General features: G+C 42.5%; 9 protein-coding genes and 1 non-coding gene across 43 annotated transcripts; 6 read left to right on the forward strand and 4 right to left on the reverse strand.

Annotated features, from left to right (window-relative positions):
- Positions 1-704: 704 nt before the first annotated feature.
- On the reverse strand, positions 705-27,454 carry LOC101722637 (IST1 homolog). Of its 9 annotated transcripts, none has more exons than XM_021256754.2 (9): positions 26,063-27,454; positions 24,026-24,148; positions 19,455-19,635; positions 16,788-16,875; positions 15,445-15,528; positions 14,231-14,329; positions 9,446-9,634; positions 5,812-5,854; positions 1,425-4,201 (listed from the first exon to the last, which is right to left on the reverse strand). In XM_021256754.2, exons 2-9 carry the CDS (start codon positions 24,111-24,113, stop codon positions 4,011-4,013), a joined length of 963 nt encoding a protein of 320 aa, XP_021112413.2. In that variant the 5' UTR covers positions 24,114-24,148; positions 26,063-27,454; the 3' UTR covers positions 1,425-4,010. The 9 variants fall into 9 exon arrangements, with proteins under 9 accessions (XP_087068649.1, XP_021112413.2, XP_021112414.2 ...); XM_021256755.2 differs by having other exon boundaries at positions 24,026-24,151; XM_021256753.2 differs by lacking the exon at positions 26,063-27,454 and adding an exon at positions 25,987-26,062.
- Positions 27,455-29,225: 1,771 nt separating this feature from the next.
- On the forward strand, positions 29,226-40,281 carry Atxn1l (ataxin 1 like). 5 transcript variants are annotated; one of them, XM_021256743.2, is made up of 4 exons: positions 29,226-29,356; positions 31,271-31,332; positions 32,837-35,014; positions 35,606-40,281. In XM_021256743.2, the coding sequence occupies exons 3-4, from the start codon at positions 32,990-32,992 to the stop codon at positions 35,825-35,827; spliced, it is 2,247 nt and encodes a 748-aa protein (XP_021112402.1). In that variant the 5' UTR covers positions 29,226-29,356; positions 31,271-31,332; positions 32,837-32,989; the 3' UTR covers positions 35,828-40,281. The 5 variants fall into 5 exon arrangements, with proteins under 5 accessions (XP_021112402.1, XP_021112401.1, XP_021112400.1 ...); XM_021256742.2 differs by having other exon boundaries at positions 32,870-35,014; XM_021256741.2 differs by having other exon boundaries at positions 32,873-35,014.
- A 2,161-nt stretch (positions 40,282-42,442) lies between these two features.
- On the reverse strand, positions 42,443-68,948 carry Znf821 (zinc finger protein 821). 10 transcript variants are annotated; one of them, XM_013071510.3, is made up of 8 exons: positions 68,371-68,948; positions 59,085-59,147; positions 56,341-56,450; positions 49,246-49,371; positions 46,430-46,575; positions 45,421-45,525; positions 44,206-44,372; positions 42,443-43,402 (listed from the first exon to the last, which is right to left on the reverse strand). In XM_013071510.3, exons 3-8 carry the CDS (start codon positions 56,378-56,380, stop codon positions 42,748-42,750), a joined length of 1,239 nt encoding a protein of 412 aa, XP_012926964.1. In that variant the 5' UTR covers positions 56,381-56,450; positions 59,085-59,147; positions 68,371-68,948; the 3' UTR covers positions 42,443-42,747. The 10 variants fall into 10 exon arrangements, with proteins under 10 accessions (XP_012926964.1, XP_012926963.1, XP_087068140.1 ...); XM_013071509.3 differs by lacking the exon at positions 68,371-68,948 and adding an exon at positions 60,227-60,413; XM_087212014.1 differs by lacking the exon at positions 68,371-68,948 and adding an exon at positions 60,384-60,402.
- A 119-nt stretch (positions 68,949-69,067) lies between these two features.
- Ist1 (IST1 factor associated with ESCRT-III) lies at positions 69,068-100,821 on the forward strand. 2 transcript variants are annotated; one of them, XM_004842912.3, is made up of 10 exons: positions 69,070-69,218; positions 89,673-89,775; positions 90,581-90,761; positions 91,182-91,269; positions 94,004-94,087; positions 94,753-94,863; positions 95,936-96,136; positions 96,737-96,829; positions 97,969-98,017; positions 99,209-100,821. In XM_004842912.3, the coding sequence occupies exons 2-10, from the start codon at positions 89,688-89,690 to the stop codon at positions 99,403-99,405; spliced, it is 1,092 nt and encodes a 363-aa protein (XP_004842969.2). In that variant the 5' UTR covers positions 69,070-69,218; positions 89,673-89,687; the 3' UTR covers positions 99,406-100,821. The 2 variants fall into 2 exon arrangements, with proteins under 2 accessions (XP_004842971.2, XP_004842969.2); XM_004842914.3 differs by lacking the exon at positions 96,737-96,829 and having other exon boundaries at positions 69,068-69,218.
- Positions 95,159-146,411, reverse strand: LOC101723680 (uncharacterized). Of its 2 annotated transcripts, XM_087212767.1 has the most exons (8): positions 144,686-146,411; positions 141,813-142,030; positions 124,877-125,162; positions 111,872-112,018; positions 111,544-111,644; positions 107,467-107,586; positions 104,685-104,786; positions 95,159-104,012 (listed from the first exon to the last, which is right to left on the reverse strand). In XM_087212767.1, exons 4-8 carry the CDS (start codon positions 111,904-111,906, stop codon positions 104,008-104,010), a joined length of 363 nt encoding a protein of 120 aa, XP_087068893.1. In that variant the 5' UTR covers positions 111,907-112,018; positions 124,877-125,162; positions 141,813-142,030; positions 144,686-146,411; the 3' UTR covers positions 95,159-104,007. The 2 variants fall into 2 exon arrangements, 1 of the variants encoding a protein (XP_087068893.1); XR_015451865.1 differs by lacking the exon at positions 144,686-146,411 and adding an exon at positions 142,604-144,549 and having other exon boundaries at positions 95,159-107,586.
- LOC147830620 (U6 spliceosomal RNA) lies at positions 144,314-144,417 on the forward strand. Its single transcript, XR_015449632.1, has one exon. It is a non-coding gene; the product is annotated as a U6 spliceosomal RNA (small nuclear RNA).
- An 18,211-nt stretch (positions 146,412-164,622) lies between the features above and the next one.
- Positions 164,623-177,617, forward strand: Dhodh (dihydroorotate dehydrogenase (quinone)). Of its 5 annotated transcripts, none has more exons than XM_004842916.3 (9): positions 164,623-164,788; positions 166,617-166,829; positions 168,931-169,130; positions 171,395-171,477; positions 174,382-174,569; positions 175,131-175,244; positions 176,300-176,453; positions 176,663-176,822; positions 177,288-177,617. In XM_004842916.3, the coding sequence occupies exons 1-9, from the start codon at positions 164,768-164,770 to the stop codon at positions 177,340-177,342; spliced, it is 1,188 nt and encodes a 395-aa protein (XP_004842973.1). In that variant the 5' UTR covers positions 164,623-164,767; the 3' UTR covers positions 177,343-177,617. The 5 variants fall into 5 exon arrangements, with proteins under 5 accessions (XP_004842973.1, XP_004842974.1, XP_021112406.1 ...); XM_004842917.2 differs by having other exon boundaries at positions 176,300-176,436; XM_087211671.1 differs by having other exon boundaries at positions 164,660-164,788; positions 166,734-166,829; positions 176,300-176,436.
- A 20,076-nt stretch (positions 177,618-197,693) lies between these two features.
- Positions 197,694-201,741, forward strand: Hp (haptoglobin). Of its 2 annotated transcripts, none has more exons than NM_001303307.1 (5): positions 197,694-197,772; positions 198,715-198,797; positions 199,059-199,160; positions 199,821-199,895; positions 200,818-201,741. In NM_001303307.1, the coding sequence occupies exons 1-5, from the start codon at positions 197,768-197,770 to the stop codon at positions 201,594-201,596; spliced, it is 1,044 nt and encodes a 347-aa protein (NP_001290236.1). In that variant the 5' UTR covers positions 197,694-197,767; the 3' UTR covers positions 201,597-201,741. The 2 variants fall into 2 exon arrangements, with proteins under 2 accessions (NP_001290236.1, XP_021112131.1); XM_021256472.2 differs by lacking the exon at positions 197,694-197,772 and adding an exon at positions 198,427-198,539.
- Positions 201,742-202,996: 1,255 nt separating this feature from the next.
- On the reverse strand, positions 202,997-211,321 carry Txnl4b (thioredoxin like 4B). Of its 2 annotated transcripts, none has more exons than XM_004842920.4 (4): positions 210,971-211,321; positions 208,212-208,379; positions 206,382-206,533; positions 202,997-204,785 (listed from the first exon to the last, which is right to left on the reverse strand). In XM_004842920.4, the coding sequence occupies exons 2-4, from the start codon at positions 208,341-208,343 to the stop codon at positions 204,620-204,622; spliced, it is 450 nt and encodes a 149-aa protein (XP_004842977.1). In that variant the 5' UTR covers positions 208,344-208,379; positions 210,971-211,321; the 3' UTR covers positions 202,997-204,619. The 2 variants fall into 2 exon arrangements, with proteins under 2 accessions (XP_004842977.1, XP_021112420.1); XM_021256761.2 differs by having other exon boundaries at positions 211,107-211,276.
- A 159-nt stretch (positions 211,322-211,480) lies between these two features.
- Dhx38 (DEAH-box helicase 38) lies at positions 211,481-229,237 on the forward strand. Of its 5 annotated transcripts, none has more exons than XM_087210786.1 (28): positions 211,481-211,782; positions 211,924-212,183; positions 214,007-214,348; positions 214,722-214,909; positions 215,388-215,492; positions 216,011-216,158; positions 216,281-216,399; positions 216,551-216,627; positions 217,003-217,158; positions 217,671-217,832; positions 218,014-218,121; positions 218,473-218,585; positions 219,976-220,113; positions 220,509-220,695; positions 220,803-220,988; positions 221,335-221,475; positions 221,812-221,922; positions 222,011-222,127; positions 222,312-222,419; positions 222,838-222,950; positions 223,734-223,942; positions 224,049-224,203; positions 224,601-224,756; positions 224,843-224,977; positions 225,160-225,285; positions 225,796-225,891; positions 227,352-227,473; positions 228,773-229,237. In XM_087210786.1, exons 3-28 carry the CDS (start codon positions 214,023-214,025, stop codon positions 228,855-228,857), a joined length of 3,687 nt encoding a protein of 1,228 aa, XP_087066912.1. In that variant the 5' UTR covers positions 211,481-211,782; positions 211,924-212,183; positions 214,007-214,022; the 3' UTR covers positions 228,858-229,237. The 5 variants fall into 5 exon arrangements, with proteins under 5 accessions (XP_087066912.1, XP_004842980.1, XP_087066952.1 ...); XM_004842923.3 differs by having other exon boundaries at positions 211,975-212,183; XM_087210826.1 differs by having other exon boundaries at positions 212,121-212,183.
- The last annotated feature ends 1,483 nt before the right edge of the window (positions 229,238-230,720 follow it).

Raw genomic sequence — 230,720 nt, forward strand, 5'->3', positions numbered from 1 at the left:
AAGAGGAACAGGAGATGGATGGAGGGGAGAAAGAGGGGAAGAAAAGGGAAGTAAAAACAATTGAGGGGCTGGGGATTTAGCTCAGTGGTTCCGGCACCTGCCTCGCATGTGCAAGGACCTGAGTTCGATCCCCAGTACCAAAAAAAAAAAAACAATTGAGATGTGTTATATACATGTATCAACTCCCCACAATGAATGTAATTATGTACTGCAAACATCTACTAGTAAAAATAAAAATTTTTAAAAAGCACTACATAGAACAACAGAGAATGCGTCATTATATGTATGTAATTCTGTTATTAAATCTTTATCATTTGAATAACAATGTTTTAACTACAAAGATTACATGAAATCTCTTACATCTTGCTAATTCTATAAAATCATAGGTTGATTTGTAATGCTTTACTATAATGCTCTGCTTTTCTATGGTCTTAATATCATTAAATATATGGAATCTACCCTGAAAAAAAATGTGGTGTCTTTAGGATAAGTATTATCATCCCCATTTTAGAGATAAGGAAACAGAGGGCCAGAGAGGTTAAATGATTTGTCATACTTCATACAACATTATCCAAACTCAGTCTAGACCTTCCAGCTCTGGGCTTGTTTTCTACCCATATTATGATCATCCAATTAATATGTAGCCTGATTTGCATGCTGTCCTGGGTGTGAGAGACATTACAAAAGAGACTCCCCATACCATCTGGATAATTATAATTTCATTGAGGAAAACTAGACTTTTAAAATTTTCATAAGTACAAAGAAACTAGTGATACTTTCAGCACATAAGTCCAGAAAATACAAGTTTGTTGTTGTTGTTGGTGGTGGTGGTGGTTTTTTGAGACAGGGTCTCACTATGTAGTCCAGGCTGGCCTGGAACTCATGGTGATCCTCCTGCCTCAGGCTCCTGAGTGCTAGGATTACAGGTGTGCACCACCACACCTGGCTTCAGAAAACATAAATTTTGAACATAAGTTAAAGAAAAACAAACTTAAGACGCGTTCTATGTACATATACCAACTCCCCACAATGAATATACTACAAACATATTAATGAAAAAATTTAAAAATAAAAATACTATTTACAGAAAAAAAGCTGAAAAATAAAGAGATAATTAGGAGCTAGAGCATTAAAACAAGTCTTTCTGGAAGACACAGATGTCATTTGGGAGCTGTAGGACTTAAGGGCATCCCTCTGTCTTGGGTTTAGGGATACAATAAGGTTTTTGCTTTACTTTGTGATGCTGGGGATTGAACCCTGAGTCTTCACACAGAGATACATCCCCAGCCCTTTTTAACGTTTATTTTGAGACAAGATCTTGCTAAGCTGCCCCGGTGAGACTCAAATGTGGGATCTTTCTGCCTCAGCCTCTCAGAGGGCTGAGATTACAGCCATGTGCCTTCACACCTGGATGAGTTGCTTAAATGACTCTATTAGCATCAGCAACTGAAACCCACAGGTCCATTAGCACAGACAGGACAGCTCTTTCAGAAGAAATGCAGTCAGCCTGTTTCACAAGAACTTGTCCTGTCTCTCCAGATGCCAGACAACTCACCCGTGAAAGGACAGCAGAGAGGGCAAACCCTGTAGGAAACACAGTGACAGGAGTCAAAGAGGCAGCTCCACTGGCCTTTTTGTTAAGGCTTGAGTCATATGAGTCCATAAATAAGCCCAAAAATCAGAGAGAAATTACTCTCTCTGCTGTTGTTTATGTAATATTTTCACAAAAAGCATTTTCACGTTTCTTTTAAGCATGGCCCCTAGTTGCAATGTATCCTGGCCTGGGAAAAGTATTTTAGAACTTAACCCTTCAGTTATGACATAAACCAGAAATGATGTAAAAGTTAAAATTCCAACAGCCAGCTCTACACATGCTTTGAAGTCTGATCAAGACCATTAGGAAACCTAATAATGAATGGAATCATTATGTATTGCAATCATGTCCTAATACAAGTAAACATTTTTAAATTAAATACATAAATAAAAGGAAATCTATTCTATATTCCCTCTAAGTGAAAATCAAAGCCCTGAGGCTACCTCTTTGCTTTAGAAATTTTTTAAGAGGCAGCCCAAAGTCCTGCCTAAGATGCTCTATATTGCAATATTTTCTTTTTCTCAGTTCTTGTCTTGTAAATAATTGTGTATTATGTTAGCAACTTTGGAGGGAAAAAAACCACACTGGGTAATGAGATGGCCATCAACGGGAACCACCAACTGAGGAAAAGATGCCATTCTCCCATGAGGAAAAGAAAACTGAGAGGTCACCAGAGGACATACTAGCCAGAAACAGAGCAGGGTTTCTGATTCACTATTCTCTACTCCATTTTATTTTCCTAGCATGGGCACTATCATCTGCATAGAAGAATCCATGGTTAATTGCTTGTTTTCCTTGACGCGCACAGCCTCATCTCTGTTGCTCTAAAACAGGCTGTATGAATTGCTTTAAAATTAGCCCCAGAAGTCCAAGAAGTGTAGGGACATTTGCAGTAACTGGGGCAGCCAGTCCTCGGTGTCCAGTTCAGGGAATGCTACGCTCCTTGCCAGGCTGTACCTATGTGCCAGAGGACAGTCTAGGACTCCAGCAGGTGCCAGTGTGAGGAGCTTTACTTCTGAAGAGAGGCAGCCAGGTGGCTATGCCATATCCTTGGCCTTCACTCCTCAAACTAACCCCATATTCTCTGAATAAACTTTTGTTTGTTTTGCAGTGCTGAGAATCAAACCCAGCATTATGCATGCTCGGCAAGCACTTTACCACTCAGCTACATCCCCAGCTCTCATGTGAACTTGTTATTTATGAGAAAAGGGGGGAAAAAAAAAGATTTTTCAAAGACAGACATTGGTTTGCAGGTGTCACTTTTTCATATGCAGAAGGAGACATGTAAACTCACCTAGACACTGAAAATAGAATTCTGAAATACAGATTTTACATAACCAATAATTACATTTAAAATTTAATTTCAGGGGGCTGGGGATTTAGCTCAGTGGTTCTGTGAATCTAAAACTGCTCTTAAAAATACAGTTTATTTAAAAAAAGAAAAGCAAACAAAAACCAGTCAATAAGAAACCTAAAAGAAAAATTACTTGAGACATCTTATTTTCTCACCCACTCCTTTACCTTGTTGTAGAGATTCACTAATATTTATCAGAACATAGCCTATAACAGAAACCAAAAAGACAGCTAATATTTACTGGCTACTACTAGGTGCTAAAAAGTTTTATATACATTACTTCTTTTAATCCTTATAATAACACGGATTTTATACATGAGAAAAAGGAGGCTTACAGCTAGTAAGTAGCAGAGTCTCCATTTGATTCCAGGCATGCAGGGTTCCCCTGTCTTCTGGAAACACTTCCTTCCCTCATCCATTATGTTTATATACTCATTTTTCATTTGCTCACTTTTGCTTGGTTGGATTTTTTTTTTTTTTGGTACCAGGGAATTGAACTCCGGTCCTTGTGCTTGCGCAGCAGGCGGCAAAACCAGTGAGCTAAATACCCAGCCCCTGAATTTTTTTTAATGCTAGGGATCAAACCCAGAGTCTTACATATGCTAGGCAAACCAGGTATCACACAGCTATATCCTCAGCCCTAAATTCTAAATTTTAAAAATTCATCTAGCTTCTTAGCTCTTTCACACATATTTCACAAGAGGCACCATTTACCTAAAGTCTCAGAGTTACTGTCAAGTGGGATTTAAATTCAGATTATTCTGCTTCCCCAAAGAAAAATAATTGTGAGAGAAATAAGGATCCAAGAGAAAACTAAAATTGACTATAATTAATAAAATTGTGTAGGTCAAGAATTCTAAAATTTTTAGAGACAGGGATAATTATATGTGTGCACAGATACACACATACGTGGATTATTACAGTAAGCATAGAACCACAGAATTTAAGAAATGGAAGGGATTGTGAATGAAAAAACTTTAGACCCATACACAGATGGCTAAGTAAAAACTCATTCCCAGGATCTGTGATTCCCAGGCAAATGCTCATTCCAGGACTAAGGAATTAGGTCATTTTCTTTAGCATTTCAAGTCTCCGGTTAAGATCTTCAAAGTCAACCTCTTCAGAGTCATAAGTGTCAATGGACCGGCTTGTGTGAGGTTTTACATCAGGCAAATCAGGCAGCACTGAGTTACGGAAACCAATCTTGGCTCTTGATTCTGGCTGTGGAGAAGTTTGAGGGTTGAGTCCTGGACCTATTCATTTCAGTGAACATAATTAAAAGTCACAAGGCAGCCCTCCAGAAAGAAATCCCAGCCTCAAAGAAAGTAACTGTTGTGTTGTGTTGTGTTTTGTTGTGAAGGAGTTAAGGACATACCATGTCAAAAAAACTGTCTAATTGGTTTATTGATTATTTCAGGATGCAGTCACTTGAGGAATTGTGACTTCAGAAAGGGCCATTTGGCCTGTCATTTCCTATGTGCCATAAAGATTCTTTGGGAAGAGGTGTCCTTTCCATATCAAGGCCAGAAAGTAGCCTGAGTTACTAGACACCGGTAATTTGGGTTGTAAAGAACCTGAATAAACAAACTCCTGCAAGTAACTATTCACTTCCACTACCTTTGACATCGCACCCACATATTTCTTAGTAGTACAGTATTCCTAGAATTTACAGCTGTAGTCCAGACGTCCATTTGTCCTGTCATTCTCTCACACATTTATTGTTCTTTGTCTAAAATGTATAAAAGTATCCTGCTTGGGTCATTTCTTTGGAATTCACTCTCTTGTGAAGATCCCCACATACATGTAAAATTAATAAACCCTGAGTGATTTTCTCTTGTAATCACCTCTTGCGTTAATTCACTTTCTAGATCTAGCCAAAGAGCCTATATAAGAATCCAGAAGTAGTAGAAGGATCTCTCCCTCCCCTACAATTGCTTTTGAGAATGCAGCAAATGCTGGCTGGAAAGCTGGGTAATTCCCCCATCATGCAAAAGGTAGTATTGTTGGGCTGGGGATTTAGCTCAGTGGTTCTGCCACCTGCCTCGCAAGCGCAAGGTCCTGAGTTTGATTCCCAGTACCAAAAAAAAAAAGTGGTATTGTTTATAATTTTCTGGCAATCTTCTTTAAGGTTGTTGATCTGGGCTTTTAAAAGAGAAACAGCTTTTCAAGTCACGTGCCAGGATAATCTAGTGATAGTGGTTTTAGAACTTACTTGTTTAAAGACTTTCTGAGATCCAATGAAAGCAAACAATGAATCATCTCCCTTATAAATATAAAATTTTAGGGCTGGGATTTAGTTCAGTGGTTCCACCACCTGCCTTGCAAGCGCAAGGTCCTGAGTTCAATCCCCGGTACCAATAAATAAATAAATAAATAAATATAAAATTTGCCTGTGATTTTGGAGGTGGACTCTGGGCTACTGTAAACAAAGTTATTCACAGGAGAGGCCTCACCACAGGGCCTCTATATCTACATTAGACCAAATTCCCAGCAATAAGTGTTCTAATAGGAATAGCTTTATTTTTCTACTAACCTTCAGCTACTAATTTTTAGAATCTCCTTAATATTGAAAGGTCCACATTATATCATGAATTTCAAAACATTATCCACAGGGCTGGGGATTTAGTTCAGTCGTTTCACTGCCTGCCTTGTAAGCACAAGGTCCCGAGTTCAATCCCCCGTTCCAAAAAAAAAAAACATTATCCACAAACATGTTGAAAACAGTTAGCTACTATAAAATAAGGCACTGTACCTCTGGTACATCAGACTTCCATCACCAGTGAAGAAATAGTTGTATTATAACTCACATATCTTCAATGAGTAGCAAGCAACTCAAACTTTTACCAGCATTTTGTATACTTACTAGGAACCACTGAGGGAAGCAATGTATTCTTATAGTCATCATTCTGAAAGAAAATGATCAATGAGAAGTGATCTGTTTAAATTCCAGATGTATATTATATGTATATTTATATATGTAATAAATATTTTTAAAAATAACTTGAAATTAATTTACCTTTATAACAATCAAGCTTCCTTCCTGTTTGGGGTAAAAAAACTAATACACTCTGGAAATCAGTCTATAGGTCTTGCTTCTCCTGTCACCTTAACATTGTACAGGAACACAGGAGTTTTTTTGTTTTGTTTTGTTTTTGCAATAAGTCACAAAACTGTCAAGGCTGGGTTTGAATTTATAATCCTTGTGCCTCAGCCTTCCAGAGTGCTGAGATTACATGCATGCATCATTACACCTGGCTAAAATCCAAGGAATCGGGCCAGGGATTTAGCTCAGTGGTTCCACTGCCTGCCTCAAAAGTGCAAGGTCCTGAGTTTGATCCCCGACGCCAAAAAAAAAAAAAAAAAAAAAAAAAAAAAATCCAAGGAATCTTTGGGACTGAGGTGGTACTTATAAATAGATTTCAGTTTAATTAAATCAGAGAACTTTAGCTGGGCATGGTGGATTATACCTGTAATCTCAGCAGTGGGGAGGTTGAAGCAAGAGAATCTTGAGATGAAAGCCATTTTAGAATACATAGTGAGTTCAAGACCAGCCGGAGCTACATAGTAAGATCTTGTCTCAAAAAAAAGAAAAAGAAAAATCACAGAACTCTTCTTTCAAAAAATGAAAAGGAAGAAGAAAAAAGGTGGGAAGAAGGAAGAAGGAAGTATTCAAGATTAAAGGTTAAGATACATGTCATATTTCCAGGTGCAGTGGCTCATGACTGTACTCCCACTACTTGAGAGGCTGAAACAGGACAACTGTGAGTTGGAAGCCACCCTTGGCAACTTAGTGAATCCTTGTCTCAAAATAAAAGAAAAAGTGCTGGGGGGCTGGGGATTTAGCTCAGTGGTTCCACTGCTTGCCTCACAAGCACAAGGTCCCGAGTTCGATCCCTGGTACCAAAAAGAAAAAGTGCTGGGGATGTAGCTCAGTAGTAGAATGCTTGCCGAGCATGTATGAGGCTCTGGGTTCATTCTCCAGTACCACAAAAAATAAGTAAATAAATAAACATTTTTAAAATAAAAATAAGAAAAAAGCTCTAGGGATGTAACTCAGTGGTAAAGCTTACCTACTATGTGTGAGGCCCTAGGTTCAATCCCTAGCACCACCCCCTCATACACACACACAAATGATACAAAGTTGGATCCTTCTACCCCCACCCAGGACTAGGGATTGAACCCAGGTTGCTCAACCACTGAGCTATATCCAAGGACTTTTTATTTTTTGTTTTGAGACAGGGTCCTCCTAAGTTGCCCACGCGCCTGGCATTTGCAGTCCTCCTGCCTCACCCTCCTAAGTAGCTAGGATTACAGGCATGCACCACCATACCCAGTTCTTTTTGGACTTTAATTTAAAAAAAATAACTGCAAAAAATATTTTGAGCCAAGTGTGGTGGTGCACACCTGTAATCTCAGCACTGAGGAGGACTGCTTGAGTTCAAGGCCAGTTTGGACTACATAGTGAGTTCAAGCCTAACCTGAACTGCATAGTGAAACTTTGTCTCAAAAAACCCACAAAAACCAAAAAACAAAAAAAACCCACAGTGGTTCTGCTGCCTGCCTCGCAAGCACAAGGACCCAAGTTCGATCCTCAGTACCAAAAAAAAAAAGGGCCAGGGATTTAGCTCAGTGGCACTGTGCCTGTCTCACAAGTATGAGGTTCTGAGTTCAATCCCCAGTACCAAATAAATAAATAAACAAATATAGTGGAACGTCCTTCCAATTCAGAAACCAACATTGTCACCGGGGATTTAGCTCAGTGGTTCCACTGCCTGCCTCGCAAGGTTCCGAGTTCAATCCCCAGCACCAAAAAAAGAAAAAAAAAGATAAGAAAAAAAGAAATAATAAAAAATTTTGAGGCAATTGAGAAAATTTAATATGAATTGTATATTATATGACAGTAAAGAATTATTTTCATTGTATTTAGCATAATGGGACTGTTTTCTATTATAAAAACATAGACATATGTTACAATTACATATAATCACACACCACATAACAATGTTTTGGTCAAATACCATAATGTTGTAGTACAAGTCACTAAGCACACTACACACATTTGTGGTGATGCTGGTATAAACAAACCACCTGTGCTGCCAGTCATAAAAATATAACATATACAATTATGTACAAGACATGATACTTGGTAATGATAACAAATAACTAGTTAACTGGTTTATGTATTTACTGCACTATACTCTTGTCATTCTTTTAGAGTGTACTCCCCTTCTTATAAAAGAAAAAATATACTATAAAACAGTATGCTGTGTTGCACTAGTAAGTCTCATGCACCTTGTGTCTCTTGATTGTACCGGAAGCCGGATCAACTGATTGGCCTACACCCCATCTAGGTCTGTGGAAGTATACTCAGTGATATTCGCACAGTGATGAAATTGCCTAATGATGTCTTTCTTAGAATGTATCAGGTCGTTAAGTGACACGTGACTACACTGAAACATTTACAGTTAAAACTGTATAATGTCTGAGATTTGCTTTAAATTCCTCCCCTTCTTCACCCAAAATTTAAGAAGAGACAGTCAGAGGAAATAAGAGCAGAAAAATACTGACAACTGTTAAAAATGAATGTTGGGGGACGGGGATTTAGCTCAGTGGTTTCGCCGCCTGCTGCGCAAGCTCAAAGACCCGAGTTCGATCCCCGGTACCAAAAAAAAAAAAAAAAAATGAATAACGGATACACGGCAGTTCACTGTGTTATTCTAATTTTGTACGTACCTAAATTTTTCATAATAAAGGATTTTTTGTTTTATTTTTATTTTTTGTTTGTTTGGTTTTTTTGGTACCGGAGATCAAACTCAGGACCTTGCGATTGCGAGGCAGGCGCAGTGCCACTGAGCTAAATCCCCGGCCCTTTCTGTTTTATTTTTAAATCAGAGGACTCACATTCCAACAGTATAAGCTGAACAATACATACAGTGTAGTTCAGACAAACAATTTCAATACAGAAAATCAGAGTTAGTTTGTGTCTAAACATAAAATCTTAGAAAAGAATTCAAGAGTCAGAAATGCCTATAAGGTAAAAAGAATAAGAGCATTTCTCTTTACTTCATGATAAATGAATAAAGACAACTAATGTCTATGGCCCTTTAGATTTTACCCATTTGACCTCTGCAGATTTATATATACAAAGCTGAGGTTTTTACTATTTTAATATGAAAGTAAATTGTTTTCTCTACATATAAATGGAATATAGTTAATCTGATAAATGCATCTAAATCATTGTACACAATTTTCAGATTTGTCCAGCTCCATAAAATGTTCTTTGTAGCATGTACTCTGCTACTATCAAGAGTTTGATGAGAGACAACAGCTTTGTTTTCTCATAAATTCAAATTAACAACAAATCAGTATCAAGTTAAATGATTGAAAGTATCTCCCTGGTTTTAAAAAAGATTTTATCTTTCAAAAGGCCAATTAGAAAGACAGTCCAGCACTACATACAGTCCCATTCCAGTTTCAGTGTCCCCCTTCATACTGACCTGTCTTCTAGGAGGAAGGGGCAGGACACAAGGACCAGGCGATGGCAAAGGTGAGGGACCTGGTGTAGGTATTGGCGATGCCTCAGGTGGATCACCAGTTCCTACTGCAGTACCACCTCCTCTGCCAAGGGGATTTTTCTTGACATCCTTGGTAAATCCAATATTGACCAGATCTTCTAGGGCTTCAGCCTGAGGCAAGAAGGTAAGAATCCCACTCTGTTGTCACTTTATTGCACATGTATTTGTTGCATACTTACTATATGCTACACACTCCTGGAAGTACTGAAAGAATTGATAAGCAATGTGATATGGTTCCTGCCCTCATGAAACATATATAGTCTACTCAATGGAAGTTAAAAGCAACCTCAGGCTTTCTAGCCCAGTCTTCTTTCCTTCTCTTTCACTGACTTTCTTTTTTGTACCTAAGAAGTACATCAGTAGTTAACAGCAATATGCAAATATGTATAGGTATGTCTAGAAACTTTTTGGGGGGTACTGGGGATCGAACTCAGGACCTTGCTCTTGCAAGGCAGGTATGGTACCACTGAGCTAAATCCCTGGCCCAACTTTTTTTTGAGACAGGGTCTTGCTATGTAGTCCAGGCTGGCCTTCAACTTGTGGCAGTCCTCCTGCCTCAACCTCTCAAGTGCTGGGATTACAGGGGTGCACCACCATGCCCAGCAGTCTACAAACTTTAGCAATGGTAAACTCTGAATTTATTAGTTCATTTGACAAAATCTATTTACTAACAGAAGCCAGGAACAGTGCTGGAGGTGCAACAGTGGGAGAGACAGGTTATAAACAGGTTACAAACAGGATTGCTAAGCTCTATAGTATGTTAGCCAGAGATAAGTGCTATAGAGAAAAATATAGAGCAGAGAAGAGGGAGAATGTAATCTCAACACTGACAGCGGCTGATGCAGGAGGGTGAAAAGTTCAAGTCCTGCCTGCTGGACAACTTATAGACCCTGTCTCAAAATACAAAAAAGGGAGTGGGGCTGGGGATACAGCTCAGTGGTAAAGCAACCTTGGGTTCAATCCCCAATACCATGGGGGGGGGCAAGGAGAGGGAAAGGAAAGAAGGAGGGGGAGGAGGAAGAGGAAGAGGAAGAAGAAGAAGAAGGAGAAGGTAAGAAGGAAAAGGATAAAAAGAGGGAGGAGGAGGCCAGGGGTGTAGCTCAGTGGGACCATGCCTGCCTGGCCAGTGCAAAGTCCTGAGTTCGATCCTGTGTACCAAAAAAGAAATAAAAAGAAATCAGTTGAAATTTAGCTGGGCATGGCGGCACCCATGAGGCTGAGTCAGCAGGATTGCGGAGAGATCGAGACCAGCCTGGACTACTTAGTGAGTTCAGTGCCTGACTGAACTATAAAATGAGACCCGTCTCAAAAAGAAAAGTGGGAGGAGGGAGAGAAGAAGGAGGAAGAGGAGGGGGAAGAGGAAGGGGAAGAGGAGGAGTGGGGAGGAGGAGAAGAAGAAGATAAGAAGAAGGGTAAAAAGTGGGAGGAGAGAGAAGAAGGAGAGAGTAGGTAGAGATTTTGTTTTGGGGTTTTTTTTTTTTTAGTACCGGGGATCAAACTCAGGACCTTGTACTTGCGAGGCAGGCAGCAGAACCACTGAGCTAAATCCCCACCTGGTAGAGATTTTAGAGAAGGCAGCCAGAAAAGGCCTCAGAGAGAAGAAAACATTTAAGTACAGACCTGAAGGGAGAGGGACCAGTCAGATATCAAGAGAACACAGAGCACTAGAGGAAAGTACAAAGGTCCTGAGGTGGGAGTGTGTGTTTGAAGAAATATAAGGAGGCCAGTGTGGCTGAGACAGAGTAAACAAGGGGAATGAAGCTGAAAGACATACCAAGAGCAAAGAGCAGGTATGTCAGTCACAGGAAAGACTATTATTTTAAGTGAAATAAAACTCCATTGTAGGGCTTTGAAAGCAGAGGAGTAACATGATCTGACTTGGCAATAAACAAGTTCTCTGATGCCATACTAAGCATCAGTGAAAGGGGGAACAGAAGTAAAAGCAGGAGGGCTGGGGATTTAGCTCAGGTTCCTCTACCTGCTTCACAAGCGCAAGGTCCCTAGTTTGATCCCTGGTACAAAGAAGTAGAAGCGGGAAAACTGGTGAAGGGGCTCTTGCAATAATCCAAGCAACAGAGGGCTCCAGGTTGGACCAGGGTACTGGTAGTGGAGCTAGTAAGACATGGCAGAAGTCTGAATATATTTAGAAGATAGAGATACTAGGGTTTGCTGAAAGATTGGCTGGGGCGGGGGGGGGCGGGGGGGCGGGGTCGGTTAAGAGAAAGAGTCAAGGAAGATTCAAGCTTTTTGTCCTAGCACAGAATTGCCATTAACTGTAGAATGAGTAGGGTTCTAGAGGCAGTGATAACACACAGTTTCAGGTGATTCTGAAACATCCAAGTAATGATATCAAGAAGGCAGGTGGATATATGAATCTGGAGTTCATATGGGGCTAGAAGCCTGAACGAATAGAAGCCCCCATTATAAAGACAGTACAGGTTGAGCACCCCTACCCCAAAATCCCAAACTCAAAACTCTTTGAGTGCCAACATGATATGACAAGTGGAAAATTCCACACCTGACCTCAGGGGATGGGTTGCAGTCAAAATGCTGGTACAGTCCAACAAAAATATTGTGTAAAATTACCCTCAGGCTATGTGTATGAATTGTATGCTTACACCTGGGTCTATCCTCAAGATATCTTAGAAGGTATATGCAAAAATTCCAAATCCCCACCACCACCTAAAATCTGAACTCTGAAACACTTCTGGCCCCAAGCATTTCAGATAAAGGACACATCCCCCCGATGAAACTACCTAGGGAATACAAAGAATGACAGACTTGTGTATGAAAGCCTGAAACAATCTCCAGCACTGAAGACAAAAAAAATATAGAAGAGTCCAAAGAGGAAGCCCTTGAGCACAACTCTAGTGGCACTTTTTGTGGATTTTATTTCTTCAAAGTCCCTTTCTGTATTGTGAAAATTTTTTTTTGGTACCGGGGATCGAACTCAGGTCCTTGCGCTTGCACAGCAGGCAGTGAAACCACTGAGCTAAATCCCCCTCCCTACTGTGAAAATTTTTAAATGTGTCACTTTTCAATAAGCTACATGACTCTTAGAGAAAAAAAAATTAAAGAGATCCTATCAAGAAAATATCAGAAGCAAAGCATTAGAAAAAGATAAATGGGGCCAGGGATTTAGCTCAGTGGTTTTACCACCTGCCATGAAAGTGCAAGGACCTGAGTTCGATCCCTGGTACCAAAAAAGAAAAAAAAAGAAAAAGATAAATGTGTGCCTTAGTCACAACCCAACCTGATACATGCTGCTCCAGCAATTTGAAGGCAGCGGAGTGTGAACACAGAACAGACTCCCCCATCACTCCATGACCCCACCGAGTGGAAGTCTGACACTCGACTATGAGGCCAACTTTCATAAAGAAGGCACCAGACACAGCCTAATTAATCTCTCAAACAAGTAGCTTCCTGCACAAAGTGATTTGAGAAGCTCTGGGAGAAATCCTTCTTGCCTAAAGACAGCCCATGACTACCTCTGGAAGGATTAGTCCACCCTCCATTATGATGATGATGACAACAAGCAAAACTTGAAGCCAGCCACAGTGACACAACTCTGTATTCCCAGCACAAGGAAGGATCCCTTGAACCCAGGAGTTATAAGGATCAGCTTGAACAACAAAGTGAGGCTTCATCTCAAAACAAAACAAAATAAAAATCTTGACTACATTTGTTACATATTAGGCATTGCATTTGACATTCAGCTTCCTTGTGTTAGCTAATTTAATCAACTCAACAAATTCATGAAACAAGAACTATTATTATCTCCCTTTTTACAGTCCAAAAAACTGAGTCTTTGAGAGTTATTCGATGTCTCATGGCTAATAGACAGTGGAAGTAGGATCTGAATATGGGTCATTTCACTTCTTTCTCTCTCCCTCCCTCCCTCTCTCGTGTGTGTGTGTGTGTGTGTGTGTGTGCGCGCGCGCGCGCTACTGGAGATTGAACCCAGGGTCTTTGTGCTGAGCAACATCCTCAACCCCCCTTGTTTTTACTTTTTATTGAAACAGGATCGCAATAAGTCATTAAATTGCCCAGGTTGGGCTGGAAATACCAATCTTTGTGCCTCAGCCTTCCAGAGTGCTGGGATTACAGGGATATGCCACCACACCTGACTTGAACCAATACTCTGAACCTAGACCAAATGATACTGCTGAGTAGCTTTGTATCTTGTAGCCTTTATTCCAAGATTTATTTATTAAAGTGCAAAATATGTGCAGGACAACTTTTTTTTTTCCTTTTTCCCCTCCAGTACCAGGAAGCCAACTCAGGACCTTGTGCTTGCCAGGCAGGTGCGGCGCCACTGAGCTACATTCCCTGCCCCAGGACAATGTTAAGATCTTAAGAAATGAAAATGTTTGACACATTTCTGGATGAAGCATTTTAGGGTCTTTCATTTCTGTTTTCAACTCCGTTCTTCATTTGTAAGAGTCTTTTAGGTATATGGGCACAGAGAAAGTACAAACTTCACCTGCTTAACCATTCTTCCAGAGTAACTCTGCAAGCTGCATCCCTAAATAGAAAAAAGCCTCTGGACCATAACAAAAATGTCAGCTTCAAATCTTTTCTTACTTTATTTTTTATTTTTGTTGTTGCAGTACCAGGGATAGAACCCAGGGCCTTGTACATGCTTAGCAAGCACAATCCTCCAGCCCACATTTCTCCCTTCTTGAAAGAACTTATCATAATGGTTACCTTGGATTTATAGGGCACATTATAGTTCTTAGCAATTTCTACCAAGTATTGTTCCATTAGAACTTGGGGTAGAGTGTTCACGTTTAATTTATACATTAGCTGCAAAATAAAGAACACAACAGATTTGGTTATCAGATACCTGGAAAATGAGAAACAAAAACAATTTAGGTGGTCTTTCAACTCTGTTTTGTTTTTTCGGTACCAGGGATCGAACTCAGGACCTTGTGCTTCCCAGGCAGGTTTCGAGCCACTGAGCTAAATCCCTGGCCCGGTCTTTCAATTCTGAATCACCGTTCTTCATCTCTCTAGTCTCTGTTGTCTAAGATATATAATTTTTAAAATGTGCATAAAGTAGTGTCAGAGAGGGGCCCTGCTTGAGAATGTATCATAGGACAGCCCTATCTTAAGAATTAAAGAAAGTCAAACCACTTCTTGAAGAAAGTAAATATGAGAAAAAACATTTCAAATCAAGAATTCTGATTTTGCCAGGCCCAGTGGTACATGCCTGCAATCCCAGCACTTGGGAGGTTGAGGCAGAAGGATTGCCACAAATTCGAGGCCAGCCTGGGGTACATAATGAGTTCAAGACCGGGTTGAACTACACAGCAAGACCTTACCTCAAAAAAAAAAAAAAAAAAAGGAATTTTGATTTTGTGATAAGTATTTAAATTATATATGGGATGATATTTAACATATTTAATAACCAGTATACATAGGGAGGAGGGAGCTTGGGGGGATGGAATAAATAAAATAAAATTTATTTAAAAAAATAACCAGTACAGTATGGCTCTGACTGTCAAAAATGTCCACTGGCCTGAAACAAGTACAGTACCAGGTCTCTGTTTTCCAGCTGAATGTCAATCCTGAATTACTAAGTGTGGTTATAATGTCATTGTTCAAGAGGTGAAGTTTCTAAGTTTCATTAGCTTCCTTCCAACTACCAGGCCTGTTACATTTAGAAAAATGTACGGTTTCTTTAAAAAGAAATCAGCTCTCTTTTTTGAGGGAGGGTGTAGAGGGGTTTAGCTTCTTTTATATAAAACTTTGAGTTCTACTCCATAGTCCATTAATTTTATTCAAGTTGCTCTGCCTCCAATGCTAAATTTATTTCTACACATCTTGCAGTTCTGTACAAAATTATATCTTCTGAGTTTGCTTACTCTTTCCTCGACCTCTTGGTTTAGAAAAATGTGTGTCTGTGGAAATGGTGTTACCTGAGAGTTCACAGTTCCAATCTCATTGGTTCGACAGAGTTGACCATATTCTTGGCTGTATTTTGCACACAGCTGATAAGATACCTACAGCAAACCATCACCAATGAAGAAAGAAAGGCAAAATTCATCCAGTTATGGCCAGCTTACTTTAGATGAAGAACAATGTAAGAAGAAAGCAAAAATTACTTTCATGTTATGCCTGGAGTTGAGTTTTTTAAACATCAAAACACCAATCACAACAAACATTTGGCTTTTAAGTGTCTGACAAATGTCAGTCTTAAAACCTCTAATTCTAAACAGCTCATAAAGTATGACACTCCTCCCAAAAGAAACCCAATTTTAAGTGTCATTTTGATTTTATTAAGGCTTATTTATTTTCTTTTACCAGTGCCACGAAAAATTATTTATTTTTCACTTAAAGACTAACAAAAGAGACCAGGTATGGTGTTGTACACCTGTAATTCCAGAATTCTTCAAGGCTGAGGCAAAAGGATCACAAATTTGAGCTCAGCCTAGGTAATTAAGAATTTAGGACCCTGTCTCAAAATTTTAAAAATTGTTTTTCAATAATGGGCTGGGGGTGTATGTAGTTCAGTGCAAAGATCCTAGGTTTTTTGTTTTTTTGGGTTTTTTGAAGTACATGCAATACTTTTATTTTAGACATGGAAGAAAAGCTATTTCAGAATCTACTAATTTAAAGCAAGTAGCTGTACACAGATAACAAAAGAAGCAACATTTTGTTACAACTTAGCACACAGCATCCAAAGCAAACAGGCATGAGACAATGCATTTTTATGCAGCATTAAAACCAGATGAACAACATAGTGCAGGGCAGGGGGAGCGATGGAAGGGGAGAAAAGGAAATGAAAGACCCATGTTTCCCAGTGCTTTGAATGTAGTATCTTACAAGCAAGAATGGTAAGAATGGAAATAAGTGATTTGTATACCTGCCTAAGGTCCTAGGTTTAATCCCCAGTGCTGAAGAAAAAAAGAAAAAAAAATCCAATAAAAGAAAATACTCTTAAAAAGAAGGAAAAAACAGAAGCAAAGCTTCCATTAATAGGGAGGTGTGGAGGGGTGGAAGGGAGGGAAGGGGAATGGGAAAAAACAAGAACCAAGATATATCATGTACAGGTACAAATTCCCAATGATGAATGTGATCACAATGTATACCTAAAATATACCAGTGAACTTAATGAATTGAAAAAAAAGAACAGAAAATACTCTTTTGGTTAACCTTGAGAGGAAAGGATCCTCCAAATAATCCCACAATTCCAAATAAGTCACAGTAGCAGTACTCACCTACAATCATGACACAAGAAGTTAAAATTGCTCAAACTTACGATTTTCAACTCGGGCACCTCTGATTGCAGTCGAGGAGCTGCCCAGATAAGTGTAGATACAGATTCAGCCAAACCAGAGTCTAGTTCCCTAAGAAAGGCAAAAATTATGACACTCAGGGCTTCATGCTTTCCTCTTTTCCCTACTTCAAAGGTAGTTAATGTTCAAAGGTAGTACAATGTTCACAATACAGTGTTAAATAAAATCTTCTTTAAAACTAAAATTGGAATATAAATCTATGTACAAATATTTGGAAGGAAGGAGGGAAAGAGATTGGAGACAAGGCAAGGTTTACAGGTGTTTTAGAAGGAATGTGTGGAATTTGTTGTGGAGTCCAGCTCCATTCAAGTGCCTTGGGTGACTTAAGGATACTTCAGCTACTAGAGTCAATAGTCTGCAATTTAATTATTCCCCAAAGAGTACTGTGGAAAAATACAGCAAGATCAACATCTCTCCCAAGCTAGATGTGGTAGCACACACCTGTAACCCTACCACTCTGGAGCCCGAGGCAGGAAGATTATGAGTTCAAGGCTACCCTGAGTAAGAAGTTCTGGTGTGCTACTGAACAGTAGGGCGACTACAAATAACAAAAATGTATTGAATGTTTCAGAAAGCTAGAAGAGGTCAGGCATGGTTTCAACATTGCACAATATATCCATGTATCAATACACCACTGATACTGGATAAATACATATAATTTTTCTATTTTTATGAATCAGTACTGGGAAAAAATTGATTAAATTTTCTCAGCATTGAACAATTCTATATTGTTATTTAATATTCAAACATAAAAATATGGACTCTGTGCTTTCAGATCCTTTGCAAGTGCAAACCAAAACTATATATATATATATATATATATATATATATATTTTTTTTTTTTTTTTTTTTTTTTTTTCCGGTACAGGGGATCAAACTCGGGACCTTGAGCTTGCGAGGCAGGTGGCAGAACCACTGAGCTAAATCCCCGGCCCAACAATACATGTGTTATATGTAAGTTATATGCAAACAAAACAATGAAATGAGTATTTCTAAACTTAATAGAGTTAATATAATGGAAAACATATTCCAAGATTAAATTGTTTTTCACATGTGTGAATCTGTTCTGGTTTTCCAGTCTTACCATTAATTTTTTTCATCACTGTACTGTTATGTCTTCTAACGATAATGAATGTTGGCTCATATACCTCTCCATTGATTCATTCTCAGGGTACAAATGTATCCTCTATTTACTTATACAACTTCATTCCCTTAAATCACATGGCCACAACTACTTAAGGTAATGATCAGATATTTTTATTTTAATTCTTTAAAGACTATCATCATTTAAATTACTTCCAAATCAGTTTTTTTTTTTCTAGAGAAAATAGACATCTACATGTTTTGATAAAACTGCTCTGTGGCCCTAAATCACATGGGCTCCTGATGTGGGTGCTTCCACATACCATCTTCTCCAGACTAATGTTGAGAAAAACTATTTGAGAAAACCAGAAACAGGGACTTGAGCTCATTTATGTTTAGCTGAGGCAATTCAAGAATCTATTAGTATCCATACACCTTCAATAGAGGTTGTCTAATCATGTAGTCAGCAAATTCCTGGGGTTTTCTAGGCCCAGAATTTCAGTCCTGAGATTTCTCATTCTTTATATCCTGTGAACCAATATAACAAGGAGAAGAGCTTGTTTTTGCTTGGATACCAGCTATGAAACTAGAATTTTGAGACTTGCAAATTCTTTTTTTTTTTTTTTTTTCCGTATCTTGATTTAGACTTCCCCTAAATCTTTGAAACCAATGTCCTATCCAGGTAGGGAGGGGAGGCACGTTCTGAGTCTTCACTGTTTTGTCCTTCCCATTTTCCTCTCTAGCAGACTCAGCCTTTGACTTTGGTCATGGTCATGAGACTCAGGCTGTGGCAGTGCTGTTACTTCATTCTGGTCAAAATGATTGTTACAGATTCCTCCTGCCTGAATTTCTCACTGGAGGTGGAAGGAGCCCTTTTCCTGTCACTGTGAAGACTGCAGGTATGAGTCCAAAGGAGAGATATTTCTAATCTCATGAAGGATCCAGTCTGAGATTGAAGTGGAAATGAAAGCCCGAGAAAAAGATTAACAATGGCATTCCATTGTGAGATCCTAACATCCCAAGGCCCCTTCCTCTTTGCTCTCTCTTAAATTCAGTTAAATCAGTTCATGCCCCCCTCTAATTTAAATTTTTTAAAGAAGTTAAAAGTAAGCCAGGCGTGGTGGTGTACACCTGCAATGCCAGCACTTGGGAGGCTGAGGTAGGAGGATCACTGGCAGTTCCAGGCCGGCCTGGACTATATAGGGAGACCCTATCTCAAAAAAAATAAAACAGGGCTGGGGATTTAGCTCAGTGGTTTCACCACCTGCTGCGCAAGCACAAGGACCCGAGTTTGATCCCCAGTACCAAAAAAACTACAAAAAACCAAAACAAACAAATAAATAAATAAATAAAGGACCGGGATGTAGTTCAGTGCAAAGGCCTTGTTTTCAATCTCCAGTATCAAAAACAAACAAACAAATAAATATGAAATAAAAGAGACAGAAAAAATTGTTCAGTGGTTCCAATAAGCTAGAGCCTACCCTCTCCCTCACCAGGTGGGAGGGATGCCTCCTCACTCCTTTGAGTGTGTGAAATGATGCACTCACTTTGTGGCCCGAATCAAGTTAATCCGAGCCAGCAGCAGGTCACAGTACAGCTCCAGGATCTCCATGGCCTCCACGAGGTAGTCTTCCCGGATAATGTGCTCCACTTGGATCCGTGCTTGCTCATCCTTCCCAGCGGCCAGAAAATCAGCAATCTCCTTCCTTGCTTTCTGGGTCTGCTCAGCTGCAGAGTGCAGAACAAAGCAGGGATAGATGAATGTGCAAAGAGGGTTTGTTGAATAAAAGCATTTTACACAATACAGTGAAACTATGGTTTTATTTTGTAAAAACCCAAAAATATGCACCTAAAATATTCTATATACCCATAGACGTATGTGTTTCACACTAGCTCAGAAGTCCTGAAAGTCCCATTCCTGAGTCAACATCATTTGTATCACCTGGGAACTTGCTAGACATTCAAATTGTTGGGCCACATCCCAGAAACACTGAATCAAAACTCACTGTTTTTAGTTTTGGTTTTTGGTTTTTTGAGACAGGGTCTTGCCATGTAGTCCAGGCTGGCATCAAACTCACAGCAGTCCTCCTGCCTCAGCCTCCTGAGTGCTGGGATTACAGACGTGAGCCACCACACCCAGCCTTGAATCAAAACTCTTAAAGTGGAGACCAGCGATCTGTTGTAATAAACTCTCCTTAGGCTTCTGACACTTGTTAAAGGTTGAGACCTCAATCTAGAGCAGTGGTGGCAAAACAACAAGAAGCACCTGTGCCACAGTGGGCTGCTGTATCACTGAAAGCTCTAAAAGGCTCACCATCAATCCTCTAGGGGGTGGTCTGACAAGTGCTCTGTATTTCCTCCTCTCACTTTACCTTTATTTTCTAAAATATCCCATAGTTATCACTTATTACTTTTGCAATAAAAGGATTACCCATTTAAAATAGGAGAATGGGGAAAGGAATGCAACTTAGTAGTAAAGCATTTGCCTGGTACACACAAAGCCCCGGGTTCATCCATAATACTGCCAAAACCAAAACCAAAATCAAACAAAACGAAACAACACAAAACACATATTCATTACTCTTCTCTGCAAGCTCTCTATAACTGAATATAGCTCTCTAACTGGGCTATATCCCTAGCCACCCACCCACTCTTTTTGTTTTTTTCAGTACTGGGGATTGAACCCAAGACCTTCACATTGAGCTATATCCCCAATCCTTTTTAATTTTTTGAGATTGGATCTCATTAAGTTGCTCGATTGCCCAGGTGAGGCTTGAACTTGCGATCCTCAGCCTCCCAGAGTTCTGGGATTACAGGCGTGTGCCACCATGCTCAGTTCCATTTTTAAAAGTTTTCATATATTCAATTCTATTTGATCCCAGTAGTAACTGTGTAAGACTTATGTTATTTGCAAGAGGTAACATGGCTTGACTATGGGCATATAATTAGAAGTAATTGGATAGCTGGCTGTGGTGGCCTAGCATTCAGAAGGCTGTAATCCTAGCATTCGAAATCCTTGCATTCAGAAGGCTGAGACAGGAGGACTGCCCCAAGTTCGAGGCCAGCTTGAACTACATGGCAAGACCTTGTCTGAAAAAACAAAGAAATAAAAACCCCAAAAAATGAACAAACAAACAGAAAAGAAGTAACTGGATAAATTGGAACTCATGGCTAAATCTTCAGGCTGCAAATTGCTATGCCTTTTTACCACATTGTTTTTTCTTTTTCACCACATTATGCCAAAGAATGAATAAGTGGAGTAACGTTGGACAGGTAACAAATGTAACCTGAAAAAACCCCAAAAAACCAAAAAAACCCAAATGTAACCTGCCCAAGGGTAATCCATTAGGATAAGTAAAGTCTTACCACCTTGGGTTATCAGGTGCTGATTGGGTCTGAGAAAAGCTTTTTCACAAGCCAGGAAAACCTCTGAGCCTTCCAATTGTATACTCTCTTGCCATATCCTAAAAGTGATGATCATCTAATTATTGAATAGAGTTACTCTCATTGCAAAATATGCCGACATGCAATTGCATTGGAATTCAAGAGCAACAAAAAGCCCAATGCTTGGAAGCCAGCATAGCCAACTCCAAAGGAGGCAACTATTCTTTTCTCTAAACAAGTCAGGGAAAAGAAATCACAATAGCACTAGACTTAGTGCATCACAATAGTGCTAAACTGCTGCTACACCAACTCCAATATTAGTAAACATTTATGTGTGCCTAGGTAATAGTCTGTGACACAAATAGAAGCCTGGAGTGATAGGTCAAGACTATTACTACCTTTTAAAAAGGAATAAATTTATGTCACTGTGCCTGGTGGCACATGCCTGTAATCCCAGCACTCAAGAGGTGGAGGCAGGAGGATTGCTGTGAGTTCAAGACCAGCCTGTGCTACATAGTGAGTTCAAGGGTAGCCTGGACCACACAGCCAGATCTTGTCTTAAAAAAAAAAAAAAAGGAGGGGAGGAATAAATTTAAGGTGACTAATGTGTTCTACTTATCTAAAATCACTCTCAAACTATATTTACATTTCTTCATTTGTAAAAAAACAAAAGAATAATGTTTATCTGGATAATAATATGCAACACTGGACAGGTGTGGTGGCACATACTTGTAATCTCAGAACTCTGGGAAGCTGAGGCGGGAGGATTGCAAGTTGCCCAGTCTGGGCAACTTGGCAATTTAGCAAGACCTTGTCTCAAAAAAAAAAAAAAAAAAAAGATTGGGGAATGTAGCTCAGTGAAAAGACCCTGGGTTCAATCCCTATTCCTACAATAATAAAATTAATAAGAATAATAAGAAGAAGCATCCCTTAAATCACTGGATTGTGGGGGTCAAATAAAAGAACACATGGGTAAGCAGTTTAAAATTTACTAGTGCTGTGCACACCATTATTGTGCATCACCTTGTTGCTCATGATAACCGTAAGGGGCACCACTGGGTTTGCCCATTTCATTAGTTTGGGATACTTTTCTTAGGCCCCTGATATCTAAAACATGCTCAAATATCTGTGAGATCTGGCTAAAGAACATCCAAAATTCGATTTGGAAGTCTGAGTAACAGCTGTCTCCCTACCAATACATGAACCTAACTCCATATTGCTATTTACTGAGAGCTCTGAGAGCTGAGTTTACCTGTAACACTTATTTCACCTGAACAATCATAGTGAAAGAGCATCAGTGTTACAGTTAATCAAAAGGTTGATGACTTATTGTCAGCCCCTGGAATGAGGAAATGGAGAATACAGAAAACAAGTTAAAGAAAGAAGATATTTGTCTACCCTTTTCCCTGCTCATGGGAGTAACACTACTGGTGCTGTCATCTGGTAGAAGAAATAGCTTTAAAAGGGGGGGGGGGGCGCTGAGGATTTAGCTTGGTGGTGCCTGCACTTGCCTTCCAAGTGCAAGGTACTTAGTTTGATTCTCAGTACCCTCCCAAAAAAGATAAAAGGCCTTTCCAGAAAAATCGGCCCAGAGAGCTCAAATTTAATAGTTTCTATACATTTGAAAAGACTGATTAGATAAAATTCCCTATTTTGGTGGAAAGAAGTCCAGTAATCTGGGTATGGTTATACTTTGTGTGTGTGTGAGGTAGTAGGGATTGAACCCACGAGCTTGTACATGTACACTAGGCAAGCACTACATCACTTAGCTACCTCCTTGGTCTAGCTTTACATTTTAAAATGTAAAATCTTTGGAAACATTCTTTTCTAAATCAAACTTTTTGCACTTGACATGGTGGTGCACACATGTAATCCCAGCCCTTGGGAGGCTGAGGTAGGAGGATCACTGCAAGTTTGAGAAACCAAAATCAAAACCAAAAACTAAATAAATAAACTTTTAATTTTGAGATAACTGTAATTCACATGCAATACCCCTTACCTAGCTTTTTCCAAAGGTAACATATGTCAAAACTCTGATAGACTATCACAATCAGGATATTGACATTGATACAGTCAACATACAGAAGAATCTTTAGAAAACTTATTTTTTGCTTAAGTTCTTTTATTGGTACATTTTAGGTATACAGTTCGTTTACATTTCTCATTGGGTGCTTGTGCCTGTACATGATTCATCTTGGTTCTTATTTTTTTCCTCCTTCCCTGTGCGCCCTTCACCCCTCCACCCTTCCCTATTAACATTTTTTTTATGGCAGCACTGATGCATCAAACTGAGGTCCTCTAGCTTCCTAGGCAAGTGCCTCACCATTGAGCCATACTCCTGCCCTTGGAAACTTTTTTTTTTGGTACCAGGGATTGAACTCAGGACCTTGTGGCTTGCAAGGCAGGTGGCGGAACCACTGAGCTAAATCCCTAGCCCAAAACTTTTTTTTTGAGGCAGGGTCTCACTATGTAGTTCAGACTGGCCTTGCACTCATGGGGAGCCTCCCGCCTCAGCCTCCCAAATCCTGGGATCACAGGTATGTGCCACTGTGCCCTGCAGAAACTTTTAAAATGAGCGCAGATCACCATTATAATTATGACCACATACTCCCAAGTCAGAAACATTCTTTTAAATTCCAAAACTACCAAGAGAGAGCTTAGAAGATATATCACCTCAGGGATTTCATAATGATCTGAGGGGCAGCAAGCAGTGCAGTGTAGAATGTTTACTCACTTTTCTTTTTTTCTAGGAGTTTTAGGCGATTGATAACCAGTTGCAAGTTAACTCGAAGGCGATCGACTTTGAAGGCAGAGCTGAACATTATTTCACTGCAAGACACAGGAGCTCACAAATACACTGCTGAGCAAGGTTCCCGAGGAAAGAGAAAGGTATAAGTATTATGAGGGACGCCAGTTCTCCCACACTTGCTTCATTCATTGAACAAGTCGGGTGGAAGGAATTCTTGAGCATGCTTGCTTCTCTGTGGACCACTTCCCTAGATATGACACTTATAATTCAAATAAGGGTTAGGTTTTCTTTAGTTTATCCTAATCCTCAATGTTTTTACTGCAACCTTTTAGGATTGTACAGGAAGTTTCTGAAACAATAAAAGTCTTTCCCAGTCATTTCAGGAAGTAGACAACAAAGGGGGATTCCCCATCCCCAAGGGACATACTTGTCACCTAGGGAGAAATTATAAGACCACCTTCTAAATAAAATATTAATGAATTTGAAAGAGAAATCCTCTTTGGAGACCAGGGATTTAGCTCAGTGGTTCCACCGCCTGCCTCTCAAGCACAAGGTCCTGAGTTCCATCCCTGGTACCAAAAAAAAAAAAGAAAGAAATCCTCTTTGGAGCCTGGAGAGGTCACACAACATTAAAGGCATGTGGAAATGAGAGGATAGAACTATTCAGAAAAGTAGGTAAGACAGAAGCTTGAAAACCACATATTTATACATTTGTACATTGAGGAAAAGCTTTTGAAAAATAAAACCAGGCACCAATGCATTTTCAGGAAAGCAAAACCTACCAAATACTCTATAATTTCAATGTATGCGTGGGATTAGTTCTTATTTCTGCCTTTGGCATCCAAAGATAAAATTCCATAGTCAGGCAGTGTCACATGCCTATAATCTTAGCTACTCAAGAAGCTGAGGCAGGAGGATCACAAGTTTGAGGCCAACCTGGGCAAGTTGACAAGACCCTATTGAAAGGTAAAAATTTTTTAAAGGGGCTGGGGATACAGCACAGTGGTAGAGTACTTACTGTGTATTCACAACCCCTTGAATTCAATCCCCAGCACCACAAAAAACAAAACAATGATAAAGTTCCTGTCCTAAAAGGAACTTTGCACACTGAAGCATACAAGTAGGAAGATGTACCCATGTGAATAAGGTCACCTAAGCCACCTAGTCTTTTTATGACATGTTTTTCCAAGATACTGGTGGTTTTCTCTAAAATCACTGTCAAATGATGTCAAATAGAGGTGGGGTGGTGTCCTGAACTTCTCTGGGCTACATTACAGGTCTCAAAAAAACACCAGCAAGGAATTAGGCAGCACAGAGAGCTGGTTTGAAATTCCTGGTGTCTTAGGAAGAGGAATAACCAGCACAGCAAGGTTGTGCTGTTGTTCTCCTCCTACGAGTAGCTGAAGCTTTCCCACCACAAAAGTTCATTCTAAACACAAAAAAGGAACTGAGTTGGTATCCAGGGAATGGGAAGTGGACAAAACAGACTGAAGTTCAATTTGTCACTCTCCAATTGTCCCAAATACCTTTATAAATCCACCTTTACTTCATCAATTCTTAAAACACAGTGGGAATAAGAAGCTCCGTGGATTCAAACGAAGGTGTTCCAGATGAGCAGGATTGAGAACAGATGGCTAATAGGCAGAATAGAGAGCAATAAAAATAATGAAAGAGGAGCAAAAGAATTAGCAAAGTCTCCCAGTTTGGAATCCTTGTGAAATTTCATTCAATGACTTGAACCAGGTATTATCTGGATAAGGCCCTGGATTAACTTAATGTAAATAATTTAATAGAAAGAAATTATATAACTGAGATCTCTAGATTCTAGGGAATAATACAGATTTTTGGAAACAGGTAGCTTTTGATTTAGTGTCGTCAACCTAAAAACTATATTAGTTTACTTATCACTAATATTCCTGTTAAACTGTTAGTATGGAATTTCCTACCGTCAAGATGTACCATCAAAGAAATGAGGATTGCTGGGAGAGTTCTGAAATAGGACCCAGCGGAGATAAAACCCACCTTTTGGGGACTGCAGCACCAAACCAGGAAATCCCCGTGTTTCACCAATCAGAACATCTTGTGGGTTTTTTTTGTAAGCAGACACGCCTTTGCCTGACATCATCGTGTTCCTGGGTGGCAGCCAAAAAGCTTTTTGTGCTTGCATCTACTTGTGCCTGCTCTATCAACTTTGTATGGAAAATGAGCTCTCTGAGTGTATATTGTGATCTAGGAGAAACGGGATATCCTTGAATACACCTGGGTGATGGGAGGGTTTCTACCTTGGCAGCTTTAATGCCAGTTTAGTGAGCTAAGCAACGAACTAGAAACCGGGATGCCAGCTAGAGCTAAGATAGATTCACTGGGTGACCACACGACTTCCTTCTTGGGCAGACTGAGCAAGGAGACTTAGATTATTAATACTCATGAAGCAAAGTCCCCTGCTGACTTAGGTAATAGAAATCATGTTTTGCTTAGTGGCTGTGTGCGGGAGTGGCTGGTGATAGTATTTCATAGTTTGATGATTTTTGTGCCCATCCAAGTGAGAAAATACCAAAGTTGAGGGCTAAGAATTCCCTAGAGAAGGGGCTGGGCATGGTGGTGGATGCCTGTAATCCCAGCACTGGGGAGTCTGAGGCAGGAGGATTGCCAAAAGTTCAAGGCCTGCCTGGGCTACATAGTGAGACCCTATCTCAGAAAAAAAAAAAAATCTCCCTAGAGTGAATCTTAGAGATCATGTACTGTATTTGTATCTTAATTTTTTCTCCCTGCAGTGCTGGGGATCAAACCCTGGGTCTTGTGCATGTTAGTATAGTGCTTTGAATTTCTAAGACACCATTCTCATAAAGCTCAAACACTAGAACTTGTTTTTATTTTCAGGGAGACAAGGCAATAATGCAAGTTGCTTTTTTTTTGATCACCAGTTCCACTTTTCTCCCCAGACATAATCATCCTTCCACTTTTTCTGAACATATACGTTATCTATGTAACTATGACTTATTTTTTAGCATTAAATATATGCTGTCATACTGTACATACTTGATTGTTTTTACTTAAATATGTTTTGAGAGTTCTCTTTCATACATGTTTCCTCCCATTCATTTTACAGTAGTAGTAACTCAAGGCTAAAGTAGTAAAATGACTTTTGTAAGGTTGGACAGTTACATGTTCAGGACAAGTGACTTTTCTTCACCCAGTATCTATTTTCGATTAACAATAATCACCCCTCACAGTTTGTAACAGCCAAACCTTGGAAACAGCCCAAATGCCTATCAACTGACGAGTGGATAAAGATGTGGTTTTTTTTGGAGGCCGGGGATTTAGCTCAGTGGTTACATCACCTGCCTTGGAAGCCTAAGGACCCGAGTTTGATCCCTGGTACCAAAAAAAAAAGTGTCTTTTTTTTTTTTTTTAATACAATGGGGTACTACGCTGCCATAAAGGATGACCTTCAGACATTTATAGTTAAATGGATGCACTTTCAGACCATACTGTAAGCGAAATAAATAAGACACACATGTTTAAATACCACGTTGTTTCTCTGGTGTGAGAAACTGAAAGTGGAAATAAGGACTGAGATGTATGATGGATGTTAGGAAATGGGAAGAAAGTGTTCAAATGGGAAGGGGAACAAGGTAAGAGGGAAGGAGAAAGGAAGGGAGGAACAAGAAAAAAGTGAAAGTAGAAGGAAAAAATGGAAACAAAGCTTTTGTACATAGGGAGGGGGGCTTGAGGGGGGGAATGGGATAATAAATAAGTCTATAAAATAAAACATATACCCAAAAAAACAATAATCATACCTCTGATGAAGCTTGCTGGCTATGATACTGCCACTGAGCAAAGCGTCAGCCGGTACTTTTTTAATCAAACAAAAATCAAAATTGAACAGTTTGCAGAAACTGAAAGGGAAAAAAATCCACTCACAATCCAATCTCTTCAATACTCTAACTTATTTTTTCAGTTCATTTCTTCAAACATTTAAAAAAATATAGTTGTAATGCAAACACAAACTCAGGTGTTCATTTTTTTCATTTTAATCAGTCAGATATTCATGTGACTATGAAGCCGACTAGCTAACTTGGAATGAGTAGGTGACCTAAAATTTCCAAGTTCTCTTCCCATTATACCAAGCTGCTTTTCACTGTAATAACCTCCTTCATTCTCCACAAACTTTCAGGCCTCCTTTTACTTGCTTCACCTTCCCCTAGACCCCTGGTGCCTTTCTTATCTGCCTCAGGATTATTTCTCAACCCTCTGTTTGTTAATTTGTTTTAAATTTTGTGAAACAAATGTATGTGAATATGTGAACTATGTAGTTCTGCCTGTCCTTGAACTCACTATGTAGCTCAGGCTGGGCTCGAACTCACAGCAATCCTTCTGCCTCCACTGGCATTCCCTAGCCGACTTTTTTTTAAAAAAAAAAAAACAGGGACTCTATGTATTTCAGACTAGCCTTGAATTCACTGTGTAGTCGAGCTGGTCTCGAACCTGTGGTGATCCTCCTGCCTCAGCCTCCTGTGTGCTGGGATCACAGGGATGAGCCACCACACCTTGCTTTTTTTTCTTTTTTATTTGTTTGGGTTTTTTTGTTTTGGTACCGGGGATCGAACTCCGGTCCTTGCGCTTGAGCAGCAGGCGGCGAAACCACTGAGCTAAATCCCCGGGCTGCTCTGTTTGCTTTTAAGACAAAGTCTCACTCTGTAGCTCAGGCTGGCCCCCAACTGGCTATATAGCCCAGGCTGCTTTTGAACTCAGAGCCTCCTGCCTCAGCCTCCCAAGTACTGAGATTAAAGGTTTGTGCCACAATTCTTGGCCTATTTATCAACTTTTATAGAGCTACTATCGCAACTCTGAACCCAGGAAGAATCTCCTTACTCTCCTGGGCTTGGGTCAACTCCGGATTCCCGGAGGTTCCTTTAGCCGGCTTCACATGTAAGGACCGGAAGTCCAGGCAAGGCGGGATCGCTGATGACGACACAACACGACGCTGTTTGGAACCCCCTAAAATTTACTGGAGTGGAAAGATGGAGGGGCCAATTTAAATTCACTCTATTCACTTGACCTGTTCTCAGGGAGAGGAGTTCATTTTCCTACCAAAGGGGGCGCTGGACGCAAAGTAGTTCTTGGCTTGGCTTTCCGGCAGGGCCTGTGACGCAATCTCTCAGCGCCAGGGGCGGGATGTGGTTGACGCCATCTCCGGGCGCCCGGCCTGGAGGGGGGGGTGCTGGGTGTGGGGCGGCTCCAGGGCCGGGGATGGCGGTTGCTGTGGCTCCAGGACGACCGGGAGGAGCCCAGGGAGCGCTGTGAGATGGGCCGGTGAGTGTTGTTGGGAGTGATGGCCACTAGGCCGGCCTAACGAGGACAAATAGGCTTGGGTTCGGAGCTTCGGGGGAAGTGGACCCAAGAGCCCGTTGCCCCACCGGGCCGGGGCCCGAAAGCCGCGGACAGAGGGAGCGAAAGAGGCCGCGCCTAGATCCCCGTACGCCCGTCTGTCTCTCGCCCGGAAGGCGGCTTCAGACCCGGTGCCCCGCTGCCCCCGCCCGCCTGTGTCTCCTCGGGCCTGAGTGTCCGAGTTCTCGGAGCGGGAAGGGGCCGCCAAACAAGCATCGCCTGCGGGACCTCGCCCCCGTCTGGGGGCTTGAAGGCCGACCCTCAGTCTCTGGACACTGAATTTCTCATTTTGGGCCCAACCCTCTTTGGATCAAGGATTTCGGGATTACGGAAAGCCATAATCTCTGTGGGGCGCACTTCTTACCCTCCGCGAATTAGGTCTCCCAGAGGGTTCACCCTCTCCTCTTGACTCCGACCCAAGCTTGATTGGGACCTTCCTGTTGGGTAGTGTTGGCAGCTTTGGGGAATGGTCCCCGCTGCGCGTTAGCCCAGTTGAGCTCACAAGCGGTGCCTTCCCCTTGAGAAATTCTCAGCAAGCCCCTCAAGAGACTGAGGTTTCAGATTCAGAGATATGTTTTGCCTTGTGGCAACCTGGCACACAGACTTGGCTTTCTGTTGTCCTTCCTGCAGACCTCTTGCCTCTGTTAATCCTTTTATTAGCTTGTGTTTGCTAACCTCTCAGTGACCCACAGGCAAGTTTTCTCCAGTGTTTTAGTTGCAGGAAGCAAGAATCATTCTGGGAGTGAAGATGTGATCCCTTTGTTGGGAATGAAGGAGAAAGCTAGCTACTATTTAATCGTTGAAACTTAGCAAAGAAGGGATGCACGACTTGTGCCTACTGTGTAATTTGTGGGGTTAGAAATTTGTTACTTCCTCTTGTTTTCCTATTTTTCCACCTTTTGTGTATCCCAGCGTCATGCCAAGCCTAAGATAAATGTGGCCTTCCTTTTGGATGCAGGCTTGCAGTGTTGTATGGGACTTGGACAGGACAGTCAGTGGTTTCTAGTACTTGTTAGTACGGTTTTCTCTGTGTTCACAGGTTAAAGCTCCCTTTAGTGCTTGAACGTTTCTGGGAAGTGTGGATCCAGATATTGATCCTATAGTGGTATTTTTGTTTCCCCATTTTCGCTGTGTGGGACCAAAGTGACGTTTTTAGTTTCTGTCACTCCCAATTGAGTTGTTGTAAAGTTGTCAGAAATTTTTATACACACACACACACACACACACACACACACACACACACACGAGAGCTCGCTCTTTTTTTTTTTTATTACCCTGAAAGACTGTTAAGGTTTCCCCTTGAGTGACTCCCCCTTGACCTCTTGTTCTCCCCCAGAAACATAAATAATTGTTCTTTTTCCTCTAGTGCCACCTTCTTTTATTAAAATGCCTCCATATCTGTGTAATCATAGGCTCTGAATAACGGTGAAATTCCCTGCTTCCTATTGTTCATATGGGAACACTGTTAAGTCATGTTTATTTCTGTGCTTACCAAACATTCAAGTTGGACATAAATTTTTACCTTCAGGAAATTTTACCTTTTAATACAAAGTAGGGTAGAGAATGAAAAATATGATGTTGAGGAAAAACGATGAAATCTGATGCATGGAAGAATTTTTTCAGGGATGTCTTCCTATAAATTAGAGCTTAAGCAATGGCTTTTTCTCTATAACTGCCTAGGCACTCTGATTAATGTGCTGTTGCCTCTGGAGAAGAGGATGGAGCTTATTGTGGATTTTTAATGTTTTCTTAGTGGCTTTATAATTACTTTTCAGAATGACCCTGGGGAAGGTCAGAGGTCAGTCTTCTGCTTACTCTATCCCTATTTTTTTCTTCTAGACTCCCAAAACAGCCGGGAGGACGCTTACCACAGCTGCTTGGAAGCACCACCAGAAGTTCAGGTAATAATAGGTTGGATTCATTGTTGCAGAAAAACATCTGGGATGCAACACTGGAAAAACTGAATAGAATGCAGATATAGAAAGCTCTTTTTGGATCCAAAGAACTAGAGTCTAATTGGAAAAAATAGGTGGCAAAGTTCATATGCATTGAGATATTCAGACCAAGAAGATAATTTTTGACAGTGGACAAAAGCAGTTATGAAAGATGACAGTAAGAGAAAGGAGAGACAGAACTCTCTTATGAATCATATAGATCTAAGGTAGAGATTTGGAAGAATGGAAGAAGAATTTTGTGAAGTGGTGTTTAGAGCAGACTTGCAGTGGAAAAGGACCATTGGCAAAAGGAAGAAAAAGGGAATGAAGAAGGTAAATTGAAGTTGATTAATGAGAAGAAAAGAAGTCTTGCCAGACTAGGAAACAGGCATTTTATGTGAGACCAGAAGAATTTCATTGCTGTTTGGGGAGGAGAAACAAACTGTAGAGCGAGCTAATCATTCTTCCCAAAGGGCCCAAGTTGTATTGCAATTTCTTGGGGCAAAAAAGGTACCATATTTGAAACTATGTTTAGAGACCAAATTTTAAAAAAAAGAAAAGAAAAGTGAGTCTCAGGATTTACTGAGGTACTAGTGATAAGAGGCAAAGGAGTGCAGGAGTTTAGCCAGTCTTGGGGTGGGAGAGATAGGAGTAGGTGAGATCATAACCTGAGTTAGGCTGGGGAAAGGAAACAAGGATGAGGTCATACATTCAGGGAAAGAAGATGGAACATTACTCTTTGGTAGCAAAAGAAGAAATTTAGGAAAAAGCCTTCGGCAAAGATCATGTGTTCAAACCCCCCTTAGAAGCAAAGGCTGAGGAGTCAAGGCCCTTATGAAAGGCATATTTAATCCTGAAGCTTTTGGTCTCTGAGGTTGTGGAGCCCTCAAGTTATTTATGTATCATTGAATGCTCATCCTTCGAGCTCTATGCTTCGTGGTTTTCCTGATGGTTTCTCTTGTCCTAGGCTGGTGAGCAGGGACATAGTCTCCCTGTCTGCCCTTCTCTCATACTTCATTTTGCCACCAGTCACATTTGTCACAGCTTCCTCCTTGGGCACAGCGCTCTCGCTCGCTCTCTCTCTCTCTCTCCCCTCTCCCCTCTCCCCTCTCCCTCTCCCCTCTCCCTCTCCCCTCTCCCCTCTCCCTCCCCCCTCTCCCCCCTCCCCCTCTCTCCCCTCTCTCCCTCCTCTCCCCCCTCTCCCCTCTCTTCCCTTCCCTCTCTCCCTTCTCTCCCCCTCTCCTCCCCTCCCTCTCTCCCTCTCCCCCTCCCCTCCCCCTCTCCCCTTCTTCCCCTCTCTCCCCTCTCTCCCCTCTCTCCCTCCTCTCCCCCTCTCCTCCCCTCCCTCTCTCCCTCTCCCCCCTCCCTCGCTCCCTCTCCCCCTCCCCTCTCCCCCTTTCTCCCCTCCCCCTCTCTCCCCCTCTCCTCCCCTCTCCTCTCCCCTCTCTCTTTTTCCATTGTGTTTCCATAGGTTACTTTTCTTTGCCTCTGATTTGTTCCCTAGCAGATGTGGGCACCCCAGCCAACAGCAGAGAGGGGTGCAGGGAAGCCACAGAGAAGCCCCTTCTGATGTCCCAAGGAGCAAGCCAGCCCCTTCCAGGCTTCAGGAACACCACAAAACAATATGAAACCTGTTCATGAGAGGAGTCAGGAATGTCTTCCACCAAAGAAACGAGACCTCCCCGTGACCAGCGAGGATATGGGGCGGACTACCAGCTGTTCCACAAACCACACACCCTCCAGTGATGCCTCTGAATGGTCCCGAGGGGTTGTGGTGGCTGGGCAGAGCCAGGCTGGAGCCAGAGTCAGCCTGGGGGGTGATGGATCTGAAGCTATCACTGGTCTGACGGTAGACCAGTATGGCATGCTGTATAAGGTGGCTGTGCCACCTGCCACCTTCTCACCCACTGGCCTCCCATCTGTGGTGAACATGAGCCCCTTGCCCCCCACGTTTAATGTAGCGTCTTCACTGATTCAACATCCAGGAATCCACTATCCCCCAATCCACTATGCTCAGCTCCCATCCACCTCACTGCAGTTTATCGGGTCTCCTTATAGCCTTCCTTATGCTGTGCCACCTAATTTCCTACCAAGTCCCCTCCTTTCTCCTTCTGCCAATCTTGCCACTTCTCACCTTCCACACTTTGTGCCATATGCTTCACTCCTGGCAGAAGAAGCCACTCCTCCCCCCCAGCCTTCATCCCCAGCCCATTCATTTAACAAAACCCCCACTGCCGCCTCCCCGCCTGGGCAGTTGCCACATCACTCAAGTACTCAGCCACTGGACCTCGCTCCAGGCCGGTTGCCCATTTATTATCAGATGTCTAGGCTACCTGGTGGGTATACCTTGCATGAAAACCCTCCAACAGGTGCCAGCCCAGTTCTTACCCCTCAGGAGGGCCAGTCTGCTCTGGAAGCAGCTGCTGCCAATGGAGGACAGAGACAACGAGAGCGAAATTTAGTAAGACGGGAAAGTGAAGCCCTTGACTCCCTGAGCAGCAAGGGTGAAAGCCAAGGACTGGTGCCAGTGGTAGAATGTGTGGTGGATGGACAATTGTTTTCAGGTTCTCAGACTTCACGGGTAGAGGTGACGGCACCAGCACATCGAGGGACTCCAGACACCGACCTTGAGGTCCAGCGGGTAGTTGGCGCTTTAGCTTCTCAGGACTATCGTGTGGTGGCAGCTCAGAGGAAAGATGAATCCAGCCCCCTCAACCTGTCCCATCATACTCCTGACCATCAGGGTGAGGGACGAGGGTCAGCCAGGAACCCTGCAGAGGTGGCAGAGAAGAATCAGGCCCGTGGGTTCTACCCTCAATCCCATCAGGAACCAGTAAAACATAGACTTTTACCCAAAGCGATGGTTGTTGCCAATGGCAACCTGGTGCCCACTGGAACTGACCCAGGCCTGCTGCCTGTGGGCTCTGAGATCCTGGTGGCATCAAGTCTGGACATGCAGGCCAGAGCCTTCCCAGACAAGGAGCCAACGCCACCCCCTATTACCTCTTCCCACTTGCCCTCCCATTTCATGAAAGGCGCCATCATCCAGCTGGCTACAGGGGAGCTGAAGCGGGTAGAGGACCTCCAGACCCAGGATTTTGTGCGCAGTGCCGAAGTGAGCGGGGGGCTGAAGATTGACTCAAGTACGGTTGTGGACATTCAGGAGAGCCAATGGCCTGGATTTGTCATGCTGCATTTTGTGGTTGGTGAGCAGCAGAGCAAAGTGAGCATTGAGGTGCCCCCCGAGCACCCCTTCTTTGTATATGGCCAGGGTTGGTCGTCCTGCAGCCCTGGGCGGACTGCACAACTCTTCTCTCTGTCCTGCCATCGACTACAGGTGGGAGATGTCTGCATCTCTATCAGTTTACAGAGCTTGAACAGTAACTCGGTTTCTCAGGCCAGCTGTGCTCCCCCAGGCCAGTTGGGTCCCTCCCGAGAAAGGCCTGAGAGAACAGTCTTGGGACCCAGAGACCTGTGTGACAGTGAGGGGAAGAGCCAGCCCACAGGAGAGGGCTCCCATGTGGTAGAGCCCTCCCAGCCTGAGCCTGGTGCTCAGGCCTGCTGGCCAGCCCCAAACTTCCAAAGATACAGCGTGCAAGGGGAGGAGGCACGGGCTGGACTGCTCCGTCCCTCTTTCATTCCACAAGAGGTAAAGCTGTCCATTGAAGGGCGTTCAAATGCGGGAAAATGAACCTCTTTCCCAGACCAGGACTGGGGCTTTTACCCCAGAGGTGAGCCTCACCGTGAGCAGGCAGAGGATTTGCACATGCCGAGCAGGGAATGGCTCTCTTGGTAGTGAGATTTAGGGGGGAAAGGGGAGGCATGAAGGCAGCCTCCTAAGGTAGGATCTGTTGCTCATTATCCCTTGGCATCCTTTCAGCACAGCCCCAGGGGTTGCTGTAATAGGGTGCAGGAGGCCTGGGGCACGAAAGGGAGGGCACGCACATAGGAAAAGAAACATTCCAAAATCAGGGCCTCCCTGCTCTTTCCTCCCTATCCCTAGCTCCTGCAAGGGAAAGTACAGGCTTTGGGAGCAGGTGGCAGAGAGAGGGAGCAAAGAAGGAGCCAAAAATGATGATCCACAGTTTATAGTAGCAGTAAAACTGTCTGAAGTGTTGGGTTTTTTTTTTCCTTTTTTGTGGTGGGAGGGCAGGAGGCCCCATGGTTAGAAATAAGAGGGTTCCCACCCAGAACCCTTCTTGTGAGAGATGTGCACTTTAAAGGGTGATTTTTGTTACAGATATCTATGGCTGGGTGTGTGGGAGAGGAGCACCCTCATCGCAGAACTCTGCTTGATCCTCTGCTTCAGCCCTTTCCCATCTCTCCTCACCATTCCTCCTCTGAGGCTTCTAGCAGCTTGGAGGCCAGGAGAGAGAGAAGCCCTTCGAGAGTTCAGAGTGGAGTTCTGCCTTGCCAGGGACCCAGTCAGGGGACTTTGGAGAAAGACCTCACAGCCAGGTGACTGGGCTCTTGGTAGGGCTTCTGGAAAGGTAGCTGACCTAACAGAGCTCCTCCTACTTGGTATACTGGGCCTGCTTTGAGATTTTTGTCGAGTCTCTAGTTGGTAATGGTGACTTTGGTAAGAGTCAGTGGACCTTTTCCCCAGGCACCTACACCCCTCTGTTGTCTGTCTACGTTGTGCCTAAGTGCCTGCACTGCCCCCACCCTTCTGCCACTCTAGCCTCTGCATGGTGTCTTGAGCTGGGCCTTGTGTAGCTGCACTGCCTTTCCTCTTCTGCAAAAGTGGCTTTGTCCACTCTGACCAAGACCTCTAGTTTCCGTTATGTAGGGGTCCCTGGTTTCCCCATCAGCTGAAGTCTGTTTTTAAGAACTCTAAGTCACGGCCCCTCCTCTTTTACTGCCACATATCTTGGGGCAGAAACAAAAAGGGAACCATTTTCTGGACCAGGGCAGATGCACCTGGCTAGGCAATTCCCATTCTGGTATTTTCACATGTCTCCCTCTTGTGTTATTTCACTGCCTCTCCTAGCATTCAGTTCTCTCTAAGCCATCCCCTCCCACTGCCAGCTCTAAGGATCTAGGATAGTCTTAGTAACATTTTAATACCTAAAGTATATTTCATTTCATGATGGTATTTTCCTGTGCACAGAGTATTTTCAATCTTAGTTGCATGTGCTACCCTTTGTCTTAAACCCACATTTCCCCCCACACACACACAACTTTTAGTATCAGTTTGGACTGTGGGATTCTACTGGGTATTGGGATTTAGGCTCCCCCACCAGCTATCAGGTGGGTGAGTGATCTTGTTTGATTTTACCGAGGGGGTCTTTAGACTCTTGAAGGCAACTCAGGGTATTGTCCACCCAACTCTCTGGTTAGATTTCTCCCAGGTATCATCCTGGCATTTCCTTTTATAAATGGAATGGTCAAAGCCTGGCCTGTCATCAGGAGTCCCAAATCTCTGAGGTCTGAGTTCTGCTCTGTCAAAGACTGTAGGCAAGTCTTACGACCTCTCTTTCACTTCCTCCCCAGCTGCCAAATGGGGATAAATAATCTTACCTACCTCCTGGGGGGAGGGGAAGTTCTGAGAATGGAGTCATTCTTAGTGTTCAGGTGCTAAAGGTTGTTCCCCTGAAGCTGGCTTGTTTTTCTACAAGCCCTACACTCCACTGTTTTCATTCCTTGAGAGCAGTTACCTGGTCAGTGAGCTCTGTGGAGTCCATCCAAAGGCTCCTGACCTGACCACAAGTTCTTCAGTCTCTGGTTTATGTCAGAACCAAATACCAACCTTGTACTACATTTGAGATCATGTCCTTTCCTTTTTCTACCCCCATTCTCTCTGCTGCTTTCTCTGGCTTGTTTCCTACAGTGGGGTCCTGTGGGGTTGAGTCTTGAGGAATCCCCTCAGATGAAGTTCTTGGGAGAAGGCCTCATCTCTGGCTGTTTCTGGAGCAACCTATTCCTAGGGATTGTCATATGCATGCGTTTCTCACAAGCATCCTTCTTCTTAGGAGGGCTCATTAGCGGAATATAGTGACACAGCAGACACTTGAAATATCCACCATGACCCCAACTAAGCTTCTTATAGGAGCAAACCTGTAGCTAACCAGATACAGACCAAGTAGTTAAATTACCCTGCACTCAGGCTAGTTGTGACTTCCCAGTCTGGTAACTCCCATTGAGTCCTGGAAAAAGAAATTGTGGGAGACCTTGGCAAGTTGGGCTCTGACCTCTCTGCCATGGTTCCTCTTCTGTTTCTTGCTGGTGGAGCAATTCCACTAGCTCCCCAAATATTGTGTCATGTATGTGTAGCATGTTAATACTTGATTTTGTTGAGCTGCAGAGGTAGCTTGCTTTCATAAAGTATAGTCTCCAGGAAAAGAAGCTCTGTGCTCTAAATCTTGGTCAGAATTGTCATTGCCCTTGGCTTTTCCTCTGGTTTACTTTTTTTTTTTCCAGACAGAAGAAGTAAGAGTAAATTTCCTTATAGGAGTTACCTAAGTTTGCAAGAGACATGAGAATAGTTTTTGGAGAGTGAGCATTTTAATGAGAGGTTGTCAACCTTTTGGGAATGGGCAGTTGACAAAGGGTCAGTCTCTAGTCAATGGTAGAACATTCCCAAAGTTTAGGGATAAAAAAGAGGACTGCTATACTCTGGAATTGTACAGAAATGCCCATTCCAATTTGGAAGAAGAGAAACCTGCCAGATCTTCTTCAAAAGATCCTAAGACTTAGATCACCATTCCTATGAAGATTATTATACTTGGGAAAAGGGATCTGGGAGTTCAGAGCTTAGTGTTGTACCCAACAGGAGCAGTCCCAGCAGATCTAGACTGACCCGTCTACACTCTAGGTCCCAGTTGGTCACAACATCATGGGCTTTCCTCTATGCTGCTTTGCCACTGCTGCTTTTGCTCACTATCCTGCCTGCTGCCCTCTGTAGCTCCCTGTCCTTCCATATCTTTGACCATGTAAATTAAATTCAGGCATTTGTCTATTCTTATCTGTTTTGCCAGTGTTACTATATAGCACAGTCATATTGAGTAGGGATGGTATGAAATGCTGCTGGTAGGCTGGTGAATCCAAAGGGATATGGCTTCAGTGGTGGTGTCAGGAGCTCTGGCTCCAAAGATCTGCCTGTCTTGAGAAAGAAATGAGCAGTTTCTATGAGAGGGTGTCTTCTGTTGTATTACTTCTTTCTTTTGAGGTATCTTGTATTTTAAAAATGAGTAGGGGGAACCACATTAGGGCCTGTGCCAACATCCCAGCAAGATTCATGTAGCTCCAGTGGATTCTGAGGTTGGGAGAGGGTTTGAAGTTTGGCTGAAGTAACCCCTCCAGTAGGGTTTAGTGTTATTTTTTTCCAGTGGGCATCATTAGGCGATTTAGGGGAAGCACAGGACGATATGATTTAAACCTGCAAAAAGCAGGCATATGGTAGAGTTGACTGATCACACTGGAGCTGAAAGTGGACATGAGATGACTGGGAAAGGACCCAGGTCCATTGGAGTAAAGATAACCGGATTAACTGAATTGGCCATGGGAGATTAGGCCATGGTCTTACAAGCAAAGTAAATAGAACAGAGGCCAAGTTTTAGGGGGATGTCTTGACTTCCTTAGGCTAAGTTTATTAAATCACACTGAAGCTACAGTATTTTCCAGATGGAAAAAAGTGTACACTACAGTTGAAGAGATGAACCCTGCTAGGTTGGATGTTAAAGAGAAACCTATTAGCCCTTTGGTTTGAAGCCTTCACCTACCCTCCAGATTCCCTAGGGTAGGAAAGGTCTCCCACATTATGCAATAATAAAATAAACCTCTGTGTCTTTGCAGTTGTCAGTTGCTCTTTCAACTCTAGGATCCATCGTTGGACCAGAAGCCTGGTCTGGGCCTAGGATGACACTGGCCCTTGATGCTAGAGTAGGCTGCACTCTCTCCTTGCAGACTATGCACAGTGCCTGGGGCAGAAGGAGGAGAGGTGTGGTTTGCCCTGCTGAGCCTCCCCAGCAGGAATAGTAGTAATAAATGCACTTTTCACACTAAAAGTTTATTAATTCTCCTGTTAAGTCTAGATCTTCCCCTAGTAGATTGCAAACTCAAAGTCTGTGATCCCAAAGCCATTCCACTGCAAATGCCCAGCAGTGAAAGTGGCCCCATATTGGGTTCCTGTCTGTAGTGTGTGTGGTAGCAACCCATGTGCCTTTACCCGTTGTCAAACTTGGATTTACTCTGTCTTTATGACTGTCATGGGGACTTAGGTTCTTCAGAGAGAGAGGGTGAGAAAGTGCTGATGACAGTGGTTTTACACCCACGCCCGATAAGGAGTTTGCATGCAGTGGTGAACTCTGAGGGTTAGTGAGCTGCTGGTCTTGCTGAAGGCATGGTTGATCCCTCATACTTGCTTCATACATGATTGATGAGAATCTGGATTGTGTTGGGGAAGAGACTATACTCATGGCTAATTTGAAGTATTAAAATAAGACTGTCCCCTACAGACTTCCTAGTCACACAGGATCCCTGTAGCCCAAACAGTATAAGTTCCAGCTGCAGAGAGCAAACCGCTCTCAGCTTGCACAGCACCTTAGTGGAGGGAAGAATATATGGATAGGGAATGGGGTGGAGAGGATGGAAATTTTGTCACCCAGGTGGCTTTAGGGTCCTAAGGATTAGAGGAGGACGGCACTGGGGAGGTCTGGTTGGATCTGTGTAGGAGTTCCCTGTAGATAAATTACTGATCCCCCAACTACTACCCCCAGTATGTAATGGCTGAATTAATATGTAATCAACTGCATTGTATCTAAAGCCTTAGAACTAGTCAGGTGCTCCCCCCACCCAATACCATTTCTTACCCTCTAATCCTACCTGATCTTTAACAAAGCATTAATAATTCTAAGGATAATCTCTATTTTGTTGTGCTTTTTTGTAACTGTTTTAAATAAATCAATTTGTACTGTATATTTGTACTTTTGTGAGATCCTTTTTGCTGTTTTACCATTTTAAGTCTCTGTACTTGGCTACACACAGATTGTATTTTTATTGTTAATGCTCTTCTTATGGATACCTGCATTTAACTTGTGGACTATGTAAACACAATATATATCAATATCTATATATCTATATATCTATCTATATAAACTACTAGCTTTTCCTTTTGGTGTTTGCGCCTCCTTCCTATCCCAGCCTCAGGTGGTGGCCATTGGGTCAAGGGTAGGGGGGTAAAAGTGCTTTGTGGGAGCTCTTGAAATGGAATCCAAATGGTGCCCTTCATGTAGTGAGCTCAGGGCAGACGGTGGGAGCTAAGGAATGGTCTGTTGTTGATGGAAAGTTTAACCTGTATGCTTAGATACCAGGAGAGTCAACCACAAGGACCTGTAGGTGTCCTGGCTGCTGGCCTCTTCCCCCAATTTTTTTTTTTTTTTCTTTCTCCCAGTACTGAGGATCCAACTCTTGCCAGACAGGTGTGGTGCCGCAGAGCTACATCCCCACCCCGCCCCCTCCAGTTCTTTTCTTTACTCGGTGATATTGCTGAAACTGCTTAAGTCAGCCCCAATCACAGTTACTACTCCTAATGTAGGAAGCTTGCCACCAGTTAAGTAGTGAAAATACTAAAAAACATGGTACTGTAGACACATAAACACTTATGTCCCATAAACTGTCACAGGATATATATGTATATGTATGTATGTATGCATGAACATACGTGTGTGTTCCATGACTGTCCCACTGGGTGGCTACCACCTGATAATCAGAGCCAGTCAGTAGCAAGACATATAATTTACAGGCCTGGCGTGAATATGTTAATCATTTTTTGCTAATATTTCCATTTGTGGATTGGGAAAGCAAGACATACAGGTTAAATAACTTGTCCAATATTACACAGCTAGTAAATGGCAGGACAGGTTTTTGTTTTGTTTTTTGGTGCTGGGAATTAAACCAAGGGTCTTGTGTTTGCTATCATAGGCAAGTATTCTACCACTGGGTTTCAGCCCCAGCCCAGCAGAGCAGTTTTGAACCCAGGCATCTAATTTGTGAATTTGTATTTACTTAGTGTTGTGGAAACTAAATTAGATAATCCATGTAAAGTGCTCAACATTTTGAAACATCCCAAATAGGACTTTGATACTGAGCTCTGAGAGAAAGCCATTTGGATCAATCAAGTACTTACTTGTAAATGTAATTTTCAAAACATTTTAGCCTACCTGGTAGGAACTCACCCTACTTTGGTGGGCATCATATGACACTATTAGCCTTGGGCCTATGGAGGTCAGAGAGGAGGCCAAGTTTCCTAGTTACGGTATTGGAAGAGGTCCACATTCCTGGCATAGTTAATTTTCTGGCTACAATTTAGGGCATTTCCTTCTGGACCTCAAGGCCTATAATTATTTAAACTGTACACAACCTTTGATGCAGGCTAAGGAAAGTTCTGTACTCATTCTGTACCATCACAGAAGCTTTAGAAATGGCCTCAGCACTTGTGTTCTCCATTGCTTGACAGCCATGCAAACTGCCAGAGTAGTCATTCTGGTCTAGCCTTTGCCACTGTTGACTTGAGCTCTTATTCCCTTAATTCTGAGTTTTTCTCAATGGCTTTTATGATTCTACCTTGGCTCTGAGGAATTAAAAAAAAAAAAGATCAATTAGCTCTTCTTCAAAACGTGAGTTCAGTGGTATATGGAATATTGGAGCCATATTCCTGGATATAGCTTGCTGCTCTCTGGGATAGAATTTTAAGTGCCTGACAGTGTTTTTTGCTTGGAAAAGCTTGCACCTAGTTTCAAGCATACATAAGTGTTTAGAAAACACTAGTTGTGAGGAAAGGCTTTACTACTACTAAGTGTGGAAAAGGTAAGCTAAGTTTACACAGCCCATGGAACTGTAGGTATCAATTATGGTTGTGAGAATGAATTCTCAAAGTCAGGGTCAGTTCTTTCTTCACTGTCCTAGTTATTCCTCATCAGTTTGTAAAGGACATGAGCTTGGGTAGCCTAAGCTGAAGAGCACCCTTCCTTATAAAAAGCATGCCAACAGCAGTCACTGCCTGAAAACTCCCACCCAGCTCTCCTAGCTCGCTTCATTGGCTAGAATGAAACTGAGGCAAAAAGCAGGAAAGGGCCAGTAAAGATAAAATTAATTTATTTGCCCTCACAACTTCATGGGCTGTACTGGGATCCTATAGTCCCATAAGCCTGGCCTGCTGCAGTGGCTAGGGAGTCCAGTTCTCTGGAGTGCCTGCTCCCTTGTCTCGGGTACCTAGAGCTGGGTCCCTCTTGACCCTGTCATCCTGTTCCCACATGCAAGGGGTGCACAGGTCCACCTGCAACAAACCCAGGCCTGCCTCTGGCAGCAAGGATGGCCTTGTAGGTACCTGCAGCACTGAGCCCTGTGGGCTTGGGTGGGTGGGAGAACAGACAAGAGAGGGGTTCAGTGCAGAGAGCTGCTGTTCTGCTCTTCAAAGGCCATCTTGCCCAGAAGTTGGCTGTCCAACTCCACCCCACTTACAGGCAGCTGGAAGAAGTTCATTTCAGCTGCTAAGGCTGCCATGGCAGAAGGGTCCTGGCCAAACTGAGCTCGCAACATGATGTCCATTTTCTCCAGCCTCCTCTTGAGCCGCTTGGCCTCTCGCTCTCGGATGAGCCTGGCCTGCCGCTTCTCTGGGGTCTCATTGGCTCGCTTCAGCCTCATGGCCTCCCGATCTCGCTGCAGACGGCGCGCCCTCTGCTCATCTGTCTCCTGCATTCGCTGCAAGCGCTTGGCTTCACGGTCCCTCATGCGCCTTACCTCCCGCTCCTCAGGGGTCTCATTGTCCCGCCGACTCTTCTTAGCTGTACGCTCTCGTTCTAGCCGCTGCAGCCGTACTTCCAAAGGCTCATTCTGTCGACGCAGGGCCCACTTGCGCACACTGGGGGTCTGGGTTTCCAGTAGCTTCCGGTAGGCAGCACAGTTGTTGCACACAAGCAGAATTCCAGCAGGGTACACTGGAGGACTGAAAGTAGTGTCCTTCCCCTCAGCACTGGAGGGGCCCTCACTGTGAACTGGGGGTAGGGATTCCATATTAAGTACTTCAGGAAGTTTCTCACTGGAAGGCAAACATTTTGAATGGTTAGTGTTTCCTTATACCTAAGCTCACATAGTCAACCCTAATTTACTCTTTTTTATCAGACCAAGTTCACTACTAGAGGTCTTTTTTTTTTTTGATACCAGGGATTGAACTTGGGATCTCACGCTTGCCAGGCAGGCATTTGTGCTGCTGAGCTACATCCCCAGTCCCTTAGAGGTCCATTTTAATGCTTGGGAAACCTGTTCTTTTTGGGCTAGGATATCTACTAAGTTTTAAAGCCCACCTCAAAGAAAAGACTGAGCCACCTGCCACAGCAACCCACCAAAAATCAAGCTGTATAATGTGAAGTTGAGTGATGGTACAGGGCTAGGCTTACTGTGCAAATAAAGGGATCTGGATGTGTGGGCTTCCACTGCCTCACCTTGTCCCATGAAAGGCACCCTCTGCACTGTACACCACGCAAACAGGATAAGAACAGTTCACAGAGCTCCAGTCTTCCTAGGACACAGTGAAGACTGTCCTCACACCAGGTTCCTCTAAGTACCTTACAACTTTTTTCTTCATGCTTTTTTGTAAACATTCTTGTACTTCTTTACATCTCTTTCTAGTTGAGTATATTTGGATGAAGAAAGAAATGAGAATTTACCTCCTTTTGGGGACATCCAAGTGGTATTTCCAAACCTCATTACTCGCATTTCCAAATAGTCATGTGTCACTTGGCTTTTTATTACCTATCCCTTGGCTAACTTTGAACTTGGGAAAGCAGAACCCATACCCAGTAACTTGCTCCCCAGTACAACAGGGTTAGATGCCCAGCTAACCTGTTAAAAGTGGCATGGCTGGTAAAACGGGCTCCACACACAGCACAGTTAGACCGCTGGTCCTCCGAGTGGATTAGGAGGTGGCGACCCAATGACCCTGGGGAGCTAAGGGCCCGACCACAGACAGGACACATGTAGCTCTTGGCACTCACCACTGCTGCAGTATGCTGTAAAACAGAGCCTTAATTTGTCAATTTGCACTACTCCAGGATAATCTGTACTCAACTACTTTCTGAGAAATGTCTTCTTTTTTTAGTTTCAGAACCAGGGACTTAGAACTATTCTTTCTGTATAACTCCTGGAAGTCACAGCTTATTGTGTTAGTGGGGCTTCAAATAGACCTGGCCATTCAAATTATTGTTCCAATTTCATTACCTTGAAGTCTGACCAAATTTTGAGACAAATGGCTGGTCTGAAGAACAGTGTGGCTCCACAGCTCTAGAGGAATTCATGTTCAGAATCATTTAGCTCTCTCTGGCTCACACTGTGTAGGCAAGCAAGTGCCTTTTAAGAGAGTGATGAACTGTAGTGGTATATGTCTGTAATCCCAGCATTCAGGAGGCTAAGGCAGGAGGATCACCACAAGTTCAAGGCCAGCCTGAACTACACAGCAAGACCCTGTCTCAAAAAACAAAAAACAAAAGGTGACGAAGGCCAAATCTCAGAGCTGGCTGTGATTACTGGTATGTCTTTCCTCATTCTTTTAGAAGACAGTCTTTTAAAGAAATACTTCTTGTAAACTAATTGTACAACCCAAGCCACTCTGTGCCTGTGTATTGATCCCTTGTCAATATGGATCACAAGGCACAGGTACTCTGCAGTTGGATTACGGTAAACAGAAAACAAAAGACTATTATTCTGATTCCCTTGTTTATATTTCCACTGGTATTTCAGAAACATATCAATTACATTTTTTTCTTTAAAGGCCTTCATTATTAATATATGTTAGTTTCTGTTTCACTACTGAATATATGTACTAAATAATTTAGAAAAAGATGACATTTAATTTTTACACTGTGTCTGCCTGGGAACCTATTTTCCCAACAAATCCCACTTACAACTCTAAGAAAGTTCTGAGAACTGGAGAGAAGTCTTATGGAGGCAAAACCCCAAGATGCTTCAGGAGACAGAGGCAAAGGCCAATGGAGGATGTGGGCTATAAACAAGCCACCAGCACTTTGGGGGTTCCAGACCTCGTGGTTCCCTATGCCATACCTGGTATACATGAGCAATCAGCTGCTCCCGACTCCCACAGTCTAGCTGACAGAGGGGACACTGGCAGAGTTCAAGCAAGGGGTCAGAATTCAGATTTTCTGTGACCTGCAATTTAATAAACAGGCAATTCATGAAGAGACTTCACTAGTCTCTTCCCTGCTCCCACCTCTTTAACAGGGTTAAAAGGAGCACATCCTGATGTCATGTGTTCTTCTTAGGTTTCCACTGTGGGCTGAAGGAAAAAGAAATGTTTGAAAAGGAATTAAATTTGCTTACATCTTCATTTTCTCCAAGGTTTTCTGCCATGAGCACAGAGGACTGCCCCAGAGAGAGTTGCTATTTTATCTAAGAAATACTGCAGCAAAGGATTAGCATCTCTCCTGCCATCTCCTTGTAGGAGTCTCAGGAAACCATGTAGTGAGAAGGTGATGCCTCAGGTAACATTTTGACAAATTTGCAAGCATATTCTAGTTCACTTTAGAAAGTAAGCTTTCAGTTTGCAAAGGTGGCTGTTCTGCCTGGAAAGAAATGGGGAGTTTTAGGAAAGATAGCTGTAAATGGCAATATGATGTGTGCTGTGACTGAGGGCTGGATTCTGGTGCTGTGAAAGAAGAGGCTTTGTATGAAGGCCCAGAAGACCATCAAGACTGTGACATACAGCTAAGAAGCATCAGGGATGGTGAGAAGGGCAGGGCATTGCAGGACTAGAGCCATGTGTGCTGGGCATGGTGGCACACTCTTGTAATCTAGCACTCAGGAGGCTGTGGCAGAAGGATCACTGTGAGCTTGAGGTCAGCCTAGTCTACATAATAAGTTCAAGACTAGCCTGAACTACACAGTGAGACCCTATCTCAAAAAAAATAATTTTTTTCGCCCAGGGATTTAGCTCAGTGGTTCCGCTGCCTGCCTCGCAAGCACAAGGACCCGAGTTCAATCCCCGGTACCAAAAAAATAAATAAATAAAATAATAATAATAATAATAATTTTTCAAAAGCCATTTTTCACTTGCCTCATGCTCTACTACTTTGTTCCCACCAACAGGCTCCTCTGCATTCTCTAAGTCTTTTTCCACTTTGACCACCCCGCCATCTTCCTCTGATGTGTGGGAAGAGACTTCATCTTGTGTGGTCTCCTCTTCATCACCCTCACTGTCACCTGGAACATACAAACTGGTCACTTGTTCCGATTTTTGCAGGAATACATCCTGAGCTGCTGTCCATCCTGCAGTTCGCAGCTACAATGAAAAACATTTTCAGATCTTCCATAATATAATTTGAATTAGTGTCTAGTTGGGTACAAATCATGTTAAGTGGAAACCAGCTATCACTGTTATACCATATACACAGAAATGAAAAAAATGGAGACAAAACTACATTAGAAAATGGTTATTGGGCCCTCTACATTATCACAAAAATAATCCTTATGAATGAATGGTTCTCAAATATCTCACACTTCAAATAGTACCTCCCCCAGCACCTCGTAACAGGCTCATTCCCACAACATACGACTTCTGATGTACAAACATTTCTTGTTAATATTTTACTTACTTTTCTCTAAAATGTCTGCATAATTTCTCCATGATGTCACACACTATTCTACTCTGAGCTAATATGTTCTCTCTCAACAAACCCTAAGGAAACACCAGCAAGTTTTTCTTCCCCCTTATCAATAAGGAAGCAGTAATAAATTAGGTGAAAATGATGTCACTCTATAGTCTGTTCATTATAGTGGAAAAATCAGCACAGCAACCAACCACAGGTACTCTGTCGCAGTATCCAACTCTCTCTGTTCTTACTCCACTAGTAATCCGGGATTCTAAGCTCAGCATAACCCCCCGCCTTTTTTTTTTTGGTGAGACAGGGTCTCACTATGTAGTTCAGGCTGGCCTTGAACTCACTATGTAGCCCAGGATGGCCTTGTCTTAGTGATCTTTCTGCCTCAGCCTTGAGTGTGCTGGAATTACAGGCATGTACCACCATACCCAGCTCAATGTATCAGCTGTTTCTATTGGGTCTTTGGATTATCCGATGGATAACTAAATGCATTAAGTGGAAGGAATGGGGTTTTCTTCACTTTTCACTTTAGAATGAAATACTATTTCTTGTGACTGAAGTAGAACTGAGTTTTAGTTTTGGGGGCAGGGTGTGGCTGATTTATGTGAGCTGATGTTTGTTCTCTATTACTTATAAGATAGTTTTAAAAAAAGGATTTTTAAAAACTCACTGCAAAATAACAAATGGAGTTCTTTCTAAAAGGAAAGAACTAGTACCCAACAATCATAAGTGGAATCCAAACCTATGGAAGCTGTCAGACTCCAGATCTATCCCAATTTCACCCAGATCCTGGACACTTGGACCTCTTGTAAGTAGAGAGACATACATGGTAGACTTCAGGCTCTTTGTAGCTACAGTGAGATTAAGATTTTCTCAGTAATAGTGCTGCTTATCTTCTCTCTACTATCCTTTGCATAATTTCTAAATCCACCAGTGTCTGGACAAAACTGGTTACATTCTCTTTCTGCATGAGACAGTCCCACCATTCATTATAGTTATATATGTCTATACACCAGTAGCTTGGAGGACTGGATTTGGGTCCTACAAAGATCTATGATGCGTATGCCTTAGTACCAGCTTGAAGCTTCTTTTCATTCATTTGTATCCAGCTCAAGGATTGGCATAGATGAAATCACACTATATTTTCTTAACAGCTTCCTATTTGGAATACTTGTAAGCTTAATATAAGACCATGTTGTATTAAACACATTTTTGTAATTTATTAATTATCCAAATACATCTCTAGTAGAAAGAGAAAGAAAAGAAAGCAAGTGTGCTATCTAGAGGGATGATACACCTTTTCTAGAATGGAAACCTATCAGACTTTTATAGAAGGTGTTGCTATTCTTGTTATTCAAGAAAATGGTGAGGTTCCATAGGTTTTCCAGAAATTTGAGGGTCATTTTTCTATACTTAAGTGATTAGTTACTGAATTTTTTTTACTGGCTTCTATTGCTTAATTATTCACTTGGGAAAAACTGTAGTTCCCAGGAAGTTACAGAACTCTCTTGCTTTTTGTTCTCCCCCAGGCTCAAATTGAAGAAAAATCAGAACTGTCACTCTGAATTGATACTAATAATAACCAGTATCAAATGGATGAGACCAAGAATGTATGGAAATCTTCCTAGGAAATAACCCATTTCAAAATGTATCTGTTCATGCAGGTCATGGAACAATCCATGAGGGTCAATTTGTAAGAACCAGTCTTTTCGGGCTGGGGATTTAGCTCAGTGGTTCCACCCCTTGCCTCTCAAGCACAAGGTCCTGAGTTCGATCCCAGGTACCAAAAAAAAAAAGAACCAGTCTTTTCTATTTCCTACCCACAGATCTACTCTGAGGGCTTTCGTGTAGGAAGACCCTGAGTACAGCATTTTATATACTGCATGATCTCATCACTAAGCAAATCTTGTATAACATTAAAACTGAGCCCTCGAGCAAAAATGCATCAATGCCGCCCTTGTTTTATTGACCTAATCCAGGGGCTACATGAGCATTAATTATCCTATGTCTCTATCACAACCATCACGAACTTATCTCTATATGACACTGTGCTGAGTACTGTAGCCTTGAGTTGAAACATAATGCCAAACCTGCCCTCTCTCTCTGAATAAGCATATGTTCACACTTAGAACATTTGTGGGGGCACCCAAGATCTACATAGTTGCTTCTTTATATCTTCCTCCCAACCCCCATGCACAATCCCCAGAGCACACACACTCTGATAATTCTTCTCCCATTGCCCTGAGTCATTACCAGAAGGTGCAGAACTCACTGCTACTGGAGTCCTGATCTCTTAGTTGTTGGATAGCTTGTCGCTGACTGCCAAGGTCTCCAGGAAAATCAGTTTTCATCATCGCCTGGCGGGCTTGCTCTTCTAGCCCAGCAAATACTTGATCCCCTGGTGGTCACAAGGAAAAATAGTCAGGCCACCAGCTGGGCAGCATATCCCCAGGCAAGCTCATTGGAAAGTCAGACCATTCAAAGGTAGGAGACAGGCAAGTCCCCTGTGGTGGGGTCATTCATCTTCAAGTCAGCTTGTTGCCTCCAACAGCTTCTGGGCACAGCTGCTCTTCCTGGGCAGTAAGCCAGATACTCTAGAAAGCATAGCTTGCTTCTCTTAAATCTCCCTATTCCTGACTCTTCAAAAGGTGAACAATTGCTACTTTACAAATTTAACTGCAGACTCTCAATTCCATTTACAACATTCCATCAGAATTGAGGAAATACAGGCAAAGTGATGGGATGATACAGGACAATAAATCTAGACAAAATCTCTATACCTTAAATTACTAGCATTATGGTCTATCTTGGAGTGCAAATAGGTGCTTCAAATAATCCTTCTAAATAAATTCATCTTCATTCCATCCCATCTTTCATCCACTGTCTTTCCAAGACATACTCTGGAAGTTCTTGCTTGACTTTCTTTTTAATGTCTATCAGAATTAGTATGAGAAAACCAATTGATTGAAAATTGGACAAGGAGGAGAACAGATAACATACAAACTCATTTCTGCTCGTTTTCCTGAAACATACCAACTAATTTACACCAAATAATATTTACTGTCTCCTTGGGACAATGTGCCCCTGACCCCTTTCAGGGTCTAAGAGCCCTAGACTCATCCTTAATTTTGCATTTACTTCTGATGAACTCTGCTTGGGATTCATGTGGTTACTGCAGAGTTAACATTTAAATGCTCTTTTTTTTTTGGTACTGGGGATCGAACTCGGGTCCTTGCGCTTGCGAGGCAGGTGGCAGAACCACTGAGCTAAATCTCCAGCCCCTTAAATGCTCTTTTATTACCAGGATACCAGACATAAGGAGAAGAGTTGGGTTTCTCCAGATTTCCATTATCTCAAAGTGGAAACTATATACCCCATGCCTCAGCCAGCAAAAAGGAATAATAAAAAGCCCCAGTGATATTTTTAACAATACAGCAGGTCCTTTCTTACTGAAGAGAGAAAACAAAGTAAAAAGGCTCAGGTTCTGAGCTAGAAAACAATGATGTAGGAGGAATGAAATGGTGGGGTGATCTATACTGCTAGTTCTTGGGGGGTGAAAAAAGTATTTTTTTAAGACAGGGTCTCACTATGTAGTTCAGGCTGGACTTGAACTCACTATGTAGTCCAGGTTGGCCTCAAACTCATGGTGACCCTCCTACCTCAGCTTCCCAAGTGTTGGGATTACAGGTGTGCACCACCATGCCTGGCTGGGTAGTGAAAAATATTGATGTGGAGTATGTTTCATGTAACTTACTTGGTCATTTGTTCACCAAATACCCACTGAATGTCTACTATATGTTAAATGTTGAATATGAATTATAGTTACTATGCTAGTTCCAAGCTATATGCTTTATAGTCATTACCTTACTTCTCTGCAAAACTATGAGGTCAATATTACCACCTACTTATAACTTACTAAGGAGAAAACTAAGGTCTATTGTGGAACCAAGCATTTAAACCCAAGTCTACCCAACTTTAATGTCTTTCTTCCCAATACTGGGGATTGAACCCAGGGCCTTTGCCATTTTTATTTTAAGACAGGGTCTTGCTAAGTCACTAAGCAGCTCATCTGGGTTCAAACTTTTGATCCTCCCGCCTTAGCCTCCTGGAGTGCTGAGATTATAGCTTATTCACCATGCCTGGCTCTAATGTCTTTCTTTTTTGGGGGGTTGAGATCGAACCCAGGGCCTTGCACATGATACAAATGCACTCTATCACTGAACTATACCCTTACCCCCTAAGGTCCATAGTTTTTAACTACTGTTTAGCAGAGATGTGAGTTCAAGGTTAGAAGGTTCATCAAAGTGGTTTTGCTGGTAACACGTTTGTCTCTCTGTGAGAAGAATGGGTCTTAGCTTGGTGTTGGTGTTATCTTCATACCATAAGAAACTTATATACACAACCTAAATATCAAAATAATGTTCTCAGGGCCAGTATATGACAAAAGGAAAAATGATGGTTCTGAAACCACATCATAAATTATCACGCCTGGATTAAAGTAACTGACATTGTGGCAACTATGACTAATCCTGTGGGTGGGACTGGAGGTGGAGAGTGTGAAAGTGTAATCCTAGCTACACAGCCCTCAAGTAAAGGAAAAATAAGTTGTTTTAAGCCCATCTTCACAGTATCTAAGATGACACACTGGATATAAATTACTGCCAGAGAAAGCAAAAAATAAGCTCTGTGTTGAGTGCTTTCTCATTCCTCTCTGCAGAAGTAAAATAATTTAAGTTCTCCATGTTGGTTTCACTGAAACTGCAAGATCACAGTCAACTAGAATAGTTTTTCAATTCTTCTGGGTAGGTACATGTTTTGGACCAGGAGTCATGGGCAGACATGACAGAAAGGAACAAGTTATATACTAGCATGTAATTATCAAGGGCATATCTTAACAGTGATACTTTGGTCTCTAAAGAAACCTAACCAGAAACCAGCTAGGTTTATAACATGCTAAGAATGAACAATATCTTTTCCCTTTTGTATTGGGGAATCACCACTGGATTAGAAGAAAGGCATCTAAAAGGATATGTACTTTTCAAGATGAGCCAGTAATTGCTTAGTCTTTATCAACACAAACTCAAAATTTGTTTTTGTCAGGCTGGGGATTTAGCTCAGTGATTCCACCACCTGCCTCGCAAGTGCAAGGTCCTGAGTTCGATTCCCAGTACCAAAAAAAAAAATTTTGTTTTTGTCTACTGATGTGGCTTAAATATAACTTCTCTATCCAAGACTTGCTGGCAATCTCACCTAGGATAACTGAGATAAATTAATTCTGTCATTCCTTTTTTGGCAGTTTGGAAAGAAAAGCTGTGCTCTTTTGACCTGGGGAAAATAGCTAAGGTAAATGTTAATCCTGAAGACTATTCCTGTTTTATGGAACACCGTAAGGCAAAATATATAAAACAGCATTTAAAAAGCAGCAGTTCTAGCAGATACTTTAAGAAAAGATAAATGTCACTTTTGGCTAATTTCTGAAACATTGTCCAGAATTATCCTTCTCATAAGAAGTAGGACTTGCTAAAATTGTGTCATGTTGACTCAAGTATAATGTGATCCACAGAAATACTAGTGATTAAGAAGTGCTATAAAATTAGCCAGGTACAGTGCTGCATGCCTATAATCCCAGCAGTCTGGGAGGCTGAGATAGGAGGATCGCCTACCCTGAATGACTTAGCAGAATCCTGTCTCAAAGTATAAAAAAGCCTGAGATGTAGCTCAGTGTGAAGGTCCTAGGTTCAATCCCATTACTTACACACACACACACACACACACACACACACACACACACACTCTCTGTTATAAAATTACCTGTTTTTATAATGTAGAATTATTTCCATCCTGAGACCATTGGAATAGGTTTTAAAAATCCTCTGGTCCCTAGACATTAATGTAGGGCAATCATCTTATTAAATATGGGTATTTATTCATCTTAATAGTTGGGCTCCACTATGAAAAGCAAGGTACTACATCTACTTTTTATTTATTTATTTTTGGTACAAAACTCAAAATACTGTTTGGCTTTGATTTGGCTTAGGTTTTTCAGATCATATAAGAATGAGGCCATGCAAGCTAGTTCACAGTACAGATAAAAAGACTGAGATGAAAGTCTCTAGAACGCAAATATTTTACAACTCTCTTTCTTGGATCCTTGGTACACTTAAACAAATGCAATTTCAGACTGAATGAAATTAAATAAAGCAGCCAAAACATATTCTCTAAGGGAGCAGATGTCAAGGTCAGAAAAAAAAGGAGCTAGTGTGAGGAGCTTACGATTCCATTTCTAGCTGTCGTAACCCACGTGGTACCACCTGTTGAGAACACACCCGTTACCTCAGGAGAATGCCAAATGGGATGAATAAAGACAAAACAAGTTGTGCTTTTTAGAAGAGAAAGGACCTTAAAGGCTTTTATTCCTTCTCCTCTAGAAAAACTTTCAGGTGAAGTTTTCTAGTCTTTCATGTATCTTATAATCTGAAAGTAAAAGTCTCTTAAAATTTCCTTTCTTAGTGGTATGCTTGGTTCAAACTCCCTAAATTTGAGCATTGCAAAAGACTGTGTTTTCTACCTTTCTAGAAATAAATGACAAGATTTGTACTCAGGGGTGACATGGAGACGATGGAGGAGAAGGTATAAAACAGATTTCAATGCAGCAACAGTGTTTCTCCATGACTAACAATTCTGGGCTTTTATTGCAAATGAGTCTATTAATGCAGCAAGTGGGCAAGAGATAAAGAGTTTGTGTGGATATTTCTGCAGGAAAGAATCATTCCAGCAATATGATATAAAAACAGCCCTGAGGAAAACCAAATCAGTGCCAAAGCAGCCTCCCTATCTAAAGTGGATCTGACAAATGTTGCCGGGCTATGGCAGCAGGATTAATGTATCCCTTTAGGCGTGCTTTTAGCTTCATTCCACACAGTCTTCTTCCCAGAAGGCAGATGTAATGAAGCTCAGCCATTACTCTGCTCAAGTGCTGATTGGTTTTGACATTTAAGCAAAGCTTCTGCAGACCTTCCTGTTTCCCAGACCTTGAGTCCATGCTATTTACTTTAAATAGACAAACAGCATTAAATTCAATACATACGCTTGGGTCCATTTCACTGCAAGGTGCATAGGGGACACAAATGATCAGAAAAATAAAATTTCCTTCTTCCTCTTGTCATTACTGTCATGGGCAATGAGAAGATGATCTTTCAAAAAGGGCAGGATCAGCTTCAGTCCCCAAATAAAAAATAAACAGAAGTTCTTAAGAAACTTCTCAGTGTGTTATTTTTTTTGCTCAAGCTTAGTCCATCACCTGGACAAATTAGTCTCTCTGAAAGTAGCTTTAAGAGATGAACACCCAACTCCTTTAATTGACTTATTGGTAAACCCCTCATTTCTATGAAGGGTACCTTTCCTGCTGTCTTCTTGTGGTCTGTATTTATACTTTGTTCATCTTCAACTGCAGAAGGGAAGACAATCCTCCTGAACCCGTGCTGGATGACTTATGCTAGTTATTGAATTTTATCTCTTTGACAATCCTCACATTGGGGCACAGTGCATTTTAAGTGTTTTGGCAACTGCTTCTACATCTTCATAGACCACTCACCTTTATATTAAGCAGTCTTGCACATCCACCTATTCCAGAATACACTTTTTTTTTTTTTTTTTTTTTTTTTTGAGACAGGGTCTTATTATGTAGTTCAGGTTGGCCTTGAACCCACTATGTAGCTGAGGCTGGTCTTGAACTCATGGCAATCTTCCTGCCTCAGTCTCCCCAGTGCTGGGATTATAGGCATGTGCAACCACATCCAGCCAGAATATACTCTTGAAGCATCCAACTGGTCCCATCTTACATAACTTTTCCAAGATTTACATAGAAAATTATATATTGAGGCCTGCTACCCAAATCTCGTTAATCTATAAGATGTCAAAGTCATCTTAATTCCTTTGTTCAAACTATTTTCTCTTCTGCTCTTAAAATTACCCAGAAACGATTTATCATAGTGCCTGGCACATAATGTTTTTTTTTTTGGTACCGGGGATCGAACTCAGGTCCTTGCGCTTGCGCAGCAGGAGGCGAAACCACTGAGCTAAATCCCCAGCCCACATAATGTTTCTAATAAATTTTAATTCTCTTAATTGCTTGACTAAACTATCCTCTCAAATGTAGTTTTGTTGGGGGTTTTTTCTTTTTTTTTTTTTTTTTGGCCTTAAAACAAAATCTTGCATGTTGTGCCTTTAAATTTTCTTCAAAGGTTGTTTCATTTTACTCAATCAGTCCACCGTAATAACAGAGAGGTATCTGTCTCTTATGATCATTTGTGTGAGAATGCTTATCCCCCTAGATCATAAGAAAATAGTTTTCTGAAATCTGCAGAGATGTTAATTTTAAAGGGCATTTTGGAAACACCATTTATGAGCAGTGCCAGAAGTAGAGAGATATATAGCACGTAGTCTCTGCCCCTTATAAGTTCAGAATAGAATATACATATGAAACTGCTGAGAAACAATACAGAGCAACAATGCATGCCTGTTGTCCTATTTCTAGTCTCCTTCATGTGATTCATCCCACACACTGCTTCATAGTATCAAAACTACATTCTAAATGTCACTCCTCTTTTCCTGTATAAAAGCCTTTGGTAGCTCTCTAGTCTACAGAATGAAGTCTGCACTTGGTCCAACATTCAGGCCTCCACAATGCAGAATTATGTGCTATGACTTCTGGACAAATGAAACTTCTGCTTTATACAAAGTCTCCTCATCCTCTGAACATGCCATGTGCACTCCTTCTTGTAACTATTCACATCATTTCCCCACCTGATTTTTCCTCTCCCTTTTCTCCCTCTTTTTTTCAACTCCACTTTCTACTCTCTAAGGTCCAGTTTAAGTTCATGATAAGGCCTCTTCTAGCATGTATTTCCAGGACACAGAACTCTTTTAATTTCTCTCCTCTTAATTTCTGTAGTATATACAGTCTGTAGCATCCCTATTTGGCATTTAGCATATCCTATCTTATATTTTTATGTATTTCTTGTATTTCTCTGTGTGTGTGTGTGAGTGCATGTGTATCTGAAGCTACATTACAGTTTTATACAGTTTTATAGCCCTGATATCAACCACAATGGTTTGTACAAAGTAGGTATCCCTTAACTGTTACTGTGGGTATTAAGGATGAATCAAATGTATATATCCCTAAAGACAGGGCTATGTCCCCCTGTCTTACTCCAGTAACCAGACACACTTTTAGTCCATATATCCAAAACTTTTAACCCTTTCTTCTTTAAAAAATAGTGTATGCCTCTCACCCTAATTCAGGTTACCCTCTCTTTTTCCAACCCTTAACATTCCCAGGTTCCAGAAGACAAGGTTTAGTACTCACAGTGAACTTTATTTGGATTTGTCTGTTTCCGGCGGGACATGTTTTCCTGATCTGAGACCTCTGGCCTTTCCCAGTTCCACGATGTTACTACCTCCTTGCAAATTGCTAACCTACAATAAAAAAAGGGTGTAGTCAGCACATGTCATTTCCCCCCAGAAACTATACAAAATTGAAAGATAAAAAGACTTTTAAAAATAGCTCCTGAGCATATAAAACTCACCATGAGTTGATGAATAATTGAACTAATGAAAGAAGTAAATAAATCTCTAGCACAGTGTAAAGATCCCAAGAAATTTAAGAGGGATTCCTTCAGAGGATTTAGAGAATTGTACTCTAAATCCATCTTTGGAATCCAGAATACTGTTAAGTAATCAATCATCAAGGTCACAGAATAGAAAAGGATCCAACACTCTGGCAACTAGGGTTAGAAGTAGTGGGGGCTCACAGAGATAATCACTGTAGATTGTGAAAGAAAGCAAAAGATGGTAAGAATGTGGCAGCTCATATGTCTCATGGCCACTGGAAGTCAAACTGCTCCAGTGGGAACCTCTAGACATTTTTTTTCAAGAAGTTATCTTGCATAGAGTTAACAGGGCATCATATTCCTGTGAGACAGGCATCCGTAAATGAGAAAACACCATGGGAAACAGAGTGTGATACAGGCACAGTGCTGGGCACTGTAGATGATGGCACTAAAGCAAGGTGCACTCCCAAAGCTGAAGATGGGCTCTTACCAGAAGAGCCAGATGTCATCCATGTTGCTGAATACTAATTAAGCTTCCCAATGTGGAACACCAGCCTGACCCTGCTCACATAAAGTTAATACCTTTACAGCCTCTTCCTATTCCTGCCTCTGTGTAGCAAAAAGACCAGTGGAAGGAACAGAGAGAAAAGCTCCCTAATCAAGAAGTGCAGGGCCAGGGATTTAGCTCAGTGGTTCTGGTGCCTGCCTCGAAAGCGCAAGGTCCTGAGTTTGATCCCTGGTACCAAAAAAAAAAAAAAGAAGAAGTGCTGTAGAGACATGCATCTACTCTTCTGGCACAGGAGGGAAGAGGTCCTGGAGGTTCCTAGCCCAGCTATAAGCATTGTTATAGAATTTGAACAGATTAGTTCCAGAAGCTGTGACATTTTCCTTGGAAGACAGAGTGACTAAACAGATATAAAAAGAGATTCTTTTTCCTACCAAAGACAGGAATACAGATCTGGTCACCTCAGTTTTTGCCTTCTCAAACTGTACTCACATATAAAAATATGAAATTGTAGTTTATTGGTTTCAGAAGAATAAGAGACTATTATTAGCTGTACTTTGCATTTGAGTTAATGAAGATTTGCCTCCTGTTATGCCAACTAACTCCTCTATGTAGCTAGAAAGGACCTCAAACCTGTAATCAGATCCTGGCTCCCCTTACCAAAAGAAGAAAAAAACCGCAAATGGCAAAGACAGGCCTCCACAGGAAGTGGCAAAGGAAGCAGCTTTCAGGCAGTCTTCTATCATATCTGCATATCAAACAGTTCTTTTTCAGACCTTTAAAAAAAAAAACTCCAAACGTATACAGTAAAAACCAATTTTTATTATTTAGAGGACATCATACTGGTATTTAATGGTTTCTGTTCTCTTAAGTTTTCCTTGTGTATATAGTTGGGTTTTTTTTGGTACCGGGGATCGAACTTGGGACCTTGCGCTTGCAAGGCAGGCACCAGAACCACTGAGCTAAATCCCTGGCCCTATAATTTTTAATCAAGTAGTTCTTTTATTGATGGAAGCAATGAATCAGTATCACAGTTCATATTTTCCTCTATGTCTATGAATCACAAGGTGGAGAGCTGAATGAAATGCAAGTTGTCTATTAATTTTTCTAAAATACACCTCTGTTGTATAAATAAAAAGTGGAATTTTGACTAATCTACATTTTCTCCCCATCAAGATCAGAAAATGAAACTGAGATAAAGGTAATAAAGTCCTTTCTGAAGGAACATCAAATAATTCCAGGCAGGCTCTATTCCGATCATCTTGGCAAAATGACAGTTCAGTACTAAGGCTACAAAGCAGAGACAGAGATGAACATCTGCATATTTAAATCAGCAGCGTCCACAGCCTCTCACAAACCTCCTCCTAGTGGCCCAATGGGGAACTGACCAGATGGTACCCCAGGGGGCTTCACACCTGAGGGATCAAAGGACAAAAAAGCGAATACCCTTTCCTTCCACGAAATAAAAAAACACAAAAAGGCCTGTGGACTCATGGACTCTTGAAAATAAGAAAATAAATGGCACTGAAAGGACACTCATGACTACACAGCAAGAGCTCAGAGGTTAGACAACTGTTTTATGGGTGGTAAAGGCTAATAAAACTCATGGACACATTGACCCGGAGGTCACTCTTTCTGTTTTACTTTCAGTACTGCCTCAGTTTCCATGCTCACACCTGAAACTAAACCAAAAATGTAAACGGACAGCTGCCTGAAATCACCATCTGGAAGGAAACTGGGATGGGGAAGAAAGGTAAACTGAGATGGGGAAGAAAGGTAAACTGAGGTTCTGGTCTACAGGGGATTCTGTTTAAAGAGGAAGGCAGCTCTGGCTATAGAGCAAAATCCAGAGTCCTTGGGAGGGTGCCACACCTCTCTTAACACTGTCTCTGCTCTCCTACAGGTGTTAGGTTGCAGCTTCTAGGGCACAGTACAGATTTTAGCAGGAAAAAAAGCCGGATGAAATCCAGCCTTAAAAAGGGGGTGCACTCCCACCTCCAGCTCTGGTGCAGTTCTCACGGAGCAAAGTAAACTCGCCCGAATCCAAGTAATTTGCATCTGCCAAAAACAAGAGAACAAGAAAGCTGGTAACTCAGTCGCCCCCCCCCCTTCCCCGCCCCCCCCCGTGCCCCTCGGGTCGGGTCTGGAGCATGTGTACAATCAGCTGAGACGTTCCCTCTGGCTTTTTAAAGCATGGGCACAGGTAAATTCCCAGGAATTACAGAGGTCTTCGAGGAGGCTCAGACAACAGTCTTCTCCAAATCTAAATTTAGAAGCTCCTCGGCGAGACCCAGCAGCGGAGACCGAGACCCGGGACCGCACTCCCACGGCCATCCTCCCCTCCCCCAGCGCCACCTAAGCCTGTCAGACGCCGGGCCGTCCAGGCTGCGCCTGGCCCGGGCCCACGCGGGACCGCGAGGGGCCGAAAAGGAACTGTGGGGCTGGGGCGCGGCAGGAGGCTGTCCGCCGGGAGGGGTGAGCCCCGGCCGCCGCCGCCCCGCCCCCTCCCCCTCCCCCGACGCGGACAGACAAAAGGACCGACAGCCGGCGACCCAGAGCGGGCGAGGAGCCTCCGCATCCTCGGCCCGGCCCGGAGGAAGGGCGCGGGGGTGTCTTTACCCGGCGCCTCGGCGCTGCGCTGCCTCCGCGTCCCTGGGCCCCGCCTCCGGACAGACGGACCGCCGGACAATGGGCCCCGGGCTGCAGCTCGGGCCGGCCAGGCCGGAGCTCTCCGGGACCTGGCCCGGGCGGGCGGAGGGCGGCTCCGGGCCGAGCCGGTGGCGAGGAGCCGAGGGGCGGCGCTGCAGACGGACAAAGCCAAAGGCAGACAGACGGACGGAGGGGGAAAAAGATGGCGACGCGGGCGACGCGAGCGCGCTGCTCGCGCACCCGCAGCGAGTGAGGCGCGTGCACGAGCCTCACCTCTCCCCCTTCCCCCTTCCCCCTCCCCAGACCGATTCCCCCTCCCCGCCCCCCAGGCGCGCGGGCCTGGCGCTGTGGGCGGGGCTTGTGGCGGAGGGGGCCCGGGGAGGCGGGACTTAGGGAACCTGCATCCTCTTGCCCCCAAGACCACCCAGTCACGTCCTCGCCTCGGTCTTTCTCTGACGCTCTCAGCCCCTTCGTGTCCCCAAACCCACCTGGGTGTGTGAACTCCACCCTGACTATCAGCTCTGATCCTGGTGTCCTACTCGACCATGGTGTTCAGCCACAAACCCACGTGCCCCTAACCACAGCTCCACCGCAGGCTCCCCAGCCCTTACCCCAACCTTAGCACCCCCCACCAACAGCACGAACCCTCCTCTTCACGCTTTCACACCTCTCCGTATCTTCACCCCCTAAGGCAATCAACGTGGGCGAGAACGAGGTGCCACGGCCTCCGTGGGAGGGGCTAAATTCAGCTGTCATAATCTCAGACGAGAAACATCTTTAGACATCTTTTGAACATTTATTTCTCTAGCACTATGGTTGACTCATAAAATAACAGAAGTTGGTAGACCCGGCGTAACTTGTGCTCCTTATTGCTGCTTAAAGGGGATTTGGGGCGATTGAGAGTGGCTGGACTCGTAATAAAACACCTTCTCCCGTCAAAATCCTCTTCACTCTTTCCCTGTTGCCTTCCTTTCCTCTCATCCTGTCTTCTTTTCTTTTTTGTTTTCATCCTGTCTTCGTGTAGAATGCCTACGCCTGCCCCTAACATTGTCTACCTGGGAAAGGAGGGAATGCGATGAAAAGATGAGGTCTGATATTAGAAGATCAGGTTTGAGTCTCAGCTTTGCCACTGACAAATCGAGACGTTGGGCAGGTCACTTCCCTGTGTTGAGCCTCTGTTTTCTAAAAGTAAAATGAATTATAATGTAGTAATTCCTGCCCTCTACTGTCATAGAGTTCTTGTGTTTGGTTAAATAAATTTGTGAAAGCATTATGCAAATATTTCTTATGATTACTGGACCCACAAAGGCAGAACTAATGAGAATGCTGCCCCTGCTGAGAAAATGACAAGTTCTGGTATTTGCATAAAGCGTTCTTGCAGACTGTCCTTCTCCCAAATTTCCAACAAGATGATATCATTGTCTGCCTCTTGTGTCTAATACGATAGAATGGCTGTATTGAAGACTCTTGGTCCTTCACAATTCGTGGTAAATAGCTCATTCATTCATTCATTCATTTATTGTAACAGATATTTAGGTAGGAATCGTGTAACATCAGTCAAGGAAATATTTTAATTTCATTTAAAATTTTAATTTCAACAGAAATTGAAATATTTTTACTCAACCAGTAAGATTTCAGACTTTTGTGTAAGAATGCAAGTAGGAATAGACATTAGCTTTTATACTTCACAGTAACTCTTGATTAGTTTGGACTAAAAGATGCAAACTTGGCTTTATTATGCCACTTTGAAATTGACTTAGTTGGTGTTTTCAGCAGATGAGTTGCTAACACGTAGAGTTAGCCTCCAGTGAAACTTCCTGGATTCATTACTAAATTATTGTGTGAAGTTGGGCAGCGTGGGCTGGATTATATCTTTGTGGTACAGCAAATGCTTAGCATGTTCAATGCCCTAAATTCAATCCCCAGCACTTGGGGTAGGGAAGCTGTGCAGCTTGTTGCAGCTTCTGATAAAGTGACATCATAATAATGCTATTCTTATAAATTTCCTGTGCTCTAAAAATGTCCTTGAGGTGTTGTGACTCAGAGTTATAGTCAAATAATAATTAAAAAATTATTAAATAATCAATGTTTCCTCTGCTCTCATCTGAACTAGTTCTAGATCCAGAAGACTTTTTAATTAATTGTGGATCCCCCCCCCCTTTTATCTCTACTTTTGCAGTCTGGTCAGAGTTATGCTATTATTTTGCCACTTCAATTATATTAACTCCTCCCTTAAATATCTTCCTAATCCAGTTTTGTTTTGCTTTGGTATGGGGATAGGACCCAGGTTTTTACATATGCTAAGCACACACTCTACCACTGAGCTATACCTCCAGCTCTGAAATACATTTTATATTTATTAGCTCCCACAATTAAATTGTTAGGGCTTTATATTACAATAGTAATTGCAGGAAAATTTAAAAACCTATTTTTTGGGGAAAATTTTTATTAAGGTATAATTTACATGCCATGAAGCTTGCCCTTTTAAAATGTACAATTCAATAAATAAAATTTAAAAATAAAATGTACAATTCAGTGGATGTTAGTATATTCACAGGGTTGTGGAATATCACTGTTAGCTTTCTGTTGTTATGATAAAGTACCTGAGAAAGATTGACTTAAAGGATAAAAGCATTATTTGGGCTCATGGTTTCAGAAATCTCAGTCCATAGTTTCTTGACCTCTATGCTTTGGGCTTTTAGTAAGGCAGAACATCATGGTGGAAGCATGCTGTAGAACAAAGTTACCTCTTAGCACCTGGGGGGGACGGAGAAGAGAGAGAGAGAGGGATCTAATATTATCCCCTTCAAGGGCATGCATCCAATGATCCAGTGAAGTAACTTCTACCTCTGCTAGCCTCCATCTTTTAAATGTTCTACCACTTTCCAAAGCTCCACAGGCTATGGACCAAGCCTTCAATACAGGGCCTGTGGAGAATTTAAGATCCAAACAGTAACAGTTACCACCATTTAATTCAAGAACATTTTCATTACTCCAAGAAGAAATCTCATACCATTAGCAGTAAGTCCCCATTCTTCCTTACCCTATCCCCTGGCAATTGCTAATCTACTTTCTGTCTCTGTGGATTTGCCTATCCTGGACATTTCATATAAATGGGATAACACAATATCGAACCTTTGGTGTCTGGCTTCTTTTACTTAGTATAATGTTTTCAAGGATTATCCATGCTAGTGTGGGTCAGTACTTCATTCGTTTCATTGCTGAATAATACTCCATTGTATAGATTTATGACTTTTATTTATCCATTCATCATTTGATGGATATTTGGCTTGGTTCCACTTTTTTGGCTATTATGAATGATGTGCTATGAACATTTGTGTACAATTTTTGTGTCAACATGTTTTCAGTTCTCTTGGGTGTATACATATATCTAGGACTAAAACTTCTGAGTCATGTGATAACTGTGTTTAACTTTTTAAGGAAGTGCTCATGTATTTTCCAAAGTGGATGTGCTATTTTGTAGTCCACCGGCAATATATGACTATTTCAATTTTTCCATGGCTTATTTATCTGGGACAAGGTCTTGCTGGCTTTGAACTCACTGTATAGGCCAGACTGGCCTCAAATTTGCAGCAATCCTCCTGCCTCAGCCTCCCAGGTGCTGGGATAACAAGTGTGCACTACCATGCCAAGCTATTATTTTCTTTTTTCACTGCAGCTACTAAAGTGCATATAGTTATATATAATTGTGATTTTGATTTGAATTGCGTATATCTTCATGTGGTTACTATTGACCATTTGGAGACTGTCTATTAAAATCTTTTGCCCATTTTAAAATTAGGTTGTCTTTTTATTACTGTGTTGCAGTAATTTTTATGAATCTGGACACTAGACCCTTGTCAGATATGTGATTTGCAAACTTTTTCTGTGGTCCTATATATATTCACTTTGTTACTCTCTTTTTTTTTTTCTGGTACTCGGGATGGAACTCATGACCTTGCATTTGTGAGGCAGGCACAGTGCCACTGAACCCTCTTGAAGTACCAAAGTTTTTTTATTTATATGAAGTCCAATTTATTTTTATTTGGTTGTTTGTGATTTAAGTGTCATAGCTATGAAACTAGGACCTAGATATGACAATTTTCACCTGTTATTTCTTCTAAGAGTTTCCTAATTTTGGTTCTTACATTTAGATCTTTGATACATTCTGAGTTAATTCTGTATATGGTATGAAGCAGGGGAGTTTAATTTAATTTTTTTTTTAATTTAATCTTTTTTTGTATGTGGCTACCCAGCTTTCTCGGCTCCATTTGTTTTTGTTTTTTGTTTTTGGTACCGGGGATCGAACGGACCTTGTGCTTGCGAGGCAGGCTGCAGAACCACTGAGCTAAATCCCTGGCCCCTCAGCTCCATTTGTTAAAAAGACTTCTTTCCCCCACTGAATTCTCTTGATAGCTTTGCTTAAAATCAAATATCCAGCCAGGCGATCACAAGTTCAAGGCCAGCCTGAGCTACATAGTGAATTAAAGGCCAGCCTGAACTACATGGCAAGACCCTGTTTCAAAAATAAAAAATAATCAATTGTCCACAAATGTGTGGTTTACTTGTCTGGGCTTGCAATTCTGTTTCATTGAACTATATGTCTATCCTTATGCTAGATTCATAGTTTTTTGAATTTATGGTTAAATTGCTTTTTTTTTTTTTTTTTTTTTTTGCAGTACTGGGGATTGAACTCAGGACCTTGTGCTTGTGAGGCAGGTACAGCACCACTGAGTTAAATCCCCAGCCCTTAAAATTGCTTTTGAACAGCTTTTGAATTTGTACTTAAATTCTAGGACTACTAGTTTTTATTCTTTCAAATTCATTTAAGGAAAAATTAATTTTTTAGGATTACAATGATGATAAATGCTATTAATACAACTAAAACTTTGCAAATTTTTTTGATCAATATATTGACTGTAGGGCAGGGGATTTAGCACAGTGGTTCTGCCGCCTGCCTCGAAAGCGCAAGGACCCGAGTTTGATCCCCGGTACCAAAAAAAAACAATCCAAAAATATATTGACTGCAAAGCAAGAGTACTGATTTAATGCATTTTCTTTGTATTTACTGATAAACCCTATACACACAAATATAAGACCAGGAAACAAATTAAATGTAAGACCAAGATGCAAAGTATATGGGTATATGGAAAGTATAAAATATCGTCTCAAGATCTGGGTTCAAGGGCTGGGGATTTAGCTCAGTGGTGCTGATGCCTGCCTCGAAAGCACAAGGTCCTGAGTTCGATCCCCTGCACCAAAAACAAAAAACAAAAAACACAACAACAACAAAAAGTAAAGACCTGGGTTCAAGACCTGATTTTGACACATTGCTGTTGGTCTTGGATTGGTCACTTCACTTTTTTTCTATAAAAACTGATAAGGGACCGGGGATTTAGCTCAGTGGTTTTGCTGCCTGCTGCAAAAGTGCAAGGACCTGAGTTCGATCCCTGGTACCCAAAAAACCAAAAAAAAAAACTGATAAGGATTTCTGACCTACAGCTGCTTCATAGACATGTGGTGAGCCTTAAATTGAGCTAATGTGCTTATCAGCGCTTTGTGGACTGCAAAGTGTCAGAGATGCTTACTATTTATATAAAGTCCTAATTAACTATATATATATATATTTTTTTTTTTTTTGGTACTGGAGATGGAACTCGGGTCCTTGCGGTTGCGAGGCAGGCGGGGAACCATTGAGCTAAATCCCCGGCCCCTAATTAACAATATTGAATAGTGCTCTGAAGAACTGTTCTGCAGGTGCTGTAAAAAACGATCTTGATTTCTTCCCTGGCCTTGCTAAGATAGCCAGAGTTGTTCCTATTCCATTGTATCTTCTTTAGCCTGAGCTATCTGAAACTTTCCCATTTCTAAAGATTAGTACTTAATGCAAATATCTCTATCTTCATCATCTTCCCTTCTTTCTCTTACACAATGTGCATTACTGTACTTTTATTGCAGGAGTCAGCAAACTTTTCCTAAAAGAGGCCAGATAGTATTTAAATATTTTAGGCTTTGTGGCTTTGTAGGCAACATAAGGTCACTGTTATATTACTCTTTATCCCTTTCCCAACCTTTGAACAATGTATGTTTGTTTTTCAAGACAGGGTCTCATTATATAGTTCAGATTGGCCTTGAACTCATTATGTAGCCTATGTGGCCTTGAACTTGTGGTGATCCTCCAGCCTCAGCCTCCTGAGTGCTGACATTACAGGTGTGTTCTCTTGCTTAACAATGTAAAAGCCATTCTTTGCTGGAGGAGCTGTATAAAAACAGGCTTGACTGATCGGGGCCTTCAGGCTCCTTACTGAGATTCTTATTCCACGGGTTTCAAACTCTGCATTGTTTTAATTATAGCTATTAGTTGTAATAATTTAAACAAAAAAGGGTACAGAGTTGACCAAAGAAATGTGTGTTAATTTTTCTCCCAATAGCAAAACAGGATTTTCAAGTGAAATAGTCTGAGTCAGTTTTTGATTACGTTTAGCTTCTGAATGAAACCAGTCTCTTTAGAGAGGGATAGAGATACTGCCTCTCTTCTCATCCTCCCAGATAGTATTTGAATAACTGGTTGATTGTGTTACAATTCACAAATGATATAAGATCTGAATAATTACACAGGTGAGTTTTGCAAAAATCCAGGACACAAGTAATGACTGCTGAATCAAAACAACTGAGTAGGAAGCAATTTTTCTAAATGAATTGCTTAATTAGACTGGGGATTAATGCCTTTTTTTTTAAGCTTATTTTTATTTCCATGGCTTGAACAAGGTTGCTATAATGTCAAGGGCATGGGGAAATAGAAACTCTCATACTTTGGTGTTAGCGGTACAAATTGGAACTTCCTCTTTGAAAGGTGATTTGGCAGCATCTATTAAAATAAAAAAATGTATATACCCTTTGACACAGTTGTTTCTGGGAATTTACCCAGTAAATACAAGTCATACTGACAAATATCTAGTTACTGCAGCATTGTTCACAGCAGTAAAATATTGGAAATAACCTAAAAGCCCATCAGAACAGCTCTGCTTTAAAATTAAGGTACACAGGGCCAGGGATTTAGTTTAGTGGTGCCATGCCTGCCTCGCAAGTGCAAGGTCCTGAGTTTGATACCCGGTACCAAAAAAAAAAAAAAAAAAGGTACACATACACAACAGAATATTATGTAGCCCTTTCAAGGAATGAGAATTATTGATAACTATTGATATGGAAGGGACAATCTCCAGGATATATACGATAAAGCAAGTTACAGTAAAGTATGTCTAGTATGCTACTATATGTGTAAAAAAAAAAAAAAAAACCCCAAAACCCCAAAAAACCAGATGGGCATGGTGGTGCAGGCATTCCTGTAATCTCAGCACTCAGGAAGGAGGCTGAGGCAGGAGGATCACCTCAAGTTCAAGGACAGCCTGGGCTGTGAATTCAAGGCCAGCCTAAATTAGCAAGACCCTGTCTCAAAAAAGTATGTCACTGAAAGGGTATCAGTAGCATTCAACACTATCTGTTGATGCCAGTTGTGGTGGTGCACACCTGTATCCTAGCACTCAGGAGGCTGAGGCAGGAGGACCACTGAGAGTTTGAGGCCAGCCTGGGTTCCACAGTGAGTTGAAGGCCAGACTGAACTACGCAGTGAGACTCTGTCTCTTAAAAAAAAAAATACATAAAAAATAAAAGAATCTGTTGAACACTGTTCTAAGAGCTTTCATAAACCTAAGACATTTAATCACAACAATTTTATCGAGGTGGGTGATATTATCCTCACTTTATAGATTAGGTAACTTCCACAAAACCACGAGAATCTGGTAACAGTGGTTACTTCTACAAAGGGGACTGTAAGACTAAGGTTCAGAGTAGAAAGATTTACTTTCATTGTATATCATTTTCAGCTCTATGTGGTTTGCCATCTTTATGCATTGCTTCAAAGATTTTAAAGTTAAATCACCATAAACATATTTTGTTATCCACGCATCCCATGATGAACAGTTGGATTGCTTGCACTTTTTGGCTAGCAACTATGAACATTTTAAAACATACTTAAAAGTAGAGGAAATAGTACAATAAACCTAAAATGTACCAATAAAAGAATTTTAAAAAATAGTACAATAGCCATCATCTAGTTTTTGCTGCCATTTTACAGTACACACTTCTTAAAATAACAGGATATTTTCTTATAAAATAACAAAATAACAATTCTTGGGTTATTTTCTGCTCCATGATAAAATTTCCTCAATTATCCCCCAAACGTTTTATAACTGGTTTTCTTGAAATCATATCTAAACAAGGTCCATGTACATTACATTTGGTTTCGTATCTCTAGGGTCTTAAAATTGGAGCGGTCTGCCCTCACTTTTTTTTAATGCTATGATCTTGCTGCACAGTAACTCAATTTATATATGGAGTATTTACTGGAAAAAAAATCACATTTTAAAGCAACCAAATACTGTGTATTGAGCTGCCAGAACCTGGTTTTATTTCAAAATGCTGCAAAATGGAATACATACAGTATCGCTACATTCATAACAACCTCTCACTGTAACGGCTGGCTCCGTACCTGTCCTGCGACTGCCCCAGGACAATTAAGCAAACCAGTTTTGGTCTCGGCAGATGCAGCCTCTACAGCAGGGGGCAGGCTTACCTTCTCCTGGAAGCGGAGTCCAGGAAGCCCTTGCCAATGCAAGCCGAACAAATGGTTTTCAAGTTAAAAACAAAGATAATCAAATGAAAAGTTTCCTCTGAATATAGAGATACTCGAGGGAAATTGCCAGAGAATGTGGTGCCGAGGAAACGTATTACTGAATTTAAATATACAGGCCAAAGAGGTTGTGGTTGGAAGGGTAATCAAGATGGGGCGGAAGAATTGGCGTCAGCAGAAGGAAACGGAGACTGGCAGGTGGAGAGTAGCATAAACAGCGGTGCTCTGCCAGGGAGGGAGCGAAACCTGTCCGTCTCTCTACAAGGGGACAAAAACCCGGACGCAGGTGAAAGCCGCCGAGGGCGAAGGGAGAGGCGAGACAGGGAGTGGAGCAAATCTCAGCGAGGAACTCCGGCAGTAAGAGAGGCAGTTCTGGAGCTAGTTTTTCCACTGGCTGGATCAATCCGGGACAAAGGTACTAGGTACGGACTCGAAGAACAGGGCATTGCCAACCGCTTCACCACACCCTGGGAAGAACTCAGGGCGCGCCCCAGCGGATGACTCACAAGCGTCATGGGTACGCAGTACAACCGGAGCCTCCGCCAAGAGAAATAGTCCCCGGCCGCGCGGACTCCAAAGGGAACGGAGTGTGGGAGCCGCTAAGCCCTCGGAGCGTGTGTCCCGGAGCGGCGGGCGCGCAGCCAATCCGTGTGAAGGAGGGCGTGGCTAACTTGACTCGTGGATCCTTCCGCCCGCTCTGGCTGTGCTGAGGCTGGGGAAACCGCCATTTTGGATGTTGAGCGGTGTTACGGAAGTCGGTCTTGGAGGTTTTCACGCCTGAGTTCGGACAGGTAAGTGTGGTTTGATTAGCGTCAGGGGTTCTTTTCTTAGCCTTCGTTCTGCGCCTTGAATTTGGCAGTCCCCAGCCAACGCTGGGCCCGGGGTTTGAACGACACTAGGGTTGCAGAGGAGAAAAGGAAGTCTTGGAAGTGGGAGTCAGGCTGGAGGTCAGGCCCTAAGGGGCAACGGCGCCCAACGGGGCCCGGGCGGCGGTGGGGGCGTGGCGAGGCGGCGAGGCCCCTGGTCCCTGACCTAAGCCGTCTAACTTTCCTGTGGTCCTCCCTGCCCTGAGGTGTCGCTTCTTAGGGGCGCAAACGCCGCGGCCCCGGACTGGGGTCGGACCCTTCGGCATCACCCCGCCCCGTCGTCTTGGGCCCAGAAACATTTCTGGGAGATCAGTGCCTCGGTGCCTCCACAGGCTGATCCCCTCCAGCCAAGGCTGCCTGTGCCGGTCACGGTGGTCTCCTGAATTCATTCCTAGGGGACCCAAATGGGCCTCCCTTCTTTGGCCGGAGAAATCACCTTTTCTCGAGGAAACAAGCAGCCGCCTCTGCTCTCATCGCAGACCCCAGACAACGAGAGACCTCGTGAGGACCCTGCGACCCGTGGTTGCCCTTCTGCTCTTTGTGTTCTCAGCGTCTGTCTTCCGGAGTGAGGTTTTGAGACTCGCCCTCACAAATTTAAAACAAGATCGGACCCGAAAGCTTTCCTTTAATAATTGGACACATAATAGGACTGTAGGCTAGTCGCGAAGACACAGTCACTTCCTCTGCTCGTGAGCGGAAAAAGTCTGGTCTTCAACGCGCTTTGGGGAGTGGCTTGTCATTTTTTTTTCCTTTGGTTATGCTTATGTAATTCTTTTTAACTTTTTGTTTTGGAAAACGTTAAACGAAAGAGTAGGTAATTCTTCAGTTTTAAAAAACCATCAACTCGTGGCTGGTCATGTGTCCTGTTTGCTTACAATTTTTTTTTAACTTTAATAAATAATATATTCATTTACCAGCAACTCTTCTGAATCACATCTGGGATAGGAAGACTTGGTAATAGTTATTAAAGGTTAATAATGTTTTGAAGGGGCCGGGGATGTAGCTCAGTGTGAGCTGCACCTGCCAGGCAGGCACAAGGTCCTGAGTTTGATCCCTGGTGGGTGAATGGGTGGGGAGAATGTTTTGAAACATCAATATTAGTATTACATTTTTAAGTCATCTTCTTAAATCTCATTGTAAAAAGTGTTATTAAGCCCTGTGTGGAGGTCCACGGCTATAATCCCAGCACTTGGAAGGCTGAGGCAGGATGATGCCAAGTTTGAGGCCAGCCTGAACTACTTCATGAAACTGTGGCCCAGAAAGCCAAAAAAATGTGTTCTTGTCCAAATTATTTTTCATTTTTTGTCTTTCTTTTGCCTCTGGTTTCTAAAAGATCTGAAGCTTCAGAATTCTCAACTCTATAGTCTACTTAATTTCTCATTCTTGTAAAATAACCAGAATCTCAATTACATGGAGCCTATTCTGATGTTAAAATAAAACTAGAAGACAAGCCAGGTGTGACTCATGCTCATAATCCCAGTACTTGGGAGGCTGAGGCAGGATGATCTCTTGTGAGTTCAAGACCAGCCTGAACTACATTGCCAGACCCTGTCTCAAAAAACCAAAACACTAGCAAGCCCAAGGTCCTGACTTCAGTCTCCAATACCAAAAAAACCAAAAAACCAAACAACAAAGAAACCCCTAGAAAATAAAATGTAGTCTAAATAATTTCAAATACAGGAAAAGTAAAATGCATGCATTTATCTCAGCATTATTGATGTAAGTGTCAAAAAGAGAATAAGAAAATTGTTATGCAGTGGGATTTTAGGCAACCACTAAAATCAAGTGTTTCTAAGCTGATACAATGTTAAGTGATAAAAATTTAATAGCGTTCTTAGTCTGTGGTGCAACTTTATAAAAATATGTCTTAACTCGGTAAAAAGTAAGTATACCCAGTGGGTGTTTTTGCAGTGTATTTATAGTTTTATTGGGAAGCAAGATAAAGACATTTTCATAATACTCATAGATTCCAGTATTTTTGACTTCTTCAAAAAACTTTGTTGGTCTCTGAATTCTGAAGCCAGCCTGCCCTCCCTCCCTCCCTCTTTCCCTCTTTCTCTCTTTTTGTCCCTTGGTGTTTGGGGATTGAACCCAGCATCTTTGTACTAAGCTACATCCCATCCCCTTTTTTGTTTTGAGACAGCGTCTGTCTTAGTTACTTTCTTGTTGCTGGGACACAATACCCAATACCTACAATTTAAAGAGGAGTTTTTATTTTGACTCTCAGCTTGTAGTCCATAGTTAGGTGGCTCCAAGGCAGGGTGGCATGGCAAAAGAGGCATGACAGGAAAAACAGCTCATCCATGGCATGGCAGACAGGAAGCAGAGAGAGATCAAGTGAGGAGGAGGGAGATCAACCTTTCCAGGCCACACCCCCAGTGACCTGCCTTCTCCAGCCAGGCTTCACTCAACATCACCTTTAGCTATAAATTCATCAGTGGCCCAATCCACTATTTAGTATTACACTCCCATGATCTAGTCACCTCCCCAAATCCCCACTTAGAAGCACATGAGGCTCTGAGGTGACATGTAGATGGAAACCATAAGAGTCTCAATCATTAGGATACCTAGGCTTGGCCCAAACTTGTGATCCTCCTGCCTCAGCCTCTCAGAGTAGTGGGATTACAGATGTGTACCCCAGATTGAGCTTGAAGCCTATACTTTCTCCTGAATCACACATGATGCTGGTGGTATTGTTCTTTATTGTACTAAAATTTCAATCTTGATTAGTTTGCTCAAGAAAGCTTTGAATACAGTTTACTGTGACGATACAGTAAACTTCCTGGCAACTTGTACAGGGAAATGTTTTAAGGGAATTGAACTATGTATATTATCTTGAGAATACATTCTAGCTCCACAATGTTGTATGTTTCTAGTACTGTGTTGTAATTTTGCAGCTGCAGTAGTCATACGTAAATCTGCATATTTACATTGTAAGAGATGTTCAGAAAAATGAGAAAAGTTTTCCTGTATGTTGCAAAATGTCTCTAGCCATTACTGACTCTGCTGTCTCCATTTTCTCTTCATTCTTTTGAAGAAGGTACAGACCTTGAAGTTGGGGAAATTTTTTTCCTTTTTTTCCTGTTAGTAGTGGGATTTGAACCCAAGGCTTCACACTTGCTATAATCCTCAGCTCAATAGCTTGGGCTTGTGTGCGATTTATTTATTTATTCAGAGACAGGCTCTCTCTAGGTAGTTCAGACTGGCCTTAAACTCAATATGTATCCCAGGCCAGCCTTGAATTTGAGGTGATCCTCCTGTTTCAGGCTCCCAAGTGCTGAGATTACAGGTGTGTACCACCACACCTGGCCCAACTTTTTAAAATTTTTAGTTTGAGAAAGGGTCTCACAGAGTTGCCCAGGCTTTCCTTGAATTTGTCATCCTAGTGGGGATAACAGGGCCCTGGCTGTTTGTAGCTACTTTAATAGACCTTTCAAGATCACTATCTCTGGGCAGTTGGATTGTTTTGGGTTGCAGTTATAAACTGCCTGTCTTTCCTTAAATAATTTGAGGAAGAACTCAGATTGGCTTTACACCTTCCCTTATTTGATTATCTAGGTCCAGAAGGCCCCAGGTAGAATGATAACGGGCTAGATGAGTTTGTTGTGCCAGAGTTAAGAATTGGAGTAAAGTGAGGGATTGGAAAGAGCCAAGAATGCCACCCACATGAGGCTGTTGACCTATGTGAGAGACTCATAAAAATACACTTGATCTTAGCTAAAAGGCAGAGAAGCAATAGACTCATTTGTTGATTTTACTAAATTGTTTCTAAAGGATTTGTCTATTTTGTCTCATTGAACTTGTGGCTATAAATTGGAATTAATATCACCTTTGAAGTATGTATGTAAAAATCTGTATTGATACCTCCTCTTTCAGGCCCATCATTGATAATGTGATTTTTCCTGTGAGAGTGTGTGTGTTGGTTTGTTACAGTTTTCTTTTTTTAATCTTAAGAAACCAACATTTGATTTCATTCATTTTCTTGTTTTTCCCTCTTCAATTGCATTGAATCTTACCTTTTGTTGTTTTTTTCCTGCTTGCTGGTGATTAATTTTGCTCATTCCTTAAGGTGACATGTTAGAGTACTAATTGGAGGCCCTTTATAAGCCTTAGTGTTATCATTGTCCACCAAGCACTGCTTTGGCTACATCCCACAAATGTTTTTCCTCCCTCTTTTCCTTCCCTCTCCCTTCCTGGCAGTACTGGAGATCTAACCCAGGTGCACTAATACCGAGCTATATCTCTAGGCCTCCTCTCCGCCCATTTGATTTGATTTAATTTAGTTTTGAGGGAAGGATTTGCTAAATTGTCCAGGCTGGTGTCAGATGTGCAACCCTCTTGTCACAGTTTCCCAAGTTGTTGAGGTTCCAGGAATGCACCACTGTACTTGGTTTGCATCTTCACATACTTTCAGTTCAAACTTTTTTTTTTTTGATACTGGGGATCATACTTGGGACCTTGCGCTTGCGAGGCAGGCAGCGGCACCACTGAGCTAAATCCCCAGCTCAGATCAAACCTTTTTAAAAAAAATTTTACCTGAGATACTTTAACCCTTGGATTATTTATTTAGAAGTGCATGTTTAATTTCCAAAGCCAGTATGGTAGTGCATACCTGTAATCCCAGCACTGGGGAGGCTCAGGCAAAAGGATCGCTGCAAGTTGGAGGCCGGCCTGGGGTATATAGTGAGTTCAAGGTCAGCCTGGACTATATCGAGACCCTGTCTCAAAAACAAACCAGAACCCCCAAAAACAGATGGCAGGAGATTTTCTATTAATCTTGTGATGAGAATAATAATTCTTGATAATAATAATTCCATTATGGGTTTAAAATACTTTTTATTTTTATTTTTTGCAGTGCTGGGGATCAAATCCAGGGCCTTGCACACCCTAGATAAGTACTCTACTGATAATTGGGTTTTGTGGTGCTGGGGACTCCTTCTAAAGAGTCTAGGTTCTTTTTGTCCTGAACAAAGAGTTGGACAAAACAAGTGCAAAAGATAGTGAGGCTTTACATGTATTAGAAATAAGAAAAATGCTCTGCAGAGTGAGTGTGGGTCGTTTAAAAGTAGGAAAAGAGGTGCACTACACTTCCAGCAGACCGCTGTCATTGAGAGAGCACAGTGGCCACGTTAATGGTGCCTGTCTTGTGTCTCCCACTCCTCAGGCTGACATTAAGCCTTCCTGTGAAAAACCTGCTGCAGTTCTCCCAAGAATTGAAGATAGCTTTCTTTTGGGAACTTTTTCTGTGCATTTTCTGGATCTCCATTATTGACAGGTCGTGACCACTTGCTGTGCTGGTTTAGCTTGCCCTAATCTGCTTTACTTTTTTTTTTTGAGACTGGGTCTTACTATGTAGCCCTGGCTGGCCTCGAACTGGCGGTGATCCTCCTTCCTTGGCCTCCTCTAAGTGCTGGGATTACAAGCATGTGCCATGGGCCTTACTGTTACTGAGCTACATACCCAGCTAGGGGTTTGTTTTTAGTTTGTTTCTTTGTTTGTTTTGTGAGACAAGGACTCACTCTGTATTCCAGGCCAGCTTTGAACTTGCCATGTAGCACAGACTAGCCTCAAACTCAGAATCTTTTTGTCTTAGCCTGCTGAGTCCTGTTGGGAAAACCATTCTTGGTATGATTTCAGTTTTGTATAGTTTGTTAGCCTCCAGTATGGTCTATGTTATCATCTGTTGCTTGTTCACTTTGATGTTGAATGGAGTGTCCTGTCAATAAATATCAGTGAGATGGATTTGGTAGGTGTGTGCAGTTCTTCTACATGCTTACTGACGTTTTGGGCGCTGGATTGATCAGCTCCTAAGGAAAGTATGTTGATGTCTCTGGCCAGTTAGATTTGTGTATTTTTTTGCTTCATGTATTTTGAAACTATTACGAGGTGTATTCACAATTAGAATTGTTGTATTTTCTTGGTAAATTCACCCTTTTAACATTGCAATGTACTGATTTTTTCCCCATATTAATAATGTACTGATTTTTTCCCCATATTAATATAGCCCCTCCAGCATTCTTTTGACTAGCATTTTCATGGTGCATACCTTTTTTTTTTGAGATATAAAGGGATAATAATTTAAAGTGTGGCTCTTGAGAGGGCTGTGTACTTGCCTAGTATGTGCAAGGCCCTAGGTTCAATCCCTAGCACCGCAAGAAAAAAAAAAAAAAAAAGAGAGGGATGTGTGCTACACTTTGGAGTTGAGAATATTTATGTTTTTGACAGTGGAAACCTGAGCCACATCCCAGCCCAGGCTGGCCTGAAACTTGCAGTCCTTCTGCCTCAGCCTCTGAGTTGCTAGAATTACAGGCCTATGCTGTTGTGACAAGCCTCTTTTTTCAGGGTGGGGGAATCATTACTGGGAATTGGACCCAGGAGCTTTTCACTGAGCTTCATCCCAAGCCCTTTTTAAAATATTTACCTGATAAATCACTATGTTGCCCATGTTGGGCTTGAACTTTATATCTTCCTGCCTTAGCCTCCCAGAGTGATGTGACTATAGGGACACCTCACTGTGCCCAGCCATCTAATATTTTAAAAATTTGACTTCTCTGTTTTTCAGCAGTTTAATTATGGTGAGTCTGGGCATGAATTTCTTTGGAGATTTTGTTTGTTTGTTTGGCATTTGTGAGCTTTTTGAGTTTGTAGATTCATATTTTACTGAATTTGGAGAATTTTCAGCCAGTAGCTTTTTTTTTTTTTTTTTGTACTGTTATGGGGAAAATAACTCCCACCTGTTAGATGTGCTGAGTTCATGGTCTCATAACATCAAAGAATGATTAGCAAACCAAAGGAGGAAGTTAAGAGTTTAATTGAAAATAAGGAGAAGAGGAGTAGCTCCTTGGAGGGGTTCTGAGGGGGAGGCCGCTGAAGCCCTTTGTCAAGGGTAATTTATACAACATCACAAAGTGGGTACAATGGGGGTCAAACTACAGTCAACCTATAGGATTGTATAGTTGTTTAGCTAATACTGATCCAATAAGGAAACAAGTCATGGAGTAAGGATGTACGGAAAGAACAAAGGCATTCCTGGGAAGAGATGGGAGAATGGGTCTGGATGTCCAGGTCACTCATCTGTGCGTCTGATGCCTGTCTGCGCTCACTGTGCTCACTGGACTAGGTGGTGCTGAGTCAGTCTAATCTCAAGCTGCTGTTTATCCCTAGGGAGGCTTGCAGGCCTGGCTGTTGTGTCTCCGTTTTGGTCTGGCTCGCTTCAGATTCTCTCCCAGCCACAATCTTGGTGTGTCTCATTTTACATCAATAGTACTGACTTCCTCAAGGGCCTGATCCCTTTCTGACTGCATATTAATTTCTATCTAGCTTAGCTGTCTATAATAATACCATTATTTCTCATATCCTCCTGGACTTCATGACAACTGTTGATTCTTGGCTGCTGTTTCACAGATCTCTAAGGCTATGTTCATTTATTTTCAGTATTTTCTCTTGTTTTTCACTTCAACTTCCTTTTGATCTGCCTTCAAGCACACTGCTCTTTCGTCTGACATTTTCTGTTCTGCTGTGTATCCCATATAGTGTTTCTGACTTTGGTTATTGTATTTTAAACTGTAAGGTTTCTATTTGTTTCTTTTTTTCTAAGAGACAGTGTCTTGCTCTGTTGCCCAGGCTGGCCTTGAACTGATAGGCTTATGTGATCTCTTACCTCAGCCTCTCAAGTAGTTGGAACTGCAGCATGCACTATTCCATGTGGCTTTTGATTCCTCTTTATTCTTTTTTAAAAAATATTTATTTACTTACTTTTGGTTTTTTGAGCAGGGTTTTGGTCTGTAGTTCAGGCTGGCCTTGAACTCACTATGTAGCCTGGGCAGGCCTCCAGAGTGCTGGGACTACAGGCCTTCGCCACCACACCTGGTTTCTTTTAGTTTTTTTCAAAAAGATTAAAAATCTCTGACTTGGTGGTGCATGCCTGTAATCCCAGCACTTGGGAGGCTGAGGCAAGAGGATTGGTGCTAGTTAGAGGCTAGCCTGGATTACATAGTGAGTTCAAGGCCAGTTTGAACTGCATAGCCATACCCTGTCTCAAAAAACAAAACAAATTAAAAAATTACAAAGTAAAATGATAAAAATGCGATGTTGAGGACAGGGAAAGGAAGATTGGAAATGAGGTGATATTTTTTCTCTTGCTACTTCCTGCTGTGTTGGGTCATTGTCTGGCTTTGTGTTTCTTCTTCCCAGTGGGAAGGATTTGTTGCTATCTGACTTTTTTTCTTCTCAGTACCAGGGATCAAATTCAGGACCTTGTGCTTGTGAAGCAGGCGCGGTGCCACTGAGTTAAATCCCCAGCCCCCTGTCTGACTTTTTTGAGTAGAAGTGATGGGTTCCTGAGAGATAGATTTCACATTCTTTTCTACAACCAACAAAGAATTGCAAGCAGTGTATACAACCAATGATAAAAGAAAACAGCTACATTTATTGATGTTAATGGGGAATGGTATACTCAGAGTGAGTGCTTTTGTGCCAGCAGAAACAGAAAGGTGGCACAAGTAAGGAGAGAAGTGATGCCCGATGATAGGGAGATAAAGGAATAAATATGTCAGGCTTTTGGATTTAAAAAATATGTGCCCCAGGCACCTCCCACCATAGTAGCCACTCCTGTGGATATCTCCAGTGTTACTATACTGTTTGCCAGATATGGTTAGTGATGAAGTCAGGGAGAGATTAGTTGTTGGAGCATATTGGGGACAAACAGGCCATGGTACATGTTCCTGTTCTGTTAGTGGGCAGGCATAGGTAGGATTGCTGGGCATAAAAGAAAAAGATTCCTGATTCGAATAGGCAAGTTGTGAGGTGTAGTGAGAAAAAGTGTTGTGAAATGTAGATTCTCTGAATTGAAGGATGCGGCTCACTTTGCCAGCTCAACATGGAAACCAGCCATGGTATAGGTTGAAGTAATACAGAGTTATTGGAGGTTAAGATGTATAAGATCCAGTGGGAAGAGTTTAGAAGGATTATGAGTAATGAGGCCTGGGGAAGAGACAGACCGTGGGTAATCTGTAGAAATGGACAGATTGGATGAACTTTTCATTCCTCTCAGGTGAGATGTGATTGACCTAATGAGATTGATATTCTTGTGAGCTGTTCAGTGTTGGCTTCTGGTAAATACAAAGGAGGGCTTGATATAAAAAAGGAGTGTTAAGGGTTATGGGATCAATAATTGAGTGGTCATTGTAGGGAATTTAGAAAAGTTAATGAGATATGTCTGATGGAGGTTGGTGCCCTTGTCTCCCAAGGCTGTCAGGTATGAGTTAAGGAGAGTGTTGGCCTGGTCTTTGAAGACCAGGCTTGTTTTGTAGAGCAAGTTCCCTGGGTATTTATCCAGTCTGATTTGGAGTTGGGGTTCGTGGTATAATCCTAAAATGATAGAAACAGGCACAGGCAATAATCTTGAGCCAGAAAGGGATTTGTCCTGTTTAAAAGGGGAATGTTCTAAATATTGGGCTAGAAGTAAATCTTTTATAGGAACTGGCATTACAAAGAAAAAAAAGAGAGGGGTTATGAAGATTAGATAGCTCATGGCAAGTTTGAAGGTGGATGAATTAAGACCCAAAGTATGAAGTGGCAACTAGCCAGGCTGAGGAGTTAACCAGAAGAAAAATCTGAAATTTTCCTGTAGATAACAGTCCCACAAAAGGGAAAGGAGTTCCTGTTTTGTCTGCAGAAGAGGTTGGTAGCATTTGAGGAGAAGCAGAATAAGATCATAGAATTGTAGGTGACTGTTCATGGTTAGGTTATAGTTTGTCCATTTGATCATATTGATTGTTTTTTTCCTGGGATGGCTATGAGGCCAAGTGAGGAGCTGGAGTTTCTACTTTGAGGAACATAGGAATTTGGGCTTTTTTCAGAGAAGTTTAGTCTGGAGATGTGGATCCAAGACGGAGACCCAAAAGTTTTTTATTTTAATTAAGCAAGGTAATTTAATATATTGGTAGTGAGACTTCTAGAGATCCCAGGTAGCAGTACCTAAGTTAGCATAGGTGTTTCTTATATTCAAGTTGATACCACAGTTAACTATCACACTGGGTGACAGATTTATATAAGTTTTGTAGTAGGGTTAGGCATTGGTCTGAGGCTCATCTTTGAGAACTATGGGATTCTGGAAGAAATAAACTGGAGAAGACAGTTGTACAAACGTGGACCAGAGAAGACTGTTTAAGAATAATCATTAGTAGCCCTATTTATCAAGAAGTATTTGAAAGCCAGACCAAATATTGGATACAGTAAAGCTAGTTAGAAATAATAAGGCAGTTGGACAAGGCTGGGCCGGCCTTCAGCATAGAAAATAATTGAGTCATATTCAATGAAGGTTAACATTAACAAGAGAGAAACTACTACATCCACATAGCTTGCCAGGCAGAGCTACATCCCTGGCCCTAGTGACTGGTATTCTAAATAGACCTCAGTCACTTTAATTGGTAACCAAACCATCCCTAGCTAGCCCATTTCTTCTGCCATGTACACTTGCTATGTGACTAGCTTCCCCATTTGATTTCCATTTAATCAATATTACCTGGATGACTATACTTGTAGTCTTATTGGTTGTCATGGTTTTTTCCCACCTTATGTCCACCATGTGATTTTCCTTTGGATCTTACATTTTTGTCCCACTTTGTACCCAGCTCACCTTGTGGCTTTGCCCCATAAAACACCTTTGAGAAGTAGGATGGGCTGGCAACTCACTTTCTGGTCCCCCTTCTGTCTCTCTCAGCCAAAAGCTATCTTTCTCTCAATAAATTTTTCCTACTCTTAATTTCCATTGTTCCTAGAATTCATTCTTTGATTTTAGAGAACACGAACTCAGGTTTCAGATATCTAGCATTTTGGAAGTTACAGTATTTCCATGTTTGGTTTATTTTGCTTATTTGCATTACTTGGTGCCCTATATCAGAAGGATGGCAATGGCAGGAGTGGTATTAGAGATCTGTCACACAGGTTTCCTGGATTTTGGCACGAAAACATCAAGTTTTCAACTGGAGACAGCTGATTGAGACAGAAAGATTTATTAGCCCAACAACATACGGGGGCTCTGAAGTAAACTTCACCCTGCCCAGGAGAGGCAAGGTGATTTGTATACACTTGGAGTGGGGGCTGGAGCTTGGGCCAGGAAATAAAAAAGTTAAAGGATTTTAAGTTTTGGTTTTTCAAACAAGTTAGTGTTTTGAAGAATCAAAACCTAGATTAAAAGTTAGGCCTCTAGGAGCACTGTAAACCAGCACCAAGTACTGAGATTACTATTGTGTACCACCATGCCTGGCTCAGTGTGTATTTTTATAGGCCATATACAGGTATAAGGTGGGATCGTATATACAGTATCAGTGATGGCAAACTTGTGGCACTCATGCAGTAGCAGGAGTTTGTTATCATTGAAAGCTCTGAAAGGTTTGCCGTCACTGCTGTATTTACTATTTTACTTTGATTTTTAAAAGCCCCATGTCATGGATATCCTCCATTCTTGCTGTGTGCTAAAGTGCTTTACGAATACTAGGTTAGAGACCCCCCCCACCATGTAGTTCATAAATGTCTCAATTTAATCATGCCTAATTAATTATTGGAATTTTGTATTACTTCATTCTCATGTATTCCTCTGTACATATTTGACTTGGTCTTCAGCATAGGTATTTAAAGTAGGATATTTGCCTTTGAGGAAGGTTATACTGATTTACATTGTCAGCAGGAGAATGTTCCTGTTTCCTCACACACTCCTCATCCCTAAGTTTCTTTTTCTTTTTGTGGGATTGGAGATCGAAACCAGGGCCTCAGGCGTGCTGCGCAAGTGCAAGCATTCTACCATTGAGCTATACCCTCAACTCCACCACTCTTTTGCTAATACATAATCTTTGTTGTGTATTTACCTCCAAATATTGCTTACCTTCTACATTTTACTTATGGCTTAAGTCTTTGTTGTTGTTTTGTTTTTGTGTTTTGTTTCTTTGGTACTGGGGATTGAACCCATACTCCCATAGACTGTGATTCCTGTCTGGTGACCCTTCTTATGGCTATACCTAGGTTTCTCTTCCTTATTCTGCTTCTTCAGGCCTAAAGATATTAATAGCCCAAGGGCAATCCACTCTTTTTTTTTTGGTATCAGGGATCGAACTCAGGTCCTTGCGCTTCCGCAGCAGGCAGCGAAACCACTGAGCTAAATCCCTGGCCCCGCAATCCACTCTATTTGTTGGATTCTCTAAACCTTATTTATCTTTGTAAATACTACATTAAATTCTCAAATTGCCTACGTTGTATGTAGGTGCCAGTCTGTTTCTAGATGATTGTTAGTGTTACCAAAACGACCCTGTAATTTTACTTAATAAATTTTAATTAATGTAATTACTGAATCATAAGATAGTAATTTGAAAACAGTGAAGTATAGATAACTTTGTACCCTAGAATATTTTCAACCTGAGTTACAGAGCTTGATGTATTTACTTATTTTTGAGACAGGTTTTTGCTATATAGCCTTTAACTCAGCCTCATGAGTGCTGGTATTACAGTTGTACACTACCGAGCTTGCTTTCTGTCAGGTCCGCCCCCCGCCCCCCCACATTGAACTCAGGACCTTGTGCTTTCCAGGCAGGTGCAGCCTCACTAAGCTAAATCCCCAGCCCCTCGCCTGATTTCTGTTTGCAGCATAAAACATTTGAACTTCTCTGTGAGAGAATTTTATCACCTTTTTGTCTTCAGAGTCTCTATTCTTGAGGAGTGTGAAATCTTTTTTCTTTTCACGCTATGGTCCCAAACTAGCTAGCATTGGTGGATGCTGAGCAGTTATGTGAACATTAGGCAATTATGTGAAATAGACATCCACATCCTCCAGAGTTCCCTCATGTTGTTAAAGCTATTCCTGGTCCTCTCCTTCTGTGTCTTTGTTATGGTTTATGTCTAGATGTACCCTAAAGCCTCGTGTTGTTAGAGGTGGGGCTAGTGGAAGGTAACTGTATTATATGGGCACTACAGGTAGCTTGGTGTTGGGAGGCGGAGCCTGGCAGGAAAAGTCATTGGGGGCATAACCTGCCTAGGGTGTATTTCTCTCCCCATTCTTCCCGTTTTGTTTTGTTTTGTTTTGTTTTGAGACAGTGTCTCACTATATAGTTCAAGCTGGTCTTGAACTAGTTTCCAGGCTGGCCTTGAACTCCCTGCCATCCTCCTTCCTTAACCTCCCAAGTGCTGGATTACAGGTATGTGCCACCACGCCTGGCCCTGCCCCATTCCTGCTTCCTCTCTGCTTCCTAACTCACCTTTCCTCTGCCCAGACCCTTCCACCATGCTGCCAACAGTGCAAAGATTGAGACTATGAAACGTGAGACACCTCCTTTAAGTTGTGGGTGTGGGTATTGTGTTTCAGCAGTGAGGAGTATGTGTAGCTCATTTTAAGTACCTGCTCCCCTCCCTTCCTGGTGCTGGGGATAGAATCTAGGGCTGAGTATACTAGGCAAGCACTCTGCCATGTAGCCTTTTTTTTTGGTACCGAGGATTGAATGTGGAGACTTTTTGATATATATTGTAAGTTACTCTTGATTTGTGAGAAATTCGATCACTTGTCCAGACCCAAAGAATACACTTTAGAGTTAAGAAGAACAGTGAAACAAAGACTTTCAAGTCTCTCTTTTTTTTTTGATACCAGGGATTGAACTCCTCGGGATCTTGTGCTTTCGAGGCAGGCGCCAGAACCTCTGAGCTAAATCCCCAGCCCTCATTTCTCATTTTTGCAAGAATGGGATGCCAGCCCAACAAACAGACTGACACACCCTCAGAGCGATTACAAAGAGCAATATAAATCCTAATGTGCAATTCCCTCCTTTTCTCATTGGCGGAGTACTGGGAGTTATAGTCTATCCATAGGCGTCTAACTCCTTTCACCCTGTTCCTTCTGTAAACAGTCTGTGGGGGTTTAAAAGCAAATGATTAAACTACTGGGGGTAACTTCTTAACTGACAGTGCTTTTCCAGAGCTTGCATAGTGAATTCTCTACTTGACTATTTACCCTACCAGCTTTGTTGAGAGACCTTCTCAGCTGCTTGACTTCAGTCAGGTCCTTAGGCTAAAAGACCTTTTCCTGAAAATAGACCATTTTAAACTTTTGTGTCTTAAAATTGTTAATGCTTTTTGATGGATATTTTCCTTTTCTAAAAGAGCACATGAATTTATATTAATTGTATTTTGCATTGGCTTTAACTCAGTCCAGAATTCCTTTCATTTGTGAGGAGCTTACATCTAAGAATGGCTAAATTAAATCTGGGTTCCCACTTGTACTAGACAAGCACTCTATTACATACCGAGCTATATCCCCAGCAGCCCCTCCCCATTTAAAGTCTAGCCTTTGTTTATGCAAATGTGGGTTGCTTTGTTTTTTAAAAAAAATTTTATTGAGTTTATTGGTACATTTAGATGTACCTTTTTTTTTTTTTGGTACCGGGGATCGAACTCGGATCCTTGCACTTGCAAGGCAGGTGGCGGAACCACTGAGCTAAATCCCCGGCCCTAGGTGTACCTTATAATCACATTCATCATTGAGAATTTGTACCTGTACACCTTTGTTTTGTTTTGATTTGTTGTTTGGTAGTACAGTGCTGAAGATTGAACCCAGGACCTTTACACTGAGCTACATCCCCATCCCTTTTTTGTGTATTTTGAGAAGTCTTGCTAAGTTGCCAGGTTAGGCTCAGACTTGGAATCCTCTTGCCTCAGCCTCCCAGAGTTTGAGATTACAGAATGTGCCACCATGTCCAGTTTACAACTTGCTTTTTAAACTACATATATTTAAATATTCTCATGTCCATAAGTGCTTTTTAAAAGTATTATAAGGTTATGTAAAATTCCACCAAATACATCACAATTTGTTTAACTGATAATGTTCAAGATTAATATATTTTGTTATTATAGTTTTTTTGGTCCTAAAATGTGGTAGTGGCTGGGTGCAATGATGCAGGGCAGTAATCCCAGGATTTGGGAGGCTGAAGCAGGAGGATTACAGGGAGTTCAAGGCCAGCCTGAATTACATAGCAAGGCCCTGTCTCTGGGAGAAAAAAAAGTAAATATTTTGATATAAAAATACTCATGAAGCTTTGATTATTTCCTTAGGCTTAGGTTCCTAGGAGTGGAATGTACTGTGTTAAAATGTTTTATGTTTAAACTGGGCATAGTTTATAATCCCAGGACTCTGGGAGGTTGAGGGAGGAAGCTAGCAGGGAGTTCAGGGTCAGCCTGAGCTACCTAGTGAATTCAAGGCCAGCCTGAACTGCATAGTGATACCCTGTCTCAAAAAAAAAAAAAAATTTTTTTTTTTTTTTTGGTACCAGGGATTGAACTCAGGACCTTCTGCTTGCAAGACAGGGGGTGGAACCACTGCGCTAAATCCCCACCCCAAGTTTTGTTTTTTAAACCTCTTGAAAATACTTAATATACAGACATGACTACAGTTTTGTTTTCAAGAATTGACCCATCAGCCAGACATGGTGGTGCATGCCTGTAATCCCAGCAATTGGGAGGAAGAAGCAGGAAGACTGCCGCAAGTTCGAGGCCAGCCTGGACTACGTAGTGAGTTCAAGATCAGCCTGAACTACATAGTGAGACCCTCCCTCAAAACAGACAAACCCCAAACAAAAAGGAACTGATCCTTACATGTGCCAGCGTGGGCTACTTAAGAATCACATGGAAAGCCAGCTGTGGTGACGCAAGCCTGTAACCTTAGCAATCTGGAACACTGAGGCAGGAGAATAGTAAGTTTGAATCAAGTTTAGGTGACTTAGCAAGATCTTGTTTCAAAATAAAAAACAAAAAAGATGCTGGGAATTTCTCAGTATGAAGTCCCTGGGTTCAGTCCCCAGTACTTGGGGGAAAAAAAATCCACTAAAAAAAAATACCACACAGAAATCTTGACATTTTTCTGTCATAACTTATGACTTTGTATTAGATTTGCAATTTTGTTGTCTTTCACCTTGGAGACAGTTTCCGAGCAGATAGTTGAGGAGGTCACATCCTTTATAATAGGCTTCAGAGCACCATTTCTTTTTTTTTTTAGTTCTTTTATTGGTACATTTTAGGTATACAATTCGTTTACATTTATCATTGGGTGTTTGTACCTGTACATGATATATCTTGGTTCTTATTTTTTTTTTCCCCATTACCTGTGCACCCTTCACTCCCTCCGCCCTTCCCTATTTACATAGATTTCATTTCCATTTTTTTTTTCTTTTCTCATAGTTTTTCCTTTCCCTCTTTTCCTTTCCCCTTCCCCTCCCTTCACTCTTTCATCTTTGGACCTTTTTTTCCTATTTCAAAACTATCAATTATTCATTTTAATCATTTTAACCCTTGTTTACACTATCAGTTTCTCACACTAGTGAAACTATTCGGTATTTACACATGTGTGTCCTATTTATTTCACTTAAGAGTATGGCCTCAATATGCATCCATTTAGCTATAAATGACTCTAGTTTTTCATTCTTGTTTTGTTTTGTTTTTTTGGTACCAGGGATCGAACTTGGAACCTTGCCCTTGTGAGGCAGGCAGCGGAACCACTGAGCTAAATCCCCAGCCCAAGTTTTTCATTCTTTGTGGCTGAGTAGTACTCCATTTTATTAAAAAAACACATTTTCTTTATCCAGTTTCCAGTTGATGGGCACTTGGGCTGCTTCCAAGCTTTAGCTATTACAAACTGTGCTGCTATGAACATGGGTGCACATATATCATTGTGGTATGATTCTTTTAATTCTTTTGGGAAGATACCCAGCAGGGGAATAGCTGGGTCAGATGGGACCTCTAGTCCTAGTTCTTAGAGGTGTCTCCATACTGACTTCCACAGTGGTTGTACCGGTCTGTACTCCCACCAGCAATGGAGAAGGGTTCCTTTCTCCCCACAACCCCGCCAGCATTTGTTATTTGTTGATTTCTTGATAGCAGCCATTCTTTCTGGGGTGAAGTCGAATCTCAGTGTTGTTTTCATCTGCATCTCTTGAATGATGAGTGATGTTGAACATTTTTTCATGTATTTGTTTGCTGCTTTTACTTCCTTGTCTGAGAAATGTCTTTTCATTTCAGATGCCCATTTTTGAATTGGGTCTTTGAATTTGAGGGGTCTGATATTTTTCAATTCTTTATATATTCTAGATAGTAGTCCTTTGTCTGAGGTACAGCTGTTAAAATTTTTTCCCATATTGTAGGTTGTCTCTTAGCTGTGTTGGTGATTTCTTTTGCAGTGCAGAAGCTTTTTAATAAGATGAGATCCCAGTTGTTGATTCTTTCTGCTAGTTCCCATGCTGCTGAGGTTTTGTTCATGAAGTCTTTTCCTATGCCAATGTCTTCAAGAGTTCTACCTAACTTATCTTCCAGCAAGTTTAGTGTTTCTGTCTTAATATTTATATCTTTAATCCACTTTGATCTTAGTTTAGTGCATGGTGATAGGTATGGGTCTAGTTTCAATCTTTGGCAGGTTGAAATCCAATTTTTCCAGCACCATTTATTAAATAGGCTATCTTTCCTCCAATGATGGTGGTTGGCTCCTTTGTCAAAGATGAGGTGGCTGAGCATGTCTGGAGTTGTTTCTGCATCTTCTAATCTATTCCACTGATCCTCAGGTCTGTCCCTTTGCCAGTACCATGCTGATTTTATCACAGTAGCTTTGTAGTATAGTTTCAATTTGGAGATTGTGATACCCCCCAGCTATGTCTCTGTTGCTTAGAATTGCTTTAGCTATTCTAGGTCTCGTCTGGTTCCAAATGAATTTTTGGATTGTTTTTTCTAGTTCTGTGAAGTATATTGTTGGAATTTCAGTTGGCATTCAGAGCACCATTTCTTTGTGGTACCCAATACAAATGAGTCGGTAACCCTGTTTTTCCTTCACAGTACATTTTGAGTGGCTGTTACAGTGTAATAGAAATTTAGGAAATCTTTGTTGGAGTTTAAAAATATGCCAAAAATGATGTAGGACTATATGGTAAAGATTATTTACTTGGGTTTTGATTTCAGATAAACTAGGTTTTTTTGTAGCTGCTTGCTGCTGGCACTAGTTGCTGGCTGATCTTGGGCAGAAGCCTGGTAGAGTAACTGATAGTAGTGGTTACTATTTTTTACCTTTCTTCCTGCTTCCCATCCATCTCTGGTTATGAATACCTTGAGAATAAAGATACCATTTAGATCTAGCTAGCAGCAGAACCTGCTGTGGTGCTTGACATCTTATGAAAGTTGAAAATTTGAAGTTAAGATTAAGAGGTATACTTATGGCATAAATGGTTGTTAATCCCCTGCTTCACCTGTACTGAATTGAACTGCAAAGCTCCTTTCGAAAAGCTCCTTGTTCTCTGCCACCCAGGATTTATACATACATACTACTTTCTCTCTTCCGAATGTTTACACTCACTCTTTGCTGATAACTTGTTTTTCATGACTCAGTGTAAACCTTGCCTCCTCCTGGAAAGCCTTTCATAACCTCTGTATACATGTTGGCTCATTTCTCTGGGTTTCAGTTCTAGGCAGGTAATTTTTGTTGTGGGTACATAGTCCTGTTCATTGTAGGATGTTTAACAGCATCCTTGGTCTCTACCCACCAGTTGCCAGTAGCATCCTTTCCACTTGTGAAAACCCAGAATGTCTCCACTCATCACCCAAGTGTCCCTTTGGGGACAAAAATCACTTCTGATTGAGAAACTACAATTGTAATCCTTATTAAATAGCATAATAATTGCTAAATTTTCTTAGCTATCCCCCCCCCCACCAGTAAAATGTAAGTTCCTTTTGAGGACAGAGACTTTACCTTATTTATACTTTTTATCCCCAGCATGTAGCCCGAGTGTGACATATAATCAGTAAATAATCAGTAAATATTTGTTCTTTGGATTGAACATAATTCAGCATAGTGGGTCAGAGAGAAACTTTGTGATATACAATCCCAGTTTTAGATTGGGGCTTGAGTTAATTATTAAATGTAGTGTAACCAGGAGAGGTGACACATGCCTATAATCTTAGCACTCTGGGAGGCTGAGGCAGGACAATTACAAGTTCATGCCAAGCTTGGGCGACATAGTAATTCAGCAAGACCCTGTTTCTAAATGGATGGACGGATGGGGCTGGGGATGTAGTTCAGACCCTAGGCTTGATCCTCAACTTTGGTCTGGATATTACGTGTTTTGAATTTTGAGTCCAGTATTAAAAGTGGCAAAAAGATAACTGTGCTGTCTTAAAATAAAATTCATAGTAGTCAGTATACAATGGTAGACCCTAAGATCTTGTGAGTAAGGGGCAGGAGCTTTGTTGACTAACTCCTGTTCAATGAAAATGTTGATAAATAGTGTTCTTTGTTTTTTCTTTGTACCCGGGATCGAACTCTGGACCTTGCACCTGTGAGGCTGGTGGTAGAACCACTGAGCTAAATCCCCAGCCAAATAGTGTTCTTATGTAGAATTTTGTAAAGCACTTTTTTTCTTGGGCTTTTCACTTTGCATATGAGTAGATGTTAATGACGTTTCTGTGATACTGGGCTTTTTCCCAAAAGCAAAAACTCCACTTTTAGAGTCAAATCTACTTTTAAATGGTGTTAGTTCTTAAGCTAATTTTGACTCCCTGCAGTCACTGTACTTGTTCTTTGTCCAGGAGGAACAGCACAGCATTTAGTAGCAGACTTTGAGGAGTTAAGATGAAGAGAATATTTAAATTTGGGTCATCTTTTTCAGTCACCAGCCTTGCTCAGTTTTTAAAAGCAGAAGGCCTTCCTGTTTTCCAGTCTTTTTATCATCCCATCCTCCTGCCACTACCTGGTCATTTCATCTTTCACCAGATTCTTTCAGCTCTGCCTACCACTGCCACCGCTGAACTACCCTGGTCTTAAGTATTGCCATGTCTTATCTGGACTGTGGTAGTAGCTTTCTCATGGGTCTTCCTGTTCTTATTATCCTTTTCCAGTCAGTTCTTTACACAGCAGCCAAAATGATATATTAATAAAATGTCATTTAGCTCATGTCCTTTTTTTTTTTTTGGTATCAGGGATCAAACTCGGGATCTTGTGCTTGCTTGCTTGCGAGGCAGGCAGTGGAACCACTGAGCTAAATCCCCGGCCCGCGTGTCATTTTCTTGTATTAGAAAAGTACTCTAGGGCTGAGGGTGTAGCTTTGTGGTAGAGCATGAGCTTAGCAATGTGGGGCCCTGAGTTCAAACCCCAACACCAAGAAGAAAAAGAAGAGCAAAAACCCCACTTTAGTGTCAAATCTACCTCTAAATGGTGTCAGTTCTTAAGCTAATTTTTTTTTTTTTTGGTACCAGGGATCGAACTCGGGACCTTACGCTTGTGAGGCAGGCGCCAGAACCACTGAGCTAAATCCCCATCCCACTTAAGCTAATTTTGACTCCAAACAGTCACTGTACTGGTTCTTTTTCCAGGAAGAACGGCACAGTATGCTGGGCTCTGGATTTAAAGCTGAGCGTTTACGTGTCAATTTGAGATTAGTCATAAACCGGCTCAAACTACTGGAGAAAAAAAAAAGTGAGTGATGCATAATTTCTTTACTTTTTCTTTCCTAAAATACATCACGTGTTAGCACCCCAGTACTGAGTCTTCTGGGCCAGTACTGTGAAGTTTCAGTATATCTTTTAGAGCATATCTTTTTGAGCTTTGGATACATTTCTGCCTTTTCTGACTAGTTAGACTGGGTTATTTTTTGCAGAAAAAGTGACATTATGGACCTTCCACATTCATGGGTTCTACATTTGGATTTAACCAACTACATACCGTTCAGAAATATTCAGAGAAAAATTACATCTGTAATATGTACAGATTTTTTCTTTACATTATTCCTAAATAATGCATTACACCACATCTGTACATTCTATTAATGATTATAAATAACCTAGAGATGATTTAAAGTACACAGGATATTATATGTAAATACTATGACATTTTATATACGGGACTTGAGCATCCTTGGATTTGGTGTCTATGGGGTGCCTTGGAACCAATCTCTTGGATATCTAGGGATAACTGTACTTTGTTGCCTTAGAATTAGTAGCATGACTCTTGAGTTGGAAATGTTCTCACAGAGTAGCAACTCTGCTGTATTTGAGGGTAGGAGTAGATTAGCTAAAGCAGTATGAGTTAGAACAGTGGTGGTGAACCTGTGGCACATGTACCACAGTGGACTGTTTGTATCATTGAAACTCTAAAAGGTTTGCTATCACTGAGCTAGGCTATAGTAGAAATACCCTGTTCTCTCTGTTGGGGTAGGGGTCTACTCAGAAGCCAGGTTCCAGTACCCTATTGATATGTGACTAGAGTGGGATTTTTGCCTTAGCGGAACTGGCTCAGAAAGCAAGGAAGGAGATTGCTGATTATCTGGCCGCTGGGAAGGATGAGCGAGCACGGATCCGAGTGGAGCACATTATCCGGGAAGACTACCTCGTGGAGGCCATGGAGATCCTAGAGCTATACTGTGACTTGCTGCTGGCTCGGTTTGGCCTCATTCAGTCTATGAAGTAAGATATTTTGAGTCAAAGACCTAAATCACTTCTGAAATTTGAGAATGGTGTAATATTGGTCTCTTTTTCCATGTACGTGTAGGGAGCTAGCCCAAAGGTGCTGTTTGACATCTCCAAGTATCTTTTTCCTAACAGTCATTGAAAGGTGTGTTCTCAGTGTAGGCATCTGTTGAAAAAAAAAATCTGAAATCAAGAGGCCTGACTTTGAGTCTTGGCTTAGCTGTTTCCTGACTATTGGGAATTCTTAGTTTGACTTTCCCCCAAATTAAAATAGGGTAAAGAAATGGCTTAGAAGTCTACAGTTATTTTGAGAATCCAGTGAGAGTTGTAAAATAGCCTGAGGAAAATAAGTATAGAAAAGCAAGGATTGTATTGCTTTATTTTAAAGAATGTTTTATAATTTTTTTTCTTTATTAGAGAGCTAGATTCTGGTCTGGCTGAATCTGTGTCTACACTGATCTGGGCTGCCCCTCGACTCCAGTCAGAAGTGGCAGAGTTGAAAATAGTGAGTACAGTCTCTGCCAGTGATTTCTGTAGTTTTTCATTTGTTAGGAAGTTTTGTTAATATGAGTCACTTCTGCTTATTTGACCAGGTGCTTTGTATCCTTCTGTTGCTGCTTTTTGAAGCAGACTTTGTAAATTTGATTTTCGTTTTCATGCCTTATATTATAAAGCTGAATAGTTTTTATAAAGCAAATTTGAATAATTCTTTTAAGGAGCAAAGTTTTATGTACCTTCCAATTTTATCTTTTAAATCACTTTTGTTACAATGTTTTTTAACCTTATACAGATAGAGAAGTTGTATGTATGTGTTTTTTAATTTTTTTTTTTCAGTACTGAGAGTCAGTACCAGGGCCTTGCACATGGTAGGCTAGGCAAGTACTGTACCACTGAGCAACACCTCTAGCCTCCAGAAAAGTTCTTACACAGCTGTAACTAGTAAAGTTAAAATAACATTCATCTAAAGTAGTACGTGGTTTGCTTCATTAGCCAATAAATGTTTATTGGACAAATACTATGAGCCATGTGAGCACTTTGATAAGCCATGTGAGAACAGTCTGGAGCAAATGATGCCACCAGCCATACACTTAAAGCTTAGAGTCTTAACAGAAGAGACAGATGCTAACCAAAAAATTGCTTATCAAAGTATGGATAAGGTGCTGACTGCAAGGATACAAATTCAATTGAGTTGATTTCTATTTATTTACATTTTTGCCTTTTTGTTTTATTTTCTAGGCTATTGTCTCAGTCCTAACTCATCTAAAATTTCCTTGTCTTTCATGGCTGTAGTGTCTTTTGTTTGATAGTGATCATATTTCTTCTTTAACTTTTCTTTTTTGGGTCATATTCCTTCAAGGCCTTTTTAACATTTCTTTGGTTTAAACTCTATAGAAGCTTTTCCACAGGTTTGGTGATCTTTGCCTCTTGGTGGTTTGTATTTAAGAGTGCAGCAGAAGCCAGGGATTTAGCTCAGTGGTTTGCCACCTGCTGTGCAAGCACAAGGACCCGAGTTTGATCCTCGGTACCAAAAAAAAAGCACATCAGGGCATGGGATTTAGCTCAGTGGCACCGTGCCTCCCTTGCCAAGTGCAAGGTCCTGAGTTTGATCCCCAGTACCACACACACACACACACAAAAACGCAGCACTAAAAAGCTGATTGGAACCTCTTGTGTGCAAGGGTGGGCTGTACTGCCAGCTATACTCGTTGGATAATCTTGCAAAGTTCTTTCCAAGGGTGATGCCAGACTCAGAAATTAGTTTTTGGGGGGTTTTTTTTGGTACCAGGGATTGAACTCAGGATTTTGTGCTTGTGAGGCAGGCATGACATCACTGACTAAATCCCCGGCCCCAGAAGCTAGTTTTCTTTCCTGGGTTTGGTCATTTTCTCCACAGAGGAATCCCTTCTATCTTCTGCCTGGAAACGTGTTAAGTTGGCTGTCAGTATTTTTGAGAAGCCACTGGAGAAGGAAACCAAAGGTCTCACTGATATGTAGAAGACTAACAGTTTTCTCATGCTATCGTACGTAACCTTGCTGTCTTCTCTAGGTGGACTCTAGAACCTCAGAGTAACCTGTATTCTGATGAAATAGAGAGGACAAGATGGATACTAGGCTTTATTAGTGGAAGGAGAGAAGAGATAACTGCTTCTTGTACAGTCTTGTTTATAATCTCTCCCCATACTCATTTGAAAATAATCTCTAACTGGAAAAGGTCTAAATATGCTTCAGAACCAAAAAGCCATTAAGTAAAGAGTGATACATTAATGTAATAAAAAATTTAAACCCTGTGTATAGTGCAAAAAACTATTAAGTTAAAAGACAGATGAAAATGTGTAGTACCTGGTACCTGTGATAGTTCACATATTATACAGTGAGAAACTCGCTTTCCGGGCTCCCAGAGCGTTGGGATCACACTGGGACCATACAGAACCATTTGTCATCTCCTTCCTGAATTGTAGCTTCTTATATTCTTTCTACACCTATTTTGGTTTCTTTAGTCTATTCATGCCATCAGAACTCCCTGAGAGTTTTGTTCAAATCACAGATCTAACCCTATCACTGTCACTTGTTTTAAAGCTCTTGAGTAGCTTTCTTTGGTTCTTGTGATAGAAACAAAACATATGACCTATGTAACCCTGCATTGTCTGGCTCTTATTTACCTCTTTCTTCCTTCATTTCTTACCATACTTCCTCAAGTCCTGCACTAGAGGGTCGCCGAGTTTCAGCCTTGAGTGTCAGCCATGTTTTATCTACAGGAGGCCTTTGCACATATTATCGTCTTTTCCTAGAATGCTCTTCCCTCCGTAGTTAACTTCTAGTCATTCTTAAATCTTGGCAAAGCCACATATCCTTCAGGCGGGCTCACTTAACTTTTCTGATTCAGGTGTAATTCTGCTAAAAGCTAATAGTAGCACCTACCACAGTTACAGTTATATTCTGTCTTTGATTACTGTTTGCCAAGAGACTCTAAAGGCCGTTAAGATTAGGAACAGTATTTTGTTCACTGATATATTTATAGTGAATATGCTAATGCTTATAATAGTGTTTGGCATCTAGTTGCTGCTCATTGGATAGATGGATAAATGAATTAAGGTATACTCATTAATGAATAAAGGTTTTATAGAACTCAGTTTTTTGGGAATCATGTAATGAAGCTTGTTTAATAGCAGCATGAGGAAGCTTGAAGCAGTGTATAGGAGTAGTTTCTGTTTTTATTTACTATTCTTTTTCCTCTGTAGGTTGCTGATCAGCTCTGTGCCAAGTATAGCAAAGAATATGGCAAGTTATGTAGGACCAACCAGATTGGAACTGTTAATGACAGGGTAATGAACGTACTTGGTAAATGTGAAACAGTGTATGAGGGTGTTGTCCCGTGTCCCCATCCATCCATATGTGCCGCTGCGCTCCCCCCTACCCCCATTGAGCCCATTTTATTTCGAGACAGAGTCATGATAAATTACCCAGGCTGGCCTTGAACTTGTTTCAGTTTCACAAGTAGCTGGGATTACAGGCATGTGCCACTGTGCCTGTGGTTTACTTCATTGCCTGCAGTGATTCTAGTGGTACCACTGAATGGTTGGGTCAATCAAAGGCTGTGTATTTCATAGTAAGGTTGTGAAGGAAGCCTGTGTAGCTGGCAGTGGAATCATCCTCCCACTGCACAGCATCTCTGATCATAATGCTCTGGTTCCTGACTTCACTTCCCCTGTCCTGAAGGTAGGAAAGTGGGGAAAAGGGTTGAATACAAGTATAGAAGGCAGTAGTGTTAGTCTTTGATCAATATATGGATCATTTATAACCAGAGAATGTGAAAGATATGGGTCCTATATTGTACCTGTGACTCTGGGAAAAAAATTACGTATGTGCTATGATTCTCTTTCTCCTCAATTTTACTTGTAAGATAAGAGGAACTAAGTTTACAAAGAGATGGGTTAGGATTGGGCTGGTTGGTGTAGATACATCTTAACCCTCAGTCTTTTATTTACAGCTAATGCACAAACTGAGTGTGGAAGCCCCACCCAAAATCCTAGTAGAGAGATACCTGATTGAAATTGCCAAGAATTACAATGTACCCTATGAACCTGATTCTGTGGTCATGGTAAGTTTATCCCAGAGCACAAAGGAAAATGAGTCTCGATATGACTTTCTTTGGGAGAAAAAACAAACAAAACAAAGCATAGTCTTTGCACTAACTTAAGTTGGTATGTGTGAGTTTTAAGCCTTTGTTTAGTTAGTGCCTATTTGGGTAACAGTAACTATCTCTAGGTAGTTAAGGATCAGATTAGATGAATGACTGAAAGTACTTTGAGAAGGTTCAAGCTTTGATACAAATGTAAAATGGCATTATTGGTGCTGTCTAGTAAACTTGAAGGAATTGCGAATCTCCCTGTGGGTAGGAAGACAAACAGTTCATTTATTGTGCCCACCCCAGGCCAGAAAGCTGAGAATATACATAGAAACAAATTGCCTGTCCTGAAAGTCTAAGGGTAAATAGGCAAATAATAACAGTCATTCAGCAGTTAAGGTTGGTGGGGTATGGTAGAAGCTTTGACGTGCTGCTTACATTTCCCCCCACCCACCTCACTCCACCTTACCTCCGGACAAACATCAATACAGAAGCATTTATTTTCTCAGCTTTCAAAAATGTTACTGACTGGCATCTCACACATGGCTAAGTATTTCTTCAGAAATTTGCTGCTGAAAAGTATAGCTCTACCCAGCCTTTCCTAGGGGCAGCCTTTGTCTACTGACTGGTCAGGGCCGGGGTTTAGAGACTGTCCCTTTTTTTCCATCTGGGGACACCTTTTGAGGTCCATTCCATTTCCAGAGCTCCCTGGGGAATTAGCTGAGGCCTCCCTCTGTTGTGACTGCATTACAGTCTATGTTCTTTTTTTTTTCTTTTTTTGGTACCGGGGATCGAACTCGGGTCTTTGTGCTTGCACAGCAGACGGTGAAACCACTGAGCTAAATCCCCGGCCCATGACTGCATTACAGTCTAACGTTGTCCCCTTCCATCATCATCAATCTGTCAACCCCCTTTGCTTTCCCGACAAGTGTTGGTCCCAAGAGCACTGTGCAGTAAACTTTGTTATGTACTTCTCACAATCTGCTTCCTAGGAAACCTGGCCTTAGATATGGGTTAACGATACAGGTTTCTTTCTCTTTCTCAGGCAGAAGCTCCTTCTGGGGTAGAAACAGATCTTATTGATGTTGGATTCACAGATGATGTGAAGAAAGGTGGCCCTGGAAGAGGAGGCGGTGGTGGGTTCACAGCACCTGTTGGTGGACCTGATGGAACAGTGCCAATGCCAATGCCAGTGCCCATGCCACCTCCAAATCCTCCTTTCTCATGTCCATTGCCAAAGGGACCTGTAAGTATATATCAAATGTAGATGTAAACTTTAGGAAATGATGACAAATAGGGCCTATAAATGTACTCAGGAATTAGAGGTTGTCACGAGCAATTTAGCAATGATATTTGATACTAGCTTTGTGGACATGCTGTGGAAGGGTCTTCTGGTTTAGCTGTAGGTAACAGAAAAGTCTAGAGAAAGAGTTCTCGAAAAGCTCTTTTCAGGTAGGCTTACTAAACATCTTTGGGACCTGTGTGGTTGTCCTAGTAGCTTTTTCCAAAAATGAGTAATAGCCATTTATTACCAGGCAGAAAAACCAACTTTGTAGACAAGAAGTCATTGTTAAGCATTGTTAGTAAGAGACTGATGAGAATTTTCTCTTAGACATTAAAGCATTTAATTTAGTGATTAGAAGAACAGCCTTTGGTTGTAGATCTTTAAAAATCTGGAATCCTTGTAATCACCATTTGGCCCTTTTGAGCATTTTTTGGTGGGGAATCTTGAAAGTATTTTTCAGTGTGAATACGTACATTTTATGTTTTCCCTCTTCCTGTACACAAACCTCAGAAATTTCAAATTTGGGCCATTGTCTCTGATAGTGCCTTTCTCCTCTTGCAGTCAGATTTTAATGGATTGCCAGTGGGGACTTACCAGGCCTTTCCAAATATTCATCCACCTCAGATACCAGCTACTCCCCCAGCATATGAATCTGTAAGTGCCTGAGCCTCTTTTATAAGCAACAGAAGAGTGAATCACATGAAGAGAGCAAAATAATGACCACAGGGAAGGCAAAGTTTTGATCAACTCCTAGTATTGGCATTGCCTTTGCTTTGGGATTCTTCTCTTGCTTCAACACTGCCCTGGATGTGTGAAGTGATGGTGGTGGTGGTGGAGGCAGCTGTAGCTGCAGCCGCATTGGTGGGCATGCTTTGTGTGCAGTGAAGCCAGGAATCAGGAAGGAGCTACAGCTCTTACAGTGTTGTAGTGTCCTACTAGGACACTTAACCAATTATATGTATTTGATTAGCTAGGCAAACAAGCACATTGAGCTGAAATGGTCTTAGTGTTAGAATATAATTATCAGTTTTGTAAGTTTTCAACACTCAAGTGAAGGAATTGTGACCAGATTGTACTTAAACAGAGGTGTTAGTAAATTTCAGGATATGGCATTGATTTCACATTTTAGTCTTGTAGTTAAAACTTCCATAAATAGCTGATGTGGTAATGATGTCTTGAACTGCAGGTGGCTGTAACAGCTTTGCTTTAGTATTAGATTTTCTGCCAGCCTTGTTTCCTCCGTATATGCTTTTTGAGACCTGTTTTCATCTGATACTTAACTGAGAAACACTTGGGTATGGTATTTGCTGTGTAAATCATTCATTTATAAAGCTCTCCCTATTCCTGAGCTTGCTTATTTTCTTTCCATTGGCCTTTATCTCTAGCTGATGTGTTTTACCTTGGGCCTGAGGTTTTTTTCCTCCCACATGTGTCAAAACATGGCTTACAGCTGTTTGTAGGAATGAGGTAGAAGATCTTCGTTAATATTTGAGGAGTTGGTTCTTGTAGACAGACATATTCAGTGGTTCATTTCTTTCCCTTTGCCCCAAAGGTGGGGAAAGGGGTCATGCTGTGTTAAAAATTTTTCTGTTTGGCAATTCAGAGTACCACATGATGTCTACCTGTTTAGAAGGTAGGACGATGTCTGGAAGTAGAGCAGCATTTTCTTTGGAGCAGATTCTGTTGCTTTTGGTGAGCAGCTTAGCTCTTGGGAAACACAGGGCTGACACCAATATTGGTACCTTCTCTAGTGATGCCATTGCTTTTTTCTTGTAACAATCTTTGTGTTGCAGGTTGATGACATTAATGCTGATAAGAATGTCTCTTCTACACAGATTGTTGGTGAGTGAGAAGGTCCAGTGTTGAACCCTCTGCTGTTTCCTCATTGTTCATTCCATGGCATGCTACCTATGTGTACCCTCCCCTTTCCCTAAATGTAGTATGGGTGCTATAGAGCTCAAGCTGTTCCTTCAGAACATAAAAGTATCTTGCCCAAGTTTCCTGTTTCTGTCAAGCGGTATCACTGTTACTTTCCACTTCATTCTGACTTTGTCTCCTGGTTTTTCAGTCACCTCTGGTTCTTATGTTATTGCTACTTTAACCTCCAACGTACCTGGAAATTAAATATTTTTAAGTGGTGTATTAAGCCATGCTTGGTGACACATGCCTATAATCTCAGCATTTGGGAAACTGAGGTAGGAGGATTGTGATTCTGAGGCCAGCCTGGGATACATAGAGAGCCCAAGGCTGCCTTGGACTATGTAGTGAGATCCTGTCTCCAGTGGAATATGAAGAGTCACATTAGAGAGGACAAAATAGGCACAAATCATGAAACTATCAGCATTCCAAAAACCCAGGGGGGATACGTTTAAGCTTAGAGACAGTTTTTTTGTTTTTTGGGACCGGGATCGAACTCAGGCCCTTTTACTTGTGAGGCAGGCAGCGGAACCACTGCGCTAAATCCCTGGCCCAGAGACAGTTAATTTTGTTGAGGTATAATTTTACATTTAAAAAAGAAACTTTACACAGTCCTGAAACTCTAAAGATAGGGAAAGTTCTTGTGTTTTTTTCCAGTCAGCTCTGCCCCTCCTTCTGTCTGACTTACTGTAATTTAGTTTTAACTATTCTAGAACTTTATAAAACATACTGTAGGCAGATCAGGGGATGGTTTTTAATATAAAATATAAAATAGAAGACTTATATATATAAAAAAAAAAACCCAAACCTTAAAAAGTGGTTCTTAGGAAAGCAATTATTTGTTCTGTAAATGCTAGTACCTCACTTTGGACCTGGTTCTTAGGGCACAGTCTATTTAGATGAATGCTCTGTGGACCTGGCCCCATATGCCACTCTTTGACTTCCCTTAAACTTATACTCTCATACAGTGCGAAACAACAGCTAGGATTCCACTGTAATTAGAAAATGTAGGAGTTTTCATCTAAATTTTGATCGTTTTGCCCCCACCAAAGGGTATTGAGGCATCTGACCCATTTTTTCAATGTTTTTAACATTGTGCTTGCCTGATTAAATTAGGTCCTGGACCCAAGCCCACAATCTCTGCAAAGGCCCCTCCCAGACCTGTGGACAACTACAACTTTGTACTGCCAGAGTTGCCATCTGTGCCAGACACGCTACCGACTGCATCTGCTGGTGGCAGCACCTCAGCATCTGAGGACATTGACTTTGATGATCTTTCCCGGAGATTTGAAGAGCTGAAAAAGAAAACATAGGTCTCTTAAACTAGGTAACCTCCAACTTCTGGGAGTTGAAACTGAGCAGTTTCTCCTTGTACACAAAGAATCTCCATGAAGTTCCGTTTTTTCTGTTAACCATCACTGAACACACTCTTTTGGGGGGGTTTTCCTATTCTACCAAATCCTGTTGCTTCCCAGTTCTCTACTGATCCTAAGAGACTAACAACTGGACACTCTGAGGCCAGAGCAGCAGGCTCCTGGCACCTGTGCCTGTCTGTTTCCGGTTAGAGGGATTCCAGGTTCTGTTGTGACCTAGCCCTCTCCAGGACCCTCCCCAGGAGAATGAGAAGACGAAGCATTGTGGCGAGAGCTGCCAGAGATGGCCGAAGAGAGAAGAGCACCTCATTCACTATCTTAGGCTGTGTTGAAGTTCCAGACTTGGAAACAAATCCCTCTGTATAGGGGGATTGTGGTGAGACACAAGGCCATGGTGTGTTTTCTAACTCTTAACACGAGTAAGAGAGAAAATGGTTCAGGAAGTCATAGTAACAGTTCCTAGAGGCTGGGCCCTCTCCTTGACATATACACTACTCACTGCAGGGCACTGTTCCACCGGGATCCAGTTGCAAAGTTTATTTGGAAAAAGTTGAAGGCCTCTCTTCGTTCTACTGGATTCTCAGGGAGCCCTCTGTGGCCTTTTGCTTTATTTTGAATGCTCTGTTTCTCTTACCAGAAGGCAGCACCATAGAAATTTATTTTTCCCCATAGCATGTTACTAGCAAATGAAGGGGACAGGTAACATATTGGGTAGAAGTTGCCATTCAAACCTACAGTGAGGTTCCAGCTGCCTTAATAGAAATACTCGAGTCTCTTGGGTAGTGAGCTGGAAAACCTACAGAAGAGGGGTACCTGTTTTCATTTGAAAACTTTAAAAATAGATCTCAAATTTTTAGTGCCCATGTGGCTGTTAATTCACTGCTTTCCTGGGTGGATGGGACTCTTCCTATTGTAACTCATGTGCTCCTTTGTCCCCAAGCTAAGGCCATCATTCCCCACAAAGTTGGCTTTGGGTTTGGAAGACAAAATTTTTACTTCTGTGTAGTGTATCTGTCACATACCCGTTTCAAGCAACTTTTAATGGTTTTGGTTGGTTTGTATCTTGTAGCTTAGGAGCTGCTAATAAAGTTCCGCTGTTGGTCAAATGATAAAGTATGAATATAGATTTTAGTGGAGAATATTTTAAGCAAGCAACTCACATTGGTGCACAAGCCAGAGCCAGCCTCCAGTTTCAGCTCCCCTAGTAATGCAGACACATACAGCCCTTCAGGTTTCTCTCTGAATTTAAGCCCAGGTAGCATCTGTGAGTTTGTTGGTTGCTTGTCTGTGACGGGACTCCCTATCACCCAAGCCTTCTGATTGTATCTTTATTTTTAGTAAATTATAATGAACTCACTTGTGACTCATTAATTTCCCATAGCCTTCCTGGGGCATGGATGATGAGTATCCTGTCGCTTGCTACTTGGCAGCAGAGCTGGTTTATCACTGTTGTTATTTTTACAGTATTATTCCTTTCCTGACTGTGCCAAGATCTACAAGCAAGCACTTAGAGCTAAGGGAATATTGATTCCTTGGTAACTTACAGAATTAAGACAGTTTTAGGGCTGGGGATTTAGCTCAGTGTTTCCAGCGCCTGCCTTGCAAGCGCAAGGTCCCGAGTTCGATCCCTGGTACCAAAAAATAACCCCCCCCCCCAAAAAAAAGACAAAGTTTTAAATGCATCTGTAAGTAATTTCATTAACTATGCCATGTAAAGATAAGTGATACTATAGTAGGAAGAAGTAAACCAAGATAGAAGGTGAACTATCTCAATCCTGTTACCTCTTAAGACTTTAGTGTCATTGGTTATTGCTGTCCTGGCTGATTCTCAGATGAGGGGTTCTAGGGCTGCCTGATTCCTAACAAATTTGAGTGCTTTTGTAGCAACATATTTGTCAGTACACCTTCTTTCTGAGAATTTTGAAGACAAAAGGAGAAAAGAGAAAATTGAGATTGTTGCTAATTTTAGAGTAAAAAATGTACTAAAAAAATAGGACATAGTTAAGTGAATAGTGCATAGTAAAGACACTACTTCTTTAATGATGTACTTTTATGTGGCATATTACTACTTAATGGTCAAGAGCCAGCTATATATTAGACAGTGGCTACTGATCATAATGTCCTGGCAAGTTGGGTTTCCTAAGAAAATGGTTGGCAGGGTTGGCAGAACTCTTGCGACTAAACATAAGGCACAGAATCAGAACTGGTATAGTCTGTAATCTTTTTTTTTTGTACCGGGGATCGAACTCGGGACCTTATGCTTGCGAGGCAGGCAGCAGAACCACTGAGCTAAAAGCCCTGGCCCTTAAGTCTGTAATCTTAAAAGCAGTTACAGTTAAGCTTTTCCAGTGGTACAAAATCATGATAGTTTATTTTGTAGTTACTGAGCAAGAGTTGCTCACCTTAAGGGAGGAACTTTCTTTTCCAAAGGCCATGAGAATGGCCGAAACAAAAAAATTAATGATCACAAGAACCATAAGTGATGTGACACTGGTGAGGATCAGGAAGGAGCTGAGTGACTGACAGTTGAGTTTCTACCTCACAGACAAGCTATGTGCTACATATGGTACATGTTCTTGAGCCAACATTTGTTAGAAAGTAGGAAGAGGTGCCAAAAGATACTAAATTTTAAGTGGACATACAAGAAAGAATGACCGAATCTAAAGATACTAAAGTATTTTGACCTCACAGCTTTTACAGGAAGAAAACAATTGAATTGTAGTGGAATTGTAAGTTACTCAAATTCCATCTGAGTTTTGGCAGTTCTGGAAAATATGTCTGAACATGGAAGCCTCGGGTCTTGCAAACACACCTGGAAATAATCCACACCAGAAGTGATCATGAAAACCACCTCTGCCACCATGAGAAGTTTCTCTGAACACAGGAGGGTTCCAATTAAAACAAAACCACACAGAAAGCCAGCCTTTTAGTATGATTTTTTCCAGTAGTCCTTTTTAAAGACTGAATTCCGTCCTCCTTTGCTTTTCTGCATGAAAGATTCTTTACAAATTTAGGTCTTACCTAGAATGGTTTCTATATGATCCTTATTTTCCCTTGCTATTTGCCCATTCATTTAAAACTGGGGCACTGTTTAAAATCCTAAGAACTCATTGGACGATTACCTGCAACACCACTGTGAAAAAAAATCTGTGATAAAATTTATTTCCAAGCACCAGTGTATCATCCACTTAAAGTGTGTTTCATTGTAACCAAATTCCTGTTGACCAATTGATTTGGGGAGTCTGTGGTGCAAGATTTTTTCTCCTTAAGTTTTTTCTATTCATGTTGCACAATCACATTGAAAGCAACGGTATTGTATATATTTATGGGGTACCATGTGATGTTTTTATTGATTAATGCTTTAATCAGGGCAAACCTCTCAACCATTTCTTTTTGATGAACCTACTTTGCCCTTTGTGTTGAACAGAAAGATGGGTTTGTATTGGTAGTTCATGGGGAAAATAGGCTTACTGAAATGAATATTAACTAAACAGAAATAATGCAGTTCAAATGCAGTGAATGGCAGCAAGTCCCCTGTCATCTCCAGACCAAAATCCCATACCCTCATCACAGCCCAGTGCCAATGGCATCCAGACAGAAGGGAGAGACTATGATAGGCTTAATAAACATTTTTTTTTTGGAAGCAACATTTTAGATGAAATGAGAAAAGAATCCACAAAACTAAAGAAAGCTCATTGATGCAATTAGGCAAGATCTGAGCAACTACTGCATAGAAAAGCAAAAGGAGAGAGGGACAACTTTAATCTGGAGCGGGGGGAAAAAAATCCTACAAACAGTAACCTTCAATAACAACCCCATATGATTTTGTGACCGAAAAAAGAAAATGGAGATAAGCAGACAGAAGGAGGGAACCAGCCATCCTCTGAAAGCCTCAGACATTGTGATTCTGTGATCACTGTCCTTCCTCTCTGCTGGCTGCTTGTCTCCCCCACAGGATGGAAGAGCAGTAGATGAATTCCTCCAAACAAAATACACAGAAAATGTGAAGATCTGACAGACAAGAACATTGTGCATTGGAATATTTTCACATTGAGATAAAGCCTCACATTTTACACAGCCCATTGCGGAAATAAAGAAAAAGGTTTATGGGGAAAAGAATGCAGTTCTTTCTGGGAATGTACCTCCCTAAAGTTACTAACCTTATACAGTTTCAAAGAGCCATAGAAAAAGCAGCAACTTGTCATTCTGCCTAGGGATAAACACAGGTTTGGGCCCATTTTCCTTTGGCAGTATGACTGAGGATACAGGAAATAAGGAAGACAGACAGTGCTGAAAGTAACAGCCATTCAAAAGCTATATCCATAGGTATTCCCTGTAAAACAGAATAGCAGAGTCTTAAGTTCTCCCTTCTCTGATTGGTTTTTATGGGCAGTTCCCCTCAAGTTAAGAGTTGTTAGGCTAAATAGAATTCTGCAGAGAAACCATGATTTCCTTACCTCTTTGTGGTGAGAAATTCTCATCAGAGCAGCTACTGAACCGAAGAAAGCCCAGCAGTCAGAGGTACACCATCTAAGCCTCGGGTTAAGCTGAACAAAAGGAGAAAGCAGTCAGTGAGAGCCAACTGCAGTTCTGTCCTGAGGACATGGAACCAATGGAATGTAAACTTGTGGTGGACAAATTACTATACTTGGAAAATGCACAAAATTGCTTTGTAATTGCATAGTATTTTCATATAAATTAGACTTTCACATTATGTATTACCTTATTTTATCCCCATTTTAGCAATAAGAAAAATATGTGGGTTTCAACCATGCTATAGAACATAACCCCATTTTTTTCCCCTAGTTTTTTGAGACAGGGTCTCGTAACGCTCAGGCTAGCCTTGAATTCATGATCCTCCTGCCACAGCCTTTTGAGAGCTGGGATTACAGGCATGTGCTGCCATGGCCAGTTTAACTTGTTCATGACAGGGTTGTAATTCTTGTGTGTTTGTGCCAGGTGGTTCTGCATGATTATTCCACTGGGTGGAATGGGACAGTCCCATCAGGTGGCACAAGCTGCTGTGTGGGAGAATCATGCATGTACCACTGGTGGTTGAAGCTGGTGGAATGTGTTAGATCCTGCTTTTATTCTATGACCTTTTTTCCCACAACTCACTTCCAACTTGAACTGATGGTTTTCCATATAGTGCCCTTTCCCCAGGGAAGAAATGTTACTGAGATCACAGCACTTAGGGAAAGAGTGATTGTGGAGCTTACAGTCATGGCATAGCTGGTCCGCAGGAATACGATGATGGACAGGCATTGCTTGGGGATTCACTGATGACTCACCCTGGGGTTGTGGTGCAGCAGGTCCCATAACTGAACAGTTGCCAGCAGAATAAGGAAGACCACAAGGTGAGTGAGAGGAGTTCACTATTAAAGCCTCATAGAAACTGATAAACCTATTCTCAAGAAAAGCTGACAGTCACTCAGCATGAATGGTAGAGGTGTTCCTGTGATGGCAGTTTCTACATGCTCCTGGTGCTGAAGTGTAACAGCTTTAGGCCCTGTTGGGTCAAACGCTGATGTAAGAACTCTGCTTTCTAGTGTGGCCTGTTCTTGTGGATATAACATTAGCAAAAGGCCACATATTTGATTGGGAGCTGTGCTGAAGAAACTTCAAATGCGAACTCTTGATTTCTGATTGACCCTAGAGATCTAGACCAGCATCCTCCACTGTAGTGGTCTAAGTCGAATCTCTCAAAACGAGCCCAGTGAGGTGTGCCATTACCATGCTGGTCTCAACAGTCCCATGTTGTTACTTGGCAGTAAATAATTGATTTTTTTAATAGGCTTAATGCTGAGAACAGAAAGATGGGTAGCAAATTGGAAGTTAGGCCTGTTACTCACCAATTATGTTTTGCTGTATGAGAAAACATAATTTTACATAGAAAGACCCCCCACAGACCTGAGCAAGTTAACAGACCTCTTCTAGGACCTAGGCAATGCCACACAACAGGCGGGCCCCACCTCCTGTCTTCACTAAAGCTGCATGAGCCCCCATCTCTGTATTAACAGTTCTCTACAAGGTCTGCTTGGGACAGGGCCTCAGGAAAAGTCTTACACAGATGAGCAGCCCAGGCTGTTGGTCACTGGTAGTATGTGTTCTCCCATGGGAAAGACCAGAGAAAGCACCCAAAGGGGCATTATTCATCTCTTGGTATAGTTAATGGATGGACATCCCAAGCCAGAAAGCAACCCCCTTTTCATGTAAAGGATGGAGCCTTGTGGTTTCACTTAAAATATTTATGTCTTAGGCTTTATTGCCAGGGTTCAAAACTGACCAGTTCCTTACCCTGTGAAATTTATGTGCATTAGCCTTGACAACATACCTAAGCACAGTGAATACTGAAGAGCTTTTCTTTTTTCTTTTTATTTTTTTTCTTTTTTGGTACTGGGAATTGAACCCGGGTCCTTGCGCTTTTGAGGCAGGCGGCAGAACCACTGAGCTAAATCCCTGGCCCAACTGAAGAGTTTTTGAACACCACTAACAGTGCAAATGTTTCTAGGTAATTGCTGAGGACATTAGTCTTTTTTTTTTTTTTTTTTTTTTTGATAGGATCTCACTATATAGTACAGGCTGGCCTTGAACTCACTATGTAGCCCAAGCTGGCCTGGAACACACATCAATCCTCCAGCCTCAGCCTCCCCTCCAAGAGCTTGGATTACATGTGTGCGCCATATTTTGTTTTAAATTCATACACAAATACAGATCTGATAGAGCAGTGGAGAAGGAAGAACTGTTCAAAACAATACTTGCGAATTATCAGGAAACTTTGGGCATGAGGTAGGAATATCTTAACACTCCTCACTCAGGCTTGATCTTGTCTTGGTCATTGGCAGCATTGTGCCATGTTTTTCTTATACACTTCATGTCAAGCCCCAAGATGACAGTGCTGATGATTATGCTTGTGCCCAGAATGTTTCTCTTAAGAACTTCCAAAAAAAGAAACTTTCACCCCTGCTGTTGGAGATGACCAGCCTAAACAGAGACACCACAGTTAACACTGCGAACCCGAGAGATTGGCTAGGACTCCCCATCAGAAAGTGTTAAGAATACTGCTGACTTCTACAGGCAAGGCCACACATCTGGGCACTTCTCAAATCTGTCTTGGACCTTGTGGGTCACGGCCCATACAGGGTATGCTGACTGCAGTCATTCCTATTTTTGAGTACTTTTTTCTGCAGCATACTTTTTGATACTTAATATAGGAATGATAAAACTACATAAAATATTCCTACAGACTTAATTCTGTACCTAAAGTTGAAACAGCTACTTTACGTGGAGGAAAAGCAGTCAGCCTGTAAGTGGATTTAGGCTGCTGTAAAGGGGCAGCATTCTCCTTATAGGTCTTTGTGGAGCTCCCCTGGTAAAGTCTGGCAACTGTTTCTCACATTTGACATTAATTCACATGTACAAAAGTATAACAACAGATTAGGACATAAGAGGATCCGGGGATTTAGCTCAGTGGTTCCGCCGCCTGCCTCGCAAGTGCAAGGACCTGAGTTCGATCCCCAGTACCAAAAACGGGACATAGGAGATGACTTATGTGAAGATAGTCTAGGCTTTGGCCCTTCTCTGATGTCTGAAGTCAGGTTTAACTGTCCAGTCTTACAGAAGTGAGGAAAGCATCTGAGGACAAAAACACCTGGAATTAAGTCTTTAAAACTGCTATTTTCTACATAACCCCAGCTATTCCTGTTTGATCACTTTGAAGTATTTCAGAGTCCTTAACACCACTTGGTATTTCCTTTAGTGCTGTCAGGCAAATTTAATGAACTATGTATGTAAAGCTACTGGAGAAATGACAGTTTCACTAGTCAGTTGAGGGAAATATAGAGTTGATCTCACCTAGAGGGACGTGTCAATAGCTTTATCACTTGTTACAGGTTCTGCCCTTGCAAAGTTAGAATGGCCATAGAGATAAAAGTCAAAGCACTAATATCCCATGAGTACCCTGATGGTCACATGAAAAAGAAATTGGGCCTTCTGAGATACCCAGATCCAGGAGGACGAAGAAGCATTCATGCCCACATTGTTGGACTCCAGGGTCGGGGTTATAACAGAACATATTCACATTAGTGTTGAAGCAGTGTCTGCTCAAGATGCTGTAGAATTCTGGGGAAACAGAAGAGAGCAGTATAGTTTTCCTATAAAATGCAAGACCATAAAACAACAATAACATTCACTTTAAACATTCAGGGAAGGGGCCAGGGATTTAGCTCAGTGGTTCCACCACCTGCCCTGCAAACTCAAGGACCCAAGTTCAATCCCCGGTACCAAAAACAAAAACCAAAAAAACATTCAGGGAAACATCTAGTATTTGATGTCTAAGGTAACATTAATTTTATACTGTCATATCCTACTACTGGAAGCATTAAATGTTACTATTGATTTTGGGGACAAGATCTTGCTATGTAGTTCAGTCCGGCCTTGTACTATGTAACCTAGACTGGCCTTAAAACTTGTAGCAACCCTCCTGCCTCAGTCTCCTGAGTGCTGAGATTACAGGCATTCACCATCACACTTTGTGTTTTCTTTTGGTACCGGGGACCTTTTGCTTGCAGGGGGCAGAACCACTGAGCTCAGTCCCCAGCTCCACACTTTGTTTAAATACTACTTTTTTTTTTTTTGGTATTGGGGATCAAACTCCAGTCCTTGCGCTTGTGAGGCAGGGGGCGGAACCACTAAATACTACTTTTTAGCAGGAGCTCTTCAGTTTTGTAAGGTTAAAGGAGTGTAAATGTCTTGGTTGGCATTACTGTTTGAGTAAATCCTTGCTGTAAATTTGAAGAATAAATGATAATCCTCCAGATTCATACACTAAACCACTCCATAAGTTTCTGGCAATTTATTTTTGGCATCTTTTTTGGGTGATGTATACATCATGGATCATAAAGGGCAATGGTTCCTTTTATATTTGAAGATGAGTTCATCTAAGCCAGAGGTCAACTGCAGCTGGGATTAAAACCAGCGTGTTTTTCCAGTTAGAGAAGGAATGAGTTTTAACAAACTGCCAAATCAAAACCCCTGTAGTTTGAAGTTTAACAAGGAATCTTTAAAAGGTCTATTTTCTTAGAAATCTAAAAAGTGCCTATAGTATAGCAGCATTACAGTAGCTATGAAAACTTCTGAAAAGGGGCCTGGTTCCCAGTTGTCCTGTGAATTCCCAGAAACAAACACCCTGGTCCCCTTGTTCAGGGCTCAGGCTTGCTCAACTGGAGTTTCTTCCATGTTTCACAACACTTCCTCCTGAGTGACAAATTCCCCTGGGATGGAGAGCTGCCAGTGATGCCTGGTTCCAGTAATGCTAAGTGCTGTCTGATTCTGTGATGTTTGGTCAGGATGGCCCTGGCCCACCCCATAGTTCTCTGTGTCCTGGAGTTGCTGAGTTGGAGAGGTACTTTGTTCTTGAAGAGGTACTCTTATCAGGAAAATATATTAGGAATGAGAGTCTAACAAAGCAGAACACTGCCCAAAAGAAAGGAGTTCCCGTCAATAATAAATCCTAATGAGAAAGTAAAAGAAAGTAAAATTGCCTCATTCTGTAACGACAAAAATACAAAGACATAACAATAAGTTGAAGACTTTCACCGTTGTTTTTGAAAACATTTTTAGAGATACTAGCTAATGCAGTTAGATAAGGAAAACAAATGAGGTTTAAAACGTGAAATTATTGTAAATGATACGTATTTCCAGATAAATTGAGGCTCAATGGAAGAACAAAAATGACTCGGCATGAAGCTGGATTCTAAATAAGGAAATCTACAGCCTTCATATAACCATTCACTATTTCCTTAGAGTGTATAAAGAAATATCTAATAGCAACACAAAAGGTAAAATAAACTAATAAGAGATGGAAAAAGATGAGGGAAAAATTGAATATTACAGAAAAAAATGAAAACAAGTAGAAAAACATCTTGTTTTCAGATGGGAAGAGATCATAATATCATCTCTAAATTAATCTTTACTATAAGTTCTTTATAAGTACTTAAGTCTGTATTACAACTATATAAGCTCAATAATTATAAAAAGCTCCTACAAATCAAAACTACACAGATTAAACACTATGTATGGAGTGTTCACATGTACCAGCTCCCATTCTAGGTGCCAGGAACACAGGGTGGGTATAAGGGAACCCCTCCCCACAGGGAGCACACATCTGAGAAGGACAGGCAATAACAATACTCAGGTAAAGATAAGTGATATTAAGAAAAACTGAACAAGATAAGAGGATAGAGTGTATTTTGAGGGAGGAGCAATGCTGCTAATTTATGTAGAATAATTATAGAAAGTTTCTCTGGGAAGCTAGGTGTGGTGACACGCACCTGTAATCCCAGCACTCAGTTGGCTGAGACAGGAGGATTGCTGCAGGTTTGAGGGCAGGCTGGATTACAAAGTGAGCCCAAGGCCAGTCTAAACTACATAGCGAGACCCTGCCTCAAAACAACAATAAGTTTTTCTGGGAGATGGCATATGAAGGAGCCTAATAAAAGTTTGGAGCCCAGAATGCATTCTTCATTCCTACAGTTTGCCGTTCTCAGAGTGTCTTATCAATGGAACCATACAGCATACTTCCTGAGTCTGGCGTCTTGTGCTTACAGTAATAAGCCTGAGGTGCATCTATGTAGTTACCTGTATCAGCATAAGCTGTGTGTCTGATACACTTGAACTCCTTAAGACTGTGATTATTTTTGTCTTATCTCCTGCAGCTGTTCTCTTTCATTAAGATCTACCTATTCCTTGGACTTCCTGCCTTTTCTGAGATCAATGGTTTTCAAATGGGCTGCACACTGGGGTCACCTGGGAAGCTTTCAAACGTGCTGGGCCTCACATGTACCCCAGGCTCAGAGAATATCACTTCATTTGTCTACAGTGAGTCCTTGTAAGCAAGCATTTCAAAAGCTCCCCAGGAGACTACAAGGTGCAACCAGACCCAGGGCTGGTTTCTTCTTGTGGGAGCTCAGTCTTCTCTAAGCAGGGGCACCTGTCACCAAAATGCTGGAAACTCTACATGACAAACAACTTGATTTTCTCAACAAATATACTGTGAGAAAAACAGCAAAAAGGAAGAGTTGGGAAGGAAGAGGAGAGCTATAGCTTAAATACTAAAAATATACTTGAGACATACAAACTAAACCATGGCCCTTATTTGGATAGTGATTTGTGAAAACCAACTATGAAATAAATATATATGAGACAACTTGGAAAATTTGAGCACTGGCTTTTAAAAATTATATAACAAAACTTACAGTCCTAACTTTTTGAGAAAAATTTCATTATGTAGCCCAGGCTGGCCTTGAACTCACAGGATCCTTCTGCCTCAGCCTCCTAAGTGGTGGGATTATAGGATGCACCACCACACCTGGATAGTCAGAAATATCTGATAGAATGATATGAAGTCTGCATTTTCTTTTCCAAGAATATGAACAAGAATGGTTATCAGGAGTCAATTCCCAGCACCACCGGAGAGAAGGGTGGGGAGGGGGAAGAGGAGGAGATATGGTCGTACCCAAGAGTTTATTATATGATTCTCTACACTTTTTTTTTTTTAATTATTTCTGAGACAGGGTCTCACTTTGTAGTCCAGTCTGGCCTTGAACTCACTGTGTGGCCCAGGCTGGCCTTGAACTCGCAGTGATCATCCTGCCTCAGCCTCCCAAGTGCTGAGATTGCAGGTGTGTACCACCACACCTGGCATGATTCTCTACACTTTTGTGTGGTTTGACTTTTTTTTTTTTGGTACTGGGGATCGAACTTGGGTCCTTCCGCTTGCGCAGCAGATGGGGAAACCATTGAGCTAAATCCCCAGCCCTTAAGTTCCTTTTTTTCAAAGTAGGTTGTTGTTGATTTTTTTTTTTTTAACCATCCTTCTCCAATCAATGCTTTTCAACCGTACCTCTGTTATATCAGTTCTTGGGTTTTCCCTGCAATTACTTCACACATATCCCTAACCAGTGTCACTCTTGTCTATTTGTCAAATGTCAAAACCATCAGGCGCCATAGATTGATGCTTATGGACCTTAGTTTCTAAGCTTTTTGCAACTATCATGGTTCTGCCCATTCTTCACTTACTTTTACTGGCTGGCTGATGAAAATGTTTTGAAGCACTGATAATATCATTGAAATAACTCAACTGGCGGCTTGGTCTTTGCTCAATTCCAAGGTATAAAGTGCTGTAAAGAGAAAAAAAAAAAAAGCCAGGGTAGTGATGCCTAGAAAGACCTGGCAAATATAAGTCATCAACCTGGGCGGGCAGAGATGGGTTCTCCCTCTTCCTGGCTCAGGATGGGGAAAACTGGTTACTTCCTGGAGAACAAGAGGTGAAAGAATCATCTTGTACCCCACACCTGAGAGAGGTTTAGGAAGATTACAAGTAATAACGCCCAGTGCAGGGCCTTACTTGGGTGGCCCTTGCTCCAGGGGAAGAATCTGCATCTCCAAAAGTGCCAGGTGTTTGTGAAGTCAGCTGGCTGCTTCTAGGAAGTCACAGGGTGACCCCTGGTTGAAACCCAGTATGCTTAAGGGAGAATTCGGCCTCCACAAAACTCTGAGAAGATAACAGAAGAAATGATGGTGATTTGCTAAACCCACTGAAAGTATATTTCAGGTTGTTATTTTTCACAAATCTTGAGACTCTTGAAATCTGGGCTTTTCCACCAGAACTGCAGTACCTGCAACCTATTTTATTAAGTGCCCATATTTGAGAATAAATAAATCACATGACTTCACCATCCCACAGAAGAAAAAAATGACAAGTTTCAAAAGCTTCAACAAAGCAGTTGGAGTGTGGAAGTCTGCTACTGAGAGTATTTTTGTATTTTGCCTCAATCTCCTACTCTAAATCACCAGGTTATCTAGACACTATCAGAGGGATCAAAGCTCTCTGTTTTCTGTATTGGAAGCTTAAGGAAATTAAACTAAACAGAAGGTTGCATCATGCCTGTTGGTTATGCTGAAAAGTAAAAATTAGTGAGGACATAGAGACATTCAAGGGAATGGAGGCAGAGGAAAAATTCATTACTGAAATCTACTGGACTTTACCATTTGCACTTTAGGGTTCCACCTACTGGCAACAGCCTTGATTTTCCAAGAATAAATGAAGTTGGATAAAAGTTTCACCAGCTTGTTAATGTCATAAGAACTCCATGAAGAGTGTTCACATTCTGAGGGTATTTTTCCTGAGTAGGAATCCCACAGTTTCCTTTAACTCCTGGATATGGAACCAAGATTAGAAGGGTCAATTTCACATTAACTCAGGTCTAGGACCAAGTACAAAGGCAAAGGCTGTTTCTTTTAGTCAGGAGGCATGTGTTTAGGGTAAAGAATCTCAGTTTCATTTTTCTCTCCAATTTTTCAGAAAGCAGTCACTTCACAGTGGCTTCAAAACTTTTTTTATGAGAGACTGTAGAAGAATGGACAGTGTGCTCAGACAGCAAAAATTGAAACAGTTCAGAGTAGCATGAACTGCTCTCACAGTCTCAGTATACTTTACAACACATGAAAGAAAACTAGAGATACAAGTGATCAGGACTTGGAGAGGAATTAGGGAAAAGAGGAAGAGGGCAACAGGACACTGAAAGCCTCCCAAGAGGTCCTTTCCATGGGTCTTTTCTTTTTTTGGGGGGGTACCAGGGATTAAACTCAGGTCCTTCAGATTGTGAGGCAGGTGTCGGATTCCATGGGTCTTTTCTACTCCACAGAGAGTTTTACTTTACACATAAAACTTGGAAGCAAGCTTACTTCAACTATCTTTGGGAGAGAGCAGTTCACAGGCAGCATGGGAGGGGCAGGAGGACAGGATGGGAGGAAACAGGCGGAGTCTCTTGTGGCTCAATCAATGGGAAGAGCTGCCCAATGACAAGACTGATGGGGAAAAGGATGACAGCAGTTTGGGTGCCGAGGAACAGTTCGGCCCAGGTCACAGCAGATGGACCCACTGAAAGCAAAGTGTCACATCTACTGTCACCTAAACCATTAAAATCCTCACAGAGCCATTCCACTCGCAGTTTATAATGATTCATTTAGGGATTCATGTAGGGATAGAAAATTATGGCAGTAAAGATCCTGATGTGTTCCTAAGACTGCTTCGTTTATTAATGAGAGAAAAGAGAGAATTTGTTAGAATATACTAATGTTAGGGCAGTGGAGGAAAAATGAAGGCAGATCATGATTCCATTTATAACCCTGAAAGTACAGAGAGGAGATGTGGCAGAAGTATTGCATACTACAGACAACACTCATCAGGGCTGACCCACACTTTGCCCATCTCTCTTAGCAGTACTGCCATTCACCTTCCAGAGCATCACATTGACGACCATGACACAGAGGAGCAGTGTCAAATAGCAAGTGAGCCTCTGGACTCTTGTTCTGGGGAATTTGAGTTGCAACTGAGAGCCACAGATAGTTCTGGGTGAACTTTTCTATAATCATGCAGAATAGGTAGCTGAAAAGAGAAATTAAAAGAAGATGAGATGTCATTCTGAGAGTGTCCTAAACTGGAAATGGTTTGTCCAGCAACAAGCTGAATAGCAACTCCTCAGCTCAGGTGAACACCTCAATAAATAGCAGAGGAAGCTTCAGAGGTGACATTTGGGAATTTTACAGAATTGAAACGTGATTTTGCATATTAAAAGTTACACCAAATAGGATAAAAAAGTAAATCCACAGTAAAAAGAGATGAACCTCACATGCAAAACTGTTCCTAGCTGACCTTATTGGATGCTCACCCAGTGAAAAATACTTTTTCTCTGGAAACATTGTAAAAAATATTCGTAGACAGTTTTTTAACTTCATAGCTGCTTGATGTGTTAGTAACACAATAGGCTAACCAAATAGCTTAAAGATAAAAGCTAGGATATTAGAAATTCACCAGACCTTTGAAAAGCTCTGATATATTTCTGGAAATCTAGAAAGTCATATGCATGTGTAGGGCTGTGTACATGCTTAAAAACCCAAGAAAGTCCTCAATTCTCATTTCTAGATGGGCTTAAAACTCTCAGCAAGCAAGAAGTGAAGACTAAGGCAGAGTTGTCAGGCACACCTCAATGTACCCACAAAGCTCCTCAGACAAGACAGGAGACTTCTTGGTTCTGGGGATTTTAAAGAAATCTCTATTAAGCTGGGTATGGTGGTGCATGTCTGTAATCCAAGTACTCTAGAAGGCTGAGGCAAGAGAATTGCAAATTTAATCTAACTTCATAAAACAAACACCAACTGGACATAAAAGATCATATGAACATCAATACAATTATAGTGAAGGACTTCAATACCCCAGTATTGGAAACAGGTAAACTTAAAAAATCAACAAAGAAAGAGTTGAACCACAGCTTTGAACAAATGGACTTAATAGATGTATACCGAATATTCTACCCAATAACAGAATATACATTCTTCTTAGCAGCACAAGGAACTTTCTCCAAAATAGCCAGATGTGGGGTGCATGCCTGTAGTCTCAGCACTTAGGAGGTTGAGGCAGGAGGGGTGCCATGTGTTCAAAGTCAGCGTAGGCTACTGAGTTCAAGGCCATCCTGGACTATACAGTGAGATCCTATCTCAAACAACAACAAAACAGACCACATACTAGCCAATGAAGCATCCTTAAATAGGGACAGGTGTAGTGGTGCACACCTGTAATCCCAGTACTTGGGAAGCTGAGGCAGGAGGATTGCCATGAGCTTGAGGCCAGCCTGGGTTACATGGTGAATTGAGACCCTGTCTCAAAAATAAACCGATAAAAAGTTTTTAAAAGCATGCTTAAATACAAGAGAACTGAAATCCAATGCATAGAATTAGACCATAGTGCAATGAAACTAGAAATCAAAAGAAACTACAGAAATTATGCAAACACATTGAGATTAAACAGTCATTCTTGAACAATCAATGGGTCACAGAAGAAATAATGAAATAAATTAGTTCTTAGACTAATATTGTACTGATATCAAATGATATCAGTACAATATACCAGAATCTTTGGGACACAATAAAAGCAGTCCTAAGAGGGAAGTTTATAACTGTAAATGTTTACATCAAAAAAACAGAGCAAGGCCAGGGATTTAGCTCAGTGGCACTGTGCCTGCCTAGCACGCACAAGGTCTCGAGTTTGATCCCCGGTACCAAAACAAAACAAAACAAAAAACCAACAAAAAACCAAAAACAGAGCAAGCCCAAATAAATAACCTAATAATGCACCAAGTGCTTAGAAAAACAAGAAAAATCCAAAGCCAAAGCTAGTACAAAGAAGGAAATTACAAAGATCAGAGCTAAAATTACTGAAATTGAGGCCAAATTTTTAAAAAACCCAAAGACCTGATTCTTCAAAAGAATAGACAAATTCGTAGTCAATCTTAACAAAAAGAAAGAATGAAAGAAAGAAAGAAAGAAAGAAAGAAAAAAATCCCATATCAATGCAATTAAAAATGACAAAGACAAAATCACCATGGACACCACTGAGATTCAGAAGATTATTAATAGCTACTTTGGAAACCATACTCTAATAAATTAGAGAACTCAGAAGAAATGGGTATATTCCAAGTTATATATGAATTACCAAAATTGAACCAAGAAGATATAAAAATCTCAAATAATCCAATAACAGGCAATGAAATTGAAGCAATAATAAAAATTTTACTGAAGAGGAAAAACCCAGGACCTGATGGATCCACCCTTGAATTTTACAAGAACATCAGGAAAGACCAAACACCAATATTCCTCAAACTTTTTAATAAAATTTGCTAAACTCATTCCTGGAAGCTAACATTACCTTTATTCCAAAACCAGACAAAGACTCAACTAAAAAAGAAAACTATAGCCAAATTTTACTAACAAACATAGATGTAAAGATCTTCATCAAGAGACTGGCAAAAAGAATGCAACATATCATTAAAAGGTCATATATCATGACCAAGTAGGCTTATCCCAGGATGCACAAATGGCTCAACCTATCCAAATCAATAAATGTACTAATCATATAAATGGACACAAAGACAAAAATCACATGCTCAATCTCAAATAGAGAAAAAGCCTTTGATAAATTCAACATCCATTCATGATGAAAAAAAATCTGAAGAGGGCCGGGGATTTAGCTCAGTGGTTCTGCCGCCTGCCTGGCATGCGCAAGGACCCAAGTTTGATTCCTGGTACCAAAAAAAACAAAACAAAAAAACCAAAAAAACTGAAGAAAATAGGTATAAAAGGACCTTACTTCAATCTGATAAAAGCCATTTATGACAAATCTTCTACCAACACCATATTAAATTGGAAAAAAATGAAAGCTTTTCCTTTAAAATTAGGAACAAGACAAAGATGTCTATTATCTCCACGCCTGTTCAATATCATACTTGAAACTTTAGAAAGAGCAATCAGGCAAGAGAAAAATAAAGGAAATGCATACAGAAAAAGAAGTCAAACTATCCTTATTCGCATATGCTATGATCCTTTGCATAGAAGAGCCCAAAAATTCCACCTAAAGATTCTAGAACTGTGATGGCAAACCTTTCAGAGCTTTCAATGATAACAAATAGCCTGCTGCAGCATGGATCCTATAGGTTCACCACCAGTACCCTAGTACTAATAACCAAATTCAATAATGTATCAGAATACAAAATCTACACACAAAAATCAATGGCATTCCTGTACACTGATAATGAACCCATTGAGAAAGAAATAGGGAAAACACCATTTATAATAGCTACAAGCAAAATTAAATACTTAGGAATTAATTTAACAGAGGAAGTAAAAGACCTCTATAATGAAAACTATAGTATTCTGAGATCAAGGAGGACGTCAGAAAGTGGAATAATATCCTCTGTTCTAGGATAGGCAGAAGCAATATCATCAAAATGGCCATACTTCCAAAATGGAAACATAGATTTAATGCAATCCCAATCAAAATACCAATATCATTCCTCATAGAACTAGAGAAAATAATCCTAAAAATTCATATGAAAGCAGAAGAGACCCAAAAGAGCATAAGGAATCCTGGGCAATGAGTAAAGTAGAGCCACACAATTCCAAATTTCAAGTTAAATTACCAAGTTACAGTGATAAAAACAGGATGACACTGGCACAAAATTGACACATCAATCAGTGAAATAATAAAGGATGCAGAAACAACCCCAGGCACATTCAGTCATCTTCTGTTTTGTTTTTTTGGTACCGGGGATTGAACTCGGGATCTTGTGTTTTCAAGGCAGGCACCAGAACCACTGAGCTAAATCCCCGGCCCTCAGTCATCTTATCTTTGACAAAAGGGCCAAAAACATGCTGGAGGAAAGATACCCTCTTAAATGGTGCTCAGAAAACTGGGTACCCACATAGAAAAGATTGAATCTAGACCCATATCTGCAACCATGTACTAAACTAAAAATCAAAGATCTAAATATTAAAATAGAAACAATCTGCTGGAAGATAACAGGTAAAACTCATGAAGACATAAACTTTGGTAAGAACTTTGTGAACAGGACCCAAATTGCACAAGAAATAACATCAAGAATCCACAGAGAAGCCGGGGAGTTAGCTCAGTGGTAGAATGTTCATCTAGAAAGCATGAGGCCCTGGGTTCGGTCCTCAGCAGCAAAACAAAAACAAAAACAAAGAATCCACAGAGACTTCTGGGAAGATGGTGGAATAGTGAGCAGCTGACAAACAGCCTCTGTGATATTTGGAATCCCAGTGCTGGAATATAGCAACATAAGCAAGAGGAGGAAAAAGGAAGTGGGTCCCTGGGATGGAGCAAGGATCTGAAATGAGAATTAGAGCCCATGGGGAGAATGAAGAGAGGAACCACAACCCAGAAGCAGAAGGTGGTAAGCACTGAGCCCATCAGAATCCCTTCTCCAGGGCCAGGGATTCAGCTCAGTGGTTCTGCCTCCTGCCTCACAAGCGTAAGGTCCTGAGTTCAATCCCTGGTACAAAAAAAAAAGAAGAATGACTTCACACAAGAAGAGCTTGGACTGAAGTATTTCAAGCCATAAAAGAAAACCTAATTGATATACTCCACAAGAATATCTTTCAAAATTGATGGAGAAATAAGATACTTCCATGACAAAGAACACCTGAAGGAATTCATGACCACCAAATCAGTATTCCAAAATATTCTGAAGGACATTCTAGAAAGAGATAACAAAGACTACAACTCCATGAACCCCAAAAGAAGGATTCTACCAGGCAAAGAAAGTAATTAAACAAAGGGGAAATAAGGAAACCAACAAGAGGCAAAGAACATGACAAGCATAAGTCAATACATATCAGTTATAACCACCGACGTAAATAATCTCAATTCACCAATCAAAAGAAACAGACTGGCAGAATGGATCAAGAAGCAAGATCCAACAATATGCTGCATACAAGAAACACATTTAACTAAAAAAATTCATAGACTGAAAGTCAAAGGATGGGACACAATACTCCATGTGATAGGAACCCAGAAAAAAGCAGAGGTAGCTATTCTATTTGCAGACAAAGTGGATTTCAAGCCAAGAATAATTAAGAGAGATAAAGTCACTACATCTTTGTAAAGGGAACAATTCAAAAGGAAAAGATATCATAAATATATATGCACCAAATACAAGTGAACTCAAGTATATAAAACAAAAATTAATGGTCATGAAAAATCAAATAAGCACTAATACAATTGTAATGGGGAAACTCAATACCCCACTGTCACAAATAGATCAACTAGACAAAAAACAAAACAAAAAAACCAAAAAACAAAGAAATATCCAAACTGAACGAAACTTTAGGATAGACTTAGATGTCTACAGTGTGTTCCACCACACAACATCAGAATATACATTCTTCTCAGCTGCACATGGGATGTTCTCCAAAATAGACCACACACTAGCTCATGGAACATGCTTAAGCAAAGAGATTGAAATTATCCCATGCATATTACCAGAATGCAATGCAATGAAATTGAAAATCAATGGCAAAAGAAACCAAAGAAACTTCATAAACACATGGAAATTAAATAATACCCTCCTGAATAACCAATAGGTCACAAATAAAATTAAAGAAGAAATCAGACAGTTTCTACAATTAAATGATAACGCCAACATAACATATCAGAACTTATGGGGTGAAATGAAAACAGTCCTATGCAGGAAATTTATAGCAGTGAATTTCCATACCAGAAAAACAGAGTGAGCTCAAATAACCTAATGTTGAACCTCAAGCTTCTAGAAAAACAGCAAGTAAAGCCCGAAGTTCATCCGAGGGAAGGAATTATAAAGATCAGAGCAGAAATTGACACAATGGAAACTATGAAAATACAAAGAATCAATGAATTGAAGAGTTGGTTCTTTGAAAGATTAAATAAAATTGACAAACCCTTAGCCAACTTATCAAGAAGGGAAAGACTAAAATCCATGCAATTAGGAATGAAAAGAAATCACAATGAATTCTGCAGGAATTCAGATCATCAATACCTACTTTGAGAACCTGTACTCTAACAAGTTGGAAAACACAAAAGAAATGGATAGATTCCTAGAGACATATGACTTACAAGAGTTCAATCAAGAAGATATACGACCAGGATTTAGCTCAGTGGTTTCGCCGCCTGCTACCCAAGCACAAGGACGCGAGTTCGATCCCTGGTACCAAAAAAAAGAGAAAGAATTTTCCTGCCTCGCAAGGGCAAGGTCCCGAGTTCAATCCCTGGTACCAAAAAAAAAAAAAAAAGGGAAAGAAATACGCCGGGGATTTAGCTCAGTGCTTCCACCGCTTGCCTCCCAAGCGCAAGGACCCGACTTTGATCCCTGGTACCAAAAAAAACAAAAACAAAAAAAGGAGAAGATATATTCTTGGGCCAGGGATTTAGCTCAGTGGTTTCGCCATCCGCTGCGCAAGCGCAAGGCCCCGAGTTCGATCCCCGATACCAAAAAATAAACGATATAAAGATTCTAAATAAACCAATATCAGTCAATGACATTGAAGATGTAAGTAAAAACCCACCCACAAAGAAAAGCCCGGGCCTTGACAGATTCACTACTGTATACCACAAGAAATGGAGAGAAAATCTAATGCTGCTATTTCTCAAACTCCTTATTGAAAGAAAAAGAGAAGCAATACTCCCAAATTCATTGCTGGAAGTAAGCATTACCCTGATACCAAAACCAGAGAAGGATCTAACTAAAAAGGAGAGCTACAGCCCAATCTCCCTAAAGAACATAGATGCAAAAATCCTCAATGAGATACTTGCAAACAATGCAGGAAATCATCAAGATTATATACCATGACCAAGTAGGATTCATCCCAGGGATGCACACATGGTTCAGCATATGTAAATCCATAAATGTAATGCGCCATATTAACTGAGCCAAGGACAAAACCACATGATCATCTCGATAGATGCAGAAAAGGCATTTGACAAAGTCCAACACCTATTCATGATAAAAATCCTACAGAAAATTGGAATAAATGGGCTTTATCTCAATCTGATAAAAGCTATCTATGACAAACCAACAACCAATATTCAAAATTGAATGTGTTCAATGTTAAAAAATTGAAAGCTTTAAAAAAAATTGAAAGCTTTCATTCTAAAACCAGGCATAAGACAAGGATGTCCACCATCACCACTCTTATTGAATATAGTTCTGGAAACATTAGCCAGAGCAATTAGACAAGAGAAAGAAATAAAAAGTATAAGGATAGGAAAGGAAGAAGTTAAATTATCATTATTTGCAGATGATACTCTACGTAGAGGACCCCAAAAACTCCACCAAAAGATTTGTAGATTTAATAACCAAATTCAGTAGCGTAGCTGGATACAAAGTCAACACTCACAAGTCAATAGCCTTTCTTACGTGAATAACAAACTCACTGAGAGAGAAATTAGGACAACCACACCTTTCACAATAGCATCAAAAAAAAAAAAAAAAAAAAAGAAGAAGAAGAGGAGAAAGAAATACCTGGAATCAATCTAATGCAAGAAGTAACAGACCTCTACATGGAAAACTACAGTACTCTGAAAAAGGAGATCGAAGAGGATATTAGAAATGGAAAGATATCCACTGTTCTGATAGGAAGAACCAATGTAGTGAAAATGACCATACTTCCAAAATTGTTATACAGATTTAATGCAATCTTGATCAAAATTCCAACAGCAGGGCCGGGAATTTAGCTCATTGGCCTCATGCCTGCCTTGCAGCACAAGGCCCTGAGTTTGATCCCTGGTACCAAAAATAAAAAATAAAAATAAAAATTCCAACAGCATATCTCACAAAATTAGAGAAAACAATTTTAAAATTCATTCAGAACCAGAAGAGACCTAGAATAGCAAAAGCCATTCTGGGTAACAAAACAAGGCAGGGGGCATTACAACCCCTAACTTGAAATTATACTACAAAGTTACAATGATTAAAACAGCATTAAACTGGCAAAAAAAACAAAAACAAAAACAAAACAGACCGAGGATCAATGGAACAGACCAGAAGATGCAGAAATAACTCCAAACACATTCAGCCACCTTATCTTTGACAAAGGAGCCGAACACTCACTGGAAGAAAGATAACTTCTTTAATAAGATAGCTTTCCATGTGCTGAAAATTTAAACTAGACCCATATCTTTTACCATGCACTAAACTAAAATTAAAGTGCATCAAAGATCTAAATATTAAAACAGAAACACTAAATCTGCTAGAAGATAGAATATGTAGAACTTTTGATGACATAGGTGTATGCCAAGACTTTATGAACGAAACCCTGACTGCACAGGAAATGTCACATAGAATCAACAACTGGGCGTGGGATTTAGCCCAGTGGCACCTTGCCTGCCTTACAAGTGCAAGGTTGTGAGTTTGATCCCTGGTACCAAAAACAAACAAACAACTGGGATCGCATCTTATAAAAGGCTTTTGAACAACAAAAGAAACAAGCAACAGAGTGAAGAGACAAGCCAGAGAGTGGGAAAATTTTTTTGCCAGGGCCGGGCACTTAGCTCAGTGGTTCCACCACCTGAGTTTTGATCCCCAGTACCAAAATAAAAAAAATTTTGCCAGCGGTTCCTCAGACAAAAGACTAATATCTAGAATATATACAAAATGCAAAAAAAAAAAGAAAAAAGAAATCAGACACCCCCCCCCCCCAATTCAAAGACCCAATTCAAAAATTGGCATCTGAAATGAACATACCCTTCTCAAATGAAGTTGAAATGGCCAATAAATATATGAAAAAAATATTCAACATCACTGGTCACTGAAGAGATGCAAATTAAAACGCAGATTCTGTCTCCCACCAGAAAGAATAGCTATTATCAAGAAATCAACCAATAACAAATACTGGCTGGGCAGTGGGGTAAAGGGGATTCTTCACTGTTGGTGGGAGTGTAGACTGTTGCAACCACTGTGGAAATCAGTGTGGAGATTCCTCAAAAAATCTAAAACTAGCTATTCCATTCAACCCAGGTATTCCCTTTTTGGTTTCTTTCTGAAAGAATTTAAAGCATCATATCACAGCAATATAAGCACACCCATATTCATAGCAGCACAATTTGTAATAGCTACATCTTGGAAACAGCCCAAATGCCCATCAACTGACAAATGGATAAAGAAGATGTGGAGGGTTTTTTTTTGTTTTTTGTTTTTTTAACACAATGGAGTACTACTGTGCCATAAAGGATGAGCTTGAGACATCTAGCTAAATGGATGCACCTTGAGGCCATAGTCAAGTGAAATAAATTGGACACACATATTCAAATATCGCATGGTTTCTCTAGTATGAGAAACCAAAAGTATAAATAAGGACCTAAATGTATAGTAGTTATTGTGAAATAGGAAGAAAATGTTCAAATGAGAAGGAGAACTAGAGAGGGAGTAGGGGAAAAGGAAAAAAGAATAGAAGGAAAAACTGGAAACATTTTGGACATAGAAAGGGGAAGCAGGGCTGAAAGGAGGGTAGAGAACTGGGAAAAAAAAGAATCAAGATATATCATGTACAGGTACAAATTCCATATGATGAATGCTATGTATATCTAAAATGTACCAATAAAATTAGTTTTAAACAGAAAAAAATGACATTGGATATGTCTAGAAGAACCATTTCTTTCGGAGTTTTTAAGTTTTCATTATATAATTTTATTATTTTAAAATATTTAATTAAAAATCCACAAAAACTAGTGTGTAAAATTTAAAAGGGTCTACACAGTACAGGAAACAATCAACAGAGTGAAGAGACAACCTACAGCTTGGGAAAACATTTTTGCCTGCCACTCTGTGGACAAAGAACTAATATCTAGACTATATAAAGAACTAAAAAAAAAAACCCTTCAAAAAATTAGATCTCCTCAAATGAAAGACGCAGTTAAAAACAGGAAACTGAACAGACACTTGTCAGAAAAAATACAAATGGCCAATACAGTGGACCCTTGATTTATGAACTCAATTGATTCCCGAGTAACTCAAGTTTGTATCTAAGTCAATACAGCTGGGATCTGGATGTTTACCTGGGTCCATGCTATAGATAACAAGAGGCAGATGATCTTCCCTTAACCTAATTAACCCAAGTTGTTTGTATGTCAGGCCATTTGTAACTTGAGAGTCCACTGTAAACAAAAAATGTTCAACATCTCTGGCTATTAGAAAAGTGCAAATTAAAACAACATTGAGATGCTATCTTTAGAAAGGATGGCTATCATCAAGAAATCAAATAATAACAAATGCAGTTGAGACTTTGGGGAAAAAGGAACCCTTCTACATTGCTAGTGGGAGTGTAAACTAGTACAGTCCCCCACCATGTAAATTAGTATGAAGGCTCCTTGAGAAAGTAAAAATAGAAATTCCGTTAGAACCAGCGATTCCCTTCCTAGGTATCTTCCTAAGAGTTAAAGATGTTACATTACAGTGACACAGGCATATCCATGTTTATAGCAGCACAACTCATAACAGATAAATCTTGGAAGCAGCCTATATGCCCATCAACGGATGAAGAAAATGTGGTATTTATACATAGTGGAGTACTACTTAGCCATAAAGAAGAATAACTCATTTGTAAGAAAATGAATGCACCTTGAGACCATAATGTTAAATCAAATAAACCCACAAGCTTAAATATCTCTTGATTTCTCTTATATGAGCATCCCAAAAGTATAACTAAATTAAAAAGCAATATAAAAGATAATAGAAAAATGGAGGTAGATTTTTTTGCCAATGGGAAGGGGACCAAGAGATGCAGGAAGGGGGGAGGTAGATAAGGGGAAGGGGACATAAAAAGAATTAAGATGCGTTACCTCCACGTACTGACTCCGCATGATGAATATAATCATGAGGTACTACAGACACGTACTAATAAACAAAAATTTAAAGAAAACATTATCTGTAAAAATGGTACTCAGGAAAATATCTAACACAATGTAGGAGAAAACTAGAGAAGGGGAATAGCTGCAAGCTAAACATTTTCATTAGTCAGTGCTTACTGGAGTCAGGCGGAGAAGCGTGCCATGTGCGCCTGCGTGCTGGAGACTGGAAGGATCCAGTCCAGGGCGCGGAGCCGGGGCAGTGTCCGGTGTGAGTGTGCGAGTCCGTATCGAGGATCCGCACTGGGAAGGCCCAAGGGCAGTGGTGGAAGCCAGAAAGCCGGTGCCGGCTGGAGGAAGGGTCTGTGCCACCAGGCTGAGCCGTCTGCACTGGAGTCAGGAGGCGACGTCTAAGACGAAGACGAGGACTGAAGCTCTCTCTCCCCACGGGAGACGGCAGCCAAAGCTTTTTGAAGAAAAAGTGGCAGAAAAAGCAGCTTCTTCAGGAAAATCAGCAGCGTGCATTCTCCACCTCCCCTTCTCCTTCCCTGCCGTCCCGCAGCAATCCTCAGGTGGGTCTTTCCCGCCCGGAACCGTGCCGACCCAGTTCAGCTGCCCCCCCCCCCCGCTCAAGTTGGCCATTAGTTAATGCGCCGCACATTAATATCCAAACTAGGGGTCGGGAATAAAGGGGAACACACACCACACCCTCAATACAACCACTAAAAGAGCTACTTCAACAAGAAGAAAAGACCCCAGAGAGACGGCAAGGGATAACAACAAACACTCCCCCAAGTCGGCCCAAAAGCCTAGAACAGAATTGAAGACACCTGTCAGTATATTTAATCAACTCATGCTTGTAGGGAAAAAAGGTTTTTTTGTGCATCTTAAAGCCAAAATGGTGTAACTGAAACACTAGACAGTTATTTAAATATTGGGAGAAACAACTTAGAAGAGAGATTATTCAGAAGTTAAAGCATTTGTAGTTGTCATTTTCAGGAGGAAGAAACATTTTGAATGAGATCATGTCAGAAAATTAATAGTGATGGGCCGGGGATTTAGCTCAGTGGTTTCAGTGCCTGCCTTGCAAGCACAAGGTCCCACGTTCAATCCCCGGTACTCCCCCACTCCCTAAAAAGAAAATTAATAGTGAGGGCTGAGGATGTAGCTCAGTGGTAGAGGATTTGCCATGTTGAGGCTCTGGGTTTGAGTCCCAGCAATGCAAAAAAAAAAAAAAACATTAATAGAAAAATGTTAAAAGACATTAAAAGTAACCACTAAAGGGCTGGGGATTTAGCTCAGTGGTGCCATCACTTGCCTCACAAGCGCAAGGTCCTGAGTTCATCCTGGGTTCATCCCGAGTACCAAAAAAAAGAAAGTAACCACTAAAAAGAATTAGGAGAAACAACAAAAGCAAAAGGCAGAAAAGGAAGAGAAGTACTGACAAGTAAATTAACAACCATAATGTCCACGTGGTAAACTCATTACATGTAGGTTATTTGATCTAATTTTTTAAAGATATAGTTATATGTTGCTTCTTAGGCATACATTTCTTTTTGTTGTTGTTTTTATTTTTTTGAGACAAGGTTTCACTATGTAGTCCAGACTTGAACTTGCTATGTAGCCCAGGCTGATCTCGAGCTCCCTATGTAGCCCAGGTTGATCTCGAACTCATGGCCTGATTCTCCTGACTCAGCCTCCCCAGTGCTGGGATTATAGGCATGCACCACTATGCCTGGCCTTAAGCATACATTTCAACATAACCATAGAAAAGGCCTGACAGTTTAAAGACATAACGATATACCATACAATAGAAATATTAGCTAAAGAAAATTGACTTACCAATAACACTTATATGAAATAGAATTTAAGATAAAAAAGTATTAGAGGGATGAACAGGAAATGATATAATAAAAAAGGAATAATTCATCCAGAAAGAATAAACATGCACTTAGATGCTCTTAAGAAAATATCATTAAAATATGCATATATGGTTAAAAAAAAAACACCTTATATAATTAAAAGGAAAATTAACAAATCCATAACTACATCTTTATTAGAAACTGCAAGATTAGAAAGATTTATATAATTATATTTCAACAACAAAATAAGCTTGAGCTAATAAACATATTTAAAAATATCTTAGAACTGGGCTGGGGATGTAGCTCAGTGGTAGAATGCTTGCCTAGCATGCACAAGGCCCTGGATTTGATCCCCAGTACCACCAAAAATAAAATTATATATATATATATATTCATTCGTCATTCCTTAAATTTCCATAAAGGGAAGCATGTGAGAGGCCCTGGGTTTGATTCTCATAGTTGCCATTGTTGCACAACCTCGTCAATATTTGATGCCAGGTGTGGTGGCACACACCTGTAAACCCAGCACTTGGGAGGCTGAAGCAGGAGGGTCACCACAAGTTCAAAGCCAGCCTGTACTACATAGCAAGACCCTGTCTCAAAAAACCAAAGCCAAAACCAAAACAACCCTTTGTATTATCAAGTCAATTTTTTTTTTACTTTTACTTATTTTTTTTTATGGTAGTAGGGATTGAACCCAGGCCCTCGCACATACTATAGAAGTGCTCTACCACTAAACTACACACCAGACTTACTTTTGAGACAAGATCTCACTAAATTGCCCAGGCTGGTCCTGAACTTGTGATCCTCCTTCCCCAGGCTCCCAAGTACCTGGGATTACAGGTATGTGCTACCACACCTGGCTAATTTGATTATTAAAAAAATATACTTTTAGGCCAGGTGAGGTGGCACACACCTGTAATCCCAGCACTTGGGAGGCTGAGCCAGGAGGATCACCACAAGTTCAAGGCCAGCCTGGACTACATAGTGAGATCCTGTCTCAAAAGACCATAAATGGTTTTTCTCTTCAAGCGCAAGGACCTGAGTTCGATCCCTGGTACCAAAAAAAAAAAAAAAAAAAAAAAAAAGACCATAAACAAACAAAAAACCAAAACACAAAAAAACCTTTTATTTTTAATTGATATAGAGTAGTGGCAGTGAACCTATGGTATGCATGTCACAGCGTGTTTGTATCACTGAAAGCTCTAAAATGTTCATCATCTGTTATGGCTTGTTTCTAGATGTTCCCCCAAAGGCTCATGTTGTCATAAGTGGGCTTTCCAGAGGTGGCTCGGTCTAGGGTGGATGATTACTGAATTAGTCCACTGATTGGTTTGGGTGTAGAAAACAGAAAGGCCCTCTCTGGGTGTGAGTGCTACCAGCCCAAGGACATGTAGCCAGGATAGAATAAGGGACAGAAAGAGGGCTGCTGTTGTCACTCACTGCTGCTTCTTTGTTGCTTTGCTGCCTTCTTCCTGCCATGAACTGTTTCTCCTCTGCAATGCCCCTCTCCTGTGCCACTCTGCATTGAATCCAGCTGACTATGGACTGAAACCTCTACAAACTGAGCCACAATAAACCTCTCCTCCTTTAACTTTGAGTGTTGGGTATTTTGTCTCAGCAATGAGAAAAATAACTAAGACACCATCACTGACATAGAGTGCCATTTTCCCTTACAATATGCGTCCCCTTCAACTCAGGAATTCTAGCTTTAGATACTTTAAGGGGAATTCCAGAACTTACAAGGATGTTCCCTGCACAGTGGAAGAACCTGTTGGTTGCTTGTCCAACAACACACATTTCCTTCTCCTTCTTTTTCTAAAGATCTGGAAACCTGTTTTCCAGTAACAAGTGGCAACATGGGTAAGTCTTCCCAAAAAGTGAACCAGGATTGTTCCAAGCCAATTAAAGTGATCTCATACCCATTCAACAGGCCACTACTGAGGGATAGAAATGAGTTTCACAATGGGCCACACAGATCTAGGTTGGTAGTACAGCGTCGGCCAGCACACATGTTGAATGTGAGCTTCGGAATGGCTAAGGGACACAGCAAATTCAAACCACACAGTCTTTGCTGTAGCAAACAACCCAAATAAAATTATGTTCTTGCGCCAGGGATTTAGCTCAGTGGTTCTGATGCCTGCCTTGGAAGCGCAAGGTCCCAAGTTCAATATCTGGTACAAAAAAAAAAAATTTATGTTCTTAAAGCAGTTTGAAAAAACAATTCAAAAAAATTTTGGTCAGTTAGCCCATCAAAAGATGGGTCCCATCTGACTCTGATTTGCTAAGCTAGGTCACAGGAGTATGGAGAGCTTTTGTTTAGTTCCCTTGAAATGCCCTCCTGGGAGGAGCCATCCACCAGAAAACACCCAGCGGTCCCGGTCCTGAGGCTGCCATGCTGGAGAGGCCTCAGGAAGGCGCTAGGCAGTTGAGAGCAAGCTGCCTGCCAATCATGGGACAAGTTACTTTGGATACATGACAATGGAACCTGCAGTGGCTACAGACCCAGTGGATGGGAAGGAGCTCAAGAGACAATCGTTCAGCCATAGCACTAGGGATTGGACTCAGGGCCTTTGCACTGAGCTATAACCCCAGCCCTTTTTAAAATTTATTTTGAGACAGTGACTTGCTAAATTACTAAATTATTCAGGCTAGGCTCAAACTTGGGATTCCCCTGCTCCAGCTTCCCAGAGTGCTGGGGTCACAGGTGTGTGCCCCCAGGCCAACTTCCCTTAATCCACGGAATTGGGGAAGGGTACTTTCTTATGTAGCAATAACTGGAATGGTTCTTAATAAAGAAATAACTATTTCTTACTCTTCTGCAAGTCCTGACTACTCAGCCACACAAATGGAAACATTTAGGAGGAGAAATAAAGCATATATAAAAATGTAAATGAGACAGGGTCTTGTCAAGTTTCCCAGGCTGTCCTCAAACTTGTGATCCTCCTATCTCTGCCTCCCAAGCAACTGGGATGTGCCACAGATTACTGGTATGTGCCACCATGTCTGGCTCAAAGTATAGTTTTTATTTTTAATTATTTATTTATTTTTTCTTTTTGGTACTGGGGATCGAGGCAAGCGCCAGAACCACTGAGCTAAATCCCCAGCCCCTCAAAGTATAGTTTTTAAAAGGAGAAGGGAGTTGGGCGCTATGAGAAATGACTCTACTTTTTTTTGGCTTTAGGCATTTTTATGAGGGATGTGTGCTTGAATTCTTGCAGACACTCATCTTGTCCCCATTGGGGAAAGCCAAGAGCTCTGCTATTACAGAACCAAAAAATTGATGGGGAGAACAGTATTAGGTAGCAGAGGTATATTCTCCTAAATGGTATCAATACTCACTCTTCCTAGCCACTTCCCAGCAGATCCTAAAGGAAAAGAGCTGTCTCCTCAAAGCTGGAACAAAGACCCAGTTACATTCACAGTCTCCTAGGTCCACCACCAGCCAGCAGTCACACAAGAAATGCCATTTCTTCCTAGCAGCCATGTCACTGACAATTACCTGGCTCATGTACCTGTAGGAAAATACGGACCACCACCTTAGAGACAAGGGGATAGCTGGTTGCTGTGCGCTAAGACGTAATCTGCACTTCCAACGAATGTCCAAGGAAGGGGCTGTTTCATTGCAAGGAAAGAAGGAAAAAAAGAGCTGAGGTTGTGTCTCCCTTCCTGGCTCTAAGGAAGCTCATCAGTCTGACACCAGACTTCGAACTTCTGTCACCTTAAAGTTGCTCAGAATGTGTGTGTATATTTTAAAACTTTCTTGCTCCACGTGTGAATCCCCCTGTTCCACCAGCCTGTCTTCATCACCAGGGGCAGAGAACAGGGCTTGGAGCATGCTCTTCAAGACTGATATTAATGAGTTCTCACCCTGTGGGGTCTGTGGACTTCATGGGCCACAGGCCCTGAGATTTTGTCCTCTTCCCAGCCACAGGGCTCCGCCACTTCCGCTACTCGCACACATGTCTCAGAGTCACCTGATTGTTTAACCTATTTGATTTTGTCTGACATCTGGTCAGTTAACCTCCTGCCTGACTAGAATGACGCTGTTTCCTCTAGAGTCTGTTTAATGTCATGATCTCTGGTCACCATCTTTGTTTAATTTTAATTAGAAATTATTTTCTGTGTGAGGAATATGAACTCCTTCAGAACCAATATCTTTCTGGAGACTCTTATTGAGACAGTTTAGAAAATCACAGGTGACTAAATGGATTTGATTTAAACTAGCTAGTGCATTTTTAAAGAGCAAAGTTCAATAAGAACAAAATAAACCAGGAATGGTGGTGTTTGCCTGTAATCCCAGCTCTATGGGAGGCTGAGACAGGAGGATTGCAAGATCAAGTCCAGCCTGGGCAGTTAGTATGAAGCCCTTGAGTTCAGCCTCACTACCACACACACAGACACACACAGAGAAAAGAAAACAAAGGGAAAATACTCATTTTCAGATTGGTGAAAAACAAGTCACAGGTCTTTTTTGCGTCTAGCATAACGTTTATGCTCTTGTTTTTTTCATTTGGGGAGTAAGACATTGATTCTGAATGTTAGAATAATCTCAGTGTTGAGGCATTCACTATGTTTAGCAGAAAAATATTGTGGAAAAGACTTTCATTTGTTAAAGAAAAAATATCTGCTGCTTTTTTAAAAAATGGGGGTAGTTCTGCTTTTCTGTATCTTCCAAGTTTTCTGCATTAAAACATAATTACTTTTGCAGCTGAAAAAGGAAAAATAGTATGGTGACTCTAAATAATAATGTACTGTATATTTTTAAAAATCTGGATAATTTAAAAAATTGCTAGTTTTTTGAGGAGATAGATGTTCACCCTGTACAAAAAGTATATGTTACACAAAGTACATGTTATCTGAATATCATATGGCAGCCCATCAGTATGTTCAATTTTTACATATCAGTTAAAATTTTATAAATATAAAAGTTTTTAAAAACCTCCACAAAAAGTAACTAGAAAAAGCCTTTTAATAGTCTAATATGTGCAAAGATGTGAACCTCTAGAGGTGATATATAACATTGAGAATTATAACATACATTTATCATTATAATAACCACAATTAATGTAACAAATATCTGAGTCCTGCTATAATCTTGCCACCATACTTTGCGCCTGAGAATACAGATTTGAATGGACTGCATCTCCATCCTGTGTGTGTTCCAACTGCTCCCCCTACTGGCCATTCTCTATGTCTCCCTGTCATGGGGCCTCTATTCCGAGACACGATACAAAGCAAGGTTGATTAATAACCCTACAATGGCCTCTAGCTGTTTAAGAGAAAGGAAAAGTCTGACCTCTCTCATTTTAGATCAAAAGCTAGGAAGGATTAAGCTAAGTGAGGCCAGCGTGTCAAAAGCTGATAAGCCAAAAGCGAGGCCTCTTGGGCTGAACAGTTAGCTGTTGTGCCAACAAGTGGACAGCGAGTCAAAAGATTGAATGCCAAGCTTTTTATTTCGCCGGCCAGGGTCCAATCTCAAGGACGCAGCCCCGGACAAGGACCCCGGACTTCTTTCAGCTGCAGTTTTTAAGCACTTTCAGAACCAGGAAGTTGGCTCTCTCTTGGGCTCCAGTGGCGCGATCGGTTAGCGCGGTAAGCGGCGAGGGCGAGGGCGAGGGCGAGGGCGAGGGCGAGGGCGAGGGCGAGGGCGAGGGCGAGGGCGAGGGCGAGGGCGGCAAGCGCAGTTACAGAAGCAGAACAGTACATTTTGCAGTTTTTCTCAGAACACGTATCTTGACAACAACACTTATCTTGACAAACTACCTGGGGGTTCAGGCAGAGGTCAGTGCCATGAATAAGTGGAGATTTTATTAAAAATGGAGGCCCATGGGGCCGGGGATTTAGCTCAGTGGTTTCGCCGCCTGCTCCACTAGAGCAAGGACCAGAGTTCAATCCCCGGTACCAAAAAAAAAAAATGGAGGCCCAGAGGCTAACTTGACTCAGGCCTCACATAGCCAAGTTGTGAATACAAAGGAAAAGTTCTGGAAGGAAATTAAAAGTGCTACTCCAACAAACCCACAAATGATAAGAAAGCAAATGGCCTTATTGCTGAGGTGGAGAAAGTTTTAGTGGTCTGGATAGATGAGCAAACAAGCCACAAGTTTCTTTATACTAAAGCTTAATCCACAACAAGGTTCTAACCCTCTTCCATCCTAGGAAGGCTGAGAGAAGTGAGGGAGAGGCAGAGGAAAAATGGAAACTAGCAGGCATTAGTTTATGGGTTTAAGGAAAGAAGCTGTCTTCAGAACATGGACATGCCAGTGAAGCAGCACGCTCCCTGGAAGATCTACCAAGATAACCGCCGAGGGTGGCTTCTCTAATAAACAGATTCCAGTGTAGATGCAACAGCTTTCTATTGGAACAGGTGCCAGCTAAGACTTTGATAGCCAGAGAGGTCAGTGCCTGGCTTCAAAAGCCAGGCTGACTCTTGTTCATGCGGCTTGGGACTTTAAATCAAAGCTAATGCTTATTTACTATTCTGAAAATATCAGGGCATTTGAGAATTACACCAACTTTATTCTGCCTGTGCTCTCCATATGGAAAAACAAGGCCCAGATGACAACACATCTGTTTACTAAATTTTTTTTTTTGGTACCGGGGATAGAACTCAGGTCCTTGCGCTTGCGCAGCAGGCGGCAAAACCACTGAGCTAAATCCCCAGCCCCTATTTACTAAATATTTTAAGCTGACTCTAAGTATTACTGCTCAGTGGTAATGCATCTGTCCCTCCATAGCTCTGATAGAGATGCATAAAGAGATTAATGTTTTCATTATGACATCCATTATGTAACCTTTGGATCATGGAGTAATTCCCCCATTTTTGGGGGGTGGTGTTGTAGATTGAACAGAGAGCCTTTGCACTGAACTACATCCCATTCATTCACTCATTCATTTACTTTGAGACAGAGTCTCAGTAAATTGCTAAATTGCCAAGACTGGGTTTGAATTTGCAATCATTCTACCTCAGTCTCCCAGAGTGCTGGGATTACAGGCATGCAGCAACATAATGGATCAAGTCTTATTTCAGGAACACATTTCATAAGGCTGTATCTGCCTTAGACACTGATTCTTCTGACAGATCTGAGCAAAGTAAAAACCTTCTGGAAGTTTTCTAGATGCTATTAAGAACATTTGTGATTCAGACTTCCAGGAAGATGGTAGAGTGGTAAAGAGCACTGAAACAGCCTCTCCAAAATTTGGTGTCTAGATGCCGGAATGTAGCAATGTGAGGAAGTGAAGGAGGAGGGAAGTGGGTCCCCGAGACCCAGCAAGGATCTGAAGTGAGAATGGAAGCCCACAGGGAGAGTGAAGAGACCTCAATGCAGACGAGGGAGTTGGCAAGTAGTGGTTTCTCCTTGAGCCATGACTTGCTGAATAGGAGGGGTGGCTTGAACCTGCAGATGTATAGTGACTACTGGTAGCCCCAGGGGCCTCCATGAAGAAGTACCAGTGGAATGGAGCAGTGGATAAAGCAGATTGCAGTGGCTGGTGAGTTGTTCAGGTTTGGATGTCCCCCAAGAGAGTCCAGTAGCCATCTTGGAGAGGGGCCAACTAAGCTCAGAACTTGGAGCTGTGGGCTGGCTGTCTCTAGCTGCTTCTAGCACCAGGGTGAGCCAGAACTGAGTTAAAGTTGGCAGGAGGTCAAGGAGCTGAGTGCAAGCAGGCAGGCAGCACGTGGAGTGTTTCAGGTTGAACAAATCAGGTTCCAGCCTCACAGCCAGGAACCAGCCTAAACGTCAGTGGAACTAAAGGTGCAGGCTTGCTGTGATTATCCACTACCTCACCATAAATCTATGGCTGATTGCTAGGATTAATCAACATGGATCTGGGCTCTGTCTGCCTGCCCACTCTGTCTACCAGTGACAGCAGAGACATGCCTTGAAGTAGACACTTTTTTCTTCTTTTCATTGTTTTGCTTTGTTCGTGTTTGCTCTTGTTTTTATGAGTGTGAACATTGTTTCTAGTTTTCTTTTTTTTTTTTAGTACCAGGGATCGAACTCAGGACCTTGTGCTTGCGAGGCAGGTGTGGCACCACTGAGTTACATCCCTGGCTCTAGTTTTCTTGTTGTTGTTCTGTTCTTCTTTATTTCTTCCTTCACTCTTTCCCTCCTGTCTTCACCAGTTTCCTAAAGTTCATGTAATCTTCCTTTGTCCTCCAGCTTTGCTTCTAATCTCTTTCTCTTTTCTATTTCTCTATTTTCCCCCTTCCATTTCTCTATTTCTCTATTTCCACTTCTCTATTTTCTCTATTTTCTTTTAAATTTTCTCACCTGAGGGTAAAATCACCATATTGAGGGTATTTTCTGGTTGTTTTAGATTTTGTTATATAATCATAAACATATGGTTAAATGGCAAATTAATAGTCACCACAGTTTGTCATTTTTTAGGCTTTGTTTGATGCTATTGTTATTACTGATTGTCTACTTTAGCCAAGGTGACATAATTATTTTAATCAGTTGTTCTTCCTGGTATGCCAAGACTGAGATTGCTTAAGAGTCATAAACAATACTTTAGGCCAGTGCCAAAGAACCAGGAAGTAGGCCAAACAGGCAGCAACTTCTCATTCCCAATAAATGGAAGAGGTAGGATCTTGCAACAGACTCAAAACCCAAAAACCAGTTACACTTGGAAGACATCTCTGAGAAGTAGCCATTTCCTAAGGGTTCTAAATACTACCTGCCATAATAAATTTACAAGCATCAACCTAGGAATTAAATTTTAAAAAAATAAAAAGAAAGAAAGAAAATGAGAAGACACTTAAGCAAGATGCAAACCCCAGACTTCCAGCTCACCAAAGGCAAACCCAAGGGGCAATGAGGTGGAACAATTTGAAAGCCACATGCAAGGACTTTCTGAAGTAGTGACGGTGGAAGTAACAAAGCAGATGAATGAAAACAATCAAATCAGAAATAATTTCTCAGATAACTAAAGAGATGGTGATCATAATGAAAGACATGCTTAGTGACTCTAGAGCAGATATAGATTAAAAAAAGAAATAGAAGAGCTTAGGAAAATTATGGAAACCATGAAAGCCTAACATAGGAAAGAAATGAAATCCACGAAACAGATTCAAACAGATATCCAGGGGATGAAAATTCTATTGAAAGTATATGCAGCAGAATGAGCCAACATGAGGATAGAATATCAGACATAGCCAGGGATATAGCTCAGTGGCACCATGTCTGCCTGGCAAGCTCGTGGTCCTGAGTTTGTTCTCTGGTACAAAAAAGAAAAAAGAATATCAGACGTAGAAGACAGGATTGCAAGGGACCACAAAAAATCAATCCAACAGCTGCTAGATGATGCAAAGAATAATATAAGATTGATTGAAAAATTGAGGAGATAGCACAAATGACATAAAACATCTGTTCACAGAAGTAATGGCACAAAACTTCCCAACTATGAAAAAAGAATTTGACATACAGATAAGTGAGGGATATAGAACTCTAATCAGCCATGATAAAAAAAATTGACACCAAGGCAAATAATAGTCAAGATTACAAAAATTCAACACAAGAACTATTAGAGAAAAGAAACAAATCACTCATAAAGGAAACCGGATCAGAGTCACAGCAGACGTCTCAACACAAACTCTCAAGTCAATAAAAGCATGGACTGAAGTATTTCAAGCTGTAAAAGAAAAACAACTTCCAACCCAGATTGGTGTATGCTGCAAAAATATCTTTCAAAATTGATGGATAAATAAGATACTTGCATGACAAAGAACACTTGAAGATATTCATGACCACTAAAACCATTGCACAAAAATGTGCTAAAGCACATTCTAAAGAGAGATAATAAAGATTATAACTCCATGAACCCCAAAAGAATAGAGGCAAGTAATTAAACAGAGAGCAAAAAAAAAAAGGGAACTAACAATAGGAAAATAACATGACAAGGATAAGTCAATACATATCAGTTATAACCATCAATGTAAATGGTTTCAATTCACCAATCAAAAGAAATACACTGGCAGAATGGATCAAGAAGCAAGATCCAACAATATGCTTCATACAAGAAACACATTTAACTAAAAAAGAAATTCATAGACTGAAAGTCAAAGGATGGAAGACAAGAACCTGGAAAACTCCATGTGACAAGAACCTGGAAAAGACCATGGGTAGCTGTTCTATTTGCAGACAAAGTGAATTTCAAGACAAGACTGATTAAGAGAGACAAAGAAGGTCATTACATCCTTGTAAAGGGAACAATCAAAGAGGAAGAGAAAACAAATAAATGCACTAAATACCAGCACACCCAACTATATAAAACAAATATTAAGGGACATGAAGAAATCATGTAAGCACTAACACAATTGTAAGGGGGAACCTCAAAACCCCACTGTCACAACAGACAGATCAACTAGACAAAAAAATCAACAAAGAAGTATCAAAACTGAACCAAACTTGTGAACAAATGGACTTAGTAGATGTCCACAGTGTGTTCCACCCCACAACATCAGAATACACATTCCTCTCAGCTGCGCATGGGATATTTTCCAAAACAGACCACATACTAGCCCACAGAACATGCTTAAGTAAATGCAAAGGAATTGAAATTATCACATGCACATTATCAGCCTATAGTGCAATGAAATTGGAAATCAATAGCAAAAGAACCCCCCCAAAACATTATAAACACATGGAAATTAAATAACACCCTCCTGAACAACCCATGAGTCACAGATAAAATTAAAGAAGAAATTAGTTTCCACAATTAAATGACAATGCCAATACAACATACCAGAACTTATGGGATGTAATGAAAGCAGTCCCATGAGGGAAATTTATAGCAGTGAATTCCCATACGAGAAAAACAGTGAGTTCAAATAACCAACCTAATGTTGAATCTCAAGCTTCTAGAAAAAGAAGAGCAAATTAAGCCCAAAGCTCATATGAGGGAGGAAATTATAAAGATCAAGCAGAAATTAATGTAATGGAGACTAATGGAGACATTACAAAGAATCAATGAATTGAAGAGTTAGTTCTTTGAAAGATTAAATAAAATTGATATACTCTTAGCCAGCTTTATCAAAAAAGGGAAGACTCAAATCCATGTAATTAGGAATAAAAAAGGTAAAATCACATTGAATCCTGCAGAAATCCAGAAGATCATCAATACCTACTTTGAGAACTTGTACTCAAATAAGATGGAAAACACAGAAGAAATACACAGATTCCTAGAGACACATGAATTACCAAAGCCGAATGAAGAAAATATAAAACTTCTAAATATATCTGTCAATGAAATTGAATATGTAATTAAAAACCTAAAAGAAAAGCCCAGGCCCTGAGGGATTCACTACTGAATTCTACAAGAAATTTAGAGAAGATTTAATGCTGCTGCTACTCAAATTCTTTAATGAAAGAGAAAGAGAAGCAATACTCCTAAATTCATTGCTGGAAGTAAGCATTACCCTGATACCAAAACCAGGATCTAACTAAAACAGAGAGCTACAGGCCAATCTCCCTAATGAACATAGATGCAAAAATCTTCAGTGAGATACTGGTAAACAGAATGCAGGAAATCATCAAGAAGATTATACACCATGACCAAGTAGGATTCATTCCAGGGATGCACACATGGTTCACCATATGCAAATCCATAAACGCAATGCGCCATATTAACAGAGCCAAGGACAAAACCATATGATCATCTCGATAGATGCAAAAAAAGCATTTGAAAAAGCTCAACACCCATTCATGATAAAAACCCTATGAAATACTTTTTTCTTCTATTATCTTTATCCAGTTTTAGGATTAGCACAATGTTGAGTTCCTAAAATGAGGGGAGAAGTGTTCCTTCTTCTTTCTGCTTTAATTGTTTGATATAATTTATCAGTTAAAATGTTTATGAGCCTGCTGTTGTCATATAGGTAGGTTTTCAAGCTAGGAATATACTTTTTTTTTTTTTGGTACCGGGGATTGAACTCGGGTCTTTGCGCTTGCACAGCAGGTGGCAAAACCACTGAGCTAAATCCCCAGCCCTATACTTTCTCTAATAGGTCCTATTCAAATTTTATATTTCCTCCAGAGTTAGTTTCATTAATTTGTCTTCCAAGGTACTTCTTAGAAGTTGTCAAATTTATTTCAAAAAAGATTTTTGTAATATGCTTTCTATATCCTTTTAAATTCTATAAAATCTGTGGTAATGTCTCCTAGATCTTAATATTGTAATTTAAAAAATGTATAACTGATATTGCATAATAGGAAGAAAAGGTCTAAAAGAGCAGGGGAATTGGGAGGGGTAGGGGAAGGGAAAAAAGAGAAAGGAAAAAATAGGAGAAGAGGAAAAAAATGGAAACAAGGTCTTTGCAAATAGGGAAGGGAGGGCAAGGGAAGGGGAAAAAAATAAGAACCAAGATACTCATGTAATGGTACAAGATCCCAATGATGAATGTAACTGTATTTTATACCAAAAATGTACCAATAAAGTTAATGGGGGGGGGAAGAAAGAAAGAAAGAAAAAACCCTATGAAAATTGAAATAGATGGTGTTTATCTCAATCTGATAAAAGCCATATATTACAAACCAACAGCCAACATCACACTAAATGAACAAAAACTGAAGGCTCTCACTCTAAAACCAGGAAGACAAGGATGTTCACTGTCACCACTCTTATTTAACATAGTTCTGGAAACATAAGCCAGAGCAATTAGACAAGAGAAAGAAATAAAAGGATAAGAAAGGAAGAAGTTAAATTATCATTATTTGCGGATGATACTTTATATAGAAGACTCCCCAAACTCCACCAAAAGACTTGTGGATTTAATAACCAAGTTCAGTAACATAGCTGGATACAAAGTCAACACTCACAAATCAATAGCCTTCCTTACACGAATAACAAACTCACTGAGAGAGAAACTAGGGAAATCACACCTTTCACAATAGCATCCAAAAAACTGAAATACCTAGGAATCAATCTAATGAAGGACGTAAAAGACCTCTACATGGAAAACTACAGTACTCTGAAAAAGAAGATCGAAGAGGATTTTAGGAAATGGAAAGATATCCCTCGTTCTTGGGTAGGAAAAACCAATATAGTGAAAATGGCCATACATATAAAATTGTTATACAGATTTAATGCAGTCCAAATCAAAATACTAATAGCATATCTGACAGAATTAGAGAAAACAATCCTAAAATTTATTTGGACCCAGTAGAGACCTAAAATAACAAAAGCAATTCTGGGCAACAAAAGCAAGGCAAGGGGCATGACAATTTCTGACTTGAAATTATAATACAAAGCTACTATGATAAAAATGGCATGGTTTTGGCAAAAAAAAACAGACCCAAGGATCAGTGGAACAGACTAGAAGACACAGAAACAACTCCAAACACACTCAGCCACCTTATCTTTTACAAAGGAGCCAAACACTTTCACTGGAAGAAAGATAGCTTCTTTAATAAATGGTGCTGGAAAAACTAGCTTTCCACATGCCAAAGATTTGAACTAGACCCCTATCTTTCACCATGCACTGAACTAAAAGTGGATCAAAGATCTAAATATTAAAACAGAAACACTAAAGCTGCTAGAAGACAGAATATGTAGAACTTTTGATGACATAGGTGTATGCCAAGACTTTATGAACAAAACCCTGACTGCACAGGAAATATCACATAGAATCAACAACTGGAATCACATCTTATTAAAAGGCATTTGAATAGCAAAAGAAACCACCAGCAGTGTAAAGAGACAAGCCACAGAGTGGGAAAAATTTTTTGCCAGGTTTTCCTTAGATAAAGGACTAATAGACCCAGTCCAAAAATGGGCATCTGAAATGACTAGACACTTCTCAGATAAAGAAGTAGAAGTGGCAAATAAATACATGAAAAAATGTTCAACATCACTGGTCATTGTAGAGACGCAAATTAAAACAACGTTGAGATTCCACCTCACTCCAGAAAGATGGCTATTATCAACAAATCAACCAATAACAAATGCTGGCGGGGCTGTGGGGAAAGAGGAACCCTGCTCCACTGCTGGTGGGAGTGTAGACTGGTGCAACCACTGTGGGAATCAGTGTGGAAATACCTCACAAAACTAAAACTAGAAGTTCCATTCAACTCAGCTAGTCTCCTTGGTATCTTCCTGAAAGAATGAAAAGCATCATATCACAGCAATTATATGCACACTCATGTTTATAGCAGCACAGTTTGTAATAGCTAAATCTTGGAAACAGCCCATCAACAATGAATGGATAAAGAAGATGTGTTTTCTTTTATACAGTGGAGTACTACTCTGCCACAAAGAGTAAACTTGAGACATTTCTAGCTAAGTGGATGCACCTTGAGATCATACTCTTAAGTGAGGTAAATCGTACACACACATTTAAATACCATAATGTTTCTCCAGTGTGAGAAACCAAAAGTGTAAATAAGGACCAAAATGTATAATAGATATTGAGAAACGGGAAGAAATACAAAGGAGGGGGGAGGGGTATAAGAATGAAGGGAGACAAAAAGAAAAAGAATAGAAAAATGGGAGCAAAGCTTTTGTAAATAAGGAGGGGAAGAGAAGTTGAAGGGAGAGGAGGGGAATGGGAAAAAATAAGCAAGATATATCATGTACAAGTACAAATTCTCTATGATGAATGTTATCTTATGTATCTAAAATATACCAGGGCTGGGGATTTAGCTTAGTGGTTTCACTGCCTGCCACACAAGCGCAAGGACCTGAGTTCGATCCCTGGTACCAAAAATAAATAAATAAATAAATAAAATAAAATATACCAATAAAAAAAGAACATGTGTGATTCATGAGAGGAGGTAAAAATACCAGTCTGGAAGAAACTGATTTTACATGGGAATTTCTCTATACTTCTTCTGTGCATTTTCCCGAAAGAGTTAAAGTATTATAGTAATCATATTACAGTAATAACTTTCCCTGTCACATGTATAAAGATAAACTTGGATTTGATTTCAGTAGGTGTAGGCCAGGGATTTAGCTCAGTGCTACCGCCTGCCTCACAAGCTCAAGGTCCTGAGTTGGATCCCTGGTACTGCAAAAAAAAAAAAAAAAAAAAGATTTGTAGGTGTTTTCTTCTGGTTCATTCCTTACTGAGGGTCCAGCTCTGACCAAAAGATAGAGCTGAGTTCTTGAGTCTTGGTCTTGAGATAGTAGCATGGAAAGAAATTTAAGAAAAATTGCACTTGAAGTTCTGTGCTACCTTGGTGAAGTTAGGTCTTAACCAGCTTACTTAACACATGTAAGACATTGTGACAAAGCTTTTAAAACAGAAGTCTTGTCACCTTCTGTGATCCTTGATCACGCCTGATCCTTCCTCCACGCCCACATGAGTAAAATCATAGAATCCTAAGAGACTTGCCAGCAGGGATACCCAACAGGGCTGTCGGTCAGTCTCACTGTGTCTTCGACATCCGCTGTCCTTGGCGCAATGAAGAACTCGCTGCCTGAGAAGGTCAGGTTACAGAGACTCCGTGTCCTCAGTGGTGCTCTGCAGCCCAACCTGGAGACAGACGGGAGGTGCTGAGTCTAGGTTGGCGAAGTGCCAAGGAGGGACACACTCAACACAGACACACCCCAGCCCTGAAGGAGGGTGTTTCTGTCAGTAGTGATTACAACTACAAAACATAGGAAATAATCTATATGTTCAACAACAGCAGAATGTACAGTATAGGTAAACACGTGTAAGTGTAGGAAGAGGCAGCAGTTAAATATGAATGAATTACATAGGGGGCAGCTCAGCAATTGAGTGAATACTTAGCATATGTGAGGCCTTGAGTTTAATTTCCAGTACAAAAAAAAATATAGAGGAAACAATGTCAAGGTGGATAAATGCTGGGTGAATAACACAAGTGACAGAAGGGTATGGACGGTATGGTTCCATTTTAAAACAGTTACGATGAATAAGGCAATTGTTTATAAAAGTGATGATCTGGGTGTGGCGACCTACACCTGTAATCCCAGCACTCAGGAGGTTGAGGCAGGAGGATTGCCGTGAGTTCAAGGCCAGTCTGGGATACATGGTGAGTTTGAGGCCAGCCTGACCTACATAGGGAGAAAGTTTGTTTCATCTTACCCACAACATATACAATACTTTATACGATCCAACATCTTCCATATTCTGCTTTTCATACTGCAGCAGGAATCATCAGATTCACATGGGGCTGTTTGAGAAAGGAGTAACAAAAATAAAGCACAAGCCTGCTCCTGCTCCAAGCAGACCCGCTTTCCCTGCGCACCACACATGAGCCTCCTCGTGTCCCTGGGGCTGATGTCAGGTTACTGCTCTGTCCAGGCTGCTCCCAATTCAGAATTCAGTGGCAGCTGAGGCAGCGGCGAGGCCCTACTTCCTCCTCTCCCATGCCTTGTTGCTGCTGTCCCAGAAATAGCCCCGGGTGATGGCATTTAGGACAGAGACCAGGTGGGTGGCTGCTGGGCAGTCGCCACACTTCTGTTCCACACAGCCAGTGTGTGGCAGGCTCTCTGGCGTCAGCACCACAGGGCACTCCTCTCATCTTAGGACAAAGAAGAGCCAGGTTGTATTTCAACTGGGACAAAAGCATCATTAGAACCTTTCTTCCCAGGGGTCTACTACTGTTACTGTCATTTTACAAATGGGAAATGATAAAGCCTGGAGTCACAAAGGAGTTGAAAGAGAATGACTAGTGACACCATCCTGAATGCCACATTTCTGTTCCAATAATGAACCACGTTCTTTTGGTAACTGAAAATCTAGGTCTGATGAAGTGGAAGACTCTAAGAGCCCTAGAAAAATGAAATCATCACACATCGAATTTGTAGACAGAGGACTAGGGAAGAAAAGAAGTGCAAGGAGAAAGCCAGGATAGAAACACAGTGGTGCTGGGGACCGAGCCCTGGGCTGCAGCCCTTTTTAAATTTTAACTTAGAATTTTTTTTTTTTTGTACCGGGGATCAGACTTGGGACCTTGTGCTTGTGAGGCAGGCAGCAGAACCACTCAACTAAATACCTGGCTCTTTTTATTTTAAATTATGAGACAGGGTCTTGCTAAACTGCCCTTGATCCTCCTGCCTCAGCCTCCCAGAGTCCTGGGATTACAGATGTGTGTCATCACACCTGGCTCTTTAAGACTACTACATTTAAAGTTCATATCTACAAAGCATGTTTTTAATTATATCTAGGTACTATTATATATCTCAGAAAATTTAAACTATTAATGTACGTTTCAAAAATTCTTTTTTTTTTTTTTTTGAGACAGAGTCTCAGTGTATAGTTCAGGCTGCCTTTGAACTGACTATATAGCCTAGTTGGACCTTGAACTTGCAGCAATCCTCCTGCCTCAGCCTCTCAAGTGCCAGGATTACTTGTCTCAAAAATTCTTAACTTTTCTAAATGATGATATGGTCATCTGGTCTTACATCAAAACTTATTGAGATATCTCTGAGACTTACCTGGATCTAAGATTAGAAATTAAGTTGAAATACAGACATCATACGTATTAATCTATAAAGTATAAAGTTTGAAATAAATATGACCCAAGGTGCTGGAACCTAAGTCTTCAGTTGGTCTCAATGTTATTTTTACCACCCTGGGTCTCGTACATGTTGGGTGAATGCTCTACCCATTGAGCTCCAGCCCCAGCCTTCAACATTATGAAATTTTTCAACCACACAGAAAGTTGAGAACTGCACAGTGAATACCTATGTAATCATTAAATTCTACATTTAATAGTTTACAGAGTTGGCTTTATCACATATACATCCTTCTATCTATCCTGTGATCTTTTTTTAAAAAAAGATGCATTTTGTTCTTGCTTCAGCAGCACTTATAGTAAAATCAGAATCGTATAGAGATGAGTTTGGCCCCTTCACATGGATGACACGAAAATTCAGGACATGTTCCACATTTCTAAAAACGCACTCATGGCCTTGAGAACCAAACACACAGAACCAAACACACAGAGAAATGAACGCTTCTCCACCCAGAGAAAGCTGATTAAAATCAGTGCACTGTGCCCCACAGGTATCCAAGAGGTCACCATTAGGGGAAGCGGGCTGAGAGGTGAGCGCTGTATCTCTTACAGTTGCACATGAACCTACAATTATCCCAAAGTAGAAGGCTAAAAAACAAAACCAAAAATATGGCAAGGGAAGTTTTGGGCACCGATCGCAGTGTTACCTTTCTGCCCCATGTGAGCCCTTGGAAGGTGCCGCTCGGGTATAAGTGAGCGTGGTGAGGCTGCTGCTGGAAGACCAGGAAGAGCGTCACGAGATAAGGACCTTCGGGTTCCGGCTCATGATCAGAGGCTTCTCTAAGGAAGTAGTGTTCACAGTGACTGTGGAATGGTTCGTGCTTGTGTTGAGGATGGTGGGATGGGTTTCCATGCTGGAATTTCTCCAGAGCACCATCCAGAAAGAGAGATAGTTAATCAGTCCTCCATCGATGTCTTTTATTTATTTATTTTTTTGGCAGTGCCAAGGCCTAGAACCTTTTAGAGCTTTCAATGATACAAACATTCCACTGTGCACATGTGCCATAGGTTTGCTACCACTGACCTAAGGCATGCTAGGCAAGCACTTTACCAATGAGCTACATTGCCAGCTCTAAGTCACCCAGGTTGGCCTCAAACTCTCAGTCCTCCTGCCTCAGCCTCCCAAGTAGCTGGGATTGTAATAGGTGTGCACTACCACTCTTAATATTCAGTCTTCTTTGGACACTAGTAACACAGTGCCCAGGACTAAGGAGGAGTATATAGTTTAAGACCTAAAACCCCTTGTCCTATATCAGTGAAAAATTCCTGAAATGTTAATAACAGCGGCACTACCATGAATCCAAAATGACCTTCAAATTGTTGCATCCTTATGTCCTCCAGGATATGCTAGTCCCTATTTTATAAGAAGTAGCTCATACCACAATATCTTCCACTAAACTACAGATGTGGAGTGGTTCATATTCTGAGCTTATTAACATCCTTCCAATGCTTCCAACAATGTCTAAGTTGTCAAAATCCTTGAAGGGATCGAAAACCAATCCTGTCATCTAGAGACAAAGGAAAGTCTGGTTGCATCAACTGCAAAATATTTATAAATGACCCCCTGATAGATAACAAGGTATCAGATATGTTAAATGCAGGGATTTTCCCTCTGCTAATATCTGAAGAGAAATGATACTCAACATTGTGACATCTGTAAGAAACAAAATTAAGAGCCAGGCAACTTGGATACTTGGGACTCTTTGAACTTTTTTGTTGGTGACATTAGGGATTGAACACAGAGTCTTTGCACTGAGCTACATCCCCAGCCTTTTAATAAATTTTTTAAATTATTATTTTTTGGTACAGGGTCTAAGGCACTAAGTGATGAGGCCCAGCTTAAACCTGCTATCCTCCTGCTTCAGCCTCCCAGAGTGCTGGGACAACAGGCATGTAACACCAGGCCTGGCTTCTGAATCATTTTTTAAAAATGCATTTATACTGGAAGGATTCTGTTGTACTAGCAGTAAGTATTCTGCTCTCCAAGATAACATGACCATAGTGCTTGGGTTTGTTAGGTAACTGCTGAAAGAAATACACTTTGATATCACTAGCTCAGTATGTGAGTCAGTAATTATTCAGATGCTCCCAGCTTTGTGAAAAGTGAGATAAATCCAAATCATAACTTGGAAACTTAAACTCAGAAATTTGTTTAATGCTCCCAACCTGTGTGCTGGATCATTTTTACAAGGACTTTATCCTGCCAGTTTAAAACAGAAATTAACTAGCCAGGTGTGGTGGTCGGGCCTGTAATCCCCAGCACTCGAGAGGCTGAGGCAGGAGGATGGCTGTGAGTTCAAGGCCAGCCTGAACTACACAGTGAGAGCTGGTGTTGCACGCGGTCTTCTGTCCTGTGGTGTGGGTGTCCACTTATACATCACAGCACGTTCCCTTCACGCTCATCCCTAGGCTGCCATCGAGTCCCATTTTCATTCCTATCAGCATCAATTTCACACTCACTTGGACATTAACTCCTGGGCATTTATTCAAGAGCTCCTTCAAAGCTGAAGCTGATGGAAATATGAACCTCATAGGTGCTGGGTGACCCAGAGTATATGAGCTCAGAGGCAAAGCTGATGTGCTTTGGCTGATGAAAAAGAAATTAAAATGGAAATTAGTTTGTGTGTTCTCTAGAAGTCAAAAATCAAAACTGGAACTCTCCTCCTTCCTCCCGCTGTTAACCCGGTCAGTGTCAGAGTAGCAGCGATGAGGTCAAAGTCAACAAAGACTCAGAAGAATCTTTTTTGTCATCATTCCCTAAATGACACAATATAACACATTTACATAGCGTTTACATTATAACGGCTTATAAATAATCTGAGGATGACTTAAAGCACAGCAGGTATGATTAAAAAGTATGGTGTGTGTTTAAATAAAATTGTTACAGAAGAAGAACACTGCTTTCATCCCCCTCAGAATACTCTCCTTCTCTTTGAACACACTACCCCGTCATTCTTGCCTCTCTCTCAGGCAGTTCTTGAAGTCCTCTTTTGGGGCACTGCCCTGGCCGCCTTGATGTCCTGAATTGACTCAACACATTTACCTTTCATGGTCATTTTGACTGGGGAAGAGCTAGACGTTGCACGGTGCCAGATCAGGTGAATAAGGAGGACAAGGACACACTGTCTTGTTGTTCTGAGCCTGCCTTTCTGTTGGATGGCACTCGGCAGCAGCACTCACTGCATTTTTTTCCTTCAGTACCAGGGATCGAACTCAGGACCTTGCGCTTGCCAGGCAGGCACAGTGCCACTGAGATGCATGCCTGGCCCACTCACTGCATTTTTGATCACACCTTGTAAAGACACTCATGAAAGAGCACTTCCCAAACAGTTTCAGACAGTGGCTAGAAAGATGAGATAAGTGTGCTTGAAGCTAAGGCAAGTATCTTGAGGGGAAATTAATAGGAAAAATGTTCGATGTAAACATTCCCTGTATGTTTCTATCACATAGGGTGTGTGTGGGTTACATGCAGTTGCTAAGCCACTTTATCCAAGGGACTTGGGCATCCACAGGTTTTGGTATCTACAGATGCAGATTGGTCCCGAAACCAATTCTCTATCACTACTGGAGGATGATTTTTTAAGTTTTCCAAAATATATCAACTTTACTTGCATCAAATGTGATCACTGAACATTTTTTAGCCAAGTCACAAGTACATACCCATTTATAAGGCATCCAGAAGTTTGTTTTCACATTTGTTTTATATATATATATGTCTATCAACAACAATAGCACTTTCTAAATTGCTCTTTTATGTGATATTTAAAGGTCTGTTGACAAGGATGTCTAATACTTGCAGTAGTGAGGTCATCGTCCTAGAAATAATCCCTAGATTCACTTTAAATTTGTCTCTCTTTTTTTTTTTTGTACCGGGGATTGAACTTGGGACCTTGCACTTGCGAGGCAGGAAGTGGAAAACCGCTGACCTAAATCCCCGGCCCTAAATTTGTCTCTTTTTATCCTTTCATGGTGATCTCTATGATCACCCAACACTGATAGCAATTGAGGTAATTTCAGGCTAAGGCATCTTTCCCAAATAGTGTAAAATGAGAAAGAGGGGGCACCATGATTTGAAAGATTTTGTAAAGACTTTAAGAAGACATTTTTCTTTCGTGATGGCTAATTTTATGGAAAATCTTTTTACATTCTTTCTGTGAGGCACATGCAGAAAGACTGCCAAAGGTATATCAAGAAAATAAGTACATAGAAAGTAAAAGCAGAGTGCAGAGTTAAGATCAAACACTGTAGATGAGCAAATACCTGAGTACCTGCTATGGCAACACATTTCATGAGGATTATCTCAGCCCGGTGCCTCCTTTCAGCAGGACGGAAGAGCACATTTTAGAGAAATAGCTCCTTACCTGAGATATTGTTTTTCCTTGGGGTGTGACTTCTCTTTTTGTCTTCTTGGGTCTCCCATATAAATGAGAATTATGTTCATTTCTTTTAAAACTGCATCTTGGTCTGAAAAGACATCTATTTAGAGGCCAATGCAAAAGTTAAACTATAGGTTATAGCTCTAGCGGTGAGCCTGAAGATTATCATCACAGGCACAAGTATAATAACCAGGAAAACATGAATTAAAGAGTATCCATTTTTTTTCAGTGATGCTGGAGTTCTGCTCTGGATCATGGTCACATCACCTTATACAACCCAACATTTCAAACTGGGCCCAGCAATTGGGTCAACACTGAGAAAAGAATCTAACACTCTTAGAGCTGGATAAGAGCCAGGAGGTGGCAATGACTTTCTTCTTTCTCTCACAGTGCTGGAAATTGAGCCAGCTGCAGGCATGTGAAGCAAAGCCCAAGCTCTACAGCAAGCTACACCACGTTCTCAGATGTGCCCCCTTTTCTACATGTGCAAGAGCCCCTCCCCACACAAGCTGTTAGTTAACATAATTGGAGACAGTCACACAACCGTGTTGATCACATCTTGAATTCAGGGTCATGAACCTTTACAAGGCCTGGCATCCACATGTTTCCTTGGTCTGTTGACACTTGCACTCCCAGGAAGACATTTTCCCATCTCTCCTTCTCTGCGACCTTCAACACTGTCAGCAAACCACAGGCCTCCCTTATCCTCATTCTCAGGTTGGGTGACAACCGTGCCTCCTAACTTGAGGAGAAAACTAAAGCCCTTTAGAGAGTCCTTCCAGGGCGCCTACCCTCACCTGTTCCAGTACATCTGAGCTTCTCTCATGTGACCGAGACCCCTACACTCTCCTCCTGTGCCCTCCAGCCAGGCAGCAGCTCGCGCCAGGCGCATCCTTCCAGCAAGCTGCTTTCCTGCCTCAAGGAAAACCAACAATGTGTACTGGCCCTAGGAACTACTGCTCTGGGTCTTTTCTCTTCTGATGCAAAATTATCTTTAAAGAATCATTCAAATTTGCTGGTTCCAGTTCCTCTCCTCTGATCTCTATTTTTAGGAAGTACTTTTTAAATTTTTCAGCGTTTTACAATTTTCTTAGTCCTTGCTGTGGTGGTAAACAGCACACCATAGACTTGGAAGCACATAAGGAACATTCACTTCCCATGGCTCTGGAGGCTGGAAGTCTAAATGGTGACTGGAAGGGCCATATGCTCTGGAGGGAGGACCATGGCATCCTCCCCTGGTGGGAGGTTCAGGAAGCAGAGAGAGCAGACTCCCTGCACCAAGCCCGTTTCTAAGGACACCTAATCCCATTCCCTAGGGCACAGTGCTGAAGGTTCCATCACTTTTTGTGGTACTGAAGATTGAACCCAGGACCTTCACACTGAGCTACATCCTTAGCCCTTTGCTTTTATTTTTGAGACAGGGTCTTGCTAAGTTGCTAAATGGCCCAGGATGGGATGGATCTGGCAATCCTCCTGGCTCAGCCTCCCAGGGTGCTGAGATTACAGGTATGCACCACCACACCTGGCTGCTTCATCACCTCTTAAAGGCTCTGCCTTGGAAACCCATCACATTAGCATATCTGAATTTTAGCCTGACACATTCAAACCTTAGCAGTTTAAAAAACATTTACAATTTCTATATCAAACTATAAGACAAGATACATTTGGAAAGGCCTGATTGTGCTTATTGCTGTATTCCCTTCATCACCCATAGGTAACTATCTTCATTAGTTGTTTGTTCTGTTACATCTCTATATATCTATGTATATACATGTGCAAACACAGATTCATAGTATCCCTTAAAGTAGCATACTCTACACATTGTTTTGCATTTTGCCTTTCTTTTGTTTTGCAATAGAAAAAAATAGAGACAACCCTGAGGCAGTTCATAGAGTGCATAAAGGTGCATGAAGTTGCATGGTTTAAGCAGCTGCTAAGCTGTTTCCCAGCATGATATTATTTCTCATTTCTACCAGCAGTTTATGAGTGAACCAGTTACTCTCTGTCCTCAACAGAATTTGATGTCACTATTTTTATTTTAGCCATTCTGATGGGTGTGTTTTGGTATTTTATTATGGTTTTTTCATTTTCCTATTGGCTGTTGTTAATTTCAAATGCTTATTTGTCCCCTTCAGTGAAATGCCTCATGATTTTGCCCATTTCTAACTGTAATGTTTGGGTTTGTTTTACTATTTTGAGTGTTCTTTATATATTTTAGATATGAGTCTTTTGTCTGATATGCACAAGTACATGGATGAAAATATCAGCAAATGCATTTTCATTCCAAAACTGAAGTCTAGTGAAAAATGTACGCATAAATGGTACCTCAGTGGATGAACTCAATTCTCTCCACGATTGTGGTCGCAAACTGAACTGGATGAAAACCAAATCAAATTTTCCCATAAGGTCAACATTGAACCTAACCATTGAATTTGATTCCATTCTCGTCCAAGTCGGTTTGCATGAGACCAGAATCGTGGAAAGAATCAAGTTCATCAACTGAGGTACCACTGTATCCTCAACTGGCTACATTAGGAGTTGCATTTCCAGTCCTGGCGATGGGGGGGCCATGCCGAGTAATCTGAGGGCCACGAATGGTTCACAGGTGTGAGGCGGCCGATGTTAGTTCGTGTGCACACGAAGTGCACGTGCACTGGACTCAATCAGAGATCAGCCTCCGTAACAGCACCAGGCTCTCAGGCAAAACAGAACCAGTACCACAAAGAGCCAAGAGGGTAGAAAATGAAGCTAGAAATTCAGTGCATTGAGGTATTGGGGACTTTCAATATTCCCATTTGAGAAAGGTGACTTTTTACTAGAATACAGAAGAGTCCAGCATTTTCCATGTTAATTACCCCCAGGTGCTTCAAATATGTTTAACAAGAATATATTTGTGATTTTTTTAAAGTAGAAAAAAATTTTACATAAATAATCACACACTAAGGTTTCCAAGAATTCACTGAACTAAGGATAAATGCTTTATAAAAGCGGAAGCCACCACCAGGAGAAATGATGTTTAATTAAAAAAAAAAACGAGTTACACACAAATAATTAAGTAAAACTTGACGCTTCTCATTTTCCTTTATTACATTCTCTTTTTCTCCTTTGCTTTCCCATTTTTCTCTCTTAAGCTCCAGTGCCAAACAGATTAGCACTGGAAAATGAGGGTTATCAATTACATTTCTTTTGCACCTCACCCAAGTCAAGACAGGATGAGGACTTCAAGGCCCAATTCTTTCCCAACTACCAGAGGTGCACAAGGAAATTACCCTAGATGAGCACTTTCTTATTTCTAATCACTGCCATGAAAACTAAAACCCACTCTACAGTATCACTCCCAGATTATTTAATATTCTCAATGCACTCTTTAAAATCAGTTTTCAAAAATTTTTATTTTTATCGGTACATGTTTATAGTAATAATGATTATATAACATTCTTAATTCTTTATATTGCCCCTCCCCTCCCTTCTTCTAAAATCAGTGTTTGAAATTACAAGTGATGTAGTGTCATCACTTACCAGCCTGGCAAATGAAGTAATGCCTCTTGGAGCATTGTCCTCCTCAGATAAGATCTCCCTGGTGAGTTGGGACACAGTGGTACAGCTGACTGGCTTTGTGGTCCAGGAGGCTGTGATAGCTTCCATGGGGAGATCAGATTCAGATGAGCCTCCTACTTCGAAGTTACACCTTTAAAAAAAGTAAATATGAAAGCCCTATTTGGCTGCCTTGAAGTAGATTAAAATTCAGGACTTCCCTCCACATTTTGTAGATTATTTCATATTATTTATAATTAATACATATTATATATTTATTATATTTCATATTATCATAAAGCTTAGTATTTACTTAGACATTAATGAAGATGACAATGATAATATCTTGGATTTTTCTCTAAAACTGCAAGATCATGGTACATAATTATGAAAATGTCTATATGAGAAAGACAATAAGTACATAATTTTTCTCCTGGTTTCTGCGTTAGGAAATCTGGGACCAATTTTACCAGGAAAAAATAACCATAACAGAATATTGCACAGGACTTTTCATGAAAAATCAGGTAGCTTTAGTTAGGCTATGCTATACAGACAAATCAAAGGCCATAGCACAAAAGTGACAATATTTCAGAGGGGTGATAGTAATGAGGCAAAGTGACTGGCTGTTCTGAACATAAATGCAGACATAAAAACAGCATTCCTTCTCCTGTCCCACAGGATGATGGAAGGAAGTTTCCTTCACCAGCGCTACACCCCAGGGCCGAACTGTGAAGATTCTTGTGACGCCCAAGGGACCAATGTCTGCCAGGGTTGATTCAGGAGACAGAAGACTGCTGACTTGAGGAGTGGAAATGTCTTGAAGATGGGATGTTTTGCCAGCTTGTACTAAGTTGATCTTATGGGGAAAACAAGGAAGCTCCAAAGGGGGCAATCAGATAAAAGTTACTCAGTCAAACTGTTACTATGCCTTGCTTGTCTCCCTTGGTACCTAAAACAAATCTGCACTCAGCAGAACTCTATGCCTTTGTTGTTCCTCAATAAATCTGGGGGTTTGAGTCAGTTCAGGGCTTCACTCCATTCTGGTGAAGTTCCCTAACCCCTGCCCCAAGATATTCTCTGTCTCTCAAGGCTGCGTTCGTCTAACAGAGTTTGCTGGCCGAACTCAGCACCTACCTGGGTGGCAGCTTCCTGGTGGCTTTCTCAGTGGCCTTGGACTTTGCTCACCACTTTGTCCCTTCTTCCAGAAAGCTCTGGATGAGCTCTGGGACCCTTTGCTTCCAAGTGCGAACAAGGTATCCTCCCTGGTCAGGACAGTAACTTTCTGCTTCCTTAAAGTTGCAGCGAAAACTGGTAAGCTGATAGCAATGATATTTCCCACAATGCTTGGGGGTCTTCACTCACTTCCTAGGATGACCCCTGCTCCCATGAATAACCAGAGGCAGGTCCTTCCTTGGAAAAACATTCTCTGTGAACTATGAGCAAGAAAAAATATGGGGTTCAGCAGTGTGGGGGTCCTTAAATATGTATGTTGGTGGGTTTATCAAATGTATTGATATTGTTCTTTTATGAATTGGGAATAATTTACCAAGGAGACATAAGGTTTTGCTCTGTTTGGAGGACGCAACTTCCTGCAGGCTGAAAACAAATAAAGATTGATAAAGAGTCTTTACAGCTGAGGCTTCACTGTCTCCACCTGTGTCTGCACAACCAGGTGTGCCATTAGCATACAGGCCCATTATAAAACAAGTCTAAGTTTTTTTTTGTTGGTACCGGGGATCGAACTCGGGTCCTTCCGCTTGCGAGGCAGACGGTGGAACCACTGAGCTAAATCCCCGGCCCTAAGTTTTAAGGGTGTAGAGGCTGATGGATTGCTAAGTCAGTGTTGCTAAAAATTGCTAAACGTATTTTTTTAAAGAAAATTTATATAGACCCCTATGATTTTTAGAAATAAATTTTACTGTGTATTTTTAAAGCATACAACATAATGCTATGGGATACATATAGATTAAGGCATTACTATAGGGAAAGAATATATGCATCGTTACCCTTTTAAGATTTTGTGGAAAGGGCTGAAATCTATTCTTTCATGTACAGTACGTAGGCAGTACAATTTTATTACCAGCAATCCCCATGTGATATATTACACCCGTAGACTTACTCATTTTACAAATCTATTACCCTACAATTGATTTAAATTATCATATTCTGTTTCTTAAATACTTGTAGACAAAACCAGGCATGAATTTCGTTTTAAATTTCTTTAAAAAGAAAAAAATTTTTTTTTTTGGTACCAGGGATTGAACTCGGGTCCTTGCACTTGTGAGGCAGGTGGCAGAACCACTGAGCTACATCCCTGGCCCTCATTTTAAATTTCTCACGTAAGAAATAAATATTTGATAAAAGAATGAATACAAATTAAATACAAACAAGACTGAAAACCAAAGAAATTCAGATTTTGCTGAAGTAAATAGCAGATACACCTAGTTGTGACCTGCAACTGCAGAGGTTCCTCTGAACCTGTTGCAAGCTATTTCATGCTGTAGAGAAGATTCAGTTCTCTTGCCATTTTCCTTTGTTAGACTTCCTGGAAATCCTGTGTCCCTACAGCATGCCCCACACTCTGCACCTGCTGCACGCATCATTCCTCTGCTACAACTGCTTCCTCCTTGGTGCCAGAAAGTGACCTTAAATGCAGACAGATGTTGGTGCTGACATCACTGGGCAGCCTTCAGGGTTAAGATGGTTACACAGTGGTCCAAATGATGCCCCCACTCCCCATCCTTGAGTGTGGTGCTGGGGATTAACCCAGGGCCCCATATGAGATTGCCAAAAACTCTATCACTGAGCTACAGCCCCAGCACTACCATTTACATTACTTTTGACAATCAGCATGGAAACTTAAAATATGTTTAACAGTGTGTTAGTCAAAATTAGCTGTAAATGAGTATGTGCTAAGCAAATTGAGTGATACCATTTTTGTAAAGCTGTTCACATGAATGATAAATACTACTGATGAGAAAACAATCAGCATGGAAAAAGACACTAAAATTAAAATTTCTCTAGAGCATAGATTCAGAATACATCCCTTAATTTGAAAAGCTCTGCAGTGATCTAATGAACGATAAAGATATTATGGTCACTTCTTTCAAAGGCCTAATTATTACAAATGACATAAATGTAATAACAGTGAAAAGTGTCAGCATAGAGGAGTACCTTAAGTGAAATGAAGGTTCAGTTGAGGAGGAAATCACTTGTGGCATTTGAGTTGGACATATAAGGATGGCTGTATTTAGACCACTGAGAGGGGCGTCTTGCCAGCTGTCAGTGTGAGTAAATGCATGGAGGTGGGAGACCGAAAGGAGTGAAAGACTCAATTCTTTGAGTACGTGCAGTGGGCACCTGGTGGGACAGTAGGGGGAATGCTGACCAGACAATACGAGTGTCTTGAATGCCAGGATAAAGAGTACAGTTTGTCTAGAGGGGTTCTGAACATGGTTGTCTGCTCTTAATAACACATCATTTGGGTGAAGGAGGCTTTCATTTTCAAGCCTCACAGAGTTGCAGACTGAAAACATCTTCAAATGCAAATATAAGTACCCAACAAGCACTTAAGCCTTGGGTATTTATTTATTTATTTAGGTGTTTTCTCATTGTGCAGTCCAGGCTGGCCTCGAACTCACGGTGATCCTCCTGCCTCAGCCACCCATGTGCTGGGATTACAGGCATGCACCAAGGTCTCATGGGTTTTTAAATGAAACATAATGTTGATGGAGTCTCTGAAAGCCAACTCAGATATTTTACAGTGTTCTAGTTTCATTTCAACCCTCTTCCTACCATTTAATACATAAAGCATTCTATCGAAAAGTTTAAGTGATAAAATTGGTGAGAATATGCTTAAAACTGAAAGAATCAATATACAAGTAGTTTTTTTGTCCAAGATAATAATTTATGTTGACCAACAAAATTACAGTATGGTGAATTAACTTATGCAAGTATAAAAGGAAGACAGACTGGCAAGCTTATATTTATTGTATATAGACTCCGATGCCTAATGTGAATTTTTGCAGTAGAAACTGTCTATCACTGGAGCTCTGAATTTGCTCCAACTTTATACTTTCATATAATTGATGAAGTTGAAAAATGAACGGCTCAAGGTGCTTCTACTCTAATTTCTGCTATGACAACACTCCAGCTATTTCAGCTGATAGAACAGCAGCTAGGAGGAACAATACGCCTGGCCAAAAATAATACGATGTGTAGTCTCTGAACTGTAAGTGTAATTATTGCTATTGACAATGAAGCTACAAAAGCTTTCTCCAACATCTAGGAACCTGGTTAGGTAAGAGATTCCAATTTTTTTTTAACTTCAAAATTCTTGATTGGAACATGAGAGGACTATAAATGACACACAAGTTCAGCGTAACTCACTGCAATGTCTAACAGTCCAACAAAGCTGCACCTCGGGGCCTTGATTAGGAAGAGTATTTAAAAAATACTCTTCACTGTGGGGCCAAGGATTTAGCTTAGTGGCACCGCACCTGCCTTGTAGGTGCAAGGTCCTGAGTTTGATCCCCGGTACGGGGCGGGGGTACTCTTCACTGTGGTATGATGCTTTTAATTCTTTGGGGAAGACACCCAGCTGGGGAATAGCTGAGTCAAATGCGACCTCTAATCCCAGTTTTTTGAGGAGTCTCCACACTGATTTCCATAGTGGTTGTAACAGTCTACACTCCCACCAATAGTGGAGAAGGGTTCCTTTTTCTCCACAACCCTGCCAGGATTTGTTGTTAAACTAGAGACATTTATAGATAATGGATGCATATCGAGGGCATGCTCTTAAGTGAAATAAATAGGACACACATGTGTAAATACTGAATTGTTTCTTTGGTATGAGAAATTGAAAGTGTAAATGAGGACCAAAATGTATACTAGATAATATGAAATAGGAAGCAAAGGTTTAAAGGGGAAAGGGAAGTAGGGGAAGTTGGGGGAAAGGAAAGAAGGGAAAGAAAAAATACAAGAAAAGAAGGAAAAAACAGAAACAAAGCTTTTGTAAATAGGGAGGGAAGGGGAATGGAAAAAAACAAGAACTAAGATATATCATGTACAGGTACGAATTCCCAATGCTGAATGTGATCATAAGGTATACCTAGAATGTACCAATAAAGTTAATTTAAGAAAAACTCTTCACATCTGTTGCACCAGAATTTCAAGGCATAAACAGAGCCACCTTACTCATTAGGCAAAAGGTTTAGGACTCCTAATACTCTGATGGGGTTGAGAGAATGTTTTCTTTTTTGAAGGAAAACCTCTATTGGTGCATTCTGAATATATGTAGTTAACATTCATCATGGGAATTTGTACCTGTGCAGGATATATCTTGCTGCTCCCCCCTCCACACACACTTTGGCCTCCTCTTCCCTTCATTATTTGCAAAAGCTATGTTTCCAGTTGAGAATGTTTTCTTTTAAAACCTGAAGAAAAATGAGCTTTCAAGTAGAAAAAGCTTATACATATTAATCTTTTTTTTTTTTTTTGTACTGGGGATCGAACTCAGGACCTTGCACTTGTGAAGCAGGCGTGGTCCCACTGAGCGAAATCCCTGGCCCCTGCTTATACATATTAATATATTCATTTTATATCAACACAGTAATAACTTATTTTTCAAATTGATAACTAAAAATTATATTTATGGTATACAGTGCATTTTATGTATACGCTGTAAAGTTCTTGTTTTCTTTTAGATTCCCCCAATACCTATACAATTCTTGATTTTCCTTGAGGAAGGAGCCCATGAAAGTTGTAGCTCTGGCAAAAAAATGACCATTTGGAGTGTTCAGGCTGCCTTTTCCTCTGTTCCTAAGCTCAGTGGAGGGAAGCACAAGGTTGAGGCAGGGTCTGGGAGCCTTGTGGGTACTACTTCAGCTCTTCTGTGGATCTCAGAGGACATCACTCCCCACTTTAGGGGCTCTGAAAGCCTTTTTCTTCACCCAGAGCTTTGTTCCCCATTGACGTGCAGATTCAAGCCTGCAAGACTGCAGACAAATTGCACTGCAGCAGCCCCATCTGCCTGGCCCGCTGGCAGCCTTGCACCTCTTGCAAGGAGGAGGAGCGCAGCCCTACCATGGTCAAACTACCAATTCCTAGTGAGCTCTGTATCTTTGTTCTCTTCAGCACAGGCAGCAGAGGTGACAGCCAAATGACCAGCCTGAATGAGGACAAGACCATCACCCCAAAGCAGAGTTTCACTCCAGGAAGTGTTATCCCCCTGCAGAGACTAGTGGCAGACAGCCATGGGAGACAGGCTCAGAGAGGGTGAGAGCTAGACATAGACCACTCCGGACGCTCAAAACAAGGAGAGGAAGATCACAAGGCCCGCATTCTGTGGTGGGAGGCTAGGTCTGGTGGGTGTAACCTTCAGAGGAGTCTAGATGGAAAGGTGATGGCATTGAGTCCAGTGGTCTGTTTGAGCTCCTCCACCATTGCCTACATCTAGTAGAGGGTTGTGGTCTATATATGGTAGGTCAATATCTGGGTTGCCTAAGTGTCTATACTAAAATCACAGGGTGTTCCTTAGGGTCTGTCAGTATCCAGTTTTTATTTGATGCTGTTGTTGTTGCTAACTTTCCTGCTACTGTATAGCCAACTTCTGTCAATTGGTTTTCTCTGCATGCCAGTACCTAGATTTCCTGGGGTGTCATAAACAATACTGTGGCCCATTCCTGAAGAACTGGGTATTGAGCAAAATAAGTTGCAACTTCCTCTCCCAAATAAATGGAGGTAGCTGGATCCTGGGACAGAAGTAAAGAGCAATAGTAAGGCATGCCCAGAGAACATCTCTGCAACAAAACTATCCACTATATATAACCAACCAGCAAAGACAAAGAAAACACACACACACACACACACACACACAGATACAAGGAGACAAGGCAACAAAATGCCTTCTAAAACTCTCAACTCCCCCAAAGCCAATCGAGACAGTTTAGAGGGGGAGGAAATCAAAAGCCACACAGCAGAAATGTCTGAAAGGACACAGTGCTGGTAACAAAAAAGATCAATAAGGTGCTTGGCACCTTATTCAAAGAAGATGTAACTAAATAGATAATGATCCCAATGAGACAAATGAACAGTGAGTCTAAAGAAGACACTAATAAAAATCTAGCAGAGCTAAAGAAAGAGATGCAAAACACAAATGGCCCATATAAAAAATAATAAGAGTCCACAAAAAACTTCCAAACAGAAATCCAGGAGATTAAAAATGCAATTGAAAGTATGGGCAGCAGAAGTGATCAGTGTGAAGACAGAGTGTCAGACCTAGAAGACAGGCTGTGGCTAGCGATCAATTAATGAGAAGTACCTTAAAAACAACAAGATAATATGAAAAGTGGATCCAGTAGCTGCTAAATTACAGAAGATTAATATGAGTAATCAGAATTAGTGAAAAATCAGAAGACAGCACAAAGAGCATTAAAAAACATGTTTACAGAAGTACTAGCAGAAAACTTTCTAGACATGGAAAAATAATTTAACATACAGATAAGTGATGCACATAGAACCCCAAATAGCTATGGTCTAAAAAAACAAAACAAAACGAAAAAACCACTCCACACACCATAATTAAAATACCAGCAGTCCAATACAAGAACAGACTCTTAAAGATGTTAGAGAAAAGCAGTGATCAACAATCCTGATTGAGTGCTGCCAGCAGATGAGACTGGGAGGAACCTGCCCAAGGTCTCCATGAGCTGCCAAGCAGTGCCTTGGGCCTCATAGGTATTTTGCATGGAGGAAGCTGAGGCTGGAAACATGTCCATCCATCAAAGTCACCCTCCTCTCCGTGGAGGTACTGGGGGTCGCTGGCTGTGACCTTTGAAGATGTGGCTGTGAGATTCACTCCAGAGGAGTGAGCGAAAAGCAGCGATCACTTATGAAGAAAAACCCATCAGAATTTCAGCAGACTTCTCAACACAAACCTTAAGGGCAAGGAGAACTGGAATGAAGTGTTCAACCTCTCAAAGAAAACAACTTCCAACTCAGACTGATATATCCTGGAAAATTATCTTTCAAAATTAATGGAGAATTAAGATATTTCTAAGAGAAAGAGCACCAAAAATGTTCGTCACTACCAAACCAACATTCAAAAAAATTCTCAAAGATATCCTAGAAAGAAACAGTGATGTTAACCACGCCTAAACATCCAATAAAGTGAATATACCAGGTAGGGCTAGCAATTAAGTAAAAGGGAAAGAAAGGAAAACAGGAAAATTAAGTCAATACATAGCAGTTATAACTATCAAATGAATGGTTTCAGTTTGCCAATCAAAAGACAGATTAGCAGAATGTGTCAAGACACAAAATCCAGCAGTATGCTGTATACAAGAAACACATTTAATTTAAAAAGAAATTCATTGACTAAAAGTCCAAGAAAGGAAAAACATATTCCATGTAACGGGAGCCTGAAAACAAGCAGGAGTAGTTATCCTATTTTCAGACAAAGTGAATTTTAAGCCAAAGCTGATCAAAAGAGGCAAATAAGGACACTACATATTGGTTAACAGAACTATTCAACAGGAAGAGATAACAATTATAAATACATATACACCAAATTACAGTGTACTCAACTTCATAAAACAAACAGTAATGGACATGAGGATCAGATAAACATTAATACCATTACAGTGGGGACATCAATACCACCCTATCACAAAGAAGTCAACTGAAAACAAAAAAATCAACAAAGAAATACTAAGTTGAACCAAAGCTTTGAACAGAGTTAATAGATATCTGCAGAGTGTTCCACTCAACAACAATAAAAACAACAGAATACACATGCTTTTCAGCAGCACATGGTATTTTCTCCAAAATAGACCACATACTAGGAAACAAAGCAGCTTAAGTAAATGTAAAATAATAAAAAGTATCCCAAGCATATTACCAGATCATAGTGCAATGAAACTAGAATTCAATGACAAAAGAAACTATAGAGATTATGCAAATATATGGAAATTAAACAACACACTCTTGAATAATCAGTGGGTCACAGAAGAAATTAAGGAAGAGATAAGATGGTTCCTAGAATTAAATGATAATGCCAGTACAACATATGAGAACTTATGGGACACAATGAAAGCAGTCCTATGAGGGAAGTTTATAACTATGAATTCCTACATCAGAAAAACAGAATGAGCCCAAATAAATAACCTAATGATGTACCTCAAGATCTAGAAAAACAACATCAATCCAAAGCTGGAGTTTGTACAAGGAAGGAAATTATAAAGATCAGGGCAGAATTTATTGAAATGGAGACTAAAAAAAATACAAAAAAATCAGTGAATCAAAGAGCCAGTTCCTTGAAAGAATAAAATAAACTCTTAGGCAATCTTACAAAAGAAAGAAAAGACACAAATCAATGCAATTAGAAATGAAAAGGGTTGGACCCTGGATTTAGCTCAGTGGTTCTGCCACCTGCCTTGCAAGCAGAAGGACCTGAGTTCGATCCCCGGTACCAAAAAAAAAAAAAAAAAAAAAAAAAAAAAGAAATGAAAAGGGTGAAATTACATTAAACACTGCTGAAATCCAGAAGATTATTAGCAACTTCACAAATCTGTACACCAAAACAAAACATTGGAGAACTCAGAAGAAATGGAGAGATTCACAGATACTATGAATTAATGAAATTGAACCAAGGAGATTTAAAACTCCCAATAATTCAGTAACAGGCAACAAACTGAAGCAGCAATAAAAAACTTAAAAAGTCCAAGACTGGGTGGATTCACTACCGAATACTACAAGAGCTTCAGGGAAGATCAAACATCAATACTCCTCAAAGTCTTTAATGAAACTGAGAGGAGAGGAGTACTGCCAAAATCATCCTTGGAAGCTAGCATTACACTGATCCCAATATCACACAAGGATCCAACCAAACAAGAGAACTATAGGCCAATTTCTCTAAAGAAAGTAGATGCAAATATCCTCAACAAGATCCTGGCAAACAGAGTGCAACAAAACATCAAAAAGATCATACATCATGACCAAGTAGGTTTCATCCCAGGCATGCAAGGATGGTTCAACATACACAAATTGATAAATGTAATTCATCACATAAACAGAAGCAAGGACAAAAATCACATGATCATCTTAACAGACACAGAAAAGGCCTTTGAAAAAAATTCCACATCCATTCATGATAAAAACCCTAAATAGGTACAAAACGACCTTATTTCAATCTCATAAAAGCCATTTATGCCTAACTTACTGCCTACATCATATTAAATGGGGGAAAACAGAAAGCTTTGCCCCTAAAGTCAAGAACAAGACAAAGATGTCCACTATCACCACTCCTGTTCAACACAGTTCTTAAAACATTAGCCAGAGCAATCAGACAAGAGAAAGAAATAAAAGGGATACATACAGGAAAGGATGAAATCAAATTATTATTATTTGCAGATGACATGATCCTATACTTTTAAAACCCAAAAAAATCCCACCAAAAGACTCCCAGAGTTAATAACCAAATTCAGCAAAAGGATACAAAATAAACACACAAAAATCAATAGCATTCATAGTATGAACTCAGTGAGAAAGAAATTAGGAAAACAATACCATTTTACAATATCATCAAGAAAAATTAAATACTTAAATTACATTGGTCTGGAAAAGGAAATTGAGGAGGACATCAGAAAATGGAAAGATATTCTCTGTTCCTGGATATGCAGAACCAATCATCAAAATGGTTATACTTCCAAAACTGATATACTGATTTAATGCAATCCCAATAAAAATACCAAGAACATTTCTCACAGATCTAGAGAAAACAATCCGAGAATTTCTATGGAATCAGAGAAATCCAGAATAGCAAAAGCTGGGTAACAAAAGCAAAGCAGGAGGCATCACAATCCCAGATTTGAAGTTATACTGCAAAGCTACTCTGATAAAACAACGCAGTACTGTTATAAACACAGGCATGTGGATCAATGGAACAGAACAGAGGAAGCAGAAACAACCCTAGGCAATTCAGCTATTTGATCTTTGACAAAGGGGCCAAAAAATACTCCAAGAAAGAACCCTTTTTAATAAATGGTGCTTGGATATCCACATGCAGAAGATAGTCTAAATCCATATCTTACCATGTGCTAAACTAAAATCTAAATGATCAGAGATCTCAATGTTAAAATAATCTGGTGGACAATAAAATAGGTACAACTCTTTAAAGAGATAGGTGTAAGCATGGACTTTCTGAACAGAACCCCAATGGCACAAGAAATACTACCAAGAATCAACAGATGGGATCATATTAAATTAAAAAGCTTCAGCACAGCAAAGGATACAACCAACAGAGTGAAGAGACCACCTACAGAATGGGAAAAAAATTTTGCCAGGTATTCCTCAAAGGACTAACATCTAGACTACATAAAGAATTGAAAAAAAAATAGACTCCCTCAAAATAAAAGATCCAATAAAAAATCGGCAACAGGAATGAATAGACACATCTCAGAAGTACAAATGGCCAATAAATACATGAAAGTATGTTCAACATTGGTGGTCACTAGAGAAATGCAAATTAAAATAACACTGAGATGACATCTGTCTTTTTTTTTTTTGTACTGGGGATCGAACTCGAGACCTTGCACTTTCGAGGCAGGCAGTGGAACCACTAAGCTAAATCCCTGGCTGAGATGCCATCTTATTCCAGCAAGAACAGTCATTAAGAAATCAAAGACTAGCTGGGCATGGTGCAACATGCCTGTAATCTCAGCACTCGGAAGGCTTAGGCAGGAAGATCACTGTAAGTTCCAGGCCAGCCTGGGCTACACAGGGAGACCTTGTCTCAAAAAACAAACAAGAAAACAAACAAAAGAAATAAAATAACACATGCTAGAAGGCTATGGGAAAAAGGAACACTTCTACATTGTAGAGGGGAATGTGAAGTAGTACAACCACTATGGAAATCAGTGTGGAGATTGCTCAAAAAACTAAAAATAGAAATTCTATTTAACTCATTATTCTCCTTCTAGGTATCTTCTTGAAAGAGTCATCACATTACAGTGATACATGCATACCCATGTCTATAGAAGCATAATGTATAATAGCTAAATCTTGGAGCCTATCTGCCTATCAATGTTTCATCAGATGGATGAAGAAAATATGGCATGTGTACACAGTGGTGTACCCTTCTGCCAGAAAGATAAATTTGAGGCACTGGTAGGTAAATGGATGTACCTTGAGACCATAATATTAAGTGAAATATGCCAGATACAGAAGGTTAAATATCATCTGGTTCCTCTTACACAAGGAACTCAAAAAATATATACTTAATAGGAAGGGCCCAGGGATTTAGCTCAGTGGTTCCGCCGTCTGCCTCGCAAGCTCAAGGTCCCGAGTTCGATCCCCGGTACCAAAAAAAAAAAAAAAAAAGAGCTTTTGTAAATAGGATGGGACGAAGAATCGGAAGGAGCTGGGAGGCAGGGGAGTGGGAGTAGGGGATTAAAAAAAAGAACTGGGGTGTGTTATGTACGTGTACCAACTTCTCGCGATATATACTACAAACACGGACTAATAAAACAAAACACTGCACCGCAACAACAGGGATGCAAGATGCTTCCGTCCGCAGGCCCTCAGGGATCCAGCACCCCAGTAAAACCTAGTAACAAGACGACGCTGAGAAGCTGGCGGGTGAAAGAGGCGGGGACTATAGGAGTGCGCAAGCGCACTAGCATCCAACTGGAACCTTCCTCCCGCCCCCGCGGACGGGCCCGCTCCACCCTCTTTCCAGCCCCTCGTTGGTTTGGCGGCTCCTGGGAGGAGGCGCGGCTGTCTCTCCGGGTGAGCGAGAGGGCGGGTCAGTGCAGAAGCAGCATGGCGTGGACACATTTCAGAGTGAGTTTGGAAAGTGAGGGTCGCGCGGCGGCGGCGGCGGCGGCCAGAGTCCGGGCGGGGACGGGTACCGGGGCTGAGAGGAGGGCCGGTTCCGGCGAGTGTGGAGGAAAAGGTCTGCTAGGGTGTGGGCCCCTTTGGAACGAACGCTCGTGCGTCTTGAGGGGCAGCTACAAGTGCTCGTGCGTGTACACGTGTACTCGGGCAGATCTGTGTAAACGGCACGTGTGTCCGGGCAGAGGCTGATCTGAGTGCACGTGGGACATTTTGCGCTGAGCGTAGTACAGGGGCCTTCGTGAACACACAGCCGCCTGGCTCTTTGTGCAGGAGCCTATACCCAGTGAACTTCAGAGTGAGACGCGGTCCTAGCCCTTCTGAACGCTTGTTAGGGCGGAGCTCTGTGACGAGTGCTTTGTTGTATGTCCAGTTCCTAACTGGTGCTCAAGTGTTAGTTAACCCGAGGCGTTTCTCCAGTCTGGGAGAGCTGGCAGAAGTGTGGCCTACATTAACCGCTCGGAGGGATCCTTAAAGGCAGTTCTGAGCACATCATCTTCTTAGGGAACAAAACCTAATTATTCTGGCCAAGATCCTCGCCTGTTTTTCCTGCTTCATTTTAAGCCGCGTGTTCCTAAGTTCCTAACAAACTTTCTCCATTTCCCCATTCCCTGGGACTTCTCGTTCTCTTCTGTCATCAAAAGATCCTTTATAGTTTCCCACTGCCTCCTAGTTAACGCATGTTTACCCTTTGTCAGGATTAAGTCACTTCTTGAAGACTTTTCCTCAAAAAGAGGAAGAAAAGAGATTTGTTGGGTTGTACACAGTACGTACTTTTTTCCTTCAGTACTTTTTTCCTTCATACCGGTAGATTGTCATGGGTATATTTGCATGATCACTGATTTTGTCTGTTTCTTGAGATTGCATTCACTATAAGGGCAGGGACCAGGTCTCTTTTGCCCATCTTTGAGCTTAATCTGACTTTTTTTTGGTTTTTGAGACAAGTTGTCACCATGTAGTTCAGGCTGGCCTTGAACTCCTGGTGATCCTCATGTCTCAGCCTTCTGTGTGCTGGGATTACAGGTGTGTGCCACCACACCCTGCTCTTTGTATAGTTTTAAAATGTCAATATCCTAACCACAATAGGAGAAATTTAATAAGATATTACATATTTCAGTATGTGGTTGGGACATGACTCATGTAAATGAGATGGTCAGGTGTTTTAAGCCTCTAGTACTTAAAAATCTGAGTGCCACACGTGTGTTGTATTGTCACACGACCCAAGCAAAGTTCTCTACCATTCCTTACGGGATTTCCTGAAATGGTGACTAATTCTTGATAATTCTTTATGCAAAACAGTTTACCTGATAACTATTTTTGGAAAAGTCAGTATGTATGACAACCATGTGGGAAGTAGTATGTGGTGAAATATAGTTTGCTTTTTGGCTCAGGTGATTAAAACTGACTATTTTCTACCCACATGGATGTCAGTAGTATGTTCAGAAGTCATAGAGGACATGGAATAGATTCTTGAACATTAACTCTGTTAGCACTGTTGGTCTCTGTAACCAGTAAAAAGGCCCCCACCTCCCCAAAGGGGCAGTACTGCCTCTCTTGAAAACCCCTGGCCTAGTGTCATAAGGAAAGGCTTCCCGCCAGACTGTGTAAGCAGTGTAAGATACAGCCTCTGTAGAGGCCCGGACTGGAGTTCAGTGTCAGCAGAAGTGGGGAGTCGTCACCTCGTGTGGCACGCCATTATCCTGTGTGTGCCTAGATCCAAAGAGCTTGGGCACAGTGCTACAGCCTGGCGTGGCCCCTCACTCGCTCTTTTTTGCAGAAGCGGGCCCTGGATGCTGTGGTCATTCTGGGGGGTGGAGGACTTCTCTTCGGCTCCTACCTGACAGCCACTGGGGATGAGCATTTCTATGCTGAATACTTGATGCCGGCTCTGCAGGGGCTGCTGGATGAGGAGTCAGCCCACAGGCTGGCTGTGCGTGTCACCTCCCTGGGGCTCCTTCCTCGAGCCACGTTTCAGGACTCTGATGTGCTGGTAGGTGCTCTTGCAATCATGGTGAGGGTCGAGTCCCCTACTACTTCTCAGCTGGGATTGAACTTTTGAAAACCAGAGCCCCAGGTTGGAGCTCAATCTGAGCAGTCACTTTATATGATCTCATAACCTCATCATAACAGCAATTATATAATGTATATATGGACCTTAGGTGAGGCTGTGTTCCTTAAACCTCACAGTGACTCCATGGAGTGGGTCCTATGATGATCTCGTCTACAGATCAGGAAACAGATATACAGAACTCAGTGACTTGCCCGAAGTCACGCAGCCAGGAAGTGGCAGAATGGGCTTCACCCTCAGGGAGTCTGGCTCTGGCATCCAGCCTTGGTCCCTGCCTTGCCCAGGCTGCAGGTGGCACAGTCCTCCCCTCTGCCGAATGGGGACATCTGCGGGAAGGCAGCTGGGCCAAGGCAGCCACATGCTGTACAAACGTGGCCCTGTCACTGCTGGTGACCTTGAACCAAAGAGAAGGATGTGTGTCCTCCCAGGATGTGTCCTCGTGCAAGGCCTGGCACAAGGCCTTTCCTTTGAGACACTTCTTACCAATGGGGGACAGCAGAATGATTTGAACTTGAAATCTGAGCAAGCAGCACTCAGGCCTCCTTGGGATTAAAAGGTCCAGATTGTTATTCTGCCCTTCACTGCAGTTCCTGCTCCTGCTTTCGATCCTTTTCACTCCCTGCTTGCAGTTTTGAGCAGCCATGTCACTTTTTCTGACTTCCCACACTGAAGCACAAAAAGGTGTGTAGGATTACACAGAGCCTTCCTTTTGTTAAGCTGTCCTCACCCCAGACTGGGACCAATGTAAGGTGGGAGCAGAGATGGCAGTGCAGAGATGGGGAACTGCAAGGAGGTGACATTCTGCCTGGGATGGTACACAGCTGTTGTGGCCCCACTGTTGCCCTGCATGCTGCTGCGTGGCCCACACCTGTAGCCGCTCATGTAGGTTGTAGTCTCAAGTCTTTTTTTTTTTTTTTTTTTGAGATGTGGTTTTGCTGTTACTTAGACTGGTCTCCAACTCCAAGGCTCAAGTGAACCTCCTGGCTTAGCCTGCTGAGTAGGTGGCACTCCAGGTAGAGACTACTGTGCCCAGTGTTCCCACCCTCTTAACTGACAGCCAGGGCTCTTGATACTCTCACCCCAACTTGCCTTTATTTTCTATTTTTATTTATTTTTTTGGTACTGGGCATTGAACTTGGGTCCTTCCGCTTTCGAGGCAGGCGGTGGAACCCCTGAGCCAAATCCCCAGCCCCCAACTTGCCTTTCTATTTGAGCTTTCCACCACTTGCTTAAATCCTTGGCTTTCTGTCCCGGCTGCATGTTTGAACCTCCCATGGTTCCAACTTTTGAAGTCCCAGTGCCTGCCTCCTGGCAGCCCCATTTAACTGTAATCTCTGAGGCCAGCCTGCAAGCCACCCAGGGGTGGTGTGGTGTAGGGTTGAGAGCCCTGTCCTCAAGGCAGGCCCTAGGGCAGTGCCCTCCCGCCTCACACACGCTCACCTTCACTGTGGTTTCTCCCCTCCTGGAGTGCCTTAACTCCTGCTTCCAGGGTGGTGGGCACACCCGAGGAGCTCCTTGCTGCTGGAGCCAGCCCTTCCTCCAGCTCCCCACAGAGCCTGGGGAACATGGCTCCTGGGGAACGTGGTTCGGGCTTCTTAACAGCCTGGGGTGGCGCAGCTGGGGTGATGTATTAATCAGCTGGTGCTGATTGCTGCTTGCTGCTCCCTGGCTTCAGAGTACCATGACCCTAGGGGCTGAAACCAATGAGCCGCTCTCACCCACCCAGGCTGGTAGACAAGAAGATCTGATTCTTATAACTGCAGAAGACTGTGCCCTTCTAATCAACCCATGGTGGAAATGCTCATTTTCTCCCCCACCTTGATCATGATAAAGCCTCGTGCTTTCAAATCCAGCAGGCATTAGAACTGCCTGGAGAGCATGGCCCCAAATAGATTCTGACCCTGTAGAACTGGGGTGTTTAACCAGAAATCCAGGGATTTCTGAGGGCCACATGCCAGAGACCCCTCTTTGAGAAGCACCACTGTAGCTCTGTGTACCTCTGATTTTGTCTGCCTCTTCCCAGGAAGTGAGAGTCCTGGGCCATAAGTTCCGAAACCCGGTGGGAATTGCTGCAGGATTTGACAAGCACGGGGAAGCTGTGGATGGCCTTTTTAAGCTGGGCTTTGGCTTCGTTGAGGTAGGAAGTGTGACTCCCCAGCCTCAGGAAGGAAACCTCAGACCCAGAATCTTCCGCCTCCCCGAGGACCAAGCTGTCATTAACAGGTGGGTGGTGGCCCAGTGTCTGTCTGCCCTGCTGGGGTCTCAGACCTTCCCGTTCCCTCTCGTGTGATGTGGACACTTTTCTGTCATTTGGAATGTTCAGGAACTCCCCTGAGCACCTCTGGGAGCCAGGCATGGATTCTCGTGCCACCCTTGGAAAGCAGGTGTTACTAATTCAGTATGTGCACCGAGGCGTGGAGAGCTATGCACCTTCGCTACAGTCAGAGACGACGTGCTGTGCAGGAGCGCTTGGGTGCAGCTGCAGCTTGTTAGACTTTATAGTTTGTGCTTTCTCCACATTGTTACTCTGATGCCCTTGTCTGACACGGCCCAAAAGGAATACAATGTGAGCTCCATATTGTAATTTAAAATATTATAGTGATCACATTAAAACAGGAAAAAGAAACAAGTAAAATTAATAATTTATAATTATTATGATTTCATCATAAATAATATATTGTCAGTATCCTTTTAGTATGTGACCAATACAAAGATCAGTGAGCTACCTGCCTTATTTTACTTGTGCCAAGTCTTCCAGCGCTGGTGTGCCCCTACTTCTAGCCCCTCTCCCGGTGGACCAGCCACATTTCCGGGGCTGAGAAGTCATGTGTGGACAGCAGCCCTGGTTTTGGACAGTCAGCCCTTGCTGGCCAGTAATAAACAGGAGAATTTATCCAATGTATATGGCTGCTTTTAGGAAGAGAAGTCCTAGGTGATATAAAGCCCTTCTTTTTGTCACCCTGTGCGATTCTTACTGTAGCAAACCCAGAAGGTGAAATAAGGTCCTAGTTTTGTTTGGTTTTTTCTCTTTTTGGTACCGGGGATCGTAAGTTCCTAGTTTTTGACAACAGTGGTATTGGACAGCCTCCCTGGGGAGGTTTTGGTAGGTGTCTTTGGGGCTGTCGGTGACATTCTGGGAGACCAGCCTAGCACAAGTTTATTTGCCTGTGACTTCTGCTGTATTGTGCCTATTTCAGGGAAATTTCCCAACATCAGAGAGCTAGTTTTTGACCCTTCTGCTGCATTGTGGCCAGGGACCAATGTCTTCAGAACTGGCCAGGCAAAATATGCATGTTTCTGATTGTGCTGCCACAGGTAACTGCAGGTCTCGGGATGATCCTGCAGGTGAATGGTGTGGGACAGGGAGCTTTGCTCCTGGGCACTTGGAGTGTTCGGTCTCCTTGCTCCAATTGCTGTGTGGTGGGTGCTCAGTGGATGCTATTCAGTCACCAAGTCGATGTGCCACTTCACCTGTTCTGCTGCTTCTGGCTGCAAGTAACATAGTGGCTCAAACAACAGGCGTTTGTTACTGTTTTCTTCTCAGCATGTTAGTGGGAAGTTCCAGTGGCTGAGCGGCAAGGTAATGTCAAGAAGGCTGTCCCGTGTACAAGCATTGCATCCTCACATGGACATCCCGAGCAGAAAGGGAAAAGGGCATGAGGGGGACTTTCTCAGAAACTTCATTCCACATCGTTCACGTCTTAGTGGCCACACTGGTCCCATATGATGCTTCAGTTGTCAGCGAGATTGGGAACGCTTTGAGTCATTGACATTTTTCCAATGTAGCTAGGGGCATGGGTCTCACAAATGAGGAGGAATGGAAAGGGAGGGCACTAGGTCACTAATCCACAGTGGGGTTGAGGAGTGCCTGCCTTCGTGGCATCCAGTGGCAGAGTGACAAAGAGGAAAGACCTGACTCTGGCCCTCTAAAAAGAAGATGAACAAGTAACCTTGTGCAGGAATGTAAGCATATTGCTGCATTCTGAGCCAGGAGAAAGCTGGGAACAGAGGACTTGAATGTCAAGGGATGATGATCTGCTGTGGGTGGGGTTTATGCAAGGAGGAGAGGGCGCAATTGATCGAGGCCAGGAAGAAGAGACAATTTTAACAGGCAGAAAGGGTGGGGAAATGGGGTGGCAGGGTGGGCTCCAGAAGGAGTACACGGAGCCCAGGCCCAGGTGGAAAGCGTTGCCGGACCAGACCTCAGAGTGGGCTCCTCGGGGAGGAGGCAGGGTCCTGCTGGGTTGTGTTCAGCATTCGCTGGTGAGCAGCTGGCTCACACATTTTAATCTTTATGCTGGAAGGTGTTCTGACAGGTTCTCTTGGAGTCCCAGGGATGTTTAGATCTTGGAGGTCTAGGAAATGACTTTTGATTGTTTCTCTCTTTTTGCTCTTCAAAGCTGTAAGCGTGTGGCGGAAATGGCTGTGGTGCTTTTTCCAAACTGCTGCCTTCTCATCTTGCCCTCCCTCTGGCTTGTGTGCCATAGGTGCGGTTTTAACAGCCAGGGGCTCCTGGCGGTGGAGCGCAGGTTACGGGCCAGGCAGCAGAAGCAGACCAGGCTCACGGCAGGTAAACGGGAGGCCGAGGGAGGGCTTTCTACAGCTGTTAGAGGAAATGTGGAGAAACTCTGGGGAGAGACTGTGACCAAGCAGTAGGAGGAGGCCTCTGGGAGCCTCAGGCTCTTTTCCACGTGAGTTTCCCAGTTCCATCAGCATCGCCAAGGCTCTAGCTGAACCTCACATTCCAGCAAAACCTCTCATGGAATAACTAGGGGAGCCTGGACTGGAGCAAGGCAGAGAGCTCATCTGCACCCAGGTGGGCAGGCAGGGTGAGTGGGACCCGAGCGCCATCTTCCCACGTCCTGCCCTGCTGTCCTTTGTCCAACGTGTAAATAATGTCTGCTGGTTCTAGAAGAGTTAGGAGGTACAGAGCAGCCTACAGAAGGAGAAGTTGGGCTGGGTGTGATGGCCCACACTCATAATCTCAGCTGAGGCAGGAGGATCACAAGTTCCAGCCCATCCTGGACAACTGGTGGACTTAGTGAGTCCCTGTCTCAAAATTAAAAAATAAAAAAATAGGGCTGGAGATGTAGTTCAGTGCAAAGGCCTTGAGTTCAATCCCCAGTACCACCCCCACCCCCACCACCCCCTACTCCATGCCAAAAAAAAAAAAAGAAAGAAAAAGGAGAAGTCAGGTTGGTCATACTGGTCCCCACTTGGGCATAATGATGGTAGCATTTGGAAATATTCCACAGGATCTGTTAGAAACAGCTCCAAAGGCTGCCTTTGGAGATGCTGATGTTTGTTCCCTGTGTCTTTCAACTTTGCTGTCTCAGGTGCACATAGGGGTCACAGCCTTGGGACCATGTGGGGCCACAGTCTCAGAGGCATTTTCCTCTGTAGGTCCCTCTGGGATTCCTTTTGGGAGGTCTCAGTCTTGGGAGGTCTGGGAGCAGGATGAGGAAGCTCACGACTCTTGGATTCATCTCAGGAAGTGAGGTAGAAGGGGCTGCTGCCTGTGGCAGTTTCAGATGTGGGAGCAGGAAATGACCCTCTTGAGAAATGCCTGGCTTTGGTAGAACCAGACCCTGCTGTGTGACAGTCAGGCCTTCCTGTCCGGGGAACTCTGAAGGTCATAATATGACTTCCATGGTGTGTGAGGCTCTCCCGCCTCTTGCCTTCCTTTTCAGTGTCCGCAGGTCCCTGTGTCTGAGCTGTATCCCCAGCCCTCCCTGACACCCCCCGCACCCCAGTCTATCCTCGAGTTCACTGAAGTGGAGTAGAGTTGTGTAGCTGTGCTCTGCACATGTGTCTGCCAGCAGCTAGGAGCCTCGAAGACAGCTTCTTTTTAGCACCATGCCAAGAAGCATGAGGTGACAAAGTGACATTTGGGGTAATTTAGCAACACCTAACTCTTGCTGCGTTGGGCAGATGATTACCAATGAAAGGTTTAGTTGCCACATGGGTGGTAACGGATGAAAGTTGGTAAATGACTGCTAGATGTGGGAAGCTTGGAGACCTTGCTGTCATTTTAGTCTGATTTTAATCCCATTTCCAACCCCATTCAGGAAATTAGCTGCACAAATCTATCTTCTTTTCAAGTAGATGATAAGAAAGTGTGATTCATAGCTGGGTGTGGTGGTGCATGCCTGTAATCCCAACACTTGGGAGGCTGAGGCAGGAGGATCACCAGTCTAGCCTACATAGTGAGTTCAAGGCCAGCCTGAACTATATAGTGAGACCCTGTCTCAAACAACAACAACAAAAAACCCCAAACAAACAAAAACAAAGAAAGTGTGATTCAGAGTGTGGGAGGTGGTTGTGGTATTGGGTGTTCTTTGATTGTCCCTGGCCTGATGTGCTGTAAAGTTACTTGGTGTTCCGGGTCTGTTCCCAACTGGGAACAGTAGCTGTACTGCTGATGTACCTTTGCCCTTTGCAGATAGGATAGTAGCTCAGGAGCAGCCACATAGAGACAGCTCCTTTCTTCCTCACATAGCATGTTTGTGAAAATGTATTTTATTAGAGGCTCAAAGTTCAAGTCAGTTTGTAGTCACATGGAGGGTACCTGTGTGACTGGTGTGCAAATGGAGACACTTCTGAGAGTGGAAGGGGAATGATTATGCCGAGACTACAGGAGTAGTCAGTTCTGTCCTGGGACCACTGAGGTATGGGCATCCTGAGTAAAAGGCGAGTCCCTTTTCTCAGAGAACTGAAATTATAAATTATAAAATAATTGTGCTTTTAAAAACAAAAGGGATTAAGGGATGAGTGAAGGGGGGAGGCAGGGGATGAAAAAAGGAATGAAGATGTGTTCTATGCATGCACCAGCTTCCCACAATATAAACATTATGTACTACAACATGTACTGATAAACTAAAAAGTTATACTTTCATATTTTAGGTATGGTTATTGAAAATACTTTCCAGTATTTTGTACTTTTTCTTTACTTTTTACCTTTTTTTCACCACTGCACTTCCAGTCATTTGAGCCAAGATCCATATGCATCCTTTGAGATTCAAGTTGCCCCTTCTGAGAGACCCACTGATGCAGGTCTCCTTCTACTTTTAGTAGATTTATGAGATCTGCTTTTAATTATTTATTTGTTTATCTATTTTTTTATGCTGGGGATCAAACCTAGAGCCTCATGCATGCTAAGCATATGCTCTACCACTGGACCGCACCCCAGCCCTCCCCCTTAAATCAAATATTTGCACTCCCAATTTTTCCATTTTCCATTTAATTTTTAAAAATTGAAAAGGGCAGAGTGCAGTAGAACATCCTCATAGTGGCCCACACTTTGCCATATAAGTATGGCGAGCTGTTTTTTGGGCTCTGGCAGTAGCATGGTGCAGTAATTCCCCACAGTTGTCAGCTGGTGTCAGAAAGTTCACAGCTGCTGAGGCAAAGGCTGGCCTTAAAATGTTGTACGAGAAGTGGTGTGGGGACAAAATCTGACCAGTGATCTTTACAGATGGCCTGCCGCTGGGAATAAACCTGGGGAAGAATAAAACGTCGGTGGATGCTGCTGCGGACTATGCGGAGGGGATCCGGGTGCTGGGCCCCTTGGCTGATTACCTGGTGGTGAATGTGTCCAGTCCCAACACCCCTGGGCTGCGCTCCCTGCAGGGAAAGACTGAGCTGTGCTGCCTGCTGACCAAGGTGGGCATTACACCCCTTCTCTGTACCCCATCCCATAAGCCTGCCCTCCCCAGCTTGTTCCTTCTCTGGGGCACAGCTTGAGTGTCCCCAGTGAGAAGCTGTCCCTCTGTCCTGGACCAGTTAGGAGCCCTCGCTGCACCTTCCCGAACGAAGCACCCTAGCACAGCACTGATTGTACACACTAGTAATTACTTATTCGGTCATCTGTCCCTGCTGTTAAGCTGTAAGATCTATGAGAGTGGGCATGTCTCTCTCATTTATCACTCTGAGCCCAGAACTTAGCACAATACACGAATTGAATGGCTTTTCATCAGCAGGGCTTGTAACAGCACAGGGGTCTTTGGGAACAAAAGTCAGAATCCTTAAGACATAAGCTAATGCCAGTGGGTACGCGAAGAAGAACAGACCCAGATTCATACCCAAGTGCTGGGTTTCCTGAGGAGGGGAAATTGTTCAGGCTTTAGTGTGAGGCTGTGTGAAAGCACCAACTGCAGCTTCAGGTCTCAGCCGCGCTGCTGGCCTGCAGTCCGGGGGTCCCCATCTGTGGCACTGTCGCCTCAGGTTCTACAAGAGAGGGACGCCTTGCAGAGGGCACAGAAGCCGGCGGTGCTGGTGAAGATCGCCCCCGACCTCACGGCTCAGGACAAGGAGGACATTGCCTGTGTGGTGAGAGAGGTCCGACTGGGGCCGGCCCAGGCATGGGGCGCCTTTCATTGTCCATTTGGCCCACAGGGATGGCCCTGATCAGCATGATTGATGACTCTTCTCTGTGACCTCAAAGGCTGGTTGGGTGTCTCGTCACATAATTCATCGCGTGGTAAAAAGTAACTGAGTCAATGTTTGAACGCATCCTTTTCCATGCCTCTTCCTCCCCCTTTGCTGGTGCGCAGCAAGAGCTTTATGGCTTGTGCTGCTGTCTCCGGCCAGCCTTGACTGGAACTGGATATTGTGTCTCCCCATCTCTAGCCGGTCTGCACACCAGGCCTCTTGGTGGAGAATAGTGGAAGCACACACTGAGCCCTACAGACCTGGGTTCATTTGTTTTTTTTCCTTAAATTCTTTTATTGGTTCATTTTAGGTATACAATACATTTACATTTATCATTGGGTGCTTGTACCTGTACGTGATGTATCTTGGTTCTTATTTTTTCCCCATTCCCTGTCCTCCCTTCCCCCCTTCCCTATTTACAAAGACTTTGTTTCCATTTTTTCCTTTTCTTATAATTTTTCCTTTCCTTTCTTTCCTTTCCCCTTCCCCTCCCACTTCCCCTTCCCTTTTTTTTTTTTTTTTTGGAGACAGGAACTAGCTATGTTGTTCAGGCTGGTTTTGAATTCACTATGTGGCCCAGGTTGGCCTCAAACTTGCAATGATCCTCCTGACTCAGCCTCCTGAGTGCTGGGACCACAAGTGTCTGCCACCACCCCCAGCTCCCCGGGTTCAAATCCTGTTTCTTCCCCTTACTACCTGGGCCCCTTGGCAAGACACTATAAAGCAGATTGTTCTAAGGCTCAACCCTCTACTGGCAGAACGTTGTGGGTGGCAGTGTGCGACGGCTGCTGTGTCAATGAAGCTCGTTCTGACCCTTGTTCGAGATGAGAAGTGAGGCCTGGGTAGCTCTTGCTTCTGGGGCTGTAGGTGTGGCCCTGGCCGGGAGGCTGCCTCAGACTTCCTGAGAAGCTTGTGTGTCCCTCGGAGCCCTGACTCAGACCTCTTTCTGTCTTGCATTGCAGCTGGGCATCGATGGATTGATTGTGACAAACACCACAGTGAGTCGCCCTGCCGGCCTTCGTGGTGTCCTGCACTCTGAGGCGGGAGGCCTGAGTGGGAAGCCTCTCCGAGATTTATCAACTCAGACCATCCGTGAGATGTATGCATTGACCCAAGGCAAGGCCTCCGCTGTCTGCCTGTCTGCCTGTCTGTCTGTCTGTCTGTCTGTCTGTGTGTGTCTGTGTCTGTGTCTTCCCTTGTGTGTGGCTCAGGCTCCAGGTTGGCGCTGGTGGATCACTCTTCCTGCATCTGCTGTGGGGCTGAAGCCAGACCAAGGTGCTGGGTCTCCCCGCCCCTTCATGGCGCTGCCCTGTGCTTCTCTGCAGGCAGAATCCCCATCATCGGGGTTGGCGGCGTGAGCAGCGGGCAGGACGCACTGGAGAAGATCCGGGCAGGGGCCTCCCTGGTGCAGCTGTACACGGCTCTCACCTATGGGGGGCCACCCGTGGTGGGCAGGGTCAAGCGGGAGCTGGAGGCCCTCTTAAAGTGAGTGGGGCCGTGTGGGGCTTGCAAGGGAAGTCCATCCAGAAAGACTCAAGTCAGAGGGATGCTGTTCATCTCTGTTGCTCACTCAGGAACAGAGGGTTACCCTGAGCGTGGGGGGAGAAGACTTGGTTACTCCCTTGATGAAGGACAAGCTGGGCCGAGGGAGTGCAGGATTAAACCCGAGGCTGTAGTGTTTACAGGCAGGGTTGTCCATTTATTCAAGGGTCAGTGGCCTGAGGAATCCTGGGAGAATGGAGCAGTAATCAAGTTACGCCGGCTCAGTGTCAGGGATTCATGTGTGCTGAGACTCAGTTCCCTTCTTGCTCTGCAGAACTGGGTGGACATGGGAGAGGGCATGCCGTGTTCCAGGGGAGGGAGGCGGGTGTGTCCTAGCGAACCTGGGCTTCCTGGAAGAGCAGGCTGTTTCCATCTTTGCTGAAACTGCTCTGTTTTCTCTTTTCCCAGAGAGCAGGGTTTTAGCAGAGTCACAGATGCCATCGGAGCAGATCATCGGAGGTGAGGACATTGGCTTCTGGTAGCTGATCTGGAATCTTCCCAGGAACTCTGGCAAGCTGGGCTGGATCGGGAGAGGAGGACTCTGTCTCAGGCTGCAGCCCTGAACTGGACTTGGCTGGACTGTGGGCCTGATCATGGGGGTCGCCAGGATCCACAGAGGCTTTCTCCAGTCCCTTGGTCAGACCCCAAGCTACGTTCATGATTCTTTCTGGATCCAAATCCTGGGGTCCTTCAGTATTGTAAGGACATTGGAAGAAATAAAGCCGTTTAAAGCCTGGATTTAAACCCTACCTTTTCTGGAGGGCCAGGGGTTTGCCAAGACCCTGCAGGTCCTTTGAGGCCTGCATTCCCTGGATCTGCAGTGGCCTCCCAGGACCTGACTGTCATCCTAGCTTTATTTTTATTTAAGTTTTAATTTTGTTTTGAAAATATTTCAAAAACAGACAAAAGTTGCAAGAGTAGTAGGTGAAATTCCATATACTTTTCATTTTGATACACCAATTGTTGCCATTTTCCACAATTGCATTCTCAATGTCTGTCTCTGTCTTGTGTGACATAGATGAAATACAGATTTTTTTATCTATTGTTGCTGAAGCAGTTGAAGATGGGTTACAACTATCATGACCCTTTACCCTTAAAGCATACTGACATCATTTTTTAAATTATAAAATTGGTATGCATTCTGTTGGGCCCTTCAAATAGTATGATACTCCTAAAGTGTAAATTTCTGTTCCTCCTAATCTCACCTGCCAGAAGTAACTATTTTTTGGTTATAGATCCTCCCAGACTTTTTTCTATGCATAAAAGCATTTGTTTTGTATATACACACTCATACATATGTTTGCATATGTATATTTTTTGTACTTCTAGGCATCAAATGTGTAGGTTTTCTATGTTTATAGTTATTTTACATTTTTCCACAAATTACATACCACAAGGATGGTTCTGTGGTTCCCTTCTGTTATAAGATAGGCATTGTTTGTCAGAGTGCTGAGTTCTGGCCAGCAGCACATACTTAGGGAGCTCCCGCCCACATTGACGCCCAGGCTGGCCTTGAGCTTGAGATGGTCCTGCTCAGCCTACCAAATGTGGGTATTACAGGTGTGCACCACCATGCCTGGCTCTGCCAGTCCTGTCATGGCTATGCCCATGGCTGTTTCATCATCATTCTCTACTCAAGGAAAATGATGTAGTGGATGAATGTGGTGCGCATGAGGAGAAGGAAAAGGACCCCTGGCTTTAGTTTGCTTTCTCTCCCATAGCAAAGGAAGGGTGTGGGAAGGGGCCTGTGGAACCTCAGAGCTAGTAAACCATGTCATTAACAGGCGCACAGCGAAGATATGTGCCCAAACGTCACTGGCCTAGTCACACACATCTACAGAAAAGTCTAAAGAACAGTACATAGGGGCCGGGGATTTAGCTCAGTGGCGCCGCCTGCCTTGCAAGCGGAAGGTCCGGAGTTCAATCCTTGGTACCAAAAAAATAAAAAGAAAAGAAAAAACAATACATAGAACCTATTTTACACTGAATTATATGAGAGTAAATTGCTCATTGGATGGTCCATCGCCTCAAATATACTAGTGAGTCCTGCAAGTGAGTTCCCCTACTGCATGAGTCCGCTATGACTCAGTAGCATCTCAACGATACACTACTTCTGTCTAATCTTCAGTCCACTAGACACAGTTTCTGGATGACTTGGTGAGAGTATCAACATGATTGGCTTGAGAGGTACTTAGAGTAGTAAAGCACACTTCTGAGTATCTGTGTGGGTCATGAGGATGTGACCCTGGGGACTGTATTTGGTCCCTGGCCCTTTCTCGTTCTTTCCAACCCTCTCCGCTTTCTGGCTGCATGAGATGAGCAGCTTTCCTCCATCACACCCTGCTGTCATGATGTTTGTCTTGGGGCCAACAGGCCATGGACTGACTCTGAAACCATAAGGCAAAATAACCCCCTCCTCTTAAGTTGTATATGTCAGGGATTTTGTTCCAGCAACAAAGTGGACAAACACAATTACAGCCAGAGCTGAATTTTGCCAACAACCTGCTTGAAAGCAGATTCTTCCCTCAGCCTCTGGGTAATAAACCAACCCCACTGACACTTTGATGTTGCCCTGGGACACCCTGAGCATAGAACTCAGCTGAGCTTGCTCAACTTCTCACCTGCTGAACTGTGAGGTAATGGGCATTGTTTTAAACCATTAATCCTTCAATGCCTAGTGTTCCATTTTGGAACACCCACTACAATGGGGCATAATGAATTTTTTTCTCTTTGAATTCTTGTTCCTTGAATTTTTCTAGGTAACATATATGAATTTCATGCAAACATTTTAAAAATTGCAATCTTTGACATAAATGGGTTAAATTTGTAGTACTTTGTCACATATATAGCGATAGAAAATGAATACAGGCTGGGCATGGTGGTGGACGCCTGTAATTCCAGCATTCTAAGAGGCTGAGGCAGGAGGATGGTAAGTTGGAGCCTAGCTTGGGCAACTCAGCAAGACTCTGTCTCAAAAAATAAGAAAGGGCTGGAGATGAGCTCAGTGAGAAGGCCCTGGGTTCAATCTTCTGTAACACACACACCACCACCACCAAGAAATCAAATACAGGCCACTTTCTTGTTTAGCCAGTTGTTCCAATAATGTCCTTTGTTGTAGATATCCAGTTCAGAACCACATGTGCAGCTGGTTGTCCTGTCTCTTTAGTCTCACTGTGTCTGGAAAAGTTCCTCTCTGTCCTTGACTTTGTTTTCTGGACTCCTCTGAAGATAGTTGTCAATTATTGTATAGAGAGCCCCTCATTTGGGTTTGTTGGTGCTTTCTCCTGCCTGGATTCTGGCACTGCGGCCCGGGAAGGCCCTTATAGAGCAAGGCCAGCCTCTTCTCATTGCATCCTATAGGTCTCCCTGGGCTCTAGGGCAGCAAGTAGAGTGGTGCACAGAATTCCCAATACTCTACATCATTCACTCTCATTTTTTGGGAGCCCCTAATGTGCACTGCTTGCCAATTTCACAATAGTTAAAAACAAGTGGGTAGTAAGTTGTATTCTGCAGCTTGCTCTTTTCCATACCAGTAGAATGAGTCCTTCAGTGTCCATACCCTATGTCCATCCACGTCTTTCTAACAGCACTTTGGTTTCCACAAGTAGAAGGACCTCAGCGTTTGCTTATGTGTAAACATGGGGGCTGTTTTGGTTTCCCTCATCACAAACAGGCTGCAGTGGCTGTCTGGGTTGTATTTTTTGCTCTTACTATGATCTCTGCAAAATTGAGCCCCAGAGGTGGGGTTATTCAGGCAAAAGCTATGAGCATTTAATATAATGATAATCACTGCCAAATTGCTATCACAGAGCATTGTCCCAATTTCTGTCTTGTCCCTCCAGCTTTGTTCCAGAGAGCCTGTTTCCTTCTACTATTTGGCACTGAAACTTCCAAGTAATGGACTGTGATAAGCTGTTCTTTCTTCTCCATTTTCCCACTAGGAATAACTTGCACATGGCTCTCCAGCTGAGGAGAACAGCAAAGGAACTGAGGGTTTAGCAAGTGACTTTGGGCTGCAGCCAGGGTGGTTACCGCATCCAGCTCGCTTTCTTTAGTGCGTACGTGTGTGAGTGTGTGTGTGCACGCGCGTGTGTGTGAGAAAGGGTTTTGTTTGCCAGGGTTCACCCCTTCTCACTCATCTCAGTGATGCTGCCTGCCTTCCCCCCACCAGTGGGGCCTACAACAGGCTGGGCTCTGGGACAGACAGGGCCAGGTTCCTCCGAGAAGAGGTTTCCTTCAAAGGGGCAGACACATCAGGTCACACATACTCAGTCTTTTGAAAATATCCGTTTCCTTGCTGATCTTAAGATAGGGTGTGTCTGGGGCAGGTTCTGTAGCCAATCCTTATTTGCCCAGTTATCCAGGGAGACCATCAGAACTGCTATCAGGATGGGGGGCTCCAGGACAAGCAGAACACAGGACAGCTGGACACCAAGACAGGGAGCACAGCTGGTTTGATCACTTCCACCTTGGGGGCCGACGGCGGAACTTGGATACCCAGGCAGTGCATGGTGGCGTCAGCCTCTGCATCCTGGGCAGGACACTGAGGGTTCACTGGGCTCAGCTCTCAGTGGCTCCACCCAGAAGAGGACCCAGCATCCAGGAGGGCCAGCTGGCTTCTGATTTGATAAGAGAAGCTAGAAATTTGTGTGTCTAATGTGGCATCCCCAGTTTGCAAAGTACAAGCTGAGGCTGTGCCAGTCCATTGAAGTTGTTTTCTGGGCCAGATGTGAATTTGGCTTCCCATCTAGGTCGATACCAAACCTAGGAGTGGTTAGGAATTCACATCAGCCAGGAGCACCAGCAGGGGTGAGGGCACCTCAGAAGAATAGCCTGTCCCAGCCTAGGATGGGGACAGGAGGGCGCCAGGTAATGTGCAGCTGCCTCAGCGACTCAGTGTGGATGGAGGGCAGGAGCCAAGACCTGAATCAGCCTTGGAAGATTTTCCAAATCTCACTGAGGCCCCATTTCCTTCTCTGTCAAAACTGGGTCAGAAGATTAAATGATAGGCTAATGGCAGCATTTAGTAAGAGGTCCACTAAGTGCCAGGCACGTAATGTACTTACTAATGTAAATTTTGTGTGCCTCAGTTTCTTAAAGTAAAAAAAGGGGACAAGGGCAGTACTCAAAGGGTTATTATGAGGAGTGAATGTGAAATCCTTGGAACAGTGCTCAGCACATCCAACACACCCAATAAACGGTAGTTATCATTTTTCATATTTTTAGTCATCACCAAAAGTCCTATGAATAGGTATTAATATGCCTGTATTTCCAAATAAAACCAGGGCTTCAAGGGATTAAATAAGTTCCCCAAATCATGATGCCAGGAGGGACCCCAAGGCCCAAGAATTTCCTCCTGGTGTGGGCCAAGTTCCTCTTGGGCTTCTGGAAAGTATCATTAGTTTCCTTTCCCTTTATTTTTCTTTTCTTTCAGAACTTCATTTCCTTTGAACAGATCAATTTTCTACTATGTGCTGTTACCTTTTAAAAAAAGCTTTCATAGAAACTTGCCCAGGGCCTTTGGCTCAAATAGGTGGTAGAATGGGGTCGAAGGCCAAGAACCAGAGGCTGGTAAAGGTGTTGAACACGCTGTAGGAGCCACAGCAGCAGCCAGGGCTGGGCTGGAGCCTCCAAAGTGCAGCAGCTTGAAGCAGCTATCACTGATTGGCCCACCGCAACCCCAGGCCAGAAATTCAGAGGCAACCTGGCTGGGTGGTTCTGGCTCAGGGTCCTCATGAGGTGGCAACCCAGACATTGGCTGTGGCTGTGGTCACCAGAAGGCTTACCTGGGGCTGGAGCACCCACTGCTAAGATGGTTCGCTCACTGGGCTGATGAGGCAGTGCTGGTGGTCAGCTGGAAGGGCTGGTGTCTCTCTCCATGGGCTGCTTAGTGTCCTCACCACAGGGCACCCAGCTTCTCCCACAGCGCTGACCTGAGAAGCAGCCAAGTGGAAGCTGCAGAGCCTTTTAGGACTTGGTCTTGGAAGCCACATTGTTATGTAAGCCACATCCATTCTATTGGTTAGAATGAGCCTGCCAGTTTTAGCAAAACAAACAAAAACAATAGGATGCCCAATTCAATTTGAATTTCAGAGAAACAACCAATAAATTTTAGTATAGGTCTGTCCCACACATGCACAGGTCATGCTTACACTAAAAGTTTATTCTTTGCTTATCTGACATTCAAATTTAACTGGGTGCTAGCTCAGCCCATCACTCTAGGGAAGGGGGATTAGTTTATACCCCTGCCTCCTTTTTGGTACAGGGGATCAAATCCAGGGTCCTGTGCTTGCTAGGCAAGTGCTAGTGTGTATCCCTGAGCTACATTCCAAATCCCTAGTTTCCATTTTTTTGCTTGTTTGTTTGGTACAGGGTCTTGTGATGTATTTCAGGTTGGCCTTAAACTCACTGTGTAGCCCAGGCTGGCCTCAAACTTGCAGCAGTCCTCTTGTCTCAGCCTCCCAAGTGTTGGGATTACAGATGTGCACCATATCCAGCTATTTTCCACTTTTGACAGGAGGAATGTCAAAGAATTTGTGCAGATATTTAAAAGCCACCACCATTAGGGGATTTTGAAAAAGCTCATTTGGCACTAGTGTCTACGGATAACTGCATAGGAGCCTTATAGAATGAAGCAAAAGTATTAGGACAAACAAGGCCCGCTTCCTTGCCATCTTGTACTTTATAGCAAATCACACACATCATCTCACCTCTGTGAGGTAAGTATGACATCCATAATGAGGTCAAATGCCTGCTCTGAGGTGATACAGGCAGAAATGGGGAGGGAGGACAAATTCTCCCCATGTCACATCTGCATCTGTTCCATTCTGTCTAGTGTGTCCCCGTCTCCATTGCCTCCGCTGTATAAGGTGGCTTATGTTCACTGTCTATCTGCCACCGTGATGCTATCACCAGCAGGTGATGGGATTTGTGGATCTTTGTTGCTGTCTGCCTCCTGGCAGACAAAGGAAGCCTCTCCAAGGAACTGAGGGCTCAGATGCAATGTTCTCTCTACGCTTCCAGGCTCTGATCACATCCAGGCTAGGACCTTGAGGATCCAAGCCATAGCTTGCAGGACCTTGGCAGTAACTGGTTCTGGAGCACCCAGAGGATCGTGATGCCTCTCCTCTATGAGGTGGCAGTCAGCCTCATGTTAGAAAGAGTTACCCTCCCCTAATTTTCATTGCAAGAAATCTCAGACATTTAAGCCGAGTGTGGTGGTGCACGCCTCTAATCCCAGCACTCGGGAGGCTGAGGCAGGAGGCTGAGGCAGGAGGATCGCCACAAATTTGAAGCCAACCTAGGCTACATAGTGAGTTTGGCCTAAAGTGCAAAAAAACGAAAAAAAAAAGAAAGAAAGAAAGAAAGAAATCTCAGACATTTAGAAATTGTGAAAGAATATGACATCCACAGAGACTCAGTACTTATTGTCTTTTCCTTGTTTGATCTAGCAATCTTTTTCACCTATATATATATTTTGATTCACTCCTGAGTACTTCATAGCTATATTATCTCAAAAGAAGTACACGCTCCTATGTAACCACAATTCCATAATCACATCCAAGAAAATTAACCATGATTCTCTAACATCACCTAACATTGAGTACATATTCAAATTTCTCCTATTGTCTCCATATTATCTTCCAGTCAATCAAGGCCCACCCACATGTCATCTTAGTTTCAGTGATAACCTCTGAAGACAGCAGTTGGTTGTCTTGTAGATGGTTCTGTATTCTAGATTCCCAGAATAAAGATCTCCCTTATAGTTGGGTGTGATTAGATGACCAAATTCTGCTAATGAGATATGTGAAAGTGTTGTGAGAAATTTCTGGGATGTCTTCTGCTACCTGAAACATGGGTATGACGGCTGGAGCTTTGACAGTCTCTTCATACTTGAGGATCAGGGTCGCCACTTGGGAAGACAATGGCAAAAGTGGAAAGGACTTCATGGAACAGCGAACATCAGTTCTATCTGGCTACTTCCTCACCTGTTTAAATGGTGCAAATAAAATCCCATGTGCTTAAGTCACTGTTAATTGGGATTTTTTTCATACATAGACAAGTTTCATTCCTATTAGTAAAGAAGCCAGATTGAAACCTACTACAATCCTACATTGGCCTGGAAGAGATGTTATTTGCTTGGCTAAGATGTGTCAGGACCTCTGTCTCCTCCAGGTGCGGGTCTGTGGTGCCAGCACAACCAGGAGAGCATGCAGATACCCTTGGTTACCTACTGCAAGTCTTGGCTCCCCATTTCATTGTGTTGAGTGATCTTGGCAGTGAGGGAAAATTTCTGAAGGCAACTTATGCTTAAACATGTGGGAAATGAGGTGAGTGTGAGTCACCAGAGACCCACACCCAGGTGTGTGAGCCTCCAACGGTGGGGCCTTCATGAGAGGAAACTCAATGAACATTCACAGGCCTTGAATTCCTCCATCCCAGAGGAGGCTTTTGTGTGTGGAAAACTCCATTTGGAAAGTGTCCCACGGAAGCAAGAAAAGTCACAGTGTGTGAAGGCAAGCAGGCCTCGCCAGCCACTTCCCATCAGTCACTTCACTCACTGGGGCCAGGAACAAAGCTGTGCCCAGAGGGTCAGAACAAACCCTTCCTGCTCCAAGCACAGAAGACAGTCTCCTGAGTACTGACTCTGGCGCTGCCATTTCACTCGAGACATCCTTCGGTTACTCCCTGGTTGCTGAAGCTGCAGTTCTGACTGGATCTAGTGACAGCTTCCTCTCTCAGCGGAGAGAAAAGTATGGGTCCTAGGTCTACACACTGTACGTGAAAGAAATCATTCTGGTAGATTGGGATTTCAACTATATTTAAGTCTTTGGTATAACCAGGAAAAATTAAACACACACCCAGAGAAATACCTGTTTATACACATACGTATGTAGGTTGACCCATATTCATTTGTTCTTTCACTTACTCATTCTTTGAGCAATTATTTATTGAGATCCTGCTTGACAGAGGCTGAGCTATGTGTTGGGGATGAAGATAACTGAGTTTTGTAGGATCTCAGGCTCTTTCTAAGGGACAAATTCAAACACAACTGGCTGTGGATCCCAGAGTGCAACAGAGGAGGGAGCCCATTGCTTTCAGAGTGGAGAGGGGATTCGCTTCAGGGCTGAGCGAGAGCCTGAGTTCTTGTACTGACTGGTCAAATGCAGAGCACTATTTTATTATATTTTCTGCAGTTCTAAGTATATGTTTAAATGAACAAACAAACAAAAGTAATAATAATGCTGTGTTTTGTTCCAGTGCTGCAGCCTCAGTCAGAATGACAGGATCGACGCCTGCAGACTGAATGGACCACTGTGGTCAGGCAGAGGGTGTGCCCGGCTGGCCTTGCTGCCCAGTGCAGGCTAGCACCTCTCTGGCTTGGAGGCGGTGGGCAGCACCTGGGCACAGAAGAGCCTAGGGCTGACCCTGCGTCTCTGACGCAGGGCTGCTTTAATACCATCCCTCTGGAGAGCTCTGACAGGCGGCCAGGATGGACGGGCCAACTCCTCCCAGCCTCTGGCGAGTACCTGGGGATTCTGTTGCCAAATGCTTTGTGAGGCAGTTTCCTCAGTCTGTTTCCTAATGTGCTTCCCGGCAGGCCCCTGGTCTATGCCAGCTCCACACAGCCTTGTTGCTGCAGTGCCCCCAGGGGCCTGGGCAGAGAGGCGCAGGCTTGGCAAGAGCCTTGCTCTCCTTGGAGCACGGGGCTTCCCCAGCTTTGGGCCAGTGCTGTGGGTCTTCCTCTTTCTCTCTGCTGGCCATCCCTGCCTTGGTCATGGTTCCAATCCGATATGCAAGGTCATTAATGGGTCTCCATGGTCATGTGGACCTGATACCCTCAGGCTGGTGCACGCGCTTAGCTAGCAAGTTTGTATCCCTTCCAACTAAGTGTTGCCTTAACCCAGTAAAGGATCTGTCTAGTTGATTCTTAAGAGTGGCTCTATAATCCCAGCCCTCAGGAGGCTGAGGCAGGAGGATTGCCATGAGTTCATGCCAGCCTGGGCTACATAGTGAGCTCAAGGCCAGCTTGAGCTACATAGTAAGACCCTGTCTCACCACCCCCAAACAAAATCCAGAAAAAAAGAGTGGCTCTAGTGGTAAGAACTTGAGGTTGATTCTATGAAAGCACCCCAAAAACCTTGGAAAGATCATCAGGTAGGACAGGTGGCCCTCCAGAGTGGCTCAGGGCTCAATCTGAATTTGAGTTCTGCCTCCTCTACTTACTAGCTGTGTTACCTTGAGCAAGCTCCTTAGCCCGTCTGTGTCCCTTTTGTAAAAATGAGGTTGTTCAGTGATAAATGGACCTACTGCTTAGGGGCTGCTGGAGAATCCCATGAGGAAACACACACAGAGAACGCTCAGAGCAATGCCTGGCTCATGGTAAGGACCCTCACAATGTGACCCATTGTCACCCCAAGTCCACTGCCTCAAAGGTCTTGGTAGGGCGGGTTCAGCTGGCAGCTGGCAGGCCTCTGTGCAGACAGAAGCTGATGTGACAGGGCAGAGGTCATGTTTATCATCCATTCACTTCGGCACACCGAGCCAAGTATCTCCTGAATGCCAGGCACTGCTGGGTACAGTGATAACGGAGAATATCTAACCCTACCACGGTCCCACCTCGCCAGTAGGAGAATGTCAGTCCCATGAATGGAGGTTGCAGAAAATGAGAAAAGCTGATATGCACTCTTCTGAATACAGAGTCAGTTTTTAGCTTTATACAAATATCCTTAAGCCCTTGACCTCTGACCAGTTTCTTGGGAAGTTGTGAAAGACCATGTGGATTTCCCGTCTCAGCTTGGCTGTCTTTGCTGGTAGGAAGCTGACTTGAGGACAGTACGTGATTTTTGTGGCCTGGATCATGGAAATTCCTCATTTATACCTCAGTTATTTTTGAGAAGCTTTTTAAAAAAACAAAACAACTTAATACTTAGGTGTATGTGGTAGAAATGTTAGTCTGTGTGTCTGCCAGTGTCCTAGTTTTCTAGAACAGAACTGCTGGCACTCAGGAAGTAGGGGTGGGAACTAGTCCCTGTGTTCCTGGTAGAGCAGGGCTCTGTAGTCCCCGGTCACTGGTGAAAGGAAAAGGGTGATATTCCAGAAAGAGGCGAAATAACAGAAGCCACTTTGTTCAGTTTTCTTACCAAGACAAATTGCAATTTTGAACAATGTGTGTTGTTCTGAATGCAACCTTCTGCTGTAAGGCGTGGCCATTCCTGAAAAATGCCGGGTTCTCAGTTGTGCTGCTTGAGCACTCGTGACCGCAGCATCCCATCAAACTGAGGGGCTGAATATTTCTCTGCTGTTAACATCAGAAACAGGGGTACGGGTTCTGTAATGGTATCTTATGCATTTGGTCAGAGTTTAACTGGCAGTTTCCTCTTTCATATAATTTATAGCATATTAAATTTGGTGACATATGGCAGTGGTTCTCAAACTTTATTGCACCTGGGATCACCAGGCTGTCTGTATTTATTTATTTATTTTTGGTACCAGGGATCGAACTCAGGACCTTGTGCTTGCAAGGCAGGCAACAAAACCACTGAGCTAAATCCCCGGAATTATCAGGCTGTCTTTAAAAGCAATAGGGGCCTGCCCTCCACCTCCATGCATTCTGATCATAATAGAGATGAGATTTGTCCCTGGGATCAAAACTTAAAAAAAAAAACTCTCCAGGTGATTCTAAAGTAGAGCAAAGTTTGGGAACCTTTGAGATACAGCATTTCTGCGTTATTCAAATGGTTTTCAACTCCTAGGTTTCATGGACAGCACCCTTATAGACAGACTCTGCTTATTACATACTTTGCACTTCTCTGTCTCAATGATATCTTTTCAACTCCACCCATTAATTGTCCTTCATGTTCCCATTAGAACGCCAGGTCTTGGAGGACAAGGATTTATTTGATTTATTCTCTGCTATGTCTTCATCTCCTAAAACACCTAGGTGTATTGTAGACACTCGATAACTATTTGGTTAATATGTGAATAGTTCTTTTACATTCAGTTCTTCAGTAAATCCATTCTCACACAATTTCTAATTTATGTTTTTATGTTTAGATGATTTCCAGATCTGGTTCTTCATTTCCAGTGGTCACTTTGCAAGTCCTAATTATACATAAGATTCATTTCAAAACCTGAGCTTAATGTTTTCTTTCCCCACACAAGTTTTCTCTCAGTTTTTAGTCTTCCCATATTTTATGGGAAGTCACTCCAATTTTATGGTATTTATGAAAATTCTCTTGAGTTTTTCCTTTTAATTTTGCCAACACCAAACTGCCTTAATTTATTTATGTTTCAAGGTATTTTGTAACTACCTGATGGAAAGTTTTAAAAAAAGTGTTTATGGGCCAGGTGTTGTCGGACCTGCCTGTAATCCTAGCTACTTGGGAAGCTGAGGCAGAAGGATTACAAGTTCAAGTACAGCTTGGGCAACTTAGTGAGACCCTGTTTCAAAATAAAAAATAAAAAATGGGCTGGAGATGTAGTACAGTGCAAAGGCTCTGCGCGCACACACACACACACACACACACAAAATGTCTATGGGATTTTACTATGTAGATACAAAGTATATGACAATAATAGAATAAGGATGGGAAGTAAAAGAAAGAAAGAAATTTTGTAAAAATTCTCATATTGTTTGTGAAGTAGTAGATGCACCAGCTGAAGGTAAACTGTGAGAAGACAAGGATACATATCTTGAAGTCATTAGGAAAATAACACAAGAATGAATACATAGCCAGGGATATACATAGTTCAGTGGTGCTGTCGCCTGCCTCACAAGTGCAAGGTCCCAAGTTTGGTCCCCAGTACCAAAAAAAAAAAAGAATTAAAAAAAAATGAATACATAACAAAAAAGCTGATAAAGGACAAAATTGTTCTGAAAACTGGCCAATACGATAAAGGCAGGAAAGGAGAAATCAAAGAAAAGAGAATGGTGGATTAAACAAAAAACAAATAGCAGAATGGTAAACTTAAAATGAACTCTATCTGTAATTAAATTAAAAATAAAGAAACTAAACATTCCCATTAAAAGGCAAAAGTTATCAGAATGGATTAATACCAGTTATATAGATGAATAGAAGAAGATTCAACACAAAAACACTAACCAAAAGAAAGTTGGTGCATCCCAAGAGTCTTTATGGCATGAATCACTACAGATAAACACAGACATTTAATAAAGATAAACGATCAGTTTAACAAGAGGACACTACAAATCTAAATTTGGATGCACCTAATCAGAGAACCTAAGAAAAAGACAAAAGCACAAGCCTCTCATTAACTAAAGCAAAAAGCAGAAAAGAGTGTAGAAGACTTGAAAAGAAGAATTAGTAAACTTGACCAAATGACATATTTAGAGAACGCCACTCAAGACCTGCCGTCTTCTCAAGGGCATGTGGAAAACTCACCCAAAGCAACCATCAGCTGGACCGTTAGGCAAGTCTCAACAACATTCAGAGGGCTGAAGTCACACGGAGGATGTTTTCTGGTACTGAGGAGTGGAACTAGAAATCAATAATGAAAAAGCACTTAAAGATCTCCAAACATTTGTAATGTTGGCAACATACTTCTAAATAAATTATGGGACAAACAAGACACAGATGAAAATTAGAAATGATTTGTAAACAATTGATAAAAATATAACTTATTAAAATATAATATGGGAAATAGGTAATAAATGTATGTATTAGAAATAAAGAGTTAAATCAATGTTTCTAATTTAATAAATTCAGAAAATACTAAACCGAGAGAGAGAATAGGAATCACTATCACTGAAATATCACTGACATAGAAAAGAGACAATAAAAAAACCATGTATGGCAAATTTTGAATTCTGGAAAGATCAATAAAACTGATAAACTCTAGTGAGACTACTCAAGCAAAATAAAAAGAAAATACAAATTATTAATATTAGGAATAAAAGAAGGAATCTGAATTACTAATCTTACTGATATTAAATAGAATAATGTTGGAGACAGCTTTATACCACTAAAATTGGTGACTTCATTGAAATGGGCAAATTTCTAGACAATCTAATGCTAGAAAAAAATAGACTATCTGAATAGTCCTTTATTTTCGTTTTTTTTTTCTTTTTTCTTTTTTTGAGACAGGTTCTCAGTATATAGTCTAGGCCAATCTTAAACTCACTATGTAGTCCAGGCTGGCCTTGAACTTGTGGCAATCTTCCTGCCTCAGCCTCCCAAGTGCTGGAATTACAGGCATACACCACCACACTCAGCTATTCAGTTAAGAAATTGAAACTGGGGGTGGGGATTTAGCTCAGTGGTGCTGCTGCCTGCCTTGCAAGCATAAGGTCCCTAGTTCAATACCCAATATCCCTCCCCCCCCAAAAAAGGAAATTGAATCTGAAATTTAAAATCTTCCCACAAGGGAACTATAGGCTTGGGGCTGGGTATCCCAGTGGTAGAGTATGCATGAGGCCTTGTGTTTGATCCTTATCATCAAAAAAAAAAAAAAAAGAAAGGAAAAAGAAGAATCCACAGGCCTACATAGCTTCATTGGCAAATTCTTTCTTTCTTTCTTTCTTTCTTTATTGGTACCAGGGATTGAACTCAGGACCTTGTGCTTGCAAGGCAGGTGGCGGAACCACTGAGCTAAATCGCCAGCCCTTCACTGGCAAATTCTTCCAAGCAATTTAGGAAGAAATAATATCAATAGCAATTCACAGAATGCCAAAAAAAGAGGACACTATTCAACTTGCATTCAGAGATCAACATAACCTTAACATGAAATCCTGATGAAGACATTACAAAAAAGGAAAATTACAGGCCAATATGTCTTAGGAACTCAGGTGAAAAACAAAAAATAAAAGAAAAATTCAGCAAACCAAACCCATAAAACATAATAATTATATCACATCATGAGAAATGGAGGTTTATTCCAGAAATGCAAGGTTTAATGTTCAAATGTCAGTGAATATAATTCAACACATTAACAAAATAGATAAGTGATCTTCATGGATAAAGAAAAAAGTATTCAACATTATAAATGGGTGATCTTATTGAGAAAGAAAAAGTATTCAACATTTCTTCATGGTAAGAAAACAATCTCAGCCGGGTATAGTAGCACATGGTTGTAATTCCAGCACTTGGGAAACTGAGGCAGGAGGATTTAGAATTCCAGGCCAACTTGGGCTATATATAAGACTCTGTCTTGGAAAATCAACCAATCAACCAACCCATCAATGAACCAGAAGTAGAAATTCCCTTAATCCAATAAAGGATGTCTACAAAAACAAAACAAAACACACAAAACCCAAAAGACTCCCCCCCCCCAAACAAACAGTAAAACAGCCAAGGTAAAACAACAACACACAAGAACAAAACAAAACTACAGCACTCTGGGAGGCTGAGGTAGCAAGGCTGGGCTACTCAGTGACTTAGTGAGATCTTGTCTCAAAACAATAAAAAAGGCCTGGTGATGTAGGTCAGTGTGAAGGCCCTGGTTTGAATTCCCAGTAAATAAACAAACCACAGTCCACAACCCCAAAAACATATATATATTTTTTGGTACTGGGGATCGAACTCGGAACCTTGTGCTTGTGAGGCAGGTGCCGGAACCACTGAGCTAAACCCCTAGCCCCCGAAAAACATATTTAGAAAAATTTGAATGCTTCCTCCCTCCTTCATTGCAAAAATAAAACAAGGATGTACACTCCACGGTTCTATTTAACATTTTAACAAAAATTCTAGTTAGTGCAATAAGGTGAGGAAAGAAACAAGGTGTATAAAAATTTGAAAAGAGATGAAAGAGCCATTATTTGCAGAAGAGATGATTGTGGCTAAAATATTCAGAACATCAATCATTTAGATTTAACTAGTAAATTTATCAAGGTTGTGTGATACAAGATCAATATAAAAATTAATTATACTCTTCTACACTATTAGTAGTTAAGTAAAATATAATTTACTATAGTAGAATAATCAAATACTTAGGAATAGATTTAATGAGAAAGGAGCAAAATGAAATTCAAGAATAGCAAAAAAATTCTATCATAAAGGAGTCAGGACGGCAGTCATTTTTTTGTGTGGGGTGGGATATTGATGGAAGGGAACTCAACAGTCTTCTGAGATACTAGAAGCACTGTGCTGATTGCATGGGTGTTACATAAAGATGCATCAAACTGAATACTTAATAGGTAGTGTTTTTAATAAGTAATGTTGGATCAATTGTACAGCGATATGGAATTAATGAGCCTGGTTTTCTGCCTCACATCTCTGTCTCTTTAGCTTAAATTCCCCACAAGGAAGGAATAAAGTACATATGATGCATACTTAAGTTACTAACATATGACATTAAGGAGTTTGCTGAAACGTGGGAAATGAAACATGGGAAATGGGTGAACAAAGCAGACCACAAAAATTCTAATAAAGATGATCACAACTATGATCGTGTGTGTGTGTGTGTAAAAACCTGGGAGGAAGTAACACTAAGGTGTTAATAGTGGTTACTGGTTGCCTTGGGATGGTGAAATATTGGTGGGATGTTTTCCTTATTTATATTTTTCTGAACCTTGCAAAATTTCAAGGCTTTTGTGATGGCAGAATGAAGTCTGAAAAATATGTTTTTTCCTTTTAAATAAAAACTTTGCCCTTCAATCTTCTTTGCCAACTCCTGTCCTTTTTATTCTTTTAAGCTTTTCTTTTTGTTCTCCCTGTAACATACATTCTCAATTCTCGTGACTGGGTACTGAGTCTTCTCACTTGCTACCTCCCACCTTGTCCTGTCCAGTTAAGGGAAGGACTTTGGGCTGGATCCTCTTTATTGTCAAGTTCATAGATGATGCCCAGGGCAGAGAGGCCGTAAATGTTAGAGGTTAGAGTACTTGAGCTCAGGTTATGTCCGGAACAGGAATGTGAATTGTCATGCACCTGGCAGGTAAGCAGTTGTTTTACAGCAGGGATGAGAAATGTTTCAAGTTAGATGCTCCAGGAGGGCACGAGCTGGAGTCCAAGGAGAAAGCCTTGTCTGCCCCCTTTGGTCATGAGACTGGGGTTCTCCCTCCTTCCCTGAGAATCCCCAGAAATAAAGCCCATTTCTTCCCTCTGTGGAGAAGTAGAAGCAACCAGGCAGAGAAGAAACCAGAAGTCTAGGGCTGTGACATTCTCAAGACTGTGGGCCGAAGACAGGCTGAGACTGAGGTATAATGATTTCTGAGGAGGGGTGACAGTGCGTGGGAGAAGGGGGAACAGGACCCGAGGACACAGGAGGAAGGGCTCCAGGTTCAGCAGGCTCCTTCACGTCCATGGCGTGGCTTCCTTTTGACAAGGCTTTGGGAAAGGCAGGGCAGTAGGTCTCTTCTTCTTGCTCATGGAGCCAGCTGGGTGGCAAAGAGCTGGTGAAGACCAACTGTGGCAGGGACAAAGGCGTCCAGGGAGGGGAATTCTAACAGCTTCACTCCAGCTTCACTCCAGCTTCAGTCCCTGGAGCTACCTTTTTATCTGTTCTGTAGGTCAGCGGTGCTAGCTAACACTGGCTGCCTAACACACCTTCCCAAAGCCTAGTGACTTTAAACTGCAACCTCTTCTGTTTAGCCTAAGATTCTGCAGGTCAGCAATTTTGCCTGGGCAGAGCTGAGGCAGAGGTCACTTGGGTCTGGGTCAGCCTCAGCTGATTGTGGCCAGGGCTTACTCATCTGTGGAGGGCCCTGAAGACGTGGGACTGGCTGGCTGAGGGCTGGTAGGCTGCTCCCCCGTCCCCTTCTCCAGCAGCCAGGAATAGCTCCGGCTCATTTACAAGGTAGCCTTCAGATTCCAGGGGCAGGAAAAGGCAAGCCCCAGCCATAGCACAGTTCAGGTTTATCCTTGGCTCTGCCTTGTGAAGGGGAGACTGGCAGAGTGTGCTGCAGTGCATGCAGGGAGGAAAAGGCGTCTCGGCCATTTGAACTGGGAGCTCTCGCATCCTGCTCAGACCTCCTGGGTTAGTCGATGGAGAGGGGCCTCTTAGTAAGTTCTTCAGGGGATTTCCTCCTCCTCTGTATTTTCAAATATGATATTTGATACTTATAAAATATTATATGTGATCTATGCATGTATGTATATATTATGAAAATAAAACACAATAAAATAATGTATATTCATGAACCTGTCCCAGCCCAAAAGCTAGATCATTAACAATAATTCATTTATATTTATGTACTTTTCTCTTAGGCCTTCCTACTTGCTCCTCATGAGGTAACATTTTATATTTTGTGTTTTCCATTCCATTAAAAAAATTAAAATTAGCCAGGAGTGGTGGTGTATGCCTATAACCCAGCCCTTGGGAGGCTGAGGCAGGTTGCAAGTTTGAGGCCAGTTTGGGTTATATAGTGAGTTCAAGACCAGCTTAAACTATATAGTGAGAACCCGTCTCAAGAAATAAACTTTTTGTTGGGGAGAAAAGAAAACAAAACAGCAATATATTGTATAGATATGAGTAACAATGATACAAAACCAATATTTACTGTTTCTTGAATTTTTGTTGTGATAAAATATGTACGGAATTTGATTTTAACTGTTCTTAAGTGTACAATCCAGCAGCATTAATTACATTAGTACTGTTGTGCAACCGCTGCTACTGTTTCTAAAGCCTTTTCATCACTCCAAACAGAAACTCTGTACACATTAAGCAGTCACACCCCATTCCTCTCTCCTCTCAGCCCCCGGAACTTTCTTATCTACATTCTTTTTCCATGAATTTGTCTATTTTAGGCATTGAATGTAAGTGGGCTATATAATATTTGTCCTTTTGGTTTTGGCTTATTATGTTTTCAAGTTGATTCATTTTTCTTTTTTGGTACCAGGGATCGAACTTGGGTCCTTGAGCTTGAGCAGCAGGCAGTGAAACCACTGAGCTAAATCCCCGGCAAGTTGATTCATATTGTAGCATGTCATTGGCTTCATTCCTTCTTCATATAGGTGAATAATGTTCCATTGTATGACTATACCATGTTTGTTTACGCATTCATCTGCTGATGGACATGTGGGTTGTTTCCATTTTTTTGACTACTGTGAAAACGATGCAATGAATACTGGCAAGCAAGCCTCTGAGTCTCTGATTTTAATTCTACCTAGAAGTAGAATTGCTGGGTCATATGGCAATTCTGTGCATAGCTTTTTTAAAATTAAGTTTATTGGTGCATTTTAGGTATACAATATAGTTACATTCATCGTTGGGGTCTTGTTTTTTGTTTTTTTGGGTTTTTTTAGGTACCGGGGATCAAACTCAGGTCCTTTCACTTGTGGGGCAGGCAGCGAACCACTGAGCTAAATCCCTGGCCCTTTTCGCTTCTTTTGATGTATAAAAATTAATTTTGATGAAGCTAAGTTATCTACTTTTTCATTTGTTGTTTGTAATTTTGGTGAATCCATTGATAATTTTTACTTGGTTTTGAACTCTATAAGAATGATATCATTTTTCTTCTTTTGTTTGAGACAGGGTCTCACTATGCAGTTCAGGCTGGTCTTGAACTCACTAGGTAGTCCAGGCTGGCTCTGAACTCATGGAGATCCTCCTGCCTCAATCTCCTGAGTCCTAGGATTACAGGTGTGCACCATCATGCCTGCTTCTAGTGTGATATTTTGGTACCAGGGATCGAACTCGGGTTCTTGCGCTTGCGGGACAGGCAGCAAAACCACTGAGCTAAATCCCTGGGTAGAGTGATATTTTGAATATAATCTAGAACTTTGTTTTCTTTCAAAATCAGGTTTATAAGATTATCCATGTTCTTTTATTGTTCATGCATTTTATGACTATAATATTCCATTATGTGACTATACCACACATTATTTACCTGTTCTCCTACTGCTGAATATTTGTGTTGTTTTCAATTATTTTGCTATTACCTCAGTGCTACTATGAACATTCCAAGTGATTTTTATGGACAGGCTAGCCTAACCTTTTTTTCAAAATGAAAAAGCCATCTTTAATTGAATTGCTACTTTCAATGGAGTCATACTTAGGATATATAGGTACAGATATTTGGCTGAAACAGTGATTTCCCTCATCTACCTGTGTGGACTAATTCCTGGATTATAAACCACAAGAATCACTGCCATTGAATATGGTCTGTGTTGGGGTACTCTACAGCTCTAACTCTATGATTTCTTGAAAACATGTTTCACTGATTTCAGACTGGAGAGCTTATGAACAATATGGAGATGTCCACGTAAGGTGGGCAAAATGACTGTGAAAAGGTAATGTTTTCTTTATAGCCCCATTTAAACTAGGTTGTAGATGTGTGTGTACAGGGTTTGAAACAACTCAAAGGCCTTCTTTGGAGCTGGAAACCCTCCAGAATTGACAGATTTACAGTCCTGTGTCAGTCTATCGTTTTAACTTTGTGTGATTTCTTGCAAAAAAGCAATCAAAGAAGACACAATAAACAGAGTTTACTGATTTCAGGTCGGAGAACTTTAAGCAATAGGGAGATTTCACATAGGTGTGGAAAATGATTGTGAAAAGGAAATGCTTTCATTACAGTTTTCTTAATATCTAAGTGAGGTTGCAAGAATGTCTATAAATGGTTTGAAATGACTCAAAACAAGTTTATTTTCCATGCTGAAAACCTTCCAAAATAAAGAGCCAGAATGACAGTCTCCTCCTGCCCAACTATTTTCTGGAAACACTTCTGGCAGGTACATAGGGTCATAAAGTTGTCAGATTTCTTCAGAGCTTGGTAAAATAACACTAGCTCTGATGCAAGAGCTCAACTCTTAAGAGGGGTATTGTTTGTGGTTTTGTTACTGGAACATGTCAGTGACCTTAACAGGGCCAAAACTGTGTAAACTAGGGAATTACAAATTAAGGAGGCGGGGTCAGGCTTTGAGGCATAAAAGGTTGGGCAGGTGCCCCTACAGGACTGCTCTTCCAGAAGCAAGACAAGCCAAATAATGAGGTGAGTCTCCTCACACTTGCATGGTCTTTAGCCCATCCTTCTCTTGTATCAGTACAGAACAAGCTTAGTGGAGAGATGCAAACATGTAATGAGGAAGCAGGGCAAGTGGGGTAGGTTGTAGCGAGTTATAGGGCTTAGTGTATTAAGTTCACAGCTCATCTGCATCTGTAAAAGGTGGTGCTTTCAGACAGTGCTGTCTTTGCCAGGAGATGGGATCCATTCACTTAGATTTTATCAGAAGGGAAAAGCTTTTTGAAATGGTGAAATAACGAACACCACCAGGCAGTCCCTGAATGGTAGACATCTTCGGGCAAGGTGGGTACCTGGTAAGCGTGGCCTGTGTTCTGATGCCCATGGCCACGGCCAGGCTTTCAGGAAGCCAATTCTCCTCCCGGCAGCCTTCTGAGATTCTGGGTTTTACACACCCTTCCTTAAAGGCTAATGCTCATAAAATAGAAGCAACCATATATATATTTTAAACTATATATTTAAAAACCACTATGGAAAAATTCAAAAAATAGAGGGGATAGTGTAATAAGCCCTATGTCCCCACCTTCATTTTATCAGCACTCTTTGTAGCCCAGTAGTTTAGGGATGTCTGAGTGAGATTTCTCTTTGCCGGAGAGCTCATGTATTATTGTCAATTTAGTGTTTACTGGACGTGGCCAGAAACTGAGACTCCTTAGCTCGGTGCCTTCCTATTTATGGTGGCACCTTTCCGAAGCTTATCCAGAACTCTGGGCAGCATGAAGCCTGCTGGACGCTGGGTATGCTCAGAAGCTGTTAGAGTGGGTGGCTGAGTGCGACTCCTTGGTCCTGGCAGTTCCATCTATTTTCTGGGTTTGTGGGAAAGGTCTGTGTGTGTGTGTGTGTGCATGTGCATGTGTGTGCGTGCTATGAAGCCGGGAGACCAACTTTGCACTCCTTGTCATTTCTCTGAAGTGCTCTGGGAGCTCTCGTCACCCTCCTGCTCTGGGGACAGCTTTTTGCCATGGACATTAACAATGAAGTCACAGAAATTGCAGGTAGGTCTCTGGGTCTGAGCAGGAGCTGTGCATCGCCAGCTTTGCTGTGGTCCACTCAGCCCCCATCTGATCTGCACTGTCCTTTGTGGAAGACCCAGTTCCCCTTCTCACCTGTTGTCCCCTGGCAATGAGGGGAGACTGCCCTTCCCTGGGTTTCCATTTGCAGGCAGGGAGGCTGATTGGTAGAGCGGGTTCCTCTCAGCTGACTTTTTACAGGTTTCTGGAGATTAGCTTCCTTTTCTGGTGTCCTTTCTTTTGCAGATGACAGCTGTCCAAAGCCCCCTGAGATTGCAAATGGCTACGTGGAGCACCTGGTTCGCTATCAGTGTCAGCCTTACTACAGGCTGCACACTGAAGGGGACGGTAAGACCCAGAAGTCTCTACCCTGCACACACCCACCCTGACATTTCCATGATTCGTGGGGCTGGACTGCCTGGCAGTTAACATAGACTCCCTGGAGCCAGGGGTTGGAGCATCTAATAAAGGTTTTGTCACCAGTAAAGTGATCCTTTGAGCAAACTTACTTCTCAGTCTTAAGTTTTTCTTCTGTCAAGGGGAGGCAATGCCATGTCCTTTGCCTGTCTCATGGTAAGAGCTCCATCTATGAAAGCAGGGTGACAGTAGGTGACACTTCCCGAGTAAGCACTGTGTTCCTGGTGCTTCCTAAGTGCTTCGTGTTTATTTGAGGCTCCCTTAGTTCTCACAGCACTCCTTGGAAGAGAAACTGTTATTATGAGGAGGAAACTGAGGCACAGAGAGCTTGAGGACCTTGCCCAAGTTCACATGGCCTGTGAGAGGCAGTCAGGACCTGAGCACTGATCCCAACCTGTCTTGTCAAGATCTCCCTGACAGCAGTCTGTCCAGCACTCAACTGGAAGCACAGTGCTTCGCCTGTCCCTTCTCGCCTGCACTGTCTTCCTTTCTCTTCCCTCCTCCTCCTCCGCCTCCTAATTCTTTTTAAATATCTTCTCATCCTGCACTAGGTCCAGACTTGATTGCTCTTCTTCTTTTCTCTTGTTTCAGGAGTATATGCTTTAAATAGTGAGAAGCAGTGGGTGAACAAGGCCATTGGAGAGGAACTTCCAGAATGTGAAGCAGGTGGGTGCCAAGGGTTTAGTGCATGGGGAGCCACCTTGGTGAACAGGTCAGAGACACTTCGCTCCTGTGTGGCTTCCCCTGAGCAGACAAGAGCCGAGATGAGGGATCAGGGTGAACTCAGCCCATGGGGCTGATCTGGTCAGTAAGGAAATGATTCTCAGGGGAGCTCACAAAGCAGCTTGTTCATTTGGGCCTGAGGGAATTGGCTCAATCCACTGTCTACACCGTCTCATCAGGAGACCTAATGGTATACAGACAGCTTAGCTAGAGAGCCAGGGTCAAAGGTAAAGCAAGCTCTAGGGAGAATGTTATCAAAGGAGAAGGTGAGGAAAGCAGAGCCCACGGAGGCAAGAGGCTGGGGATGGGTGGGGCTCTTGTTTCTCCTTGTCAGGAAGAGCTGTCCTCTCCCTTTTCCCTCTGGGAACAGAGGATCTGACCACCTTCCGTTGTCAGAGTATGAACCACCAAGGTCCCCTGGGTTCATTGCTGTATCTGTAGAATTTGCATCCTGCCAACACTGCCACAGCCCTCTTAGTCAGAGGGAAGGAATCACAGAGCTCCCAGCCCTCCCGCTGAGTTCTAGGGAGGAATGGAAATTCCTCTGTGGTGATAAAATGCTTAACCAGTCTGCCAGGGTTTAAAATCTTGGTGTTACTTGTTTCTTTAGTGGGTTAGAAAAACAGAAAATAGAACTCTGCTTTGTGATGTAAATAATTGTAAAAAACATTATTTTACACTGAAAATACTGCAAACAAGATGAGCACGGGGGTGGGGTGGTAAGAACAAAGCATATGAGTATTTCTAGCTTTGAAACAAGTGAAGAAAGAGTGTAGGTAGTGGCAACATCCATTCCTTTCACCATATTCTGGGAGGGGAGGTGCATTCATATTTCTGCTCATGGCTGTCCTGCTCTCCTCAACAGTATGTGGAAAGCCGAAGAATCCAGTGGATCAGGTGCAGCGCATCATTGGTGGCTCTCTGGACGCCAAAGGCAGCTTTCCCTGGCAGGCTAAGATGATCTCCCGTCACAATCTCACCACGGGGGCCACACTGATCAGTGAACAGTGGCTTTTGACCACAGCCAAAAATCTCTTCCTGAATCACACAGAGAATGCTACAGCAGAGGAGATCGCTCCTACCTTGAAACTCTTCGTGGGAAAAAGGCAGCCAGTGGAGATTGAGAAGGTGGTTTTCTACCCAAACTATTCCATAGTAGACATTGGGCTCATCAAACTCAAACAGAAGGTGCTTGTCAATGAGAGAGTGATGCCCATTTGCCTGCCTTTGAAGGATTATGCGGAGGTGGGGCGTGTGGGTTATGTGTCTGGCTGGGGGCGAAATGTCAACTTTCGGTTTACCGAGCATCTCAAGTATGTCACGCTGCCTGTTGCTAACCAGAGCAAATGTGTGGAGCACTACGAAGGCAGCACAGTGCCCGAGGAGAAGACCTGGAAGAGCCCTGTAGGGGTGCAGCCCATCCTGAATGAACACACCTTCTGTGCTGGAATGTCCAGGTACCAGGAGGACACCTGCTATGGTGATGCTGGAGGTGCCTTTGCCATTCACGACCTGGAGCAGGACACCTGGTACGCAGCCGGGATCTTGAGCTTTGACAAAAGCTGCACTGTAGCTGAGTATGGTGTGTACGTGAAGGTGGCCTCCATCCTGGACTGGGTTCAGACAACCATGGCCAACAACTAATGCAAGGTTGGCTAGAAGCCCTTGCCTGGTAGCAAGATTTCACCCCGGAAGAGGGAAAAGCAGATGGTGTAGGATCGGTTCTGAAGCTGATGGGGATCAGCCCTGCACTGCTGTGTCAATCAATAAAGAGCTTGTTTTAGACTCATTTCTGTGCGCTGTTTAGTTGGGGGCCTTTTTATTCTCTCACTTATGATACTGGACAGCCAAGTGGCATAGTCTACTGGGAGTATGGCAGATAGCTCTCCAAGCCACTGGAAATCCCTGAGGAGATACAAACTGTCCCACGCTGGGCAATCGTGCTCATTGATTGAGTGCCTACTGAATGCCAGGTCTGACAGCTCACTGTTACACTTGTCTTAGAGACAAGGAAACTTCGAGGAGTGAAGTGCTTTCTATAATGTTACATAGCTATCTAATAGGGAAGCTGAGCTTAACCCAGGCCTGTCTGAATGCAAACTCAGAGCTTGTTTTACTGCATCTTCTTGGCTCTTTGAAGAGAATTAGGAGGAAGGGTGCAGGTCTGGAGGGGAAGATGCCAGCTCCAGGGTGAAAGCGAGAGTTTGGACACAGGCAGTACTTTCACTGATTGTGCTCCCACCTACCAGTGTGCCAGAAAATAAAGCAGTATAAAGGCAGGATCTCTGGACTGGCTGGGTCCAAATCACAGTCCAGCCCACAGATGTGCTGAACGCTTTAAGCTCCTTGGCCATGATCAGTTCCCTGGCCTCTTACACGAGGGGCTTAAACTATGTGATCTCCCCCCCACCCAACCCCCGGTAATGGGGATTGAACTCAGGACCTTGCACTTACCAGGCAGGTGCAGCGACACTGAGCTACACCCCCAGCCCTAACTAGTTAACCTTTAAGAAGAAACCACCCCCAGTTTGGAAGAGTTATGATCATATTAAGTGGATCTTGGCCATACCTAGGAAAGAAGTGATGATAAAAGAAAACCTCTGGTATACTCTCAATCGCTTATCTGCTGTGCCTCCCTCCTCCCACCCAACAGGCCTTCTTCTTGGCTTCCTGCCAATGCAGAGCCTGTGTCATTCTCCAAGCTCTCCCTGCTCCCGGGCTCTCTGCTGACCCTCCCTGTCTGCCTAGGGAGCTCCTGCTCCCCCTAAGACTTGAGCGGCACCTCCTCTCAGAAGCCTTTATCCTTGTCCAGCAGTCACCTGTGTGTGGCACCTAGCATCTGATGGGGCATACAGGAAGTATTCAATAATTTGCTTGTGGAACAGAAAGGAACAAAGATCATCTAAAGTATAAATCAGGACTTCAGAGAATGGTATGAGAATTTTATGCATGCAAGCTCTCAATTTTTACTGGTTTCTGAGCACTTACTGCATAACAAATAGTGTAATTTAGGCTGGAGAACAGAAAACCTGATTAACAGTGACTTAGGCAAAGACGACATTTTATTCTTTCATAGAAGTCTGGAGGGAGGCAGGTCTGGAGTTCACTCAGGAGCTCAGTAACATCACTTGGGGTCATAATTTTTTTTTTTAATGGTTCTGGGGATTGAACCCAGGGCCTTGCATATGCTATACAAGAACTCTGCCACTAAGCTATGCCTCCAGCCCTTTTTTAAAATTTTGAGACAGGGTCTGCTAAATTTCCCCGGCAGACCTCCAACTTGTGCTCCTTCTGTCTTGGCTGCCCAAGTAGATGGGATTACAGGCATGTACCACCATATCTGATGATCAGACTCTTTTAATTATTCTTCTCAGCATATTAATTTTTCATCTGAATGCTGGTTGCCTCACGGGCTTAAAATGCATATGATTAAAATCAAAAGGAGGTAGAGAAAGAAGACAGAGGTAGTTCTATTTTATTCCTGGAATGCCTCTCCTTTTATCAACAAAAAGCCCCTGGCAGGCTTTCTCCTGTGCCACATTAGCCAGACCCAAATCTCACGGTCACCACTCCCTGCAGGACAATCCTGAGAAGCACCTGGCAAAGGGGTTGGACCTGCAGTCACAGTGCTGCCTGAAACAGAAGTGGGCTTCTGTTGGCAAAGAAGTCAATGGCTGCCAAGCAGGTCCCAAGCTGCCTGGCCCACTCCCTGCAGCCCAGTGTCCATCCTTATTCTGAGACTTCAGTACTAGCAGCTGCTGCAGGTGTGAGAGAAGCAGTGACTTGCCCACGGTTTTCCCAGGGTGATTGTGGGAGAGCAACATTCTTCATAAAGTCATTAAAACTGGCAAATACCGTAAAGCTATTTTTTTTCCTGAACAATGCTGACATCTTTGCAGTCTTGAATCCTTGAAACACAGTTTTCTGCCTTAGAAAGAAGTGGCAACTCTGCCTTCTGAGAGAGATCAGCTTATTAGGCGTAGTTAAGTCTTGGTTTTGCTCCAGGTAGGTGCTGGATGGCGGAGGTTCAAGGTCTTAATCCTTGAGAAACTGAGTATCATAGAAGCTGGTTAAATGAGCTGACAAAAGCAGTGTTTTAAAAGTCAGAGTCCGAAAGGCTCCAAAATGAAATGAATCTGTTAGGAGTAGAGAATTTCTGAGAGAAACTGGGGAAAGAGGACCTGGAGATGGGAGAGCATGAGAGACACGAGTGGAGGAACAGGTAAGGGTATGTGGGGAGTGTGTGCGTGTGTGTCACTCCCAGGCATGTATGAGAAAATAAATATTTTTGCTGTTATAGGACTCTACATTTACTTGTACATCAGATAAACAGTTAAACTGTCCCTGCCTATGTTTAGGTTTCTGTATTATCTTATGGGATAAAGAAAAGCCCAGTATGAAGGGAAGTTAGAAAAGTCACCTCAGGGGAAACTAAACAGGTGGCCTCACACTCCAAGGCTCACAGGGAGTGGACAGGCATGGACCCAGACTGTTGGACCGCTGGTGGGGCCTTCTGCACAGGGAACGGGTATTTTACGCACAAGACAAACTCTTTTCTGCTGGGATGCTGAACACATTTCTGGGGGGCTCCAGAAAAGCAGCATGGCTAGATTTAGGCACTGTTTCACCATGTGCCTTTCTCTTCCTCTCCAACAGCAGTGGATGTGCTAAATGTCTTGATAGAGAAGGTCGTATTTGGGAATATTCTTGGGATCAATAGGACTTTGGACGATAAGTTTCCCCCTCATTGCGCCTCGATAGATTACTTCGATCAAATCTATGAAGTCTTGTTTAGTTTTGAAACTGCCCACGAACTTAGTGTGATCTGGAGACCTAGACAGCACAGAAGAGAAATAACTGTTCTCAGGACTTTTAACAATTACTCGCTGAAGACTTGCTGGGTAAACAAAATGAATAGTGGCTTCCTTTCTTCTTGGTGGGGAGACTCACACGTGTAGCCTGACATTGGGTTTTTCCCACGTGGTAGAAGATACATGACTAAAACCAGTGCTGTGGGCCACTGACAGGAAAGCCCTGGCATGTGAAATATGCTGCCTCAAAACCTATTTCAATCACGGAAAACAGTTACTAAGTAGAATTCACTGAGGACTGGAGTAGGCATAGCTTCCTTGGTGTTTCTGTGCAAAACTCATTAACTAGGCCTGGACTCCCAGCTTCTTGTCATTTATACTTTTGAGTTGTTGGTATTACCAAATTATTTTTTAAAAAATACTTTAAGGGGGCCGGGAATTTAGCTCAGTGGTGCCACCACCTGCCTCGAAAGAGCAAGGTCCCGAGTTCAATCCCTGGTACCAAAAAAAAAAAAAAAAGCTAACAAAAAACTTTAAGCACCAGGTATACTTAGTGTAGAAATTGTTTAGAGAAAAATAAAATCACCACTGAGGACAGAAATCACTTTTTGGTGTATATCTTTCCAATAATTATGTACATGTCTGTGCATGTGAAAACTGTATTTTTTTCATGATAATGGGAACCCTATCACAAGCTATTTAGTGATGTTTTCAACTAACGATTATTTCTTTCAAAGTCACTGTATGAAATTCTTAAAGAAATTACTTACTTTGAGGGTATTTGATATACAATGTCATAAATACCCTCTAAAAAGACTGTATCAAACTAATATATCAACTGTGATCTAAGAAAATAAATAGCTTTAAAGCATTTAAAAATAGGTAGTATTTAACGCTTTCAAACAGATAATGACAAAATATGGTAGAGATATACATAATTCAAGCAGAGTAAGAAGTGCTGAGAATATGGATACTGTCAAAACTAGTTGGGGTTCTAACTAGATTCAGTGGAAAGTGTTAAAGAATAACTTACATTGCTCCTTTATTTTTGGTACTCAGGATCGAACTCATGACCTTGCGCAGGGCAGGCATGGTGCCACTGAGCTGAATCTCTGGCCCACATTGCTACTTATTTTGGCAGGCCTTGTTGAAGAATGACTCGAAAATTTTCTAGGTGGCAGAAGACATTTAGCAAGAGAGCAATGTGTCTTTATTTGCTGGCAGGAAGGTTTCTTTTATAAATGCCACTTACTAGTCCTAAAAGTTTAAGAATAACTGCATATATTGTTTTAAATAAAATTCCTGGAGAATCTTTGACCTTCTATACTTAGCTAACAGAGCTACTCTATATTTTCTAGATTTCAGGATGGTTTATCCTTCATAAACTATAACTATTCTTTCATAATTAAGTTGGAAATTAAAATTTGCCAATCATGTCTGAAATGCTCTCAATTTGTACCAGTTTCACATAAAAGATTAAAGAGTGCATCAACTCGGAAAACAGCATGGTACTAATGATCACAGAGCTAATATCACATGTAAACAGGTGAGCTACAGAAGCTGCTTTGATGAAAGAAATTTTCAAGATTAGAATGACTTCAAAGTTAGCCTAACTTACCCATAATCCACTTTCATATGCTGCCCATTGAAGAAAAATACAGTAGATGGAATATAACTGATGTCAAAATACTGTGTGTAAACTGGAGTGTGGTCCACATCTACCAGATATATAGCAGCCATTTTACTCAAGTCAGGAGAGGTCTTACAGAGCTGCAAATGATAAGGGGGATGGAGGTCACAATAGAAGTAGCAAAGAATAAAACAAAAAAACCACAGAAAACCAGTACAAGAAACAGCCAAGCTTTCTTCTGTGAAACATTTCATTATAACAGAGTATTTTGCTTGAGAAAATTCCTGGGTCAAGAATCTAGCTGTTTGGGTTCCACATCAGATACAGTGCAGCCTTGGTGTCCAGAGGCTGAGTCACTGTCGACAGGGTTATGAGAGTGCCTTTGGAAAATATATTTCTTCTTTTAATTTTTTGTCCATGTTTGACTATTTCTTTTCTTTTTCTTTTTTTGCACTACTGAAGATTGAACCCAGGGTCTTTGCACTGAATATATCCCTAACCACTTTTTTGTTGTTGTTTTATATTTCGAGACAGGGTCTCGCTAAGCTCCTAAGTTGGCCAGGGGAGGCTTGAATTTGTGATTCTCCGGCCTCACCTTCCGAGAGTGCTGAGATTATCAACTGGCGCCACTATGCCTAGCTCATGTTAGATTATTCTTACAAAAGTCATCTATACTCTACTCTCTTAATGTGGGTGGGGGTATAGCTCAGCGGTAGGGTTCTTGCCTAGCATGCATGGAACCCTGGGTACTACAAAAACAAAAGCAAAAATCCAACATTTCTCACTTTAAAAAAACCCCTCAGAAATATGTCCTAATATGTTAATCTACTTAATACCACATTCCTATGAGGTATGGATTATTAAACAGTCCCCATTTTATAGATGAAGAAACTGAGGCACAATGAGGTAAAGTAACTTCTGGGTCAAATAGCTCCTAAGCAGTAGGGTGGGGATTTGAACTCTGGCAGCCTGGCTTGGTTCTCTCTCTCTCTGGCTCCTTCTCTCCCTTCTCCTTCCTTCTTTCTGTCTTTGCTTCTCCTGTGGTAGGGATGGCACTCACATATGCTAAGAAGCACACTACCACTAAGCTACACTCCCAGCCCAGAGCCTACACTCTCAATTTGTGATATTTTTTGCTCCCCACAGCTGAGCGCATAATTTTTTGGTTCTTTATCCTCCAGGTTAACACATCACACATTCATTTTTTAGCCACATACTGAGGATTCTTAGACTCCATTCTGCAGTGGATGGCAGCAACAGAAATGGTACAAAAAGACCTTAGTCCTTGGTTAAGTCTCTAGTTATGATAAATAGAGACAAGAATATGCCTACTGTGTCCCCCACAGTCTTCCTCTTTACTAATCAGAATGTGAAGATGGGCTGTGAAATCAGAAACTACCATCAGGCACATTCTGGAGGCAGCACAGAAATGAAGCACTGGCATCTAGGGAAACATAACTTCAAATCCCAGCTCTGCAGTATAATGTCCCTGGGCCGGTGGAGGCCCCTCACACTCCCCAGCATTTACTTCTGCCACTTGGAAATGGGGGTGCTGCTGTGAAGACTGAATAGATAATGTTCACAGACACTTGGAAATAAGGTTCTGCTCTGCTAGTGTGGTAGGTCATCATGACAGATTCAACACAATCACAAATTTGGGGGGTTCAGCTTGGGGCACATGATCAAGTTATTGAAAGTAAACTAACAAACAAACAGCTACACCCACACCCCGCCTGTTCCTTTCCACACAATTTGCAAATGTGGAAGTGAGAATATGTAGATCTTTAATAGAAACCATTTATTAAGAAATTCACTTACAATATCATCTAGCTGCAGACAGACAGGATCCTCATCTCTCCCAAACCTGAGAACCAACACTTTCTCTGCGGTACTTTTTATTGCCTGGTCTACTTCTTTTTTGCTCGTCAGTTTGGGCAACAGGAAGCTCATCTTCAAATAATCCAAATGTTAATCCCACGGTCTATCCTGGAACACAGTTGCAAAGTTTACAGATAATTTAGATTAAGTGCACGAGTCCTAATTTAAAAGTACTTAAAATTCAGAGTAATGTATTCACATGGTTTAAGAAAAAATACTACATACGGGTATACTGTACAATGTCTCCATCCCATATCCTCCTCTTCAGGCCCAGTTTCCACTGTCCCATACTCCCCACACATCAGGTGACTGCTTTCATTAATTTTCTCATGTATCTCCTAGAGTTTTCATAGTCACAAGAAAATACAAATGTGTCTGCATTTTTCTTTCATTTTTACCTAAGAAATGGCCTACTGTATCAGTCAATGGTCCAGCAGGGAAGAAACAACACACTCAAATTTGGTAATCTGAAGAGTTTAATTAAGGCAAGGTGCAGGAAAACAAGGTAAAGCTAGTAATGGGGCACTGTGCCCACCCCTAGGTAGCAGCCAGAACTTCGTGGTGGAGAGAGCTCAGTGGAGGCCACCATACAGGAAGGCAGCTTGCTGCTAAGGGATGCAGCTACTCTCCTCTCTTCCTCTGACTTTGGCTAATGCTCCTCCTGCTGACTAAGTGAAATCAGAGGGCAGGCCTGCGGTCCCAGAGCAGTGGGGGGCGGGCGGGGTGGGGGGCAGCGGCGGCTCTGCAGGAGGAACGGCAGAAGCTCAGCACACACACTTTATCCATTTTCTGCACTTTGTATTTTTTAACTTAATACATGAAGATCTACCCATGTCTCTGTATTTGTCTCTCAAAACTTCCATGTTTCTGTCATAGCAGCATACTATCTCATGTATTAACATACTTCTAAACAGCCCTTTATGATAGACATTTGTATATCACAAATCCTGGTTTAGAGAGTCTTGGTGCACACCTTAGTAGGTGCACCTTATCACACAGCAAACAGTTTCAATTGCTAGCGTGTGTGACACTCCGGAAGGCTGAAGCAAGAGGATCACAAGTTTAAGCCCAGGCTGGGCAACGTAGTGACTTAGCAAGACCTTGCATCAAAATAAAAAAAAGAGCTAGGCATGTAGCTCAGTGTGAAGACCCTGGATTCAGTCCTCAGTACTATAAGAAAACTGGGCGAAAACGAATCCAATCCCCTTTCTTTTTTTTTTTTCTTTCTGGTTCTGGACCCTCACTTCACAAGTTAGATGGCTTGTAGTTAGGCTTCTAGCTACAAGGACTACTGGACTCTAGGCTACCAAATTTCTAGTCTAGTGTTACTTCTAAAATAGGAGTCCTGCTCCTAATTTTTTGATTGGAAGAAATTTCATATTTGAGAAGCTCCTTGATCAAAGAGCTTTTTAATGAGGCATCCGTGAGAGACCCCATTGAAATCCTTGGTATTCTGAATTCAGGTTCAATATTGGGGAATAGTACTAAAAGGGAGAATTTCTTTTTCTATATTTGTTTGGTTACAAATCATATTTTACACTATGAATTGATAAGAATTCATACAGAAATTGTTCCAGCCACAGATCACAATTTAAACAGGGAAGCTGACTGTCAAGAGGGACTTCAACAAATATGAGTGGGAAAACAAATTACTGATGAAAGAGAAACTCGGAGAATATGGATATGTTCGGTCACAAGAATTCAAACAGCACCTCCTCTAAATCACTGATAAAGAGGAGGAAGTAAGGGGAGGGCAACGTTGTCAATAGGAAGGCCACAAGGGGACTGGACAACCCTAGGAGTTCGAAACTGAGGCCACAGCTTACAAAATGTCCATAGCAAAAGCTATCAATGGAGAATTCACAAAAAGAGAGGTACAAACGGACAGAAAATGTATTTGGAAAGCTAAGCTTTACAAGTAAACAAAGAAAAGCCAATTGAAAGATATGTTAAAAAACCTATTAAATAGACAACGATTAAACACTACAGTAATACACCATAATGGCAAGAGTGTTAATGTAGGGGCAGGGATTCTTAGTTCCTATTGGAATGGAGAGACTCAAAACCTTTTTTTTTTTTTGGTACCGGGGATCGAACTCTGGACCTTGCGCTTGCGAGGCAGATGGCAGAACCACTGAGCTAAATCCCCGGCCCGAAAGAATTTAGAGAAAGTTAGTTTTTTTGTTTTGTTTTTTGTTTTTTTGTAATGGAAGTCGAACTCAGGTCCTTGCGCTTGCGAGGCAGCTGGTGGCACCACTGAACTAAATCCCCGGCCCCCAAAACCTTTTTGGAAAGAAAACTCACATACTCTTTCACCAACAATTCCATTCTTTTTTTTTTTTTTTTTTTTTTGGTACCGGGGATCGAACTCGGGTCCTTGCGCTTGCGCAGCAGGCGGCAAAACCACTGAGCTAAATTCCCGGCCCCAACAATTCCATTCTTGAGTATGTATTCTTAATAATTCGATAAATGTACAAAGATTTACAAATTTAGGATATTCAACGTATTTATAGTGGTGAAAAGCTGGAAAACCTAAATGGCTATTAGTAGGAGACTAGTGAAATAAGTGACAGTAAACTTATAAAGCAGTATGTAAAATTTGACTTCACTTTTGCACAAAACCTAACTATAATGTACATGTACATATTTACATTAAAAATTTAGAAATAAAAATCCGAAAACACCCTCAGTGAACGTACCTGCAAGTGAACAGAGGGCCGATTTTCACAACGAGGCGCGCCTCTCAGTATCCAAAATACCCGATGTTATTTTAAAGATAAAGTACCTGTGGCTGGGTTACACTGGCCCACAACTACCGGGGACAATGTCACTTACTTTACTTGGCCAAGGCACCTGCACCTTAAGAGGTTGTTAGCCTTCTCAAAGAGCAGTACGCGAGTAGCCCGCTCCTTCCGTTCCAGGCGGGGAAGCTAGTTTAATCGAAAGGAACCCTGGGATGTTGCCTAGCAACCCTCGTAAGTCCGCTTGCGGAAAAGGAAAATGCCTGGACGCAGGAAATAAAACGCACAGTTGCCGTCCTACTCCACAGACCAATGAGCCAAAGAGATTATTCTAGTCACTGCCTACTTCGCGCGGCTCTAACCGGAAGCCTGTCTAGCCTCTTCCGCCCTTACTAAATATGGCCAGCCTATTTTCGTTCTCCTCCCGCCCACAGTCTAGAGGCGGGGGCTCGGCTCTTAGACTGAGCGTGATTGGTTTCAAGGAGACTCGGAAGTGCCTCAGATCAGAGCTGAGCCTCAGAGGAAGACATTGTAGCTTTGAGAGGCTGTTCACATTCAGTCCTACACTTGGATCCCGGAACTATCGTTTTGTGGGCTGCTCTCGATGGTACTTTTGGACGGATAGAGTTGGCTGCGCAGAGTATTACGGGACAATGATGGCCGCTTTCAAGGAGCGGAATTTGGCTCTTTGAGGCCGTCTGACCCAAGAGTGGTGGCGCCGGCACCCCAGACTCCGGGACGGAAGGGTCCCGAGAGTCGTGCTTGGTGAGGTGAGTGACCTTTCTTCCTTCCAAATCTATCCTTCGCTAATCATGGCGGCTCCAGGAGACGAATGTCGGTCCTCGGGTCATGTTTGGGCCTGGGTTTGGAAAGTTCCTCTCGTCCTGGTCACCCAGTTTGCTTTACTTCAGGAATGCTCTGCCGATCCTGTTTCCTCCGGCTTTTCTCCTTGTTCTGGTCAGATCCTGATGTCTGGAGAGGCCTCACTGAGATCCAGGGATGCTGCCTGGGGTCGCCCTGCGCCCTTACTTGGGACTGCCCTACCCCAGTCCATGACAGCCGTCACGCCTGAGTAGGGCTCCTCGTGTCTTTTTCTTCTTTCTGACAGTGATATCTCCACTAGGCGATCTGGTGGGTTATCAGTAGTAGAATGTCATCTCTACGAAGGCAGGTATTTTTTTTTCTGTTTTCCTTATTCCTATTGTCGAGTATAGCAGTTGGCTCACGGAGGCAGTGAATAATTGTTGAACGAGCAAGTCGAAGTTTTTTCTTTACTGTTTTCCTTGTACCTCTGTGCCATTAATCTTTTTCCAGAATCAGACCCCTTAGCTCTTTATCTTACCAGCCAGTTAAATCCTCTCTGTCAGATTCCTTGTCCTGTTTTGTTGATATTTTTTCTTGCTGGATCTAGAAATGTTTGATTCTCTGACCTTTAGTAAGTTTAAACTTATTCATTCTATTTCCCAAACTTTAATTTAGCTAGGCACTGGGCGGTGGCAGTTAACAAGACAGACAACATTCACTTGCTTGCATAGATCGTCATTCTAGGGGTGTAATTTCCAGTTCAGATGACTACTGAAGAGAGCCTGTGGATATCTGCCTTCTTGCCTGGATTTCCACACATGCACGCAGATGTAACCAGCGATGATGTTTTTAAAATGAAACTCTTGTTTCTTTTATTATGCTTTCCATATTATGCTTTCAGTACTCTTCTGGATTATGCTTGGAGTACTCTTCTGTAGAGCTGTTCTTGTTAATCAGAGCTTGGCAGCCATTTGTGGATTCTGGAAGTATTCTGCCCCTCAACAGTTTCTTTGCTTCATTAACTTGTTGGAATGAGGGGAATTATTATCCAAATGCCCGGCCCGGCATAGATGTATGCTTATAAATGGGAGTTGTTTTGTTTTTTTTTTTGTACTGGGGATTGAACTCAGGACCTTGCGCTTGTGAGGCAGGTGGCTGAACTACTGAGCTAAATCCCCAACCCCTATAATGGGAAATTAAGATGAATTTGTTATAAGTTGAGCTCCAGGAAGTCTTATAGTTTCTTAAATATTTTTGGAAACATTGTTTCCTAATTTGATGTTTTTCATAAATGTTTTTGGTGAACATAGATTGTTATTAAACTGATTTTGGAGTGGGGCATTTAGCTCAGTGGTGCTGCCGCCTGCCTCGAAAGTGCAAGGGCCTGAGTTCAATCCCTAGTACCCCCTCTAAAAAAACCCCCCCAAAACCAAAAAACTGATTTTGACCATTGTGAGATAATTGTGTTTTCAGAACACTACTGGTCCACTAAAACATGTAGAATGTGGGTGGTATCTTTATATTCCCATATCTCTGTTCTGCTGTATCTATGTTAAAGGGAGGGAAAGTAGAAGAACTTGTACAAATTGGTGAGGAGCCCAGTCAGTATATAGGAGCATAGCAAATAAAATGATGTAACAGTAACATTTATATAACTTTTTATGGCTACAGAGTGTGTTCACATACACTTTCTTGTTTGATTCGCACAATAATTCCATAGATTAGATAAAGTAAAAATTATTTCCAATTTACAGATACGAAAAGTATGGCTAACCAAAGATTAAGTTGCTTACCATCACAAAGGTAGAAAATGTAAAGAGCCTGGATTCTAATGAGGTTACTGACTTCAAATCTAGTTTTTCCTTTACTACTTTTATAGATGCTATCATGTGCTAGTAAGTGGCCCTTAGTGAGGTTTTTCTTGCCTGAATGATACTCTCTTGGAGCCCAATGTTTTGGAGTGTGTGTGTGTATGTGTGTATCTATATCTGTGGTATGTGTTGGGAATAGGAAGATCTTTTGAGATTGTCAGTGATTTGATGGAGAAGTCTTGATAAAAGGTAGAAAAAGTCTCAGCATGAGGAGATACTTAATGACCCAAATATATCTATAACTATAGCTATTTTGGGATGTAGAAGAGCCAACCTTTCTCCCTTATGTCCAATACCAAATAGTTTCCTTTCTTACCAGAGAAATCCCAAAGCCTATGATGGAGGGTACCATTGAAGATGCCTCGATCCATCGGTTGGAAGGCACTGATCTGGACTCTCAGGTTGGCGGTCTTGTTTGTAAGACCAAAAGTGCAGCCAGTGAGCAGCATGTCTTCAAAGCCCCTGCTCCCCGCCCTTCATTGCTGGGACTAGACTTACTGGCTTCCTTGAAAAGGAAGGAGCGAGAGGAGAAGGATGATGGGGAGGACAAGAAGAAGTCCAGAGTCTCTTCCTACAAGGACTGGGAGGAGAGCAAGGATGACCAAAAGGATGCGGAGGAGGAGGGCAGTGAGCAGGCTGGCCGAAGTGGCTGGAAAGACAGGTAAAGGCCTGTGGGTAGGTTGGTTCAAAGAGGGTAAAAGTGCAGACCAGACAGTAATAGCCCATGTTTAGTTCTTAGTTTTTCCATCGGACATTTAGAGCTTTATGATGGATTATGATTCTGTAATATTGAAGGTAGGTAGGAATTAGTATTTTCTTCAGATTTGTGGGGAACATTACAGGACAACTAAGGAGTAGGAAAAATTCAAGGACAACTAAGGATACCTTGGGTTGTTGCCCACATGGATACAGGCCTGTGGGAATGGGGGAGATGTGGTAGATACGGACAGATCACTTGTTTGGCGTAGCCAGAGGTTTGGGGCAGGTGTTTTCTCCTACGGAGGGCCCTTTACTGGCTACCCTCTCTGTTTCAGACAGTATCGATCTGCTCGGGTAGAGACTCCATCCCACCCTGGGGGTGTGAGTGAAGAGTTTTGGGAACGCAGTCGGCAGAGAGAGAGGGAACGGCGGGAACATGGTGTCTATGCCTCATCCAAAGAAGAAAAGGACCGGAAAAAGGAAAAATCACGGGATCGAGATTATGACCGAAAGAGAGACAGAGGTAGCCTAACTAGCATAGTTCCCATTGCTTTGCTTAAGTGTGTGGTCTTTGTTTTATTATGAAAATTTGTGATCAAGGAAGTAATATAAGAAACCAGAGTTTACAATAAATAGTGTTGGTGCTAGAGAAAGGACAGTGCCATGGAGCAAAGTTGGACATAAAATTCAGAGCTGGCTTTGCACAGTTCTGTTTATATCTCATAGGCTAGTTACTATTGCAGAGGTATTCACTATAGATTTGTAACTGTTTCTTTTTGCATTCTTGCAGGAAAATAACTTACTGTGAGTTTGAAACTTACTAGCCAGTAACTGTTTTTCCCCTTGAAAGAATGGTAGTATGTGAGCTTCAGGACCCATGAACCACATTAGAGCAGTGCAGGTTGCACCTGTGAGTGAGGCAGGGGCCTGTCCTTTCTCCAGGGTGCAGATGGGTGTCAGGATGGGACACATAGTTTTAAGCTCTTTATGTGACCTCACAGATGAGCGGGACAGAAGCAGGCACAGCAGCAGATCAGAGCGAGATGGAGGCTCAGAACGCAGCAGCAGAAGAAATGAACCAGAGAGCCCACGACATCGGCCTAAAGGTAGATGCGGCTCTTTTCTGTGGGGAGGTGTGGGGGCTCAGGTGTATGAAAGGCAGGCTGGCTTCGCCGGGGCAGAGAGTCAGAGTCTGCCTTGAGTACACCTCTGGAATACTGGGCTCTGAGTCAGGTGGGCACAGCCCTGTCCCTTTCTTTGGAGGTGGATGTGCTTCCTTCAGTTGATGAGCTGTTTGCTGAATGACCAGTTTTCCCAGTGGCAAGAAAGACTAGACAGCTGGGGCTCACTAAGGATGTATTAAAAAGAACCATTCATGTTTCAGGTGGATATGTTTGCAGAGAGGAATTGGATATTCCTTAACATGTTGTTACAAACACAGAGGGAAAACTGGCTTATTAAATTCAGGTAGCTTTAAAAGCTGTCAAAACCATCTTATTCATGACAAATAGGTACAAGGTTTATAAATAATAAAATAAATTGGGGGAGTTGACTTGGGTAGTGGTTCTGAAGGTGCTTCTTGGTAAATTGACGTGTCCTGGGGATGTGTCTTTTGTGACCCCAGATGCAGCCACCCCATCAAGGTCTACGTGGGAAGAGGAGGACAGTGGCTATGGCTCTTCCAGGCGCTCTCAGTGGGAGTCGCCCTCCCCGACTCCTTCCTATCGGGACTCTGAGCGGAGCCATCGGCTGCCTACTCGAGACCGAGACAGGTGATGTGTGGGAGGAGCAGCCTGGGTCTCAGCACTGGTGGAGAAGGGGTCCAGGCAGGGAGGGCTGCAGGGAGCTGGGGGATGTGGCTCAGCTCAGTGCCTGCTGGCCTGCTGCTTCCCAGGTCTGTCAGGAGCAAGTACTCAGACGACACTCCTCTGCCAACCCCATCCTACAAATACAACGAATGGGCCGATGACAGAAGGCACTTGGGGTCCACCCCACGTCTGTCCAGAGGCCGAGGTAAGTCCTGGGGGACAGGAGCAGAAGAATTTGGCTTACCTGGGTGCGGCTGAGCAGAGGCTGTGCTCTTTTAGCTGGGCGGCTTTGTGGGTCTGTTGGGCCTTGGATAAGCCAGCATTGCCTCGCCTGACCTGCCACCTGCTCTCCTCAGGAAGACGGGAGGATGGCGAAGAAGGCATTTCATTTGACACAGAAGAGGAGCGGCAGCAGTGGGAGGATGACCAAAGGGTAAAGGCGACCCCTTTGAGGGCTGGCTGAAGTGGAGTGGCTATCCTGTAGAGACATGGGAGAAAGGAGGTGTTAGAGCCCAAGGTCCCTGGGTGACCCTGCAGTGGGACTGGACTTTGAGGGGTATGGTTAACGCCTTTCAGTCTAAAGCCCAGCAGTTTCCTCTGGGAGCCCCAGGTTGTGCAGTGTAGTGCCTCTCCTAACCTACTCCTGTTATATGGTGGTGCCACCGTGTGGTAAAGCTATGTAAATTCAGAGATAGTGCTCACTGTCATTCTCCAGGTGGCCTCTCGCTCACCTCTCACTATGGCTGTTTTCTGCCTTCCTGACCTCTTATCAGATACTGACCTGACCCTCGTTCTCATTGCCCTGCAGCAAGCTGACAGGGATTGGTACATGATGGATGAGGGTTACGATGAGTTCCACAACCCCCTGGCCTACTCCTCCGAGGACTACGTTAGGCGGCGGGAGCAGCATCTACATAAACAGAAGCAGAAACGCATTTCTGCCCAGCGTAGGCAGATCAATGAGGTGAGGCTGCTGGCAGTGGTTGGCTCAGATTCAGAGGTGGAGTCGGGGCATGTACGGGGAGTGGCAGGTCCTGCCAAGTGGTGATGGCACAGCTGGTAATTCATTGCTGAGAGCCCTAGGTCTGTTCCTCTGCTGGCAGAGGAGGGGTGGGCAGTAACCTTTGAGTAGCAGAAAACCCCAGCACACGCTTCCGCAGTGCCTCTTGAGGGGGCTGTGGATGGGATGGGCTGGGGGCACCTGCCTCTGTGGTCTGTGTTCTTTGTGTCTCTGAGTGGGGCCACCCTTCGTGTGTCAGGCTGGGTAGAGGTTCTGACGTAGCTCTAAGGTGCTGCTTTTTGGAACAAAGTACTGCAGGTGATTCGGGGGGGGTAATTCTTTGTCTAAGGAGCTGCAGCGTAGACAGCCCTGTGATGCCTCCATGGCCACCATGGCCCTTCTGTCATGGCATGTGCTGTCCTTCAGGATGACTTTTTGGTTGCAGTCTGAGTGTGGCTTGCTTCGTGTCCCTGCAGGATAACGAGCGCTGGGAGACTAACCGCATGCTCACCAGTGGGGTGGTCCACCGGCTGGAGGTGGATGAAGACTTTGAAGAGGATAACGCAGCCAAGGTGCATCTGATGGTGCACAACCTGGTGCCTCCCTTTCTGGATGGGCGCATCGTCTTCACCAAGCAGGTGAGGCTGCTGTGCCAGAGGAAGACCTGAAGAGGAGGAGGAATAGGAAGCGGGAGCAGCCCCACATCATGATAGGGCAGGCCCATATCACCTCGGTCACCTGCTAGGGCCATTGTGAAATGAATGCTGATTGGCTTTAGTGAGCAGTAGGGAATTTCTCCTTTTCCTCCACCTCCTGCAGCCGGAGCCTGTGATTCCAGTCAAAGATGCCACTTCTGACCTGGCCATTATTGCCCGAAAAGGCAGTCAGACGGTGCGGAAGCACAGGGAGCAAAAGGAACGCAAAAAGGTTGGTCTTGTCACTGAGGGCTGGAACATTTCTGCATATTTTTCTTTTCTTTTTCCTTTTTAAAAACCTTAAGAGACCACCCAGGTAGGATTCCTGTTGGAAGTTAGAGGATGCATGTGGAGCAAGAGTCAGCCCTTGGAGAGGGGTGCTGTGTTCCTGTGTTTGGCTCTTAGTTCGAGCAGCCACAGGGCCTGGTGTTGGGTAGTTGAAGTTTGAGACTGAGATGTGTGGCCTGGTCCACCAGGGCCTTGTAGGAATTGCCACCAGATGAAGCCCCTTGTTAACCAGGATTGAATTCCCATTCCCCATAGTCACATCATGGGATGGAGTGGGCTTTCTTGTCTTCCTCAGGCTCAGCACAAACACTGGGAACTGGCTGGGACCAAACTGGGAGATATAATGGGTGTCAAAAAAGAGGAGGAGCCAGATAAAGCTGTAACAGAAGATGGGAAGGTGGACTACAGGTGGGTAACCTCTGCCACAGATAGTTTGGTCCAAAGGTTGAGGGCAGTTAGAGCAGAATTGATAGGCTTCATGTTACCTGGAATCTTTTGGTCTCTTCTGATGCTTTCTTCCTGGACACTCTTCTTTTGTCTTTAACTAGATATTATGCCTACTGCTACTACCACGGGAGCTTCCTCTATGCTGGATGGTGGTACGAGTAGAGTGAGGCCTAGGGAAGTTCAGTAACTTGTTTGAGGTTAGCTGGTAAATGCTGGTGTTAAAGTCAGAGCCAGACAGTCTTGCTTTGCAGTCTGTGCTCTTGGCTAGTTTGCTACAGTGCCTTTGAGGTGTTCAAAGGTGGGAACTTGGGTCAGATTTCAGTTCAGTATAAGGAAGGACTGTTTTAACAGAGGTTAAATAAAAGGGGTTATCAGGTAGTAATTTCTTTGTTCTTAGTGGTAGTGGGCAGATGCTGGGTAACTGCTTATTTGGATTCCTGCATTGGGTTGGTGGTGAGAACTGAAATGTCCTTCACAAGTCTCATCCTTTGAACACTCATAGCCTACTGAATCCTCATTTGAGTTAATAATTCTCTCTACCACTGTGTGACATATTGCAGACGAGAAGTTGGTATTATTGATCAACGCTTTTTAGTCTCTGGGTAGTTTAATCCCTTCAGAATCAGTTGTTAGATGACCAGGAGGGAGTGAGTGAAATTAGAAATCAGCTTGATGGAGCGTTAGGCAGGTCTGAGGGAGAAAACATCCCTTGGAGGTGGAGGTCGGAGAGTGATTGTGTGGACTCAGGTGGTGCAGAACTTGGGAAATGCCATAGTGCTACTGGTTTTTGGGAGGTGTTCACGCGATAAACATTGAGTGCTTTCACTAGAAGCTGTAGGTAAAGATTAAGTGAATTCCAGTTCTTTAAAAATGAGGTTGGTGGACTTTGCTGCCCTATCAAGGGAGGAAGTTTCACCTACATCCTGTGCTCTGCAGTGGTAACTCCTAGGAGACTACGGGGCTATTTTTGCCTTTCAAATGTGGTGTGGAAATTGCCCAAGGTGTTTCCTATAAGTTAGTGACTTGGTGGTTAATTTCAGTGCCTTTTCTGGTCACACTGTATTGAGGGTAGAGAATTTACCCCCTCAATCATCTGTACCTCTTTGATGCATAGGTGGCTCTGTTTGACCCCAGGGTGTTGAGTGTGTTGTGGATGATGGATTCTCATACCATAGTTTCAGGCCCAACAAGAAACGATATCAGATTACCTGGCTGCTTTGGTGTCTTAGAGATTTATTGCTTCTTGTCAAAGTCATTCTTATTCCTGGGAGCAAGAGGAAGGGAAATAATGTAGTCAAGAGGGACTGTGGGAAATGGCGCATGGTGTTTAGGCTGTTATGCATGTTCTCAGGACAGAGCAGAAGTTTGCAGATCACATGAAGAAGAAAAGTGAAGCCAATAGCGAGTTTGCCAAGAAGAAGTCGATCTTGGAGCAGAGGCAGTATCTGCCCATCTTTGCCGTGCAGCAGGAGCTTCTCACTATTATCAGGTAACATCACCCAGGGCTGGCATCCTCATCAGGGTCTAGTCAGCATTTCCCCTACCTCCTTTTGTTTACTCACCTCTTTTCTTTTGCGCACTGTGTCTGATGTGGAAGGGACACCATTTGTTTTTCCCCTGACCCAGTCACCCTGGGCTACGCTGTGCAAAGTAACACGATAGCATCCTTTGGTTTTAGCCCTGGTTAAACCTCACTGTGTGCCAGACATTTGGGTTGGTAGCTCTGTGAGAGACTGTTTTCCCAAGTAAATTCTTGCGACTAAGCAAGCATGCTCCTTGGTTAGCTAGAATGGTGTAACAGGAGGTGGCAGAGGCTTCTTGGAGTTGACCTTCCTCTTAGGCTGCTCAGCCCTTTACCTGCACTTCTCTCGTCTTCCCCTGTAGAGACAATAGCATCGTGATCGTGGTTGGGGAGACGGGGAGTGGCAAGACCACCCAGCTGACCCAGTACTTGCATGAGGATGGTTACACAGACTATGGGATGATTGGGTGCACCCAGCCCCGGCGTGTGGCTGCCATGTCAGTGGCCAAGAGAGTCAGCGAAGAGATGGGGGGAAACCTAGGCGAGGAGGTGAGTGGGCACCAGGGCTGAGCTGTGTACATCCCCCTGCTGAAGAGTGTGACCTGCTAGTGGTGAGCTGGTGGCCATAGCTGCTGAGCCATCTGTCTGACCTCCAGGTGGGTTATGCCATCCGCTTTGAAGATTGCACTTCAGAAAGCACCTTGATCAAATACATGACTGACGGGATCCTGCTGCGAGAGTCCCTCCGGGAACCTGACCTGGATCACTATAGTGCCATCATCATGGACGAGGCCCATGAGCGCTCTCTCAACACTGACGTGCTCTTTGGGCTGCTCCGGGAGGTGAGGACAGTGGGGTCCAGTCCCTGTGGGCCCACGGGGCTTTGCCCAGTGCACTGCCAGTAATTAGTGACAGGAGCATTCCAGGTGGGCTGGGGCTGGTCTGGGGACGCTGAGAAGGGTATCTGGCAGGCCAAGTTTGTCCCCGAAGCCTCTGGGTTGCCAGGATTCTAGTTTCTTCTGTTCTTGCTCAGCTGAGTGATTCAGCATTTTCTTGCTCAAGTCTTTAGGAGTGTTAAATGCAACATGTCAGTTTGCCAGCTTTATTTGAGGGTAATGCTGATGAGACTGGAAGCTGGAGCCAAGGGACTCACACCTGTAGGAGACTGTAAGTGCCTTCTTCTGTTAGGTTGTGGCTCGGCGATCAGACCTGAAGCTCATTGTCACATCAGCCACTATGGATGCAGACAAATTTGCTGCCTTTTTTGGGAATGTCCCCATCTTCCACATCCCTGGTCGAACCTTCCCTGTTGATATCCTCTTCAGCAAGGTACTGACCTTCAATACTATGTGCTTCTGTGCCGTGAAGTCAGTGGAAAGAGGTGGGGTACTGAATTAGGAAGGATTTGGTGGGTACTGTGGGGAAAGTGGGGGAACCTATGGCTGTGGGGCTCAGGGGACCCAGAATGGTGCCCGGGGAACTTTTGTGTCTGTTTCTTTGGATGTGCAGTTGAAGTCTCATGGTCAGTCCTGGTGTAGGTGTGGCAGCCTTGAAAGCCCATCGCTGCAGCCCAGAGGGGGCACTGGCCTCGGGGTTCCTGGTGTGCGTAGGATGCCTGGCCATGCTGCCAGTGCTCCCTCTGACTACTCCTGGTGGGCTTTGCAGACTCCACAGGAGGATTACGTGGAGGCCGCAGTGAAGCAGTCCTTGCAGGTGCACCTGTCAGGAGCTCCAGGGGACATTCTGATCTTCATGCCTGGCCAAGAAGACATTGAGGTACATGTCCTGATTCCACTGTGATGAACAAGTGTGTCATCTCTATGAGATGACTCCAGAGCCTCATGGCTCCTCCCGGTGCCTTCAGGTGACCTCAGACCAGATAGTGGAACATCTGGAGGAACTGGAGAATGCACCTGCCTTGGCCGTGCTACCCATCTATTCCCAGCTGCCTTCTGACCTCCAGGCTAAAATCTTCCAGAAGGTGCGACACAGGAATGTCTGGGTCCCCACCATTGGGTGTCTTCTTTGTCCTCGAAAGGAGGTTGAGGAGGAGGGATATTCATTCCTGTATTGGGTGAGTGGGAGGTGGCCTCATCCCTGAGTTGTGTGGGTTTTCTGGCCTGGTGGACTCAGCTTTCCTCCCTGCACATTCTGCTTGGCCCTAGGCTCCAGATGGTGTTCGAAAGTGTATTGTTGCCACCAACATTGCTGAGACATCTCTGACTGTCGATGGAATCATGTTTGTTATCGATTCTGGTTATTGCAAATTAAAGGTAAGGGGAGATACAGGAGGTGGGACCCCAGTCTTTTCACAAAGCTAATTTAGCTGTGGTTGGGGGAGAGGTCAGGACTTAGTCCTCCACCCAGGAAGGGAATGTCCATGGCAGTGATGGTGGTGGTGTTAGGGTATCATTTAGTGAGTCCTGATTTTGCCATGTGCTTGGTTCGTTTAGTCCTTGTGATAACTCAGTGGAGTGTAGGTGATTTAAATAACCCAATGTAGATCACTTTGCTGTTGTTTATGGGGAAACCATCCTTAGGTATTTATGAGAATATTACTTGAGGATCCTAGCTCCATAAGGATGGCTGCCTGCATTGCTGACCCTTTCTCTATGAAGGGTCTGTCTTTGTCTCAGGGCTATCTCTCTTTTCTCCACACTCTGTCCTTAGCTCTTCTCTGCCCCATGCTAGGTCTTCAACCCCAGGATTGGCATGGATGCTCTGCAGATCTACCCCATCAGCCAGGCCAATGCCAACCAGAGGTCAGGGAGAGCTGGCAGGACGGGCCCAGGTCAGTGTTTCAGGTAGGAGCCCTGTGCTAGCCTGCTTTCTGGGGCAGCGCTGGGACTGCTGACTGTGGAACCCATGCTGGGTGGGTGGGACACTGGCCCTAGAGCTGATTCCCAAGGTCAGGGGCCACTGGTGGGCTGCCATTTTGTGGTGCCACTGAATGGAAGGAGTAGCCTTTCCAGGAGCTCTGAGGCAGACCGTAAGGAATGTACTTGCCCTGGAAGATTGGTAATTATAGCAGACTACCCTCCTGAGGGTAGATATGAGTAATGGACAGCATTGGTTCTTTGTAACCTTTCCAGTTATTCTTTCTCTTTTTTTGTTCCAATTTATTTTTTTTTGTACCGGGGATCGAACTCAGGACCTTGCACTTGCAAGGCAGGCACAGTGCAGCTGAGCTAAATCCCCAGTCCTTTTTGTTACAATTTTAAAAAGTAATATATTCAGTATAGAAATTCAGTAAATACAGAAAGACATTTAGAAGACAAAACCTTACCATAATGCTAGTCCCATATACTTTGGTTCCAGAAATGAAACAGGCCACGTAGGATGTAGGGAGCTCTGGCAGAAAAGTTGAGTTAGCAGAACTGAGTTTTGAGTAGGGAGAGATGAATGACTCAGAGAAGTGGGAATTCCCACTGCCTGTGGGATTTACTGGCCATTTTGGGGTACACTTGTGGTGTGAAGCTGAAACAGTGCTGGCCTGCCATGCATTCCCTATGGGCAGTTAGGCACGTGTAAGAGGCTAGTAGGCCAGCATGGGGAAGGTGCAGTGAACTGGGTCCTCTTCATGGCAGGCTCTACACACAGAGTGCCTACAAGAACGAGCTTCTCACCACCACGGTGCCCGAGATCCAGAGGACCAACCTGGCCAATGTGGTGCTGCTGCTCAAGTCGCTCGGGGTACAGGACCTGCTGCAGTTCCACTTCATGGACCCTCCCCCAGAGGACAACATGCTCAACTCCATGTATCAGCTCTGGATCCTTGGGGCCTTGGACAATACAGGTGCAGTGGCCCAGGAGCTGGTGGGGTCTGGAGGGCACTGGTGTTTGGCTTCTCTCCCTTTCTCCCACTGTTCCACTGAGTGTCTGGGTTTGCTCACCTCCCCTAGGTGGCCTCACCTCCACAGGGCGGCTGATGGTGGAGTTCCCGTTGGACCCAGCCCTGTCCAAGATGCTCATCGTGTCCTGCGACATGGGCTGCAGCTCTGAGATCCTGCTCATTGTTTCTATGCTCTCGGTCCCCGCCATCTTCTACCGGCCCAAGGTGGGGAGGTGGTGGCTGGCTCTGCTCTTCCCAGAGGGCTTGAGGGAGTGTGGGGAGGGGAAGAGCTTCTCTCCATATTATAGAAATGGAACAGAGGCGCAGGATAAGTTTTCAAAGCACAATTTTGCTGTCTTCAGTTAGGCAGGTTGGAGGAGGCTAAAGCATGGGTTCTGTATCATGGTCTTTTTTTTTTGGAAATTTGCAAGAGCATCTTTTCTAGTATGGTTGTGCCCATTTTAGCCTATTTTATTATAAATTTTTTTTCCTTTCATGTCATTAGGCAACATATTGATGTGTTTGAAGTTTGTGGGCAGGTGTAGTGTGAGAATCCCTGAGATATCTGTGGTGGGCCTGGACTTCCCCAGGCCTAGGGTAAATGCCCTTTTTGCCTTCCTAGGGCCGAGAAGAGGAGAGCGATCAAATCCGGGAGAAGTTTGCTGTCCCTGAGAGTGATCATTTGACTTATTTGAATGTCTACCTGCAGTGGAAGAACAATAATTACTCTACCATCTGGTGTAACGACCATTTTATCCATGCCAAGGCCATGCGGAAGGTGGGGCAGCAGCCAGAATGAACAGGATGTCAGTGTCGGGGTGGGGGAGGGACACTGTATCCCAGCCTGCCTGTGTCCTGCTTTAGGTCCGAGAGGTGCGGGCCCAACTTAAGGACATCATGGTGCAGCAGCGGATGAGCCTGGCCTCATGTGGCACCGACTGGGACATCGTCAGGAAATGTATCTGTGCTGCCTATTTCCACCAGGCAGCCAAGCTCAAGGTGAGCCCTGGAAGCCTGTTCCTGCCATGGTACCATATGAGCACAAAGCCCCTCCTGCCATGGTGTGGGTCTCCAGGTCTGGGCTTCTCCCCAAACCTGTGTCAGGATGGCATTAAGGGATGGGGTCACTGCCAGTAGGCAGCGTGTTCCTGATGTGACTGCCTGTCGTGTCTCCTCCCTAGGGGATTGGGGAATATGTGAATATCCGCACAGGGATGCCCTGCCACTTGCACCCCACCAGTTCCCTCTTCGGAATGGGCTACACCCCTGACTACATAGTGTATCATGAGTTGGTCATGACCACCAAGGTAAGTTTCTGCCAGGGTGCTCACATAGTGTAGTGGGGTCCCTCCTACCTGGACGAGGACTTTGTAATGAGTAGAACTTTTGGGTGGAGGACTCAGAGGCACATGCTTTGCTTTTTGGGGCCTTCAAGGTTGGTTTCCTGCTGGGTGCTTGGGGGAGCTTTATGGAGTTAACTTCTGGAATACAGTGACCTCAGCCTTGCCAAAGGATGGTTTCCTACTTGGTGCTTAGAAGGAGCAGCCCCTGCTGGTGTCACTAGCAGGGCTTCCTGAGGACCTGGGCCTTTTCTCTTGGACACTAAGGGGGCATTTTCTCAAGCATGGGGAAATTTGGATGGGAGAAGACATTATAATTCCAGCATCTGGGGCTTTCCTCCTGCCTTTTCCAGCCTTGAGAGACTGAGGGCCCTTCTCACATGGGTCTTGAGTGTGGAACCACTCTAAGAGGAACACTGTCCCCCCCCCCCCCCCGCCCCGGCCATGACCTGTGCCTCACTGCCTTTCTGCCCTCAGGAGTACATGCAGTGTGTGACTGCTGTGGATGGAGAGTGGCTGGCGGAGCTGGGCCCCATGTTCTACAGTGTGAAACAAGCGGGCAAGTCACGCCAGGTAAGGACCTCGCTTCCAGTGGAGGTGCTCTTTGCCCATGGATTGACACATTCCCTCATCCTCTAACTCCCTTCTCCAAACAGAGAGGCTGGGATCCAACCCGCCCTGTCTGTCTGATTTCTTCCTACCATGCTAGTGGTTTGGTTAAAGTAGAAGGAACGATGTAAATAAGCCCCTATGAATTCATCTCCAGTCTTCATAACTGTCAACTTTCTTTCAGTCTTCTTAATTGATTGTATTTCACTCTCATCTCTAAACACATCCATTCTTTCTCTGAAATATTGTAAAGCTATCTTAGACATGACGTTATTTTATCTTTAAGTACTTGAATATGTATCTGTGATGAAAGGGACTTGTTTTTAGAATGTACTCTCCATGCCATTATTGTTCCTGAAAAAATTAATCCTTTATATCGCCCAAGTCTCCAGTCCTTACTCAGTTTTCTCCTTTTATTTCAGAGGTCATCTCTCACAACCGATTTGGTTGGATTAGATCCAGACATTGCAGTTGGTTGTTACATTTGTTCACTTTTCTATTCCAGAGCAGTCTCTGCCTCCTCCCTTTTTTTATTATACTGAATTTTTGGGGCTGTCATTTGTGTATATTACATATTTGGGTGATTGCTTCCTCATGGTGGTATTTAATTGTGCCTCCATTTTGTGTACTTTCTATAACTGAGTCATTACTCTGAAGCTTTGATCAGATTCCAGTTCAGCTGTGTCAGGCAAGGATGCATGTATGCAATGTTAAAACTTCTTTCAGACGCCTTCAGGAGACACATCAGGTCTATTGCGCCCACTTTGATGACGCTAAGATTGATCTGCGGTCCTGTTCATATCACCTCGCCTCCATTCTGAGTTCCCTGCTACTCCATCTCCTTAGGATTTAGTGTTTGCAGAGATCACAGTTTACATCTATTATTTAGGGTTGCGAAATGTTGCTGAGCTTTTGCTTTCCCCCTTAACATAGTTCTCTCCTTTCTGGGCCAAACATATCCTTATGTCTGTCCTTGCCAGCCAGGTGGTAATGTCTTTCCTATTTCCTGTTCTTCCTGGCATGGTTGTAAACTTGATTAAAAACATGTAAGTTGAGTCCTTACCTTTTTTTTTTTGAGACAGGGTCTTGCTATGTAGTTCAGGCTGGCCTTGAACTCCTGGTGCTCCTCCTGCCTCAGCCTCCCAAGTGCTGGGATTACAGGTGTGCACCACCATGGCCAGCTAGTTAACTCCTTACTGATTTGAGTGGGGAGCTGAGGTGTGACTGGCCTAGGACTGAATTGTCTTGAATCAGTGAAGACAGCAGGCATTGGCAGCAGAAGAAACAGCAGCCTTGGTCCTGGCCAGGCAGCCATTGTGGCCTCTTGTCTCTGAGAGCTGGTGCTCTGCAGCAAGAACCTGGGTTCACCCTTGGCCTGCTCTCTGATGATCCTCAGTGGGCTTAGCTATACCCTTCTTCTCTAGGAGAATCGCCGTCGGGCCAAAGAGGAAGCCTCTGCCATGGAGGAGGAGATGGCGCTGGCTGAGGAGCAGCTTCGAGCCCGGCGGCAGGAACAGGAGAAGCGAAGCCCTCTGGGCAGTGTCAGGTGAGCTTCAGCCTTGGGACCTTGAGCGGGATGGAGCCTGTCCTGGGAAGGCTGCCAGGGACCAGCCCTGATGCGAGGTTGTGATGGATGAGAAGTTGACAGTGTAAAGGTGACAGAAGTTGCTTCTGGGTTGGGCGGTCACATGCGCAGGTGTGGGAGGAGTTCCAGGAAACTTTAAAGGCACAGCTATGTATTTGCAGTTTCTGGCCATTGTCCACGTTGTATTCAGGACCCAAGGTGGGCTGGAGTAGCAGGGTGCATCTAATAGCTTTACTTACAAGCTAGGGGATTGGAAAACATAGTGGAGAGGGGAGAAGATTGCTGGGGCTTCTGAATCTGTGCTGGTACCTGGAGGTAGGGCAGACCCAGCAGGTTAAGGGTACAGTCCACAGGACTGCCCTTACTTCAGTACCAGCTGCAAGTTTGGAGGTTACCCTCATCTTTGAGCAACTTGCTACAAATTTGGGGATCCCCAGGGACTTGCTCAGGTTTAATAATTTGCTGAAATGACTGACAGAACTCAGGAAAGCTCTATACTTGATGAATACAGTTTTGTTATAGCAAATCAGAATCAACCAAAGGGTGAGATCCTTAGAGGGAGGACTGAGAGGGTCTGAGATGTGAAGTGAAGCTTCATTTGTCCTTGTGGCCTAGTTACCCTGCTGGCGCATCAATCTGTGACAGTATGCACAGGGTGTTGCCAACCAGGGCAGCTCACTTGAGCAGCAGTGTTCAGGGTTTTTATTGGGATTCCACGACATCGGCGTGACTGACTGAATCATTGCCATGTGGTTGAGCTCACCTCTGCCCTCCCTCCCTTCCCCAAAGCTCAGGCTGGTGTCACGTGGCTCAAGGCCCAGCTGTAATTACAACTCTGTCTTAGTCAAGATTGGCATAAACTATCAGGTGTGGCCGAAGGGCCCACCGTGAACAGCAGAGACATTCCAGTCACTTGGTTAATTCCTCCCAGGGACTGGGGACACAGGCAGGTCTCTGTTGCATGGCTGGAGAGTGATCTACTGAGGTGGATGGAACTTATCTCCTCAGCCCACTGTGGGGGTCTGAAGGGAGTTGTTTGAAAACCTGTTTCACACATTTCTTAGGTGATTTCCTTTTATTACATTTGTAATGAAAGTGGGGAGATGAAGTGAGCGGGAGTGTACTAGGGATAAGGCCTTCTGGCCCAGAGCTGCCTCATACACAGGTCACAAACATACAGGCCTCAGCCTCCTTACCCTGCTGGGGATCCTGCTGGGGTGAGGAGCAGTGTGTTAGCTGTTCCCTCTTCTGTGTCTCCAGGTCCACGAAGATCTACACCCCAGGTCGGAAAGAGCAGGGTGAGCCCATGACACCTCGCCGCACCCCAGCTCGCTTTGGGTTATGAGTCCAGGCTGTCCCAGCAGAGGGTGGCAGCCTTGTATGGGGTCCTCAGCTCTCTGGCAGGAGCACGGAGAGGCTGTGGACTTCATCTGTGCACATCAAGCCCCTGGGGCATTTCCTGCTTGGCCAGGCTCTTACAGAGGAGGAGCTGCTCAGCACAGGAGCTTGGCAGGAGCTGGGGCTGCAGAGCAGCTGAGGCCGCCTGAGCAGCGGGAGGTGGCTGGACCCATTGCATCCACATAACTCATTCCCTGGACGCTTGGTGTATGAGTGACTTGGCTATGACTATGTCTTTTTAAATCCTGTGTAAAGCATTGAGATAGATTTGGAGGCAATTGGTTATAATTTGGGATTTAGAATAAATCTATTATTTGTAAAATGTGATTGCATTTCTTTCTTTTTTCCTTCACTGCCCTAAATCTTAAATAAAGAGAAGAGGGGGAGAGCCTTTGATTCTCCTTGGATGGAGCCTTCTAGAACCCTAGCTCTGCCCTTGCGTCCTTTTTCCAGGCAGGGCTTCTTAGAGGAGGGGTTGGCAGGGAGGGTGGGACACAGCTTAGATTTGGAGGCCTTGGAGGGATCAAACACAGGCAGGCCAAGCGTTAAGAATGTTGGCTGTTCCTAAGGCTAGGGGGCAAGGTGGGCTTTAAGGAGGCCCATGCTACTGCTCAGAATGCCAGAGGCTTCTACTCTACAGGTGTAACAGCTGTGTTTGACTGAAAAATAAAATGTTGCTTATTGATTTTTATGTAAAAGATTATCCTTACCCTGGAATTGCTAGTCTTTTGTTAAGCAGATTCTTAAGTGTGCTGATGTGGGTTTTTGTGTATTTACCCTTTGTGCTGACCTTGGTTTTCATAGTGTGAGTCCTTGGTTTGGGCAGTCACCAGGCATGCTGATTGGGACTATACCACGTCTGTGCTTGTGCTGAGTCCCGCAGGGAGGACCTGGGCCCCAGAAGTCCCTCACTAGGCCAGTGCTTTGTGTGAGTCTGTTAGTACCTGGCTCTCTGTGCTTTTGCCCTTTGCTCCTGTGATCTAAATTTCCATCTGTTATCTCAATATAAACTAAAATGTAAGTCAGTTCTGTGGATGAGTTTGGGAGCCAAGCTTTGCCAGTCAGTACTGGCTGCTGCTGTATTTCTGCTTCCATTCTGTCTCTAGCTGCCTTTATTGGGAATTCAGGTGGAAATGATTTCTAAGAGGTTCTAGCTGCTTGCCTGGCATACCTGATCTTGGCCCTAGGGACACCTGGCAAAGAACACTTGGCCATCAACTGAGTGGGCGGTCCCTTGCCCCCAGAATCACCACCCAAATCTGCTTTGGCCTTAGAGCTTCTGACAAGATTCTGTCTGGACCTGTGTCTCCAAGGTTTACTTATAAGAACAGACCCTTTTTCCATTCAGACCATGTTTAAAGTTCTTCCATTCCGGCATGAATTCACACTGGCTCCCTCAGGTGATAGCTGGTTCTTTTTCTGAAGGGCAGAAGCATTTCTATAATGGCCCTGTGGTCTCTGACTAAACCTGTGGCCCTGAAGTGGACTCTTGAGTCTGGCTTAATGCTTCAGACTTGTCTGAATGAGGGAAGTCAGTGTGTTGGCCAGGGAGAGAGCCCTGCCTGGGGCTAGAGGGTGCTTCATTTATCCTTTACATGGTAATGGTTCTATAGATACCAGAAATGTCAGCCAGGGAGGGGGACCCCAGAAATTGCCTGCAGGCTTTTATTTGCAGCAAGCTTGAAAGGCAGTCTGCAGTTGGGTTGGATTGAGAAGGCTCAAAAGACAGGTATGGTAGAATAGTGGGTCAGGGACTTTTTAATTTCAGCAATCTTTTATAATTTTCATTATACAAGGCTTTCATGTCCTC

The sequence above is a fragment of the Heterocephalus glaber genome, unplaced genomic scaffold (assembly GCF_053883595.1).
Source record: "Heterocephalus glaber isolate CG9 unplaced genomic scaffold, H.glaber_assembly_v1.0 deba00000071, whole genome shotgun sequence".
NCBI classification, from domain to species: Eukaryota; Metazoa; Chordata; class Mammalia; order Rodentia; family Bathyergidae; genus Heterocephalus; species Heterocephalus glaber.

What these genes read in the sequence shown, in the direction of transcription:
- Txnl4b (XM_004842920.4), bottom strand. Translation starts at nt 208,343, where the DNA reads ATGAGCTTCCTGTTGCCCAAACTGACGAGCAAAAAAGAAGTAGACCAG. An exon ending in GTCTGCAGCTAGATGATATT is followed by an intron (nt 206,534 to 208,211) that starts GTAAGTGAATTT and finishes TATCATTTGCAG; the next exon opens with CTCTGTAAGACCTCTCCTGA. An exon ending in CATATGAAAGTGGATTATGG is followed by an intron (nt 204,786 to 206,381) that starts GTAAGTTAGGCT and finishes TGTGCTGTCTAG; the next exon opens with GTCTCCAGATCACACTAAGT.
- Dhodh (XM_004842916.3), top strand. Translation starts at nt 164,768, where the DNA reads ATGGCGTGGACACATTTCAGA. An exon ending in GCAGACCAGGCTCACGGCAG is followed by an intron (nt 171,478 to 174,381) that starts GTAAACGGGAGG and finishes TGATCTTTACAG; the next exon opens with ATGGCCTGCCGCTGGGAATA. An exon ending in TGTGCTGCCTGCTGACCAAG is followed by an intron (nt 174,570 to 175,130) that starts GTGGGCATTACA and finishes CTGTCGCCTCAG; the next exon opens with GTTCTACAAGAGAGGGACGC.
- Ist1 (XM_004842912.3), top strand. Translation starts at nt 89,688, where the DNA reads ATGCTGGGCTCTGGATTTAAAGCTGAGCGTTTACGTGTCAATTTGAGA. An exon ending in AACCTGATTCTGTGGTCATG is followed by an intron (nt 94,864 to 95,935) that starts GTAAGTTTATCC and finishes TCTCTTTCTCAG; the next exon opens with GCAGAAGCTCCTTCTGGGGT. An exon ending in CTCCCCCAGCATATGAATCT is followed by an intron (nt 96,830 to 97,968) that starts GTAAGTGCCTGA and finishes TTTGTGTTGCAG; the next exon opens with GTTGATGACATTAATGCTGA.
- LOC101723680 (XM_087212767.1), bottom strand. Translation starts at nt 111,906, where the DNA reads ATGCAGATTCTTCCCCTGGAGCAAGGGCCACCCAA. An exon ending in CTGGAGCAAGGGCCACCCAA is followed by an intron (nt 111,645 to 111,871) that starts GTAAGGCCCTGC and finishes TTCTCTTTACAG; the next exon opens with CACTTTATACCTTGGAATTG. An exon ending in TCATCAGCCAGCCAGTAAAA is followed by an intron (nt 107,587 to 111,543) that starts GTAAGTGAAGAA and finishes CTGTTTCCCCAG; the next exon opens with AATTCTACAGCATCTTGAGC.
- Hp (NM_001303307.1), top strand. An exon ending in TGAAGTCACAGAAATTGCAG is followed by an intron (nt 198,798 to 199,058) that starts GTAGGTCTCTGG and finishes TTTCTTTTGCAG; the next exon opens with ATGACAGCTGTCCAAAGCCC. An exon ending in ACTTCCAGAATGTGAAGCAG is followed by an intron (nt 199,896 to 200,817) that starts GTGGGTGCCAAG and finishes TCTCCTCAACAG; the next exon opens with TATGTGGAAAGCCGAAGAAT.
- Znf821 (XM_013071510.3), bottom strand. Translation starts at nt 56,380, where the DNA reads ATGTCCCGCCGGAAACAGACAAATCCAAATAAAGTTCACT. An exon ending in TGATTGCTCATGTATACCAG is followed by an intron (nt 44,373 to 45,420) that starts GTATGGCATAGG and finishes TCTGTTTTACAG; the next exon opens with CATACTGCAGCAGTGGTGAG. An exon ending in AGCCATGCCACTTTTAACAG is followed by an intron (nt 43,403 to 44,205) that starts GTTAGCTGGGCA and finishes TTTGCCTTCCAG; the next exon opens with TGAGAAACTTCCTGAAGTAC.
- Atxn1l (XM_021256743.2), top strand. Translation starts at nt 32,990, where the DNA reads ATGAAACCTGTTCATGAGAGGAGTCAGGAATGTCTTCCACCAAAGAAA. An exon ending in CCTCTTTCATTCCACAAGAG is followed by an intron (nt 35,015 to 35,605) that starts GTAAAGCTGTCC and finishes TTTTTGTTACAG; the next exon opens with ATATCTATGGCTGGGTGTGT.
- LOC101722637 (XM_021256754.2), bottom strand. Translation starts at nt 24,113, where the DNA reads ATGTTCAGCTCTGCCTTCAAAGTCGATCGCCTTCGAGTTAACTTGCAA. An exon ending in AACTTGATTCGGGCCACAAA is followed by an intron (nt 16,876 to 19,454) that starts GTGAGTGCATCA and finishes TGCCTTTCTTAG; the next exon opens with GGAACTAGACTCTGGTTTGG. An exon ending in TTGGAACTGTGAACTCTCAG is followed by an intron (nt 14,330 to 15,444) that starts GTAACACCATTT and finishes TTTATTTTGCAG; the next exon opens with CTAATGTATAAATTAAACGT.
- Dhx38 (XM_087210786.1), top strand. Translation starts at nt 214,023, where the DNA reads ATGATGGAGGGTACCATTGAAGATGCCTCGATCCATCGGTTGGAAGGC. An exon ending in GCATCGTCTTCACCAAGCAG is followed by an intron (nt 217,833 to 218,013) that starts GTGAGGCTGCTG and finishes CACCTCCTGCAG; the next exon opens with CCGGAGCCTGTGATTCCAGT. An exon ending in GGCCCAGGTCAGTGTTTCAG is followed by an intron (nt 222,951 to 223,733) that starts GTAGGAGCCCTG and finishes TCTTCATGGCAG; the next exon opens with GCTCTACACACAGAGTGCCT.